Source organism: Ptychodera flava, chromosome 5, assembly GCF_041260155.1.
Source record: "Ptychodera flava strain L36383 chromosome 5, AS_Pfla_20210202, whole genome shotgun sequence".
In the NCBI taxonomy this organism is placed as follows: domain Eukaryota; kingdom Metazoa; phylum Hemichordata; class Enteropneusta; family Ptychoderidae; genus Ptychodera; species Ptychodera flava.
This window is the reverse complement of record NC_091932.1, coordinates 2,713,822-3,002,179: the sequence shown is the minus strand read 5'-3', so window position 1 is coordinate 3,002,179 and position 288,358 is coordinate 2,713,822. Positions and strand designations below refer to the sequence as shown.

Below are 288,358 nucleotides of genomic sequence, written 5' to 3'. Positions count from 1 at the left end.
TTTTTAAGGCATTTCCAATTGTAGTTATTAATAAAACAGGCACACAAGTCTGAATTTCAGGGTAAAACAATGGTACACACACACACTTCACCTTCCAATCAATACTTGTCTAATTTTGCAAGATGCTAACGTATATGGTGTGAAATATATAAATAAAATTGAAAGCAATCTCAGTATAACTAATACAGAATATGTATCCATTTTGTTTTTGGTTGTTAATTTGCCAATAACCTATTCCCTATTTCACATTAAAAGCCACCGGCTGAACTTACGCATTGTTTAGAACATTCGTCCTATAAAAAGTGGGCGGTTTATTCATATCAAACACAGTTAACCTGGTTTGAAGTCTAGTTATAGCTAGTGTGGTGATAGTGTGTTACCAGGGTACACTGGTTGTCATTACAGTTGTGAAACTCAACATTGGGTTCAATACTAGCTGGTAATTGTAAAGTTACCAGTTTCCCCAAGTGCTGTTTTTTCACCCAAATTGTAGATAAACAGCCGTGCCTGAATTGACAGGGTGAGCCAGCGCCGGAGAGCTGAGCCAAGGGATCGGGAGATGGGGTTTAAAGTCTCCTGGAAGGTGTACAGATCACACGGGAATTAAATATTATTATACATCTACCATCAAGACCAATAGGATTTAGCGTGCGCTAAAAAGTCGTACGGAACGCCCGTTCCGCAACACGTACGGTTTCAAGGCGCCCCATCCCCTGCGGCTATATCTGCGCGTCCACTGTTGAACGGTTTCAAGGGACCCATTGGACGAGTGCCAGAACATGTCTCGCGCGCGCTCTGTACATACGTACGTGTGTAGTGCACACACTCCAAAATTTGCAGAAGCGCGTCCGAGATAGCATTCCACACTGGCGCGATAAAATCGGAAGAAAAATCGTTGGCATTGCACGACAATGGGCACGACTCTGACAATTTGATGCCCCTGTCACGAATGTAAGATGTATAATAATAAGGTTATCACGAAAATACCGCAAAGGATGCACTCGGACATTGGCGCCGCGCATCGCCCTCCGCTTCGCGTCGGGCGATATGCTGTGCCAATGTCCTCGTGCATCCTTTGCGGTATTTTGTAATAAGGGACGGACCATTAGATCTTGGGAGGGGGGTGGTCAAAAACAGAAAAAAAAAAAAATTCAGAGCAGAAAGTTAGGAAAAAAAAATTTTTCAAACTAGTTTGCAAAATAAAAAAAAAATAAGAAGACAAAGGCGTAAAAAAAAAATCTGCAAAAGTCTTTAAAATTTGAATTTTTTTTAGATTTTACCGACAGAAAGCAACTTTCTGTATTTTTTAGTACATCCTCCTTGCACATTTTTAATTTTAATTTATACATTTAGAGTGACTGTATCCCTTATACTGGAAGTTGTAATTATCTTATCTTTTCAGGACTTTTGTATTCTGATCACTTGAAAATTATGAAATTATAGAGCCTGTTTTCTACTTGTTTCCTGCGTACAAACCAAGCAGGTACACTAGGTAAAACATTGAAACTATGGTATGGTTGTCAAGATAGAAAGTTGTATTTGCCTTTTAAGATCAAGGTAAACAGATGCAGGCCACATCAGTTTCATTTTTTTCACAGCATTTTATTGCAATGATGAATGCAAGAATGGGTGAACAAGTAGAAACACGTCAATAATGATAAAACAACATATCAAGTCATTATGTATTATTTTGCTTTTAAAAAGGCATTTTCAATTCTTTTTTCTCAAAAACAGCCTCAAAAAACAACAGCAACACATGTTTTAACATTCAACAATACACTACGTAGAATGCCATCTATCCAACAAATCCCAACACAAAACACACAAAAGGGTTGAACTTTGAAAGTTTCTCGATAGCAAATACTGAATAAATCTGCATGAATAATCGTTTTTGTGTAGCAAATTTCAAAGAAATTGGACAACCCCTTTCAGAGAATACAAATTTTTTGACCATGAATGGCATAAATTGCCCTAAAAGACAAATATTGAAATTTCAACACATCTATACACATCCAATCAATTTGGGCATGCTGCTACAGAGAAATAGATGTTTTGATCAAAAAAGGGCAACAATTGCTCTAAAAGCACAAATATGCAAATTTAACTATATTATTTAGCTTATTTTAGCTTCTCAGCTTGTCAAAATCAATTGTAAATCATGAGATATGTATGATGTTTGGTGGGGTGAATGTAGGCATTTCACCACGCAGTAGAAAGGGAAGCCAGGAAACCAAAATAGTCAATTTTCAAAACTATAGGAAGCTACTGAGGAGCAAGAAGACCATGTTTCAGAGGAAGATGTGTAATCCAAAAAAAATGCTCCCAAAGTGCCACCAAATAACACCATTTTTATCTCTATTTTTCAAAAGCTCCAACGGCAGGAGGGGGACACCCCCTCCTTACCACCCCCCCGCAAAAACACTCCCCAAGTGCCACCAAATAACTCCATTTTTATCTCTATTTTCAAAAGCTCCAACGGCAGGAGGGGGACACCCCTCCTTACCTGCCCCCGCAAAAATACTCCCCAAGTGCCACCAAATAACACCATTTTTATCTCTATTTTTCAAAAGCTCCAACGGCAGGAGGGGGACACCCCCTCCTGACCACCCCCCCGCAAAAAACACTCCCCAAGTGCCACCAAATAACTCCATTTTTATCTCTATTTTTCAAAAGCTCGAACGGCAGGAGGGGGACACCCCTCCTGACCTCCCCCGCAAAAATACTCCCCAAGTGCCACCAAATAACACCATTTTATCTCTATTTTTCAAAAGCTCCAACGGCAGGAGGGGGACACCCCTCCTGACCACCCCCCGCAAAAATACTCCCCAAGTGCCACCAAATAACACCATTTTTATCTCTATTTTTCAAAAGCTCCAACGGCAGGAGGGGGACACCCCCTCCTGACCACCCCCCGCAAAAACACTCCCCAAGTGCCACCAAATAAATCCATTTTTATCTCTATTTTTCAAAAGCTCCAACTGCAGGAGGGGGGCACCCCCTCCTTACCTCCCCCCGCAAAAATACTCCCCAAGTGCCACCAAATAACACCATTTTTATCTCTATTTTTCAAAAGCTCCAACGGCAGGAGGGGGACACCCCTCCAAGGTCTAATGGTCCATCCCTAACCTCATAGTATTGGATGAATGATCGGGCTAGGGGTATGATTCGTTTGAGCCTAGCTGTATCCCTTACAAGAAAGCACATTTTATAGGTGGTAAAAGGATAACCCTCGGCCTATTTAAAAATATAAAGGAAAATGAGGGCAACTCACACATCGGCTCTAGCAAGTTTGTTTAATAATACGATATGGTGAATAAAAGGACCATTGCATTTATCTTGTGTGGAATACATCGCGAGACACCGGTGAATCGATAGTGCTTTGACCCTAGTCATGTGATCTGGGTCCCCGGTAAACCGGTTTGTTGGTTATGCAGGGCTCGAAATTAGCGGTAGTCCCGCGTCCACAGACTACCAACTTTTCCCTGGGGCTACCATTTAAGTCCATGAAATGGTAGTCCACACGGACTACCAAAGCCTTGGACATGAAATTACTTTGTGGGCGACATGATGTTTATCGCTAACGCCACTACACATGCTATACCGACGCTCATACAGTCAACGCAGCTGGACACAGAAAGGACATGTCGAATTCGTTGCGACAAACTTTCAATAAAATATCATTTACATCTGAACTGATGTACTTGGATAACAGGCTCAAGAAGATGGCCAATGAAAATTCATTTTCATATTTATTTAATCACAATTTATCAATCACAATTAGACACAAAATTATTCAAACTGCAAAGAAAAAGCTGTCGGGCCATCCACACATTTAGCTTTCCAAAGTGTACAGGATCATCCCATGATATGGTGGAGAAATATAGCCAAAATTGCCACGAAAGTATTAGGAACATGACTGTACCAAGCTGTCATCCTGAAATTCATAGCCGACTTATTTTCAGCCATGTTATGTTTACACGTGCTGAGTGAAAAGTCGTTGTCATTGCGAACATCAAAGCTCTGGGTATGTGTCAATAGGTCGTCAAACTTTGAAGCGTCACTGTCGTCCACTACACATGCTATACCGTTCTGCTATGGTCATGATCTGCAGGTATTGATGTCAAATGACTAGAAAATTCACTCACTGGATAGAATAATGCAAAATAAATCGTTCATTGTCTAGATATAAATAAAATATTCCTTACAAAAAACCCCTCTTCATTCATGCATGGGCTACCAGACCTTGTCGCTGGGCTACCAACTTCAGAAAATAGTAGCCCAATGGGACTACCATGGTGAAAAGATAATTTCGAGCCCTGTTATGTGATTCATCTTAACTGTGTTTTGGAACCAAAAATGGAGTTCCTTCATCAGTCGCTCTCTTGTTTGTATCCCCTCTGCTAGGTCGTGTGACAAAGTCATCTTCGTCCTCGAAGAGGAGAAGCCAGATTCGTTATGGAGAGAGTTAGCCACTATTGACTGACTCTATAGTGAGCGATCCGGTGTGTGGTGTCATATTATAAATAACATGACCCAGCATCCACCGGAGTTTCTGGACGCTTGTAAGGATTTTTGTTTTAGGGTATATTTTGAGCGTTGCTAGTGCTCGTTATGTTAACAGTAAATGTTGTACTAATTTGCCAATGGTTAGTCTTAGGCATTTAAATCGATTATCCGAACTTTTGGTTTTTTGTCAATTTTTCATGGACTTTGTTATGGATTTCGGGTCGATATTGGTGTTTGAAAAGCATATTGTGAAGGGCTGTTTCGAGAAACACATCATCTTATTTCTCTGGTTTTAGCCATTCCCAGGTTTCATGGTTTCGTTAACAATATTTGTTGTAGACGGCCTTTGAAATCGGTTTGGTCTGAGGAGAGTATTTTTTTATATAATTCCTGCCGCCAACTTTGATTAGTTATATGGCAGCTTTCTCAGTTTTTGATTTTCTTTGCCAGATGAGGTTTTTTGTATTGCTCAGCAATCTTTTTAGTTTAGTTGATTGTAGTACCAACTCAATGACAGATTGCATCTTCGTTTCATACGATAAGTTGTGGCATAAAATGAAGACAATTAAAGCAAAAAAAGTATTTTGCAGAGTCCCTGTTGTTTAAAACCGCTATCATGAAATCTTTAAAATGTTTGAGCGATGTGGGTAAAGTGTTTTTGAGTTAACTCATCGGATATTTAGGTTGTTGGTCCGGATATCGATGGAATGCTTACTCCTTCACATGTTGGTCAAAGTTACCTTACGAGCTATGATTTTTTACGAAGGATTTGTTTTAGATACTCGTTTTACAGACCATGAGAATTGTCGTTAGAAAACGACTTTAGTGTTGATCCAAGAAATAAGCTCAGCTGCAGTGATATTTTGTTCAGGCTCCGGTGTTGATAGAGTCCTCCCTATTGTGCTCAGTTTAAGCGAGCAGACCGTACATACGGAGACATCGCTATCTGCGCTCATCTCAGACTGGTTTGATGAGACTTTGAGCTTGTTCTATTTGTAGCAAGGCAGGATGTGATTACTGGTTTGAGTATATTTTACATTACGTCAACGTCAAAGTAGACCGTTATTTGATAGGTTAATTGGTTTCAGGCACTAAACTTTGATGAACTTTATTTTGTCCCTATGGTTTCCCTGTAAGAGCCATGGGTTAAAATATGTATATATTTTTTACACAAAGATAATGGTTGAAATGATCCATGTTTTTGCTTTTGATAATTGTTGTTTCATGTGTATCATTGTTCCTTTCCTTTCAGATATAAACTAGATCTGTCGCATGTCAGACTACATCACCGAGAAAATCAACCTCTTCTCAGACGATTATACCCTTAAATAAATTTAAAAGTAGAGGTATGTTTTGGTAAGTTCTGCTCATGTTTTTGATCGTTTGTCAATTTTCTAGTTTTGTATCATATGAAGTTGATGATATAGTTAATTTGTATCATATTCACAATAATAAAAACATTATTGTGTGTTTACTTTCAGGTCTCCAAGCGAGCCTACAGCTGCCATCAAGGGAACAGTCTATCCAGTGTAATGTAAGTCAACTCATTCCGACATCTACATCCTCACCTGTCTGCAGTGACATTGAAGTAGAATCAGAAACTGATGATGATGATGACGATGATGAAGATGGTGATGGTGATGAAGAGGATGACCAACGACTTCATGCCAAGTTCTGATTCAATTGACATGACAGCAGAATCGTAAGTATAAATAAATATCCGGGATGAAGATACTGTTATATTGTCTATTTATTATTCTTCCCAACCTTTAAAACTGCACACTGTTTTGCATTTCCTGCTCATCGGTTTTTATGTTAACTATGTCCTGTTGTTTTTTCTTTTTAGCTGTGAAACGGACAGTCCTCAATTTCAAAGGAAGTTTCGTATTTGAACCAAATCTGCTGCAGTTATTCCAAGACTGTCCTGTGCGTCAAAATGCCGCTGACAGTAGAATAAAGCAGAAGATTGGCTCATATATAGTAATCACCCAAAGTTGTGTGAACTGGTCGTACAACAGACAATGGGCTAGCCAGCCAATGGTGAATAGTATTCCTTCTGGTAACATTTTGTTATCAGCATCAATACTTTTTGCTGGGGCTTGACCAAGCAAAGTCATTAAGATGTTCCTACAGATGTTTGACCATGACGCTGAGGACATACTTCAGGCACCAGTCATCATATGTACATCCCACCATCCTTTCTGTGTGGAACTCAAGACAATCAAGACCGATAGAAGAAATGGCAGATTATTCACCTGTAGTACTTGGAGACGATGGACGGGCAGACAGCCCAGGCCATTCGGCAAAATATGGTCTCTATACAGCCATGGAGCTACAGCTGGTACAGGTATGAACTATTGACTCAGTAAAATAATACATTGTATGCTGTGTTTGTAAATATGATTAAAAATGGCAATATACGTAACACACACATCAGATGCATTGGTTCAAGTAAAATAACTCATACTTTTTTGTTTCTTGGCATTCATTTATTTCCTTTCTTTACTTTCCAACCCTCAGTCAAATGAAGTACATGGCAGCTATCATATGGAGAATGAGGGTTTGAAGCATTGCCTGGAGTTTCTGAAGGAGAGAGGAATTGATGTGTGAGAAATAATCACTGACAGACACAGGCAAATCGGCAAATACATACGAGAGGAATTTCCAGAAGCACAGTACTATTAAGATGTATGGCATGTTGCAAAAGGTAAATTCAGTGAATTTGACATAGTGATAAACATGGTGTGTGAAGGGCATGAATGATTTCAATATAATGTTGCTGTTGATATTTCAAAGTAAGGGAGCGTTCAATTATTATGGCCGGGGTTGGGCCAGCAAATTCTTCCTGCACATCAGTCAAAATGAGTGAACCCCCCTACCCATTGCACCAAAAAATTGATGACCCCCCCCCCTTTTAAGATGACAAAAATTTAATGACCCCCAAAACACACACACACACACACATTGCTTTAATAAAGTTGCACATACAAACACCAGGGGCGCGAGAGAATCAAAAACAAAAGATTCTCAGATTTTTTTCAAATTGCATTCCTTTACAAACCCATGAGGACTTATTGTTCAAATATCCTCATATGACTTGCTATAATTTTGAAATTACCCCTCAAAGGGATTGGACAGAAATTACAGGTGGATTGCAATATTTTTGCGCAAGCCTATGTTTACAAAATTTTGATATTTGGATTTAAATGATAATCAGCTGATAATGTTGATTCACTATACATGGTTGTGTATGAGAAAACTTATGTAACACTTTTTCAATACAAAACTATGTCTATGCATTTATAGATATTTGATAATTGACATAAATGTATTTAATTGGAATAGCGTTGTTACAAATTAATATTACCAGTATGTGGACAAAAACTTTGACTTTAAAATTTCACCAAAAATGTTCATTTATTATACAAGGGAGTCTATGATAAAATTGTGAATATTTTTTTCCAATGCAAAACTTGATATACTTGTGCATATACAGACGTTGAATAATTGACATAATAATCTTTACAGCCCTGATACGGCTTTTGCGGGCCGAGGTCGTATGGCGGAAGGGCCCGAGCGTGCGAAGGCCCCTACGTTGTACGACCAAGGGACGCAAAAGCCGTATCAGGGCCGTAAAGGTTTTATCATATACCTTATGGAATGATAAATATGTAGTTTACATAATATTCAACATTGTTTAGAAGATAAAAATGCGTGCGATATGAAAAATTCATCACAATTTGTGTCAGTTTTTCATAAATATGATGGCCGCTTCCCGTCATGGATTGACATACCTAATGACGTCATTTGTTTACCTGCATAATTCCAGAACGCGCAAAGCAATATGCGTACTATGACGTGACCAACAGCGATCAAGGCTTAAATCAAGGTGTAAGAAGGGCAAAGCGTGATGTCAGTTTCTTGTAATTTATACTGAACAGGCACGCACTTAGTATACACAGGATTTCACTAGAATTTAGAAATAAAAGCCAATGTCACCGGCGCGGCTCCACTGTCGCCACGCTCAACTACGATCTGAGCAAGCAGACGTTTTCCGAATCTTGTCCTGGCTTTGTGTATGAATGGAACGTTTGCGGATAGCAAGGCGCGTAGTAACCAGAATCGAGATAGTTCAGAAATGCACGCGATTGCCCATATTTGGGCACCAGGCCGGGGTGTGATACGTAAAAAATGCACCGATCTTAGGCCGCTTTCTCCCATAGCTTTAAACAGGAACGTGAATGTAGGTATGTGATAATTGTACTTGATTAGAATATGATGGTTAAAGGTGCATATATGTGTACAAGAAATCTAATTTAGGAATTTCACGGAAAATGTTCATCAACTAGACATGGGATCTATGAGGAAACTATGAATAATTTTTTCCCAAAACAAAAATAGGTGAACCTATGTATTTATGTACTCTTGATTATTAATGTTAATGTACTTGATTAGAAGAGGGTGGTTACAAATGGATATGTGTGCAACAATTTGGATTTTAGAATTTCACCGAAATGTTCATTCACTGTTCATGCAGTCTATGCAGAGACAGTGAATAAATCTGTGTATTTATAGATGTTTGATAATTCATTTTGAAGTACTTAGTTAGACTAGGATAGTTAGAGGTTGATATGTATGCAAGAAATTGGATTTTGGAATTTCACCTAAATGTTGATTCACTATACATCAGAGTCTATCACAAAACTATGAATATTTTTTTTACAATGCTATTTGTGCTTTTAAAGGTGTTTGATAATTGATACAAATGTACTTGATTCAAATAGGGTATTTAAAAGTTCAGGTGTTGACAACAATTCTGATATTGAAATTTCTCCCAAAAGTATTATTTAATTTTTCATGGCACTAGTAGTCTACAGGTAAATGCTAAATAATTTCCCTGACAAAACTTTCTATATCTCTAATATGTAAGTAATAGGAATTCTTCATCACCCTCAGTGAGCTAAATTTACAATAAGACAAGCCACAGAGTTGCCAAGTCAAGATATTCCTGTGACCGATAATTATAATTTTGTTCAGATTTACAATTAAATGACTTCAGAGAATGAAATCATGCAGCGAATTATTTTTATCTCCCTATTTATTTCTGAACAATGAAACCGCTTTTTGATGGGATGGATACTTATGAAAACAAAAGTGACCCCCTCCTTTTCAGCTGTTTGAAAAATACATGAAATCCCCCCTTGCAGTTTTCAAATGTGAGGTGACCCCCCCCCCCCGGATTTTGCCGGCCCACCCCCGGTCGTTATAACTTAACGGTCCCTAATATAGGTGAGCTACATGTCTGAAAATACTAGCAATAAACTATATGTATTTGATAGACACATCTAAGTTGAATAATGATACATTTCATGAATGTACATGATTTCAGGGATACAGAACAAATAAAGTCACTAGCAAAGGAAAGTGAGTGTAAGGATGTTGGAAAATGGAGCCGAAGCATATCAAATCACTTATATTGGAGTGCAACATCTACTGAAGATGGTGATTGGGAGAGGTGATGGAGACAAAATGGCTGTCCCTGGCAAACCACATACAGAACATACATACAGGGCATAGTGAACTCTTTCCAGAGTGCATCCATGGCCCCCTGAGAGGACGAGATAGAAGGAGAAAATGGCTTAACCTGGTGCATTCCGATGCTTTCTTCATTGCCAAATCCGTAGTTTTCACATTTATTGCTTTGGATGTTTTTATTGATTTATCTTTGTTTAATAAAAAAATTAAAAGTTTGGCGTTGAGACTAATATCAGAAAAACCATCCTGGAAGAAAATTATCTGGTCTATTTCTGAAATTGTTAACTCTACCTTTATTGGAATTAGTCATTCACTGACAGTCAAGGAATCTATAATATTTTGTATGGTCATTGAAAAATTGATATTAACGCTCATTAGCAGGATCAATTTTTTTTATCTTTCTTTTCAGTGTATATGATTATTTAAATAACCCTATGCCTAATAAAATACATTTCACCTATGCAGGTTCTAAAGCTTGTGAGAAGCTGGTAACAATTATCAGACACAAGACACTGTGCAAAGACATCAAGAAGCCCTCCCCTATGGCCTGGAGTTTCCATAGCTTGGTAAATCACTTTGCGCCAACGATGCTAGCTTTCTTACACCATGGAATGTCATCAAGGTTCTTAACTCAATTCTTACTTTTATCAAGATTTTTACACAGTAATTGACTAAAACAGGAATATTTGCTTTTCAAAGATAACACCTGCATCACTTATTCATGATTATCATCAAAATAATATTTGTATATTTCATTTATTTTTATACAGATTATTACTTGCTGCAATGCATTATAACGAGAACCACAATAAAGGCCACGCAGTGACTGCAGGTGGTGAACTCCAGTTCTGTGTAAAGTTCCCGAAATACAAGAGTGGTGGACACATACTCACTGACAGAAAAAATAATTGAAAACAGCACTTATGGTAATCATTGCATTTCTGTGTAATTGCCAGACTCTTTCATTTGTGCAAAGCATGTCAATGTAACTGTTACAAAAATTTTATTTTCAATTATTTTTCAGATTATTAACAGATCTGATGATGCAGTTGGAAAGTGCTCTTGCCTGCGACACTTCACTTCCTGTACTTGGGGATGAGCCTGCACCTCTTTGTGACTAATATGACTGTCCTAGCAAGGATAGACTTATCGAGGAACACAGGACAAGGTTTTCTTATTGATAATTCAATCGGTCAGTCAATAAACAGGATTTAAACTATACAGTAAAAACGCCATAACAAATAGTTTGCTAGAATGGTTTAGGTCACTCTGAAAGTGCTGTTGAGTTTTATTTCCCTGGAACAACTTATACATCAAAATCAATGGCACTGCAACAGAAAAGCGTTATATCGGCCACATTTTGCCTTCCTTTTGGGAGGGGGACTTCAAAAGTATAGCAAGTCAGAAGGGGGACTTGAACACATTGTGGGTTTGTTGGGGGTATTGATTAACAGGGGAGGGTCACTTATTTTATGCACGGATAAGGGGGAGGGTCACTAATTTTTGTGCATGAACTTATGAAGGGTCACTATTTTTGATGCAGCGGAGTTTCGAAAAACACTGCCCCCCTGTAATTTATGTCCAGTCCCCAACAACACGCGTTCGTCAAGACGTTCAAAATTTTAGTAAATGTCCATTGTACAGCTCACCGATTGAAGTTGTGTTTGAAATCGGCTTTAAAGAAGTTTGCCATGTATCGAAACATAGAAGATTTTCTCATTAACATTTTTAAATTTTACACGAATTCCCCTCGCAATTATGCTGCACTCTGGGAATCAGGAAATGCTGCGGGAGTAACTGTGTTAAAACCGGACAACGTTCTCGGTACGCGTTGGATTGAACACCACAAAGCGCGCCCTTGAAGCCCTAGATCGTGATTGGTTGCCGATGACGATGCATATGCAGGATATCGTGAAGCCAGTAAGTGATCCCGGGAAGTGATCACACCAATGACTCTAATAGTAAAGCTCGAGGATTTTGCAGAAATTGACCCAGTTTAATTTCATAGAACGTGTATTTGTCATATTAGACATATACCGAGTTTTGAGTCGCCTTTCATTAAGCTTACTGTTCCAGAGAAACGATACTTCGATCGAATCAGTAAAATACGGACTTTCTCAGGCAGTCGACAACTTGCTGTTACTTGCACGCGAACCGGGTCAGAGTGAGCGTCATTTTCATGAAAGTGCTTGCATTAGACAGATAAATGATAGGTTTAGATCGTTTGACGACGCCCCCATACTTTCTGCCATGCGAATTTTTGACCCATCAAATTGGCCACGCGAGTGACGCGATGATTTACAAAATCACGGGCGAGAACAGATCACCATCCTCACGCGTCATTTCCTGGTCTTGCTACAGCGACAGAAGCATTTTGATGAACACGATGACCTTCTTGAGTGGACCGCGTTGCGATCGGTGGTCAGGGATATCACGGCTTAAAATCCCCAACTTCGGTATCTTGACGTATGCCAGAGAATTCTTCCTCAGAATCTGCATGAGTAATCGCAGTATTTTATGGCTTGTGAAAATCACCCTGTTGATACCACAGGCTCTTGGCACATTGCTGGGATAATAATCGTATTTAATATGTAGAATATCTATACGACTTGATTATTCAATAAAAGAATCACTGTACGTGATATTAGTGTAGGCCTATAGGCCTACATGTTGACTGGCATTATACACGAATGGCTATGGCTCGGGCCAGGCGAACGCACTGCATAAACATCAATGTGTAGAATGTCTACATGACTTGATTATTTAATAAAGAATAACGGTACGTGATATTACTGTACATGTGAGCCAGCTTAACCGAGCGGCTGTAGAGCTCTGCAGGGCTTGGGCCCGGCTTGGGCCAGTTGTCCACTGCTGCACAGACAGGAATTCATCCTGTATGTGCAGCGGTGAACAACGGGCCCAAGCCGAGCCCAAGCCCTGCAGAGCTCTACAGCCGCTCGATTAAGCTAGCCGACATGTACAGTAATATCACGTACCGTTATTCTTTATTAAATAATCAAGTCATGTAGACATTCTACACATTGATGATTATGCAGTGCGTTCGCCGGGCCCGAGCCAGGCAGCTATAGCCACTCGGTATAATGCCTATAGGCCTACACTAATAATATCACGTACAGTGATTCTTTTATTGAATAATCAAGTCGTATATAGACATTCTACATATTACAGCGAAAACGGAGTCAGCGTGGACTCTCTGTTGTGCCGCGCGACAAAATAAATGCAGCCACTGACGTTTTTTGCAGACAAAACACACAGACAATGTAGCAAATGTCATGAAATCTTTTCTATTGAAAAGACGTGCTAGCGTTACCAGGACTTACTTTTTTGAACGTGTTGATTTCGTCATGGATGTGTAAGACAAATAGGCTATATCCATGTCTTGAACAAAATAATTGAAAAAAAATTAAATTTCAATACTATCGAAGATTTTATCCACCTGACAAACTGAACCAAGGGTTTTCCGTCTTTAACTGACGCTAAAAGAGGATAGCGTCAATGGAAAAACACACTACGGACCCGACCCTAGTACGGATAGTCCCTGGGGGTAGATGTGTCGATCAAACAGTCGGCGGTGTGCTAGTTGTCGGAATTTCGTCTGGACGTTTGTAAGGAAGCATTCGTTATTTACGGGGAGGGGGGGGCCGGTGGAATTTGAGCGACAAATGAAACGTAAAAAGCGACCCCCCCCCTCCAAATCAAATTTCTAAAATTTGACCCCCCTCAATTCATCAATTGTAAAATGTGACCCCCCCCATGAAAAAAAAAATTTCATCAGATTTGATTCATTAACCCTTCGCACCCTGTGGCCCCGGGCTGAAAAAGTTTCCTCACATACTAGAGAATCAACATTTTTGGTGAAATGCCAAAATCAAATTTTTTGCACACACATGAACTTGTAATCGCTCTAGTCTAATCAAGTACACTAATATCAATAATCAAGAGTACATAAATACACAGATTTACCTAGTTTTATATTGGAAAAAAAATTATTCATAGTTTCCATATAGACAAGATAGTGAATCAACATTTCGGTGACATTCCAAAATAAAATTTCTTGCACAAACATCCACTTGTTACCACCCTAGTCTAATCAAGTAAATTAATATCAATAATCAAGCGTACATAAATACACAGATTTAACTAGTTTTGTAATGGAAAAAAAAATATTCATAGTTTCCTCTGACAAGATAGTGAATTAACAATTCGGTGAAATTCCAAAATCAAATTTCCTGCTCACACATGCACTGGTAACTACCCTAGTCTTATCAAGTACATTAATATCAATAATCAAGAGTCTATAAATACACAGATTTAGCTAGTTCTGTATTTAAAATAAATTATTCATAGCTTCTCATAGATTATGTATGGAGGATCTGTGTATTTTCTATTTTGCCTGGGAGTTCTTGTGAGTTATCACTGTATACCTAGGGAGTCCAAGACGGGAACTTTCCAGAGAGTCTTTTACGTTGCATGCTGCACTGGCACTGGAAGGTTTGAGTGTCAGGGTGTGCTTTTTAAGTCAGATATTTCTCTATTTTGAGTCTTACTCAAGTCAGCAGATATGTTAAGAAACCGGTGAGTGGCAGAGATTGAATTTTATGCTGATCGGACTGTTTATTTAAACCCTACGCCATCCTCTACTTTAGTCGATGGAACAAACATTGCTCAAACAAGTGAAAGCCGTGCCGTATATACGCACTGCACACTAAGATGATAATATCACCACAAGTTGAAAGCTGATCTTTCTGCAGCAAATTGTGTGTTAACTGTGAACTTTATTCCATTTATGAGTTCAGTCAGATGTCTGAGATTGTCATGAGAACATTATTTATGATTGTTGGCAAAAATGGCAAAATTGGAACAGGTGACAGTATACCTTTAAAGAAGTCAAAAACTGTGTTGCCAGGTTATCTTTCGCCCAGTTAAAGCGATTAATTCGTTTCTTTGCTTCGATAAAGTTTGTATGTGCGATGTGTGACAGTGAGCATGCGTGCGTGAGTGCTTCACGGACTTTACAACGTGTGGAGCGGTCTCAGTCAGAAAAATGTAACAACTTAGCCGGCTATTGAACCACTCCTTTTTTGGAGTGGAGATTTAGCCGAGCGGTTCTCTCTGTGGCCTCTCTGCTAGGCGACTGATGCCGTATGTTGTGGGTTCGAACCCGATTGAAAACTAGCCGTATTTTCTACCCTGGGTAGGTAGCTCTGCTGGCGGACAGAATTGTCCCCGGGGTTATCGTTCGCCCAGTTAAAGCGATGAATTCGTTTCTTCGCTTCGATAAAGTTTGTATGTGCGATGTGTGATAGTGAGCATGCGTGCGTGAGTGCTTCACGAACTCTACAACGTGTGGAGCAGTCTCAGTCAGAAAAATGTAACAACTTAGCCGGCTATTGAACCACTCTTTTTTTGGAGTGGAGATTTAGCCGAGCGGTTCTCTCTGTGGCCTCTCTGCTAGGCGACTGATGCCGTATGTTGTGGGTTCGAACCCGATTGAAAACTAGCCGTATTTTCTACCCTGGGTAGGTAGCTCTGCTGGCGGACAGAATTGTCCCCGGGGTTATCATTCGCCCAGTTAAAGCGATGAATTCGTTTCTTTGCTTCGATAAAGTTTGTATGTGCCATGTGTGATAGTGAGCATGCCTGCGTGAGTGCTTCACGAACTCTACAACGTGTGGAGCGGTCTCAGTCAGAAAAATGTAACAACTTAGCCGGCTATTGAACCAGTCTCTATTTTGGGAGTTGAGGTTTAGCCGAGCGGTTCTCTCTGTGGCCTCTCTGCTAGGCGACTGATGCCGTATGTTGTTGGTCCGAACCCGATTGAAAACTAGCCGTATTTTAATACGCTACAGCTGATGGCCGCGCCGATCGAGTAAATTAGGTTAGGTTTATTACTATTAAGCATGACTTATGTCCATGGGTTAGGTGTACCATGGATCTACTGTGGTAGCTCCATGGGTGCATTAGAGTTTAACTGTTTTATTGCCAATAAGAATTACGAGAAGGATGACAGTCGATGTCACGCTCTGAAAATGCACGGGAACATGGATCGATAGCACCGTATAACCCCACCCACCACCCCAACCCACCCAACCACCCCACACCATTTTCCCATAACAAAATGATAGTTCTGGCATATGGGGCGAGAACACCGCCAAAATTATCTTGAAAATTTTATTTAACTTATCTCATTATTGTTATTCCTTGTTTGGTGATTTAATGATAATTATATCAGTATTTGGCCATTATTTTGCAATTATTTGATCATTATATGGATATTATTTTGACATTATTATGAACTTATTGGTAATTCGTTTGTTTTGACATTATTCAGCATTGATGTCCTGATTTGGAACTTATCATTATTATGTCATTATTTGATGATATGGTCGATATATGTCATTATTTTGCCATTATTATGCAATTATTTGGTCATGATTACGACATTGTCTTGATATTATCTTGACATTGTCTTGACATTATTATGTTAATTCGGTTCTTTTGCCATTATTCGGCATTGATGTCTTGATTTAGAACTTATCTTATCATTATTATTCCATTATTTGGTGATTTGGTCATTTTTATGTCATTATTTGGTCTTTCTTATGCGATTATTTGGTCATGATTACGACATTGTCTTGACATTCTGTTGGCTTTCAATTATCTGACCTTCTTTATTATCTGAACTCATTATTTGACCTGCATTTGAACCCTACCCAGAAATCATTGCAAATTCACAATGGCGCAGTTGATACGGTCTGTTCCCTCGCATAGAGATAGTAAAGCGGGCTTTGCGTAAGTTTTAAAGCGCAGCTGAGCACATCGCGTATCTAGAATAGTTGGGCGTGCTCGAAAACTGAGATCGACCACAATTTTGGATAAAAAATCGATTGTTTTCAGCGGCGGAACTTGGCTGTGTTTGGTAGCCGATGGTGGCCTGTAGTATTAGCTATTACACCTAGCCTAGCCCTGCGTACGATGCTGTGTGTTCCGCTACAGCTATTCGCCCCGCTCACCACGTTATGACTTTTCTGCCTTAAGAAGTATTTTGATTCATTGCGGTTACATACCAACAAAGCAATAAAAAGTCGTTAGGTTAGCGACCGTGCCCCTATGAGTTTACAATAAAAAAAACCATGCTCGAGAATAGTTCCCGACCAGCCAAAAATATTATGTGGCATACCTACGATAAAACATCTTCGTTGAACGAATATTTCCTTGATACTTATTAGTACCGGCTTTTCAGTCTGTAGCTTACAGGTGCAACTCTAACTGGCCGTAAAATAAGATAAAAGATAAAAGTATTGCTTTCTCATTTTTTCATAATTCCCATCTGGACTCATCTGGATGAGAAAGCTTCAATAATGGCACGAGTATGTTGAGATGATTTTGATTCTAATAATACAATCAAATGCAGTGTGGTCTATATTTGGCAAATAAATACGACAATGTAATCGCTTTGTCAAGGTCAAACATATTTAAGGCTGCGTTCAAAAAAATGGTGAGGGGGGGCCTGAGGAATCGCGATTGAAATCTTATTTTTTTCAGATCGCCTCCCCCCCTCAATACCATACCCTCAAAAATTTTCAAGTCCCCCCCCCTCAATACCCTCAAAACTTTTCAAGTCCCCCCCAAATTACCATATAGCCGCATATTTATTAGGAATGCACACAGAGTAAAAAAAAAACAAACATGTAATGTGTCGTTCAACACTACCTCTTATCAGCAGGTTGTGGAGCCATATACCTTGGGCAAGTTCTAAAATTGATTCATTTTTAAATGCATCAGTGAACTTTTTGGATTTCTCAGTCTAAGCCGACTTGAGTTTATCCAACTCTGGCCAGTTCAATGGCACCAGCTGAAAAGCACACAAAATGACAATCATGAGAGAGTATGAAAATTGTGTATTCCTAGCTACGTTTAACCAAATTGTGAAAAAATGAGCACAGTGACCTACCGAAATTTGTTTTTCAAAAGTACAAGACATGTACAACTTAGATGCCACTTATAAAATGTTTTACAAAATTGACAATACTGGAAGGTTAAAATATTCCATGAAATTAATGTTTTAATCTCAGAAATTTTGGGTGTAATAATGGCAAATTTAATAACAAATAAAAGTTTCCATTTAGTCACACATTTTTCCATTTAAATTAGAGTCTTTACTGTTCAGAGTTTAACTTTGTGTTATTGGTACAATGAGATGTGAAAATTTCATTTACTGCATGAACTTGCAATGAATGGTTTTATATATTGATTTTAAGTGATTTTAGAAAAACTGACTTTTCATCGTACACTTGCATAAGATCAAGTATGGTGACCCCATCTTTTTTCTCTAATATTTGATTGTTCTCATATGCCAGAATTCAAAAATCCATGGTAACTGTTAGTCCCCTAGTCTTCTATGTGTTGCTCTCTGGCTGGATCTTGTGTACAAGTAGATGTATGTTTCACTGTCAATTGAGTGTCCTATGACCGAAACTCTTCTTAAACTACATCAGAGTCAGAGCTACATGTATCACTGTCATTGCCAGTATGTAGTAGCAGGGCTGTAGTTGTATTAACTTTTTATTTTGACAATATTTTTGTTCAGTTTATACAATTGTGTTCTTGTTCTACTCCCTACAGAATGTTGAGCTATCCAGTATTCATCTTGCCAACACAGCCTACATGTACCGTGCATTTGCATCATTCAATTATCACCAATATTTAGACAAACGGGCTTTGTTGACAAACTGAATATTGTGTTTTTCAGCAGCATGCTGTAGAAAGACACCAAGAAACTGTGTTTGATACATTGCATAGAAATATTGAACAAATTGTCAACAGTTGTAGCTCCTGCCCCATTACAAGGCCAACTTGTTTTACGAAAATTTAATGGCATTCATACATTTGTAGACATTTTCGAGATTAAAGACATAAAATATGACAAAACGGTTCTAGATTTTGTTTAATTATTACTAACATTAGAACCATTGGACGACATCAAAATGTTGGGAGTCAAAATATTTTCAGGTCCCCCCTATAGGCAGAGCAAAACTTTCAAGTCCCCCCCTCGACTACCCTAAAAATTTTCGAATCCCCCCTAAATTCCTCCAGCCCCCCACCACTTTTTTTGAACGCGGCCTAAGAAAGAGTATTATAATAATTTATAAACTATAGATCATTAGGAAAGAATCAAAAATTGATTTCGGCGTGAACTCCGGTTGAAGTCTTGCATCTACAGTGACATGTAAAAATGTTTTATATTTATTACATTGTAAATAAGACATAACAACCAGAAAACTAGCTCCTGCAGAAGCCTTAAGCTTAAGAATATATAGGGGTGTCGGAAACAGGGATGTTGCAACATGGATCATGGTGTTGGAGCTTTAGGGCGCGGGCGGTCACCATCCACTGCGTCCACATTGGCAAAAAGGCGAGAGACTTCAGAAACTTTCGCATCTAATAAACATAAACACATATTAAATATTGGTCGCGCTTCGCTCCATGGAACTGGGGTATAGTAACATAAGCTTATAGACATTTTTTAACACAGCACATAGCTTTTAACACAGCTCGGCGATTTTTTTAAGAAAGCGCGGCGATTGTCGTTTTCGTCCACGGTATCGATACCTTTACTGATCTCTGTGTGGCAGGCTAGGTGTAACCTAGCCGTGCGTACGTACAGGTCTTGAGTGTTTCCGGTGTTATACGGCCTCCACCATATAACATAGCAGGCCCACGGAACGTTTTGTAGATCGTCGTCGGATGGGAAGTGACTGACACTGTGAGGCCGAAGACCGAACCTTGGTCTTAGTCACTTCCCATCCGACGACGATCTACGAAACGTGCCGTGGGCCTGTACCATATAACGCCGAGAACACACGGTACACAGACCTGTACGCTCAGCTAGGTGTAATAGCTAATACTACAGGCCACCAAAGGCTACCCAACACAGCCCAGTTCCGCCGCCGAAAATAATCGATTTTTTATCCAAAATTGTGGTCGATCTCAGTTTTCGAGCACGCCCAACTATTCTAGATACGTGATGTGCTCAGCTGCGCTTTAAAACTTACGCAAAGCCCGCTTTACTATCTCTATGCGAGGGAACAGACCGTATCAACTGCGCCATTGTGAATGTGCAATGATTTCTGGGTAGGGTTCAAATGCAGGTCAAATAATGAGTTCAGATAATAAAGGAGGTCAGATAATTGAAAGCCAAGAGAATGTCAAGAGAATGTCGTAATCATGACCAAATAATCGCATAAGAAAGACCAAATAATGACATAAAAATGACCAAATCACCAAATAATGGAATAATAATGATAAGATAAGTTCTAAATCAAGACATCAATGCCGAATAATGGCAAAAGAACCGAATTAACATAATAATGTCAAGACAATATCAAGATAATATCAAGACAATGTCGTAATCATGACCAAATAATCGCATAAGAAAGACCAAATAATGACATAAAAATGACCAAATCACCAAATAATGGAATAATAATGATAAGATAAGTTCTAAATCAAGACATCAATGCCGAATAATGGCAAAAGAACCGAATTAACATAATAATGTCAAGACAATATCAAGATAATATCAAGACAATGTCGTAATCATGACCAAATAATCGCATAAGAAAGACCAAATAATGACATAAAAATGACCAAATCACCAAATAATGGAATAATAATGATAAGATAAGTTCTAAATCAAGACATCAATGCCGAATAATGGCAAAAGAACCGAATTAACATAATAATGTCAAGACAATATCAAGATAATATCAAGACAATGTCGTAATCATGACCAAATAATCGCATAAGAAAGACCAAATAATGACATAAAAATGACCAAATCACCAAATAATGGAATAATAATGATAAGATAAGTTCTAAATCAAGACATCAATGCCGAATAATGGCAAAAGAACCGAATTAACATAATAATGTCAAGACAATATCAAGATAATATCAAGACATTGTAGTAATCATGACCAAATAATCGCATAAGAAAGACCAAATAATGACATAAAAATGACCAAATCACCAAATAATGGAATAATAATGATAAGATAAGTTCTAAATCAAGACATCAATGCCGAATAATGGCAAAAGAACCGAATTAACATAATAATGTCAAGACAATATCAAGATAATATCAAGACAATGTCGTAATCATGACCAAATAATCGCATAATAAAGACCAAATAATGACATAAAAATGACCAAATCACCAAATAATGGCATAATAATGATGAAATAAGTTCCAAATCAAGACATCAATGCTGAATAATGTCAAAACAAACGAATTACCAAATAAGTTCATAATCATGTCAAAATAATATCCATATAATGATCAAATAATTGCAAAATAATGGCCAAATACTGACATAATTATCATAAAATCACCAAACAATGGAATAATAATAATGAGATAAGTTTAAATAAAGTTTTCAAGATAATTTTGGCGATGTTCTCACCCCATACTGGCAGTGGCGGTTCGGCAACATGCAACGCCTGACATAAGGGGAGAACCATTTGATTTCTTGGGGGGTATGGAGGAAGTGGGTACGGGAGCAATTGTTTTTCCTGTCAGAGTGACAGCAATTTTTTTCTACTGTCAGACCTGCACCAATTTTTTAAATGGAGTAGCAGTGCAATTTGTTTTTTATTGGCCATCAAGTTTCTAATGCGTTGTATATAAGGGAGTTGTCGTTATTTACGGCCTGAAACTCCGAAATTTCGAGTGGCCCCCTTCACCAACCATGATGAATTTGAGTAACCTCCCTCTCTAACTCTGAAATTTTGACTGATCCCTCTACTTAGAAAAGTTAAATACCAATACATGTAATTGTAAAATTTACAAAATACAGCAACAGTAAAGACCTTTCAAATCCTGATAGACCATGCTAGACTATCATCAGTTATTTCATGATGGTTCAAAAAAGGTGAACCCATCAAAATGAATTCAAAATCACAATAAAATAAAGATATAAAAGCTCACGCAGTATCTAACCATATAGTATATTGTTTAATTTTGATGGGTATTATGGCTAGGGTTTTCACTAGGATGTCTGACCGGGTAGAATTTGAAAGTACAGGGGGAGAACACGCGAGAGGCTTACGGGAAAAGTGTTACAGGGGCTTTCCCCAGCTTATAATGAAAAGCCTGAATATGGTATGTTCAACTCTCAAAATGGTCATCGAACTGAGGTAAATTAAAACATGTTTCTGTGATAATAAAGGATGAATTCACAACAGTTCAGTTTTGTCCTAGATCCTGTGAAAATTTTGAGAAATTGATTTGCGCCAGTGTAGTGTTGTGCAGTGTAGTGCAATCCGAGAGGTATTTTCAATTTGTCGCATACCAGTAAAACTGTTACAAGACCCACGGGGGAGAGCACGAGAGGGCTGTCCCCCTCTCGCATTGAAAATTTTGAGAAATTGATGTGTGCAATGGTGCAATCTGAGATGTTTCAATTTATTTTGCACAAAATTATTGAGTAACCCCGCCCCCTCTTTTCTCCACATTTTGAGTAACACCCTCTGAAGTTTTCAATTTTTAGTGACCCCCTTTTTAGTGATATTCCTCCGAATACATGGCGAGACACCGGTGAATCGATAGTGCTTTGACCCTGGTCATGTGATCTCAGTCCCCGGTAAACCGGTTTGTTGATTGAGTGATTCGTCTTAACGGTGTTTAAAAACCAAAAATAGCGTAACGTTTTGTAACGTCTTGTATTGTATCCCCTCCGCTTGGTTGTGTGAATATTAAGTCATCTCCGTCCTGACATGACCGAGCATCGATGTAAGTTCTCAGGGAAGATGTTATCTTTTGTGGTCAGAGAAACAAGGCTCACACATTGTATTTCATAATATTTGTTGTTCCTCAATTTTTCATTGTCAACTTGTACATCTGTCTAACATATTTATATTGAGAGAATAACATCATATTGGCTTTAACACTAGTTTATTGAATCCTGTCTTGTGTTTTAAATTTTCACAATTTACAGAAGTAAAATAGCCCCCTTTAGATAGTGCCTATGCCATTGAGATATTGCGATAGAAATCCTGAAATATGACTTCTTGGTCAGAAAAGGGAAGGAAAACATTGAGTGTACTGAGGTGTAAAGTAGACCTATGTAGTGCATGCTTATATCATAAGTGCTGAAAATAAAAGAATTGCTTTGGCAAAAACATTTGCGCCGCCTATGGCGGCGCGGCGGCAAAGAGTACATGAGAATAAGGTTTCCAAATTTTGCAAATTCTGGTGCATTGTGACAATTTTTTTTCACTTCTGTCTGTTATGACAATTCTTTTTTCTCAGGCCATGACAGGATCAATTTTCTTTTCTTCTATATCACCTGGTGACAATTTTTTTTTCTCAAGATCCTCCATCTCCCTCCCAGAAATATGGTTCTCCCCTAATGTGCTTAACTCATTGAACAGAAACACTCCGGCGAGGGATCGCTCCACTTTTTAACTTTAAAAATAAAATCAGCCGTGAAAAAGTTCAAAACTAAGACCGATACTTGTCTTACTTCATAGAAAGAAATTAGACTTGGACTCTTCGTACTCACCAATCTGTCCCGAGCATTCTTATTCCGTTGTTTTGTACACTCGTGCTTTGCTCTTCGGAGTCGGCCTCCGACTCTGATTCGGATCAACTTGTCCCGGACGCCTGGGGTTCAAATAGGTATGGCTGTGCGCCTCCCAACCAATTACCTTCGAAATCACTTTCTGAATGCTGGAGTAATTTGACAAATCGCTGTAGCAACACAATCGTTTGATCGGCGCACGGGGATCGTGCATATTTTTAAGAATTTAAACCCCAAAATTTTGACTGAATCGGGGAAACTTGTGGGTGACAAATCAACAGATGGTACAGAGAGCAGCCAAGCATATCACAAGCTGACATGATGTCGATGTTAGTAAGGGTGCTGCATGCGACATAGACGACGCAACTCACAGACAAAGAGACAGGGACTGTCTCTCTATTTGTCTGTGTGCAACTGAACTGGATAACGATAGTTATGATAGCAGGGAAGCGTTTCCTGGGAAGGTAAAATCAACATCAAAAGTGACTGCCCCTAAAATGTGAAGTCTGCCCCTAATTTTAATGAATGGGGCAGAAAGTGCCCCTTTCAATGATGAAGCAGAGGAAACACTGGGTCTGTAATGTGCAGGAGATTTACCGGTGAAACAGCTAGCAATTTTGCATCAGGTGCATGAGGTAAAGTTTATAACATCAAATTATGTTATCAGTATGATTTTACGAGTAACATTCATAAGAATGTCATTTTTAGTGAGTATACCGTTGTAAGTATTGGAGTTAATTATGTTTCAACAATTACTGTTTCATTTCTTGTAAATTGCAATAAATGTTAGTCTGAAATTCATTTTGATGATTGTTGTTGTTTTTAATGCAGTTTGCAGGATTTCTGACTATTTCAGCTGTTGTTTGTGATTTAGGTGTTTTACACACTGGCTAGAAGTCACACACTGGCTAGAAGTCAACGCTACGTGAATATTACTGATAAATTTTGCTTGTACACTGACGATCACGAGGACAATTTTGCAACAATGTCGATATTCAGACACAGATCCACTGTACAATAGACGTAATAAACGTCCGTGACCGTGTAAAACAGGACCCATAATCTGGTGATGGATGTTGTCGGGTATGACGGAATAGTGGACGATAAACAGCCAGAAAGTTTCATGCATTTTCACATTGTTGTGTCTGTCTTGTTGCCTTTTCCATCGATTTTAAAAGCTCACATGATTAAAATATTGCTCCTTTCTGAAAATGCTATCGAGCCAAGAACAGGTGTTTTGTGAATGCGTCTAGTAAATAAATCGTAAAATAAATTACGGCAAGTTCAAGTCGTAGACTGAATGTGCTGGCAGTCGCAGATGGCATTTTCTTCCAAGTGCAATCAGCACTTTTTTCAGTAGCACTCTGTGTTTTGAGACATCCATACACACCTCGAAAAAAAAATACAAAAATGGCTCCTTTCAGCTTGGCATTCGCTCTATACGTAGATGGCTATTTTTACTTTTATGACAATATGTATGTTTTTAGTATGGTTTTCCAATGACATCGTTTATTTTCAATCAAAAGAAAGGAGATATTTCACACCCTTTCCGATACATTTGTTACTTCTGAAAAGAGTGTTACCGCAAGATTATCCTTTGCCAGAAACCCGATGCCAGAAAATACGATGGTATGCCTAATACATGTCGCGCTATCAGAGTGCTGAATTGGTAACCGTCTTAATGCTGTAAATATGGCGTAAACTTTTTATGGAATATGCACTGTCCAAAAATGTGCTTGGCTTGAGAGAATGCACTGCATGGTACTCATAAACTGCCGTTTTGACGTGGCCTGTTTCAGATAAAACACCGTTTTCTCGATACGGTGGTTTCGCAATTGAATTAAGGAATTGCTACATGTTTGACGAAACTTGGGTGAAAGTAAGTACTTTACTGCAGTCCAAGTGTGGAGACACAACAACTTACACAAACAGATTTTAGCACAGACAGTCAAAGCTAATTAAGAGGCATGCTCTACAGTCCTGCCATGTCCAAATAAAAAATTAAATCTGAGACAGTATTCCAAAACTTATATTTCAGTTCACTGATTTCAACTATATTCAACTATATTAGAGGGAATGCTTTGCAAACCAGCATCCCTCAAAGCTCCAACAATATCATCATACAGTTTTGAAATTGATTGCAAATGAGAAGTTGACTTATGTTTTTTTGACATACCCTGATCAAAATCAAAAGTGTTTAGTTACTGTTCTGATGTCAGGTCTGCAAATTTTAATCTAAAGTATGAACCTACTAGTATAGTAGGTTCATCCATGGAAAAAATATCGCAGTGAATAGTATTTTGTAAAAATAATATTTTGAAACAACGTATTACGATCGTTAATGTTACTTTTATTTTATACATGTTGTTGTAGTGTAATGCACTATACGTCTCATGGATATCGTTCCTGCATCCCTATCAAAGGGTCACTTGCGACGGCTGACAAATGACGTCAACTTTTACACGTCGTTGGAGGCGTCATTCACGCCGTCGGATGCTGAGACTGACCGATGAAGGTGAAGTCATTAAGTATTGTTTATCACCTTTTGGTCACAATGCAAACACTTTTAACAAGAATATTTAGTTGCACTATCTTCTTTCAGAAAGGTTACACTTACATCTAAGAAATGCAATGGGACCAATCCCAAGTCTATCAAGTTTGCGGTGTCAGATATGTAGCTACCCATGGAACTAGTACAGTGTACGACCTCCATACCCTCCATAAATGATCAATATATGGTCAAAAGTCAAACTGTTCACTAAGTTTGCTTGTGTATGATTCCCTTACGTACGCCAGCGGCGTAAGCAAAAAACTCACATAGACCACAGGGTACTTCAGGCATTATTCGTCTAGAAGTCATGAATATGATCAATAAATGTCGTGTATTTGACCTTTTTTCATTATATAAGCCTTACCTGTGTCACGTGTGTACCTATTACTTTACCATCGCTAACTCGTCACAGTATTTCAAAGAAAACAGTTTATATCCTCCCTGTTCCCCTTCTTTAACGCGGGCTTATATGCCCTGACCAAATATCTCGTTAGCATATCATAAGAGCTGCTAACGAGTTATTTGGTCACGCATCGGTGATCGGTAGGACAAATTAATGAAGGGGATCAGGGAGGGCAATTAACAGAAATGACAACGAAAATTAGACGCTTAAGTTATCAGGGATTTTAACATTGTCCTTGACTCAAGCATTACTTTCAACGACCGCATCGATCTCAACTTGAAGTAAACTTACCTTGGTTTAATGAAGCTTAATTTAGTCTTACTTTGATGTTTCTATCTTTATTCATTTTTGTTACTACTGTTGGATAGATATTAGGACGTGGTAACGGGGCCAACCTTATCATAGGTTGGAATTCATCTTCAAGTTCTATACGAACTGATGATGGCATATGATGTAATTGAATATATCACCGTGTCACACTTTCTGTTTCACTGCATGTCTGGACTACACTATCGCAGTGACTTTTTTCCCAAGTTGAACAGTAGCCGTAATATCTCGTATCATAAAATGTTTTCAGTCTCCACATATCTCGCTTTTAGTTCAGTTAACAGGCACGACAATTAATGTACAGACAGTCCTGTTGAAGTCATGGAAGTAGACTTATTTGTTCCATTTCAAGACTTTGATTTACACAACAGTGATGTTGGTATATATTTTGGTCATATTTTCAAATGTTGCTTTTTTGAAAATAATGTCAGTAATACAGTAACGGCACTTTCTTGCTTAATCAATAGCTAGCTAGATAGGGATAACCTACATGGAAAGAACTTTCCTGGTTGTTCCAACTTTTGCACACATTTTTTCCATCACATTTTCAAAGTGATAATGATAAAAGCAAAAGTTTTATTAAAGTTATATTTTTAAAGAAAAAAATACACGATACCAACCATGGAAACCACTGTCTCCATTTTAATAATAATAAATGTCTACAGACTGCTCTGCAGATTCGGGGCCGTATTCGGGCCTGGTTTTCGCCTTGCCCTGTCTTTGGTAGCTTGTACAAGTAGAGGTGCGCCAAGTGTCTCTGCATCTAGGTGGGCCCGTGGGGGTATTGAACTCTATTTATTCGGCCTGACTTCTATTGACTATGGTTTCAAAGGCTTGGACTCTACAACTGCGCCACGATGGTTCAGCCCACCTCCACCCTTGATCATTCACAATTTAACCAATTTTGACAAATTAATGCTTACATTTGATTCCACTATTCCAACCATACGGTATGACGATGGAAAAGTGTTTGATTTATCACAATTCAAGTTGAACACATTGAGCCTTAGAGAAGTTGTTGCATAAAATGTAATGTATTATTGCTTTCATGAATACATCAGGCGCTTTTGCAACTATCAGTGTCGGTACTGCAAGACAGTAGCCGCCGTTTTGATCTTCAATGGTAAACATTACAGCAATAGGTTGTATTCCTAAATTCGATCAGTGGTATATAGTATCAGTTTTCGAAAACTAGAAATCTAAGCAAAGACCATCTTGCTTGTATCCCCATGCACGTTTGGGTACGGTAACCGTGCTCCGTGCAAAAACTGAATCACAGGACTGTGGCCCAAAACAAACGTACCCACATAATTATTCACTGTAAAAAGGTATGTACACAGGAGAACAAAAGGGTGCAAGAGGTGCGAAACACAACAAAGGAAGTGTTAAAATGAGCAAAACAACGACAAAAAGTGAAACTCCCAACCAGAAAATACAGTAATCTCGCTTGTACCTCCATCTTTGTAGTGTGCAAGAAAGATAAATATAAATCCTTGTATAGACTAGATTCTTAGTTCTTAAATTTTCATATCGTTGGTAAATTTAGTTTCTTGTCTTTCCATACGACCAGAGCCGAAGAACTATCTCTCATCATACAGTCAAACAAGCTGACTTGATCCCCTTCCCACAGCCTTGCTGAAGAAATGCTTGAATACTTTAATTATGTACACAAACCGTTAATCGCTCCCTACAGTCGGGAAAAGTACCTTTATTACGTTATTCAAGTAAGCAATAGCCTAAAAAGCTATCGTATAAGATTTGTTATTTTTCATAAAATAATGGCAAACACTGTCACTCCTCACTTCAAAGTTACTACTGGAAACTGTGTAATCTAAACATAGAAAGCTTAACAATACAGAGACTACTCTATTTACAGTTACTTAAAAGTTCAAGAAAAGTCGTTGTCATTGCGAACATCAAAATTAACATATAAGCTCTGCCTATGTGTGAATAATTCGTGAAACTTTGATGCGTCACCGTTGTCCACTCCACATGGTATACCGTTCTCCTAAGGCTATGATCTGCAGGTATTGATGTATTATATGGATAGTATGGATTATATTTTGCCGACCTTAAAAAGTGGCTGACCCCTCCTATTCGAACTTTCACAAACAGAGTGACCCCCCTGCGCGCGACAAAGGTAGAACAAAAGGTTTAATATAAATTTAATAATTCCGTATACACACACACACACATATATATATATTATATATATATATATATATATATATATTATATATATATCTATACATTTATCTATGTATATATAATTTTTGGGTATAATTTAAACATTCATATATATATTATATATATATAATATATATATATATATATATATATATATATATATATCTATACATTTATCTATGTATATATAATTTTGGGTATAATTTAAACATTCATATATATATATATATATATATATATATATATATATATATATATATATATATATATATTTATATATATTTAATTTTTGGGGTAAAATTTAAACATCCAGTCATTCTGTGTTTTAACAAAATTGTTGTCATGTCAATTGTAAGATAGGAACTTAAAAGTGTCAATTCTAAAGTTTGAATACAGTATTTTGAATGAGCTGTGAATGTACTCCTCTCTTTTTATGCATAACCATACGTCCAAAACTGTTGTAAGAAAAATGTGATCGTGAAATATTAGTGCATGTTGCTTTCTAATACTGAATTCTCATAGAGGAAACAGAAAAGTATCAGGAACCTGTCATGCTTTTCATATGAACTGCAGATTTCATAATGATTTGTACACTTTGTAAAACAGACTTTCAATTTACAGAAATCAAGAAATATCTGACATATATCTCTGATATATTAATTAACTGTGCCCGAAGGGCGCACGGAAAAATATTCGACATCCAGATATCTCTGATTTATATATGTCTGATATATGAACGTCATGCAGCTGAAGGGAATGCCGAAAAATATTGTTTGACATTTTAAAGAAATGCGCCCGAAGGGCGCGCCGAAAAATTTTAAACATAAAGGTATCTCAGATACATATACCGGTATGTCTGATATATTAATTTTTTGCACTAGGATGGGGCTCCGAAAAATATGTCTTAGTATTATGAAAGTTACGCGCCCATAGGGCGCGCCGAAAAATACAACTGAACGATGAAATTTGTGGCTAGCACAATGTAGTTTTCGCAAGTATGAGCCAGGTCTAAATTCAAATAACACTGACCCCCCCTATTGGGCATTTCAAAAACGTGATGACCCCCCTATCGCCGAAGTCAAAAATAAGGTGAACCCCCCCCCCCATGAATCCACTGGCCCCCCAGGCCGAATAAACTGGCAAGTCCCTTACGTGGTATTCATCATCGACACTGCCAAACGGGAAACTACTCGTCAATTACAGGTAAGTATGATGACGGTCCTCATATTTTTAGATTTAAGATAAGATGCAAGTGTATTTTGTATTTGGTTTGCCGGTCAATAGTATTCAAACTACACAAATTATCAACCCTTGCTATAGTAATGGCACATCACAAGACTGCATTGATTTCTGTAGCAGATACCTTTTCCGTAACAGCGAGTAACAAATTATTTGATCATTGACTTTTGTTATCTGTGTCATGTTTAGGCATTATCTGAATATTTTGATTGTATCTGTTTTCTTTGGTACAGGATGCTTCACGCAATTGCAGCTTGTGGTTTGTGCGAAGAACCTTATAAAACCATATGCAATGCTGCGAACATGGGAACTCTGAAAAAGGGGGACAGAAAAACATGTAAGTCCAGCAAAACATTAAATAGTTTCACTTCAAAGATCAATACACAGTTTTTCGCAACATGGTAACAGAAACGGTTTACAATAGACTTGATTCAAGTCTGAATTTTGTTCTGATTCATGTGCAACGTTTAACTTGGGTGTACGCGAAGAGTGTAGTGAATGGGATATGCCCAGAGAGGAGTTTTGCCTGAATCTGGTAGAAAAATAATCGCAATCATACCAATCCATAATCCAATAACAGTAGGTCAAAATTTGTAAGACAATAGTTGTAAACATAGACATAAAACAGCACAGAACAGACAGTAAATAGACGGTACACAAACAAAGTCAATTCATGGACCTCTGGCCAAAAGACCAAGAAGTGATGTCAGGTGTTTCGAAAATAGTAAGCGCATCCTGCCCCACATGTGGCACCCGCCATATATCAATCTGTAAGTCAGATAGGTAGTGGTCACTAACTAAGGCCACATGTCACCGATGCCATCAGTGATCATTTGTCGAAGAGAGATATTGTATTTATCTACCAGCTTGCGATACCTGCCAAAAAAGCGTTTGAATGTAGAGACAAGTCTTGCTCTGATGTAACCTTGATTTAAAAGTTTGTAAGAGAGATGGCCATGTCTCTCTACAAAATCACCATATGAACTGCATGCTCTTGCATATAGAATAAGCTGGGAAATGTATACACCATAAGCAGGTGAGAGTGGAATATTACTGATGAGGTGTGGAAAATTGATTATACTAAAGTTGAAATCATCTCTCTTGTCATATAGCCTAGTAGAAAGGTGACCATTAGAGTCAAATTCAAGTAAAATGTCCAGATATGAAGCAGAAAAGGCCGTTTCTGTAGTTTCTTTAATCTCCAATTCTGGAGGATAAATCATAGCGAGATATTTACTGAATTCAGAGTTATTCAATGAAATAACATCGTCTATGTATCTAAATGTAAGGTTGAAAGTACGAGCTACAGAGACCTTTTTCTGCTTGATAAGGTTCTGGATAAATTCTGCCTCGTATGAGAACAGAAATAAGTCGGCAAGTAAGGGAGCACAGTTAGTGCCCATGGTAATTCCTAGAAGGTAGCGCACTATTGCGCAGGCTCAAAATTTCCAAATGGCGGTTAATACATGTACATGTACGTATCTTTTCCGTACGTTTTCACTTTGCGAGGCCTTTTTCGTTTCACTATGTCGAATCAAAAGACGGCGTGAAACAATAACATAAAGGATTAAATATATAATGAAACATGTACAGTTTTCGATATTGATATATTTCTAATCGGGGGGGGGGGGGGGGGCTTTGTTTTCCGTAGGAGATTGCTTCTTATGACGGGGATCGACTAGTTTCTATAGATGTCATTTTGGATGCTCGCCATGGAACCCGTAAAAATTCAAAACTGAGTGACATCGTCTTTCTTGGAGATAAAGTAAGTACATTTTTAATCTTTTATAACACCTGTAAAGTGATTGTACTATAAATTTAAACTTGGAAAATAACGGTTTGTTTTGTCCACGGAAATTACCTTGTTCCTATGCCATAACTACACACGGATTTAAATAAATCACATGTTTACATATTGGAAGGCCTAAAGATCTAATGTTGCTCATTTGATATTTATATTTATAAGTTTGAAATTTCAGTAGGAAGAAGGAAGTGTCTTTTTTCATACTCTATTCAAAACATACCAGCGCTTTGCGATTAATAAAGGTTTATTTGTATTTTACATTTGCTGCGAAAAATATATGCTAAAACAATCTTTCTCTCATGCATCACATTTTCCTTCATCGGTACGGTAGGACCCACAAATGTATATTCAAGGAAGTTGTTACCAGAACCGACGACAGATGTACACAGAGGCATTAGATGGCAGGAGTGAAGAAATGTTACGAATAGACAGATGAGAAGAGTAATTATATAAGTACAGGAATTTTTAGTTGTAAGCTTGTAATTACCAGATAGTGTAATGATAACAAAACAGAAGCGTGACTGGGCTACGTAACTATAGAGTTTGCAAAAATTGTCATGCTATGTAGTTTTTTTGGAGAGCTTCTAATTGATAATTAATTATAGATGTGCCAGTCCTAGTCCATGCACATGACAGAAACCCGTCTGTAAATAAGTACCTCTGAAAAGAACGACCAGAAACAGTTAATACGAATGACACGTGGGATGGTGAGTATTAGGCCTATTGAGGTTTGATATTCTTGCATGTTTTACATACTGTTTTAGGCTAGTCCTCCACAAATTGTTTTCTGTGCATGGCAGTTAAACCGTTGACATGTTGTTTCACCCGTAAAATATGTATTTGCATTGTGTACACATCTTATTGAGCACATGTGCTACGACTGAAATTTTCTTACATGCGTGGTTTCGGCTGACACATGTAAATTTGAAACTGTATCACATTTCAAAAATTACACAGGTCCTATCGGTTAATGATAAAGTAATTGATATTTCCGCTTTAGCAGAACAATTGAAACACGTTTATCACCATCAACTGATCAATATTGCTTTTTTTACTGCACTTGCTTTGATAGTCACAAAAAAAATCGATGAGCAAGTAAAGAAGATTACTGGCTATGCTCCAAAAAACCATGGGAAGACGTAAGTATCTGATAAGGATAGGGGCAACGTCAGTATTAATCATGAATAGTTAGACTTTATTACATTGTGATAAATGATTTACGTTCAAGTTGACTAATTGACAGAAAAGTGATTCGCAACACCTCGAATGTGTCCTATCTATTTTCATGAAAAGTTTTTTGAAAGTGGTGGGAGGCGAATGCATCAGAGTGGAGTTTGCACAATATATCTGAACGCTCTCCAGTTTATTTCTCTCTGATGAATTGCTAGCGTCTAGTTCACCCGGCTAAGTTAGTCACGGAAAACAATTACACAGGCCAGTGAACTGTAAACTGTAGACTAAAACAGAACACCTAGTCTAGGTAACGACTATCATCAAAGAATCTTGCAGGATAGCCATTACTCCTAAAATATTTACACAAGGACAACATTATTTTTTGTTTACAGGTGCAGCAATTTAAAGACATGTATATTAGTGTATGAAGCGATCCATGGATATCAGAATGGCCGGAAAAAAACATAAAAGGAATGCTTAACGAGGCATGTACTATTTTAAGGAGAAACCTACTGAATATTGTCATACATTTTCAGATTTGTATAACTATAAGTTAAATGAAAATATATGTTCCAGTTGTCACCATATTGATTCTCAGTACATCAAGGACAATGATAATGTTACATTTTATTTCAGAATATCCACGATGACTGTCATGAGCACTCAAGATGCCGTGTAGATCCAGACAAAGCGTACGAGCCTTCCCACCACACACTCACAAGCCAGTCTGCTATTGACATTCTCGCCAACTTCTTGAAGAATTGTGTTGTCTATAAACAGACAGAGGCATACATTAACGTAAGTTGATTTTATTGTATTCATGTGTAAATAGTGTCGGATATGGTTACAAGAGCTAGAGAGTAAATTATCGGGTTGTTTTCATCAAAAGATTTATTTTTTAAGTTACTGAGTAAGTTTTGTATGTCAATATGTCATTGACAAATTTAAATGTTAATATCAAGAGTTGCGTATTGATAGGGGCTCTTATTCTTCTATATAATTTTTGTTTTTGTTACTGTTATCTATATACTGATCTCTGCTTCATTGTTTAGTTGCTGCTCTCATTAGTTTTAATCGCTTTTCTTTTTGTTGTTGTTGGTTTTTTAGGTTATTTTGCTTTTACTGTTCTTTATGTTCGTGTATGTTACACTTTGTAGACTTTCTAATTCAATTCTTATTGGGCCTGCAACTGGACGTTCTTGCTATTGTTAATGAATACATAAATAAATTATTGGATACATTGACAACATGCCAAAGTCCGATGATGTCAATAAAATTATTCACTACATTTTGTAAGTTATACTGATGTTTGTTTTTACTTTACAGTGTAAAGACACACATTATGTAGAAAGTTATAACAATTTGTGTCTTTTGTATCAAGACAAATGCATCGTCTTTCGGGATAAGAAGTACAAGTTGTGGACGAATATGGCTTGTTGGATTCGGTATGAACCTACATGAAACTGGTTTATTCCGTACACTTGCATTGTCTCATACACTATACCTGTTATTTTTTAGAATAAAATTTCTCAAAACATCATATTATTACATTATTATATTACATTTTCTCGTCAGAATTTGAAGTCATTTAAAAGAGCATTAAAGCGCAGATATTTAAATTTCGTCAGACACAGTCGTTTTTTGGAAAAGCGATCTGTATAGTGTACCACAGAGATCGAAAAACCCCACGATTTAAAGTAGACCAGAATATGGAAACTTAATATTTTAACAATCCCAATTTTTATGAGAAACGATTTAATTGCGAATGAGTTTTACAAATTTTACATAATGAACATATTGATCGCTGGACTACATCTGTAACCTTTCGTGGTGATTGCAAAACACCCCATAGGCAGGCTTGTAGAAGAAACCTATCTAAGAAGATACATGCCTGGAGAAAGATGATTGGGGAGAGACTGCTGGGGGCTATTTATGCATGAAACCGGGCTATGTTAATATCAGTAACGTTTTGCAGCCATTTCGATTTGAAATAAAGGAAAGTATTTAGCGGATTGTGTAATGTAGTGTTATTATTTTGGCCTCTGTCGTGCGGTTTTGCATCGCGCAAGCCGCACGACAGAGGTTTAAGACACTTGACCCAGCTAACCTTCAATTAATGCAGCTACGAATTAGTCAATGTGTGGAAATGTGTGTGAAGTGGACGCAACTAGTGCTTGTCGGTTTCAACAGGGGATAATCGATTAGGCTATCAGTCATAAAAATCTCGTCAGGCGGAAACTTGAAGAAAGTTTTTCCACTTCCTGCTAACCCCTTCTTCATGGACACCCTCGTCTTCAGTTGTCCTTCGTTACCTCAAGCTTCTGTTTTACATTGTTTTCATTTAAACTAAACCTATCAAAAACCTCTTTGAAAGAAACTCCTAACATTAAAGATTGACTTAAAAGTCACTCAATAAAACCTTCAAAATCTCAAATTTTCAAATCAGATATAATTTAACAAAGAAAACACTATACACTTTACAAAATGTGGTACAATCTTCTATTATTTTGTGAAAAAACAACAACAAAAGTCGCAAGCATATAATACATGAGTCACGTCATGGGAAAAGGTACCTAATGGTCAAAAATGTAAATTTTGAGATTTTTACATATGATGAATTTCTACACTTTCAGTTCTCAAACAATGCCGTGCTCAGTCGGATTTGGACTCCCTAAGTTGCCTAAAAGTGTCTTAGAGGATGAGACCCCCTAGCACAGCATTTCAGCCCTTAGATATCACAGCTGATCAGTTGAAAACTGTCACTGATCAACAGTAGTGGACTGTATTTTGCTTAGTGTATGGATTTATGCCATATGAAGTGAAAAATACAAAATCATGCAAGAACATGCTTGTTATATTTATGCCTTTGAAAAACACAGTAAAATCTGCTATAACCTAAGCTGATATGCAATTTGCATTTGCATTGTCTCCAACACTTTACTTTTACTATCTGCAACATGTTACTATGTTTCTTTCCTCAATTTCAAAAAATTGATCCACTGAGTTTGAGAAGTAAAGTCAGAGTTATAATAATGTTGGGGAAGTGGGGGAGGGGGCGTCTCGTATTCGAAGATTCCATTTTTCTTGTAGGGTGGAAACAGCTGTAAGATTATCATGCATTCACCCATACACATACATACATACATACATACATACATACATACATACATACATACATACATACATACATACATACATACATACATACATACATACATACAGACAGACATACAGACAGACAGACACACATACACACACACACCTATACAAACACACACACACACACACACACACATATTTACATACATTCCCATGGAAACTGAACACCAAAATTCACAAAAATTAGACGAGAAATTCGCAAAAAAATGATTTTCAATGGAAAAAACAGGTCAATTGCCTCAAAACAATACCAATTTTGAAATTTCATAAAAATTCTAAAAAATACCGTCAAGTTTGTTTTAAAAATTAGGTCATCGTTACAAAGTGCGTTAACTTTTGTTAGAAACATGGTCTGAAAATAACCCTAACACTAAGCTTAACCCTAAGGCTAACCCTGATCCTAAATTTTGTTACAAATTATGTTAGTATGGCTTGTGTCACAAAAGCAGATTTGTGACATTTTTTTACCTGAATTGGTGAAAATTACCGATAAAGATTAAATATGTCGTATATCTACACAACTTGATCAAATCTTCCGTATATTATCCCACGGAACATGCAAACCGCATGCAGAACAATCTGACGAGCAATTTCTAAAAAACTGATTTTCGACAGAGAAAAAAAAAATAAAAATTTCCTCCAAACATGCAAATTTCGTCTAAATTGAAATAAAAATCAGATTTGTTTAAAAAATTCGGTTAGGGTTAGGGGTTAGGGTTAGTGTTTGAGTTAGGGTAAGCGTAAGGGTTGTAGCTAGAGTTAGTGTTTGGGTTATTGTTAGACTCAATTTGTAAACAAAGTTAATGCGATTTGCAACAAAGACTTAATTTATAAAACAAACTTGACCGTTTTTGTTTAAATTTTAATGAAATTTGCATACTTGTTTTTTAAGAGACAATTTTGCTGTTTTTCCTTGTTGAAGATATTTTTTTTGCAAATTGTTCGTGTAATTGTTCTGAATTACACTGCTCAGGTTCCATCGGAAAATACTCGTAAGATATAATAAATATTTACAGTTTACGACAAACTTGATTTTGGGGCAATTTAACCAATTTAGGTCGAGAAAGGTCACAAATATGCTTTACTGACACAAGTCATTCAACCTACTTTGTAACAAACTTTAGGGTTAGGGTTAGGGTTAGGTTTAGGGTTAGGGATAGCGTAAGGGTTGTGGTTAGAGTTGGTGTTAGGGTTATTGTTAGACCCAATTTGTAAACAAAGATAATCCGATTTGTAACAATAACTAAATTTTTAAAAGAAACTTGACCTTATTGATGTAAATTTAGACGAAATTTGCATGTGAGTGTTGCTTGCAGGAAAAACTTTTTGATTTTTCTTTGTCGAAAATCATTTGTCGGATATCATTGTTTTGAAAATTGCTTGTCAGATTGTTCTGCGTTGCGGTTTGCAAGTTCCAAGGGATAAAACTCATTAGATATAACTAAGTTGTGCAGATAAATGACAAATTATATTTTTGGTAAAATTTTCTCATACTGACATGATTTATAACGAAAATTAGGGTCAGGGTTGGTGTTACGGTAAGGTCTGGGGTTAGTGTTAGGTTTAGCGTTAGGGTTTGTGTTATGGTTAGGGTTAGCTTTAGGGTTAGGGTTAGGGTTAGTGTTAGGGTTAGTTTTAGGGTTAGAGTTAGGGTTAGGGTTAGGGTTAGGGTTCGAGTTAGTGTTAGGGTTAGGGTTGGGTTAGGGTTATGTTAAGGGTTACTGTTAGGGTTAACGTTAGGGTTAGGGTTTCGTCTAAATTGAAATAAAATCAGATTTGTTTAAAAACTTCGGTTATTGTTACAAATTTGATTATTTTTTGTTACAAATTGGATCTAATAATAACCCTAGCACTAACTCTAACCACAACATTTACGCTAACCCTTACCCCAACCCTAACCCTAATCCTAACCCTAACGTTTTTCACAAATTAGGTTAGCATGACTTGTGTCAGAAAAGCGTATCTGTGACATTTTTTGACCTAAACTGGTTAAATTGGCCCAAAGATCACATACTGCAAAATGTTCATTATATCTTACGAGCATTTTGCCACGAAACCCGAACACCAAAATTCTGAACAATTACACAAACAATTCGCAAAAAAATTATTTTCAACAAGGAAAAAATAGCAAAATTTTCTCTTAAAAACAAGTATGCAAATTATATTAAAATTTAAACAAAAACCGTCAAGTTTGTTTTAAAAATTAGGTCATTGTTACAAATCGGAATAACTCTGTTTACAAATTGAGTCTAACAATAACCCTTATACTATCTCTAACTACAACCCTTACGCTAACCCTAAACCTAACTCTAACAGTTACCCTTAACCTAACACTAACCCTAACACTAACACTAACCCTAACACTAACTCTAAAGCTAACCCTAACCATAACACTAACCCTAACGCTAAACCTAACACTAACCCCAGACCTGACCCTAATCCCAACCCTAACCATAAATTTTGTTATAAATCATGTTAGTATGTGCAAATTGTACAAAAAAATTAATTTGTCATATATCTGCACTACTTAGTTATATCTCACGAGTTTTATCCCTTGGAACCTGCAAACTGCAACGCAGAACAATCTCACGAGCAATTTTCAAAACAATGATATCCGACAAATGATTTTTGACGAAGAAAAACCATAAAAATTTCCTGCAAGCAACACTCATATGCAAATTTCGTCTAAATTTACATCAATAAGGTCAAGTTTCTTTTGAAAATTAAGTTATTGTTTCAAATCGGATAATCTTTGTTTACAAATTGGGTCTAACAATAACCCTAACACCAACTCTAACCACAACCCTTACGCTAACCCTAACCCTAAACCTAACCCTAACCCTAACCCTAAAGTTTGTTACAAACTAGGTTAGCATGACTTGTATCAGAAAAGCATATTTGTGACCTTTTTCGACCTAAATTGGTTAAATTGCCCCAAAAGTCAAGTTTGTCATAAACTGTAAAACTTTATTATATCTTACGAGTATTTTCCTATGGAAACTGAACAGCGAAATTCAGAACAATTGCACGCGTACGAACAATTTGCAAAAAAAAAATTATCTTCAACAAGGAAAAAACAACAAAATTGTCTCTATAAAAACAAGTATCAAATTTCATTAAAATTTAAACAAAAACGATCAAGTCTGTTTGAAAAAATTAAGTCATTGTTACAAATCGGATTAACTTTGTTTACAAATTGTGTCTAACAATACCCAAACACCAACTCTAGCTACAGCCCTAACGCTAACCCTAACTCTAACCCTAAACCCAACCCCCTAACCCTAACCCTAACCCTAACCCTAACCCTAACCCTAACCCTAACTCTAACCCTAACCCTAACCCTAACCCTAACCCTAACCCTAACCCTAACCCTAACCCTAACCCTAACCCTAACCCTAACCCTAACACTAACCCTAAAACTAACCCTAACACTAACCCTTACCCTAACCCTAACCCGAAAGCTAGCCCTAACCATAACACAAACCCTAGCGCTAAACCTAACACTAACCCCAGACCTAACCGTAACCCGAACCCTAACCCTAATTTTCGTTATAAAATCATGTCAGTGTGTGAAAATTGTACCAAAATTTAATTTGTCATACATCTGCACAACTTCGTTGTTTCTAATGAGTTTTATCCCTTGGAACCTGCAACTGCAACGCAGAACAATCTCACGAGCAATTTTCAAAACAATGATATCCGACAAATGATTTTCAACAAAGAAAAACCATAAAAATCTCCTGCAAGCAACACTCACATGCAAATTTCGTCTAAATTTACATCAATAAGGTCAAGTTGCTTTTAAAAATTAAGTTATTGTTACAAATCGGATTATCTTTGTTTACAAATTGAGTCTAACAATAACCCTAACACCAACTCTAACCACAACCCTTACACTAACCCTAATCCTAAACCTAACCCTAACCCTAACCCTAACCCTAACCCTAAAGTTTGTTACAAATTAGGTCAGCATGACTTGTGTCAGAAAAGCATATTTGTGACCTTTTTCGACCTAAATTGGTTAAATTGCCCCAAAAGTCAAGTTTGTCATAAACTGTAAAACTTTATTATATCTTACGAGTATTTCCCTATGGAACCTGAACAGCGAAATTCAGAACAATTACCCACGTACGAACAATTTGCAAAAAAAATTATCTTCAACAAGGAAAAAAACAACAAAATTGTCTCTAAAAAAACAAGCATGCAAATTTCATTAAAATTTAAACAAAAGCGGTCAAGTTTAAGTCATTGTTACAAATCGGATTAACTTTGTTTACAAATTGGGTCTAACAATTACCCAAACACTAGATTCTAGCTACAGCCCTAACGCTAACCCTTACTCTAACCCTAAACCTAACCCAACCCTAACACTAACCCTAAACCTAACCCTAACCCTAACTCTAACCCTAACACTAACACTAACCTAACAGTAACCCTTAACCTAACCCTAACCCTAACCCTAACACTAACTCCTACCCTAACCCTAACCCTAACCCTAACACTAGCTCCTACCCTAACCCTAACCCTAACCCTAACACTAAAACTAACCCTAACACTAACCCTTACCCTAACCCTAACCCGAAAGCTAGCCCTAACCATAACACAAACCCTAGCGCTAAACCTAACACTAACCCCAGACCTAACCGTAACCCCAACCCTGACCCTAATTTTCGTTATAAATCATATCAGTGTGTGAAAATTGTACCAAAAATTTAATTTGTCATATATCTGCACAACTTAGTTGTTTCTAATGAGTTTTATCCCTTGGAACCTGCAAACTGTAACGCAGAACAATCTCACGAGCAATTTTTAAAACAATGATATCCGAAAAATGATTTTCGACAAAGAAAAACCATAAAAATTTCCTGCAAGCAACACTCACATGCAAATTTCGTCTAAATTTACATCAATAAGGTCAAGATTCTTTTAAAAATTAAGTTATTGTTACAAATCGGATTATCTTTGTTTACAAATTGGGTCTAACACCAACTCTAACCACAACCCTTACGCAATCCCTAGCCCTAACCCTAACCCTAAAGTATGTTACAAATTAGGTTAGCATGACTTGTGTCAGAAAAGCATATTTGTGCCTTTTTCGATCTAAATTGGTTATATTGCCCCAAAAATATGCAAATTTCATTAACATTTCAACAAAGACCGTATTAAAAAATAGGTCATTGTTACAAATTGGGCTACAAATTGGGTTAACTTGCGTTACAAATAGGGTCAAAAAATAACCCAAACAATAAGCTTAACCCTAAAGCTGACCCTAAACATTCGTTTTGTTGCAAATTACGTTAGTATGGCTTGTGTCAGAAAAGCAGATTTGTGACATGCTTTGACCTGAATCGTTGAAAATTACCTACAAAGATTCAATATGTTGTATATCTGCACAACTTGCCCATATCTAACGAGTATTATTCCATGGAACCTGAAGACAAAAGTTCAGAACAATCTGACGAGCACTTTCCGAAACAATGATTTTTTGACAAGGAACAACAGGAAAATGCTTCCAAAAACTCACAAAAATACTAATTTCGTCAAAATTTAAATCAATACCGTAAAGTTTGTTTTAAAAGTTAGGTTATTGTTACAAATTGAGCAACTATTGTTACAAATCGGGTCTAATAATAATCTTTACGGCCCTGATACGGCTTTTGCGGCCCGAGGTCGTACGGCGGAAGGGCCCGAGCGTGCGAGGGCCCGTACGCCGTACGACCAAGGGCCGCAAAAGCCGTATCAGGGCCGTAAAGGTTTTATCATATACCTTATGAAATGGTAAATATGTAGTTTACATAATATTCAACATTGTTTAGGAGATAAAAATGCGTGCGATATCAAAGATTCATCGCCATTTGTGTAAGTTTTTCAGAAATACGATGACCGCTTCCCGTCGCGGATTGACATACATAATGACGTCATTTGTTTACCTGCAGAATTCTAGAACGCGCAAAGCAACATCCGTACTGTACGTGACCAACAGAGATCAAGGCTGAAATCGAGGTGTATGGAGGACAAAAGCGTGTTGTCAGTTTCTGGTAATTTCACTGAACAGGCACGCACTTACTATACACAGGATTTCACTAGAATTTAGAAATAAAAGCCGATGTCACCTGCACGGCCCCACTGTCGCCACGCGCAACTACGATCTGAGTGAGCAGACGTTGTCCTAATCTCGCGCTGGCCTTGTGTACGAATGGAACGTTTGCAGATAGCAACGCGCGTAGTAACCAGAATCGAAATAGTTCAGAAATGCACGCAGTTGCCCATATTTGGGCACCGGGCCGGGGCGTGATACGTAAAAAAAATGCACGGTTCTGAGGGCGCTTTCTCCCATAGCTTTACACAGGCACGTGAATGTAGGTGTATGATAATAACCCTTACACTATACTTGAACGTAACCCTTGTCCTAACGCTAATCATAACCCTAACCCTAACCCTAACTTTTGTACACATTATGGTAGTATGGCTTGTGTCAGAAAAGCACATTTTGACATATTTTGAATTGAATGGTTGAACATTGCCCCAAAGATTAAATGAGTCACACATCTGCACAACTTGGTTCTACCTTACGAGCATTTTCCCATGGTACCTAAGTTTAGAACAATCCGACCAGCAATTTGCAAACAATTGATTTTCGACAAGGAGAAAACAGGAAAATTGCCTCCCAAAAACACATTTAAGCAAATTTCATAAAAATATTACCAAATACACTCAAGGTTATTTTAAAAAATTATGTTATTGTTACACTTCACGTTAACATTTGCTACAAATTGACTCTTACCTTGACACTAACCTTAAACCTATTCCTAACCGTAAAGTTTATTACGAATTAGATTAGTGTGACTTATGTCAGAAAAGCAGATTTTTGACATTTTCTGACCTGAATTGGTGAACTTGCCCCAAAGATTAAATTTGTCATATATCTGCACAATTTGGTTGCATCTTACGAGTTGTTTTTCCAATGGAACCTGAAAAAATACAATTTTGAAAATTTCATTAAAATTTAAATAAATATCTGACGAGTTTTATCCCTTGGAACCTGCAAATCGCAACGCAGAATAATCTGACGAGAGCAATTTCCAAACCAATGATTTTCGACAAAGGGTTTTCGACAAAGAAAAAACATGAAAATTCCTGCAAGCAACACTCGCATGTAAATTTCGTCTAAATTTAAATCAATTACGTCAGGTTTATTTTAAAAATTAAGTTATTGTTACAAATCGGATTAACTTTGTTAGTACTTTGTGCCCTATGGGCACAAGGTACTAATGTGATGGCGGCCTATACTATGTATAGTGGGCCGTATGCTGTGGACGCAGGTATCTCAGAAACGCTTCAGTAACTTTTTCTGAAATTTGGTCTGGTGGTCACTTGGGCATGTATCTCAAACGGTCTTTTTTCTTTTTTTGATTGAATCATTTTAAAGTCACTTTTTTAGCTTTTTTGTGAAAACCACTATTTTCAATTTTTCCTCAAAACCACCGATTTGATTATTGTGATGTTTGGCATGGGTGTTCGTATAGTTGAAATGCCGTCAGAAATGTTCAAAATTTGGTGATACATGCCTTGTATTATTTTTAAACAATATTTTTATCCATTTTTATTTTATATTTACTTGATTTTGCCTCACTTTCGCTAAAGCTACCGTCTGCGCATGCGCACAAGTGTAGGACAAAATCTGAGTTGCAGAATCGAAACGGACGCCATCTTGTTTCTCGGTCTGGTAACATTTTTTACGTTTAAAACGTTTCAGTGTGTATTTCAATATGTTTCATAGTTATGAAGTTGACAGTGATGCACTTTTGCGGTTGTCGTGTATTTTTTGGTACGAAAGGCGCCTTTGATCGACTGAAGAATGATGGCCTCCGCAGGCGATAATCACCGGTACCGGCAGGCATATCAGTTCTACTGAGGAAGTAATCCACTGGCCCGTATAGGTCAGGGGCTCACTTAGGGGAGAACCACTTGATTTCTAGGGGGGTATGGAGGATTTTGAGAAAAAAATTGTCACCAGGTGAAATAGAAGAAGAAAATTAAGCCTGTAATGGCTTGAGGAAAAAAAATTCTCATAACAGACAGAAATAAAAAAGGAATTGTCACAATGCACTTGAAATGAGCAAAATTTTGGAAACTTCATTCTCATGTATTCTTTGCTGGCATGCTGCCATAGGCAGTGCAAATGTTTTTACCACAAACAATTCTTATGTGTTTTTTTTCCAGCACTTATGATATAAGCATTCACTACTTTACACCTCAGTGCACTTGATGTTTTCCTTCCCTTTTCTGACCCAAGAAATCATATATCAGGATTTCTGTTGCAATATCTCAATGGCATAGGCAATATCTAGATGGGACTATTTGACTTATGTAAATTGTGAAAATTTAAAACACAAGATAGGAGTCAATAAACTAGTTTTAAAACCAATATATTATTCTCTCAACATAAATATGTTAGAAAAGATTAATGAAAAATTGAGGAACAACAAATACCGGTATACTGAAATACAATGTGTGGGCCTTGTTTCTCTGACCAAAAAAGATAACATCTCCCTGAGAACCTTAAAGGAATCACTGCATGAAAACGCAATAATACAGATAAATTCACATTAATGAGTTGACTGTATTATTGAATAATACACGTGAATTCACATGAATCCACGTGAATACAGGCTTGCTGAATACAAGCAATGGATTAATGACTGTATTCACCTGTATATGCACTCTTCAGCTAAAATACAGGCAATAATCCATGCAAATACAGTAAGTATTATTGGCTTTTCATGCAGTGAATTGACTGTTTAAAGAAAAGCAGGTATAGTACTGTTCACAGTTGATTTGCCAAAAAAGTATTTCATAATTTAAAGTTGTATATGTATTAGACTTTCCATTTTGTTTTCATTTAATGGAATGTAAAATGAATACATAAAACCATCCTGTGATATGTGAAACACTGGCTTAAATTTGAAAAATTGCACTGCTACTCCATTAAAAAAAATACATGCAGGTCTTGACAGTGGAAATAAAAATATGCTGTCTCTCTGACAAAAAAAAAGTTCCCATACCCACTTCCTGCATACCCCCCGAAATCAAATGGGTCTCCCCTTAATATGCGCATGCGCATATAACAAGTTAGCGTTGTTTTCCAAGGACCTTGAAAAATCAAACCGACGCCATCATGTTTCTCGGTCTGGTGCGAATTTTAAGTTTTTAGCGTGTATTTAATGATTTTAAACTTTGTAAATATGAAGTTCACATTGATGGTACTTTTGTTGCTGTCGTGTATTTTTTGGCACGAAACGCTCCTTCGATAGACTGATGAATGATGGCCTCCGTACTCAGTACTCACCCGGTACCGGCGCGGCGAATCCATTGCTTTTAATAGCGAGGCAATCCCACCGGCAATCCCACCGGCGGCCCGTACTAATAGTAATAGCTGGGTGAGAGCGAGGGAACGCTCTCTCCTTCTACCTCCATGTCATAACAAACTAGCGTCGTTTTATGTTGATGTATTGTCTTTTCGACACAGCGATAACTTTTAGTTTTCTGTTGCTTATTTTGGGTAATTTCGTCAGTTGTGCATTGATTTTGACACCATTGTTGACTTCGATCGCTAAAGACAGTGTGTACTTATGTTGACCGATTTACTAAGGAAGTAGGCGCACTTCAGAATCATAGCATAATCCGACATGGTAATTTGGCATGATCATCAGATCATACATGATCCGAGATTGCAATTTAGCACTAATGTTGTTTGTTTCACTATATTTCCACTAAAAGACCATTAGAATTTCCTCGTGGCTACTTGAAATCGTGCACTGGCATGCATGTAGTTGTCAACATCACTATGCTTGAATGTAGTAGACTCTTACTATGAATATATCGACTGTCACTGCATCTTGCATATGTGTGCAAGTCACTCCATGTCAGGGCTCCCGCTACCTATTCGCCAATTCGCCAAATGCGAAAGAAAGTTAAAAATGGCTACAAAAATTCCTGTTTGGCCACGGTCCCGGACCCGTGGTTTGGCTATTAGTGGCTATTGAATTCTTAGACCTCCTCAACAGAAAACCACGCGTAACAATAAAATGTTGTAAGATGTTGAAACAGTTTACCCTCCTTCCTACAAAGTTGCAATGTATTGAAACAGTTTAATCTCCTTTCTACAAAGTTACAAATTCCCTGGTACGTAAAACAAACACTGTTGCTGTTCGATACTACAATACATCATGAACGTAACGTCCATGAATACACTGAGGCCTGCTTTGCCTCTGTGAGTCCTGGGTCGTCCTTGAGTCTATCAAAAGTTTTACCTACTTTGCTGTATCAAAATTTGGCCTGCAACTACTCAGTTTGATAGTAAAAACCATTATTTCAAAGGAAACTTTCACAAACGGAGTCATAATACAAAGGAAAAGGAGAAAAACTGAGGCTATCTGAAAGGTCAAGTCTAGGTTATCTCATCATGTGATGTCATGCATGAAGACCCCCTAATTACACAATTATGGTTCACAAGAAACCACCTAGGGTGGTCCAATAGGTGAAAGGTAATTTTGCTGCCTTCCAATTGAAATGGCATTCAGCTTGACTGACTCCCATTCGGCCTACTTTCAAACTGCTATAACTTATACAAGAAATTATGTGATTCTGAATGATTTTAATATTTTTTTAGATTCCACCAGTTTAATGATCTAGAAGTGAACATCACCAGGCATTTCTTGATGATATCAAAATATCAAATGAAAAATTATCTAGGCAAAAATGTTATCATAATCATTAAAACAATGAATGTCCTCAAACAGTGAGTACTTTAAATGAACATATATCGTTGTGTCTTGTTTACAAGAGTTTTGTTTGGCCTAGCCCTTTTTGTCTCAAGAAAAGTACTTATATTCAAGATGCTATTTCAGCCTGCTTGATCACAACTATGACATACAAGTAAAACCAGGGCCTTAAATACCACAATAATTGTATCTACACTGCCATTGTGCTATACCATAAATGCTGTCTTCTGCATGGAAAATTGTTTTACTTGTGTGGCTCAAACATTTAGGTTATGGAACACTGCATAAATTTGCAACATGAGAAGCCTGTAACTTATGACAAGCTATCATACTGTGAATACTAACTGAATGTGGTACAAATATTCAATCTGTACCTCTTGTAATATACACTTAACATTGCTAACAGATCTTTAGAATTCAATTGCTACCTAATTTTATTTCTGGTGTTTAACTTGAAGTTTACCACCAAAAATGGAAAAGGATTTCTATCCCTCAAATGTCATAAAAAACACAGATTATAAATGCAAAAACTAAACACATATTTCTTTAATGTAAAAACCATCATGAACATCATACAAAACAACTTGATTTGTAAAATTAGGGACTCCTGAATGACGAGAAAGCTGTTGCCACACTTGAGATCATAAACTGGCTAAAAGTTACTCAAATAGCTACAAGATTTTTGATTTGGCTAATGAGTTGGCTAATCATTTTGGTGACTTTGGGGGAGCCCTGCATCATGTCATATCAAAAATGTGGTATTGCGACGTTTGAGCTGCCAGAAGCCAGAATTTACAGTTTACGAGAAAGTTATCTTACATGTAAAACTCAGTTCTACTGTGGACAAAATGCAAGCTATGTTGTATAACTATCGTGAATAGCATAATATTTTGTACCTATCACCGTGTCAGAAAATCAGAAGGAAACAACCAGTCAGACAAACTGTGTTCAGGATGATACTGTCCAATTTTAATATTTGTCTCTTGGCACACACCAGATACTCATGACTGTAAAACAACATTTCCATATAATTGTATATTCAGTTTTTATATTTAGTTTGCTTTTCACCATATTGTATGTCCTTCCCTGCACTACGTAATTCAAAATTAAATATTGTTTTTTGCCTATACATACTTGAGGGGTAAGCTTATCACTGTTGACCTACAGAGTCCAAACTTTTTATTATTGTATTGTAGATAGGTGTACACTCCAAATACTAAGTACAAGAATAACAAGCAAATGTTTTTTAGTCAATGGCCCAAATTTATTTTCTATTTGATGGACAATAAATACATGTGTAATCAATGCCAACAATCCAGTTTAAGTAATTTGGTTTAGATTAGCCATTGTCCATTATATTACAATAGTTTGTGGCTAAATTTTCTCCCTTTCTGTATTATATAAGTTCACCGTTTCCTGTTTTAGATATTGTTGATCCTATTGAGTCGGGCCATCTCTTATTCTTAATTCACTTTCACACATATCTAAGGCTGTTGATACTCAGAATCCACACTTGAACTTATGCTGGAGCAGTAACCAACCAGTTCAAATAACTTTCATTTATGTCCAAACAATTTGACTTTTTGCCAAATTTCACATTTTATGGCAACTAATAAGCAGTAAGGAGGTACAAAGGACGTCGGTGCCCCCGGGCCCCATGTTTACAATATACGACTAGTTTTCAATCGGGTTTCGTTTACAAATTTGTTTACAAATGGGGTCTAACAATATCCCTAACACTAACTCTAACCACAACCCTTACGCTAACCTTACCCCTAACCCTAACCATAAGTTTGTTACAAATTTGGTTGGCGTGACTTGTGTCAGAAAAGCATATGTGCGACCTTTTTTGACCTATATTGGTTAAATTGCCCTAAGAATCAAGTTTGTCATAAACTGCAAAACTTTATTATATCTTACGAGTATTTTCCCATGGAACCTGAACACCGAAATTCAGAACACTTACACGAACAATTCGCAAAAAAAAATGATTTTCAACAGGGAAAAAACAGGAAAAGTGTCTCTTAAAAAACAAATATTTAGATTTCATTAAAATTTAAAGAAAGACCGTCACATTTGTTTTAAAAATTAGGTCATTGTTACAAATTGGGTCAACTTTCGTTACAAATTGGGTTAAAAAAATCCTAACAATAAGCTTAACCCTAAAGCTAACCTTAACCCTAACTTTTGTTACAAATGATGTTAGTATGGCTTGTGTCACAAAAGCAGATTTGTGACATGCTTTTACCAGAATTGTTGAAAATTACCGAAAAAGACTCAATATGTCGTATATCTGCATAACTTGATCATATGTAACGAGACAAAAATTCAGAACAATCTGACGAGCACTTCCCGAAACAATGATTTTCGACAAGAAAAAACAGGAAAATGCTTCTAAAATTTCAAAAAAAAATGCAAATTTCGTCAATATTTAAATCGATACCGTCAAGTTTGTTTTAAAAGTTAGGTTATTGTTACAAATTGGGTCTTACAATAACCCTTACACTATACTTAAACCTAACCCTGGTGCTAACGCTAATCATAACCTTAACCCTAGCTTTTGTTACAAATTATGGTAGTATGGCTTGTGTCAGAAAAGCACATTTTTGACATTTTTTGAATTGAATAGGTGAACATAGCCGCAAAGATTAAATGAGTCATACATGTGCAAAACTTGGTTCTATCTAACGAGTATTTTCCAATGATACCGAAACACAGAAGTTTAGAACAATCCGACCAGCAATTTGCAAACAATTGATTGTCGACAAGGAAAAAAAAAAAAACAGTAAAATTGCCTCCCAAAAACACATTTAAGCAAATTTCATAAAATATTACCGAATACATTCACGGTTATTTTAAAAATTATTTTATTATTACACTTTGTGTTAACTTTTGTTACCAATTGACTCTTGCCCTAAAACTTACTTAACCCTATTCCTAGCCGTAAAGTTTATTACGAATTAGATTAGTGTGACTTATGTCAGAAAAGCAGATTTTTGACATTTTCTGACCTGAATTGGTGAACTTGCCCCAAAGATTAAATTTGTCATATATCTGCACAATTTGGTTGCATCTTACGAGTTGTTTTTCCAATGGAACCTGAAAAAATACAATTTTGAAAATTTCATTAAAATTTAAATAAATATCTGACGAGTTTTATCCCTTGGAACCTGCAAATCGCAACGCAGAATAATCTGACGAGCAATTTTCAAACCAATGATTTTCGACAAAGGGTTTTCGACAAAGAAAATACATGAAATTTCATGCAAACAACACTCACATGTAAATTTCGTCTAAATTTAAATCGATAACGTCAGGTTTATTTTAAAAATTAAGTTATTTTTACAAATCGGATTAACTTTGTTTACAAATGGGGTGTAACAATATCCCTGACAATAACTCTAACCACAACCCTTACGCTAACCTTACCCCTAACCGTAACCCTAACCCTTACATTTGTTACAAATTTGACTTGTGTCAAAAAAGCATATTTGTGACATTTTTTACCTTAATTGGTTAAAGTGCCCCAAAGATCAAGTTTGTCAAAAACTGCAAAACGTTATTATATCTTACCAGTATTTTGCCATGGAACCTGAACGCCGAAATTCAGAACAATTACACGAACAACACGCAAAAACAAATATTTCAACAAGGAAAAAACAGGAAAATTGTCTCTTTAAAAACAATTATGCAAATTTTATTAAAATTGAAACAAAAACCGTCAAGTTTGTTTTAAAAATTAGGTCATTGTTACAAATCGGATTAACTTTGTTTACAAATTTGATCTAGCAATAACCCTAATACGAACTCTAACTACAACTTTTACGCTGATCCTAACCCTAACCCTAACCCTAATTAGGGGTATGTAGGTATATTGCTACCTGAGGTAGCATCATGTCAGAAATGATATAAAAAATGCTTAGATTTTAAATTTGAAAACAGTTTTGGAAACCTTACGACTTTCTTACTTCAGTTTTCCAAAGCGTGAGCAGAAATTCAGCCATTGAGTGTGTGCAAAATAGGGTCAGGTAACAGTATGCCCAATTAGGGTTATGGGTACTTAGGGTAGGTGGTTAGAGTAGGTTATTAGGGGTTTAGCGAGCTTTCTCGCGGTTAATAATAGTTTAAATCCAAAACATTAAACCCTATGCTTAGTTTGAAAGTCGAAACTTTGACCCCTCAAAAAATGGTCTGATGGTGTTTCGACCAAAAATGAGTTTGTCTGGCGGTTGAACTTCGAATCTACCCCATATTTGACACAAATGTTTTTTGGCGCTTTTTCTTGGTCTATTTTCAAAATCCATACAGAAAGGGAAAATTGAGTTCTACAACATATTAAACGCTGAAAAGATATCTTAAAGAATTTTGAGTTATTTACGAAATCTAGACCGAGGTAACATATGTCCAGTTAGGGTTAGGGTTTCCATAGGGTCCCATGTTAAGAGTTTTTTGAAATGTCGCTTCGGCCATATCTTTGCTGTTTATTAACCTTTGACCTTCAAATTTCTAGGATATGTAAATCATGGCTGCGCCTACATTTCATAAAAGTTTTGTGTTGAAATTTGATCAATAACATAGTTTTTTTGATGTGTAAAGTTTAAAACCGTACGATTCACCTATGTGGGTAACCACTTTGTTTGGACCACTGCCATTTCGTTATTCTTTAGGATTTTGCCTTTTGACTTCACGTGGTAATAGATTGGGTCATGGTCTATCTAAAACAGGTTGCACTTTTAGAAACAAACAAGATAAAGTACCTCAGACGCAGGTCCAAAGTTAGGGGTAAAATAAGCAAAAACTTAGAAATACTGAACACAATGTACATTATTGACATCACCTTATTTGTGCCACTGCCATTTGTTTATTCTGAGATATATCAACTCATGGCTCAATACATAAATAGACCATAAAATTTTCTTTCCAAAACAGGTCGCACTTTAAAAAACTGACTAAGTTTACTTTACTAGATGCATGTCCAAGAAATAGGGTATGGTACCCATGAATTTCATCATTCACATAACAATTATCCCAGTTGACATCACTATGTTTGGACCACTCCCATTTGTTTATTTGCAGAGGTTTTACCTCATGGCCTTAGATGACAATAGAGTAGGTAATTGTCTATGTCTAGGGTTATGTCATGCAGAAAAACGCTGCAATTTAGCGCTATTGAGTTCGAGAAGTATACATATGTAAAATGGGATAAAGAAAAAACGGGTGTTTTCGACGCAAAGATATCATCAAGGTAAGGTGAAGAGCGTGTAAAGCATTTGGTTGAACAAAATAGAGGAAATGTAAATAATGTAATTAAGTTAGTTGCTGACATTTATGACTTGTTATACTGGGCTGCGGCAGATTACACTAAGGTAACATTGAAAAAGAGGAGTGACAGTAGAAGCCTGCAACCCAAATGGTTCAACAAAGATTGTGAATCGGCAAAGAGAGAAATGTACAAAGCGCTTAGGCATTTTCGAAATTCAAATGACAGGGAAAGTTTAAATATTTATAAGGAACGGAAGTCACATTTAAAAACCATTTGTAGAGTTAACAAAGGTGAGTTCAGAAATGATTTTTGTAGGAACATTGGTCAGGGTAACATTTGGAAACAAGTCAAACGTTTTACAGGGGCTGCAAAGCGAGCACCGAATATTTCGCCTCTAGATTGGATAAATCATTTTAAATTACTGCATAATCCGCAATGTGATAGAACTATGTTTGATATTACAGTGGAAGATTTTTTAGCAAATGTAGACAAAGTACCAGGAGAAGATAATATCTTTGACGATGTACTTAATGGGAAAATTACTATTACAGAAATTAAACTGGCACTTGATAATTTGAAAGGTAATAAATCTCCAGGCCCGGATGGTATCCCAAATGAGTTTTATCAAAATGCAAAAGTCAGTCTAATTCCGCTACTGGATTTCATGTTTAATGTTATTTTTGACACCGGTGTGTTTCCAAGTGAATGGAGCAAAGGGATTATTGTACCACTTCACAAGAAAGGTAGTGTTCAAGATCCAAACAATTTCAGAGGTATTACTCTATTGAACTGCTTGGCGATTATATTTTGAACCAGAGATTGGTCAGGTGGGCTGACATGAAAGGTTCTATTAGTGAGTGTCAGGCAGGATTTAGACGTGGATTTAGTACTGTTGATAATGTTTTTATTCTGCATGTCATGATACAGAAATACCTAACTAAACGAAAGGGCCGTTTCTACTGTTTATTTGTGGATTTCAGTAAAGCCTTTGACTCTGTAAATCATCACCTTTTGTTATATAGACTCTGTGTACAGGGAGTAGGGGGCAAAATGTACAACATTTTGAAATATATGTATAATGAAGTTAAATCTTGTGTAAAGGCTAATCAAGGAGTAACCGATTTCTTTCATTGCTCGGTCGGAGTACGGCAAGGCTGTATGTTAAGCCCTTTTTTGTTCTCGCTCTTTATTAATGAGTTAAATGCTATGTTGATGAGGTCAGGATATGGTGGTATTCAACTTACACAAGAATTGTATGATTTGTTTGCTCTTTTATACGCCGATGATGTTGCCATTTTTAGTGATACCCCAATTGGCTTACAAAGACTTATTAGAGTATTGGAATCTTTCTGTCAGAAATGGAAACTTTCTGTAAATATGAATAAGACACAAATTATTGTTTTCCGACGAGGAGGGGTAGTTGAAAAAGACGAAAATTGGTTTCTAAATGGACAAAAATCACTATTGTCAGTTACTACAAATATCTAGGCTTAATGTTATCAAGTAGAAATGTTTGGAGTAAAGCCGTTGGAACGCTAGCAGACCAAGCCAGAAAAGCAATGGGATGTATTTTTCGTATGATTAGAAATACTGGTACCTTACCTTTTAATGAATATTGCAAACTTTTTGATACAATGATATTGCCAGTTTTAACATACGGAGCAGAATTATGGGGTTATGATATGTATCACTTTGCTGAAAGAGTGCAACTCAAGTATTTTAAAACATTTTTGGGTGTCAAGTCGTCTACCCCTGATGCCTGTATTCTAGGGGATTGTGGGAGACTACCAGTTTATATTTCCACCTATAACAAAGTCCTTTCATATTGGTTTAAACTTTTGTCAATGCCAGGGAACAGAATAACAAAACATGCCTATGATCTTGCAGTAACACTCGATAAAAACAACAAAGTGTCCTGGGCAACTCATGTCAAACATCTTTTGTATGAACATGGCTTTGGGGAAGTTTGGCTTTGGCAGGGCCCTGGTGATTTCAACCTATTTCTTAATTATTTTATGACAAGAGCAATAGATATGTATAAACAGGAGTGGTTCTCGGATATTTGCAGTAAAAACAAACTTCGTCTGTATTGTAATTTTAAGACTCAGTTTCATACAGAAAATTACATAAGATCAGATATGGACTTTAAACTTAAGAAAGCTCTTGCTTCCCTGAGAATGTGTTGTTCAGGGTTGGAAGTCGAGGAAGGGCGGGCGAAGGGTCTTGAATATGAAGAAAGAATTTGTAGAGTTTCTGGATCCTCCGAGATTGAGGATGAATATCATTTATTTGTGTTTGCCCTCTGTATCAGAACTTACGTTGCAGATATTTACCCAGGTGGTCATGTACATTCCCGACAAATCAAACATTTTACTCACTTTTTTCATCTTCAAACGGTATAGTATTTTTAAAATGGCATTATTTGTGTGCAAGGCAACAAAGATGAGAAATGTATGCCTGTAGATATTGACTGTACTCTCGCTTCCTTACTTTCCATTGTATTTTCCAATTGAAATCTGTAATATGGGCCGGAGGTCTTCAAGAACAATAAATCATTATTACATAGGGAGCGAAAGCGAGGCTGAACTACGGACCAGACCCGTCGCTTCGCTGTGTGTTTAGAGTGCTATTCTAGGTTACTCAAGGAGAATTGGCAGGCTATTTCAGGCCTTAAAAGGTCGAATAACATCCAAAGAGCCACACTGAAGCGTTTATAGGCAGAAATCCTTTACAATTTGCGCAATACAGAGAGAAAACTGTTTGCACTGGAAAGTTTGAGCCAAGTCATCTTGCGACGTGAATATACACAATGGCAGCCCGTTACGTAACTGAGAATAATGCAGAAGGTAACTTTGAGGAATGCAACGAGGAGCGGGTCAAACCCGTCTTCTTGAAGCACTTCGATGTAGTGCGACCAAATGCATCTATACTCTCTGGGCCAGAAATATACAAGGCGATGGCAGAAGTCATTGATCCGGATGGAATCACGGGCATCCAGAGAATTAAAGGTTTATGGAGGTTGTACGTGCAGGACAATGCCGACAGAATTATTCTGCTAACAGGTGGCATTAATCTACGTGGCAAGTGCATACCAGTCTTTGATGAAAACCCGTTTGTCTCAATGCAAAGAGAGCAGAACGACAAGATAATAGTGAGAAACCTGCCGCTTTCTGTCAACGATGACGTGATTCAGCAGAAATGTATCGAGCTTGGCATGAAAGTAAGGAAAATAATCCGTGCTAAATGGAGAATTGATGGTAAGCTGACAAACATTGACAATGGTGATAGATATGTGTATGTAGAAAAACTGAAGAAACCAATACCTCCAGAATGGCAGGTTAAAATGGGGAATTTTGTTGTGTTAATTCTGTTCAGAGAACGGACAAATTCAATGCAACAAACAGAAGCAGGTATGTCACCCCGCTGCTCAAACTGTCTCCAACCTGGCCACTTGAGAAGAGAATGTAGAAGCGAGATAGTGTGTCGGCGGTGTGGAAAAGTTGGGCATATTCAGGTGAATTGCCAAGAAAAGGTCCAAATTCAATTGAGAAGTGAAGGTAGCGAGACAACTGCTGGTCAGGTGGAGCAGGGAAAAGAGAGACCAGATATGGTTGAAAAATCTGTAGCCATATTATCGTATAACAACCAAGAGAGCGAGGGAGGCATCAGTGAAAGAACAAAAACTGTCAGCTCTGTTCAACAGAAAATCACCAGTTTCACCACCGGACAACGGCAACAACATGTGGAGGAAGGTGTCGCAGATCAGAAAAGAAAACATGTTAGCACATCTACTGAATTATCAGCCGGTACACAGATATCTGGTGAGGAACTCTCTTCTGCCGAGGGAGAAGACGCAGCATTCGAATCGAGAGCAAGTCTGAGAGAGAGTGTAAAGAAAAACAAAAGAAAGAAGGGGAAGAGAAGAAAGAAACAGTAAAGAGTTAAGCTGCAATTGATCTGTCTTTTTTCTGAATTAATTTATTTTTCTGTGTTTTGTTTTATTAGATGCATTTTTTGTCTTTAAACTGTAGAGGTTTAAGAGGAAAGGATAAACGACAGCAAATTTTATGTTGGTGTCGATATCAAAAAGCGCAAATTATTTTTCTACAGGAAACGTATTGGGATGAAAACTTGGCTAATTTTGTTGAAAAAGAGTGGAAAGGGCAAGCTTTTCACTCGTTTGGTAATAATCATAGCAGAGGAGTATCAATTTTATTTGATAAAAATACTGACTTTGTAATTAAGAAGGTTAAATATGGTGAAGATGGAAGAAAAATACTTGTTAATGTTGATTTGAATGGCGAAAATTTAACTTTGGTGAACGTTTATGCACCAATCAGAAAGTTACCAGAGAGAATTTTTTTGTTTCTTTGAAACACTGGATTTACAAACATGTAGATGACGAGAACAATATATTTATTGGAGGTGATTTTAATTGTGTTTTAGACCACACTTTAGATAAACGCCCTCCAAAGTGCCTTCCAGAAAAGACAAGCAAAGTCTTCAGTTTGATTAAATCCTTTAGGCTTTGTGATATTTGGAGGGAGCTAAATCCATCAAAACAGCAGTTCACATGGCGACAAGTCTCAATGGGTCTTGCAAGTCGTTTGGACTTTTGGTTAATGTCTGTTCATCTTCTGTCAGTTCATCTTCTGTCAGGTGTTAAATCGGCAGATATCCGCCCAGCAGTAAGAACTGACCACAATGCCATCTCGCTAGTCTTTGATTTACCTCGCATTGTAAGGGAGGTGGATATTGGAAATTGAACACCAGTCTCTTAAGGGATGTAAATTATCAAACCATGGTAAAGAATGTGATACGTAATACAATACAGGAATATAAATCAGAAAATGATCAAAGATATGTGCTAGATTTACTTAAAATAAAGGTTAAGGAAAATACCATAAGGTTTGCACAGAATAAAGCAAGAGAGACAAAGAACAAAAGGGATCTACTGCAAGAACAGATACGGATTTAGAGAGAGATTTGAACAAATGTAAGCGGAGGGATATAGAGCTAGAAGAAAGATATTTGGAAAAGAAGAAAGAGCTTGATAAGCTGTATCTTAGTAATTTACGTGGAGCACAAGTAAGATCGAGGGTGAAATGGTATGAGGAGGGGGAGAGGAACACCAAATATTTTCTTGGTTTGGAGAAAAAGTCGTGCAGATCAAAGCAAATCAATAAGCTCTTGGTCGACGGCAGTATTGTTACAGATCAAGAACAAATTCTCAATTCTGCCGTTGAATTTTACCAGGCATTATACACCTCAAAAAGAGTAGATAATAGTTGTATTCAGAATTACATAAACAATATTGGTATCAATGTTGGTCTGAATCAGGAGGCAAGTAGAGCTTGTGAAGGATTAGTTGACAATGTTGAGTGTAAGAAAGCAATATGGCAAATGAAAACGGGAAAATCCCCAGGGTTAGACGGATTACCTATTGAATTTTATAGAGTTTTCTGGGATGAGCTTGGGGAACTTGTAGTTAATGCGATTAATGAAGGTTATAGGAAGGGATGTCTGGCAAAATCTCAGTGTGTTGGTCTGATTACCTTGATACATAAGAAAGACACAAGGACAAATTTGCAAAACTGGAGACCGATCTCGTTGCTAAACCACGACTATAAAATCTTGTCGTGTGTATTGGCAAATAGGATTAAAAAAGTGCTTCCAAACATTATCAATAGTGGGCAGGTTGGATATCTAAAAGGGCGCTTTGTGGGACAAAATGTTCGGCTCATAGAAGACGTTATTGATTTTGCTGAAAAGAAGAAGAAAGGAGGAGCTATTTTGTTTTTAGATTTTTTAAGGCGTTTGATTCCGTAGAACATAATTTCATGTTATTGGCACTTAAGAAATTTGGTTTTGAAGAAGATTTTATTAGATGGATGGAAACAATTTACAATGATTGTAGCAGCGCGTTAATAATTAACGGATGTATTTCAAAAAAGTTTAGAGTGCAGAGGGGCATCCGGCAGGGTTGTCCACTGTCAGCACTACTTTTCTTGGTGGTCGTAGAGGTTTTAGGACATGTAATTAGAAATGATCCAGAATTGGAAGGTTTCACCATTAAAGTGGGGAAAGACAGTAAGTCTTTAAAAATCTCACAGCTTGCAGATGATACACAAATATATATTAGTAGGGTAAAGTCACTAGCAAGGGTCCTCAATTTAATAGATGAATACGGTAAATATGCAGGTTTGAAACTAAATAAAGATAAAACCGAAGGTATGAAGTTGGGCAACTGGAAAAGAAGAAAAGATTTAGGGATGATTTCATGGCCAAACAAGCCGATCAAAGCCTTAGGCATCTACTTTGGATATGACGAAGACGAGCTGAAAAAACTGAATTGGGAAAAAAAGGTAGAAAATATTACATCAATGCTTGATTCATGGAAAAAAAGACACCTCTCTGTATTTGGGAAAATTGCCATACTTAAATGTTTGGCATTGTCTAAAATTTTATACTGTGCGTCGATGATAGTCATGCCGAAAGATGTGTCACGGAAAATTAGTAAGCTTTTCTATGAGTTTTTATGGAAGGGGAAAAGGGGAAAAGTTAATAGAGCCATTGTGATAAACAAAATAGAAAAGGGGGGACTGATGATGGTTGATGTGGAATCTATGGTTAAAGCCCTCACGTGTAGATGGGTATCAAGAATCATTAATAGTCGGGATGAAATTTGGAAAACCATTCTTGAGTCTTATCTGAGTAAATATGGAGGTAGTTCTCTTGTTTTTTCATATGATTTAGACAAAGCTGGGCTTAATACAATAACGAAGAATTTACCTACTTTTTATAAAGAGATTTTGAGTAAACTGGTTGGAGGTAAGAAACAAAAGAACGGTTCATATGAAGTTAACACCAAACAGCATCGGGGAGCAGATCATATGGGGAAATAAGTTCATTAAATTCGAAAACAAGGCTCTGTTTTTTAAAGAATTTATAGATTCTGGAATAATTTATGTAGCAGATGTTTTTAGTAATGGGAACTTTATATCGCCTGTAAGTTTATTTGAGATTTGAAATGTAAAAGAAAGTGGTTTTCACAACTAAAAGTGTTGAGAACGGCTATTCCAAAGACGTGGGTTGAGGAGATGGAAAAAGTACAAAGAAAGATACATGTAAAAAGACAAGGATAGACATGTTGATGAGATGTGACGATGGCAAATATAGAAATATATTACACTGCTCTTGTAAAGATTACTATTTTAACTTTGCCAAGGCAAATCAGAAAAATCATATGCTTGTAGAATCTGGGAAAGATCTTGTGGAGAGACGTATATGTGGGAAAAGATATGGTGTTTTAAGCTGAAGGTGATTGTATATAAGAAAATTGCCCAGTTTAATTATTTTATGTTACATGATAAGTTACCGCATAGGTATAACTTTTGGAAATGGAAAATAGAAGACCACTTTGAGTGTAAGACATGCCATAAGAAGGACGATTGTGAGCATTTCCTGTTTGAGTGCACTACTACAATCCGTTTTGGCAAAAAGTCAATGAGATTATTAATATGGTGTGGAAAACGAACCTTAAAATACTGTGGAAACACGTGGTGTATGGTTATATGATAGATATTGATACGTTTAAAGAGATGAACATAGTTATAAATATTGCTACCTTTGTAGTATACAAGACAAAGATATTGAATGAAAAATGTATTGAACGTTTTCTGAAGGAAGAACTAATGTATCTAAAAATCACAAAGGAGAGTAAATATATAGAAGAAATGATAAAGTTTTATAACGGATTAGTTTTGTGAATAATACCGTTGCCGCGTTGTATTTTTTTGAACATTGCTGTTGTTGTTGGTTTTTTTTTCCCTTGCGGACTTTTCCAATTGAATTGTCTTGGGAAAGATGTGTACAGTTTAAAAATAATTGAAGATGAATAAAAATGATTTTTTGTAAAAAAAAAAAAAAAAATCATTATTACATAGGTAATTGTCTATCCAAAACAGGTTGCTCTTTTAGAATCGGATAACGTTATGTTTATATGTGAGTGCCTCAACTAAGACTATGTTTCATTTCACCTAAAAACACTCAAATGGGCATATAGCGTTACCTCAACTGGGCCTATGTGTTACCCCAAACCCTAACTGGGCATATAAGTTACTTGAACTGGGCATATGAGTTACTTGAACTGGGCATATGTAACCTCAGCTGGGCATCTTTGGTTACCTCAACTGGGCCTATGCGTTACCTCAAATGGGCATGAGTGTTACCTCAACTGGGCACATGACACTACCTCAACTGGGCATATAACACCTGTAAGTCTATTGATATTGATGTGTCTACTGTTTATGTTTTCAGGTCGTGGGGTTCAGTGTTTACATAGCAGGTGTTGTTCTATCAAAACCATGTTGCACTTCTGGAATCGGACAATGCAAACTTATACTACGTTTATTAACACCTCAACTGGGCATATGTGTTACCTCAACTGGGCAAACAAGTTACCTCAACTGGGTATATGTCACCTCAACTGGGCATACAAGTTACCTCAACTGGGCATATGAGTTACCTCAACTGGGCATATGAGTTACCTCAACTGGGCATACGAGTTACCTCAACTGGGCATAGAGCGTTACCTCAAAAGGGCATACAACGTAACCTCAATTGGGCATATTATCATTTGTTTGTTTGTGCCACTGACAATTGTTTATTATTTATGTTTACATACTGTACCTTTCATTAGTTGTAGAATAGCACCTCTTCTTTTCAAAACAAGTTGCCCTTTTAAAATCAGAGCAGTTGGTGTTGAAGGATATTGCGTCATTTGTGAACAGATTGGGATCATTCCAAATTTTAGTGAACTTTGACCCCTGACCTTCAAACTTTAAGGTCAGATACAAAGGTCATTAGGCTACATACCACAGCAGGAACTTATATTTTAGGTCAACCCTAATGACTTATATCATACAGAAATTTCTAAGTTAGGGTTACGGACTTCTTTGTTTGTGTCACTGCCAGTTCCTTATTCTTAGAGATTTGAATTCATGGCTTCAGGTGACAATAGAATAGGCCCCCCTCTACCCAAAACAGGTTGCACTTTTAGAATCAGACAAGGTCAAGTGTTAATCCCCCTACCTCAACTTAGACTATATTCAACATCATCTCAACTGGGCAAACAAGTTACCTCAACTGGGTATATGTAACCTCAACTGGGCATATGAGTTACCTCAACTGGGCATATGAGTTACCTCAACTGGGCATAGTACGTTACCTCAACTGGGCATAGAACGTTACCTCAACTGGGCATACAACGTTACCCCAAATGGGCATATTATGTCTTGATATTGCTTTGTTTGTGCCACTGTCATTTGTTTATTGTTTATGTTTACACATTGTGGATGTTATTATTTATAAAATAGGACCTTGTCTTTTCAAAACAGGTTGCACTTTTACAATCTGAGCAGTGAGTGTTGTAGGATCCTGTGTCAAGTGTCAACAGGTGGGCATCTCTCCAACTTGGTTGAACTTTGACCTCTGACCTTCAAAATTTGAGGTTAGACGCCGAGGTTAATTGGATACTTACCACCACATTTTTGTGAGTATGGTAGATCAGGAACATAATTTAAAGTCAACCCTTATGACTTATACTATACAGAAATTTCTAAGTTAGGGTTACGGACTTCTTTGTTTGTGTCACTGCCAGTTCCTTATTCTTAGAGATTTGATTTCATGTCTTCAGGTGATAATAGAATAGGTCCCTCTCTACCCAAAACAGGTTGCATTTTTAGAATCAGACAAGGTCAAGTGTTAATCCCCCTACCTCAACTTAGACTATATTCAACATCACCTCAACTGGGCATATGTGTTACCTCAACTGGGCATACAAGTTACTTCAACTGGGTATATGTAACCTCAACTGGGCACACAACGTTACCTCAAATGGGCATATGGTATCTTTAAGTATATGACATTGTTTTGTTTGTGCCACTGTCATTTGTTTATTGTTTATGTTTTCACTGTATTGCTGTCAGCATTTCTAGAATAGGACCTTGTCTTTCCAAAACAGGATGCACTTTTAAGATCAAAGCAGATTGTATTGTTGGATCCAATATCAATAGTCAACATAAAGCAACTTAAGTGAACTTTTACCTTTGACCCTCAAAATTTGAGGTCAGATGCAAAGGTCATTTGGCTACATACCACCGAAGTTTTGTAGGAATGGTAGATCAGGAACATACATTTTAGGTCAACCCTAATGACTTATACCGCAGCTGAAATTTCAAAATTAACGTTACGGATCTCTTTATTTGTGACACTGTCATTCCCTTATTCTAAAAGATATGACTTTATGGCTATAAGTGAGAATAGTACGGGTCCTATACTTACCAAAACAGGTTGCACTTATAGTAACAAAGTTTGCATGTCCAAAGTTAGGGTAAAATACGCAAAAACTTAAAAATTTTGAATAAAATTTACCGTGTTGTCATAACCATCTTTGTGCCACTGCCATTTGATTATTCTTAAAGATATCACCTAATGGCTCTATCACCTGAAAGACTATGACCTTGTCTATTCAAAACAAGTTTTACTTGTAGAAACAAACTAAATTAAATATGCATGGTGCATATCCAAAGTTACGGCATGCTACTCTAGAATTTCAGAACTTAGAACATCGAACTATACGTACCACCATACCTTTAGTGCAAAAGTTTGTTACACTACCGTTTCTTTATACTTACAGATTTTATTAAACGATGTTTATTGGTAATACCAGTGATGGTCTTCTTTGCAAAATGGGTTGCACCTTTAGAAATAAACAAGGTTGAGTACCTATGTTGCATGTCTAAAGTTAGGGTAAAATACGCGAAAACTCATAAATTTTTAACAGAATTTACCATGTTGACATCTCCCTATTTGCACCACTGTCATATGATTATTCTCAAAGATATCACCTAATGGCTCAATGTTATGATAGACCATAACCTTACCTTTTCAAAACAAGTTGCATTTTTAGAAACAAACATATTTAAATATTTATGACGTATACCCAAAGTTACACTAAAATTTCTGCATATAAAACTTCAAACTTCACGTACCACCTTACCTCTAGTTCAAAGGTTTATGACACTACCGTTCCTTTATGTGTAAAGATTTTACTTACCAGCGTCTATTGGTAATAGCAGAGACGTTGTTCTCTCCAAAATAGGTTGCACTTGTCGAATCAGACAAGGCGATGTGACAATATACCTATATACCTACCTACGTACCTACCAATATACCTACCTCATGCGTTTGTCCTCTTCCTTCTTCTCGTCCATCATCTTGTATGTTTATGACGATTTTGTGCATGTTTCAAAAAACAACATCTTCGAATGAAGAGTTTAAAATCATCTTCAATTCAAAGTTGTTGCCTATTGGACAGCACCAAAACTTTATTTACTCTGGCTGTCTTTTTTTGAACATGTAACACGTTAGTGTTGATGGGTGCACTCGTGTGTTATATGCGTGTGTGTATGTTTGTTAAAACATGTTAAATATGTAATAGTGATTGTATTTATGAATGCCAGGGCATTCACAATTACAATCATACTTACATGTATTACATGTTTTAACAAACATATACACATGCATAAAACATACACGCTGGTCGTCTATGTGTGTATGTTAGTGTGTGTTTTATATTTGTCTTCGTTTAAATCTTCTTCGTCATCTTGACTATTTCTTCTCTTTGCGGATAAACACTCTGATCCTGTCAGCAATCTGTTTGCTTCCCAGATCTTTAAAGGCTTCACGGAGCTCTTCATTGTTGGCGATCCGCTCTCTGACCACGGCCTGCCTGATCATCCCTTGGCTTATTTCTTTTCCAAACTCTCACTGTAGGAGATTGACTTGGAACTCTGTAAAGCTCCAGCGAGCGTGTTTCTTTCCCTGTGTGATATAATAAAAAATAGGAATTATTGATTTCAAAAATACATACATACATACATACATACATACATACATACATACATACATACATACTTGTAACTAGAAGAGAAAAAACTATAACTTACCTGGCTACTTGTGGAAAAGAGGCTCGACACAGTACTCTCCTCGTCGTCTGATAGTCTCCTGGGTACAATTCTTGATTCCCCTAGTTGGTCCACGGGCACTCTGTTGTTCTGAATTGATAGTTTGAATAAACTAAGCAGCTTATATGTAAATATGAACTTTGATGATAACTTTGATGATAACTGTGTAAGAAATTTCTAACAGAATGCCGTTCAGATTGAAATGCCGACTTAGCTTCAATACCTAATCAAGGTCGGACGCCGGACGGTGTCTACGTGAACGTCACTAGCGACCACATCGATCGCATTCTTTTGATACTAAACGCCCCGGCGGAACGACTCACGCATATACGCGTACGTACGCTCGCGCGATATGTGCTGTATCGCTTCACACAGTGATATATATATACACAAGGGTATGCAAATCATTTCGGACGACGTGATTTTACTGATGATGTGAGTCGAATTCCGTCGCAAAAACGACATGAAATTTGAAATAGTATCGTAGCACATGTCACGTTATGAAAATGACACACCTGTGGTAGATATTTGAAATACGACCGAGAATAATGCGTCGCTAATCCTGAGTATGTGCGTTACAAATTGCCGTTGTGCGGTACTGTCTTTGGATGCTCAAACGTCGCAAAATACGCTAATATAGCAAATGCCGTTCTGTGGTTACGTCATGCGCAGAAGAAAGGACATAATATTTAAATTTTTATTTCTCTTCGTAGTAAAAACCTTCCAATATAATATTGCAAAGAAGAACATTTAAGTCTTTTTTTCAATTTCCGTAAAAGCCTTTCAATAGAACCCGAAAGACTTGTTTCAACTGTGCATTTCTTATTTACTCTGTTTTTGTCGTACTGAACGTGAACAAGCCTGGCAGGTCAAGGGTTACATTTTCACATTTTTTTCTTTGTTTTCATTCTATTTTACGTTCTATCGTCAGTGAGCTACGTTGGAAAAATAAAAAATTTCTTCACCTTTTGTGGACGTTTTAGAGGGTAATAGTATCTATCCCCCCCCCCCCCCGTCTCCCCTTTTTTGCAACGCACATCGTCAGGTTCCATGTTCATATGAGCATACCCTTGTATATGTATACAGTGCGGACGCAGATATGCGATTTTTCCGTTGTTGCTAAGCATGCTTATGCCAAATTCCATCGTTGCCAAGGGGTCCTTGCGTGCGCTTCAGAGCAACATCAGACTGACTGGGTGACGGTTCAGGTAGGTGGAGCTCTCCAAATTTTCGTTTAATTTCGCCAAGTAAGTTTGAGATCGAATATTTTAAGTAATCTTATTTTAAGAATACTGGTCTCCGATCAAAATTGACAGTTCATGCAGTAATCCTCCTCTAAATAATGTAAATATGCCCATAGAAAATTGACATAGCTGACGATAGTGGGTTGCATCGTTAGGAGAAAGTTGTCGGTATTATGTCCTGCTTTCTGATGTTAACATTTCCGTCTCACGGCCTTATCTTGAACAATTTTGGTAATTTCCGTAACAGTTTATGTATAGGAATAGATTTTGTGAATATCGCTTCTGGAGGAGGTCATTCGACAGTACGATAGCGTATGAAATGCAGGCACCTGAAAACCGGAAGTACATTAACTTTCCAGGCGATATAATTGATGATAACTTCGTTCACAATATTCATATTTAGTATCACGGTCGTTTAATCCAGTTATTTGTTAGGAAGCATTAAGTTGACACTCTTCTGTCGCTTACTTAATGTATTATCATGCAGAATAGCTATAACCGTCGCGGTATTTCAAAAACAATACCATGCAAGTTACCCTCGAGCCACAGTCACTTGCTGTTCGATATACGGCGATGGCCGCTTTGGTATGCATTAGAAACATAGAAGTCGGGAAATGGAATAGCCGCTATACGCACGTACAGCCGAGTTCCGAGACGGATTTTCCTGACAAAAAGCTATAGTTTACTTAAAAAAACAGCATTAATGACTTCCAATACGTCTCTGAATCCATACCTGTTATAGTCTATCGTCAATAACGATCTTCTTGCATTTTTGGGTACGATTTCCCATTCTTCACTTGATTTTTCTCTGAGTGTCTACAATGTGACGTAGTATTAAACATGAAAAAAACAAAGTCCCCTTCCTATGACCCGCGTCTTTAGCCATAGCAGTGACTATTTTTTAGCTTCACCTGTACACATTAGAGAAAATGATAGTCTAGAGGGCGATGCTGTAGAGCATTAAGTCGGATGATTCCACAGAACAGCTGATATGGAAAGATGTTTTGTGAAAATCCTGTTTTATATAACAATATCTGCTACTGATATATGTAATATATCATGCATGTTTATCCATTGAAGTGATAATTTTCCAAGAATGTCATTCTTTATACAATTTACGCACTAAATTGTCCTAACAATTGACTGAGGACTTGATAAATAATCATTGACAAATACTTTTAAAACATATGTATAATAAATGATAAATTTGCTGGTTTTTAATATGCATGTATATTAATAAGTGGTGTGAACTTATTCTTTCAGATCAACACTACATGGACTGACGGCCAGTGAACGTTATGCGTGACAAGACTGAAACATTTAAATTTCTTTTTGACATGTCATTACAACATTGATTTATTGCCATTAAAGACATTGATCATAATTACAATCTGGATTTGCTGCAATTTTATGAATTTTGGTTGAAAATGAACTCAAAGTTCCATCATAAGATGGTGGCAATGATATTGAAAATGTAGAAAGCGAAAAGCTGCTTGGTGTGGAAGATTCAGAGTCATTTATCATAAACATTACATGTTGATAGTATTGTGAAAAAATAAAGAGTAATCTGTATCTTCTTGCCAGAATTTAAGCATTTTACCAGTTTCAGCAAGGCGTCAATTTTATAACAGTTTCATTTTACCATATTTTGATTATGGTCTCGAAATTTGGGGTTGTTGTAGTCAAAAGGATATGGATCACTTGAACTGTCTTTTAAAGCGGGCAATGTGACTGATTTTGAATTGTAACATATGTACCTCATCCATTGAAATGTTTACACTTCTACAATGGTATCTGCTATCCCATCGCTATAAGTACAACCTAATAGTGTCTGTTTACAAGGGCATGTTGTGGCCAGTCTCCTCCATACATCCGGGATATAACAACGAAGTACAAAGATCCACAAAGATTTTAAGATTTATTAGAATAAAGCTCTACAAGTTACATTTGCTAGAACCGAATTATTTAAGCAGTCTTTTTGAGTAATTACCTGTACAACAATTTGCCTTCATGCAGCAATAAGAAGTTGTACAAGTGTTAGAGGTTTTAAGCAGGCTTGTTACAAATTTTATCGACAAAGCCTTTACGACACTTTTACATGAAACCTGTCTGTGTTGTAATGTTGTTGTTATCCCTGTCCTTTGTCTTCTGTGTATAAGTTTTCTTTGTGCTCGACCCTTCTGAAAAGAGGCGTATACCTATCATGGCTATAGAGTTATAAGATACTTATTGCATCAAATTGTAAAAGATTTATAAAAATACGTATTTTAGTTTAGGTAAATCGCATAACCTCATCATTAATTCAACCTGTACTTTTAGAACAATAATTGTTAAAATAACTGAACTCAGGTACAGCCTTGAAGCTGTGATACTTGTAAAGTTTTTCCTTTCTGGCTCAATATGCAAGTGTGCATTTCAGGAAAATTAGTGACAATCAGTAATAGTTCATTTATGTTTTTTTAGTAAATTTATATTGGCCACTTTAGAGATACAAGGCTTCAGTAAATCGCCTCATTTTTTATGCTTAATTTTCTGCACTTTTATAGGGGAGATACTTTCTCCGGCGCAAAAGTTCAGGATGAGAAACGGTAAACGGTAGCCGACTGGTTTTGTGTGAGGCCTAGCAGCTAGTCGATGTTGTTGTGAGTGTGTGGGGGTTCGAATCCCGTTTGGGTTATAGTAAAAATTATATTTGAGAAACGCTACAATGAGTATCGTCGCTAGAGGGCAACCTTCACGCATGCGCTTTAGCTGTTATTTTAGGGATTTGCAAGGACTACCTGTACCTGTCAGTGCTATTTTAAGTTAACATTTCCGTCTCACGGCCTTATCGCCAAAACTGAGGGCATAGCGTTTAAGTTGGATGTCTGTGTAAAAGGACAGTGACAAAATCAAACTTGGAGAAGAAACATGTAATGAGCATGACCGGAAAATTCAGGAGTGAATGAGTTGTATTTTCTGTCAAAACGCACGAGACAACATTTTGACTTCGCGATTTTTCAGCGATATAAACTAATAAGACACTAAATAATGTACGATTTGGTAAATCTAACTATTTATCTTTCAATTCGCCTAGTTATAATTAACATAAGTTGAATTCTCGATGAACTACAGGCGATATTTCTTTACAATGTGTAGCGCTAGATTTAGTGGTTTTTTTTTGAAATTTTCGCGTTCCATACCACCCACGAAGGAAAATCGATTTTGCGCGTCTCGGGTATCTGCGTCCGCACTGTATACATTTCTGAGGCCGGGACAGCAGACGACAGTTCAGAGGCGCTCGCGTGCATTGCTGTCGTCGCGTGCACGTTCCATTCCAGCCACTGCACTCATTTACATGGCAGTCATAGCAACGTACCATCGTCATTCTCCGCCGTGCCGCACTTCGAATACGCGCTTGTAATACGCGCTGGTGAGAACTCTGTTTGTCGTGCACGCCACGGAGGGAGTGAGAGAAAGAATAATCAATCGGGTGAACCAGCAAAATGCGAATGTTTCTATTCCCTTTTGTATCAACGATACCTCATTTTTGTCGACGCTATTATTTTTTTAAATCATGATGTAAGTTCTCAAGCGGCAACAGAAACTAAAATACGAAATCATATTTAAACGCTTATACACCATCATTTAAGAACAACAGAATGCCCGTGGTCGGTCTTCATCAAAGGGCAATCTTGGTGGTTCTTGCGACGGACGAGCAAATAAAATGACTTCGTCATCTTCCCGACTATGCTGCTGAGTAAATGTCTCCTCTCCTCCACCTGCTCCTATCGGTTCTGCCTCTTTGTTGTTTTGGCTGTTTCGATGGTATTTTCTTTGGCTGTTTGTTCGCCCTCTTCGATTGTTTGTACTTCTTCGATGTTAGTTTCCTTGGCAAAACTAAATGCGAGCTTTGGAGAACATGTTCGTGGCGATAGGCTTGGTGGAATTATATCCCTAGACATGCTAACTGCCTCATCTAGAGCCTCATCAGTGGCTGCCCTGGTTTCTTTCACTGTTTGTTTCTTCTTATCCTCCGTGTTAGCTATCGACAACCTGAGTTTTCTGGTGAGAGAATAGTACGCCGCTTGGGTGCTCTCACAGTGACCCATATGGGAAGCCAGAGGTTTGGCCAAATCTGGTCTTAGATCTAAGACCTGGGTTACGATCGATTTTTTGGCAATTGTGGTTGTTAATGTCTTCCTGGAAACTTTGGATGTCTTCCATGCCGTGTTCAGCACTTTCGCAAAGTTGGAAGAATCGTAATTCTGGCCCGTGTAAGTGCGGAAAAGGTCTTCTTCTTCACTATTTCCTGCTGGAGTTCTGGGCAGCACTTTGTCAATATAAGTTTTAAGTAATAGATGCAGAGTTGGAGTCAGTGCGAATCTTGCTGCACCGGATGTTCGCGCAGTCTTATGTTTTGAAATAGTAATCATATATCCTTCTGACGTAGGTGATGCGCGGCAGATGTCTTGTATCGTAATATTATTGTACACCCCCGACCTTTGGGCATTGTCAAGGCATACCTGCACCATTAAATGCCCCCTCATCAGAGACAGATGTGCCTCTGGAATGGTGTTTTGACATTTGCTTGCTCTATATTTTGAAAACAATTTCAAAACAGTCCTTGCCTGTGGGCATTTTTCATAAGATATCATTTCTTTAGCTGTTATCAGCTTCTCTTTCTCTCTCTCCTGAAATACCGCCTTCCGTTCTTGTACCTCTTTGCCCATATCTTGCACTGACGTGCCATGTCTGCGGCATTTTCTAACATTCCCTTATGTTCCGTTTGTAGGAAATGGTAAAAACTAGTCAGTGAATACAGATAACTTTTGACTGTTGAGGCCTGATATTTACATAGCTTTTGTTCAAGATTTTCTCTCACTTGCACACGGTCATCGAGGAGCGTCACAGAGCCTAAATGTTTTAAAATGAGCGAAACTTGTGATGCATGCTGTAGAGCAGCCTTGGGGGTCCTTAAACCCCCATCGATGCTCTTGCACCATTTCCGGAACTGGGATGTTAAATCCAGTGTTTGTTTTTGGAACTCGAATGGTGATAACATCTTCACTCTCTCTGATCTCCGTCTTTTCTCTGTCTCTCTTGCTTTTTTAGCCCTCAATTCTTTCCTCGTTTCTTCCGTCTCAATCGCTCTTCTAGCCCTCTCTTCCCTCTCTCTCTCTCTTTCTCTTTCTAAGCACTATCTAGAGGGCGTTTTCCCACACTGCTCTCTCTGTCTTTTAGCATGTCCTACTTTACTTCCTCTCCTGCCTTTTTTCACCCTCTCCTCTCTGTCCTTTTCTTCCTCTTACATCCCCCTCTGCCCCTGTCCCCCTCCCTTTGATGCTCTCTCTCTGTGTATTATCATTCCCGGCCACAATGCGACCGCGTGATACTTCACGTCGGCGTATTTGGCCCTCTGCCCATGGTCCCCCACTTTGACGTTCTCTCTCAGTGTCATCATCACTGTCATCAACAGTACCACCGCGTGTTGGATCCCATCGACGCATTTGGCCCTTTTTTCTATTGTATTTAGCCATGCTGAATAGTATGTTACGAAATTCTTGACTGCCCTGAGCTATACCATGAACCTGTTTAATGTGTCGGTCTAATCTTTTGACCTTTGCAGGGCAATTTCCGATGGGACAGCTCTTATAAATGCGGTCCTCACCACCTGATTTTAAAGCCCTTTCGGCCCGACCGCTTTTGTATTCAACCATTCTATCCTTTGCTTCGTTCGCTGAAAGGTCATGGTACTGCTCAAAGTGTCTTTTTAAATTGTACACTTGAGCAGAGCATGCAGTGTAAGAACACTTCATTTTTTTTCTTGGATTTCTTTTCACTTTCCCCCCTTCTTCTTTAATGATTTAACTACCTTGGTTTGTTTAGCTGCCTTGCTGCTGCTGCTGCTACCAGATGGCCCAGCACGCGGCTCAAAAAAGGTATTGGTTCAATTGACAAAAAGGGCTTAAAACAGACTATATAGCCTACGCAAGTAAAAGTCTTACTACTGTTTGGCACACCCATAATGCATTGCGATTTCAAAGATTGACCTCTAACTGTGAAGAATGTTAATCAAAAATAACAAAATGTTAATACAAACCAAGAGCAACATATTGTCATATTACCTACACTACCCAAAAGTTGGACGGTTGTGTAGTTTTGCGGCTTTCCCTGCATAAGAAGCAGAAGAGCATCTCAGTCGAAAATTTACATATTGGTAAAGAAACAGGCATGGTTAAATTTGCAATATGGATCAGAATTGACCTTCATATTTCGAAGATTTGACTTTATAGAAAAATCCATAACAATTTCATTTGCAGATTCGACCATTAACAGGAACACAGGGATGGCTCGAATTTGAGTAAATTGATTTAATTACCGAATAAATTGCTGTTTTGATACGTACTTTTTGTGAGAGTAAAGCACAGAATTTGAAAACGTCATTTTTACTATTTGAATATGTACACAAGCGTATTTGGTGCATGGTAACGGTTTGCAAAATTGCAACATCATGTCAACATGCCCAGCTTGCCCATAGGAATTCCTATACACTGTTGAAAAATGTGTCCTCCAAATTCAACAAATATGTTGTCAATGAGGAAATCAAGCATACTGATAATGTCTTTCTCGGTATAAAACACTTCAGCATTAGTATTATTTTTAACAAAATATGTAGAATTATACCCTAATACCACATATTTGTAACGGCGTGAACCATTTTTGTAGAAAGATGCTTGGTTGATGGTGTTTTTCAAGCGTTCTTTCAATTTATCATGTGGTATTGTGGTATACAATGTGGAAAAATCGAAAGTTTTAATAGATGTTATTTTTGAAACAGATCTTGATTTCAAATTTTCCAAGAGCTCCTTCGAATATTTTAATATCCACATTTGATTTATACCACTCCGAGAAAAGACAACATCACAGTATGCTTGAAGTCCCCGTTTAACAGTACAAAGAACAGAAGTCAGTATCTTCCATAACTCTGTTGTTGAACATTTTGAAGATCCTGCGATAAACCTAGCTTTGTAAGGTGTTTTGTGGAGCTTCGGTATCCAGTATTAGCTAGGCAACTTATTATGGTCATCCTTTGTTGTAATATTAAAATTATCCATGAATGACTTATGGTTTGCCAAAATTTCAGATTTGTTGAACATTGATTGTCTGTAAGTGGAGTTGCGGAGGTCTTAGTTACACCAAGTTCGTCTATGAGACATTCAAAATAATACTTCTTACAGACAAATACAATGTTATTGGCAGCTTTATCAGCAGAGACGACAACACATTTGTCATGGATATCATTCAAACACTTAACAGCATCAGGATCTTTAAATACAGAATAGGGTCTCCTGCAAACATGTGATCTTAGTCGACCAATACGGCCATGTACTATTTTCCTCACAGATTTGACCCATTCTGACAGTGTGTCCAGCTCTACATCTTCCCTTTTAGTCCATTTCCTGGCATATTCTTCAACAGAGTCCATAATGATCTTAAAATTATGGTTCCAGTTGATCCTGCGAGGTTCTCTGAACGTGGGTCCACAAGATAATATCTTACGAAGGTGGTGATGTTCAACCAAGTTCTTATGTTTGACCCAAGGACAAGCATACTTTTTTCATGGACGAATCTTATATATACAAGTCATCGTTGATGACACAGTCCCCACTTGTTAATGGTATTTTGATTACAGGTCCTCAGAGAGGAAATAGTCCTCTTCATTAGGTCTGTGATAAAAATACTTTTGAATGAATTGGCTTGATCCATGTCTGAGTTATGGTTCAGGACATGAAAAAATCGTAACAAAATGGTCGCACAATGGCCATATTGGATCGCATCACAAAACAAATTGATGTCCATAGCTATGACATTGGTCGATGTCCTTGTACCAACTTTGAATAAAATTGGTCGAAACATGTGGATATGCCTGAGAAATGGCTCTGTACATGAAAAAATCGTAATAAAATGGCCGCCTGGCGGCCATATTGGATCGTATCACAAAACAGATTGACGTGCATATGTATGACATAGGTCAATGTCCTTGTACCAACTTTGAATAAAATCGGTTGAGATATGCCTGAGTAATGGCTCTGTACATGAAAAAATCGTAATAAAATGGCCGTCTGGCGGCCATATTGGATCGTATCACAAAACAAATTGACGTGCATATCTATGACATTGGTCCATGTCCTTGTACCAACTTTGAATAAAATCGGTTGGAACATGCCTGAGTTATGGCTCTGTACATGAAAAAAATCGTAATAAAATGGCCGCCTGGCTGCCATATTGGATCGTATCACAAAACGAATTCACGTGCATCTGTATGGCATATGAAGTAATCCTTGTACCAAGTTTGAATGAAATCGCTCCAGGCATCTCAGAGATATCTACGTGAACGGACGGACGGACGGACGGACGCACGCACGCACGCACGCACGCACGCACGCACGCACGCACGGACATGACCAAACCTATAAGTCCCCCGGACGGTGTCCGTGGGGACTAATAACATATTTCTGTTCGAGGAGCATATCCTGTATATCAACACGAGTGGTTTTAGGTAGAAGTGACATATTTAGGAAGTGGGTTTTATCTATATCAACATATTTTTCCTTCGTAGTGTTATATAGCAAATGACGGTAGTGAAATCCCTTACCCTTTCCAGTTGCACCAAAGTGACACTCTTTCTTGATAAAGTATTTACTAAGTTATATTTTCTTAAATTTTCAAGCACATTATGCGGCTTACATGATTTTTTTGGGTTGTTGGGGTGCTTAAGTGACATACCTTTATCTATCAATAAAAACAAAAGTTGTCAGAAAACCACAATTTCTATTAAACTCCAAAATATTTGTTAGTTGTATGTAATGCCTTTAACTTCCAAATATTGATTAGATGTTTATGTTGTTTCGAAAATCAGTATCACTTTGAATCAGCTGTACCAACTTGTGAAAAAAAATCTCATTTTTCCCCTACCTTTCGTAATTCAAATCTGGCCACTGGGGGCGCGCTTCATGTCTTAATACTTTATTTTTCAAAGGTATATTTTGCAAAGTTTTTTTAAAAATCGAATATTGATGATATAGTATATGTAAGTTTAAAAGTTGAAGTTTAAAATTGAAAAAAATAAAGGAGATAAAGACGTATTAACAATAAAGACGTTATCAACAAAAGTGAATGTGCTGACACTGAGGGCGTACATCATTTTCCTAATTTTGGTAATTTCTGTGTTTTATAACATTTTATTGATTGGTATTAATATTACTTCGGTTATTCTGACATATTCTGAAAATTTTAGGTTGAAATTCAAAGAAAGAAAGAAAATATCGCGTTATTAAGATAATGCATGTAAAAAGCCTATTACTGCCCACAGCAACTTAAGGAGCCTTCCAACCACGCTATAGGTAAGCACAGCGACATTTAGTATCGCCGGCTTTTTAAAAATTTTCAATGAAATACCTTTGCATATATCATAATATTTTATATGCATGTTCCTAAGATACTAGAGTTACTGTTTATATGAAATTTATTTGCAAATACGCAAAAAAATATGAAAAATATTAAGATTTGAAATGCATGTCGAAACAGGTGTCATATGATTAGCATCCAGTGCATGTATTGCATATGGTAAGTATTAAAGAAAATACGATGTCCCTTCCGGGTTTTCAATGCGGTTATTTTGACAGACAAGTATTCCGTTTCATATTTCTTTCATAAGTACCAATGACTTCTATACCTAAAGGCATATTTTCAGATTTACTTACAATTTCAGCTTGTAAGATTATTAAAATGCGCTTATTTTTGGGAAGGTCACTTAAGGTCAGATCGGCAAAAGATAAACAATGCCACCTAGGCCAATGTCCATATTTTGTTCTTTCTATTTTCCCTATATATTCATTATGAAAACCCATGGTTTTCATAAATAGTAAAGAAATATTAATATTCTTTCAAAATATTAACAATTGATTTCGAGAGGGCCTAAATTAGGCCCCCTAGGTAAGTGTTAAAAATGAAATCCATGATAGCATAGCTAGGGTATATATATTTTCTTGATTTTTACATGTTTCTTAAAGTATTTATGCTACATCATCGAAATATGAATATATAATTGTATGAGGGATGAAATTAGGCCCCCTAAGTGGGTGAAAAATGTCAAATGTGATTGCTATGTTGAGATCACTTTTTTCGGTATTTTCTATAAAACTTACATTTATTTGAAAGTAATTATGATAAACTTTCCTTATATTACTATACCATTTTCACGAAATTTAAATAAGGCCCCCTAGGTAAGTGTCATTGATGAAATTCGTGAATGCATTGCTTTGCAGAAATATTTTAAGTGTTTTGACGATTTTTTTACATGTTAACATAAAGTGTTTACAATATTTAATCCAATTATGAATAAAAATTGTTCAGAGCATTAACATTAATAACATTAGACCCCCTAGATTGGTGTAAAACGTCCTTATGAGAATATGATGTTGAGTCCACCATTTTTCTGGTAGTTTCTGTAACCTTATATGTATCTACAGTAGTTATACTTTTTCCCAATATCACAATACTATTTGATTAATGCTGGAAAAGGCCCCCTAGGTAAGAGTTAAAATATAATTTTTGAATTCATTGCGTGGGCAGAAATATAGGTGGTATTTTGAGGATTTAAAGGGCTAAATGTAGGCCCCCTGTGGTTGATGCAGGTTTTCAGTAGTTTTGTAGAGCTTACAAGAATCGTAATAAGAAATTTAATTAATTCATGTCCTTTCTTTCATTTTACAGTAATTAGCATCTCTGTAATATTGAAGTCAGAAGAAAAGTATATACCAAGAAATAATCAAAGGTGAGTGGCTGTACATTTTGGATCATAACATAATTTCTACATGCACATTAATTATTTATTTCACTCATTGCAGTGCATATATATGATTCATCTGATGTCTTTTATTTAAGGGTGCAGGAGTAAGAATAGAAGAGAGATTCACCAAAAACATCATTAAGGAAATGGATATTGGTGAGTATCTCTGTTTTATAAACATTTATAGAATTAATTTCTACATGCATCTTAAGATAAAGTTTACCCCACTCCAAATATGATATTTAATTCAATGTTAAGTCTTTTTGTTTCATTTTACAGTAGTAAGCACCTACATAGCTCTGAACTCCATATAGATCAAAGTGTAGGATCATCTGATACATCTCCTTTTTGGTTTTGCTTAAATTATTTGATTGGAAGCGAGGTTTTGAAATTAAATATTGGTTATGTCATCCTTAATATCTACTGACAGTTCAGTCTTTGTAATCACCAAACAGTGAATATGCAACACCTGATTATTCATTTCAGATAGAGAGGATATGGATCTTGCCCACTCTGAGAGTTCTTCAGAAAGCTATCTGCCATCTGAAGAGTCAGGGTCAGAAGAGCTAGACGACGAGAAAACTGCAAAGAATCAAGAGGTCAGAAGAAAGAAATTGAAAATTAAGATCAAACCAAAGAGAGGCAAAAAGGAAAAGAAATTAAAGAAGGAAGTTGGAAAAAAATGTTATGTAGCCTTACGAAAACTATCCCCTGCATTCTGCAGGGGATCTGTAACAGGTGAAGATAAAAAAAAGAATATGCCTCCATGCACAAACGTGAAGTCATTTTATTCCAAATCCAAAGATAAAGGGCCTCTCTACAGAGAGATTGCTAAGAATAAAAGAAGGAGGCATAAGCTAAGTCGAAAATGTTGCCAAGAAGGATGTCATGCTCAGGTGACAGATTTGAAAAGACACCTCCAGGCGGTTCATGGCCTTGAGGAAATTGATGCACTAATTAGCGCTACGAGGGTCTCAGTGAAGAGGAGAATGCAGATTGAAGCATCAAGGGGGCGACCGTCCCTACAAGGAATGCCCCCTTGATTGTTCTGCAAAAGTTAAGAGAGTGGATCGTCATTTAATAAATGTTCATAAGTATGACAAGAATGATCCACGATTTGTGGAATTACTAAAAAGATCATCGGCCACATCGTACCAACTTGCGAATACTAAACGCGCGGCGAAGCGTAGAGAAAAGCTGTATGCACCGAAAGCAGGTAGGGATGGAGATAAAGACACGGAGCAGCCGTCAGTGTCGGCTGCTTATCAGCGAATTGCTCCAGAACCGATACAACAACTGTCACATGCTCCATCTGATATGTTAGAGTCTGATCTTCTCAAGGCTATGACTGGTTTTAAGAAATACTTAAGAGGGGTGGATGGGGGAGAAAAGATGAAAATGTGGCCCAGAGCACCATGGTTCAAGTACTGAAATTGATTACCTCTATAAACGGCAAACTCAGTGCTCTGGGCGAGAGGGATTTGCTCAGAGACAGAATCGAGGCCATGGCGAGCGAATTCGAAGCAAGCACTGTACGCAATTACATTGGTTCTTTAGTTTCCTTTTATGATTTTGCTTTGATGTCAGAGCCTCCCCTTATAGAGAATGCTTCCTTACTCAAGATACAGGTAGGGAAATGGGCAAGTTCTTTCAAAAAAGAAGTACACATTAGAAAAACAAAAGTACAATCTCAGGAGATAAAAAAGTTAGTATGGGCTGTGTCAGAAAAGCAGATTTGTGACATGCTTTGACCTGAATTGTTGAAAATTACCCACAAAGATTCAATATTTCGTATATCTGCACAACTTGACATATCTAACGAGTATTATCCCATGGAACCTGAAGATAAAAATTCAGAACAATCTGACGAGCACTTTCCGAAATAATGATTTTGGACAAGAAAAAAACAGGAAAATGCTACAAAAATTCACAAAACCGCAAACTGCAATGCAGAACAATCTGGCGGGCAATATTCAAAGCAATGATTTCCAACAAATGATATTCGACAAAGAAAAAACATGAAAATTTCCTGCAAACAACACTCACATGCAAATTTCGTCTAAATTTAAATCAATACAATCAAGTTTGTTTTAAAAATTAAGTTATTGTTAAAAATCGGATTAACTTTGTTTACAAATGGGTCGAACAATAACTCTAACACTAACTCTAACCAAAAACCTTATGCAAACCCTAACCCTAACCCTAACCCTAAAGTTTGTTACAAATTAGGTTAGCATGACTTGTGTCAGAAAAGCATATTTGTGACCTTTTATGACCTAAATTGCTTAAATTGCCCCAAAGATCAAGTTTGTCATAAACTGCAAAACTTTATTATATCTTACGAGTATTTTGCCATGGAACCTGAATACCGAAATTCAGAACAATTACACAAACAATTCGCAAAAAATGATTTCAACAAGGAAAAAAAAGCAAAATTATCTCTTAAAAACAAGTATGCAAATTTTATTAAAATTGAAACAAAAACCGTCAAGTTTGTTTTAAAACTTAGGTCATTGTTACAAATCGAATTAACTTTGTTTACAAATTGGGTCTAACAATAACCCTAATACTCACTCTAACTACAACTCTTATGCTTACCCTAACCCTTACCCCTAACCCTAACCCTTAGGCTCACCCTAACACAAACCCTGAACCTAATCATCACCCTAACCCTAAACCTAACCCTAACCCTAACACTAACTCTAACGCTAACCCTAACAGTAACCCTTAATCTAACCCAAACCCTAACCCTAACACTAACCCTAAACCTAACCCTAACCCAAACCCTAACCATAATGCTAACCCTAACAGTAACCCTTAATCTAACCCTTACCCTAACCCTACCCCTATAACGCTACCCCTAAAACTAACCCTTACCCTAACGTTAACCCTAACCCTAACACAAACCCTTCTTTTTGGATGAAGTAATTTCAAACTTCAATATTGATCAGCACTGTTTACTGCCAACAAGGGAGAACAATTTTCCTGACCTGTGTCTGTCAAACATTGACAAAGTAAGTGTTGAGGTCGGAGAAAACATCATTACCTCTGATCACCAATCCCTCTCTGTATTACTGCCAGGCATTACAAAACCTGTAAAATTTGCCTTTGCGCAGAGGGAGATGTACAATTTTAAGAAAGCCAACTGGGAAAATCTTCAATCTGATCTTGCAGCTATTCCTTGGATCGATTTACTGACAGCTGGTACCGTTGATGACTGTGTGGAGACTTTTATGATTTAATTATGCCAGCTATTAAAGACCACGTGCCGCAAATCATACTTCGTCGCCGCGTCCCCCCTGGTATGATGCAGAGCTTATTGAAGCTTTAAAATTGAAAGAACTTAGACATCGTGCCAAAAGACGTATACCTGTGCCTGAGAATATAGAACTTTTCAAGCAGGCTCGTACCTCATTCCAGAAACTGGCGAAATTGAAATACAATGATTATGTTGCATCTGTTTCAGCAGATGTCAAGTGCAACCCCAAGCGATTTTTCTCCTTTACTTCAGCTTGTATGAAAGGGACAAAATCGCGCATTCCTGGTACTATAGAGTTGGATGGACATGAAGCTTGTGACGAGCAAGCTAAGGCCGATATTTTCAATACCTTCTTTGAATCTGTTTTTACAAATGATGACATCATTACCATTCCTGAATAAGACACTCAATTACATGATCCTTTGCGTAAGTTCACTATATCTGTGTCAGAGGTGAAGTTGGAACTTTTAGCCCTAAATGAACATAAGGCAATGGGTGATGATAATTTGCCAGCGATAGTTTTAAAAAAATGTGCTGATGCACTTTCCATTCCACTAACTTTCATATATAATCGGTCTATCCATGAGGGAGTTTTCCCGACAAAGTGGAAGAAAGCTTTGGTTGTACCTATACACAAGAAGGGTATAAAATATTTTGATTGTATCTGTTTTCTTTGGTACAGGATGCTTCACGCAATTGCAGCTTGTGGTTTGTGCGAAGAACCTTATAAAACCATATGCAATGCTGCGAACATGGGAACTCTGAAAAAGGGGGACAGAAAAACATGTAAGTCCAGCAAAACATTAAATAGTTTCACTTCAAAGATCAATACACAGTTTTTCGCAACATGGTAACAGAAACGGTTTACAATAGACTTGATTCAAGTCTGAATTTTGTTCTGATTCATGTGCAACGTTTAACTTGGGTGTACGCGAAAAGTGTAGTGAATGGGATATGCCCAGAGAGGAGTTTTGCCTGAATCTGGTAGAAAAATAATCGCAATCATACCAATCCATAATCCAATAACAGTAGGTCAAAATTTGTAAGACAATAGTTGTAAACATAGACATAAAACAGCACAGAACAGACAGTAAATAGACGGTACACAAACAAAGTCAATTCATGGACCTCTGGCCAAAAGACCAAGAAGTGATGTCAGGTGTTTCGAAAATAGTAAGCGCATCCTGCCCCACATGTTGCACCCGCCATATATCAATCTGTAAGTCAGATAGGTAGTGGTCACTAACTAAGGCCACATGTCACCGATGCCATCAGTGATCATTTGTCGAAGAGAGATATTGTATTTATCTACCAGCTTGCGATACCTGCCAAAAAAGCGTTTGAATGTAGAGACAAGTCTTGCTCTGATGTAACCTTGATTTAAAAGTTTGTAAGAGAGATGGCCATGTCTCTCTACAAAATCACCATATGAACTGCATGCTCTTGCATATAGAATAAGCTGGGAAATGTATACACCATAAGCAGGTGAGAGTGGAATATTACTGATGAGGTGTGGAAAATTGATTATACTAAAGTTGAAATCATCTCTCTTGTCATATAGCCTAGTAGAAAGGTGACCATTAGAGTAAAATGTCCAGATATGAAGCAGAAAAGGCCGTTTCTGTAGTTTCTTTAATCTCCAATTCTGGAGGATAAATCATAGCGAGATATTTACTGAATTCAGAGTTATCTAATGAAATAACATCGTCTATGTATCTAAATGTAAGGTTGAAAGTACGAGCTACAGAGACCTTTTTCTGCTTGATAAGGTTCTGGATAAATTCTGCCTCGTATGAGAACAGAAATAAGTCGGCAAGTAAGGGAGCACAGTTAGTGCCCATGGTAATTCCTAGAAGGTAGCGCACTATTGCGCAGGCTCAAAATTTCCAAATGGCGGTTAATACATGTACATGTACGTATCTTTTCCGTACGTTTTCACTTTGCGAGGCCTTTTTCGTTTCACTATGTCGAATCAAAAGACGGCGTGAAACAATAACATAAAGGATTAAATATATAATGAAACATGTACAGTTTTCGATATTGATATATTTCTAATCGGGGGGGCTTTGTTTTCCGTAGGAGATTGCTTCTTATGACGGGGATCGACTAGTTTCTATAGATGTCATGTTGGATGCTCGCCATGGAACCCGTAAAAATTCAAAACTGAGTGACATCGTCTTTCTTGGAGATAAAGTAAGTACATTTTTAATCTTTTATAACACCTGTAAAGTGATTGTACTATAAATTTAAACTTGGAAAATAACGGTTTGTTTTGTCCACGGAAATTACCTTGTTCCTATGCCATAACTACACACGGATTTAAATAATCACATGTTTACATATTGGAAGGCCTAAAGATCTAATGTTGCTCATTTGATATTTATATTTATAAGTTTGAAATTTCAGTAGGAAGAAGGAAGTGTCTTTTTCATACTCTATTCAAAACATACCAGCGCTTTGCGATTAATAAAGGTTTATTTGTATTTTACATTTGCTGCGAAAAATATATGCTAAAACAATCTTTCTCTCATGCATCACATTTTCCTTCATCGGTACGGTAGGACCCACAAATGTATATTCAAGGAAGTTGTTACCAGAACGACGACAGATGTACACAGAGGCATTAGATGGCAGGAGTGAAGAAATGTTACGAATAGACAGATGAGAAGAGTAATTATATAAGTACAGGAATTTTAGTTGTAAGCTTGTAATTACCAGATAGTGTAATGATAACAAAACAGAAGCGTGACTGGGCTACGTAACTATAGAGTTTGCAAAAATTGTCATGCTATGTAGTTTTTTGGAGAGCTTCTAATTGATAATTAATTATAGATGTGCCAGTCCTAGTCCATGCACATGACAGAAACCCGTCTGTAAATAAGTACCTCTGAAAAGAACGACCAGAAACAGTTAATACGAATGACACGTGGGATGGTGAGTATTAGGCCTATTGAGGTTTGATATTCTTGCATGTTTTACATACTGTTTTAGGCTAGTCCTCCACAAATTGTTTTCTGTGCATGGCAGTTAAACCGTTGACATGTTGTTTCACCCGTAAAATATGTATTTGCATTGTGTACACATCTTATTGAGCACATGTGCTACGACTGAAATTTTCTTACATGCGTGGTTTCGGCTGACACATGTAAATTTGAAACTGTATCACATTTCAAAAATTACACAGGTCCTATCGGTTAATGATAAAGTAATTGATATTTCCGCTTTAGCAGAACAATTGAAACACGTTTATCACCATCAACTGATCAATATTGCTTTTTTACTGCACTTGCTTTGATAGTACAAAAAAAATCGATGAGCAAGTAAAGAAGATTACTGGCTATGCTCCAAAAAACCATGGGAAGACGTAAGTATCTGATAAGGATAGGGGCAACGTCAGTATTAATCATGAATAGTTAGACTTTATTACATTGTGATAAATGATTTACGTTCAAGTTGACTAATTGACAGAAAAGTGATTCGCAACACCTCGAATGTGTCCTATCTATTTTCATGAAAAGTTTTTTGAAAGTGGTGGGAGGCGAATGCATCAGAGTGGAGTTTGCACAATATATCTGAACGCTCTCCAGTTTATTTCTCTCTGATGAATTGCTAGCGTCTAGTTCACCCCGCTAAGTTAGTCACGGAAAACAATTACACAGGCCAGTGAACTGTAAACTGTAGACTAAAACAGAACACCTAGTCTAGGTAACGACTATCATCAAAGAATCTTGCAGGATAGCCATTACTCCTAAAATATTACACAAGGACAACATTATTTTTGTTTACAGGTGCAGCAATTTAAAGACATGTATATTAGTGTATGAAGCGATCCATGGATATCAGAATGGCCGGAAAAAAACATAAAAGGAATGCTTAACGAGGCATGTACTATTTTAAGGAGAAACCTACTGAATATTGTCATACATTTTCAGATTTGTATAACTATAAGTTAAATGAAAATATATGTTCCAGTTGTCACCATATTGATTCTCAGTACATCAAGGACAATGATAATGTTACATTTTATTTCAGAATATCCACGATGACTGTCATGAGCACTCAAGATGCCGTGTAGATCCAGACAAAGCGTACGAGCCTTCCCACCACACACTCACAAGCCAGTCTGCTATTGACATTCTCGCCAACTTCTTGAAGAATTGTGTTGTCTATAAACAGACAGAGGCATACATTAACGTAAGTTGATTTTATTGTATTCATGTGTAAATAGTGTCGGATATGGTTACAAGAGCTAGAGAGTAAATTATCGGGTTGTTTTCATCAAAAGATTTATTTTTTAAGTTACTGAGTAAGTTTTGTATGTCAATATGTCATTGACAAATTTAAATGTTAATATCAAGAGTTGCGTATTGATAGGGGCTCTTATTCTTCTATATAATTTTTGTTTTTGTTACTGTTATCTATATACTGATCTCTGCTTCATTGTTTAGTTGCTGCTCTCATTAGTTTTAATCGCTTTTCTTTTTGTTGTTGTTGGTTTTTAGGTTATTTTGCTTTTACTGTTCTTTATGTTCGTGTATGTTACACTTTGTAGACTTTCTAATTCAATTCTTATTGGGCCTGCAACTGGACGTTCTTGCTATTGTTAATGAATACATAAATAAATTATTGGATACATTGACAACATGCCAAAGTCCGATGATGTCAATAAAATTATTCACTACATTTTGTAAGTTATACTGATGTTTGTTTTTACTTTACAGTGTAAAGACACACATTATGTAGAAAGTTATAACAATTTGTGTCTTTTGTATCAAGACAAATGCATCGTCTTTCGGGATAAGAAGTACAAGTTGTGGACGAATATGGCTTGTTGGATTCGGTATGAACCTACATGAAACTGGTTTATTCCGTACACTTGCATTGTCTCATACACTATACCTGTTATTTTTTAGAATAAAATTTCTCAAAACATCATATTATTACATTATTATATTACATTTTCTCGTCAGAATTTGAAGTCATTTAAAAGAGCATTAAAGCGCAGATATTTAAATTTCGTCAGACACAGTCGTTTTTTGGAAAAGCGATCTGTATAGTGTACCACAGAGATCGAAAAACCCCACGATTTAAAGTAGACCAGAATATGAAAACTTAATATTTTAACAATCCCAATTTTTATGAGAAACGATTTAATTGCTAATGAGTTTTACAAATTTTACATAATGAACATATTGATCGCTGGACTACATCTGTAACCTTTCGTGGTGATTGCAAAACACCCCATAGGCAGGCTTGTAGAAGAAACCTATCTAAGAAGATACATGCCTGGAGAAAGATGATTGGGGAGAGACTGCTGGGGGCTATTTATGCATGAAACCGGGCTATGTTAATATCAGTAACGTTTTGCAGCCATTTCGATTTGAAATAAAGGAAAGTATTTAGCGGATTGTGTAATGTAGTGTTATTATTTTGGCCTTTGTCGTGCGGTTTTGCATCGCGCAAGCCGCACGACAGAGGTTTAAGACACTTGACCCAGCTAACCTTCAATTAATGCAGCTACGAATTAGTCAATGTATGGAAATGTGTGTGAAGCGGACGCAACTAGTGCTTGTCGGTTTCAACAGGGGATAATCGATTAGGCTATCAGTCATAAAAAACTCGTCAGGCGGAAACTTGAAGAAAGTTTTTCCACTTCCTGCTAACCCCTTCATCATGGACACCCTCGTCTTCAGTTGTCCTTTGTTACCTCAAGCTTCTGTTTTACATTGTTTTCATTTAAACTAAATCTATCAAAAACCTCTTTGAAAGAAACTCCTAACATTAAGGACTGACTTAAAAGTCACTCAATAAAACCTTCAAAATCTCAAATTTTCAAATCAGATATAATTTAACAAAGAAAACACTATACACTTTACAAAATGTGGTACAATCTTCTATTATTTTGTGAAAAAAAAACAACAAAAGTCGCAAGCATATAATACATATGAGTCACGTCATGGGAAAAGGTACCTAATGGTCAAAAATGTAAATTTTGAGATTTTTACATATGATGAATTTCCACATTTTCAGTTCTCAAACAATGCCGTGCTCAGTCGGATTTGGACTCCCTAAGTTGCCTAAAAGTGTCTTAGAGGATGAGACCCCCTAGCACAGCATTTCAGCCCTTAGATATCACAGCTGATCAGTTGAAAACTGTCACTGATCAACAGTAGTGGACTGTATTTTGCTTAGTGTATGGATTTATGCCATATGAAGTGAAAAATACAAAATCATGCAAGAACATGCTTGTTATATTTATGCCTTTGAAAAACACAGTAAAATCTGCTATAACCTAAGCTGATATGCAATTTGCATTTGCATTGTCTCCAACACTTTTTATTACTATCTGCAACATGTTACTATGTTTCTTTCCTCAATTTCAAAAAATTGATCCACTGAGTTTGAGAAGTAAAGTCAGAGTTATAATAATGTTGGGGAAGTGGGGGAGGGAGCGTCTCGTATTCGAAGATTCCATTTTTCTTGTAGGGTGGAAACAGCTGTAAGATTATCATGCATTCACCGATACACATACATACATACATACATACATACATACATACATACATACATACATACATACATACATACATACATACATACATACATACATACATACATACATACATACAGACAGACACACAGACAGACATACAGACAGACAGAAACACATACACACACACACCTATACAAACACACACACACACACATATTTACATACATTCCCATGGAAACTGAACACCAAAATTCACAAAAATTAGACGAGAAATTCGCAAAAAAATGATTTTCAATGGAAAAAATCAGGTCAATTGCCTCAAAACAATACCAATTTTGAAATTTCATAAAAATTCTAAAAATACCGTCAAGTTTGTTTTAAAAATTAGGTCATCGTTACAAAGTGCGTTAACTTTTGTTAGAAACATGGTCTGAAAATAACCCTAACACTAAGCTTAACCCTAAGGCTAACCCTGATCCTAAATGTTGTTACAAATTATGTTAGTATGGCTTGTGTCACAAAAGCAGATTTGTGACATTTTTTTACCTGAATTGGTGAAAATTACCGATAAAGATTAAATATGTCGTATATCTACACAACTTGATCAAATCTTCCGTATATTATCCCATGGAACATGCAAACCGCATGCAGAACAATCTGACGAGCAATTTCTAAACAACTGATTTTCGACAGAGAAAAAAAAATGAAAATTTCCTCCAAACATGCAAATTTCGTCTAAATTGAAATACAAATCAGATTTGTTTAAAAAATTCGGTTAGGGTTAGGGGTAAGGGTTAGTGTTAGAGTTAGGGTAAGCGTAAGGGTTGTAGCTAGAGTTAGTGTTTGGGTTATTGTTAGACTCAATTTGTAAACAAAGTTAATCCGATTTGCAACAATGACTTAATTTATAAAACAAACTTGACCGTTTTTGTTTAAATTTTAATGAAATTTGCATACTTGTTTTTTAAGAGACAATTTTGCTGTTTTTCCTTGTTGAAGATATTTTTTTTGCAAATTGTTCGTGTAATTGTTCTGAATTACACTGCTCAGGTTCCATCGGAAAATACTCGTAAGATATAATAAAGTTTTACAGTTTATGACAAACTTGATTTTTGGGGCAATTTAACGAATTTAGGTCGAGAAAGGTCACAAATATGCTTTACTGACACAAGTCATGCTAACCTACTTTGTAACAAACTTTAGGGTTAGGGTTAGGGTTAGGTTTAGGGTTAGGGATAGCGTAAGGGTTGTGGTTAGAGTTGGTGTTAGGGTTATTGTTAGACCCAATTTGTAAACAAAGATAATCCGATTTGTAACAATAACTTAATTTTTAAAAGAAACTTGACCTTATTGATGTAAATTTAGACGAAATTTGCGTGTGAGTGTTGCTTGCAGGAAAAACTTTTTGATTTTTCTTTGTCGAAAATCATTTGTCGGATATCATTGTTTTGAAAATTGCATGTCAGATTGTTCTGCATTGCGGTTGGCAGGTTCCAAGGGATAAAACTCATTAGATATAACTAAGTTGTGCAGATAAATGACAAATTACATTTTCGGTAAAATTTTCTCATACTGACATGATTTATAACGAAAATTAGGGTCAGGGTTGGTGTTACGGTAAGGTCTGGGGTTAGTGTTAGGTTTAGCGTTAAGGTTTGTGTTATGGTTGGGGTAAGCTTTAGGGTTAGGGTTAGGGTTAGTGTTAGGGTTAGTTTTAAGGTTAGGGTTAGGGTTAGGGTTAGGGTAGGAGTTAGTGTTAGGGTTAGGGTTAGGGTTAGGGTTAGGTTAAGGGTTACTGTTAGGGTTAACGTTAGGGTTAGGGTTTCGTCTAAATTGAAATAAAATCAGATTTGTTTAAAAACTTCGGTTATTGTTACAAATTTGATTATTTTTTGTTACAAATTGGATCTAATAATAACCCTAGCACTAACTCTAACCACAACATTTACGCTAACCCTTACCCCAACCCTAACCCTAATCCTAACCCTAACGTTTTTCACAAATTAGGTTAGCATGACTTGTGTCAGAAAAGCGTATCTGTGACATTTTTTGACCTAAACTGGTTAAATTGGCCCAAAGATCACATACTGCAAAATGTTCATTATATCTTACGAGCATTTTGCCACGAAACCCGAACACCAAAATTCTGAACAATTACAAGGAAAAATCAGCAAAATTTTCTCTTAAAAACAAGTATGCAAATTATATTAAAATTTAAACAAAAACCGTCAAGTTTGTTTTAAAAATTAGGTCATTGTTACAAATCGGAATAACTCTGTTTACAAATTGAGTCTAACAATAACCCTAATACTATCTCTAACTACAACCCTTACGCTAACCCTAAACCTAACTCTAACAGTTACCCTTAACCTAACACTAACCCTAACACTAACACTAACCCTAACACTAACTCTAAACCTTACCCTAACCCTAACACTAACCCTAAAGCTAACCCTAACCCGAAACTAACCCTAACCATAACACAAACCCTAACACTAAACATAACACTAACCCCAGACCTGACCCTAATCCCAACCCTAACCATAAATTTTGTTAGAAATCATGTTAGTATGTGCAAATTGTACCAAAAATTTAATTTGTCATATATCTGCACTACTTAGTTATATCTCACGAGTTTTATCCCTTGTGACCTTTCTCGACCTAAATTGGTTAAATTGCCCAAAAAGTCAAGTTTGTCATAAACTGTAAAACTTTATTATATCTTACGAGTATTTTCCTATGGAAACTGAACAGCGAAATTCAGAACAATTGCACGCGTACGAACAATTTGCAAAAAAAAAATTATCTTCAACAAGGAAAAAACAACAAAATTGTCTCTATAAAAACAAGTATCAAATTTCATTAAAATTTAAACAAAAACGATCAAGTCTGTTTGAAAAAATTAAGTCATTGTTACAAATCGGATTAACTTTGTTTACAAATTGTGTCTAACAATAACCCAAACACTAACTCTAGCTACAGCCCTAACGCTAACCCTTACTCTAACCCTAAACCTAACCCCCTAACCCTAACCCTAACCCTAACCCTAAACCTAACCCTAACCCTAACTCTAACCCTAACACTAACGCTAACCCTAAAAGTAACCCTTAACCTAACCCTAACCCTAACCCTAACCCTAACACTAGCTCCTACCCTAACCCTAACCCTAACCCTAACACTAACCCTAAAACTAACCCCAACACTAACCCTTACCCTAACCCTAACCCGAAAGCTAGCCCTAACCATAACACAAACCCTAGCGCTAAACCTAACACTAACCCCAGACCTAACCGTAACCCGAACCCTAACCCTAATTTTCGTTATAAATCATGTCAGTATGTGAAAATTGTACCAAAAATTTAATTTGTCATATATCTGCACAACTTCGTTGTTTCTAATGAGTTTTATCCCTTGGAACCTGCAAACTGCAACACAGAACAATCTCACGAGCAATTTTCAAAACAATGATATCCGACAAATGATTTTCAACAAAGAAAAACCATAAAAATCTCCTGCAAGCAACACTCACATGCACATTTCGTCTAAATTTACATCAATAAGGTCAAGTTTCTTTTAAAAATTAAGTTATTGTTACAAATCGGATTATCTTTGTTTACAAATTGAGTCTAACAATAACCCTAACACCAACTCTAACCAAAACCCTTACACTAACCCTAACCCTAAACCTAACCCTAACCCTAACCCTAAAGTTTGTTACAAATTAGGTTAGCATGACTTGTGTCAGAAAAGCATATTTGTGACCTTTTTCGACCTAAATTGGTTAAATTGCCCCCAAAGTCAAGTTTGTCATAAACTGTAAAACTTTATTATATCTTACGAGTATTTTCCTATGGAACCTGAACAGCGAAATTCAGAACAATTACACATGTACGAACAATTTGCAAAAAAAATTTATCTTCAACAAGGAAAAAACAACAAAATTGTCTCTAAAAAAACAAGTATGCAAATTTCATTAAATTTAAACAAACGCGGTCAAATTTAAGTCATTGTTACAAATCGGATTAACTTTGTTTACAAATTGGGTCTAACAATAACCCAAACACTAACTCTAGCTACAGCCCTAACGCTAACCCTTACTCTAACCCTAAACCTAACCCAACCCTAACACTAACCCTAAACCTAACCCTAACCCTAACTCTAACCCTAACACTAACACTAATCCTAACAGTAACTCTTAACCTAACCCTAACCCTAACCCTAACCCTAATCCTACCCTAACCCTAACCCTAACCCTAACCTTAACACTAGCTCCTACCCTAACCCTAACCCTAACACTAACCCTAACACTAACCCTAAAACTAACCCTAACACTAACACTTACCCTAACCCTAACCTGAAAGCTAGCCCTAACCATAACACAAACCCTAGCGCTAAACCTAACACTAACCCCAGACCTTACCGAAACACCAACCCTGACCCTAATTTTCGTTATAAATCATATCAGTATGTGAAAATTGTACCAAAAATTTAATTTGTCATATATCTGCACAACTTAGTTGTTTCTAATGAGTTTTATCCCTTGGAACCTGCAAACTGCAACGCAGAACAATCTCACGAGCAATTTTTAAAACATGATATCCGACAAATGATTTTCGACAAGAAAAACCATAAAAATTTCCTGCAAGCAACACTCACATGCACATTTCGTCTAAATTTACATCAATAAGGTCAAGTTTCTTTTAAAAATTAAGTTATTGTTACAAATCGGATTATCTTTGTTTACAAATTGGGTCTAACAATAACCCTAACATCAACTCTAACCACAACCCTAACACCAACTCTAACCACAACCCTTACGCAATCTCTAGCCCTAACCCTAACCCTAAAGTATGTTACAAATTAGGTTAGCATGACTTGTGTCAGAAAAGCATATTTGTGACCTTTTTCGATCTAAATTGGTTATATTGCCCCAAAAATCAAGTTTGTCATAAACTATTAAACTTTTTAATATCTTACGAGTATTTTCCCATGGAACCAGAACGTCGAAATTGAGAACAATTACACGAATATTTCGCAAAAAATGATATTCAACAAGGAAAAAAACAGGAAAATTGTCTCTTAAAAACAAATATGTGTCAGAAAAGCATATTGTGACCTTTTCGACCTAAATTGGTTAAATTGCCCCAAAGTCAAGTTTGTCATAAACTGTAAAACTTTATTATATCTTACGAGTATTTTCCTATGGAACCTGAACAGCGAAATTCAGAACAATTACACATGTACGAACAATTTGCAAAAAAAATTTATCTTCAACAAGGAAAAAACAACAAAATTGTCTCTAAAAAAACAAGTATGCAAATTTCATTAAAATTTAAACAAACGCGGTCAAATTTAAGTCATTGTTACAAATCGGATTAACTTTGTTTACAAATTGGGTTTAACAATAACCCAAACACTAACTCTAGCTACAGCCCTAACGCTAACCCTTACTCTAACCCTAAACCTAACCCAACCCTAACACTAACCCTAAACCTAACCCTAACCCTAACTCTAACCCTAACACTAACACTAATCCTAACAGTAACTCTTAACCTAACCCTAACCCTAACCCTAACACTAACTCCTACCCTAACCCTAACCCTAACCCTAACCCTAACACTAGCTCCTACCCTAACCCTAACCCTAACACTAACCCTAACACTAACCCTAAAACTAACCCTAACACTAACCCTTACCCTAACCCTAACCCGAAAGCTAGCCCTAACCATAACACAAACCCTAGCGCTAAACCTAACACTAACCCCAGACCTAACCGTAACACCAACCCTGACCCTAATTTTCGTTATAAATCATATCAGTGTGTGAAAATTGTACCAAAAATTTAATTTGTCATATATCTGCACAACTTAGTTGTTTCTAATGAGTTTTATCCCTTGGAACCTGCAAACTGCAACGCAGAACAATCTCACGAGCAATTTTTAAAACAATGATATCCGACAAATGATTTTCGACAAAGAAAAACCATAAAAATTTCCTGCAAGCAACACTCACACGCAAATTTCGTCTAAATATACATCAATAAGGTAAAGTTTCTTTTAAAATTTAAGTTATTGTTACAAATCGGATTATCTTTGTTTACAAATTGGGTCTAACAATAACCCTAACACCAACTCTAACCACAACTAACACCAACTCTAACCACAACCCTTACGCAATCCCTAGCCCAAACCCTAACCCTAAAGTATGTTACAAATTAGGTTAGCATGACTTGTGTCAGAAAAGCATATTTGTGACCTTTTTCGATCTAAATTGGTTATATTGCCCCAAAAATCAAGTTTGTCATAAACTATCAAACTTTTTAATAGCTTACGAGTATTTTCCCATGGAACCAGAACGTCGAAATTGAGAACAATTACACGAATATTTCGCAAAAAATGATATTCAACAAGGAAAAAAAAAAGGAAAATTGTCTCTTAAAAACAAATATGTGTCAGAAAAGCATATTTGTGACCTTTTTCGACCTAAATTGGTTAAATTGCCCCCAAAGTCAAGTTTGTCATAAACTGTAAAACTTTATTATATCTTACGAGTATTTTCCTATGGAACCTGAACAGCGAAATTCAGAACAATTACACATGTACGAACAATTTGCAAAAAAAATTTATCTTCAACAAGGAAAAAACAACAAAATTGTCTCTAAAAAAACAAGTATGCAAATTTCATTAAAATTTAAACAAACGCGGTCAAATTTAAGTCATTGTTACAAATCGGATTAACTTTGTTTACAAATTGGGTTTAACAATAACCCAAACACTAACTCTAGCTACAGCCCTAACGCTAACCCTTACTCTAACCCTAAACCTAACCCAACCCTAACCACTAACCCTAAACCTAACCCTAACCCTAACTCTAACCCTAACACTAACACTAATCCTAACAGTAACTCTTAACCTAACCCTAACCCTAACCCTAACACTAACTCCTACCCTAACCCTAACCCTAACCCTAACCCTAACACTAGCTCCTACCCTAACCCTAACCCTAACACTAACCCTAACACTAACCCTAAAACTAACCCTAACACTAACACTTACCCTAACCCTAACCTGAAAGCTAGCCCTAACCGTAACACAAACCCTAGCGCTAAACCTAACACTAACCCCAGACCTTACCAAAACACCAACCCTGACCCTAATTTTCGTTATAAATCATATCAGTATGTGAAAATTGTACCAAAAATTTAATTTGTCATATATCTGCACAACTTCGTTGTTTCTAATGAGTTTTATCCCTTGGAACCTGCAAACTGCAACGCAGAACAATCTCACGAGCAATTTTTAAAACAATGATATCCGACAAATGATTTTCGACAAAGAAAAACCATAAAAATTTCCTGCAAGCAACACTCACATGCACATTTCGTCTAAATTTACATCAATAAGGTCAAGTTTCTTTTAAAAATTAAGTTATTGTTACAAATCGGATTATCTTTGTTTACAAATTGGGTCTAACAATAACCCTAACATCAACTCTAACCACAACCCTAACACCAACTCTAACCACAACCCTTACGCAATCTCTAGCCCTAACCCTAACCCTAAAGTATGTTACAAATTAGGTTAGCATGACTTGTGTCAGAAAAGCATATTTGTGACCTTTTTCGATCTAAATTGGTTATATTGCCCCAAAAATCAAGTTTGTCATAAACTATTAAACTTTTTAATATCTTACGAGTATTTTCCCATGGAACCAGAACGTCGAAATTGAGAACAATTACACGAATATTTCGCAAAAAATGAATATTCAACAAGGAAAAAAACAGGAAAATTGTCTCTTAAAAACAAATATGTGTCAGAAAAGCATATTTGTGACCTTTTTCGACCTAAATTGGTTAAATTGCCCAAAGTCAAGTTTGTCATAAACTGTAAAACTTTATTATATCTTACGAGTATTTTCCTATGGAACCTGAACAGCGAAATTCAGAACAATTACACATGTACGAACAATTTGCAAAAAAAATTTATCTTCAACAAGGAAAAAACAACAACAAATTGTCTCTAAAAAATCAAGTATGCAAATTTCATTAAAATTAAACAAACGCGGTCAAATTTAAGTCATTGTTACAAATCGGATTAACTTTGTTTACAAATTGGGTCTAACAATAACCCAAACACTAACTCTAGCTACAGCCTAACGCTAACCCTTACTCTAACCCTAAACCTAACCCAACCCTAACACTAACCCTAAACCTAACCCTAACCCTAACTCTAACCCTAACACTAACACTAATCCTAACAGTAACTCTTAACCTAACCCTAACCCTAACCCTAACACTAACTCCTACCCTAACCCTAACCCTAACCCTAACCCTAACACTAGCTCCTACCTTAACCCTAACCCTAACACTAACCCTAACACTAACCCTAAAACTAACCCTAACACTAACACTTACCCTAACCCTAACCTGAAAGCTAGCCCTAACCATAACACAAACCTAGCGCTAAACCTAACACTAACCCCAGACCTTACCGTAACACCAACCCTGACCCTAATTTTCGTTATAAATCATATCAGTATGTGAAAATTGTACCAAAAATTTAATTTGTCATATATCTGCACAACTTAGTTGTTTCTAATGAGTTTTATCCCTTGGAACCTGCAAACTGCAACGCAGACAATCTCACGAGCAATTTTTAAAACAATGATATCCGACAAATGATTTCGACAAAGAAAAACCATAAAAATTTCCTGCAAGCAACACTCACATGCAAATTTCGTCTAAATTTACATCAATAAGGTCAAGTTTCTTTTAAAAATTAAGTTATTGTTACAAATCGGATTATCTTTGTTTACAAATTGGGTCTAACAATAACCCTAACATCAACTCTAACCACAACCCTAACACCAACTCTAACCACAACCCTTACGCAATCTCTAGCCCTAACCCTAACCCTAAAGTATGTTACAAATTAGGTTAGCATGACTTGTGTCAGAAAAGCATATTTGTGACCTTTTTCGATCTAAATTGGTTATATTGCCCCAAAAATCAAGTTTGTCATAAACTATTAAACTTTTTAATATCTTACGAGTATTTTCCCATGGAACCAGAACGTCGAAATTGAGAACAATTACACGAATATTTCGCAAAAAATGATATTCAACAAGGAAAAAAAACAGGAAAATTGTCTCTTAAAAACAAATATGTGTCAGAAAAGCATATTGTGACCTTTTTCGACCTAAATTGGTTAAATTGCCCCAAAGTCAAGTTTGTCATAAACTGTAAAACTTTATTATATCTTACGAGTATTTTCCTATGGAACCTGAACAGCGAAATTCAGAACAATTACACATGTACGAACAATTTGCAAAAAAATTTATCTTCAACAAGGAAAAAACAACAAATTGTCTCTAAAAAATCAAGTATGCAAATTTCATTAAAATTTAAACAAACGCGGTCAAATTTAAGTCATTGTTACAAATCGGATTAACTTTGTTTACAAATTGGGTTTAACAATAACCCAAACACTAACTCTAGCTACAGCCCTAACGCTAACCCTTACTCTAACCCTAAACCTAACCCAACCCTAACACTAACCCTAAACCTAACCCTAACCCTAACTCTAACCCTAACACTAACACTAATCCTAACAGTAACTCTTAACCTAACCCTAACCCTAACCCTAACACTAACTCCTACCCTAACCCTAACCCTAACCCTAACCCTAACACTAGCTCCTACCTTAACCCTAACCCTAACACTAACCCTAACACTAACCGTAAAACTAACCCTAACACTAACACTTACCCTAACCCTAACCTGAAAGCTAGCCCTAACCATAACACAAACCCTAGCGCTAAACTAACACTAACCCCAGACCTTACCGTAACACCAACCCTGACCCTAATTTTCGTTATAAATCATATCAGTATGTGAAAATTGTACAAAAATTTAATTTGTCATATATCTGCACAACTTAGTTGTTTCTAATGATTTTTATCCCTTGGAACCTGCAAACTGCAACGCAGAACAATCTCACGAGCAATTTTTAAAACAATGATATCCGACAAATGATTTTCGACAAAGAAAAACCATAAAAATTTCCTGCAAGCAACACTCACATGCAAATTTCGTCTAAATTTACATCAATAAGGTCAAGTTTCTTTTAAAATTTAAGTTATTGTTACAAATCGGATTATCTTTGTTTACAAATTGGGTCTAACAATAACCCTAACATCAACTCTAACCACAACCCTAACACCAACTCTAACCACAACCCTTACGCAATCTCTAGCCCTAACCCTAACCCTAAAGTATGTTACAAATTAGGTTAGCATGACTTGTGTCAGAAAAGCATATTTGTGACCTTTTTCGATCTAAATTGGTTATATTGCCCCAAAAATCAAGTTTGTCATAAACTATTAAACTTTTTAATATCTTACGAGTATTTTCCCATGGAACCAGAACATCAAAATTTAGAACAATTACACGAATATTTCGCAAAAAATGATATTCAACAAGGAAAAAAACAGGAAAATTGTCTCTTAAAAACAAATATGCAAATTTCATTAACATTTCGACAAAGACCGTCGAGTTTGTATTAAAAAATAGGTCATTGTTACAAATCGGGCTACAAATTGGGTTAACTTGCGTTACAAATAGGGTCAAAAAATAACCCAAACAATAAGCTTAACCCTAAAGCTGACCCTAAACATACTTTTTGTTGAAATTATGTTAGTATGGCTTGTGTCAGAAAAGCAGATTTGTGACATGCTTTGACCTGAATCGTTGAAAATTACCGACAAAGATTCAATATGTTGTATATCTGCACAACTTGCCCATATCTAACGAGTATTATTCCATGGAACCTGAAGACAAAAGTTCAGAACAATCTGACGAGCACTTTCCGAAACAATGATTTTTTGACAAGGAAAAACAGGAAAATGCTTCCAAAAACTCACAAAAATACTAATTTCGTCAAAATTTAAATCAATACCGTAAAGTTTGTTTTAAAAGTTAGGTTATTGTTACAAATTGAGCAACTATTGTTACAAATCGGGTCTAACAATAACCCTTACACTATACTTGAACGTAACCCTTGTCCTAACGCTAATCATAACCCTAACCCTAACTTTTGTACACATTATGGTAGTATGGCTTGTGTCAGAAAAGCACATTTTTGACATTTTTTGAATTGAATGGTTGAACATTGCCCCAAAGATTAAATGAGTCACACATCTGCACAACTTGGTTCTACCTTACGAGCATTTTCCCATGGTACCTAAGTTTAGAACAATCCGACCAGCAATTTGCAAACAATTTATTTTCGACAAGGAGAAAACAGGAAAATTGCCTCCCAAAAACACATTTAAGCAAATTTCATAAAAATATTACCAAATACACTCAAGGTTATTTTAAAAAATTATGTTATTGTTACACTTCACGTTAACATTTGCTACAAATTGACTCTTACCTTGACACTAACCTTAAACCTATTCCTAACCGTAAAGTTTATTACGAATTAGATTAGTGTGACTTATGTCAGAAAAGCAGATTTTTGACATTTTCTGACCTGAATTGGTGAACTTGCCCCAAAGATTAAATTTGTCATATATCTGCACAATTTGGTTGCATCTTACGAGTTGTTTTTCCAATGGAACCTGAAAAAATACAATTTTGAAAATTTCATTAAAATTTAAATAAATATCTGACGAGTTTTATCCCTTGCAACCTGCAAATCGCAACGCAGAATAATCTGACGAGCAATTTTCAAACCAATGATTTTCGACAAGGGTTTTCGACAAAGAAAAAACATGAAAATTCCTGCAAACAACACTCGCATGTAAATTTCGTCTAAATTTAAATCAATTACGTCAGGTTTATTTTAAAAATTAAGTTATTGTTACAAATTGGATTAACTTTGTTTACAATATACGGCTAGTTTTCAATCGGGTTTCGTTTACAAATTTGTTTACAAATGGGGTCTAACAATATCCCTGACACTAACTCTAACCACAACCCTTACGCTAACCTTACCCCTAACCCTAACCATAAGTTTGTTACAAATTTGGTTGGCATGACTTGTGTCAGAAAAGCATATGTGCGACCTTTTTTGACCTAAATTGGTTAAAGTGCCCTAAGGATCAAGTTTGTCATAAACTGCAAAACTTTATTATATCTTACGAGTATTTTCCCATGGAACCTGAACACCGAAATTCAGAACACTTACACGAACAATTCGCAAAAAAAAATGATTTTCAACAAGGAAAAAACAGGAAAAGTGTCTCTTAAAAAACAAATATTTAGATTTCATTAAAATTTAAACAAAGACCGTCACGTTTGTTTTAAAAATTAGGTCATTGTTACAAATTGGGTCAACTTTCGTTACAAATTGGGTTAAAAATAATCCTAACAATAAGCTTAACCCTAAAGCTAACCTTAACCCTAACTTTTGTTACAAATGATGTTAGTATGGCTTGTGTCACAAAAGCAGATTTGTGACATGCTTTTACCAGAATTGTTGAAAATTACCGAAAAAGACTCAATATGTCGTATATCTGCATAACTTGATCATATGTAACGAGACAAAAATTCAGAACAATCTGACGAGCACTTCCCGAAACAATGATTTTCGACAAGAAAAAACAGGAAAATGCTTCTAAAATTTCAAAAAAAATGCAAATTTCGTCAAAATTTAAATCGATACCGTAAAGTTTGTTTTAAAAGTTAGGTTATTGTTACAAATTGGGTCTTACAATATAACCCTTACACTATACTTAAACCTAACCCTGGTGCTAACGCTAATCATAACCTTAACCCTAGCTTTTGTTACAAATTATGGTAGTATGGCTTGTGTCAGAAAAGCACATTTTTGACATTTTTTGAATTGAATAGGTGAACATAGCCGCAAAGATTAAATGAGTCATACATGTGCAAAACTTGGTTCTATCTAACGAGTATTTTCCAATGATACCGAAACACAGAAGTTTAGAACAATCCGACCAGCAATTTGCAAACAATTGATTGTCAACAAGGAAAAAACAGTAAAATTGCCTCCCAAAAACACATTTAAGCAAATTTCATAAAAATATTACCGAATACATTCACGGTTATTTTAAAAATTATTTTATTATTACACTTTGCGTTAACTTTTGTTACCAATTGACTCTTGCCCTAAAACTTACTTAACCCTATTCCTAGCCGTAAAGTTTATTACGAATTAGATTAGTGTGACTTATGTCAGAAAAGCAGATTTTTGACATTTTCTGACCTGAATTGGTGAACTTGCCCCAAAGATTAAATTTGTCATATATCTGCATAATTTGGTTGTATCTTACGAGTTGTTTTTCCAATGGAACCTGAAAAAATACAATTTTGAAAATTTCATTAAAATTTAAATAAATATCTGACGAGTTTTATCCCTTGCAACCTGCAAATCGCAACGCAGAATAATCTGACGAGCAATTTTCAAACCAATGATTTTCGACATAGGGTTTTCGACAAAGAAAATACATGAAATTTCATGCAAACAACACTCGCATGTAAATTTCGTCTAAATTTAAATCAATAACGTCAGGTTTATTTTAAAAATTAAGTTATTGTTACAAATCGGATTAACTTTGTTTACAAATGGGGTCTAACAATATCCCTGACAATAACTCTAACCACAACCCTTACGCTAACCTTACCCCTAACTGTAACCCTAACCATTACATTTGTTACAAATTTGACTTGTGTCAAAAAAGCATATTTGTGACATTTTTTGACCTTAATTGGTTAAAGTGCCCCAAAGATCAAGTTTGTCAAAATCTGCAAAACGTTATTATATCTTACCAGTATTTTGCCATGGAACCTGAACGCCGAAATTCAGAACAATTACACGAACAACACGCAAAAACAAAAATTTCAACAAGGAAAAAACAGGAAAATTGTCTCTTTAAAAACAATTATGCAAATTTTATTAAAATTGAAACAAAAACCGTCAAGTTTGTTTTAAAAATTAGGTCATTGTTACAAATCGGATTAACTTTGTTTACAAATTTGATCTAGCAATAACCCTAATACGAACTCTAACTACAACTTTTACGCTGATCCTAACCCTACCCCTAACCCTAATTAGGGGTATGTAGGTATATTGCTACCTGAGGTAGCATCATGTCAGAAATGATATAAAAATGCTTAGATTTTAAATTTGAAACAGTTTTGGAAACCTTAACGACTTTCTTACTTCAGTTTTCCAAAGCGTGAGCAGAAATTCAACCATTGAGTGTGTGCAAAATAGGGTCAGGTAACAGTATGCCCAATTAGGGTTATGGGTACTTTGGGTAGGTGGTTAGAGCAGGTTAATAGGGGTTTAGCGAGCTTTCTCGCGGTTAATAATAGTTTAAATCCAAAACATTAAACCCTAAGCTTAGTTTAAAAGTCGAAACTTTGACCCCTCAAAAAATGGTCTGATGGTGTTTCGACCAAAAATGAGTTTGTCTGGCGGTTGAACTTCGAATCTACCCCATATTTGACACAAATGTTTTTTGGCGCTTTTTCTTGGTCTATTTTCAAAATCCATACAGAAAGGGAAAATTGAGTTCTACAACATATTAAACGCTGAAAAACATATCTTAAAAAATTTTTGAGTTATTTACGAAATCTAGACCGAGGTAACATATGCCCAGTTAGGGTTAGGGTTTCCATAGGGCCCCATGTTAAGAGTTTTTTGAAATGTCGCTTCGGCCATATCTTTGCTGTTTATTAACCTTTGACCTTCAAATTTCTAGGATATGTAAATCATGGCTGCGCCTACATTTCATAAAAGTTTTGTGGTGAAATTTGATCAATAACATAGTTTTTTTGATGTGTAAAGTTTAAAACCGTACGATTCACCTATGTGGGTAACCACTTTGTTTGGACCACTGCCATTTCGTTATTCTTTAAGATTTTGCCTTTTGACTTCACGTGGTGATAGATTGGGTCATGGTCTATCTAAAACAGGTTGCACTTTTAGAAACAAACAAGATAAAGTACCTCAGACGCAGGTCCAAAGTTAGGGGTAAAATAAGCAAAAACTTAGAAATACTGAACACAATGTACATTATTGACATCACCTTATTTGTGCCACTGCCATTTGTTTATTCTGAGATATATCAACTCATGGCTCAATACATAAATAGACCATAAAATTTTCTTTCCAAAACAGGTCGCACTTTAAAAAACTGACTAAGTTTACTTTACTAGATGCATGTCCAAGAAATAGGGTATGGTACCCATGAATTTCATCATTCACATAACAATTATCCCAGTTGACATCACTATGTTTGGACCACTCCCATTTGTTTATTTGCAGAGGTTTTACCTCATGGCCTTAGATGACAATAGAGTAGGTAATTGTCTATGTCTAGGGTTATGTCATGCAGAAAAACGCTGCAATTTAGCGCTATTGAGTTCGAGAAGTATACATATGTAAAATGGGATAAAGAAAAAACGGGTGTTTTCGACGCAAAGATATCATCAAGGGAAGGTGAAGAGCGTGTAAAGCATTTGGTTGAACAAAATAGAGGAAATGTAAATAATGTAAATACGTTAGTTGCTGACATTTATGACTTGTTATACTGGGCTGCGGCAGATTACACTAAGGTAACATTGAAAAAGAGGAGTGACAGTAGAAGCCTGCAACCCAAATGGTTCAACAAAGATTGTGAATCGGCAAAGAGAGAAATGTACAAAGCGCTTAGGCATTTTCGAAATTCAAATGACAGGGAAAGTTTAAATATTTATAAGGAACGGAAGTCACATTTAAAAACCATTTGTAGAGTTAACAAAGGTGAGTTCAGAAATGATTTTTGTAGGAACATTGGTCAGGGTAACATTTGGAAACAAGTCAAACGTTTTACAGGGGCTGCAAAGCGAGCATCGAATATTTCGCCTCTAGATTGGAATGATAAATCATTTTAAATCACTGCATAATCCGCAATGTGATAGAACTATGTTTGATATTACAGTGGAGGACTTTTTAGCAAATGTAGACCAAGTACCAGGAGAAGATAATATCTTTGACGATATACTTAATGGGAAAATTACTATTACAGAAATTAAACTGGCACTTGATAATTTGAAAGGTAATAAATCCCCAGGCCCGGATGGTATCCCAAATGAGTTTTATCAAAATGCAAAAGTCAGTCTAATTCCGCTACTGGATTTCATGTTTAATGTTATTTTTGACACCGGTGTGTTTCCAAGTGAATGGAGCAAAGGGATTATTGTACCACTTCACAAGAAAGGTAGTGTTCAAGATCCAAACAATTTCAGAGGTATTACTCTATTAAACTGCTTGGCGAAAATCTTTACTTATATTTTGAACCAGAGATTGGTCAGGTGGGCTGACATGAAAGGTTCTATTACTGAGTGTCAGGCAGGATTTAGACGTGGATTTAGTACTGTTGATAATGTTTTTATTCTGCATGTCATGATACAGAAATACCTAACTAAACGAAAGGGCCGTTTCTACTGTTTATTTGTGGATTTCAGTAAAGCCTTTGACTCTGTAAATCATCACCTTTTGTTATATAGACTCTGTGTACAGGGAGTAGGGGGCAAAATTTACAACATTTTGAAATATATGTATAATGAAGTTAAATCTTGTGTAAAGGCTAATCAAGGAGTAACCGATTTCTTTCATTGCTCGGTCGGAGTACTGCAAGGCTGTATGTTAAGCCCTTTTTTGTTCTCGCTCTTTATTAATGAGTTAAATGCTATGTTGATGAGGTCAGGATATGGTGGTATTCAACTTACACAAGAATTGTATGATTTGTTTGCTCTTTTATACGCCGATGATGTTGCCATTTTTAGTGATACCCCAATTGGCTTACAAAGACTTATTAGAGTATTGGAATCTTTCTGTCAGAAATGGAAACTTTCTGTAAATATGAATAAGACACAAATTATTGTTTTCCGACGAGGAGGGGTAGTTAAAAAAAACGAAAATTGGTTTCTAAATGGACAAAAAATCACTATTGTCAGTTACTACAAATATCTAGGCTTAATGTTATCAAGTAGAAATGTTTGGAGTAAAGCCGTTGGCACGCTAGCAGACCAAGCCAGAAAAGCAATGGGATGTATTTTTCGTATGATTAGAAATACTGGTACCTTACCTTTTAATGAATATTGCAAGCTTTTTGATACAATGATATTGCCAGTTTTAACATACGGAGCAGAATTATGGGGTTATGATATGTATCACTTTGCTGAAAGAGTGCAACTCAAGTATTTTAAAACATTTTTAGGTGTCAAGTCGTCTACCCCTGATGCCTGTATTCTAGGGGATTGTGGGAGACTACCAGTTTATATTTCCACCTATAAAAAAGTCCTTTCATATTGGTTTAAACTTTTGTCAATGCCAGGGAACAGAATAACAAAACATGCCTATGATCTTGCAGTAACACTCGATAAAAACAACAAAGTGTCCTGGGCAACTCATGTCAAACATCTTTTGTATGAAGATGGCTTTGGGGAAGTTTGGCTTTGGCAGGGCCCTGGTGATTTCAACCTATTTCTTAATTATTTTATGACAAGAGCAATAGATATGTATAAACAGGAGTGGTTCTCGGATATTTGCAGTAAAAACAAACTTCGTCTGTATTGTAATTTTAAGACTCAGTTTCATACAGAAAATTACATAAGATCAGATATGGACTTTAAACTTAAGAAGGCTCTTGCTTCCCTGAGAATGTGTTGTTTAGGGTTGGAAGTCGAGGAAGGGCGGGCGAAGGGTCTTGAATATGAAGAAAGAATTTGTAGAGTTTCTGGATCCTCCGAGATTGAGGATGAATATCATTTTATTTGTGTTTGCCCTCTGTATCAGAACTTACGTTGCAGATATTTACCCAGGTGGTCATATACATTCCATCAAACATTTTACTCACTTTTGTCATCTTCAAACGGTATGGTAATTTTTAAAATGGCATTATTTGTGTGCAAGGCAACAAAGATGAGAAATGAATGCCTGTAGATATTGACTGTACTCTCGCTTCCTTACTTTCCATTGTATTTTCCAATTGAAATCTGTAATATGGGCCGGAGGTCTTCAAGAACAATAAATCATTATTACATAGGTAATTGTCTATCCAAAACAGGTTGCTCTTTTAGAATCGGATAACGTTATGTTTATATGTGAGTGCCTCAACTAAGACTATGTTTCATTTCACCTAAAATCACCTCAAATGGGCATATAGCGTTACCTCAACTGGGCCTATGTGTTACCCCAAACCCTAACTGGGCATATAAGTTACTTTAACTGGGCATATGAGTTACTTGAACTGGGCATATGTAACCTCAACTGGGCATCTTTGGTTACCTCAACTGGGCCTATGCGTTACCTCAAATGGGCATGAGTGTTACCTCAACTGGGCACATGACACTACCTCAACTGGGCATATAACACCTGTAAGTCTATTGATATTTATGTGTCTACTGTTTATGTTTTCAGGTCGTGGGGTTCAGTGTTTACATAGCAGGTGTTGTTCTATCAAAACCATGTTGCACTTCTGGAATCGGACAATGCAAACTTATACTACGTTTATAAACACCTCAACTGGGCATATGTGTTACCTCAACTGGGCAAACAAGTTACCTCAACTGGGTATATGTCACCTCAACTGGGCATACAAGTAACCTCAACTGGGCATATGAGTTACCTCAACTGGGCATAGAGCGTTACCTCAAAAGGGCATACAACGTAACCTCAATTGGGCATATTATCATTTGACATTTGTTTGTTTGTGCCACTGACAATTGTTTATTATTTATGTTTACATACTGAACCTTTCATTAGTTGTAGAATAGCACCTCTTCTTTTCAAAACAAGTTGCCCTTTTAAAATCAGAGCAGTTGGTGTTGAAGGATATTGCGTCATTTGTGAACAGATTGGGATCATTCCAAATTTTAGTGAACTTTGACCCCTGACCTTCAAACTTTAAGGTCAGATACAAAGGTCATTAGGCTACATACCACAGCAGGTTTGTGAGAATGGTAGATCAGGAACTTATATTTTAGGTCAACCTTAATGACTTATATCATACAGAAATTCCTAAGTTAGGGTTACGGACTTCTTTGTTTGTGTCACTGCCAGTTCCTTAGCCTTAGAGATTTGAATTCATGGCTTCAGGTGACAATAGAATAGGTCCCCCTCTACCCAAAACAGGTTGCACTTTTAGAATCAGACAAGGTCAAGTGTTAATCCCCCTACCTCAACTTAGACTATATTCAACATCACCTCAACTGGGCATATATGTTACCTCAACTGGGCATACAAGTTACCTCAACTGGGTATATGTAACCCCAACTGGGCACACAACGTTACCTCAAATGGGCATATGGTATCTTTAAGTATATGACATTGTTTTGTTTGTGCCACTGTCATTTGTTTATTGTTTATGTTTTCACTGTATTGTTGTCAGTATTTCTAGAATAGGACCCTGTCTTTCCAAAACAGGATGCACTTTTAAGATCAAAGCAGATTGTATTGTTGGATCCAATATCAATAGTCAACATAAAGCAACTTAAGTGAACTTTTACCTTTGACCCTCAAAATTTGAGGTCAGATGCAAAGTCATTTGGCTACATACCACCGAAGTTTTGTAGGAATGGTAGATCAGGAACATACATTTTAGGTCAACCCTAATGACTTATACCGCAGCTGAAATTTCAAAATTAACGTTACGGATCTCTTTATTTGTGACACTGTCATTCCCTTATTCTAAAAGATATGACTTTATGGCTATAAGTGACAATAGTACGGGTCCTATACTTACCAAAACAGGTTGCACTTATAGAAACAAAGTTTGCATGTCCAAAGTTAGGGTAAAATACGCAAAAACTTAAAAATTTTGAATAAAATTTACCGTGTTGTCATAACCATCTTTGTGCCACTGCCGTTTGATTATTCTTAAAGATATCACCTAATGGCTCTATCACCTGAAAGACTATGACCTTGTCTATTCAAAACAAGTTTTACTTGTAGAAACAAACTAAATTAAATATGCATGGTGCATATCCAAAGTTACGGCATGCTACTCTAGAATTTCAGCACTTAGAACATCGAACTATACGTACCACCATACCTTTAGTGCAAAAGTTTGTTACACTTAGTCTACCGTTTCTTTATACTTACAGATTTTATTAAACGATGTTTATTGGTAATACCAGTGATGGTCTTCTTTGCAAAATGGGTTGCACCTTTAGAAATAAACAAGGTTGAGTACCTATGTTGCATGTCTAAAGTTATGGTAAAATACGCGAAAACTTATAAATTTTTAACAGAATTTACCGTGTTGACATCTCCCTATTTGCACCACTGTCATTAGACTTGGTTCAAGCGGTGAATTTTAAAAAAATAAAATGATTTATAGGCCTAATAGTTTCTCTTGTGTCTCTCCTATTTCGTACAAACCTATCCGGAATTTGGCAGCTCACGCCAGGTTTTCCCAGCGATTGAATGCATCACGTTTGAGTCTGCGCAGTAGTGAGTTAGTTTCTGCCGGATTCACCGACTTGGACTTCTTGCAAACAGGCGGTGAGACGGACTGTGTACATAGTGACGTAGAGCAAATACAAAATGATTGACAGCCCCCGCCGTTATTCTGGCCAATAAGAAGAACGCATTGCTAATAAACCTCTGCAGCATTAAAAAGTTTGTTGTCATCTCCGTGCAAAGCTAGACATCGAGTACGTTTTATATCTGGGCGAATAATGGCATCAAGTTCGTACATCAACTGCGTTTTACAACTGATCGGTGGACCATCGCTAATCATGCGAGATTACCAAACAAAGCTTGTTGAGAGTTACATTGAGGAAAAGATGTGTTCGTCTGCGCACCAACCGGCACCGGAAAATCACTGACATACGAAGTCGCCCCACATTGTTTTGATTTCCATCGCTTTGGGCACGTAAGAGAACAGGCTACAACTGTAAGGACGTTGTCTTTTTCCATCCTTGAAAAACCGGCGACGATTTCGCATTTTGAAACATGGGCCCCACAAACAACACAGATATTTTCACGCGTTTTCGGTGATACAACAGAGGTCATGCTGACTTCTGTGGGAGTGATCGCACTCGACATTTTGTCAACAACGCCATGCGAGTTTTATGCACGTCTCGTTTGGGTCAATTGGTAACTCCTCCCAATGTGTAAAATTTAGTGATGTCATCTTATGAATAATATATGAGTAAAGAAAACGTCATCTCATGAATAATTTATAGCAACGCAGATCGTGCAAGAAAGCCAAGTCTGTGATTCCGGGTGAAACTCCGCTGTATAGCGTTCACTCCACTCATCGCGTTCACCCTACTCATCGCGTCCACTCACGCGCGCGTTTCACATGAAAGCAGAATACAAATCATTGCGTTCACTCCACTCAAACATTCACAAATCACAGACTTGAACCAAGTCTACACTGTCATATGATTATTCTCAAAGATATCACCTAATGGCTCAATTTTATGATAGACCATAACCTTACCTTTTCAAAACAAGTTGCATTTTTAGAAACAAACATATTTAAATATTTATGACGTATACCAAAAGTTACACTAAAATTTCTGCATATAAAACTTCAAACTTCACGTACCACCTTACCTCTAGTTCAAAGGTTTATGACACTACCGTTCCTTTATGTGTAAAGATTTTACTTACCAGCGTCTATTGGTAATAGCAGAGACGTTGTTCTCTCCAAAATAGGTTGCACTTGTCGAATCAGACAAGGCGATGTGACAATATACCTATATACCTACCTACGTACCTACCAATATACCTACCTCATGCGTTTGTCCTCTTCCTTCTTCTCGTCCATCATCTTGTATGTTTATGACGATTTTGTGCATGTTTCAAAAAACAACATCTTCGAATGAAGAGTTTAAAATCATCTTCGATTCAAAGTTGTTGCCTATTGGACAGCACCAAAACTTTATTTACTCTGGCTGTCTTTTTTTTGAACATGTAACATGTTAGTGTTGATGGGTGCACTCGTGTGTGTTATATGCGTGTGTGTATGTTTGTTAAAACATGTTAAATATGTAATAGTGATTGTATTTATGAATGCCGGAGCATTCACAATTACAATCATACTTACATGTATTACATGTTTTAACAAACATATACACATGCATAAAACATACACGCTGGTCGTCTATGTGTGTATGTTAGTGTGTGTTTAATATATTTGTCTTCGTTTAAATCTTCTTCGTCATCTTGACTATTTCTTCTCTTTGCGGATAAACACTCTGATCCTGTCAGCACTCTGTTTGCTTCCCAGATCTTTAAAGGCTTCACGGAGCTCTTCATTGTTGGCGATCCGCTCTCTGACCACGGCCTGCCTGATCATCCCTTGGCTTATTTCTTTTCCAAACTCTCACTGTAGGAGATTGACTTGGAACTCTGTAAAGCTCCAGCGAGCGTGTTTCTTTCCCTGTGTGATATAATAAAAAATAGGAATTATTGATTTCAAAAATACATACATACATACATACATACATACATACTTGTAACTAGAAGAGAAAAAACTATAACTTACCTGGCTACTTGTGGAAAAGAGGCTCGACACAGTACTCTCCTCGTCGTCTGATAGTCTCCTGGGTACAATTCTTGATTCCCCTAGTTGGTCCACGGGCACTCTGTTGTTCTGAATTGATAGTTTGAATAAACTAAGCAGCTTATATGTAAATATAAACTTTGATGATAACTTTGATGATAACTGTGTAAGAAATTTCTAACAGAATGCCGTTCAGATTGAAATGCCGACTTAGCTTCAATACCTAATCAAGGTCGGACGCCGGACGGTGTCTACGTGAACGTCACTAGCGACCACATCGATCGCATTCTTTTGATACTAAACGCCCCGGCGGAACGACTCACGCATATACGCGTACGTACGCTCGCGCGATATGTGCTGTATCGCTTCACACAGTGATATATATACACAAGGGTATGCAAATCATTTCGGACGACGTGATTTTACTGATGATGTGAGTCGAATTCCGTCGCAAAAACGACATGAAATTTGAAATAGTATCGTAGCACATGTCACGTTATGAAAATGACACACCTGTGGTAGATATTTGAAATACGACCGAGAATAAATGCGTCGCTAATCCTGAGTATGTGCGTTACAAATTGCCGTTGTGCGGTACTGTCTTTGGATGCTCAAACGTCGCAAAATACGCTAATATAGCAAATGCCGTTCTGTGGTTACGTCATGCGCAGAAGAAAGGACATAATATTTAAATTTTTATTTCTCTTCGTAGTAAAAACCTTCCAATATAATATTGCAAAGAAGAACATTTAAGTCTTTTTTTTCAATTTTCGTAAAAGCCTTTCAATAGAACCCGAAAGACTTGTTTTCAACTGTGCATTTCTTATTTACTCTGTTTTTGTCGTACTGAACGTGAACAAGCCTGGCAGGTCAAGGGTTACATTTTCACATTTTTTTCTTTGTTTTCATTCTATATTTTACGTTCTATCGTCAGTGAGCTACGTTGGAAAAATAAAAAATTTCTTCACCTTTTGTGGACGTTTTAGAGGGTAATAGTATCTATCCCCCCCCCGTCTCCCCTTTTTTGCAACGCACATCGTCAGGTTCCATGTTCATATGAGCACACCCTTGTATATGTATACAGTGCGGACGCAGATATGCGATTTTTCCGTTGTTGCTAAGCATGCTTATGCCAAATTCCATCGTTGCCAAGGGGTCCTTGCGTGCGCTTCAGAGCAACATCAGACTGACTGGGTGACGGTTCAGGTAGGTGGAGCTCTCCAAATTTTCGTTTAATTTCGCCAAGTAAGTTTGAGATCGAATATTTTAAGTAATCTTATTTTAAGAATACTGGTCTCCGATCAAAATTGACAGTTCATGCAGTAATCCTCCTCTAAATAATGTAAATATGCCCATAGAAAATTGACATAGCTGACGATAGTGGGTTGCATCGTTAGGAGAAAGTTGTCGGTATTATGTCCTGCTTTCTGATGTTAACATTTCCGTCTCACGGCCTTATCTTGAACAATTTTGGTAATTTCCGTAACAGTTTATGTATAGGGATAGATTTTGTGAATATCGCTTCTGGAGGAGGTCATTCGACAGTACGATAGCGTATGAAATGCAGGCACGTGAAAACCGGAAGTACATTAACTTTCCAGACGATATAATTGATGATAACTTCGTTCACAATATTCATATTTAGTATCACGGTCGTTTAATCCAGTTATTTGTTAGGGAAGCATTAAGTTGACAATCTTCTGTCGCTTACTTAATGTATTATCATGCAGAATAGCTATAACCGTCGCGGTATTTCAAAAACAATACCATGCAAGTTACCCTCGAGCCACAGTCACTTGCTGTTCGATATACGGCGATGGCCGCTTTGGTATGCATTAGAAACATAGGAAGTCGGGAAATGGAATAGCCGCTATACGCACGTGCAGCCGAGTTCCGAGACGGATTTTCCTGACAAAAAGCTATAGTTTACTTAAAAAAACAGCATTAATGACTTCCAATACGTCTCTGAATCCATACCTGTTATAGTCTATCGTCAATGACGATCTTCTTGCATTTTTGGGTACGATTTCCCATTCTTCACTTGATTTTTCTCTGAGTGTCTACAATGTGACGTAGTATTAAACATGAAAAAAACAAAGTCCCCTTCCTATGACCCGCGTCTTTAGCCATAGCAGTGACTATTCTTAGCTTCACCTGTACACATTAGAGAAAATGATAGTCTAGAGGGCGATGCTGTAGAGCATTTAAGTCGGATGATTCCACAGAACAGCTGATATGGAAAGATGTTTTGTGAAAATCCTGTTTTATATAACAATATCTGCTACTGATATATGTTAATATATCATGCATGTTTATCCATTGAAGTGATAATTTTCCAAGAATGTCATTCTTTATACAATTTACGCACTAAATTGTCCTAACAATTGACAGAGGACTTGATAAATAATCATTGACAAATACTTTTAAAACATATGTATAATAAATGATAAATTTGCTGGTTTTTAATATGCATGTATATTAATAAGTGGTGTGAACTTATTCTTTCAGATCAACACTACATGGACTGACGGCCAGTGAACGTTATGCGTGACAAGACTGAAACATTTAAATTTCTTTTTGACATGTCATTACAACATTGATTTATTGCCATTAAAGACATTAATCATAATTACAATCTGGATTTGCTGCAATTTTATGAATTTTGGTTGAAAATGAACTCAAAGTTCCATCATAACATGGTGGCAATGATATTGAAAATGTAGAAAGCGAAAAGCTGCTTGGTGTGGAAGATTCAGAGTCATTTATCATAAACATTACATGTTGATAGTATTGTGAAAAATAAAGAGTAATCTGTATCTTCTTGCCAGAATTTAAGCATTTTACCAGTTTCAGCAAGGCGTCAATTTTATAACAGTTTCATTTTACCATATTTTGATTATGGTCTCGAAATTTGGGGTTGTTGTAGTCAAAAGGATATGGATCACTTGAACTGTCTTTTAAAGCGGGCAATGTGACTGATTTTAATTGTAACATATGTACCTCATCCATTGAAATGTTTACACTTCTACAATGGTATCTGCTATCCCATCGCTATAAGTACAACCTAATAGTGTCTGTTTACAAGGGCATGTTGTGGCCAGTCTCCTCCATACATCCGGGATATAACAACGAAGTACAAAGATCCACAAAGATTTTAAGATTTATTAGAAATAAAGCTCTACAAGTTACATTTGCTAGAACCGAATTATTTAAGCAGTCTTTTTGAGTAATTACCTGTACAACAATTTGCCTTCAGCAATAAGAAGTTGTACAAGTGTTAGAGGTTTTAAGCAGGCTTGTTACAAATTTTATCGACAAAGCCTTTACGACACTTTTACATGAAACCTGTCTGTGTTGTAATGTTGTTGTTATCCCTATCCTTTGTCTTCTGTGTATAAGTTTTCTTTGTGCTCGACCCTTCTGAAAAGAGGCGTATACCTATCATGGCTATAGAGTTATAAGATACTTATTGCATCAAATTGTAAAAGATTTATGAAAAATACGTATTTTAGTTAGGTAAATCGCATAACCTCATCATTAATTTAAACCTGTACTTTTTAGAACAATAATTGTTAAAATAACTGAACTCAGGTATAGCCTTGAAGCTGTGATACTTGTAAATTTTTCCCTTTCTGGCTCGATATGCAAGTGTGCATTTCAGAAAAATCAGTGACAATCAGTAATAGTTCATTTATGTTTTTTTAGTAAATTTATATTGGCCACTTTAGAGATACATGGCTTCAGTAAATCGCCTCATTTTTTATGCTTAAGGTCACTTAAGGTCAGATCGGCAAAAGATAAACAATGCCACCTAGGCCAATGTCCGTATTTTGTTCTTTCTATTTTCCCTATATATTCATTATGAAAACCCATGGTTTTCATAAATAGTAAAGAAATATTAATATTCTTTCAAAATATTAACAATTGATTTCGAGAGGGCCTAAATTAGGCCCCCTAGGTAAGTGTTAAAAATGAAATCCATGATAGCATAGCTAGGGTATATATATTTTCTTGATTTTTACATGTTTCTTAAAGTATTTATGCTACATCATCGAAATATGAATATATAATTGTATGAGGGATGAAATTAGGCCCCCTAAGTGGGTGAAAAATGTCAAATGTGATTGCTATGTTGAGATCACTTTTTTCGGTATTTTCTATAAAACTTACATTTATTTGAAAGTAATTATGATAAACTTTCCTTATATTACTATACCATTTTCACGAAATTTAAATAAGGCCCCCTAGGTAAGTGTCATTGATGAAATTCGTGAATGCATTGCTTTGCAGAAATATTTTAAGTGTTTTGACGATTTTTTACATGTTAACATAAAGTGTTTACAATATTTAATCCAATTATGAATAAAAATTGTTCAGAGCATTAACATTAATAACATTAGACCCCTTAGATTGGTGTAAAACGTCCTTATGAGAATATGATGTTGAGTCCACCATTTTTCTGGTAGTTTCTGTAACCTTATATCTACAGTAGTTATACTTTTTCCCAATATCACAATACTATTTGATTAATGCTGGAAAAGGCCCCCTAGGTAAGAGTTAAAATATAATTTTTGAATTCATTGCGTGGGCAGAAATATAGGTGGTATTTTGAGGATTTAAAGGGCTAAATGTAGGCCCCCTGTGGTTGATGCAGGTTTTCAGTAGTTTTGTAGAGCTTACAAGAATCGTAATAAGAAATTTAATTAATTCATGTCCTTTCTTTCATTTTACAGTAATTAGCATCTCTGTAATATTGAAGTCAGAAGAAAAGTATATACCAAGAAATAATCAAAGGTGAGTGGCTGTACATTTTGGATCATAACATAATTTCTACATGCACATTAATTATTTATTTCACTCATTGCAGTGCATATATATGATTCATCTGATGTCTTTTATTTAAGGGTGCAGGAGTAAGAATAGAAGAGAGATTCACCAAAAACATCATTAAGGAAATGGATATTGGTGAGTATCTCTGTTTTATAAACATTTATAGAATTAATTTCTACATGCATCTTAAGATAAAGTTTACCCCCACTCCAAATATGAATATTTAATTCAATGTTAAGTCTTTTTGTTTCATTTTACAGTAGTAAGCACCTACATAGCTCTGAACTCCATATAGATCAAAGTGTAGGATCATCTGATACATCTCCTTTTTGGTTTTGCTTAAATTATTTGATTGGAAGCGAGGTTTTGAAATTAAATATTGGTTATGTCATCCTTAATATCTACTGACAGTTCAGTCTTTGTAATCACCAAACAGTGAATATGCAACACCTGATTATTCATTTCAGATAGAGAGGATATGGATCTTGCCCACTCTGAGAGTTCTTCAGAAAGCTATCTGCCATCTGAAGAGTCAGGGTCAGAAGAGCTAGACGACGAGAAAACTGCAAAGAATCAAGAGGTCAGAAGAAAGAAATTGAAAATTAAGATCAAACCAAAGAGAGGCAAAAAGGAAAAGAAATTAAAGAAGGAAGTTGGAAAAAAATGTTATGTAGCCTTACGAAAACTATCCCCTGCATTCTGCAGGGGATCTGTAACAGGTGAAGATAAAAAAAAGAATATGCCTCCATGCACAAACGTGAAGTCATTTTATTCCAAATCCAAAGATAAAGGGCCTCTCTACAGAGAGATTGCTAAGAATAAAAGAAGGAGGCATAAGCTAAGTCGAAAATGTTGCCAAGAAGGATGTCATGCTCAGGTGACAGATTTGAAAAATCACCTCCAGGCGGTTCATGGCCTTGAGGAAATTGATGCACTAATTAGCGCTACGAGGGTCTCAGTGAAGAGGAGAATGCAGATTGAAGCATCAAGGGGGCGACCGTCCCTACAAGGAATGCCCCCTTGATTGTTCTGCAAAAGTTAAGAGAGTGGATCGTCATTTAATAAATGTTCATAAGTATGACAAGAATGATCCACGATTTGTGGAATTACTAAAAAGATCATCGGCCACATCGTACCAACTTGCGAATACTAAACGCGCGGCGAAGCGTAGAGAAAAGCTGTATGCACCGAAAGCAGGTAGGGATGGAGATAAAGACACGGAGCAGCCGTCAGTGTCGGCTGCTTATCAGCGAATTGCTCCAGAACCGATACAACAACTGTCACATGCTCCATCTGATATGTTAGAGTCTGATCTTCTCAAGGCTATGACTGGTTTTAAGAAATACTTAAGAGGGGTGGATGGGGGAGAAAAGATGAAAATGTGGCCCAGAGCACCATGGTTCAAGTACTGAAATTGATTACCTCTATAAACGGCAAACTCAGTGCTCTGGGCGAGAGGGATTTGCTCAGAGACAGAATCGAGGCCATGGCGAGCGAATTCGAAGCAAGCACTGTACGCAATTACATTGGTTCTTTAGTTTCCTTTTATGATTTTGCTTTGATGTCAGAGCCTCCCCTTATAGAGAATGCTTCCTTACTCAAGATACAGGTAGGGAAATGGGCAAGTTCTTTCAAAAAAGAAGTACACATCAGAAAAACAAAAGTACAATCTCAGGAGATAAAAAAGTTAGTATGGGCTGTGTCAGAAAAGCAGATTTGTGACATGCTTTGACCTGAATTGTTGAAAATTACCCACAAAGATTCAATATTTCGTATATCTGCACAACTTGACCATATCTAACGAGTATTATCCCATGGAACCTGAAGATAAAAATTCAGAACAATCTGACGAGCACTTTCCGAAATAATGATTTTGGACAAGAAAAAAACAGGAAAATGCTACAAAAATTCACAAAACCGCAAACTGCAATGCAGAACAATCTGGCGGGCAATATTCAAAGCAATGATTTCCAACAAATGATATTCGACAAAGAAAAAACATGAAAATTTCCTGCAAACAACACTCACATGCAAATTTCGTCTAAATTTAAATCAATACAATCAAGTTTGTTTAAAAATTAAGTTATTGTTAAAAATCGGATTAACTTTGTTTACAAATGGGTCGAACAATAACTCTAACACTAACTCTAACCAAAACCTTATGCAAACCCTAACCCTAACCCTAACCCTAAAGTTTGTTACAAATTAGGTCAGCATGACTTGTGTCAGAAAAGCATATTTGTGACCTTTTATGACCTAAATTGCTTAAATTGCCCCAAAGATCAAGTTTGTCATAAACTGCAAAACTTTATTATATCTTACGAGTATTTTGCCATGGAACCTGAATACCGAAATTCAGAACAATTACACAAACAATTCGCAAAAAATGATTTTCAACAAGGAAAAAAAAGCAAAATTATCTCTTAAAAACAAGTATGCAAATTTTATTAAAATTGAAACAAAAACCGTCAAGTTTGTTTTAAAACTTAGGTCATTGTTACAAATCGAATTAACTTTGTTTACAAATTGGGTCTAACAATAACCCTAATACTCACTCTAACTACAACTCTTATGCTTACCCTAACCCTTACCCCTAACCCTAACCCTTAGGCTCACCCTAACACAAACCCTGAACCTAATCATCACCCTAACCCTAACCCTAAACCTAACCCTAACCCTAACACTAACTCTAACGCTAACCCTAACAGTAACCCTTAATCTAACCCAAACCCTAACCCTAACCCTAAACCTAACCCTAACCCAAACCCTAACCCTAACAGTAACCCTTAATCTAACCCTTACCCTAACCCTACCCCTATAACGCTACCCCTAAAACTAACCCTTACCCTAACGTTAACCCTAACCCTAACACAAACCCTTCTTTTGGATGAAGTAATTAAAACTTCAATATTGATCAGCACTGTTTACTGCCAACAAGGGAGAACAATTTTCCTGACCTGTGTCTGTCAAACATTGACAAAGTAAGTGTTGAGGTCGGAGAAAACATCATTACCTCTGATCACCAATCCCTCTCTGTATTACTGCAAGGCATTACAAAACCTGTAAAATTTGCCTTTGCGCAGAGGGAGATGTACAATTTTAAGAAAGCCAACTGGGAAAATCTTCAATCTGATCTTGCAGCTATTCCTTGGATCGATTTACTGACAGCTGGTACCGTTGATGACTGTGTGGAGACTTTTTATGATTTAATTATGCCAGCTATTAAAGACCACGTGCCGCAAATCATACTTCGTCGCCGCGTCCCCCCTGGTATGATGCAGAGCTTATTGAAGCTTTAAAATTGAAAGAACTTAGACATCGTGCCAAAAGACGTATACCTGTGCCTGAGAATATAGAACTTTTCAAGCAGGCTCGTACCTCATTCCAGAAACTGGCGAAATTGAAATACAATGATTATGTTGCATCTGTTTCAGCAGATGTCAAGTGCAACCCCAAGCGATTTTTCTCCTTTACTTCAGCTTGTATGAAAGGGACAAAATCGCGCATTCCTGGTACTATAGAGTTGGATGGACATGAAGCTTGTGACGAGCAAGCTCAGGCCGATATTTTCAATACCTTCTTTGAATCTGTTTTTACAAATGATGACATCATTACCATTCCTGAATTAGACACTCAATTACATGATCCTTTGCGTAAGTTCACTATATCTGTGTCAGAGGTGAAGTTGGAACTTTTAGCCCTAAATGAACATAAGGCAATGGGTGATGATAATTTGCCAGCGATAGTTTTAAAAAAATGTGCTGATGCACTTTCCATTCCACTAACTTTCATATATAATCGGTCTATCCATGAGGGAGTTTTCCCGACAAAGTGGAAGAAAGCTTTGGTTGTACCTATACACAAGAAGGGTATAAAAACTAACGTTAGAAATTATCGCCCAGTGTCAATTGTTTCGAAAATGTGTGAGAAAATGATTTCAAGGCATGTATATAACCATGTAAAGTGTGTTTTGTCTGAACAACAGCATGGTTTTTTGCCTGGGCTATCATGTGAATCTCATCTATCTGTCTTGCTTAATGAAGCTCGTATTGCTGTTAATGAGACAAGACAGTTGGATGTTATATATACAGATTTTTCCAAAGCTTTCGACAAAGTAAATCATAAATATTTAGTTTACAAACTTAGTAAGTATGGAATACAAGACGCCCTCCTTGACTGGTTTAGTAGCTACCTAACTAATAGATCCCAGGTAGTTAATGTTAAAGGGTGTAGATCAGACCCTGTCTTAGTTAAGTCCGGGGTTCCGCAGGGGTCACAACTGGGACCACTGTGTTTCATTCTTTATTTAAATGATATATTTGGTAATTTTAAATGTGGCTCCTTAGGCTTTGCAGACGATTTGAAGTTGTTTAAGATAATACGTAGTGTGAATGACTGTTCAATGTTACAAGAAGATATCAATTACTTGTCCACATGGTCTGAGAAATGGAAAATGCACCTTAATTATGCCAAATGTGTAGTACTTCGTCTTTCATTGAAAAGATTGCCAATTGAGAGGGATTATAATATTGATGCTCACAACTTGAAGACTGTTTATAGTTACAGTGACCTAGGCGTGACACTAGACACAAAGTTAACTTTTTCAACTCACGTTGTTTCAATTGTCACTGATGCTCGAAGACTACTTGGCATGCTAAAAAGGTTTGGCAAACGGTTGTCAGTGGATGCATTGCTCGTGGTTTACAAAACATTCATTAGAACTAAACTCGAGTATGCATCAGTTGTTTGGAATAGTATTGACAAAGTGTACTCAGACAAACTAGAAGCTGTACAGCGTAACTTTGTTAAATATTTGTGTTATCTTGTAAATGTAAGGTTTGATGATTATTTATATGATGATATGTGTGTTATGTTTAATTTACCAATGCTGTCTAAACGGCGCACTTATTTTGACCTTGTTTTTCTTCACAAATCAATTAATGCCCTTCTTGATTGCCAACCAATTTTTAATTTACACATTCCTGGGCGATCAACTAGACAGAAACGGACATTTCATGAACCTGGTGGTAGAGTTAAATTTACTAGCAATTCACTTTTTAATCGCATTCCAAAGCTATATAATAGTTTTTATCAATGTCTACCAATTTTTAACATTTCTGTTTCGAGTTTTAAAAGAAAAGCTAAAAGCATTTGCTTTTGAATTTTTACTTTGTCCTTGTTGTGCATGTCATTTGTTTTAACTTGCTTTCTTGTCCTGTAACATCATGTTATTTGTATTTTTTACTAAAATCCTCCTGTAAGTGCGGATGTATATGGTTTTTAACTGTATCATATCTGTGTTGGAGTTCGAAATAAATAAATAAAATAAATAAATAAATAATCCTAACCTTACCCTAATACTAACCATAACACTAACCCTTAACTTAACCCTAGCCCTAACCCTTACCATAATTGTCGTTACAAACCATCTTAGTATATATAAATTGTAACAAAAAATTAATTTGTCATATATCTGAACAACTTAGTTATATCTAATGAGTTTCAGCCCTTGGAATCTGCAAACCGCAACGTAGAACAATCTGACAAGCAATTTCGAAACAATGATTTTGACAAATGATTTTCGACAAAGGAAAAACATGAAATTTTCCTGCAAACAACACTCACATGCAAATTTCGTCTTAATTTAAATCAATACCCTCAGATTTGTTTTAAATATTAAGTTATTGTTACAAATCGGATTAACTTTGTTTACAAATTGGGTTTAACAATAACCCCTAACACTAACTCTAACCACAACCCTTACGCTAACCCTAACCCTAACCCTAAAGTTCGTTACAAATTAGGTTAGCATGACTTGTGTCAGAAAAGCATATTTGCGACCTTTTTTTTGTCCTAAATTGGTTAAATTGCCCTAAAGATCAAGTTTGTCATAAACTGCAAATATTATTATATCTTACGAGTATTTTCCCATGGAACCTGAACTCCGAAATTCAGAACAAATACACGAACAATTCGCAAAAAAATTATTTTCAACAAGGAAAAAACAGGAAAATTGTCTCTAAAAACAAAATATGCAAATTTCATTTAAATTTAAACAAAGACCGTCACGTTTGTTTTAAAAATTAGGTCATTGTTACAAATCGAATTAACTTTCGTTACAAATTTGGTCAAACAATAACCCTAACAATAAGCTTAACCCTAAAGCCAACCCTAACCCTAACTTTTGTTACTAATTATGATTGTATTGCTTGTGTCAGAAAAGCAGATTTGTGACATGCTTTTACCTGAATTGTTGAAAATTACCGACAAAGATTCAATACGTCGTATATCTGCACAACTTGATTATATATAACAAGTATTATCCCATTGAACTTAAGACAAAAATTGAGAACAAGCTGACGAGCAAACAGTAAGCACTTCCCGAACTAAAGATTTTGGACAAGGAAAAAACAGGAAAATTGCTTTAAAAATTCACAAACAATGCAAACTGCAACACAGAACAATCTGACGAGCAATTTTCAAAACAACGATTTTTGACAAATGATTTTCGTCAAAGAAAAAACATGAACATTTCCTGCAAACAACACTCACATGCAAATTTCGTCTAAATATAAATCAATACCCTCAGGTTTGTTTTAAATATTAAGTTATTGTTACAAATCGGATTAACTTTGTTTACAAATTGGGTCTAACAATAACCCTAACATTAACTCTAACCACAACCCTTACGCTAACCCTAACCCTAACCCTAAAGTTTGTTACAAATTAGGTTAGCATGACTTGTGTCAGAAAAGCATATTTGCGACCTTTTTTGACCTAAATTGGCTAAATTGCCCTAAAGATCAAGTTTGTCATAAACTGCAAATATTATTATATCTTACAAGTATTTTCCCATGGAACTTGAAACACCGAAATTCAGAACAAACACACGAACAATTCGCAAAAAAATAATTTTTAACAAGGATAAAACAGGAAAATTGTCTCTTAAAAAACAAATATGCAAATTTCATTTAAATTTAAACAAAGGCCGTCATGTTTGTTTTAAAAATTAGGTCATTGTTACAAATTGGGTTAACTTTCGTTACAAATTGGGTCAAACAATTACCCTAACAATAAGCTTAACCCTAAAGCCAACCCTTACCCTAACTTTTGTTACAAATTATGATTGTATTGCTTCATTTTTGAACATGGACTTCTTCAGTGTGTTAAAGACAGAACCTGTAACAACAACTTTCTAGATCTTGTATTTTGTAACATCAACAATATAGAAGTACATTGTGTTGAGCCCATGGTTAACTCAATTCATAAGGCAATAGTGTGTGAACTGTCTGCCACTTGTTGCAGCAGTGCTCCCCTCAAATCTGACAGAGTTATTTACAATTATAGGAAAGCTGATTTTAATCATTTAAATCAAACACTGGCTTGTATACCCTGGTGTATCCTAGAAGACAAAGCAGATGTTGATGAGTGCATCGACCTGTTTTATGATCTGCTGTTTTCAGCAATCTCTGACTGCATCCCAAAAGTCAATGCAGGCAAACAAAATTCCCTCCTTGGTATGACAGTGATCTTATTTGTTTGCTCCGGGAGAAGGAAGCTGCTTTTCGTAATTATAAGAGGGGCATTGCTTCTTATTGTGAATTTTCTAAAGCTCGAGCAGAATTTAAACGAGCAAGTAGAATTAAATACAAAGAGTATGATTCAAATGTTGAATATGACATTCAAAACAATATTAAACGTTTCTGGGGACATGTAAAATCAAGATGTAAATCAAAATCTGTCCCGAACTCAGTGCGCTATAACAATCAGTCTGCCTGTAAATCGAAAGAAGTTGCAGATTTATTTAACAATTTCTTTCAGTCCGTCTTCAAACAAGACGACCAAACCACAACTGTTCCACCTTTTGATGATGTCACAAGTGATGCCTTATGCAATGTTCATATATCTGTAGACCGTATCATTCTCAAACATCTCAATACATTGGATCCTAACAAAGCCATGGGTCCAGATAACATATCAGGCATTTTATTAAAGCGATGTGCAAATCAACTCGCTTACCCACTGATGGTTTTATATAATAAGTCAATTGAGAAAGGTACATTTCCAAGCCGGTTCAAGCAGGCAAATGTTGTTCCAATTTTTAAAAGTGGTAGCAAATGTGATGTTACAAACTATAGACCAGTGTCACTTCTCTCCTTAATAAGCAAAACATTTGAGAAAGTGATCTTTGATGATATATTTAACCATGTTAAACAGTATATATGTAATTCACAGCATGGCTTTATTAAGACTCGCTCTACTCAGACTAACCTTGTAACCTATGTTGATTTTCTTGCTAACTGTTTTGGCAAGAAACTACAAGTTGATAGCATCTACACTGACTTCTGTAAGGCTTTTGACTCTGTTAATCATAGACTGTTAGTTTACAAACTAGAACGTTATGGTTTTTCTGGTCAAGTTCTACAGTTGTTAAAATCATATTTAAGTAACCGTCATCAGAGAGTAGTTATTGACAATCGCTTTTCTGAGTGGTGCCCAGTATCATCGGGTGTACCCCAGGGGTCACTACTTGGTCCACTGTTATTCAGTATTTATGTCAATGATTTACCAGGTGTTTGTATAGATTCACAATGTCTCTTATATGCAGACGATGCTAAAATCTTTAGACCTATTAAAACTATTTCAGATTGTTTAAAACTTCAAGAAGATGTTGATAGAGTAGCCTTCTGGTGTCGATCTTGGAAACTCGATTTAAATGTCAAAAAGTGTTCTGTGATCTCTTTTACCAACAAGAGGACTTTAATTCATTTTGACTATTGTATTTTAAATATCATTCTTAATAGGCAGCAAAAAGTTAAAGATTTGGGAGTTATTTTAACCTCAAACTTAAGTTTTTCAGATCATATTTCTTTTACTGTAAATAAATCTTTTAGAATGCTGGGTTTTATAAAACGAAACTCTCAAAATTTTACTCAGGTTCAAACTTTTAAATCTCTTTATACTTCTCTTGTAAGGAGCTGTCTCGAGTATGGTTCTGTTGTCTGGAACCCTTGGCAAAAATCAGATATGGAATTGCTTGAAAATGTTCAACGTAAATTCATAAAATATTTGTGTTTCAAAACACATATTTCATATCATGCTGACCAGTATGAAGCTCTCTGTACCTTGTTCAACTTACCAACTTTGGAGAAACGTCACTGTTATCTTGATATGATATTTTTACACAGGTGTGCAACTGGAGTTTATAATTTACCAGATGTTTTATCAAAGCTATGCTTTAATGCACCTGGCAAACTTTTACCAACCTGTCCCACATTCAGACCACCTCGTAGCCGTATCAATGTTTTTAAATTTTCTCCTCCTAACAGATGTATGAGTAATTTTAATGAATTGTTTCGTAATAATCATAATATTGATATTTTTAATGACTCATTTAAGTCTGACATTAGACAAGTTATTTTTTAATGGCTGTTCTTGTTGAGTTGTTTGCTTTGTTTTTTGTCTGTGTGTGTCCTACACTTCATTTTAGTTTTGTAAATACTTTCTGTTTGGTGCTGTCTTGTTCAGTGTTTTTTAACTTTTCTTTTGAGCTTTTGAGGAACCTGCAAATGGGACTTGATCCCGTAGGATTTCCGAATAAATAAATAAATAAATAAATAAATTGCTTGTGTCAGAAAAGCAGATTTGTGACCTGCTTTTACCTGAATTGTTGAAAATTACCGACAAAGATTCAATATGTCGAATATCTGCACAACTTGATTATATCTAACAAGTATTATCCCATGGAACTTGAAGACAAAAATTGAGAACAATCTGACGAGCAAACAGTAAGCACTTCCCTAAATAATGATTTTGGACAAGGAAAAAACAGGAAAATGCTTCAAAATTTCACAAACAATGCAAACTGCAACGCAGAACAATCAGACGAGCAATTTTCAAAACAATGATTTTTGACAAATTATTTTCGACAAAAAAACATGAAAATTTCCTGCAAACAACACTCACATGCAAATTTCGTCTTAAGTTAAATCAATACCCTCAGTTTTGTTTTAAATATTAAGTTATTTTTACAGATCGGATTAACTTTGTTTACAAATTGGGTCTAACAATAACCCTAACACTAACTCTAACCACAAACCTTACGCTAACCCTAACCCTAAAGTTTGTTACAAATTAGGTAAGCATGACTTGTGTCAGAAAAGCATGTTTGCGACCTTTTTTGACCTAAATTGGTTAAATTGCCCTAAAGATCAAGTTTGTCATAAACTGCAAATATTATTATATCTTACGAGTATTTTCCCATGGAACCTGAACACCGAAATTCAGAACAAATACACGAACAATTTGCAAAAAAATTATTTTCAACAAGGAAAAAACAGGAAAATTGTCTCTTACAAAACAAATATGCAAATTTCATTTAAATTAAAACAAAGACCGTCACGTTTGTTTTAAAAATTAGGTCATTGTTACAAATTGGGTTAACAATAACCCTAACAATAAGCTTAACCCTAAAGCCAACCCTAACCCTAACTTTTGTTACAAATTATGATTGTATTGCTTGTGTCAGAAAAGCAGATTTGTGACATGCTTTGACCTGAATTGTTAAAAATTACTGACAAAGATTCAATATGTCGTATATCTGCACAACTTTATTATATCTAACAAGTATTATCCCATGGAACTTGAAGACAAAAATTGAGAACAAGCTGACGAGCAAACAGTAAGCACTTCCCGAACTAAAGATTTTGGACAAGGAAAAAACAGGAAAATTGCTTTAAAAATTCACAAACAATGCAAACTGCAACGCAGAACAATCTGACGAGCAATTTTCAAAACAATGATTTTTTGACAAATGATTTTCGACAAAGAAAAGACATGAAAATTTCCTGCAAACAACACTCACATGCAAATTTCGTCTAAATATAAATCAATACCCTCAGGTTTGTTTTAAATATTAAGTTATGTTACAAATCAGATTAACTTTGTTTACCAATTGGGTCTAACAATAACCCTAACACTAACTCTAACCATAACTCTTACACTAACCCTTACCCAAACCATAAAGTTTTTTACAAATTAGGTTAGCATTACTTGTGTCAGAAAAGCATATATGCAACCTTTTTTGACCTAAATTGGTTAAATTGCCCTTAAGATCAAATTTGTCATAAACTGCAAAACTTTATTTTATCTTACGAGTATTTTCCCATGGAACCTGAACACCAAAATTCAGAACAATTACACGAACAATTCGCAAAAAATGATTTTCAACAAGGAAAAAACAGGAAAATTGTCTCTTAAAAAAACAAATATGCACATTTCATTAAAATTTAAACAAAGATTGGCAAGTTTGTTTCAAAAGTTAGGTCATTGTTACAAATTGGGTCAACTTTTGTTACAAATTGGGTTAAAAAATAACCCTGACAATAAGCTTAAACCTAAAGCTAACCCTAACCCTAACTTTTGTTACAAATTAGGGTATGTTCATATGGCTTGTATCAGAAAAGCAGATTTGCGACATGCTTTGTTTTGAATTGTTGAAAAATTACCGACAAAGATTGAATAAGTCGTATAACTACACAACTTGATCATATCTAACGAGTATTATCCCATGGGACCTGATACAAATTCAGAACAATCTGACTAGCACTTTCCGAAACAATTATTTTCGACAAGGAAAAACAGGAAAATGCTTTCAAAAAATAAAAAAAATGCAAATTTCGTCAAAATTTAAATAAAAACTGTCAAGTTTGTTTGAAAAGTTAGGTTATTGTTACACTTCACGTTAACTTTTGTTACAAATTGACTCTTACCCTAACACTAACCATTACCCTATTCCTAACCGTGAAGTTTATTACGAATTAGATTAGTGTGACTTATGTCAGAAAAGCAGATTTTTGACATTTTCTGACCTGAACTGGTGAAACTTGCCCCAAAGATTAAAATTTATATATATCTGCAAAAATTGGTTGCATCTGACGAGTTTTTTTCCCTCTGGAACCTTAACAGCAACATTCAGAAGAATGCGACGAGCAATATGCAAAAAAATGATTTTAACAAGGAAAAAAAAAGGAAAATTGCCTCAAAAAATACAATTCTGCAAATTTAATTAAAATTTTAATAAATGTCATCAAGTTTCTTTTCAAAATTAGGTTCTTGTTACAATTTGGGTTAACTTTTGTTCCAAATTGGGTCTAACAATATCCCTAGCACTAACTTTAACCACAACCCTAACTCTAACCCATACTTTTGTTACAAATGTGGTTAGTATGACTTGTGTCAGAAAAGCATATTTGTGACATTCTTTGACCTAAATTGGTGAAAATTGTCCCAAAGATTGAGTTTGTTATAAACTGCATAACTTCATTATATCCCACGAGTATTTTCCAATGGAACCTGAACAATCTGCCTCTAAAAACAAATATGCAAATTTCATCAAAATTTAAACAAATACCGTCAAGTTTGTTTTAAAAGTTTTTGTTACAAAGTGGGTTAACTATTGTAACAAATTGGGTCTAACAAAAACCCTAACACTATACCTAAACCTAACGCTAGTGCTAATGGTAACCATAGCCTTAACCCTAATTTTTGTTACAAATTATGGTAGTATGGCTTGTGTCAGAAAAGCAGATTTTTGACATTTTTTGACCTGAATTGGTGAACATTGCCCAACGATGAAATGAGTCATACATCTGCAAAACTTGTTTGTTTATATCTTAGGAGTATTTTCGAGTGAAATAATATTGTTCTGCTCATTGTTTTGGCAATATTATATTTTTATTTTAACAAGCAAAATGATGACTTGCAATCTGAACTTTACAAATGGTCCTATTATAGAGGCATGACCTTTACATGCAGTTGACAGAACAAATTCTCAGCATTTCAGCATGCTCCCACAAAAAAAACCAAAAATGCCCCAAAAGAAAAGCTTTTGCAGTACTTAGAAGAAAGATTCGTCTAAAATTGAGCTTTTTATGTTTTTATTGGATGCCTGCACACACCACCAACAGCACAAAAGTAATTCCAATGTGGAATTATTTATTTGCCACAATTTAAAAAAAACCCTAAATTTGTTGAAGGAGAAGCAGTCATTCTGAAGACAAATTTATTTATTCTGTCTGGCCTTACCTTCTTCTATTTACGTATTGTGACCGTGGCAGCATTAATTTTAGTAGTATAAAAGTCCCATGTATATGTGTCCCCTCCTATGTTCTATCACAGGTACCCTTATAAGTGCCGAGTCATGCAGCTTACTGGTCACTACATGTACATCAGCAAACCATGAAAGATGTAGCAATGGCAGTGCAGGACATGCTTCAGTGGATATGGTTGGCTACTACAGTGTGTCCAACTGCTGTGTTTGCATAAATGGAAATACCAGGATGTAAGGTCATTTTGGGGTCATAATGACATGGCCTTTTGTTGAGATGAAAAGATGGATGATATTGTGCTCAATTGTACATGAATCCAATAAACAAACTAAGCATCAACTGTAAATGTTTTGAATTTCTGAAAAGCAATTACAATGAGAACATTTGCACTGATTTAGGTGTTTTACCTAGATATTGTTATGATAAATTGGTAAAGACTGAAATGACACTTCCTGTTCTTCTGTGTTGCTTTAAATTTTCAAAAACAAAGTGAATCATGTATATCCTGATGAGAGCTATAGACAATACCAAAGAACTAATGTCTACTTGCACTAAAAATATCAAGAAATTCAGATGAGTGTACGTAAGGAAGTAAAATATCAAGTTTTGAATTACAATAATGCACAGACAAAATATTGTCAATGAGATAATGAAGTCTTTATTTAAAAGTAAAAGAAAAAAGAATTTTCTGATCGGATAATATTTTTTACAGATCAGCGTAATAGTGCATTTTTAATCAATTATACTGCTTCTCTCAAAAGTTTGTTTCAACCTGTATGGCAATTAGAAATAAACATATAGCTTGAGAAATGGAACAACTATTAATGACTTTTGTCTTCAGCATTTTTGCCAGAGGACTTTGGAAAATGATCTAAAAATGTTACAAACATATTTTGGATTCTTGAAAAATATTGCAACTGAAAATGAAAATCGAAAGCTGTTACTGGTCTTGCTTGAAAACATGAAGTAAATACCTAATACACTGTGGAATGAAAGCTTTGCAACACTGAACATAGAATCTAATATTGATTCTAAGAATATCAGAATATCGAACATGGTGTATAATGAAGGCAGTATTACATAGTAAAAACTAACAAAACAGCATAACATTAAAATGATAGCATGTAATTGTTGTTGCACACTTTGTCTCTGTTGTCCTCTTTTAATGTTCAACATATCACATTCTTCAGTACTCACTCATAGAATTCCCACTGGTCAACACTTATTGGTACACAATGTGTATGTCTTTCACACATTTATGATGTTTTCCCTCAGTTCCTGCCATTACAATGACTTCTAAGCTGCACTTACAATGACAGGCAGTCAGCACCTATCTGTTCAGGTCTCTTCTACACAACGTCTTTGTCTTTACACATTTAACAAATTCTCAATAATTATTCCTACTACATACATGTAGATGTAGCTTGTAGTAAAATTCTGATAAATAAACAACATATGTGGCTGTTGCTGTATTCAGATTTGAGTTCCATCATATGAGCAGCTTGTGAGTAAAAAATACGGTTCTTATCCAAATAGGGGAATCTAATGTTTTCCAACAATGATACTGACATATCCCAGGCATATCCAAGGGACATCATATTTATTGAAAGCTTTTCATAGATAAAGTACAGTCTAAAGATCACATGCTTCTTTTGTGATGTAAAGCAAAGCAACAGATACTGTGAGATCTGATATCATTTTCAACTGGACATGTAAAAACACCTTTTGAAAAAAGCTGTAGGACAGTCTGTCATTGCCTGGTGTGAGAACCTTGTTATCTGTAGATGTAATAGTTCCAGACTATGCCATCCTCATATCATTTTGGACAGCAAAGAGTCCGTGATAGCCTAGCAAAATACAAAATACCTTGGTTTAATTCATAAACTAGTATAATCTGTAGATGTTAGTGATACAAACAACTCCATCCTCAATCCTGTTCTTTAATACAGCTTTGACAGCAGAGAGTTGACAGTGACTGAGCACCTTAGGAACAGATATTCGGGCTTTCAAATTTTATCAAGTATCTTCTGATCTACCACTTGTGGGGGCTCAATTTGCAATGCTTGGTGTAAGAAAGCCTCAAAAGGTTTTCACTATCTAAGTATTTTTGAGAAACGAAAATTTCATTTATTCCCATACAGTTAACACAGGGATGGTGGCCATTTTGAATTTCAAATATTGGGAAATCACGGAAAATTTCTCTCTCTATTACCAACTTTGCATGGTGACCCCTGATTTTCATTCTTGTTTTGGTAAGAAAATGTCCTAAACTTTCACTGAGGAAAGTTTGAGCAAATGCTTCCATCTTTCACTTTCAAGGTGCATACTACCTTAATTCATGTATGGATAATGTACCGTATGTATGTTTGTACGTACACAGTAGAGAACTAGTTTCTCTACTGTCTGTGGTTTGTACTACAAATCAGCCCGTCTTTACATTCCCAACAGCTATGGTTGTCCAGGGTAACCCAGCAAAAACACATGATAGCATGAATCACCAGTATTAAACAAACAGCTTCTTTAACTCTTTCACCACTGTGGTTTGAACCTATCTCATTGTTTTCTATGGCAAACTTGGATCTCAAGAGAGGGAAATGGGGTGACAGGGTTAAGCAGGGTGGTCTGGTTTTTGAGCTTAGATCTATGAAACACTGAGAAAATTCCAAAAAGTTAAACAATGCCAACAGAGTAGATTCCATCTCAACTGAGTTATAAGAAACTATTCCAGGGGATAGATATTTGAATGCTTAAATTTTATGATACATTTTCAGTCTACAATTGTGAGAGAGTATTTCCAAGCTCCTGGCAGAAGTGAACTTTTCAACTTCATCTAATAGTTGAAGAGAGAAATCCAGCTGACTAAATACCCATTAGAGAAACAGATAGAACAAGTCTAAATCAGGTATTTGATTCTGAGAACTCTTATCATTATAACTGGAGTGCCTCAAGAGGTCAGAGAGGATATGATGGAGAAAACTTATGAAATTATGCAAAATTAGTAGAAGATGTACCAGAAATATAAGTTTTGTAATTTAAACAGTTTTTTCTGAATATATAATTTTCTTCTTATGTCATATTATTTACCACCACAGACAACTGAGTGATTCAGTCGAAATATTCTACCTAAAGCAAATCACTCTAAGTTATAGGAATTACAGCGAATAGAATTTTAACTCTTCTTGAAGATGTTGATGCTGTAATCATATGCAGTATCTCAGTGCGCGTATTGGTAATATGCAAGATTCTATTGTCAATGTGGATACCATACCTTATAGACAGGTGTTAAATGAAACAGTCAATCAGCATGGCCGTACATTTATTGAATTCCTAATAGATTCCAAAATGTGTGTATTCAATAGTAAAGGGAACTCAAAGAATGACAATATCACATCTATCTGTAGATGAGCCATAGTGGATTATATTACTCTTCCACAGGATTATCTCAACCAGTGTCATACTTTTTTCAGTACATCCAATGGCAGAGTTCATCCAAAAGCATAGTTTGGCACTGTTGCTATCAAGTCGTTGTAAAATGCCAGATCATTCAAAGAGCAGAAAGGTTACTATTGCCAGACTTTGTCTTAATGGTAATTTAACAGCTTCCTTTGACACTACTGGTGGTGCAAGACAAGGAGAGATAAACTATCACCAACTCTTTTTTCACTTTTCTGTGCTCTCCCTGGCCTTTCGAAATTGTTAGTAAATTTACGAATTGGGTTCAAAAAATATTAGTAAGCACAATTTATGTTATTCTGAACCCACCAACTTTCAACAAGCACTTCTGGTACTCAATAGATGATTTTAAGAAGATAGAAATGATGAATGATTTCATTATGGACAAAAGAAAATGAAAAATCCCTTTTTAGTTTTTTTGACAATGAGCACTCATATTTTGATACGCATTTTCAAAAGATTTATTGAATAACACAGTACATCATGAGTCATGAATGCTTGTAACATTGAAATTTCTTCCTTGTCTCAATAAAGTGTGTAATTTTGGTCAACGGCCAATGAATGTTATTCAATTACTCTATCTTTCTTACGCAACATAACATGTTCAAGTATATTGTGACACAAATCATAACTCCCTTTGTGTATGTAGTCAGTGGTTGATGATTATATATGAAGCGGTCATTAATATTGTCAAATATTATCAGTGTTTGCACAAGTTTTAGATGCTAGAAAATCTGTCCCCTGTTTTTCATATTTGGAAAGCTCTGTTACTTTGAAAGTATGCACGTCATCCATAGGTACTAGGTGGTGCCTCTATAGCTGCAGTCATTATGCCATGTTCATCTCTAAAATTCTTTTTAAACAACCACTGATCAGAACATTTGGCAGTCTGTGGTTTCGCACAAATTTTGTCTCATCTCAATCAAATTTAAGTACGCAAACTGAGACTGGTGATCCTGCTAATGTTTTCTTAGAGACAGTTACACTTTTAAAACGCTGCAGATGATCGTCATTTATTTTTTTGTCTGGATAAACTTTTTGGTCATGGGACGGGGACCGTGCACAGCAATGCATTTTCTCTGGATCATAGAAAACTATCAGTATTCATAACATTTGCTGAGACAGTTTCTTGTAAAATATTTTGAAGGAAACCTATTAAAATTGGCAAGCTGACTGAAAAATTCAATTTGCAGATCGTCAAATGACAAATCTATGACATCTAAGATTTCCGGCTCGCTTCCACCTCCATGCACAGAAAAACACTTTGCAGTACATGTTCAACCATGCGCGGCCCGGACTGCAGTTCTGCTGTAGTTCGACTGTCTTTCAGGCTGACTGTTCTTGATCTCTTCTAGCTCGGCGGTTTCATTGTTTCGTATTTTTTTCATATCAGTTGCCGTTTTTATGCCCAACTTTCTTTCCCAACTGGATACTATCAATCCAAAGTATTTGTAACTGCCCGCTTCCCTCGATCCGCTTCAACAGTCCATTCGGAAAGTTGACAGCATGTGAGTGTTTGGGTGTCTCGAAACTACCGTAATGGGATGGTAATGCATGACACACCACTATGAGATTACAAGACCCGGGGCATTGAAACTTTTCGCGCATGCTCATGTTATTACAGGTCAAAGTCCAAAGCCAGCTATCACCATGTGTCGATGCGCCGATGATAGGGGCAGCGTAGGTTTTGAAAGACGAGATATGACAGTATTCCCCGGAATTCACAATCTTGACCGAAAATCAGGCTTCAAAAATAACAAAATCGTTCGTAAATGGCCGATCGGGCATTCATTTTTTTTCGTAAATTTCATTTTTGTTCGTAATTTACGAAAGTTACGAGCGACAGCGAGAGCACAGCTTTTATAAATGACCTTGTTACCGAGTTGAATGCTTTGAATTGTGTTATCACTATAGGAGGACCTAACTATTGTATGTTATGTTACTAACCTGAGAGTAGAAATATCCTTGTTGGCAGTCCTCAAAACTGGTCATGACAACCATGGAATCATTCTCTGTTAGAGGGCACTTCCTGTCGCAAGTAAAGAAAATCATTTAAAAAATCTGTAATACATCGAACACCAAATTTGACAGCATAAGTATGTAAATTATGGGAGAAAATGTCTGATTAAAATGTTCATTAGAATATAATAATACTGATTTTCTTTCAATCTAAAATTGGAACCAGAGAATGGAACTTTCAAATAAATATCATTATATTCATTAGAATATAATAATACTGTTTTTCTTTCAATCTAAAACTGGAACCAGAGAATGGAAAACCTTTCAATAAATATCATTTATTCAATAATCATCAATTGAAGGACTGATCATTGTAACATAGAGTGTAAGCATGGACTGTGTTTTCATTTTTAGCCAGGCATTTGACAAATTTAACAGGAAATTATAAATCTCAATTTTATGAATCATTTTTTTTCAAAATTGAACTACTTTCACTGTGATTTCAACATATTTACAGATCAGCACTTGCAGGAACATGCCAATGGCGGTGATGTCAAAATTCCTACTCTGTTCAGTTACCAACTATGATGGGTACACTTTATTCATTATTCTTACACAGGGAGTGTAGAACATGATTGTGGGACTCACATCTTCTAGTTATGTTCCTTGTTACACTGGGAGTGTGAGAATATCAGTGTACGACTGAAGGAATCTCATACACAAATTGGCTGTAATAAAATATCTCACATGAATTGAAGTATCTCTATCTGTCAAGCATGTACAAGACATTCTCTCTCAGTTTATTTTTGTCAAGTCTGACTCATACTTCCAAAGGTAACTGTACATTATTGTAGAAACATGCTATTATCAGAGAATTGTTTTGAGTTATAATTTCCCTTTCAAAAAATATTATCTATATTCATTCACATCAAATAATTTGCTGGATTGAAAGATTCAGTTGTGTGCGTGTCTCTGCCAACTCAATGGAAATCACTGCAGGTGTTTTTGTCCCATTGTATCCGCTTGAAGTCATACCACACACTCTGTTCACATAATGTTAATTTGTTTTGTAAGTTAACAGTTTACTGCATGGATTGATTTCACAAATTATTGCTTCATTATATCTATAACTGTTCACAATGTCAAGTCCTTGGAATATCTTTTCTCATAACATGACATTTTATTCCTTGATAAGGGAATGACAATTTAATAGGTACATGTACTGTCTCTAACACTAACAGACACAATAAATTTGCTGAGGCATCCGTGTTTGTGTGTGCAATTTAAAAGAAAAGGTTCAGTTTAGTAAACTTACAATACTGGTCTGTTAAATCATCTCCTTCCACAGCTTCCCATGTTAACTTTGGAAATACACATTTTTTGTCCAAAAATGGCAAAAATTGGCCCAAAAATACAAAATTGCAGATTTCATCATAATTTCAATAAATATCATTAAATTCATCTGTAGGAACCTGTATACCAAATTTCAAAGCTATCAGATGATTAGTTTTGGAAATACACATTTTTTGACAAAAAATGGCAAAAATTGCCCCAAAAATACAAAATAACAGATTTCATCAGAAATTCAATATATATTACTTAGTTCATCTATAGAAACCTGTATACCAAATTTCAAAGCTATCAGACCGGTATTTTTAGAGAAACACATTTTTTGACCAAAAATGGCAAAAATTGCCTTGAAAATGCAAATTTGCATATTTCTGCACAATTTGAACAAATATGAAATAGATCATCCCTAGCAACATATGTATCAAATATAAAAGCTATCTGACTGGTAGTTTTGAAGGAGACGATTTTTAAAGATTTTTTTACCAAAAATGACGAAAAAATTTGTAAAAATTATTTCTAAAAATACAAATATGCAAATTTCACCACGATTTGAACAAATCTGACTGAAGTCACCCCAAGTAAACTGCATATCAAATTTCAAAGCAATTGAACAAGCGGTTTCAGAAAAGATTTATTTACCAAAAGCACCAAAAAATGCCCCAAAAATACAAATATGCAAATTTCACCAGGATTTGAAGAAACTTAAGTGAGGTCACCCCAAGTGAACTGCATATAAAATTTCAAAGCAATTGGACTCGCGATTTCAGAGGAGAGGGCAATTGTTGACGGACGACGACAACGACGACGGAAAATCAACCTATTTGATAAGCTCCGCGTCGCTGACAGCGGAGCTAAAAAGGGGTTTGGTGAAATTCAAATATTGTTTCTGATGGGAAGATTTTACTAATTAAAGCCTCAGGTTGTTAGTCAGTTTCTCCTTAACAAATTAATTTCCTAATACAATTTCAGAAGAAAACAAAAACTAACTCCATATAAATTGAAAATGATATCAAGAAATTCTGTACAAACCAGGACTTAAGGACTGCACCCTTAATTTTTTTGTAAAAACACGAAATGTAGTTTGTTTGTTGAATATTAATACAATTATCAATATAAAAACTGATCATTATGATATTCATATTTTCTTTTTTAAAAGCTCATAGACTTTAATAATTTTACGTTTCTTCAGCAGTTATTGGCTTTTTGACAGCTTTCATGCTGCACTTTTCTTTAGTGAGCCATGATAGCTTGTTTGTAACTTTCAGGTAGAAATCATTTCAAAAAACGGACACTGTTCATTATGCTGAATAACAATTACTGTTGAATATTACTTGAATAAAAAACATGGATTTTATCTGCTGAAAGAAAACGGATCCAAACCTGTAGTAACGCCTTCAAATCCAAATCCATCCCAATTGACTGAGAGCAGAGTCACAGACGGCCAGTAGTTGATGTAAAAGCCAATCACATCACTGTCCTTAACATGTCCAGGAAATAATAGCCCAAATTTGATGGACATACCATCTCTAGAAGGTTGGTTGCCAAGGAGGTTGGTTGCCCTTATGATCATGACCAGAAAGTAAGTCTCCCCTTCACTGAGAGACAATTCATTATCAGTTCCATAGGTTTGACCTGCAGTAAAGAATAAAGTTGTTCAGATTGAAAAAAAAACATATCCTGTATGCTATAAAATGTCATTGAGGCTTTCTTTCAAAAAGTAATCTGACAATTTAAAGAGATGCTGCACCCAACACAGGATATTTTTTCTCAAAATAACTTTTTTGCAAATTATAATTGGATTTTGATTAATTTGTTCACCCAAGATTAAAATACTGGTTTGGTTGAACTTTTAGCTTGTCAAGCAGTTGTAAATTGCATGAAAAAAAGTGTTAATTTATGCAAATATTTAATCAATCAATCTTTACCATACTCAACTCACACTAGCAGAGAGAGTGGTATGGTATATTCCAAAATTGGACAAAACTGAACACTTTCAAGAGGACGACATAGTATCCAAGTTGTAAAATAAGCAAACTGTTTAACAGTGGGAAGGCTACTGGAGGGTCAGCACAAATTAGTGTTCTTCAAGAATATAGCAAGATCTAGAAAATTATACTCCATAACCGTTTTAAGGGCCGTTTCTTTTTGTGTGACACTGGAAAAAGTGGAAGTTTAAGCAAATAACCCAATTTCCTGGCTTCTCTTTCCTCAAAATTCCAACATTTCCAATGACTTTACCTCTACTCAAGCCTGATCAAATTTTCGGAAATTTTCACATTACTTTCTTAAATCCTACATAAGGCCATAAATTTCTTACATTTTGCATGAGAGACATTTTAGTTTTGTTAATCATGTTTTTCATCACTTTTTTGATTTTCTGTCTTTCAACCCATGCCATTTTAGAATGGGTATAGATAATGCAAAATAAAGTTGTTGTTTCTTCTGAATATACTCTAGTTTCAAGTATTTATGAACATCTATTTCAGAAAACAGTATCAAGTTTTTGACTTAAATTAATTTCCATCATTAATACCAAAATTGAGGTTTTCTAGCCCAACTACATAGACTAACAGATGTCTTCACCCTTTAAGTAAACTATCGCTACCACACTAAACTTTAGATTCTCTGCTTTTTGAAAGTATACATTATGAGGGGGGATTTCTGGTATTCTTAGATGATAAATATTCCTTTGAAAACACTGTGTTGGCAACATGCAGCTCCACCTTAACTTGCACAATACAACAGTGACTCCTGAAGGTTATCACAAAATAAAATAAATGTTTTCACATTTCTTGTAATAATAATACATTTACAAATTGACTTAACTCACTGCTAAACTGACGTGAGACATTGAGCTTGACAGACACAAAACCCAAAATTGTACGCCGACAGAAGAAGAAATCCTGTCCAAATTATACAACCTGTCAGCGAATTCACAATCATATTTCACTACACATTCACATGAACAAGCACAGTGTGAACTCAAAGCAAGTGGTTCTTTTCCATAGCATATTAACATTTACTTCAAGACACTTGAGGAAATCCCTGGGATTGCCTTTGTTCTAGTATACCAGGTATAAGAGAATAATGAAGGTGTGATAGCCTTTCGTTTTCCGTTGAAATTGTAATCTGGTGGGTAAACTTTCTGATGAGACAATCTGGCGCCAACACAGGCCTTTTACAAAAACCAATAACAGATATAAAATCCTACCATATGTTGTTCCACCATTGGTTGCACCACAGTACCATCCAATCTCACGATAGACCATTCACATTACTTATTGGATAGTCCCACTGACCATTGATAACATCATCGCTTTCCTGACAGTCACTGGAAAAGAAGAATTATAAAGAGATGTCCCAAGAAAATTTACTTGCCATTAATATGCTTCAATAGCAAGGCTGTATGTGTTTTTCATTACTTATGAAAATAGCATATGCAAAGTGCTGTTAACTTTGATGTATGTACAATTTTTTTTGCTTGCAATTTTACAAGTAAGTCTACATACTGCAGGTTGCAAGCAGTTTACATTCCTGTAAGTTGCAAGCTCAAATCAGAAACATCACTTACTTTGACAAATGCATGGGAACATTTGAACTGTAAATATCACTCTATAAAGTCTAATTTGAAACAAAAAGAGGTTTCCTTGTAAGTAATCTGAATGTTTCCTTTTGTAAATGAATGTGAAATCCAACTCACAGATCTTGATCACTGCTGCCCTACAAAATGTAGTTACTTCCCAGAGGCTGCAGTCCCTGACTGACTCACGTACACTATCCTCACAGAGCTCAGGTCCAAACCTCGGAAGACATGGAAGATGTAATCAACGGGTCTATATATAAAATCTTGTATCTGAGAGCACCTGGTATCTGTACAGAAAACAAACAAATGACATAAAATATCAATGAAAATCTCACTTAAGGTGAAGTACTACGAATTACGTCAAAATTAGGTTGTGGTGTCATTTTCGTGAAACTTTGCACAAATATTCTTGGAAGTTGTGCAAGTGCAAAAATGAAATAAAAAATGGGGGTCACCACGCTTGTTTCCATGGAAACGGATGTTAAAATTGCGTTGTTAGAAATAAATAAAAATACCGTCAAGGACACTATGTGCTCACATTCGGTTTGAATTGGTCCATTTGAGAAATATTTAAACCAGGAAAAACAAGAATGACAAAAGCAAATAAGGTCTCCAACTTAGGTACTGGAGGTCATCTTTAGGAACATGCATATCAACTTCTATAGCAATGGAGAAGCAGATCCTAAATACATACGCAAATATCAACAACAAAAAACAGAGAAGGCTTGATAAAAAGAAAAGGTGGGAGTGGGCAAAAAATGTACAGGGGATCTGGTAAAAAAGTAATGCTACATCATCAATCTTCTAGACCCTACCCCCTCCTGAATATCAAATGTTCCACCCCTTAATGTTACATAAGACCAAATGACAGGAAGTACATTTACAACCTTGGAGATTTTTTAATTAATGCCATGAGTGTTATCATTCTAATGTAAACAGCAATTAAGGTAGTAACAGATAGTGAAATGCCTTCCACTGTGGGCGGTGTTTACATCTGGAAATATCCCGAATCCAAATTTCTCATCAGTTCTTGTATGTCTTACACAGAAAAGTTCCAAAAATGAAAAAAAATCACCTTAGCTTTGTTTTCTGGATTAAATTTTCCTACAAAATGATACCAAACATGACAAAATTATGTTCACAGCCTTCAAAATTGTCTCACAACATATCCTGGGTTGATGTAGGTCATTTAAGGTCACAAACTGAGAAAATTACCTAAAATATACAAATTTTGGGGTTTACCAACACTTTGAGCAGAAAATTTATCTATTAGTAATAACATCTTTCAGGACTTTATACCAAATTACAAAGCTATCAAACAAGTAATTTTGAGATAAAGTTTTCTTGACCAAAAATGACAATATTGTCTTAAAAATACAAATTTTTATACTTCAGGACAATTTCAACATATCTAACTATTGTCATCTCTGTACGTCTGTGTACCAAATATGAAAGCTGTCTGTCCAGGGGTTTTAAAAATGAAATACTGTTTAAGATTTTTTGACTAAAAATGACAAAATTGCTCAAAAATAGTAATTTTCCCAATTTTGTCATAATTTCAACAAATTAGAAGAGTAACACCCTTGCAAAGAGACAACCAAAATTTGAGAGCGATTGGGCTGGTGGTTTCAGAGAAGAAGAATTTTTACTGAAAATGAGAAAAATCACCAAAAAATTCAGCAAAAATACAAAATTAAGGATATCTTCACAATATTCATAAAACTGTATAAGGTTCACCTAAGGTACTTGCACACAAATTTTCAAAGCAATCAAAAAAGCGGTTCTTGAGTTATTAATTCTTAACCATTTTCACATTTTGTAAGCTCATTTGCATAATTTTGGCAATGCAGACTTCATTTGAACAAAATCCCATCTATAGCCCAGGATGCATCAACACACCAAATACCAAGCTGAAACGTGCAGCGGTTTGCGTGTTTTTGATGTTGACGGACATACTGTACGTACATACATACATACATACATACACACATACATACAGACGCCATCGAATTCAGCCTATACGATAAACTCACATTGGTATAACCAAATGTGAGCTAAAAATGATATAATTAACTTAAACTAAAGAAAGCAATTATAAAACGCTTAGCAAATGAGTTAATTTTAATAAATACCAAGACTTAAGATCCATATATCGAATGTATAGTTTTCATGTTTGTAAAGAAATTTTAACATAAGTATCGATTACAAAATGATGATATCAAAATAATATCACTACATATATTTCGAACTTTCTTCCTGTCGCTTTGAATGGTGTCATTTTGACCAACCTTGGCGAATAAAATCCTGACATAATACCATTTAGTTTACACTTTTAATAAAAGGGTGCCACCCCGCTACTTTTTACAATATCTCCAGGTGAATGGGTAATATGCGCCATGTGAATGGGAGAGAAATGTTAATTTTTCGCTCATATTGAATAAAAACAAGCTTCCTAAGGGGTCAAAATATGACAATGTTATAGGTCACATGTATTTCTAAGAGACTGGGTCAAAAAATTAGGTAAAAGCGCAATTTCAACAATGACAGGTGATGTTAATTACATGCTACAAAATAACGCATTTGCAGCAGGCTGGAGTTAAATCTGCGCAGAAACGTTCTAAAGCGCGTGCGCATCCGAATTCGTCGCGCTTTACCTTAATTTAGGAAAAACACTGCTGGGAGTTCAAATTGTCCACATTCCATCTTGCTATAGAATGATCCACATGACCATACTCAGGAAACCCCATCTCAAAGTAATTTGATGACATTCACCAATGACAGCAAGGATAACATGTGATCTTACCTATTGATAGACGTATCAGGATCTGTGAATGGTTGCCAGGACAAAGACATCTGTGTAAGTGATTTCTAACATACTACATCAAACAGATTAGCCTGTGAAAAGATGAACTTATAAATATCAGTTCATTTCATGCAAACAGTCAGTGACTTTGAATAAAGTACTTAGTGTTTGCATAATGGAGTGTACCAAGGTATCCCTTGGAATATTCAGAAAATGTCCAGGCAAGACCATCTGAAGAAAAATAATATAAATGATACTTTATTCACATTTGGTTAAATGTGGCAAGCCAAAGTAACTGTACGCAAAATGTTGAATAGTGCCTATGGACCGTAGCTTGTGATATTCATTGTCAAATGCATTTGAATAAATTTTGATGCAATGTTCATTGAAGTAAGAAATGGTTGGTAACTGTTACAGAGTTTTAGCAGTTTGCAAGATTTTTCATTTTATTCCCCTCATTTGCATATTTTTGAAACTGTCATGTCCATTTTAACAAATTTATATCTCCACCCCTGGGTGCACCTGTACACCAAATATTAAGATGGTAGGTGCTGCACTTTATGGGTTTTTGATATGGATGGACACACATACATAGATACATACACACACATACATACCGGTATATACATACAGACAGACAGACAGACAGATTTGCAAATGGATGCAAATGAGACTGGCTCACCCTAACACCTATCTTTAGTACCGTTATGTACATAAACAAAATCATGTCATGTGCTCAAATGAGACATTGATCAAAATTAAAGTTGGCACAAGAAAGACAACACTTACCTCATTCTGAGATCTCAATGTCAAAATAGTTGGTTTACCATTTGCCAATACTGAAGGTATCAGTAACATCAGTGGTGTCACAGATGCCAGAGGCACTTGGGAAAGTACTGCAGGACAAACCGGAATTCTGGATGCTACTCTCCTCATCATGCTCCATTCTGCAAACCAAGAGTCAGTATACTCCTAAAAACACAAATTAAACCATATAATGAAATATTTTGAGCTAAATTTGATATTGGTCAGTATCATATATTCTACTCAGAATCAAATAAGAATCAATTATGTTCGTTGAGTGGTCACACTAGAGTAATTTAAAATGCCAAATCATACCGGTAATATGAAATGTAGTTGTATGTCACATTGAATTCATATCGTATCATGCAAGAAAACAATTTGTGTGGACTCGGGTAAGTCCATCTAGTTCACGTACCAGCATAAAGCTAAAAACACTTGATCTAGGTATACAAAAAACTGTCATGAATGTAATGTCCAGTGTCAGATAATGACTGTCATGTGTCCCTCCTCTTATACCCTACAGCAAAACTTCATCTCTGAACCACCAGCATCACTGAGTAATGCAAAGTAATAATGGGATACACAACTTACTGATTCCACTTTCTGGATCATAGAAGTCCTGCCAATTGGCACAGATTCTGTTTGGTGACGACTGGAAATCTATGTCAATTCCATGGTCAGCAGCATCACAGACACAACCAGCAATTGGAGGATTGATGTCCACCATGATTGGAAAATCAGAATGCCCTATTGAGTGTAAATCCACAAAAACAATTGTAAAACCAAAAAAAAGTGAATGAGAATGAGACCTGCAAAGAACTGAAAACTTATTCAAATTATTATAATTATTTCACAAAATTTAAAACAGAAAGAGTATGATTATTTACATCCTCAAAGTTATGGTAATCAATGCATTCTTGTTAATAGTTCTACTTTGGAATTAAAAAGACGCATGGCGTCGTACTGACTGAGTATGCCAAAGAGGCCATATAATGATGATACAAACAAGACAATGTTTACAAAAATCTTGCACTGTTTGTTGATGAATGGTTAACATTCCAGGAAATTATGAATCATAATAATCAAAATCTTTAGCTTTCTCCTTTTCCCATTGGGAGAAAAAATATGAAGAAAAAACAAAGTCACAGAAACACTAGAAATTTCACTAAAATGTATTACAAGAGATGTATGAATTAACTTAACCTGAAAAATACTGATTGGCTCTGGTGAAGAGCATATCATACATTGAGTTATGTCCAGTGAAGACACGCTTGGAACCAGGTTGATCAAATGATGACTGATTTTTGGTATGGGTGATCATATATGAAATAACATTAAACTTTAACTGTCAAATTGAGTGAAACACAGAAGTTGAAGGAGTGTGATTGTACAATATCAATCCAGTCTTGTCTGCGTTTGTAGCAACTGAAAATATCCTGACACAGGAGAAGTGGTTATTGAAAGGCATGCAATTGGTAACTAATGCCAGAGGGATTTGCATGTCAAATATGATATTGGAAATGCAATTCAAACTTATTATGTTATACTCTTGTTAACTTTCTTTCAGAAACTTTGAATAAGATTTGAAGACAGTGAGTCATACATTACTTGAGAAGTGTCAAAATTAACATTTAAATAAAGTGAAGTGGTGACATGTGTCAATCTTATTATCAGACTGAGAAACAAGAAAATGTCAATCAAATGGTCAATGATGCAACTTGCTGTACTTGTACTGTCTTTCCAGAAATCAGCACAGATATGTCCCAGTGAGAGATTGAAATACCATGTGTCCACACCACAAATGTCAGTTACAGTATTTGATTGTGCTGTAGAACACTGTCAGCAAAACGCACTGAACAATCATGCATATTGAACCCAAAGACAAAGGAGGCTTGTTGAGTCTGGAAATTACTCTTTGTTTAGAGAAGGTGTTTTGGTATCCATTTACTATATGGTAGAATTGGTGTCTGAGCAGGATGTCAATTATTCAGGATTTTGAAGCTGTGTTTTTACAAGTTGATCACTTACCTGTGATTTTGCAGTGACATATTTCTTCAATACACCTATTCTCTCATTCATCAGGTACATATTCACTGCGTGTGTTGTGACAGACTTCATTAATTTCTGCATTGTCAATTGGTCCTGGCTCAGGCAGTACAAAGTCAGCCATGATCCTGTCAGATGATAGGATGCTGCTGTAACTTATTCAGGACAAGATTTTCAAATTCAGCATTGAATGATTTGAAGTGTGCAGATCAGGATTATACCATTTGTTACTATTGAGAGTATTACTGATTTTTTGGCCACTATTAATGTTAATTAGAAACTGAAAGTTCATCCCTTGGCTTCATTATACTTCTGTCTGAAAAATTGAGGCCGCTTTTCAATGATTATCGGATTTGAGGTATGTAATTGTCTCACAACTGACATTGTACGAGCAGAAGTACGGCCTCGTACTTTCACAGAACGAGTGACGTAATGTACCCATACTTTCAAAATACGAGTGACCTACAATGCTGGTTTATCATACACAGCAAGATTTTGACGTAAGGCCGTAAAATTCATAAGTGAAGCTGCGGTTTGTATTAGGAACTATTTTTAGACCCCCTCCAATCTTGAACTCCAAAATCCGGTGCGGCTTCTATACGCACATTTGTCTGGACTCAACTACGTCACGTTGAAAATTGCCAGCAAGGAGACTATTATTATGCAAATGACAACAGCTGCATTTCTCCGCAGTAGGGAGACTATAAGTTATACATTTGCTCAGCTTTTCTCCTCTTTCTTTCGAATAAAGATGATAAACCCTTGCACTTCCAAGCCTTAAATAATTGTACACGCCGCTGTCCCACACAAGCGCGGTGCTGTCGACTCCAAGCTATGTTTCACACGCTGCATGCCTGCCAGCTAATTTATGCATATGTTTGCAATAACCTCAGGAACAGCTGTGCGGGCCTGCTCATGTTCCGTCGATCGATATTTTTAGAAATCTGGAGACATGGCACATCACATTTTATTTTAATAGTTTACAAAAGATGTAAGAAGCATTGATTTTGTCGAAAATTCTGAAAAAAATATAGGAAGATTTTATCGCGAACACATTTTCACTTGGGGTCGACATGGGGTCGCAGCCATGTTGCCTCAAAACTTATGTCTGTCTGCACTCAAAACTCAAAACTTTCGAATATGAACCTGTAAAATCGAGATCATTTTGTCAAACTTCGGCGAAATTTAAGCCTATAGACAAGATTACATCTAGGTAAGGTAAATTTACTGAAATTTGATCGACAAATAATCCTGAGCTTGAACGTGACAGCTCGCCTTCTCCGGGAAGTCAAGCATCAAGCTGTCCATACACAGCTGCCCATATTGCTTGGTTTATGTCAAATTATGAGATTGTTTTCAAGCGAAGGCGGTAGAGCGTACGGGGCTCTGGATATGAACCTACCGCCGATGTAGCTGTAATAACTGTTGCGTTGTTTTTTCTTGAAGTTTTTTTTACATTAAACCTGCCATATTCCTTCAAATTACAACGAGATTTTTTTCGATCACACAGCCATGTATTTCGATATGTCACTCGCAAAAGTACGCTGAACACAGACAGGCTATAGAGAAATACTGACATTACGTCACTTGTACGGTGAAATTGCGGCACATTACGTCACTCGTAATTTGCTCGTACGAGCTCGTACGTCTGCTCGTAGTTCGTCCGTTTTGAGACGATTAGATAAATGGGGATTTACACCAGACTTCTGCATCAACAGGGTGAATCTTTCCACTATCGTGATCAGTTTTATGCTTCAATTATATATTATAGAGAAATACATCAATGAATTACAGGGAGGGTTTTATGGATTATCATTTGATTTACCTGATATTTTAATCTGACTAGTCTTTTGTTGCACAGCAAGAAATTGGAGTGAAATAATTTTTGGCAAAACAGCTACAGGAGCTTACTTGTAATGACTGTGATGTGTATAATAGGACGAGGTATATTCTATGTGATCTATGGGTTGGTCTGTCTGCTTCTAATTTGCAAGATTTGCTTGCTGCTCCAGAGATACAATTGATGTGAACAAAAAACACTTTTTAGGGGTTCCTATTAATAACGTTGATTTGAATCTAACTGTTACTCACCCTGTGTGTTGTTGAATTCAAGATTAAAATAGTGTAAAGTGCAGCAAAGTACTCCAGGCTCTTGTTTCGGAGAGAATCATCTTCAACACTGACATCATGAGAATTGTCAAGTCAAACTCAGTCCAGAAGAATACCAGTCACCAAATATCGACCAAAAAAAGCCAACAGCTTCCTATAATACAGAAAACAACAAACATGAGTATGGAGAACAACTTTATAATAAAGCTGTCTGTTGAATGAAACTGATTTATTTTCAATAAACCATATTAATATGACAGTCCATCGACACATACCGGTATTTGAATCAGAAATATATCAAGCATTTTCATGGCCTAAAAAGGCTCAACATAATTGGATTCACACTGCACTATGCATTCCTGAAGTATGTCAGAGCTCGTAGACTGTCAGACCATTGATGAAAAATTGACTCTTTTTACATCGATGGTCATATACCCCCCAAATATCCAAAATGTGGATGTTGAAAATAACACCACATTTCATTGTCAGCAGAAATAGAAATAATTTAGAAAGTTGAAAATTAAATGATGCAAAATAAAATGACATATCATGTTTAGGTAAGATTAGAATTAATCTCATGTTAACTTAAAGCCCCCACTAGCTGTATCTTCTAGCCTTGGTTTCCTTATGCAATTTCAATGACACTTTGCTCACATTTGGTTACATGTGGCTGGCCAGAATGAGTGTACATATGATATTTAATAGCTTCTATGGACGGTAGCTTGTATTATTCATGATGTCAAGTGCATTTTTAACATATTTTGATGCACCGTCCATCAAAGTGGATAAATTTGGCATCTGTTACAACGGACACACACAATGCAACACCATGCTATCTGCCATATATCTGGTACATCAAAATTAGTGATACAATCTACCACATCAAAGTAAGGGTGCCTGTCCTTATATGGAATTACTGAAGACAATATTTGGTCCCCTTACTATCTATAGTTACATGATTGAAGACTTCAGTAATATTCACCCATATATACTTTCACAAAATTCACAGGTTCATATATAAGTGTGAGTACGGTATATTGAAGTAAACGTGAGCTATATTATTCAGCTATTTAGGGATTCTTTAGGGCTGCCCCTGGTAATACTGCTGCCACACCAACATGATCATAGCATGTGCCAAATTGCATCACAGTATCATAGACAAATGGGGAAACTTCAAAACACAAACATATCCATCAAGGAGCCTGTGGCATCAGATATGTACATCTGTTTTGGAGCCCTTCTAACCAAATTTAAAAGCATCAAATCTGGGTTGTGTTGATGAAATTGTTTGACAGACCCAGTTGAATAATTCAATAAACATACAATATGACGCTGGAAAGTTACAAAAATCCTGCATACAAAATTTCAAAGTAATATCAGCATTTTTTCCAGTGCAAAATTGACATATTTACATTTTCTCTGTGGCTCACGCTCACTAAAAGTTGCAGTTCATCACAACTAGCAGTATATGGTGCAACGAAATTCATAGACAAGGAAGCCCTGCTGTACATGTTGGTCGAATAATATCCTGTATAATACACTCTATTGAAAATCTTAAATGTAAAACTCTAACATTATGCACATTTGCATTCAGTATGGTGATTATGCTTTTCAGTTTACCGGTACTAAAAACTTCCATTCCTGTTCAATTACAGCAAATTATGTTTGATTACAGTGAACCCATATTGATTCTAAGCAGACACACTAAATGCGCCTCGGGGATAGATAGGTGGACTCTCAAAGTTTTACGAAATATTCTTTTGGCCGGCTACTTGTAGGGGCTCATTTTGAAGCTTATGGTGTAAATAAAATTTCCACTGGCTTAGTTTTATGAAAATCAGGAATTTTATTGTCCCCATAGAGATCACACAGGATTGGCAGCCATTTTGAATTTCAAACAAACTCAGCATGGTGATCCCCAGTTTTTGTTCATGGTTTTGAAAGTCAATGGATGAAAGTTTGCTTGAAGAGTTTGAAAAAAGTTATAAATTAAAGTCTTTCAATTTAGAGGTGCGAACTACCTTAAGTTGCATTACAGCTTGGATAGTTATCATATTACAGCTTGGATAGTTAACATATTACAGCTTGGATAGTTGTCATTTGTATGGCAAATATCCAGGCCACCATGCATGACTGACCTACCGAAATGAAATTCAACAGCAGGATGTTGGAAAATTTTGGAAAATTTGTGTTACCTGAGGCTGTTCGAAAGTATGCCATAGACATCAAGCTGGACCTTTAGTGAACTGGTCAGTGTTGATGAAAACTAGTTTTCACCCCAATAGAAACATTGCTGGATGTGTTCATAGCTGTTCATGTATAATGAATCAAATGGGTTTTCATGGGGGAACTTAACTATAAATGCTATATTCCAATGACATTATTACTTGCTTACGATATTTTGCATTGTATTATTTTTTGGTAACTTCCTTTCCTTTTAAAGTTCAAACACTACTGCCTCACCACATTGAGTACACTTCTACAATTTCACTGATAAATGCATTGATGCAAATCCTTGTCTTCCTATAGCATTAGTTATAACTTTAGCAGCCTGGGCAATTGGATTAAATGACCAAGATTCTCTGGTTGTGCTCAGAGGTTGCTATAAATTGTCAATGTAAGTTTAAGTATGTAAAGATCTTTATTTCAATATTTATGAAGCTTGGGAAAAACACAGTGAGGCTTACCAAAGTACAAATGAATTGGTCCAAGGAAACAAGCACTGTGTACTGATAAAACACTGCATCATGTTGGAAAAACAAAGCATCTATACATTTATCATAACCTTGGAATTTGTTACCAAACAAACTAGAAAGTGCAGTGTTAATTGCTCCTTTCACCTGTATGAAAAGAAAATGGTATGATTAAGTACGTTGACAAGTGAGGTGGGTTAAGATGACAGAGTATGAGATGAATTGTGTGAGTATATACGGTATGTTATCATCATGCCCTAATACACTTTTCTATACACCAAACAAAATTGACAAAGTTCTATCAGACAATCGACATCAGACACACCAAAAAAACCCACCATATTTGCAATATTTCATTATTAAAGGGAAGTTCACCAAGGATGATTTTCACATATGTGGTAGCTCTGTGGTCATTTACCAGGATAAACTATTTTCACCATTTATAACTCGCAGGATTTTTTACAAAAACGATAAAAATAGTACAGGAAGTTGCCCATGTAATTTGAATCATGGGAAAAAAGCTCCAAACTTGGAGCTTGCATAATGTGATATGGAAGGGACCATCTTCGGACGGGTATGGCCCCCACATTGTCCACTCACAGTAACACAGTAGTAAACAGCAACACAAAATCTGACAGTGGAAAGTTTATTATAAGTGATTCATTGTTTATGCAAGAATAAACAGTATAAACAAAATACGCACAGCCTGGTTTAAGCATGGGTGAGTGGACAATGCCATACCCATCGGAAAATGGTCCCTTCCATATCACATTATGCAAGCTCCATTCTTTGCGCTTTTTCCCATGATTCAAATTACATGGGCAACTTCCTGTACTATTTCTATCGTTTTTTGTAAAAAATCTTGCAAGTTGCAAGTTATAAATGGCGAAAATAGCTTTTCTGGGGTAAGTAACCACAAAGCTAGCACACATGTAAAAATCATCCTTGGTGAACTTCCCCTTTAAAAGACTTGTTACATGTAAATTGGGTCCTGAAGCTCATGAATTTATGCCAGCTTTCATAGCAGATTAATGTATATACATTGCACACTGTTGTTGACTGCTGTGGAGGCTATAGGCTCTCTTACTATGCTGAGAGGGTTACTGTGCTAAGTTTATTCATAAGTCTGATAAACATATGTGTCACTGTGTGCTTTCACCTAAGTTAGTAAACATCATGCATACCATATATGTCACTACAAATTTAAACCCTTGACCTCTTCAAAATCTATATATGAAATCTATTGTTTCTGACTGTGAGCACTACAGCAACATTTGAATTCAACATTATAAAACTTGAAAATAATCGTATTATATAAATTGTAAATGTAGACAAATTGTTTTGCAGTAATTTTTTTCTAGTTCTAAATGTGGTATTATACATTATGGTCTCATCACACAGTGGAATGTCCATGACAGTATCACTGAAGAATGTCAGGAAAGGCTTGCATTCTCCAACTTCTGTTGCACAAAGATTACAACACAGATTCAGGATAAACTTATGCAGACATGTAATCTCTAACATTTGTGGTCAGATTAACATTAATGTAATTAAGCTAAAAGTTTCTGAACTTGGCAATATTCCAGGACAGAACATGGAAAGGACATCACCCTGCTAGATTCTCTTTTATTGAAATTCTGAGTACAAGATCAGTCTTTACACAAATTATATTAATGATTGTATTGAGTCTGATCATGCTTAAAATGTTTTTACAGAATTATAAATTCTCTAAAAAATTTTTATGTACTTATCAATTGACTTGACAATGTCTGAGATAGCCGTCTGGAGTGACTTGAGGAGTTTCTTGATGGCTTCAGCTGCTGCCTTGATTGCATCTTCTATCTGTTTCGCTGCCATGGCAACATCAATTTCACTCCATCAACAACAGCCTGAAAAAGAATTACATGGTTTTTATTATCTAGTGACCAGAACTATTTTGATTTGAAGAGGATCAAGATGGACCTTTAGTGAACTGGTGTCAATGAAAACTACTTTTTACTACTATATAAACATTGCTGAATGTGTTCATTACTGTTAATATATAATGAACAAAATGGGTTTTCCGGGGGAATCTTACCTGTAAATCCTATATTCCCATTGCTGGTCCACAATCCCTAACCCCAAAAACTCCCAAGGTTGCAAGCAATTAACGGAAGACACTCTCTGTGTCCTCTTATTTTCTCTGTTGCCATCAACTTAAATATTGACCATATACGTGTATACCAGTCTCATTATTGATGGAAAATGAAGGGTGGTCATCAACTATTCTATTAATCATGTGAATTAAAACCTTTATAACAAAATCAGTCAACTGACAGATGCTTACTACTCAATTATGTTGTTGCATCAGATCATATTGTGAAAAGACATTTATGGCTCAGACTTGAAGCTGTGACAATGGCAGCGCATGCAATACTGATAAAATTTTCCCACATTTCAGGCTGCAGTGACTGTGTAGCTATGTTGAGTAGCAGACCTGTAACTGCAACAAAATATCTGAAAACGGTGCTTTTAGGGGACAAACAATTAACAATAAACCAGTTTTACATGAGCATAAACACAACTAAAGTAGAGACTTACTAAATCAGGTCAATCCTCTGGAGGAAAATTTATATATTCAGTACCTTGTTATAAATGACTACATTTTTTCCCTGCTTTTTGAAAGCTTACATGTACTTGTTTGTGTTTGTATTTACAAACAGCTTTGTGCTATACAAAGAGCCTTGCCTGTGTTGAATGACTGTAATGATGATTAAAGTATACTGTTCCACCAACAAGATTTTCTGTAAAACTTAAACAATCGATGGCACAAAGTCAGGCTTAGGAACCTGTGAAGTAACTTTAAAAGCTGTTGGACTGGATTTTTACAACAAATATATTGTCACCAAAACATGAGAAAATTGCTGTAAAAATTTACAAATGCAAATTTCAGAGGAATTTTTCACAAACCGATATTAAATCATCACTAGGTAGCTATACCACATTAAGGAGAATATGATATTTTGACAAAAAATGAAGAAGATATATACTTGTCCAAGTTTTATAAATATTTATAATATATGTATGCTAATCAGGTTATCCTAAAAGACTTAAAATCAAATTTTGAAACCTTTCCAAAAAGTGATTCCTGAAGAGAAGCCATTGACAAAAGAGAATAGAAAAAGTTCAAAAATACAAATATGTAAATGTTATCCTAATTTGAAACAAAATATTGCATACATTATCCTCTACCAAATATCACTACAAGAACTCTTTTGATAATGGAAAATTTTTATGTGTACAAAAAATGATACCTGTAGGTTTCTCAGTATGCTTCTGTGAGACACATTTCCAGTATTCCACTCAAATCTGGATATAATCATCTAAACATTCAACATACTTGGTGCAGCAATCTTTAATTTATGAACTCTACAAACTTGGTCTACATGGACTAGTGGATTGACAAACAAATGCGTGGACAGACTGATATACAGTGTTACGTGCAGAGAAAACGAACAAAAGGGTGAACTCAGCAGTTAACGTTTAAACAAAATTTATTACGAAAATAAAACTAATTGCTAAGTCAGGGATAGAGTACAAGCTTTAAAAGTGTACAGACTACTTATCTCAGCTGGGACGGCAAGCATCAAGCGTCCAGCTCAGAGTTGTAACAGTCAGTCGAATGGATGAACAGTCCTTTGGCTTGCAGGCTTGAAGCTGCACAAAGTCCACAGTATAATCCAGCGTTAGTATAAATCCAGCGTTGACAGTGAAGGTCTTGAAAAGTCTTGAGAATGACTACTGCTGGAGTTTAGTAACACACAAGAGACACGATCCCAAAAGTCTGACTGGAAGCTGTGCACGTCCCTTTTATAAAGGCATGTAAGAACAATCTAGAACTTTTATTGACATGCTAATTACTGTTCTAAAATTATCTCTCTTACACAACTAATCAACTTTCCGAACATTCCAAACATGACTAATTGAATTCAAGGTTGTGAGGTCATCAAGGGCAGTGACCTTGGGAATGTTCTAGACTAATTGAACTCAGGTCATGATGATGTGGGGGAAATGACCTACATAACACACCCCCTCTTCAAAAAAAGAAAATTTTTCAAAGAAAAATCTTTCTTTTACAAATGTAATCTTGAAAAGGATTTAAGTACTCAAATTTTGTTTTACTCTAAAGTAAAATTTCTTGAAAGTGAACAACAATAAAATTTCTTGAAAGTGAACAACAATAATTTCTAAATACGAGAGAGACAGTCTGCAATTAAATTGTCTCTGCCTTTGATATGTCTAATGTCAAGATTAAACTCCTGTAACATTAAACTCCTCTTAGCAATCTCTGATTTTTGCCTTTAAATTTCTGCAGAAAACAAGAGGGTTGTGATCAATATAAACCACTATTGGCTGATTGAAGAAGTAACATAAACTTCAAAATGCTGTAAAGCTAATATCAAAGATAAACACTCTTTTTCAATTGTAGAGTAGTTTCTCTGGGATTTGTTAAATTTGCGTGAAAAATAGCAAACAGGATGATCTATACCATGACTATCCTCTTGCAATAAAACAGCACCAGCAGCCGTATCACTAGCATCTACAGCTAATTTGAATGGCAAAATGAAATCTGGTGCAGACAACACTGGGGCACTTTGCAGTATGGCTTTAAGTGTATCAAATGCCTGTTGGCATTGCTCTGACCAAACGAACTTTACTTTCTTTTTAAGTAAGTTAGTCAAAGGCTCAGTAATTGTGGAGAAATTTGGACAGAATTTTCTGTAGTAACCAGCCATACCGAGAAAGCGCATCAGTTGTCGTTTGCAGTTTGGTATGGGAAAACTTGAAATGGCACTGATTTTGGCATCAACAGGTTTTACCTCACCCTGTCCTACAGTATGTCCGAGGTAAGTTACCCTTGCCCAACCAAACTCAGATTTGGCAAGGTTGACAGTCAACATTGCTTTGCTCAGTCTCTCAAAGAACTTCCGCATGAGCTTGATGTGTTCCTCCCAGGTGTCACTATACAGGACGACGCGTCAACGTAGGCTGCACACCCGTCTAGCCCGGATATGACGTCGTTGATCATCCGTTGGAACGTTGCCGGAGAGTTCTTCATTCCGAATGGCATCACCTTGTACTGGAACAATCCGTCTGGTGTAACAAAGGCGGATATTTCACGAGCACGATCCGTCAGAGGGACTTGCCAAAATCCCTTCAGTAGGTCAAATTTTGTCACATACTTGGCTTTTCCCACTCGGTCGATGCAGTCATCAATCCTCGGGATTGGGAAAGTGTCTGTCTTTGTTAAAGTGTTGACCTTCCTAAAGTCCGTGCACATACGATAACTGTGATCTGTTTGGGAACAAGTATGCACGGCGAACTCCAGTTACTTTTACTGGGTTCAATAAAGTCATTGTCCAGCAGGTATTTGACTTCTTCCTGGAGATATTTCGCTTTTGTTGGATTCAGTCTGTATGGATGTTGTTTTACAGGCTTACTGTCCCCAACATCAACGTCGTGATAGATGACGTTCGTCCTCGTTGGAACATCTTGAAACAGGTGTTTATATTCGTGGAGCAGTTCTTTTACCTGTTGTTGTTGTTCTGGCTGGAGGTGTGCCAACTTTGTAGATTCCAGCTTCTCCAGGATTTCTGAGTTCTGAAGCTTGACCGAGCCCAGCTTTGATTTAGAGTATTTTCACTCAAGTCAGTTTCAGTATCACTATCTTCATAATGGCTTGAACTGACTGCACTGACAGGCTGAGTTATAGTAGGATTATCCCTATCCAAATATGGCTTAAGCATATTTATGTGACATAGCTGTTTTTGTTTACGCCTGTCAGGTGTTATTATGATGTAATTTAAATCACTCAATTTCTTATCAATTAGGTATGGCCCAAAGTAACGAGCATGGAGTGGTTTGCCAGGAACCGGAAGTAGAACAAGAACTTTTTGACCTGGTTCAAACTTCCGTTTTGAGGTGTTTTTATCATATTTGGTTTTCATTGACTGCTGAGATGACTCAAGATTTTCTCTGGCTAATTCACATGCTTTAGAGAGTTTTGTACGAAAATCTGAGACATATTGCAAAATATTCAGACAATCATCATCGTCTGATAGGAATTCTCTTTAACGAGCTTGAGTGGGCCACGGACTGTATGTCCAAATACAAGCTCAAATGGGCTAAAACCAAGAGACTCTTGAATTGACTCTCTAACAGCAAAGAGCAGAAAATGAATTCCTTCATCCACTGCTTCTCTGTGTCAAAACAGTAGGTCCTAATCATGTTTTTCAAAGTTTGATGAAATCGCTCAAGAGCACCCTGACTTTCTGGATGATAGGCGGATGACCTATACTGTTTAATGCCTAGCTGATCCATTACTTGTTGAAAAATTCCAGACATAAAGTTGGAGCCTTGATCGGACTGGACACATTTAGGGAGGCCAAATAAAGTGAAAAATTTGACTAAAGCTCTCACTATAGTCTTTGTCTTTATATTTCTCAGTGGTATGGCTTCTGGGAACCGAGTTGATGTACACATTATTGTTAGCATGTACTCATTTCCTGATCTTGTTTTTGGTAGGGGCCCAACACAGTCTATTAGTATCCTACTAAATGGTTCTTGAAATGCAGGGATTGGCTGTAAAGGGGCCTTTGGAATGGTCTGATTTGGCTTTCCTACCATTTGACATGTGTGACAAGTTTTACAGAAATGTGCTACATCCTGCCTGAGATTAGGCCAATAAAAGTGACTGAGAATTTTATGATAAGTTTTCCTGACTCCTAAGTGACCAGCCCAGGGGGTTTCATGGGCTAGGCGCAATATTTCAGCATGGTAGGGCTTTGGAACCACAATTTGATGTTTTATAGCCCAATCGTCATCAACCAAAACATCTGGAGGTCTCCATTTACGCATGAGAATACCAGACTTTGTATAATAGGAAACAGAGCTATCCGAAGTTTTACCTTCATCATCTACCCTGTCAAACAAAGACAAAATATCTGGGTCTTTGTGTTGTTCTGCAATGAGATTTGATCTAGAAAATGTCTGACTTTGAACAGCAGAAGTTTTACTGGAAGTTTCAAATCCACGAGGGATAACGGAATGATCCGTGTCAAACACCTGACTGAGAAAGGTGTCATTTAAGTCAACATCTGTGACATTATTTTTGAGAGTATTTTGATTCTCGGAAGTTTTCTTTGACATGGCTCGAGTAATAGCACATGAAGGAAATAAATCGGGTATCTCTTGTTCAATTGGCTCTGGATCCTGATCTAAAGTAGGATTATCAGTCACAAGTGGATTAGTAATGACCTTGTCCCCAGCAAGGTCGTTTCCAAGCAGAAGGTGAATCCCTTCAAAAGGCAAAAAAGGCCTAATACCTAAAGCCACAGGTCCAGAAACAAAGTCCGAAGACAAATAGACATTATGGAGAGGAACAGGAATAAAGTCATTGCAATCTACCCCCTTAATAAGAACTTTAGAACCTGAAAATGACTTTTCAGAAAACGGCAGGGTATCTGCCAACAAAAGAGACTGGGAAGCCCGGTATCTCTTAAAATTTTGACAGGGTAGCAGAAGAGAAATCACTAGAAAGTGATATAAAACCATTATGAATAAATGGCTCGAAAATACCCATAATGCTATCTTGAGAAGAATTGACCTTGACCTCATTAATTGGGGATAAGAGGGGTTTAACCTCAGAAAATGTGTTGCACACATTATTAGACTCTAATTGAGTTGATGAAGAAATAAAGCCGGTGGGCTTAGATCCACTTTGACCACTTTGACCTTCACGTTTTCTTTTCAATTTGAAACACTCTGACATTAATGGCCGTCTTTCTTGCAATAATTACAAGAAAGTGTACCGAACTGTTTGTCAGAAGGAGATTGAGACTTGGGATCTGATGATGTGGAAGTGTTACTTGAATTTTGTGAACTGTTGTTATTTGATTTCCTACTCTCCTTTGAAAAATTCTTGGATGAAAAGGAGGAGTTAAATTTACCTGCATTGTTTCTGTAGGAAAAGGACTGGATGGTTTGCTGAGAAATGAAGATTTGTGGGTCAATGAATAATCATCGGCCAAACGTGCAGCAACCTCTAATGTATCTGCCTTTTGTTCATTGATAAACGTCTTGATGTCACTCCGGATGCACCTTTTAAATTCCTCAATCAAAACAAGCTGTCGTAATTTGTCATAATTCTGACTGACCTTTTCAGAAGAGCACCAACGGTCAAACAGTTGTTCTTTTGTTCGAGCAAATTCAACATAAGTTTGATCTTCACCTTCTCACAATCCCTAAATTTCTGACGGTAAGCTTCAGGCACCAACTCATAGCCCTTGAGAATTAATTCCTTCACAGAATCATAATTTGAAGCCTGCTCTACTGACAACTGAATGTAAATTTCTCTGGCTTTACCCACCAAAGCACTCTGCAAAAGCATAGACCAGGACTCTTTAGGCCAATTCAGACTCTGAGCAATTTTCTCAAAATGAAGGAAATATTTATCAACATCCTTTTCTTGGAAAGGGGGAACTAACCTGAAATGCTTAGTGATGTCAAACTTGTCTGAAGGGAAGAATTTTCCTGACTGTCCAAGCTCTAAACGTTTCATTTCTAACTGTAGTCGATGTTCTTCCAATTCTCTCTCCTTTTCTCTCTGTCTTTCTTCCATTTGTAATTCTTTCTCTCTCATTTGTAATTCTAGTTTCTTGATCTCCAAATTTGTCTGCATTCTAATTCTAATTTTCTGAGTTCAGAGGTAGATCGGGCTCATAATCTTTCAGGGTGGATTCCTCAAATTGGCCTAAATCAACTAGATGTTTGGCAATACGGTACTGTATTTCCCTCTTGCGCATAGATCTTTTGACTTCTACTTTAAGGAAATTGGCCAGTGTTATGAGGTTGTCTTTTCTGAGGGAATAAATGTGTCCTGATCAAGGTCATCCATAAATTCGTCTGGTTTAAATTCCGCCATGATTAAATTTCGCTGAGTTCACAGTATACAGTAGTTTTGAAAAGGTAGGCAAAATGTTGTCAAACGGCTCAAAATATTCGTCTCCCGGACGAGCCCCCAATTTGTTACGTGCAGAGAAAACGAACAAAAGGGTGAACTCAGCAGTTAACGTTTAAACAAAATTTATTACGAAAATAAAACTAATTGCTAAGTCAGGGATAGAGTACAAGCTTTAAAAGTGTACAGACTACTATCTCAGCTGGGACGGCAAAGCTCCAGTCTCAGAGTTGTAACAGTCAGTCGAATGGATGAACAGTCCTTTGGCTTGCAGGCTTGAAGCTGCACAAAGTCCACAGTATAAATCCAGCGTTGACAGTGAAGGTCTTGAAAAGTCTTGAGAATGACTACTGCTGGAGTTTAGTAACACACAAGAGACACGATCCCAAAGTCTGACTGGAAGCTGTGCACGTCCCTTTTATAAAGGCATGTAAGAACAATCTAGAACTTTTATTGACATGCTAATTACTGTTCTAAAATTATCTCTCTTACACAACTAATCAACTTTCCAGAACATTCCAAACATGACTAATTGAATTCAAGGTTGTGAGGTCATCAAGGGCAGTGACCTTGGGAATGTTCTAGACTAATTGAACTCAGGTCATGATGAGTGTGGGGAAATGACCTACATAACAACAGACAGACTGATAGAGTGATTACAGTGGTCCCTAGGTATGCCTTTGGCACAAGGGGAAGTCACAACGATAGTATTAGAACTCTTGATCATATCAGCACGGGGTAACAATAAAATATTTAAGTACACAGGCACCCAGCATTCTTTACAATTTTATATCAATTAATTTGTCCACACACAGCAGAGGGGAAATGTCTACAGTGTCTTTTATGATTAATTTGTGAGACAGTCATCCTGCCTCATAATGTCTTAGCACACATATATAAGTAATGTCATTTTTCCAGGCACAGCAAAACTTTGCTTAAATTACTCACTGAAGCAATGTTCACATTTTGCCCTTACACAAGATACATGCAATGATATTCAAATACAATGTTTACTTTTCTTAAAAGGGTTTCAAAGATGGTTTATGTTGAAATCTCACCATGTATCTGGTCTAAGGGTAAAATGGAAACATTGGTTCAGTGAAAAATTTAAACGGAAAGTTTAGCTGTGCCTTAAAGTAACAGAATATATAGTCTACCAGATCCTTCTGGCCATTGAGCAATACCCAGTTGTATACCATAGCTGGGGAGAAGACTCCCTTTACAGTTGTACATAATTGAATTTGAAGTGAATGCTAAATTTTCCTTGTTCGTGAACAAAATCAATCAAGGAAACCAATCGTGAAAGGTAACCAAGCCAGTTTGCACCATACCATCTTGTCCCATGCCATTTCGCACCAAAACAACCTTCCCTGGTTGTGCCAAAATTGCAAAAACGTCTTCGCCCCAGGAGCCTATTGTCACCCAAAACCATTTCGTCACAAAATCAACGGCACTTCGCCCCAAACTATCACCAACTGGTAAAACTATAACCAATCATTGTCATCAAGGTTTTTCTATCGTCCGGCAAATATTCTTCCAAGTGTACACATTTCGAGAAAATGATATCGCGCAATCCGCCCCAGGCACTTGAGTGATAGTAGATGCAAGGTTGTACTTGAGGCCAAGACTGGAAGCTATAGTTGTTTGGACGATCAACGTGGTGGTTGTGGTATAAAATAATTATGTGGGAAGACCTGGTTTTGTAGCGAAGAGTCTGGACCGTGCCCCTAACTACCCGTACATGTATCGGTAGACCACACTAGTACTGGAACTGCAGCTCAATGACGGAATATACATGCTACGGTTATCATTACACCATCGAGCGAGAATTTACTTCTGTTTCTAGCTCCATGGTTACAGTTACAGTTACACCACAGTACGGTCGCTCCACCGAGTACATACCTTGCTGTTGTTTTCACGCTCAAAGTGTCGTTCCTTGTTAATTTCACTACCAGTGAAACACGTAAGCATGATGCTGCCTCCATCGTTGTCAACCATGATAAAAAACTGGCATATCGGTATTTAACAACCGCGAAATTTGTAGCTGTACGCAGCACATTGATTCAGGCAGGAGGCGGGGGCAGGAGGGATATCCCGCCTCGTTTTCAAACATACCCACATTTCCTCTTCCCAGTCCTCTCCCTTGCATTGATAGAGGGCGCATATAAGGAAATCCGACCCGCTCAGCTTAACAATTCCTGGAGCGCGAGCTATCTGTCGTCGGTATCCTGTATGCGGGGGCATAGACGGTAGAGAAACATGATGAGAAGCTTTGCAAATGTTTTTTAGTAATCGGCACAATTTGTGGTGGCGCATTACGCAATATTGCGCCAACGGAATCTAGAGATTGCGCTTGATACATTCACAGTCCCTCGTGGGCTATTCAGCTCTGGGACTATTCGCCCCATAGACGAGTGTACATAAGCGAGAAACAACCCAAGTGGGTTCTGTGCTTCTTGCCGTACAGGCACAGTCACCAGTGATTTTTTTTAAATTCCGCTCTGCGCCTATGCGTCCCATGATAGACGTGTGTACATACGCCTGACCACAGGCGGCCCAGACGCTATTAATGAGGTTATTATTGAATTTCTCTCAGTTTTCTCTATCAGTTCCTCTCCTTTTCTTCATACTCTGACTGATCGGAGTAAATAAAATAAATGACTATATAACATAACCTAGCCTCTTGACTCTTAATTTACCTCATTACAAGGACATCTTGTAATTAATTAGTCAACACAACTAATTATGCTACTCCATGGACTCATCAGAGATTTTATTGGTTGTTCAACATTGCGAACGATAGGAAAAGTTTTCATTTACATCTCTATTTTTCTAATGTTGACCAACCCTTGATAAGTCCACGGACCAGTTGCTCTTACCTCAGCAATGATGAATGTCTATGAGAGGACTGTTTTAAATTGTTTATACATTAGGACAAGTTTCTTAATTTATTGATCCACTCCATAGAATACAGAGAAGTAAATACAGTTTATTAACTCTTGGATTAATGTGGAAATTCTGATTGATGTTTTTCGATTTTCTAGTGCATTTAACACTCCAACCGCATATCTTAGTCCAAAAGTTGCAGAACATGAATGTGTCTCCTTCAACAGTCGCATTGAGTTTTGATTACGTCACCAACAGGCCCCAGTTAAATTGTTAGACTTGGTCTCATAAGCAGAGCACCAATCCTTTCCAAGATTTTGAACAGAAAGACAAGTGCACCCCAGGTCATGGTACTTACCCAATTTTTGTTCAGTCTTTATACAGCAGATGCGAGACAGTCATGACTCATGCCCCTTGTTCAAATTCGTTGATGACACATGCTTAGTTGAATGTACATCTGATAATGATGATAGTTTTTACAGGTGTGAAATTGATAATTTTTTGAAATGATGTGATCAAAATTTTCTACACCTCAATGTTACTAAAACTAAAGAGATGGTGATTGATTTTAGTCGTAGGCACAATGAGCCACAACCAGTGTGCATTAAGGGGAAAACAGTTGACTGGGTGTGTACTTACAAATATCTTGGTCAAATTTTGGACAATAAGTTAAAATGGAAAGAGAACACTTCCAAAATCATTAAAAATTCTCAACCACATCTGTATTGTTTGCATAAGTTACAGTGTTTTGAGGTAAATCCTAATATTTTGTGCACTTTTTATTCATCTACTGTACAAATGGTTGGGCGGAAATTAAACTCCTTTGACTAAGCTGATACAGAGACAAAATGATTTTTTTCCAAGGAGATTAATGAAGTATTGTATTGTGTTAGAACACTTATCTGTAACAATTTTTGAATGCAGTCAAAGTGTTCAGTCGAAAAACTATAATGCTTGTGTTCAGATTTAGTGTCTTTATTCTTGAAGGCGTTACAAATGTTCAAAATTACACGAAATAGAGTGCTATTTACACCTCAGCACACTAACACAAATGAAGTGTGCAGAGCAAGTACCTAGGATGCGTGTGTTCTGGAAAGCAGACCGTCACCAATGTACCTCATTGTAGCTCAAGTTAGCTATGCAAAATGTACACTAAATGAGACGATTTTAAAATTTTGTTCAAAGTTACTTTTACTGATTTTACATCTGCATTACAAGCTTTCAGAAACTAAATAGCTGTTCTATGGTTTTTAACAGATTTATGTCATGGAATTTTATAATTGCTTTTATCTTTCCCTAAATTGACCACTTAGCGCACCACCTGCACAGAAAGTAATGCCACACCCACGCTCTATAGAAAGGCCACCTCCATATAGTGGTCACTTTTTCTTGGTCCATTGAGTGACCACTATACACAGGTTTGACTGTACCTCATTGTAGCTCAAGTTAGCTATGCAAAATGTACACTAAATGAGACGATTTTAAAATTTTGTTCAAAGTTACTTTTACTGATTTTACATCTTCATTACAAGCTTTCAGAAACTAAATAGCTGTTCTATGGTTTTTAACAGATTTATGTTATGGAATTTTATAATTGCTTTTATCTTTCCCTAAATTGACCACTTAGCGCACCACCTGCACAGAAAGTAATGCCACACCCACCCTCTATAGAAAGGCCACCTCCATATAGTGGTCACTTTTCTTGGTCCATTGAGTGACCACTATACACAGGTTTGACTGTACCTCATTGTAGCTCAAGTTAGCTATGCAAAATGTACACTAAATGAGACGATTTTAAAATTTTGTTCAAAGTTACTCACAATACTGAATGGATTGAAAAAATCTAAAGAGATTGTGCCTAATGGGCTGCATTTTAACTTGGAGCACATTCAATATCATTTTGCCGCAATAAACAATGGTTAACATAGTCTCTCCTATATCCTTTGATTCCTTGAGCTTATTACAGCTATCACACTGCCAAAAAATACTCACAGAAATCAAAGTATATGCATAATCCAGGTGGAAATCCATGAATTTTGAAGCAACATGCTGCCTTGTGCTGCGTGTCTTGCATCTGATCTGCATACACTTAGCTACTGCAGAACATTCTCGATTATCCAATAACACTTGTTTTAATCGTTGAAATGGCACACTAGTGTTCTGTCTTTAGCATCATGTTAGAATACAAACATTCTAAAATTGAACACTGGGGTTCCAAAAATTTTTTACCCTTACTGTTTTATTGAAAGAAAACAGTTTGAGGACAATTACATCATTTTATTACAGACAATTCATAAACATGAAAGCTTTCAGAAATACCAACATGATCACTTGATTGCAGTGAATGATCACTCACTCACATACGTACAAACAAGTCTTTCAAATACTTTGCTGTTAGTTAATTTTGATTTAGAGGAGTTTACTGAGTTTACTCAGAGGAAACAGTGAATTCATAATTCATAACTTGGTATCCTGGGATTAAATCTATAAGTTCCCGATGACTTAGGTATATGAATATATAAAGTTTTGCTGCAACTTCTTGGACATTTAAGACTTATTGACAAACAATTTAAAGACAATTGACATTTAGAAGGAAGTATGTTCTATGCTGTAGGAATATTAAAAATTCTTTGTCACTTTTTAATACATAAAAGCAAAATTTTTATTTTTCCTTTTGTCACAAAAATAAATGTTCACATGTTTCAAGTACAGTATTTGTAATTTCAAGTGGCTGCTAAACTTTGTACAAATTATACTTACAAAACTTCAGTTGATGTCCTGAAGATACATAATGTAACTATACAAGACAGTGATGACACATGTTTGGAGTGTCTAGTGTTACTTACACAATGTTTGAATGTTCCCATTGGGTCTGGTTTTACATTACACCATTGTCAGCTTTCAACAAATCAAAGACAGCTTTCAGAAAGTGTCAGTGTTCTTACAATTTACATAATAGACAGACTTTGTTTGAAAAGTTTCTTGTTGCAGAAACTGGAATTAAATTTGAAAACCAGGACAATGATAAGGAAAACCTACAAACTCAAACTCACCTAAAGGGTGTTACACATACAAGCAAATGTTACAGTGCTCTTTTATTGTTAACTTCATATTTTGCATATCAGACAGCACAACTACTGATAATGCACTGAAAGGTCAGATTTATGAATGACATGCTTCAATGTCTGGGCAGGAGATGAAAGGGGGTCTTTTATGTCTGTTTTATTGAAATGGCGAAAAGTGTTAGTATTAAGTATGAGTCCTTGGAAAATCAAATGTGTATACAGTATAGGGTACAGTTCACTTGTAATGTATATAACCTTAAATATCAAAGTCACTCCTTTGATAAAAGTTAAAGTTTAACTTTCAGGGGATTCACAATCAAAACATCTTTTAAATACATTTTGTCTCAAGATGCCTCACAATATGAAAAATAAATTTATATTTTTAAGGTAGAATGTGTACCTGGGGGACAGATAGTCAAACTCTAAAATTTCTACAATGCTTTTCTGATCTACCCCTTTTTGGGGCTCATTTTAAAGCTCTTGGAGATTGAAAATTTTCATCATCTTAGTTTTCCAAAAATCTAAAATTTAACTTTTTACTCCGTGGAGTTAATACAGGAATGTTGGCCATTTTAATTTTCAAATATCGCAAAATGTTGGGTAATTTGTTTTGCTAGTTCCAAACTGCACGTTGACCCTTGATTTATTGTTGATTTGGTAAGAGAATGGTTACAAGTTTCATTCATGAAAGTTTGGGCAAAAGTTAAAGTCTTTCACCTTTACGGTGCATAGTACCTTAAGTTTTTGTAAAACATTGAAATTATGAAATGATAAATGCAGGCAGACGTTCATCATGAAAATGACAAAAGTAAAACACTATTTTCAACAAATTACTCCTAAACATCTCATTTTTAAAGGGACAAAGTCTGCAATTTTTCATTAATTTTGTTGGATATGAGACACTATATTGTTTGACATGTTGAAAGATACTGAATGAATGGGTGACCATGCATATATTTGATCCCAGTTTTAGACAAATTAAATGAAACCATTACATGAAAGGATAATTCTTTCTCAAGTTGGTTTCATGTATTGTGTCTAAAACCTGGGTCGAATATATGCATGGTCACCCATTCATTATCTATCACACAATAAATAATGTCTGGTATCAACAAAATTCATGAAAAATGGCAGATTTTGTCCCTTTTAAGACATCTATTGTATACTAGTAAATTAAATAAACCTTATTTTGTAGTATTCAAGTTAACACTTCTTACAGAAATCAACTGTGATATACATTGCAGTTATAGTTCAAATCCTTGTCACATTGGACATTTTTCTAAGCCTAATATACTCAGCCTGTTGTTACACTGCAAGTTTGTCAAACTGCTGCAAAATGGTACTTTCCTTTCACAAGGAGAGCAAAGATGATTGGGCCATAACAATTAAAAAGATTTCTGGTTCAATCACAAAATCCTTTCCACTTTGTCAGGTATATTCTCTTTAAAAAAACAACTTGGCATACAGTGGTTAGAAAAATTGAGAGTTTTGTTGCATTGCTTTGTTATCTTGTTACAAGGTGATATTCTAACATACAAATCCATTGTCAAAAACACCGCCGACGATACGGCGTTGCTCACATTTGATCTGAATTGGTATATTGGTACATACTAGTATTGGAATCAAAGATTCTATGTTGACGTTATGACAATGATTTCCACATAGTACAAGAATGACAAAAGCAAATAAGGTCTGCAACTTAGGTACCGGAGATCAACTTAAGAAACATGCATATCAACTTCTACCAGTATAGCAATGGGACAAGCAGATCCTACATACATTAGTAAATGACAATAAAAAAATCAGCCAGAGAAGGCTTGACAAAAAGAAAAGGTGGGGGGGGGGGGGGGGGGGGATAATGTACAAGGGTTTGGGTTAAAAAAAATTATTGCTACCTCATCAATCTCCTGCACACCCCCACCCCCCTGAATATCAAATTTTCAACCCCTTGGTATTGACCATGTAAAGAGCTACAATGGCCAGATGGCTGGCATGCATGCATACATACATACATACATACATACATACATACATACATACATACATACATACATACATACATACACACACACACATGTACGGTACATACATACATACATACATACATACATACATACAGACAGACAGACAGACAGACAGACAAACACACACACACACATACACACGCCACCAACTTCAGCTTATACCATAATCTCACATTGGCATACCAAATGTGAGCTAATAATATCTTTGTGCACATAAAGCATTAATTTTAAGCTACCTGAAGTAAATGTTCTTGCTCTAGCCGACTCAAATCAATTCTTTTACTCAACCTTCACACCAATAGTAGAGGGACAAAATATTTCTTTTTGTAAAATGAACGAAATCAAGATAGAATTACCGTATTCTGTATAAATGTGAATACTCCATGTTTCATTTAAACACACTTCACTGACACATTTGTACGAGCCTCTATACATAGAAAAGTTTCATATACACATTTCATACAAATACTAATTTAAGGTAGCTTTCTGCCTTTGTTTGGTATTTTGAGTCAAAAACACGATTTTTCTTTTATCCCTTAAAAGTATTCCTATAATATTGATCTTCCTTGTGTGTAGAATATCTTGGTCGTGAAGTTCCTGTTTTTGGGTGAAATTTTGGAATAAAAATGTACGAGAGGCACAGGTGTACATTTGGCGTTTGAGACTACCGTTAAGTCTTGATTGACAAGGGATTACGCTAAGCAAGCAGCGTCACAGTATTCACATGCACTTGGACAACATACGCTGTGAAAATCCCATTAGCACCTACCGTTCACTGCGTGGGTCAAGACCATAGTGTGTACCTGGCAATTAGGCGTCGAAAGGTGGGTCTTACCGTTTTTCTCATAGGGGTGGCCGCTCCCAAAAGATCACAATTTATCGACACAATCGGACAAGGTCACACTTATGACATTGTTGACGGTACAATTTCAGACTACACAAATGGCCCACGCACTTAATGTTTTATCTGGGACATTTTTGTGCTTTTGTAAAAGCACCAGGAGTGGTGGATAAGTTTCGTAATGTTAAACATCTTTGAAGAGGCTGTCCCGTATACATAAATGGTACGTTCCACTGGCGGCCTTAGTGACAGCGGGAACACTTGAATACCGCAACAGACACCCTTCACATCTTCAACATTCAAGCAACATTCGGCCTCTTTCGGCCGAAGTTTCGGCTTCTTTTGGCCCCAAGACATTTCGACACCCCCGTTACGATTTATTTTTTTCCCTTCAAACTTATTAGTAACTGACAGACCAGTCATATTCATAAGCGTGACCTTTGCATTTTGACCAGTATGACTTATACAGTGCCGTTTAGGCGCCGCTTTTCAAACTTTGACAGTGTCGGCGGCTATTGCTATCGAAAATGATATAAAACTCTTTTCGACGGTTTTTCACCATATTCTCACAAACTCTAAAGCATGTGAATGCTGACACTATACTTCTCAGTGTTTTGATTTGTAACATTTGGCACGAGGTCCCCCAACCAGATAGTGCCGAAACGTCTTTGGTCGCGTTGCCTAAACGTCTTGGGGTCGGAAATTGTGCGGCCGAAACGACTTTGCGCCAAAAGGTCTAGAAACCCGACATTGTCCGTTCGATGAGAATACTAAGTGAGTTGAACAATTTATGAATAAAAATGAAATATCAGAAGCCGCGGCACTGGAACTACTTGGGATTAGAAAATACAAGGTGGAAACAAATTGCATGGGCTGCAAGAGAGCGACAGCAAATTTTTCCCAAGGCAAAATACGTAGCGATGCAGAAATCCCACGCCACAAAACAATAGCTGTTTGGTTTGCAGACGTTTTGGCACAATGGCAGTGAACTGATAATGTCGAAGTCGTTTCAATCCCGCGGTCCCGTTTTTCCTTGTCCCATTTCGTTTCCGGACCGCGCTATTACCCAATAATCGTACAATGCAACCACCCTACCACTAAATGAGAAACCGACCTTGACAAGGTAAAAACATACGTCGACTAACAAATGTTCATCGTACACCGGACGAATGTGAATCAAATGATTTATGGGAATGGACACGACAGCATTGTTATCAGTTATCATGGCAGTAGCCAAAATGCTGCAGGACCGAAGACAAATTTCAATATGAATTTGACCGTCACAACGTAATAACGTAATCGCCCTGAGTTTTCATCAACATGTCATCATTGGTCGGTAAACCATTGAATGAGACGCTTACGGGCTAACTACTTGAATACAGTGCAAAACACCATCCTAATCCTGAGATTTACATGTAATGAAGACGGGTCTGATATCATATTCGCCTGGAATCGATGGTACTCATGTTGGATACGAACAACAGCAGAGAGATATCTATCTGTGACCATGGCGGTAGGAAGACTATTACCTCCATGCTGTGACGTATGACGCTTGACGAGAGGTCTATCGCATGCAACTTGGAAATGACGTACTTTTCTCTATGTTCATGTTTTCTCAACTTCTGTCCTTTGACTTTTATGCCACCGACAGGCGATTGGTTCATGACTCCAGAAACGGTCTTCACCCACAGAAATGCTGTACAGAGTGAGGACGAACTATTGTCTCAGAAATGCTCGTAGTTTGATTAGTGTTAATCGGTTTTCAAGGCGCGTGAAGATCTAAAAAATGGCTGCTCACTGAATCCTCGGTTACTCTAACCGTAACGAATCACAGCATGGAGCTGTTCTTTTTTATCTCCATGATCACAGACACCGCAAATGTACATCCACATACAAACGCAGATATTTTTGTTGTCAGCCAATATTGTTTTCCTATATCACTCATCGGGCTCGCTTTCATTCCGCAGCAGTGAGTCGTTTCCGAGGTCGAATCGAATGCTGCCATAAACTTACACTGTAGTGTACGCTTGTCATGGAGGTAATTAGTCCAAGCGCTCGTGTTGACGGCATCGAGATGCCGTAGCAGTTCCGACAGTTAGGTCGAACAGTTAATACTCTATTTAAACCTTACAACTAATCAGTCAACAGATTATGCATAATCCCTTCCCTGGCACTCCCCAAGTTTATTTACTCATCAGCTACTGTGTAGATTGCGCTCTAAAAAGAGTACAACGCTCCCAAAATTCACCCTTTTTAGCCTCATTTCGACCGTTGACACTGATTTCAATGAGTGAATATACTGTTGAAGTTGAACACTTTGATTTCACTATCTGGTTTTAGTGTTTTGTCGGTTGAGTACATTGTTTATTGCCATTCAAAAGGAAAAAAACCGAACCAATTTACTAAATCGCCCCTTTTCTCAGTTCGGCATTTTGTCACATTGCAGCACGTTCAAAAGAGTTTAACTCGAGAACGCGTGAACGGAAGTTCACCAGATTTTCACAGACGTTTGTCAAGTAGGTTGTCTCCAAAACCGTGTCTCAGTTTCTTCATGAAGATTTTTAAAGTCGAGTTATTGCTGCTTAATTAGGCGGCGTTGTAGGACTAATCGGTGGATAAACTTTGACTCAACGATGTGAAAAAACTAAGGCCTTTTCAAAAATCTGAGACACGGTTTTGTAGCCAGTATTCTGAAGACCAATTGCCCGTTATCAACTAAACAATAGCCCCTCTCCGCTCAGACTTAAACTTTTTTACGTGAGACCACCCATTTTCTTTACACTTTCACTAAGATCTTCAAAAAAATTCATCGCACACTAATTTCTTGATAAAACAAAAAAATTCATAGCAATAGCTTTCAGGTGATATATAATACTTGGGTAAAAGTACACATCTTGATGGCAAAATTCACGTTTGAAAATAGGTCGACGCAAAGGTGGAAAGCTAATTTAACACATACATAGATTTCTTCAACAAAGTTAGCTGCTAGTACATGAAGAATTATTACTTCATTCAATGGCTATATTCACAGAATTAAAAGAATGCTTTCAGAAATTCAATAGAATATAAACTTGTGATTAGTATGACTTACAAGAAGCTTAGACGGCATCATCAATATAACAGCCACTTTCCACCTACTGGAAACATTCTAAAAGTCCTTCACAGTAGGAATTTGTGTTTGCTATTGTACTTTTCTGGATAGGTGTTTCTCTGTGAGTAAATATAAACCTAATGTTTTTGTTAAATTTGAGCTCTAGTTGTAAAAGTTCAAATTGTACACAGATCTAGCAATCTTTTCAACCATACATTGACTGACATTTCCTCTAAAGTATACAGATTATCTTTTTTTCAAGATAAAGTTTTTTAACAATTCTGCAACGTCTACAACAGTAAATGTGTATTTGACAAGATCTTTTTCGCATGGCCCAAGTACTCAAAAACAATGCTTTTACATCTGCCTAGTGCATCATGTCCTACATGCATCAAATGATACCCTATTTACAATGCATGCTGTTTATAACTTTTCTGGCCAGGAAGTAGGGCTTTTAGAAAAATTAATTGTATATCAAGGAAACCTAATATGGATTTATCAATACCTGTTTTCATACTACTTGCATTAGCAGATTATGACCAACAAAGGTCATATTGTTGATACCCTTGAAGGAACATTATAAGGCCTTCTGGAATAGGACCTGCGGACACGTCTTTGCCATCTGGTTACTCCATCACAATGCAATCACTGATGGAACTTCTGCTCCTTGGCATCTTTGAGGTTTTCATATGCATTAAACATCTGCTCTTCATAGACTGATGCTACTTGAGTTATGTGTGCTGATGTTCCTGTAATTGGGACATATATGTAGGTAGTGTCAGACAAACAAAAATCAAAACTTGGAGAGGCATAGAGTATCTTATTCCATGTGATGTACATGGCTATTACACAGCTCAAGATTGGCAGACCTGTGACAGGTTTTATCTGTGATAGGTTTGCCAGAGGTAGTGCCCATCCAGTAATTGCCTAGCATAAATTGTGCACATTTGACGAGTGGTTACCATACATGTTCAAGACATTTTGTGTCAGATATGTGACAGAAATAACAGAATTGGCCTGTATCAGATCTGATATGCATGCTGTGAGACAGGCCTGAGAGGAGAGGTCTGTGATAGGTCTGGCACAATATGTCTGTGACTCTGGTCTGATGCAGTGTACCTGTGGCTATGACAGACTTGTCACACATGTGAACTTCAAATCTGGTCATGTGACTTGGTTGTTGCTTAGAACTGACATAAGGTCAAGTAAAACAGACAGAAGCTCTAAAATTATGATCCCTTTCACTCAAATTTGTGTACATGAACTTGAATAAGTTTCTAGGTGTCTACCTATTAAGTACTTTAAAAACAAGCAATGCGACACACTGGTAAATGGCGTCAGAAGAAATTGCCAAAATTGTAGATTTCATTGGAATTTGAATACATCACATTTTGATGAACCTTAGGAACCTGTACCGGTATATCAAATATCAAAGCTAGTATCAGATGAGTACTTATTGGAGAAAAAATTTTTCACCTAAAATTAGGAAAATTGCCCAAAAATTACAGCTATCAAAATTTCAATACAATTTATACAAACTTTACTGGAGTCATCCCGAGGAACATCGATACGAACTTTCAAAGCAATTGGACAAGGCATTTTAGAGAAAGAGATTTTTTTCACTAAAAACAGAAAAAAATTTCCCCAAAAATACAAACATGCAAATTTCACCCGAATCTGTAGACATCTTTTTTAGAATACCTAAAGGAACCTGCACACCAAGTTTCAACCTAATCTGACCATTGCTTACAGAGTTTTAGCAATATGCAGGATTTTTCCTTTTTCCTCCTTATTTACATATTTTTGACTCCACCCCTAGGTGCACCTGTACACCAAATACTAAGATGGTAGGTGCTGCAGTTTAGGAGTTTTTGCAGTGAAAGGACACACATGCATACATATGTACATACACACATACGTACATATAGACAGACGGGCAATCCAGCCAGAGGTCCATATATCTTTCTTTCATGAATTTGACTTTGTTTGTGTACCGTCTATTTAATGTCTGTTCTGTGCTGTTTTGTGTCTATGTTTACAACAATTGTCTTACAAATTTTGACCTAGTGTTATTGGATTATGGATTGGTATGATTGCGATTATTTTTCCATTGGCACATATATGTATGGCCATACCCCGGTATGGGAGCAAAAAATTCAGTAGTCACTAAAATATGGCCTACGTACGGTAGATTGCGTCATGGTGACCTACAAAGATTATTTTAAAGGGACAGAACACAAAAAATGTCCCAATAATGCCGCAAGCCGGCTGAAACACTGTGTCTGTGAAACATTAGACTTTAAAACATTGCTTATTTCTATTCTTATAGAAATATTTTCGAAATGTGAAACAAAACACTGATTTACTTTGAAAGTCATTGAAATGAACAATATTCTGAAATAAATATGAATTGTTAAAGGTAGGGGACTCAATCCAAGGAATCCAGTTTGTTCTTATCTGAAAGAGGATTATTGAAGTATCATAGCCATTTGTTTTCCATTTAAATTGTAATCTAGTGAGTAAATTTCCTGGCAAGACAATATGACGCCTGACCAATGTCTTTAATGTTGACCGCAGTCACCTCTCTAATTTTTGAGGTATTCTTTCACTAACTTGGAACAAGATAGCTCTGTTACAAACAAACAAATAAACAATCCAAACAGTGTTGCTATAAATACACAAAGTCGGATTTGTAGGCTAAAATGGTGGATCTAATTTGCATATGGGTACTTATATCAGTGAAACACTTATTCATCTTTCTTGGACTTGCCTGACCCTACAGCTCTTGAACCCATCTAATAATTTCATATTCTTTATATTTACAATTCACCGATTGTACAAATGATAAAAATATGCAAATCTAATTTAAAAAGAAATGGTTTATAATTTTTTTAAAGTACAGAGCCTTTATGCAATTGGTTAAAATCTTTATTCTCAAGCAAAATATGTTTTTTACGGTACTTTCAAAAATGTAATTACTTTATGAGGGCACTATCTGACCTAGCAAATCCTAACAACCAACACTGACTGTGGAAGTGTACAATAGCTATGAATAGACCATTGTTAGAGGCGTCAACTTGAATTGCTAATTAGCTCTATATTTGCATAAACCTTCTGCATTGAAGACCTGAGACTGATATTTCTGCTGATGTGCGGCTGATTTGAAGATGATGTCTTCAACACTGATAAGTGAACACAAACTGAACTTTGACCTGATGACCTGTGACCTGTGACAACATGCAGGATAGTTGAGCAACCTCTAAGTTTACATTTTGATGTGATAACATCAGAGAAAAATAGAAAATCACTCCTTGGTAAAGCATTTTTTGACCCGATTAAATAACAGATTTCTGTCTGCTCATTTTACCTAAAACAATAAAAGTGACATCACACCAATCTTATTGACATGCACAAGTGGATAAACTGAATGATTCTTCTAAAATGCAAATGCCTTGAATACTGAAAAATACAACTTTTAAACAAAACAAAACACTAATGAGAATTGCTTTAAAGCCACTGCTAATGTAGTTTTGAATTTCTAATTAATTGTACATATTCTACAAAATGCAAACTAAACTTAAAATGAAATGACTTGTAATTCCTGTAAGAACGGACCCTTTTTTGCAAGTGTTTGAAATCTTTATTCTCCCATATGTAATATGGTATTTTCATAAATGTAAATGCTTCATAAGGGCATTATCTGACAGAGCAAATCCTTGCAATAGACTCTGACTGTTGATGTGTAGCTATGAATAGACCATTGTCAGAGGTGTCAACTTGAATTGCTAATTAGCTCTATATTTGCATAAACTTTCTGCATTGAAGACTGGACTGATATTTTGTTGGTTTGAAGATATTGTCTTCAACACTGCTGACTGAAGACAAACTGAACTTTGACCTGTATGATGACCTGTGACATCATGCAGGATGATTGAACAGTCTCTAAGTTTATGTCTGGATGTGATAACCCCAGTGACCAATGTAAAATCATTCCTTGGTTCAGCATTTGTATGGCATAATTAGAAAAAGTCAGATTATTGTCTTTTGATTTTACCTAAACTGATAAAGTGAACATCACACTAATCTTGGTGACCTTTTATAAGTAGATAGATAGAATAGTTCTTCTAAAGTGCCATCGTCTTGAATCCTGAAAAATACGTTTTCTAAACAAAGCAAATAACTAATGAGAAACTCTTTAGGTTGCGTTCACAAATAACGATTAGGGGGGGGGGGGGGCTGGAAGAGTCGCGATTGAAATCTTACTTTTTTTTCAGATGCCCCCCCTTAATACCCTAAAAAAATTTCAAATGCCCTCCCCCCCTCTCTATATGATCAAAATTTTTCAAGTCCTCCCCCCAACTATCACAGGCCCGCATATTTGTAAAGGATGTGCGTGCAGAAATAATAAACACGTATTGCGCCGTTCTACTCACAAATGTTCAACACTACCTGTTATTACCGGTAGCACTTTCTATAATCATTTTCCAAAGGCAAGTTCTTTAAACACATCAGTAAACTTTTTGGATTTATTGGTCTAAGCCAACTTGAGTTAATCCAACTCTGGCCAGGTCAATTGATCCTGCCAAAGAGCACACAAAATGACAATCATGCAAGAGTAGGCAAATTGTGAATTCTGGCTAATTGCCATATTGTCAAGAACTGAGCACAGTGACCTACAAAAAATTTGTTTCGAAAGTACAAGACATATATGAATTAGATGCTACTCAAAATTGACAATACTGGAAGGTTAAAATATTCAATCAAATAAATGTTTTCATGTCTGAAATTTTGGGTGTAATAATTGCAACTTTGGTTAAAAAATAAATAATTCCATTTAGATCTTTTTTTTTCTATTTTGTCTTTACTTTTCAAAGTTTTAGTTTTGTAGTATTTTATGACAAGAATGTGAAAATTTAGAAAATCAAGCAAGGTGACCCCATCTTTTTTCTTTAATATTTGATTATTCTCATATGCCAGAATTCAAAAATTTCAATGTGTTCTTCCGTGTGTTGCTCTCTGGCCTGATCTTGTTTAGTAACATTTCACTGTCACGAGCGTCATTTGAGACAATTGAACTCTTCTTCCCCTGCCACGTACATCAGAGTCAGAGCCATCTCTGGCACTGTTCAGGTATGCAGTAACAGTGACACTACAGTAGCAGGGCAGTATCTGATAGTGACAGTTGTTCATAGGTAGTAGCTGTATTAACTTTGATAATTTTGACAATATTTTTGTTCAGTTAATACAACTGCATTCTTGTTCTACTCACCACAGCGTGTTGAACTGTCCAGTATTCAGTTTGCTATCACAGCCTGTGTACCGGGTATGTGTACCATGCATTTGTATCACTGACAACTGACTGTCAGTCTGGACTCTAATTAAACTATCACCCGATACATATTTATATATACAGGCTTTGTCGACAAACTGAACATTGTGTTTGAGCATGTTGTACGGAGACAGCAAGAAACTGTAGTTGATATACTGCATAGAAATATTGCAAAAATCATCAACAGTTGCAGCTTCTGCCCTGTTACTACCGGTAGGCTCAAGTTTAATTTTTTTATGACAAATCACACATGTTTAGATTTTTTCGATATAAAAGTCATGGAATGTGACAAAATGGTTCTAGATTCTGTTAAATTATTACTAACATTACAACATTTGGATGACATAAAACTGGTATTCATTTTCATTAAATTACCTACAAAAACTTGGAATTGGACAATGTAAAACATAAAAGGGAACCAAAAATTTTTCAAGTCCCCCCTACAGGTAGAGCAAAATTTTCAAGTCCCCCCTCTACTACCCCCAAAATTTTTGAATCCCCCCTTGAATTCCTCCAGCCCCCCCCCCCCATCGTTTTTTTGTGAACGCAGCCTTAAAGCCTCTGCAAATGTAGCTTTGAATTTCTAATTGATTGTATAAATAATACAAAATGCAAATTCAACTTAAAACGAAACAACTTGTATCTTTTTTAAGGGACACAGCCTTTATGCAAGCGGTTGAAATCTTTATTCTCCACCAACATACTATGCCTTTTATACTTTCAAAATGTAACTGCTTCATGAGGGCACTATCTGACCCAGCAAAGCCTTACAAAAGACACTGACTGTTGACATGTAGCTATAATGAATAGACCATTGTTAGAGGTGTCAACTTGAATCTCTAATTAGCTCTATATTTGCATAAACCTTCTGCATTGAAGACCAGACTGATATTTTACTGGTTTGAAGAAAATGTCTTCAATACTGCCGACTAAACACAAACTGAACTCTGACCTGATGACCTATGACATCATGCAGGATGATTGAGCAGTCTCTAAGTCTATATTTGGATGCGATAACCCTGGAGAATGATGGAAAATCATTCTTTCGTAAAGCATTTTTTGACCAAATTACAAAAAAAAGATTTTTGTTTGCTGATTATACTTAAAGTAAACATTTAGAACTAAGTTTTCTCGCTCTGCATCTGCGAGAAATTGAATTCTCGCAATCAACCAGCGATAAATTAGTTTTCTCGCTCAGCATCTATGTGAGAAATTGAGGATGTGACATTGACTGTCATCCTTCTTGTAATGTTTATTTTCCATATTTGGCATGAAAGCATACTGGTAGTACACCTAATCAGATAGCCTGACAAGTCATTTTTTGCTCACGTGTTTACACAGGTGAGCATATGTCGTAGCGATGTCTGTCTGTGTGTGTGTCTGTGTGTCCATGTGTCTGTCTGTCTGTCTGTCTGTCTGTCTGTCTGTTGGTCCGATATCTCAAAAAGGCTTATCAGATCAGAATCAAATCTGATACATAGATTCAGTTAGCAAATGGCAAAAACTGATTAGTTTTTGGTGGGTCTGGCTTGCATACTAAGTCTTCTTGCTTATTTGCATAATTAATGATTTTAGAAAAAACGGACATTCATTAAAAACGACTACACACAATTTGATGAGATTTGCTACAAATGTTGATCACACCAAGATATATCAGTAGTGGGAACCATTAAGGGGTGACATGAAAGAGAGTTGCTAATTTGCATATTTAATGGACTTTCCTAATTAGGGATATATGTCTGATTTGACTCGATCAAAATCGACCAAACTTGGTATGTATATTAAAGATACTATGATTTAACATTATTGAAAGTCATTAAGCGTTTTAACTGCAGCCAATTCCTAATTTACATATTTAATGAACTTTGCTAATTAGAGATATATATTTAAATTTACTGGACCAGAGTTGATGAAACTTGCTACATGTATTGAAGCTACTATGATACAACATTTTTGAAAGTCATAAAACATTTTTACTTCAGCCAATTCCCAATTTGCATATTTAATAAACTTTCCAAATTAGGGATATAGACCGGTATCTGAATTAACTTGATTGTAGTTGTCGAAACTTGCTATATACATCAAAGATACTGTGATATAATATTATTGAAAATCAAAAAACATTTTACTTCAGCCAATTCCGAATTTGCATATTAAATGAATTTTCATAATTAGGGATATTTATCTGAATTGACTTGATCAAAATTGATGAAACTTGCTATGTACATTAAAGATACTATAATACAATATTATTGAAAGTCATTAAGCATTTTCTCTTCAGCCAATTCCTAATTTGCATATTAAATGAACTTTCCTAATTAGAGATATATATCTGAATCAACTTGACCAAAGTTGACAAAACTTGCTACATATATTGCAGATACCATGATACAACATTCTTGAAAATCATTAAGCATTTTTACTTCAGCCAATTCATAATTTACATATTTAATGACCTTTGCTTATTAGGGATACAGTTGGATTTACTTGATCAAAGTTGGCAAAACATGCTATGTACATTGATGATTATACCAGGTTAAAACAATATCAAAAGTCATTTCATATTTTCATGTCAGCTAATTTATAATTTGCATGTCTAATGAGCTTTCACAGCTCGGCATATATGGCTTGAAGGACTTGGCCAATGGTAATTACACTTGCTATATAAAGTGGTGATACAATGACAGCAGTAAAAGAACTTTGATATTTTTATTTCAGCTAATTACATATTTGTATATTTCATGACCTAATTGGCGGTGATTATTGTTCATTACTTTGAATGAAGTTGCAAACATGTGGCAAAGGTTAAAATTTACACATAACTGCAATATATAATGAAACACGTGAGCATTTTCAGTTCATATTTGGTAATACATTGGATCGGCGCTTGGCCAAACGTGATATGTTACCGTTTGTGATCTCATGAAAAGACCATGTCACTATAGCAAACTAACACTTCCAATGTTCTCTCATGCAATGCGCGCTAGATGTACCGGCATATTCTGAGCAAAGGAAGCCCTTGCCCTCACACCCTTACAGACATGAGATTTGCAAAGATGTGAAAGACAGTTTGACCATATTAAGATAAGTCATCGGCGGAACTTTGAAAAGCTGAAAAAAAGTTGAATATGAGTTTGGCTAGGGGTACACACCCACCCGTAACTTTTACTTCCCTTTTATATGGACACGGGGGCGAAACGCAATGCAAGGTAGTGATGTAAGCTAACTCCAAGACCCAAACAGTGATTTTACGTTTGGTTGTATGGGCATGTCATAGGCCCTTTAAATTAAATATCATTTTTCAACTCTACAAGTAAACACTGTAATTTTTGAAGTTTTCAAGATGAAAATTGTGTCTATACCACAGGAAACGAAGCTTTAAATTCAATTTGAAGCTATCTGAATTTAAATCAAACCCCAAGAATCACACACAATAGAGGTCACTACCATGGCATGGATGGGGCAGTCAGCCCCAAAGAGAGCATGTTAATGGCCATCATGCAATTATGCATTCTACTTTGTACGATTGCAGTAGCTCAACTTGGTTTTCAAATAATAATTGTAATGTGTACAGCATACATCGACAATTATTGGTGTAAATACTGAGCCTGCCTTCATAAACTGATCACAAAAGAATGGCTAAAATTGCAAAAAAAACGTAGTTTCAAGTTACCGCATTGATCAACTGTCCACTCTGTATGTTTGAGTTATGTCCTTTGACTTCACTGATTGGCCAATCAATAATTTGATTTCAGGCCAATGTATTTTTACCGAGCATGGTGAGGGAGAACCATTTGATTTCTGAGGGAAGGAGCTGGAGTATTGGGGAAAAAATTGTCAGCCTCCCATGAAAAATACGAAATGGTGTCAATGACACTTTGCTCACATTTGGTTACATGTGGCAAGTCAGGATGAGTGTATGTACACGATATTTAGTAGTACCGTAGCTTGTGATATTCATAGTCCAGTACATTTGAACAAATTTTGATGCACCATCCGTTGAAGTATGAAATGGTTGACAACTTGCACCGTTGATCACACACACTTACACAATACCATACAACCTAGAATATCATAAGTGATAAAATCAGCAATACCAAACTAAAGGTGTCCCTTATAATATTGTAATACATAAAATTAATGTTGATAGGTAAAGGTCTATGGTTGCACAACCGAAGACAAAGGGAAGATGTTATAATGGGCATTCCTCAGAGCTTCCACTTTTAATGATGCTGCAACACCTACCGGTACATGATAATGGTATGTCCCAAACTGCCACCAAGTTAAAGCCATTCCTTGGTATAAGTAGAAGCTTACCCTTTTCCTGCCAAGTCGTGTGAAAATCCGCTTGAAATTCGTGTGTAGCCAGAATCTAAGCACTGGTGACCGTTATTCTACCAACCCGGTGGAAATCGGGCCCTTTTTGGGTACTCCCTTTCCTGCCAAGTCGACGGCACTACGTTTTGCTATACCCTGTGCGTTTAGGGGTCATCCGAGGAGAGGTTTTCTGACAAGGAACGCCTTTTCCCCTCGAAATGGGTTCGCAGGGAGTCGATAGACAGGGAAAGGTGCAGAAACCTGTCCGCCAGTCCCCCACACCCGAGGGGGGCTGGGTTTTTTTTACCGCTTTTTAGCGGACTTGGCAGGATAGCATGGTGACGTTTTCTGGCGGAGTTGGACGTACTTGGCTGCCTGGCACTATAGAGATTGCTGCCGAACTTGACCAACTCGGCAATGCTAATCTAGAAGGCTACCTCTTGCAAACGACTTGGCAGATGTGCCGATGGTGCGAGACGAAAGTCACTTATTCAGTTGTGCGTGACTGAAAATGAGAACGTATTTTTGACGGGACGGCTCGACTTGTTCCTCCGATGGAACGGATGTGAACGACTCGGAAATACCATTACAAACTGGTGTCCGACGTACTAAGCTGGGCTTCAGCTCTGCAAGTTCAAGCCAGGCAACGTCCTTCACCGCCTTGGCCGTGCCATTCAATGGACGTAGCTTTGGATTTTTTATTTATTCCATCGTCCGAAGTATTGGCTTTGGTTTGCAGGCAAACGTATCCTCTTGCCGACGCATTGGTAACTACGTACGCTGTTTGCGTACAGAGAATTCAAAAGGGGACATAAGGTCAATGGTACGGGGATACCGCCTGCACTTAGCAGGGACTGCTTTTGTTATGCAAACCAGCTAGCAGTACAATATGGCTGCCAGGCATGTGGACACGTCGATGGCTAGAACAATGGAAGCATATTGCGTTGTACCCATGCATCGCAAAAGTGAGACTGACGACTTGGGTGTAGTGACTGGTTATCACTGGTTAGCTGCAGCCCAATCCATGTCGGTACAAACCCGTACCTGACTGAGGACCACTCGATTAAGTCAGTAATGAACGGTAACACTCGTAAGCCAACTCCCAACTGAGCTGGCAAAACTACGTAAAGCTGTGCTTCAATGGCTCAGCCATGTCGTTAATACAACGGCAAAAACGTAGTTTTTGTGCTACACTGCCAAGTCGTTGGAGGTACGTATTCAATTGACCCTACCCTGGGGAAACAGGACAGGTTTGACGGTGCTGCTGCACGCCCCTAGCACGACCCTCAGGGTCTCTGACTAACAGACGAGTGAGGTGATGTTTGTGCCTAGCGGACGTGCGCAATACTGAAGGAGTTTATTTCCGAAAAAAAAAACATGAAACGGCAATAAAATGACGCACTCCCAGGGGCAAACAAAGCCGGTGACCTCAAATTTTTTCTGCAGCAGTAACCCTTGAGCTCCTTCCCCTGTCAACGGGCATGTAGAAATTATCGAAGTCTAACACGTATAAGTACGGCTAAAACTACCCTGAAAATGGGCGATTTCTGCCAAAATGTCTGGCAGGATAACATGCAGGAGAGCCAATCTTTTGCAGGCACATATTATGGGGCGGTTTTCTACTGACTTGGCAGGATAACGGACAAGGGCGCTTGGCAGGAAAAGGGTTAAGGTAATATGCACCTCGAAAGTGAAAGACTTAAACTTTTGCTCAAACTTTCCTCAAGGAATATTTCAACCACCCTCTTTCAAAATCAAGAATAACAAGTCATCGTTGATGACACAGTCCCCACTTGTTAATGGGTACTTTGATTACAGGTCCTCAGAGAGGATAGAGTCCTCTTCATTAATTAGGTCTGTGATAAAAATACTTTGATACAGATGGCGCTCAATGGCCAAGAATGAGTTCCATGGAGATGAAAACATAAAACCAATGTAGGCCACCATCCTAAAGTTCAGAAAATGAGTCAACTAGAAATTAATCAACAGGATGTTACAAAACATTTTTGCATACAATTCTAACACTTGACAGATTATCATTGGTACCATATTTCATAAAGTTTGATGCAGTATTTACAACACTATGAGATCAACATCTGTATCAAGTTTCATCACATTTGACGTTGTATTAATTTGTGGCTATATCACCCTAATTAGGAAAGTTCATTACTTATGCAATTACAAATTAATTAAAATGACACTGATAAATGTCTTTTCAATGTTAAAGCAATGTGAGCTTAACATCAGTTAACATCTGTATAAAGTTTCATGAATTTGATGCAGTACGTATTTCTTGACATATCAGCCTACTTACGAAACTTCAATAATTGACATGTTACTGCTACATGACGTGAAACAAATTGACGAGCATATGTATGAAATAGGTCAATGTCCTTGTACCAACTTTGAATGATACTGGTGGAAATATGTCTGAGTTATGGCTCTGTACATTTGAAAATTGTAACAAAATCACCGCCATGCAGCGATATTTGATCTAACTGTTTAAAAAATCAACATGTATATGTATGACCATGTATATCCATGCACCAACTTTGAATAATATCAGTTGAGACTTGCCAGAGTTATGGCTCTCGACATGAAACAACCATAACAAAATTGCTATGTGGCCATATTGGACCATCTCGTGAAACCAATCGACATACATATGTATAAATAAGTCAATGTCCTTGTACCAACTTTGAATAAATTTGCTTGATACATGTCTGAGTTATGGTTCCGGACATGAAAAAATCGGAAAAAAAAATGGCCACACGGCGGCCATATTGGATTGTATCATAAAACAAATCAATGTGCATATGTATGACAAAGGTCAATGTCCTTATACAATGAATAAAATCGGTGAATAAAATTAGTTGAGACATGCCCAAGTTTTGGCTAAGGACACGAAAAAATTGTAACAAAATGGCTGCCATGCAGCCATATTGGATCATATCATGAAACAAATTGACATACATATGTATGACATAGGTTAATGTCCTTGTACCAACTTTGAATAAAATCGGTTGAGATATGCCTGAGAGTATCATGGCTCTGTACATGAAAAAATCTTAACAAAATGACCGCAACGCAGCCATATTGGATCGTATCACAAAACAAATTGTCCTTGTACCAACGTTGAATAAAATTGGTTGAAACATGTCTGAGTTATGGCTCTGTACATGAAAAAATCGTAATAAAATGGCCGCCTGGCGGCCATATTGGATCGTATCACAAAACAAATTGACGTGCATATCTATGACATTGGTCAATGTCCTTGTACCAACATTGAATAAAATCGGTTGAAACATGTCTGATTTATGGCTCTGTACATGAAAAAATCGTAACAAAATGGCCGCCTGGCGGCCATATTGGATCGTATCACAAAACAAATTGACCTACATATGTATGACATAGGTCAATGTCCTTGTACCAACTTTGAATGAAATCGGTTGAAACATGTCTGATTTATGGCTCTGTACATGAAAAAATCGTAATAAAATGGCCGCCTGGCGGCCATATTGGATCGTATCACAAAACAAATTGACGTGCATATCTATGACATAGGTCAATGTCCTTGTACTAACTTTGAATAAAATCGGTTGAAACATGTCTGATTTATGGCTCTGTACATGAAAAAATCGTAATAAAATGGCCGCCTGGCGGCCATATTGGATCGTATCACAAAACAAATTGACGTGCATATCTATGACATAGGTCAATGTCCTTGTACAAACTTTGAATAAAATCGGTTGAAACATGTCTGAGTTATGGCTCTGTACATGAAAAAATCGTAATAAAATGGCCGCCTGGCGGCCATATTGGATTGTATCACAAAACGAATTGACGTGCATATCTATGACATAGGTCAATGTCCTTGTACTAACTTTGAATAAAATCGGTTGAAACATGTCTGATTTATGGCTCTGTACATGAAAAAATCGTAATAAAATGGCCGCCTGGCGGCCATATTGGATCGTATCACAAAACAAATCAACTTGCATCTGTATGACATATGAAGTAATCCTTGTACCAAGTTTGAATGAAATCGCTTCTTGCATCTCTGAGATATCTGCGTGAACGGACGGACGCACACACACACGCACGCATGCACGCACGCACGCACGCACGCACGCACGGACATGACCAAACCTATAAGTCCCCCCGGATGGTGTCCGTGGCGACTAAAAATAGGGGGTCACCGTGCAAATTTTGGTACTAGAGAAACAAATTACCCAAGATTTACAGATATTAGAAATTCAAAATGGCCGCCATCCCTGTGTTAACTCTATGGAGAAAAATAACAATTTTCGAATTTTGAAAAACTAAGCCGGTAAAAAGCAGTGTTTCATCTAGGATGCTACACCAGGGGGAGATTGGTCCCCCTCTACTGTAATTTGTGAGGGGGTTTTTAAAATTTTGGGGGGGATTTAACTGAAACATATAATGACATCTTTATTGTTGTAATGTTGCAGTGATATTACTTTTATTATACATACTACAAGCCATAAATAACTTGCTTACACAATCCAAGCTGCTGGCTGCAAACACCATCCTTTATAAGATTTTTTCAAAAGTCAACAAATTTGCTTATCACTGTTGTGAATGTATAGGGCTTCCAAGAGTGGCAGACAGCTCATTAATATTCATAACATTACTATTCCTAAAAAAAGTGAAGCATATTCTGTATGCTAAATTATTCTGCATATTTGTTTGTACATATTCTGTATGTTTGCTTTCTTAGGACTTAATGTACATTCAAACATAAAAATTAACAACAGTTAGCCATTCCCACTGGACTTTCAAGGGATTTTTTTCATTTTCCACTGAACTGTCTGCACTACAAAAGCAAGAAAAAACTCTTTTGTAGTTAGAAAGGAATGTTTTGTAGCTTCTAAAAAAATAATGTACTTGTTCGTCACGTTTTTACAGTGCTTATACCATCCCTCACTACTGTAGAGTTTGGATCAACATTGCCCTATACAAACCAGTTAGCTGTATTTTTCTAGTGACCTAGCTGGTCTTGTAATTTTGTGCCCAGACTCGGTAGAGTTAAAACGCGATGGGTTGCCTCTTCTCTACCTGTGATTGGCGGCGCGTAGCACACAAAAGAGGGGGAATCGCGCAATTGCGCAGCCTAGATGAAACACTGAAAAAGTTTTCTTTCACCAAGTGCTTTAAAATGAACCCCCACATGTGGTATATCAGAAGACAATTGTAAAAGTTTGAGAGTCCGAATGTCAGTCCCTGAGGTGCGTTCTACCTTAACTTCAGTTGGTTCATTGTTTCGAATGACTGACACATGGAAGCAATGCTAGCAACTGCTCCAGAAAACTGGCATAAATCTTTTCCACGCAGATAAATATACCGTAGCTCTGTGCCACCATAGTACCTTTCGTGAATACCGGGGTTGGGGGAGAAACTAAGGGAATTAAGTTTTTTATCTACATTGAACTTTGACGTCGCCCCTAAGAATTTCAAATCTATCTCAGTCCGTAGCGTTCTCTATCGGTACTTTGGACATACAGGTAGCGCTGTGAGCGAAATACTGTTTTACAGTTTCAAGTGAGTTATTGATGAAAAGTTTGTTTCTGTACACGGTCAGTGGCGTCGACAACACAGCCGTTGACCATTTCAAACTGCTGTCAATCACAAAGTGACGCGCAGAAGGTGCTAATGATCAAACATTTGCTGTGTACACCGGATCACCTATACATAATGAAACAAAATCCTCAAATAAACAACATTCAACACTACAGTGTTTCAGCCAGCTTTTGCTAGCATGGGGACACAGTGACCCATAGTAGGCCTGAATGGGGGACAAATTAAATTTTTGGGGGACATGAAATGTATTTCAATAAAACAGCACAGTACAGTGTCATTATGTGTCATTATTACCTGGTACTATATTTGATGTTCAATAGGCAAGTCAGGTGAGTGCATTAACGGTCAGTAGGCTAATGGTGTTGTGCAAAATTGTGCCAACATGAAACTTGCAGTATCATTACGTTTGCTGCTACCACATGGTATGCACATAAACTGTAGGGCTCCCCCTAAGTCACCAAGATGATTAGCCAACTCATTAGCCAAATCAAAAATCTTGTAGCCACTTTGAACAAATTTTAGGCAGTTTATGATCTCAATTGTGGCAACAACTTTCTTGGTATTCAGGAGTTCTTAATTTTTCAAATCAAGATGTTTTGTATTTTACATTAAAGAAATATTTGTTCAGTTTTTATTGCATTAATTATCTGTGTTTTATGACATTAAAGTGATAGAAATATTTTTTCATTTCTGGTGGTAAAAATAAAATTAGTTGGCAATTCTAAAAATCAGGTAGCAATGTGAAGTGTATATTTCAGCAGATACAGAATATTTCTGTAGCATTCAGTCAGTGTTCACAGAATGACAACTTAATACATTTAAGCTACAAGGTCCTAATGTGGCAAATTTATGCAGTTTTTAAGTCAAGACGAAAATTTTGTGAGCCACACAGATAAAAATTTTCCATGCAGAAGAAAGCATTGGGTAGCATAGTGGCAATGTAGATACAATTATTGTGGTTTTTAAGGCGCTGGTGTTGTGTCACAGTTGTGATCAAGCAGGCTCAATAGCATCTTAAGCATAAGTATTTTTCTTGAGACAAAAAGGGTTTGGCCAAACCCAAATCCTGTAAAACAATACACAATGATATTGTTCATTTAATTTCCCAATGTCTTAGAGTAATCATTGTTTCAAAGATTATGATAACATTTTAGCAGAAATATTTTCATTTATTATATTTTGATATCATCAAGAAATGTATGTTCACTATTATATCATTAAACTGGTGGAATCTGCAGAAATATTAAAATCATTCAGAATCACACCATTACTTGTATAAGTTATAGCAGTTTGAAATATGCCAAATGGACAGTTTTAATAGCTCTACTTTTGAATTGTTGCTTCGATGTTAAGTTACCATGCAAAATTGCAGCTCTCAAATGTGAAGATTTGAAAATGAATATGCTTACTGCAAGTACTTTTGACCATTTCCCTTTGCCATGACTCTTAATAAAGTATAATTTAAAACTGACAGTCAAGCTGAATGCCATTTAAATTGGAAGTCACCACGAAATTTCTTTTTAACATAAGATTGTACCTATTGGCCCTCCCTAGGTGGTTTCTTTTGAACCATAATTGTGTACTTAAGGGGTCTTCATTCATGACATCACGTGAGATGACCCAGATTTGACCTTTCAGAAAACCTCATTTTTTTCTCCTTTTCACTTGTATAATGACTCTGTTTGTGAAAGTTTCCTTATAAATTATGGTTTTTACTATCAAACTGCAGGCCAAATTTTGATGCAAGCAATGTAGGTAAAACTTGAACTCTAGGACGACCGGTACGCGGCACTCACTTAGGCAAAACCAAGCCTCAGTGTATTCATGGACGTTGTATTATTGGTATCGAACAGCAACAATGTTTGCTTCACGTACCAGGGAATTTGCAACTTTGTAGAAAGGAGAGTAAACTGTTTCAATACATTGCAACTTTGTAGGAAGGAGGGTAAACTGTTTCAACATCTTACAACATTTTATTTATCTTGTTCACATTGGCAACCCAACTGAAATTTGGGCCGACGCAAAATAATTATCCTTTTGGGATTAAATTTGGTCCGTGTCCACACCTACCGTACCAGAATTAGGGCCGACGTAACTTTACCTTCCTTTGTGACCTCTGACCTGTCAAAGTTCAAAATGGCGCATTTGAATATGGCATGCTGTTTCTACTGTTCATGATTTTCCTGTGTTTTTACGCACAAGAAGGGCAAATATGACTACCACTCACCCTTTTAATCATCGGAGAGATCTTCACCATTTATTGGATGAGCATATGGTATATATAAGACCGCGGTGGAGAAATAACCAGTGCGCGGCATTTTTGACATGCCTCTCTAGTCTATTACGTGCACTGTGGAATCGAATGACATGGTCTCGTTTGCGGAACAAAGGTTGGTGGGAAGTTCAGCTACATGGGATGATATTAAAATGTAAAGACTGGATTGAAAACTTTCGATAGGTGTAAACTTTAGTTTCAAACGTCGTTTGTTTTGTGCGAATAGTGTGACTAGTTCAACTTCGATCCATAGCGGAGGCCTGGTCAACTGGGACCAGGGCCGACGTAACGTGTCCACAGTGGCGATTTGCGTCGGACCAAATTTTGCGTCGGCCCTGAGTCGGCCCTGAACCCCCCTTCTAACCGGGACCAAACTGAGTCGGCCCAGGGCCGACTCAGCGTGTCCACATTGGTTTTTTACGTCGGCCCCGGCCCTGGTCGGGACCTGGGCCGACGCAAAGTCGTCAGTCTGAACGCACTAATTGTGTGCTGTATTTTTCTGTCCAAGAGGCACTGTGTAAAAATTCAATAGCCACTAAAATATGGCCTACTCAGATTGCGTCATGGTGACCCACAACGGTTATTTTATCAGGACAAAACAAAAAAAATTGCGTCAAATGTCGCAATGCCGCACGCTGGCTGAAACACTGCACTACAAACCTGAAAATGGGGGAATGCATACTGCACTGCCGCGGTTTAGTTACGATTTTTTGAAATATTTTTATGAGGCTTTGCTCCCTACAATGCGCATGAGGAAGAAGGTAGGTATGTGTGTGTGCTTGCCTCCATGCCTACACTATGTCATCAGCTCGCTTCAGCCCGGTAGTGTGCGATCACTGGAACTCCACAATATCGCCCATTACATCAGTCAAATATATAATGCCGAAGTCTGAAAGAAGCAGAACCCTAACTTTGTTGGGATACTAATTCTCTTTGACCTAAATATGTGGCTTTTTAAGGTTAATGTTATGATGGTTCATCCAAGGCCCGCTGAATGATTCCCATCTGTAATTGCCATCAATATAATACAGCGTTTCCGTTACAATTTCAAAACTTGCGTACGATTTTACGCAACTGAGTTTGTATTTGCGTTAAATGTATTCAAAATGCGTACGGTAGGAATCAGTATCTGAAGTGAGCTGGGCAGTCTTTTCTGTAGAACTTGGGGGTTTCCTGCACATGCTCTATTAACAAAAAAACAACAACCTGGGGGGCTTCAAGTGTAGCTGAACATTTGCCATGCCGTGATGCATGTCCCGTGTATGATCGTTGAGCAGCCCAATGAGTTCATATTCAAAGAAAATACCTTCTGACTACAAAATTAGTGTGTCCAAAGGGCTAACAAAAAGCAGATACTGTTCAAAGTCCAGCGGGACCTCTCAAGAATGCAACCCGACAGAGTCTAAATGGTCACCCGTAAACACTTTCCAAATAACATGCGACGTAATGACCATTAACTGTATTGTGTTACCAACAACGTAGACTCGATCGATTCTTGAATTTTTTGCATCTGTAGTGCCATTTGTCTGTACAGAACTGATTGACATGACGTTTTGTGATGATGAAATACAATGTTGCATAAAGTGCTGCGGTCTGCTAAAGTCTAAAATGTTGCAATATCATGATAAATGTCACTTGCAAGCAGGTGCATATGTTTTTTTTTCCTGCATTGAACCACGTTCAGGCAATGTAGTGCGGGCCAAGTACGTCGTGTCATTGGGCGGCATTTCTCAATGCGTATTTGTTTACGCAGCCATGATTTTTTTTGCGTATTTCCGAACAATTTTGCGTAAAATACGCAGGATTTTGCGTTAACGGAAACACTGATAATATACACGAACCACAGCATGATCATGATCGATTGTGACCGACTGAAGGAAACTGGCTGCACTGTTCATTTCATCCACAGTACACTACAGGCTCTCCGAACATTTCAAGGCAACAGTCTCATCAGTCTTAGAACATTACATTCAAATCCGTTTGTGGCTAAATTTGAAATAGTGCTGGTTGGCCTTTGACAGCTCAGTACTGTACACAACGATTTCTGAGTGTAACGATCAAGACGGTAAAAACTACTATTACTTTTTGTACTATCGTCTGTTTTGTTACCTTATAGTATATATTTGTATTCAAATAAAACTGTTCCTGCAAAAGCGGGTTCTTATCTAAAGTGATAAGCTTACTGGCTGCGCAACACGATGTCAACATTGATTTGCATTCATTATTCATTGCCACTCCCGGACCCTGGAATCACGAGCAATGGCTTTAAACAAGCATTGCAGTGTCATAGATAAATGGGGAAATTTCCAAACACAAACATATATACAAAGAAGCCTGAAGCATCAGATATGTACATCAAACCTGTTTTAAAGCCATTCTAACCAAATCTCAAAGCATCAAACCAGGGATTTGTATAGAAGCCAGCACCATTACTTGACTTACACAAACAAACAATTCCATAAATATATAATATGACAATGGAAAGAAACAAAATCCTGTCACACCAAATTTGAAGCATTTTTTCACACAAAATTGTCATATTTATATCCACAGTTGTAAGAGTTGGTTAATAACCTGACCTTGTTGGATTAAGCAGCAAAGTTTACTGACTATACAGATGACACTTTTTATGGATATATTAATGTTATCTGTATCTTGAAAATGAAAGACTGGTTGTTTACAAGATATGTATATCACAACGTTTTTTAGATTCACTCATAGCAACTTCCATGCAGCACTTTTTGTACAATATGGTATGTTAGCTGCCTTGCTAAAAAATCTCACGAATGTTTATTGAGATTTTCCTCAAGTTTTCACTTTTGTTGCTCATTAGCATTAACTTCACTTGAACAAATACTAAATTTACAGTTGAGCATGTACATGTACCGGTATCTACCACAAATACACCAGCAATTCTCAATCTTTTGCAATTGGACCAGGGACTTCAAGAATATCATACTTGGCATTTTTCTAAAAATAAAACATGCAAAACATGGCCCATATTTACTTGATGGGTACCCCAAAATTTCTTTTAAAGACAACATACAGATAGCTCCATGCTGTTGTAAAACAGTGCGTCAGCTGCACTGCAAACTTCTGTCTTCCAATTTGCTCATATTTACTCATTCAAATTTCATCAATATTTTGATATATGGTAATCAGAATCAATACAGTGCACTATTTCTGTAAGATTTTTCCATCAGAAATTAGACAGCTTCACAAAAATAGGAAATTGAAGATACTTCTCTAAAACTTTAAAACAAGCAACCTCGCAGGTGATAGAGTTCCTTTGTGTTATGTAGAGAATAACTTTTTGTGACATCTGTTGATGAAGGAGGAAATCTTTGACAACACACTTCAGGTCAGCCAGACCAAAATGGCAAAAATAGTTGCAAAAATATGCAGTTGAAGAACATATACCGGTAATTTGAACATATTAAGGTAGCGGTAAAGGCTATTTTTGCACCAATTCTTTTCTCAGAGTTAATGTCAAGTTTCAAGTGTTAGAATCAAGATATTTAGTTCAAATTTTCAGGATAACTCCCTTAGTTAATACTTTCTCCAAAGAATATAAAAATTGTATATTCCTAGCCATGATTTTGAAATATGACACCAATCAATATTAAAATTTAATTTTTCATATTTTTTTACATCTTTGAATTTAATAATAAATTAATATTACCAATTAGTTATAAATATGTTGACACTATTAATTGTAAGATTTGTACGGCAGGATTTGTAAATAAAATTTGTTTTTATGATTTTACATGGGTTTACATATCAAAAAATTATTAAAATTTCTTTCAAATTTCAAAATGTGATTTTTCAAAAAGTACTTCAAATACAGGAAAATTGTGCCGTACAAATCTTATCTGTAACCTTGTTAATAGGCTATAAAAATTCCATGTCCATATCTCATTTCAAAGGTTGGATTTAATTGGTATAAAATTATGTAGAAAACTGTTATTCTGTCAAAATTGTTGAAAACAAGCCATATTTGCACCCCTCTTTTGAAGTCAAAGAGCAGTCTTTTTGGTTAATCTCACTTTTGACACCTCTTTGACACTCAAAGAATCTAAAAATGCATTTATAATAGCAGTCACGCATTCTGAATGCAAGCACTGCCTTGTCAAACTTTCCTAAAAAACAGTAAAAAATGACTTTCCCTTTTCAAACATTTTTTTAAAAGCTAGGGGACCTCTACCATAGTTAATACACTAAGGACTCCCCAGCTTCCTCTTATTTGGTCAGTTTTTCAGAAGTTTCAATGGGCGATAACTCTGCAATGCTTATGACCCCAAATGTCTAGTTTTTTTTATTCCACAGAGAATGTTGACTACTTTCATGTTTTAATAGTTTTATTGAAGTTTATAACTGACGCTCTAGCCTTTACCGCTACCTTAAATTAAGATCATCCATAGGAATATTTCTACTAAATATCAGAGCTATTAGAGAAATAGATTTTGTGAAACAAAATTTTTTGATTAAAAGGGCACAAACTGCTTAAAAATACAAAATTGCAGATTTTATCCTGATTTCAGTTTATCATATTAAGATAATCACTAGGAACCTGTAAACCAAATATCAAAGCTATCAAATGAGTACTTATTAAGAAATAAATTTTTTGATCGTAAATGACAAAAATTGCCGAAGAAATACAAAACTGCAAATTTCATAAGAATTTGGATACATCACATGTAGATCGACCTTATGAATCTGTATACCAAATATTAAAGCCATCAGATGATAAGTTTTTTGAACAAAAACATTTTTGCCCATAACTTTGGAAAATTGCCCCCAAAATGACAAATACTAAAAATTCTCTAGAATTTTATACAAACTTCACTGAGGTCATCCCGAGGATAATGTATACCAACTTTCAAAGCAATCAGACAAGCCGTTTCAGAGAACAAGATTTTTTTGACTAAAAACTGAAAAAATTACCCCAAAAATACAAACATGCATATTTCATCCAAAGTTGTACACACCTAATTTAGAATACCTAAAGGAAACTACATACCAAGTTTCAACCAAATCTGACCAACGGTTACTGAGTTTTTGAAATTTGCAGGATTTTTCCCTTTTTTTACCTCATTTGCATATTTTTGACACTGACATGTTTCAGAAGTTTCAGAAGTTAGAATCCATCACCCCTCTCTCATTTTTCAACTCTGCGCCAAATCTGGCGCCATACCATTGAGGTGAACATTAATTTTGATACACAGACCGCCACCTCACATGCCTCATGGTAGCCATAGCATCTTCTATCAGATGCAATATCCAGAGTAAGTTTTGGATTCGGATGAAGTTTCAGATTTGAATTAAAGCTTCAGTCCAGTAGTCTTATTAATTCCAAGCAGCAGTCTCGGGAGCAGTCTTGCCTGATTATATGGTGTAATGTTTGATTTAAATGTACTTGCTCTACCACACTTCCTGATGTGTGTTTTTATGCAATAAAGTTCTTATCAGTCTTATTCATGATTTTCATCATGGGTCAAATTCAAAAGGACAACTTTGAAAAACAGATGCGTAACTTTAGGGTTGAAAAAATGATGATATTTTATTTAGCGGTATATCCAAATTTAAATTTTAGATCCGATATTCCATTCTGTTCTGCTCTAAAATCCAGTGTGCCAAAAAAAAAGAAATGAAGAGAAACTAATTTTTCATTTTGTGTGGCTATTCCATTATTATACATCTACCATTGAGAACAATAGAATTTAGCGTGCGCTAAAAAAGTCGTGCGGAACGTTCGTTCCATAACAAGTACGGTTTCAAGGCGCCCCATCCCCTGCGGCTGTATCTGCGCGTTCACTGTTGAACGGTTTCAAGGGACCCATTGGACGAGTGCCAAAACATGTCTCGCGCGCGCTCTGTACATACGTACGTGTGTAGTGCACACACTTCAAAATTTGCAGAAGCGCAACCGAGATAGCGTTCCACACTGGCGCGATAAAATCGGAAGAAAAATTGTTAGCATTGCATGAAAATGGTCACGACTCTGACAATTTGATGCCCCAGCCGGCAATGTAAGATGTGTAATAATAAGGTTATAACGAAAATACCGCAAAGGATGCACTCGTACATTGGCGCCGCGCATCGCCCTCCACTTCGCGTCGGGCGATACGCTGTGCCAATGTCCTCGTGCATCCCTTGCGGTATTTTTTTTATAACCTCATATTCCGTTCTGTTCCTTTCCACTCATTCCGTTCCACAAATTGGTGTTTGCCATTTCTCCATATCAAAAAGGTATATATTTGATATGTTATAGTTCTGTTAACATAACAGACATGAACAGTTGGATTTATGATCCGTGATTCCCGCAATTCGTGGCATGATTCATTCTGGCGGTGAATACGCACTGACCACTTTGGCAATGACGCCTGTCACCTGAGAACCATTGATACACTATCTGAGACTGCATCTTGCAATGCTAACTAAATTCAAGCATAAATCAAATGTATGTGTTTGAAAACAAAATCAATAATATTCAACTTCAAAATCGATAGTCTAAAATGCACATATTTCTCATGTCTGAGAGTATTTTGCTTTTGAACTGCTAAGAAATTGGATACCTAATTCATTTGAAAAACTATGCTGAACCAGGTTTCATGCAATTGTCTATAGCACCATATGTACAGGATAAAGCTGATAGTGATTTCAGGTTTGTTACTAAATATAGCTGCACACGAGCAAACTTTGGATAGTATCGCTTTAAATTCGGACAAAATAAATTGTTGTATTCATTGCTGTTGTTGCTACCTGGTAATCTGAACGTAAATTAATGTGACTTTGAGTATCCATAGTTAGCACTAGCAGAATTTAGTTCAGTCATTCTTGCGGAAAATGCAGATAAATATTTACTTTTGCATATTAATGAGAAAAAAATGATTTGCGATCAGTGGTATCGTCTTAATATGCAATGAGTCAGAAGAATGTGGAGGAAGCAACGCAGGGGTATGTCAAGTTACTACTGAAGAGGCAGTTTATCTTTTGTTATGCAAATGAGACTCAAAAAGGGCTTCACCTTTTCCTGACAAGTTCGTATTTCATCATAAGGTCAAGTTGGTTAAAACTTACATGAAGCAAAACATGCCCCATAAAGTGCATTTTAACAAAGACTTGAAGAGTTCCTAAAGACAGAGATACTGTAAACATAGTTTTTACCGACTAAAGCAGCTATAACATACCAGGGCTCAAAATTAGCGGTAGTCCTGTGTCCACAGACTACCAACTCTTTCATGGGGCTACCAAAGTCCATGAAATTGTAGCCCACTTGGACTACCAAAGCCTAGGACATGAAATTCAGTCAGTACTTTGCGTGCCATGTCCGGTCTTTCACTTTTGGATGAGCTAAATGCAGTCAAACCCAGCTAGGTACAGTAAGGCCAGACTATGACTTTGTTTTGCAAACTTTAAAGTCAACCTTGCGATGGAACTTTGCAACAAAGTTTCAATATCTCAACTGATGTACTTGGATGACAGGCACAGAAAATGATGGCCGATGAAAACGTATTCTCATTGCATTTGCATCAAAATGTATCAATCACAAAATCCTCCCTACAACAAAAAGCCCATGGTCTGTATTAGCCCTGCTGAGAAGGTAGTGGTCATTGCTATGACGACTATCAAAATTGGTATGCAACTCTGAGAATGAACTGGGTTGTTAATACAACGATAGGTCACCAAACCTTTTAGTGTCACTGTTGCAATTATACCAGTTTCCTTTAAGTAATAAAGGTGTGCAAGTATTCACATCAAATGACTGACAAATTAACTTAATGGGTAGAATCTTGAAAAATAGATTTTTCTTCTCTTGTTAATGGAAAAAAATCCCTAAACTAAAATATGCATGGGCTACCAGCCATTTTCACTGGGCTACCAACCTCAGACAATGGTTACCAAGTGATGATCTAGGGGAAAAAGTTAATTTCGAGCCCTGCATACCAAGCCAAGTGGGTGAAAATACCAGTACAGATGGTTTTGGTTAAATACCACTTTTTACTGACTTGGCAGACGGGGAAGTGATAATGTCTGGCAGGTAAGGGGCAACGTCAAAAGATCGATGTTTGAAAAAAAACTTAATTGCTTAAGTTTGGGGTGGGGGTGTTTTGACCAAATTAATTTCTGTGCAGTCAAAAACGATTTAATGTCTTTTTTGGCAAATTTTACGATTTCAAGGCTGCTTTTCGTACGCTAAACCCGATCCAGTAACCGTATTTGTGTTACTTTATAATGGTTTTGAATTTCATATAATTCAATGGTACATTGGTACGTCGTTTTCAGGAAAGAATTAGTACAGGGTATGAGTCCGCAATGTTTTTCAATTTTAGGTTAAGTTAAGTTAGAAGGGGGGGTGAGGGGGTCTGAGGCCAAACTTAAGCAATTAAGTTAGATTTATTATATTGAACTTTTGATGTTGCCCTAAAGGGTTAATAATACATCACCCTCTGATGACAGACTTGATTTTTGAAACCTCTTGACTAAATACAAAGCATGCCTACAATATTACCGATATGGAAAGTGATAGTATCTTGAAAAAATATGAGAGGTGCCCAAAGGCCCTTAAGAAATTGTGTTCCACAGATTTGGCAGCATAGCACGCTTTCTAAAAGTTAACCTATGGTAAAGAAGGTCACAATAAGGAAATGATAACTTCTACAAAATTCATGAAGAGCATGATGCATATAAGCAAACAAGTTATCAGATAGGTGTTCTTGTTTATAAATGCACAGAAAAGTAAGGTCATTAGATATATTTGTTTCCATAAAGAACAAGATAAAGGAAATCATTACAGAGAGTTGGTAATTTTGTTTTACACATGATGATATGAAAATGTACAATTTGCAAGCTGTAAAACTTGTTATGATTGCTGCATGCAAGTAAAATAGCAAGAAGATTCAAAAGTAAAGTAGCCACTAGTACAATAAAAGTGGTGGGGCAGTACATCAAGGCAATTAGAAGCCACACAGAAGCCATGAATATGTTTGTTCATATTGTTCCAAATACACATCACCAAAGACAAGACACTGTAGAAGGGTCAATACCAAGTGACACATTGAGTATGTTTGTATAATGTGATGATAATCATCAACATGACATATGAACGTGACATTGGCATCTGACTCATACTCAAATTATTGAAGAACTTTGAATGCCACAAAGGACTGATAATTGACTATATGCACTTTTTACTGAAATTCAGCAAGACACAAAAAGAAATATGTTTCCAAATGAATCATTGAATTAAAACAAGGGCAGCATTATACATGTTTTGGAACAGGTTGGACTGGTGAAGGTAATCTTTCATTCTCAAATCATTATGCCAGTTACTTTGGAAATACCTTTGAAGTCTTCACAGTGGAAATCCTGACAACATGACCCTATTACTCTTGGCACATATGGGAAAAGCAGCTTTTAATATTATAGACACAATTCACTCAGCTCTTTAAATTACTGCATCTCAAAATTTTCATTCAAACCACTAACATCCAAAAGACTCAATATCTTACAGGCAGAATACAGGAACCTCAACGTCATAGATGAAATCTCTATGGTTAGTTATGGTATATTCCATGACATCAATCTCAAACTACAACAAGCAATGCCAAGCAATCAAATCTTAGGTGTTGTCAGCATTGTTAGATTTGGTGACCTATATCAATTAAAACCTGTATTTTATGGATGGATATTTTAATGATATTCAGCACGATTATACCAGTAGACCATACCGGTAGACTGTCAATATCTGGAAAGAGTTATTGAAATTTTTGAATTAACGATAATATGAGGCACAAGTCATCGTTGATGACACAGTCCCCGCTTGTCCATTTTGTTATAATCTTTGGTGTCTAGGTAGCTGTGGTCTAGGTAGCTGTGGAATGACATTGATGCAACGGGTGCATCAGGCCTGTGACTTGCATGATAAAGTAATCTGAGGAACGTTCAATAAATGACTCATCTCTGCCGGTAATGACCACTCAAGGAACTTTTGATTACATCACACATAACGATGCCCTTACTGCCTCCAGTGTCATGATGGCACATACTATACACATGGTTTGGTGGAATTTTTGAAATGGTATGGGATCGGGTATGTTGTTGTAATCAGCCATTTCGGATCATATAATGAAACAAATTAATGTGCACAAAAATGCAGCCATAGTATTTTATCTTCGTATCACGTTTGAACAAAATCAGTCCATCGAGGGACAGTGACCTATGTTTATGTTTCAAAGACATACAAAAAAAATCACACCAAAATTTAAATCAAATGGCTGTCTATTGACCATATGGATCATAGCACAAAATTAGTAGACATGCATATGCATGCCATAGTACTTTATCTTTGTACCAAGTCTCAACAACATTGGATAAAGAATACTTGCATATGATTAAGCCTCAAAGACATGAAAAAATCCAAAAATGACCATCTGACAGCGATATTGGAAAAAAATGACAATCTGGCAGCCATATTGGAACATGTCACGAAGTAAATTGACATGTATATGTATGCCATAGTGCTTGATCTTTGTGCCAAGTTTGGACAAAATGGGTATAATGACCTTTGAATTACGATTCAAAGACATGCAAAATTCCAACAAAATGGCAGTTCTGCAGCCATATTGGATCCTATCGCAAGCTTAATTGATACATGCATATATGTATGCCATAGTGCTTTGCCTTTGTACCAAGTTTGAACCAAATCGGTTCAAGGATGTTTGAGTTATGGTTCAAAGACATGAAAAAATCGCAAAAAAATGGCCGCCTGTCGGCCATATTGGATCATATGACAAAATAAATTCGTGTTCATATGAAGGGCATAATGTTTTGCTTTTGTGCCAAATTTGAACAGAATCGGTTCAAGGATATCTGAGTTATGGTTCAAAGACATGAAAAATCACAACAAAATGGCCGCCTCACGCCCATATTGGATCGTATCGTAATATAATTCGACATGCATATGTAGGACATAGTGTTATGCCTTTGTGTCAAGTTTGAACAGAATCGGTTCAAGGATCTTTGAGTTATGGTTCAAAGACACGAAAAATCGCAACAAAATGGCCGCCTCGTGGCCATATTGGATTGTATCACAAAATAATTTGACATGCATATGTAGGCCATAGTGTTATACCTTTGTGGCAAGTTTGAACAGAATCTGTTCAAGGATGTCTGAGTTATGGTCCAAACACATGAAAAATCGCAACAAAATGGCCGCCACGCGCCCATATTGAAACATATCGCGAAATAATTTGACATGGATATGTAGGTCATAGTTTTATGCCTTTGTGCCAAGTTTGAGCAGAATGTGCCCAAGGATGTCTGAGTTATGGTCCAAAGACATGAAAAATCGCAACAAAATGGCAGCCACGCGCCCATATTGAAACATATCGCGAAATAATTTGACATGGATATGATAGCCATAATGTTATACCTTTGTGCCACGTTTGAGCAGAATGTGCTCAAGGATGTCTGAGTTATGGTCCAAAGACATGAAAAATCGCAATAAAATGGCCGCCTCGCGCCAATATTGGATCGTATCACAAAATAAATCGACGTGCATCTGTAGGTCATTGTGCTATGCCTTTGTGCCAAGTTTGAACAAAATTAGTTTAGCAGTGTCTGAGAAACGGTTGATGACGGACGGACGGACGGACGGACGGACACACGGACGGGACCCAATCTATAAGTCCCCGCCGGACTTCGTCCGCGGGGACTAAAAATGATGACCAGCATTTTGCTGAATCACTCAATTCTATACATGACGGGAAACACACATCTCATGACACATAAACTCTGCAAAGTTGCATAGTGTTGCTGAAAGTATTTCTTTGAGGTAGAATGTGCCTGGGAGACAGATATTCGCACTCAAATTTCTACAATAATTCTTTTCTGATCTATCACTTGTGAGGGCTCTTTTTAAAGTTCTTGGAGAAAGAACTTTCAATGTTTTAGTGTTTTGAAAATCCAACATTTAATTTTTCCCAACAGAGTTAACACAGGGATGGTGGCCATTTTGAATTTCAAATATCACAAAATGTTGGGTAATATGTTTTGCTAGTTCAAATTTTGCAAGGTTATCCATGATTTTTATAGTTGATTTGGTAAGAGAATGATTGAAAGCTTCATTTAGGAAAGTTTGAGCATAAGTTTAAGTATTCACTTTAGAGGCGCATCTATGTTAGTGAGTCAACAGGACATCTTCATTGTGAGATACAATGCATGGTCATGTGACAGACTTTCAGGAAAAAAAACATGTGTACCTGCTACTGATACTGTCAGTGGGGATATTTCTCAAATCATTAAATAGAACATAATATTATATAGGGCTCAGCCCTTGGTGTCGCGCCAGGGGTTAAGATTGGCAATGTTATTTGTATTGATTCATGATAAAATAGAATTAATAGTTACTTGCTATATACGTTTGTATGACAACTATGCCCAGTTTCCCTCTGATGAAAGCAGTTCACATATGTACACAACGTCAAACCCTGCAGCAGGTATAGATTTTCTGTAATGTGTAAAAATGTTGCACAAAAATTGGCAATTTTTACCATGATAACAGCCTATTGTGTTAAACAGGGGACGTATTATGCCGTTATTATCATTGCAATGGTAACCGCACTGCCAACCTTCCACTTGCAAGCTGAAAACTATTGCGTTCCATCTAAAATATTGCAATTTTTGAATCTAGTTATTGACACAAGGGGCGCTTTTCTAAAATCCAATCCCAGCATTCTTTGTGAATGCACCCCCCCCCCTTCGTATGCACGACAGATTTCTCCGTTTTTTCTATTATTTATGCGTAATATTAACAATATTTTGTACCAGCGACAAGGTAGATAAAAATACCGTCAATGACGCTGTACCTTCTCTAATGTGTGGCCAGGTCAGGTAATTGGTTGTTGGCATGGAGTTGTTGGTAAATAGTTGATGATGTAGGGGCATGAGGTGGGATATGGACCCAAAGAACCCAAAAGATGATTAAATACATCAATCAAAAAAATTCTAAGCTACAGTATAAACTGCCTAAAGATAGATAGTTCAATGTGGAAAAAAGTTAAACAATTCAGAAATAAGAATTAACAGTCCAAAATAGTAATGACGCACTTCCTTACTGACCTGAGTGCATGTGAAATACACAACCTGGCATCTGTAAATTAAATGTATACCAAGTGATCATTTCCAGTCACTTTTAACTATTTTTAATGGATATTCCAAGAGTCCTGTGGAAATGATGAAAAACGCTTATCTGGTCTTGTGTTTGTATAACCTCATGGCTGATAATTGTCATAGTATTGAAAAAAAAATTGAAAGTGAAGAAATTACTGTTTTAATAGGCTATTTTCATACTATTTTCCTTGAAATACATGACCGTGTAAAGAATATATGCTAAAAGTGTTTAAGAGTAAATTTCTTTTCAAAAAATAATTTAATTTGTGACCAAAGGATTTTTATTCTTTGAGTTTACAAATTCAAACATTGCAATTTGTTCAATCATCTTGTGCAGTGCAAAATTTATAAAATGACTGAAAAACAAAAAAATTGGCAGAATTACAGTCTTTGTGATGTAAAATTATGGGTTGACATCACGATAACTGTTAATCTGTTTGAAGTACTAATATACTATAATTGAAAAAGAAAAATTCATGCAGAAACGGTAAAATATATTGTCAGCAATGTAGTGTTAATTTTGACTTTACATCAAAATATGCATTTGCTGGATACCAAATATATAGGGCGAAATATCAGCCATGTTCAGCAAAATCCACACAACAGCATCGATCCTTTTCTAATTTGATTTGATTTGCTTATGTTATCCTTGTATGACAGTCAGTACAATATGGAACTTGAACACAACACAGTGAATAAGTATGCTGTAAATGAAATGGTGTGGCTGCATCCACATGCAGCAATAGGAGTGCCTTTGTCTCTCACCCCTCATTTCCAACCTGTCCCATCCCTGAAAAAATAGTTTGGTCTTATATTTATAATGTTAATAACTTCTGTATTTGTTAAAATGTGCGCATCTCAAAAACTTTTGATCATAAACATTTTCATTGTTTTTTATAGCTGACCAGTCAGTTAACCTGTTTATTTTGAATATTTGCGCATTTTTCCTCAGTATTTGACATTTTCTGAATACCTTCTTATTCAGTTTGTCATTTTCTAAAATTTTCTCCATTGTGTGGTCAAGCTTTCCACAAGCATCAAATGTGGTACTTCATATAGGAGGGTCTGCCTCTAGAGGGCGGCATCATGAACACTCCTGTGTTTGTTGGTTAATTCCTCCACGTACACTTCTGATTATACTGTAAACATTGAACATGGCCGACGCGTCCGATTTTCCTGTCTAAAACTTTCACTCATTTTCGTTCATATGACTCTGAAACTCCAGGAAACGATTGGGAAGAAAGGGTTATCTTGAAATATTGAGGTACTCGCCGATATTTTGCAAAATTAAATGAGAAAAAATGCAAGGAAAATGCCGACAGGCTTACACAATGACAGTTTACAGACTCGGAGGCATATGATCATCTCTGCAGATTATGCAACAGGCCCAGATCACGTGAGGCCATGAGGGGATATCCACGCAACTCAGTACCAAACACTAGCGCTCACAGAGTGAGCAAACACAAAGTGAGTACCCCTAACGTCAGCTCAGTAGTCTGTAATAGATCGTAGTCAACTAAGAAACCTTGGAGAAAGGCTTAACACTGTGGCTATGCCGCTAAGTCCCTTTTGATTTTTGTCATAGCTCAAAATCGTTCTCCCACACCTCAACCTGAGCCATGAACACCCCCACCAGTTTATGATATGACCCATCACAATGGCATGACGTCAACGGATCTTGACAGACGGAAGTCTTGACAGACGGAAGTTCTTGACAGCAGCATATTGGTTTTCAACTCTAATACCTTCTCTGTCTATAAATAGACACGAGAAGGTGGATAATAACACTTACTGGCTAATAAAAGAGATATATTTTATAAATGGCATGTTATAAAATAATAATTTGCATGTTTCGTATTTGTTTATTCATGAGTACTAAAAAAACATGGCGGCGCCCATGAAAGTAGGGTACACTTCCGGTTACTCGCATAGTACCGGTATATTATGAATCTACGCATGCGTAGTCAGTAAGTCGCTGGCGCGACTATTAGGTATCATTGCCATGCTGCTTGCTCAAAAAGCCATGGGGTAAAAATTTTGTATTATTTTATAAGTCATCTGCTGCCTGAAACAATGCTGTGTCATCAGCATTTAACATAACTTAATTATGTTATAGATGGCAGATTATTTACATACATTAAAAAGAAAAGTGGCCAAAAAATCAAGACTTGGGGCGCTCCATTTTGGACCTGTGATGCTGCTGACTGGGATCCATTTATATCTGTGCGCTGCGTGCGATCTGCCAGGTAGTTTTTCATCCAAGCAAGTTCAAGACCATTCACGCCAAACTTTGACATCTTTTCCGGCAACAACACATGGTTTACAGTGTCGAAAGCTTTGGCAGGTCAATATAAATAGCACCTGTCAACTTTTCACTGTCCATGTTGGAGAGAATGCAAGCAACGACATTTAAAAGGGAGGTTTCAGTAGAGGGCAATGACTTAAAAATGATTGTTTTCACATATGAGGCCATTCTCAATCAAATAACTATTATGTTAATGATATATTGATAGATGGTACTCCAGGGGTAATCAGATTAATTGATTGATGGGCCTGATTGGGGCCTGATTTGAATATGAATCACGTTACAAGTTTATGGATTTAATTTGATGACACATATTGGCAAAAACTTAATAAAAGAAGGCTAATGTTGACATTTAATACATGATGGAGTATCTTTAATACGGACACCTATTTTACATACCGGTATATCAAGACAATTTAGAGCTAGCTAGAAGACACAAAAATGCGGAAGTTGTGAGAAAATGATTTTGGATCCACACACATTGTCAGGGTGATATAGCTAATGATGTGGTTGTTGATTTCAGTATAGCAAGCAAGAGAAATCAGTGTCAAGTACACTACAGTGTACGTTGCTCTAAGCAGACTGACAAAACCCAACTCGCTGCAAAGGGTTATGGGGGCCTTACCTAACTCTCTCAGTGTGTTATGTAGGTCATTTCCCCCACACTCATCATGACCAATTAGTCTAGAACATTCTCAAGGTCACTGCCCTTAATGACCTCACAACCTTGAATTCAATCAGTGGTGTTTTGAATGTTCTGGAAATTTAGTTAGTTGTGTAAGAGAGATAATTTTAGAACAGCTAGTAATTAGCATGTCAATAAAAGTTCTAGACTGTTCTTATATGCTGAAGTAAGCACACGAGTATAAATACTGGGACAGCAGGTTTGCAGTCAGACTTTTGGGATCGTGTCTCTTGTGTGTTACTAAACTCCAGCAGTATTAATTTTCAAGACTTTCAAGACCTTACCGCCATCGCTGGATTTATACCGTGGATTTTGTGCAACTTCCAGCCTGGAAGCCAAAGGACTGTTCATTCATCGGATTGACTGTTACAACTGTGAGAATGGAGCTTTGCCATCCCAGCTATGTATAAGGTAAGTATAAGTAATCTGTACACTTTTACAGTTTGTAATCTATCCCTGACTTAGCAAGTAGTTTTAATTTTCGTAATAAATTTCGTTTTATTCGGAAACTGCTGAGTTCACCTTTTGTTCGTTTTCCTCTGCACGTAACAAGTGGCAGCACACTCGAACGATCCGCTCCAGAAAAAGTATTCAAAAGTTGGCTTAGATGCTACTTTCACGGCATTTGACAACATAATAAACTTCAGTATTCTCTCCATATTCTGAGAAATGGGTGATGATCTTGCTTTACAGAGCAAAATTGGTTGTTTGCATGGTGGAAACCCATGCAGGGCATGGAAGCCGCCAAGTATTGCCACGTTGGTCATTACACTTCTCAACCGTCACTCTCTATCATGCTATGCCTGGTCAGCTTACTCGTCATTGCCGGCAATGTGGAACGTAACCCTGGACCACCAAGACTACGCTCAGAACCTGAATTAGCAACAAAGGCTGACATACACAACGACTGAACGAAAAACTAGATAACCTTATCGGGTGAGTCGCACTGTATACCTCAAAAGTTGGACAATTTACAAATACGTATGGACAATATAGAAGACGACATGTTGGACTTTCGTCAACAACTTCAAGAAAATTCTTCAAAAGTTGTCAAACTGGACTCATCTCACGACTCTCTCATTGCAATTAAAAAGTCCTTGGATGAAATTAAACAAGAAAACACAAAACTAAGGAGAGATAATGACGAATTAGAAAACAGAGAAAGGAGAAACAATCTCGTCTTCTACGGTATCGTGCAAGACGGTCCAAATGAGACATGGGACTCCTCAGAAGAAAAGGTAAAACACATACTGAAAAATAAGTTGGCATGGCATGATGATATCAAATTCAAATGAGTTCATTGAATACCAAATGCACCGTCTCTGAGAGGAGGAAAACCAATTGTGGCAAAATATACAAAGTTCAAGGACAAAGTCAAGATTCTGTCAAATGCAAACAAATTGAAAGGCACAAATATTGAGCATCAGGGCGGACTTTTCTCGAAGACCGCGAAATATACGTACCAAGCTGTTTGCCTTCCGAAAGTCTAATATAGAGGAAAACGACACCTTGAAGATCCATATTCGTTATGATAAGCTACATATTACGGATGAACATGGCATAAAAACTGTCTTCAAAGTTGATGAAAATCGGCAAGGTGAAAGAAGTAAGATAGTATTCAAGCTAGGACGGGGGCCAAGGTTCGAAGAAATTGACTCTTTCCATTTTATTTTGGAACATACGCCGTCTTAAACCTAAAATAAATGACATGGATTTTGTTTCATTCTGTAAACAGTTTGATATCGTTGGACTGTTAGAAACTTTCTGCCTGAAAAATGACTTACTTGAATTTCTGCCAGACTACAAAGTTTTTACTTTTCCTGCCATTAGACAAGGACAAAGGGGCCGCCCTAGTGGCGGCACATCACTTTATGTTAAAACATAGGGCCAAAGTCCCTGAAGCTACTATAGACATAGATACAAAATTAAGTATTTCCTGACTGTATGAAATTATCTCACTTAGGTCATCCTAGGGACTTGTAAACCAAATATTAAAGCTGTCTGACCAGCAGTTTTGAAAGAACAAGGAACTCAACAGTTGAAAGAGCTCTGCTGTGTTATGTAGAGAAGAACCTTTTGTGACACATGTACTGATGAAGAAGGCGGATATCTTTGATTAACATTGTAAGTGAGTTCTGTTGAATAAGTTGAGACTGTACATACTCAGAGAAAGCACACTGAAGAGACAAATGTTTGAAACTTAAGAAGTTCAAGGTCATCAAAAGCATTGTACAGTCTGCACGACGACCGGGCTTTTCCGGTACCATTGCATGACGGGTAATATAGGCAAGAATGGCGTCTTTCAGTGGCGTCATTGAAAGTAAACAAAAGCCAGCAATATCGCCAAAATAAAGACGCGGTTTTCTCATAAACTAAGGTATATTTTCACTGTTTTTGAGATGGTAAGTGTCGGCTATAGGTCTGAAGAATATTGTTGGCAAATGTTTTGGCAATATACATATTTTAAAATATAATTTTATCAATTTTCAATTGGGTAGCTAAAATTACTTGATTTAGAACGAACTCAACTTTCAAAACTTGTAATTTTTGGTCTAAAGAGACAATCGCCAAACTTTGCCGATTAAACGTACCCCATTGTCAATGTAAACGTAAAATAAAGTCATCTGGGTCACTAGACACGCGATCGTTGGCAGAAATGGAGCGAATTCACGTGTGTGAATATAGGGCAAAATACGAAAATTTTGTCAATTTTGTGGCATAATCGTGCTGTTGAGCACGACGCTGCTTGAAAAAGGCTGCAAGTGTCACCTTTGGCATAGCTTCCACAATACGGTAAACGGGTGCTAAAGTCCCGCCCGCTCAGCTGGTGACCTCACTGCACGGAGAAATGGAGGGTACATTTTCTATGGGGTTGACAGGACCTCTCTTTGAAACTTTGTAATTTTTGGTCTAAAAATCATGTTGACAATTTAGTATGAAAAATAAGACCTTTAGGTATTACTAATTGTTTAAAAATGATTAATCATTTCTGTGGGTCATTAAAATGTGTTCTCAGCACAGTTAACTTTTGAGCGAAACAATGAAAAACCCTAAAATTTTCAAGCCGATTATGTTCCACCTTAAGTACCGTCAGACTAATGCAAACCTCTCCAATTGGCAATGGTTTACTCCTGGCAATATACAACTTCATGTTACTCATCGGGGGCTTGCCCCCTCGTCGGTAATTGCTCTGATTGACAAGATTTCGAGTAACTTGCAGTGAAAACCATTGATTGACACATGTCAAATCCCAGTCGTAAGGGCGCGAAGCGCGGTACTAACCAATACCTTACCACTTTCTTGAATGCAGCTTAGCTGATTATTATTGCCCTCAAAGTATGACTCATCAGCTATGCCTTAATACGGTAAAATAGGTGTAGATAATCAAGAAAACAAAGGCTAACGACGTGGCGGGAAAATCGCATATGTTGTAAACAAATGCTCATGAATAGTATCACATGACATCTCAAAACTGCGCCTATTGGTTTAGAGGCTAGACATAATAAGGTCATGCATAATGAGCTGTCGTGTATTACTCACTCGTGCGTGCTCATTCATAGCTTCACCGGCGAGCCACTTGAAATGCACAAAACTTGCACAATACGGAATAACTCGTCGGCGTATGAGCACATTTTCTGTATTAATGTAATGTAGTAGAGGTTGCTAATTACAACCGCATTCAGAGGTAAACTTGTGGTAGCCCGTATTTGTTGAAAAAATCCCAACAACTAAAATTTCTGTCGATCTCACAACTGGTCTGCGATCGCAGGCAGTGTTGCAAGTGTTCGATCAAAGGGTCATACTGCTGCCCGTCACTGCCCTACAGGCAATCTACCTTCCAATATCTGTAATCAGTCGATATATCTGTACCTGAGCCCATTACACTCTGTAAAACCAAACAAAATAATAGTCCCAGCCGTCGTTTTTCCAGCGAGTGTCAACGATCATCTGTGGTATGTCCATGCAACGATGATCGTATCCGGTATCCACACACTCAGTGACACTGCCCGTCAGGAAATTATATGGATGACAGTTTTGAGACAGGGATACAGTAATTGTGAGTAAAAACAGACGCATATTTTGTAGCTTTCTATAAATGTGGTAGTACTCTTTGGGGGCTGGTACACATCAGCAGGGGCTAAACAGCAGCTCTTTGGTGTTTTAGACATCGAATCTTGACAGTACGGCAGTCGACGGGTAGTTGGACCGGTCGGGATGTTCATGTGATCGCTACATTTAGACCTTTCAATGTAGGTTCGTTCCAACAAAGCCATTTTTGTACGGTTTGTACCTATCTTTATTTCTACTCTAGAAACATCATTAGCTTTAAATTTGATCCGTAACTTTAAGAACCATGTGAGTTTCTTGTTCTAATGTTTTGATGTTGTAGCATCGACAGCGGTCAACTCTCGTCGAAGTGTCAACCATTTATGCGGAGGGTGGGAAATTTAACTCTCATAGAACACGTGCATACTGAGGTTGTCAACGTCTTCAAATCATCAACGAAATAATTATTTTAATTGAATATATTACAAACAATATCAAATTATTGTAAAATATCTTCATATGATAACAAATATTAATTGTTATTTATACCTTAGCGATTGATCGCACCCATTAAAGAAAATGGTTTCTAACATAATGTCACACATGCCAATCACCCTACAATACCCAATCAAATCGCTGGTACCGGCCACACCTCTAAAGCCGGGTTATCGTGCAGACTGGTAAGGAATCATGTAACTTTCATTGCACTGTTTACACAGATTGCATAATTGCTATAAATAGCACATGAGGAATCTTACAGCCCAGCTTTACCATAAAAACCCTATCACTTTGACCACTCTTTTAATCGACCACTCTATTTTTTTCCTCAAAAAGTAATTTATCCTTACCAAGTCAACCATAAATGGAAATTAGAACTTTCTCTATCTCTATCTCTATTGACTATTTTGAACAATATCTTTTAGATAACATACAGGGCACAATAAATGACGGTTCAGAATATGTCAAAGTTGGGATTCAGGAAAGTTGCCTTTACATGTTTTAATCCTCCAAGATGGTAAGCATTTCACTATGAACTGTCAAAAAAAGTTGAACTTTCTGATAATTCTACACTAAAATTATTTTGGCTTTGATGATTTCCTAATTAATTCAATTATTTAAAATCATATTAATTATTTTTTTCTGGGTGAATTGATAGGGTTTACACAGTACAAGAATTACATACAATGTAAGTAAAATTTTGACCAAAAATGACAAAAAAATTCCTTAAAAATACACATTTGCATATTTCATCACAATTTGAACAAATCTAAGCTGGGTTACCCCTAGGGACCTGTATACCAAATAACAAAGCTGTCTGACCAGCGGTTATGAAGAAGAAGATTTTTTACCAAAAACACCTTTTTTGGCATTAATTTGCCTATTTTCAACAATATCAAAAACTTAAAAAAATAGTTTCTCAAAATCACATTTTTCATCAACACAACAAATATCAAATCAGTAAGTACAGCGGTTCTCAAGATATTTGAGTGGACGGACGCCTCACAAACGGACATACATACATACATACATACATACATACATACATACATACATACATACATACATACAGACTGACGCCGGACGCCGGACGGATACCCATCCCAATAGCTTCTATAGACTATAGTCTATAGTAGCTAAAAATCAATCACTCACAGAATCGACAGAGTTCACTGTTATATTTAAAACTCTGTTTTCATTGAGTCCAATAAGTCTGTTTTTCAACTTGATAAAGGAGTTATTTTGGGGTATTGCTATTTCAGACCAGATAATTGTTTATTTAATTTTGACGCTTTGGAAGCCAAGCTTATTGAATTAAATGGCAGTAATTCTGAAAAATATTTCATACCTCGTGGGGATTTCAACGCAAGAACGGGTTCCGAAGATGATTTTATTTTAGACGACTCTGTTGAATATTTGCCTTTTGAAAATGTTGACTATCAACCATCTGACTTCACTGTACCAAATAATTCAAAAGACACCATTGTAAATGAAGCGGGTAAAGCTCTGTTGAACATTTGTAAGAATTTTAATTTACATATTGCCAATGGTCGGCTTAAAGGTGACAGAGATGGAAAATTTACTTGCATAACTCCTAGTGGTTGTAGTGTAGTTGACTATTGTATAGTTCCATCAGATTTGATTTGTTATGTAGATAATTTCAACGTTTTACCCAGGATCGATTCTGACCACTTTCCAATCAGCTGTTAAGTTAATTGCGTAAAATCTTCTTTACAAGAAAGCAACTTCGGTATTTCAATAGTTCTACTTCTAATTATACACGATTCCACCTGACTGAAGCAAAAAGAAAATCCTTTATGCGTAATCTGGAATCTCCACATGTTCAGAATGTGTTAGATGCTGACATCAGCACAGCCATTTTGAATTTAAATGAGGCGCTCAAGACAGCATGTGGAGATGTTCCCAGATTCAATAGAGTGAAAAAGTCAAACCAGCCACCATGGTTCAGTTCATCATGTTTGAGTGCCAAAATTACTGTCCATGAAAAACTTCAGTTATTTCGGCAAAATTGCTCAGAGGACCACTTGACACAGTACAAAATTGCTAGGAATAAATTCAACCAGACTTGCAGGGAGGGTAAAAGACAGTACCAAGATAAGATAAGAAATCAACTCAGGGATGCCACTTGCAAAAATTCTGGTGAATTCTGGTCACTCCTGAAAATAATTGTGAAACGTAAGGGTCATTTATCAAATGAAATTACAGCAGAGATGTGGTACGATCACTGATTTCAGTGCTTTATATAGATAGTGTCACGACATTCATTCTGGGGATATTGACTTTCTCCGCTCTATAGAGGAGGAAGTAGATCTTTTTAACGTGTAACTAAAGAAAATACAGATTGTGATGTGTCAAGTATTCTGAATGAAAGAATTAGTGAAGAAGAAATACTGCGCAGCTTAAAAAAATTAAAAGCAGGTAAAGCACCTTGCCCTGACGGACTTCCAAATGAATTTTTCAAGTTTTCAGCAAATGTTATTTTGCCACTTTTATAAGAAATGTTCAATTTTATTCTGGACTCTGGGACGTTCCCATCTGAATGGACAACTGCTATTGTGATACCATTGTTAAAAAAAGGAGACAAAAATGATGTCAACAATTATAGTGGTATTTCTCTTTTGAATGTCCTTGGTAAGATTTTTACTTCTATTTATATACTAGGTTAACAATGTGGTCTGATGAAGTCAACGTGCTTTCAGATTGTCAGGCAGGTTTTCTGGAAAATCATAGCGCTGTTGATAATATTTTCACCCTCCATGCGTTAATCCAGAAATATCTGAGTGTAAGACATGGAAAATTTTATTGCCTTTTCGTAGACATTGCCAAAGCTTTAGATAAAGTAAATCACTCACTACTGTTATACAAGTTAATGCAGCTGGGAGGACAAAGCCCAATGGTCTCAACATAACCTCATTGCAAGAAAATCAAATATCATTCAGCACTGAGAAGAGATGCAATGCAAGAGAGCAGATTACCTGTTAAAACTGTGGCTTCTAACTTTTCAGACACTGGAACATAAACATCCTGAACACAAAACAATTAATTAAGATCATATCATGGCATAATTATTTACAGTGAATAAAGCACTCTTGAATTTACCAAACAGTCATTGCATCACTTTGACACATAGTACACAACTGCAATACAACAGACCATCTTTGATTTAGTTCAAGTTGTTGGTGTTTATAAGTCTTCATCATCATCTACCGGTATATTAAACTTACAACATGCTGTCATTCACCTCATCAGTACACTTGACTACAATATGCCAACTGTAATAATTGTTGATTTCAATTTTGACTTGCCTGGACACACAATCTACTTGACAACTAACTTAGCTTATGACAAAGCACTTCAACTATATACCGTACAACCTGTTCAGTAGTCAACGACAGACGATGGATCTTGCCTTGATCATATTTATATTAAACATTACTTGTATCCACAGTGATGTACTTGAGTGATAATAAATATGGATTGCATTATAAAATAAAATGTATTGATGATACATTTGTTTTTGCTAATGTTCTGGAACATTGGTAAATGATTTGAGAACCCCTGCAGTAACATTTCAGCCGTCCCTAAATTGCATTGATATAACAAAGGGGATCAGCGGGAAAATGACTGGGAAACCCAAATAACACAGGGTCTGGATCGTTTTCAGTTCATATCTGGTAATCCATGCGCTTCAACAGCTCACACATATACAAAATTGTTCATACTTCCTATATCATGAACACCAGGGGACTGATCTATACAGGTATGCTAAACTTTACAACTGGGAGAGGAGCAGGTAGTGTTGATAGATTAAAATCACTCAAACAAGTATAAAAGAGACATGTAGAGCTGACCATTGTGTTAGGAATCTTGACAAGTATGTAAGTAACAAGTTTACCTGTACTCCAATGAACACTTGTAAAATATGTAGGTCCTTCTCATTCTTCTAGTACTCACTGACAGTCGGACAGCTTGTCATGTGTGAGTTGTGTATTGGTAGGAATACCAAGGTATCAAAGTCAGTCTCCACACTGTATCCATAATTGTACTGTGTTAGTTCTGTATTGTCAGGAATACCGAATTCTCAATTTCAGTCTCTGCATTCTATCCATGCATTGTCCTTGGCGAATGGTGTACTGAACGGAATACCAAGTTATCAATTTCAGTCTCCGCATTATAGCCTGTGTGAATTGTGGCTGTCAGGAATACCAAATTATAAATTTCAGTCTCCGCATTATTGTCCCGTGTGAGTTGTGTACTGTCAGGCATACATTGTACCAAGTTATCAATTTCAGTCTCTGCATTCTACCCATTGTCCTGGGTGAATTGTGAACTGTCAGGAATACAAAGTTATCAACTTCAGTCTCCGCATTCTAGCCATTCCGTCCTGCGTGAGTGTTACTGTCAGGAATATCAAATTTTAAATTTCAGTCTCCGCATTCTATCCGTTGTCCTGTTTGAGTTGTGTACTGTCAGGAATACCAAATTGTCAACTTCAGTCTGCACATTCTTGTCCTTGGTGAATTGTGTATTGTCAAGAATACAAAGCTATCAACTTCAGTCTCGCAATGCTATTCATGGTCCTGTGTGAGTTGTGTCAGGCATACCAAGATACTAACTTCATTCTGTCCATATGTCAGTTCTGATATTTTAGCAATGCTTCGACATTGGACTCTGCTGTTCCTGTAAGGAAAGAATGAAATTTGTGAGTGAAAATTTTTGATTTTGCATGAATGCTTAATTTACGCTATTCTCAGAAAATGATCCTTGGTATAAATAAATTGTAAATCCAGGATCAGCGATTTTTCAAGTATCACCGTGTGTAAGTACCATACCGTACACTCTCATTTGACCAGTTTCATTTTCACCCTCCACAAATTATTAAATGAACAAAACATTTCCCATAATAACATTCTGATACTTTACAATCTTATGAACCAATATCCTATACATGTAGCTATATGATTTCAATTGTTGTCTGGCTGATGTGTAGAAATGCTGACACAGCAATTGTTGTTACACTAGCTATAGTAATACTATATTAACCTCTTTAGGTTACCATGGAAACAATCAATCAATAATAACATTCAAGCTTTCAGTTCAGTGTGAAGTTGTTTGTACACTCCAGTTAACCCACGTTTTGTTTTCAATGGCACTAGTACAGAAATTTGCGAGAAATTTGCGAGAAATGGATACTTTCTTGCTGTATTGCAAGAAGTAAGCAAGAATACATAGTTTCTCGCAATCAAGCTGTGAGAACTGTGCTTTATTGCATGCATCTGCAAGAAACTGAATTCTCGCAATCAATTAGCGAGAACTATGTTTTCTCGCTCTGCATCTGCGAGACATTGTGAAATTTTTGTGAAATGCTTACACAGAAGAATACAATTTCTTGCAGATGCAGAGCGAGAAAACGAATTTCTCACTGATTGATTGCGAGAATTCAGTTTCTCGCAGATGCTGAGCAAGAAAACACAGTTCTCACCAGCTGATTGCCAGAAATTGCGAGAAAATTAAATTCTCACTAATTTATTGCGAGAAAGTACGTATTCTCGCTTACTTCTTGCAAACAAGCGACCTAGCGGCTGATATGGCTCCGCTGTGTTTATGTAGAGAATAACTATTTTTGACACATGTTGATGAAGAAGGTGGAAATCTTAGATAGCTCAATGCAGTGGCCAGGAAAAAAGTGGCTAAAATAGCTGCAAAAATACGCAATTGAAGATTTCATCATACTTTGATATCACATCGGATCATCCCTAAGAACATCTCAACCAAAGCTATCCGATGAGTAGTTTTTGAGAATAAAAATGACCAAAAATGGCAACAATTGCCCCAAAAAATAAAGATTGCAGATTTCATCATAATTTCAAAAGATCAAATTTAAGTTATCTGTAGGAACCTGCATATCGAATTTCAAAGCTATCAGACCAGTACTTTTCTAGGAACACATTTTTTGTCAAAAATGGAAAAATTGCCCCAATTGCAAAAATATGAAATTGCAGATTTCCTCATTGTTTCAATAAATATCATTTAGATCATCTATTGGAACCTGTCTACCAATTTCAAAGCTATAAGATGAGTAGTTTTGGAAATACACATTTTTTGACCAAAAATGGCAAAAATTGCCCCAAAAATTACAAAATTACATATTTCATCAGAAATTAAATATATATTACTTAGTTTATCTATAGAAACCTGTATACCAAATTTCAAAGCTGTAAGACCAGTACTTTTTGAGAAGTACACTTTTTGAGCAAAAATGGCAAAAATTGCCCCAAAAATTCAAAATTGCAGATTTCACAATAATTTCAAAAAATATCATGTAATTCATCTATAGAAACCTGTATACCAAATTTCAAAGCTATCAGATGAGTACGGTAGTTTTGGAAATACACATTTTTTGACCAAAAATGACAGAAATTGCCCCAAAAATGCAAAATTACAGATTTTATCAGAAATTCAATATGTATTACTAGGCTCATCTGTAGAAACCTCTGTACCAAATTTCAAAGCTATCAGATGAGTAGTTTTGGAAATACACATTTTTGACCAAAAATGGCAAAAATTGCCCCAAAAATACAAAATTGCAGATTTCATCATAATTTCAACAAATATCATTTAGTTCATCTGTAGGAACCTGTATATACCAAACTTAAAAGCTATCACATGAGTAGCTTTGGAAATACACATTTTTTGACCAAAAATGGCAAAAATTGCCCCAAAAATACAAAATTACAGATTTCATCAGAAAGTCAATACTTATTACTTAGTTCATCTATAGAAACCTGTATATCAAAATTTCAAAACTATCAGACCAGTACTTTTTAAGAAAAACATTTTTTGACCAAAAATGGCAGAAATTGCCTTAAAAATGTAAATTTGCATATTTCTGCACAATTTGAACAAATCTGAAAAAAATCATCCCTAGGGACATACGTACCAAATATCAAAGCTATCTAACTGGTAGTTTTGGAGAAGAAGATTTTTAAAGATTTTCTTACTAAAAATGACAAAAATTGCCTTAAAAATACAAATATTCAAATTTCACCACGATTTGAACAAATCTGACTGAAGTCACCCTGAGTAAACTGCACTTTAAATTTCAAAGCAATCGGACAAGCGGTTTCAGAGAAGAGTTTTTTACCGAAAACACCAAAAAATGCCCCCAAAATACAAATATGCAAATTTCACCACGATTTGAAAAAACTTAAGTGAGGTCACCCTAAGTGAACTGCATATAAAATTTCAAAGCAATTGGACTTGCGGTTTCAGAGGAGAAGGCAATTGTTGACAGACGACGGACGACGACGGACAACGGACGACGGACGACAACAGAAAATCAATTGATTTGATAAGCTCCGCGTCGCTGACAGCGGAGCTAAAAGCGAGAAAGTATCCATTTCTCGCAAATTTCTTGCAAATTTCTGTACAAGTGAATGGCACTCCATGTTTTATGCATGAGAGAGTACCAGTAGTTCTTTTAAGTACGTTACTCATAGAGCTTTTAAATTTAGCTGAAGGGTAAATGCAGGGTATATTACTTATAGAACACTATAGCCAGTTACACCCTGACCTACCCAGGATACATTTTCATCGCTGTTGAATGAAGAATGGCATTGCAAATTTGTGCCATTTTGTATAACAAGTCATCGTTGATGACACAGTCACCACTTGTTAATGGGTACTTTAATTACAAGTCCTGAGAGAGGATGGAGTCCTCTTCATTAATTAGGCATGTGATTAAAAATACTGCAATACAGATGGGGCTTAATGGCTGAGAAAGAGTTCCATGGTGGTGAAGACATAAAACCAATGTAGGCCGCCATCCTTATTACATTAAGAAGTATCACTGGAGTGTACCGGTATTTGTTGAGATCTATGGGCACATACCGTAGGTCTAGGTCGTTGTTCCCAATTTGAAACACATGAGGCATGTCTAAGTTATGGTTCTAAATCGGGAAAAATTAAAATCCCAGATATACATGAGGCATGTCTAAGTTATGGTTCTGAACCAGAAAAATCCTAATACCAGATATGAAGTGGATGTGCTCATGTGTGTAGTATATGTATAAGATATCTGTGCAGATGCATGAAAACACAGAGCCTAATCTACAAGTCCGAAGACTTTGTCCACTGGGACTGACACGCCATTAACAAAATGAATCAAAGTCATCTGGCAGCCATATTGGATCATATTGATGAAATATCTTATGTGCAAATAAAAGATACAGTGTGTTGTCCATGTGCAAAGTTGACATCAGTCAAAACATTTACTAGCTTTAGCCATAAAATACAGGAGGCCAAATGCCCATCAGGTGCCCATTTTTGTTTGTATTGTGAAAAAAACCCCGAAACTGGCAGTGAAATGCCAGTCAGGTGGCCATCTTGAATTGTATTATGGAAAACAAAATGGCCAACTGCAGTGTTGAATCTAGGATCTCAGGATTGGGGGACATTTGGGCCCATAGACTCAAATTTTGGGGGACATTTTGAAAATTTAGGGGACAATTTTTTAACACTTTATATTGTGGTAATCTGTTATTTATCTGGCGTTCTAAATATGGGAAAAAACAAAGGGGACAAATCTATGATATATTTTGTATATTCCGTTTGGTGAAAATGCATTCTTTTGCGTGTTTATTAACTGCAATATATGAATATTATTATTTCAAAAAAAAACACAATTGTGCCCCACCACTCAAATCCCCTTGTGGAGAAATCCACACATACCTATTTGTGAACACAACAAACTAGTAATTGTGAAGATAACAATTATAACAATGTATTTGTTTTTATTTTCAGAATACTGCAGAGTTCAATTTGCACTCCAACATGCATGCAAAACTGCTAATAAAGTTGAACATTGTATTGAAGTTCTGTTCAAAAGTTCCTACTCTTTGAGTGATGATTTATTATGTTTTGCTGACATTTCAGCAGTACTAGTCTGGATGTGAATATTAAATCAAACTGCACGCCGGTTTTGAGTGATAATAACTGTATTGTATTTGCATAATCGATAACGACGCGGGTCAAATCCCTCTCACAGAGGTCACCAGTGCGCTTCATGAGAAAGAAAAACTTTGACCAAAATGTTTTGTCTAGTTACGTTGTAAAGGTCACAGAGGTCGATCACTTGTACGCAGTGTTTACGTCCCGATTCCTGTAAACGACGGAGGTGTCGGACGGACTCCATGCCGTAAACATACAAATTCAAGTTTTTTTAAAGACACGTCTGTCTTTTTTAGCTGACCACACGCAAACAGCTCGGTCGTAGTCGAATTCTGCGAGACTCGGGCCCTCGATATTTATCATCATTAGCCTATGTAGGGTCAGTGCGTCGAGCCTATTCCGCGAGTATGTCTTGATGTTATTTTGAACACTAAACCCGCGCTTACAGTCCGCTGTGTGGATAGGCAGGATCAGTCCTATTTCTGCTAGTTTCAGCAAGTTTGGAAAGGAATCCCCGTGAAACTGGTTAACAATTCCCCACAGTGTGGCCATCTTATCTCGTGGGTACCGTTGCTGGAGTACGACTTCTTTCAGAAGTAACCACTCCTGTCGCGTTGCGTCCTTCTCGATAATGCCGTCATAGTGGGCAATCAGACTTTCTAGTTTATCGTTGCCAAATGTATGTAACTGGTCGCTCGGAACGAATGACAGAGTTCGCAGGGCAAGAACTTCAAACGCGTCAACCACAGCAGTTGATTCGGGCGGAAATCGTTTATTGAGCTCCTCAAGCAGATTGCTCAGAAAATCTCGCCATACGTGGTCAAAGGTAGCTTGTTGTCTTTGGTCGTATGAAATTACATGTCCGTGCAAGGACCACTTCCCATCGGCATCGATAGTAAGCGACGTGGACAGCAGTTTCATGTAGTGCCCATCTTCCGTCTTGGCATGTTCCAACTGCGTAATGACGGCTGTGAGAGCAGGCCGAATTGTCGCGATGTCAACTTCCTGCTTTTGAAACACGAGACTTAGCTCCGTTAGCAGTGGGATGATATCCATTAACAAGTGCATAGTGGCGATAAACTCGTAGTTGGTGAGTTTTTTACCAAAACCTTTGGAGGTCGGATTTGTTTCTTGTTCGGCACAATAGGTGATTAACGAGTTCCAACTCCGATAAACTGCATCCAGTGCACTATAGAATGAAAACCACCGTACGGAATGAACTTCCTTAATTTTCAAGGTGGGGCATTCTAACACCTCTTGAATGTGCTTCAAACCACCCGTGCGGAGTGCCGATTTACTGAAGAAATAGTAGAGATCGGTCATCGTTTTCTGGTACACGTTGTGCAGATACGGCACTTTCGCGGCTGCCTGACTTGTTACGTACCAGCGCTAAACGGTGCACGATACAATGGATATTCACAAGATAATGGTTGTCTGATTTTAGTTGCGTACTCACGCCAGACTTCTGGCCCGTCATGACGGAGGCACCGTCTGAACCCATACACATGACCTTAGATAGTGCGACATTACATGAGTTTAGTTCAGCGACAAGTGTGTTGTAAACCGCCTCAGCTGATCCGTGTCCGTGTTCCATGAGTACGTTTCCATAGAAAAGTGTGCGAGGTTGAAAATTAGTACCGATAACGCGTACATATATATTTAATTTCTTTGTGACGGCAATGTCCGTGCTTTCATCAATTAAGATTGAAATGAAACGGCTATTATTTACCAGCTCCATCACACTGGCGGACACCACCTCAGCGATGACTTCGATATACTCATCAGCTGTTGCCTTCGAAGGAATCGAAGCATAGGTTGCGTTTTTTCCGACTCCCATTTTCTGAACATTTTCGCAACCCTGTAATTCTAGTAGCTGGAGAAGGGATGGAAATTTGTGTGTTGCAATATTTTCCTTAACCATCCAGTAAACTGTGCGCATACCGGCAATTATGGATTGTTCAGCTTGGCCGTGAGCTGATGTCACCGATTTTTGGAAGAACAGTATTGCGTACTGCATTTTGGTGGTCGGCCGAATCGACGTGTCGCGCAAGTGTCGACGTGCGATAGTTGCGACATCCCTTGTCTTCGGTGAAGGGGTTTTCTTTTTCGCCTCGCGGCACTTCATTCCGCCGTCTTCATCGTATTCCAACCGTTGGTGATCTGCCAGCCATTTTCGGTTGAATTTCCTTGAAACAGTGGACGTCTTTTTCAACTTCGAAGGTGGCGAATCCACATCGGCATTTTCTGACTGATCATCCCCGCTTTTAGCTGAGGAATTTTCCGAGATATTACCGGTTGTACTGAATTTATCGGCAGTGGTACTTTCTGCATCTTCAGTACAGGCATATCATCTCTGTCATTTTTTCGTGTAAAATATGACGTAATACGTTTCATTTCGACTGGTTTGTTAGAGCTCGTACTTTCAAAATAACAGTTCGGAGACGTAATACGCAAAACATTACAAAAACATCCAATCATACAAGTTTTCATATGACGCTAAACACAATGTAACAAACTCAAATGTCACTCAAAACGGGCGCATGCTGTTAAAATATTCACACACAAAATCATTGGTAAAATACTAGCAAAATGTAGCAAATATTCACTCAAAACGTGGTGACATTTAACAATGAAAAAGAGCACAACAGAGATCAAATGTGCTCCTGTTGACCTATTTACAGCTACCCGTTGTTCTCTGTGAGTGCGCCCATAGTGACGCACTGGGTTGTTTTCAGTGCGGGATTTTTTGCTGAAACGCGCCAATCCCGCAATGGCGCGCCCTAGATTCAACACTGCAACTGGTAGCCATATATTGGATCTATCACAACGAAAATCGACATTCTCATGTATGACTAAGGTCTATATGTCCTTGTACCACTTTTGAAAGAAATAAGTTGAGACATGTCTGAGTTATGGTTCAAAACACAAAAAAAAATCGTACCGAAATGGCTGCTATGACAAAGATCTGTGCCCTTGTACCTAATTTGAAAGAAATCGGTTCAGACATGCCTTAGTTATGGCTTAAAACATGAAAAAATCGTAACAAAACGGCTGCCTGGCGGCCATCTTGGATCATATTACAAAAAAAATCAATATGCATATGTATGACATAGATCAATGCCGTTGTACCAAATTTGAAAGAAATCGGTTGAGACATGCCTCAGTTATGGCTGAGAATACAAAAAAAATCGTAACAAAATGGCCGTCTGGCGGCCATCTTGGATTGTATCACAAAACCAATCGACCTGCATCTGTACGGGGTAGGGTACTATCCTTGTGCAAAGTTTGAAAGAAATTGATCATGGCATGTCTGAAATATCTGCATAAACGGATGGACATGACCCAATCTATAAGCCCCCTGGACTTCATCCATGGGGACTAAAAACTGTGTCACTGCATCATTTTTGCAATATGAATACGATGAGAAACTAAATTTTTATTTTTCTTGGCCTTATACATGGGAGTCTATGGAGAACTGCCTTATACATGGGAGTCTATGGAGAACTGCCTTATACATGGGAGTCTATGGAGGTGTAAACTAAAAAGTCCTCTAACAGGGCCAAATTTGATCGCATTGTGAAACAAATCGATGTGCATCTGTATGGGTAGGGTACTATCTTTGTGCAAAGTTTGAAAGAAATTGACCAGGGCATGTCTGAGATATCTGCGTGAACGGACAGACGGACACACAGGACCCAATCTTTAAGTCCCCCCGGACTTCGTCAATGGGGAATAATAAAGACCACTAAAACACAATATTTTTTTACAAATATGATATATCTACTGGTACATATAGGATAACTACTATCAGGTGAACTTGTTAGGCTGCATTCACAAATACCTTGGGAAGGGAGGGGGAGGGGGAGGGGAGAATGAAGGGTATGTTGGGGCCCTTGAGAGGATTTGGGGACTTTAAAAATGGGATGCAAAACAAAGCTGTCTCTGATTGATATGAAATATGTTTGCATTCTCAATTAAGCTATAATGTTCACCTAATTTACGGGTGGTTTTGTTTGGTGTATTCACTGAAGTTTCTTATTCCACTCCCTGAAGAGTGATGAACAGTCAAGCACAGCCAGATGTGTACTGTCAGCATTGTTATAAAATTAAATTGAATTTCAGTTTGGACTAGCATTCATTTTTCATTAACAACAATGATTATGGTCTCTACACATGCATATACTGAGTATTTGCCAAACAAAATTTTGTTATTCTAGCATTCTGTGGGGTGTAGAACAAGAAACTGCAGTTGATACACAAAACAAAACTTACATGATTGGCCAAAAGGTGGCCCCTTTTATACAAATATATTAATTGTGTTAAGCTTTCCTGAGTGGTGAGGGAAGTCATCCCTTCTAAAAACCTTTCTTATGTGATCACAAAAGGGATGATAGCTGTATTACCATGTTACCTTAAGGTACATACCGTACATTAGCAAAATAATGAGATATGTTTTGAAAACCATATATATATATATATATATATATATATATATATATATATATATATATATATATATATATATATATATATATATATATATATATATATATATATATATGTTTCAACTTAAAGTGGTATTGGGAACAGACTTGACTAGCATTTGCTATTTTCCGTTTCTGTTGATCCTTTACCATAGCATAGATATTTATTTCTGAACGTAAATACTTGTTATAATTGGGTAATAAAGATAAAGATGATGATATATACACGAACACACACACACACACACACATACATACATACATACATACATACATACATACATACATACACACACACATACATACATACATACATACATACATACATACATACAGATCCCACTGTCTTATCAGGTAAGCTGTCTTCGGTATGAATACGGTACATATACCAAATATGAGTAAAAAACTAACAAACATGTATGCCAAAGTGTATCATCCTTGTGTCAAGTTTGAAAGAAATTGCACTGGCATTGTACCATTAGTTTTGACAAATCCCTTCACCTACTTTCTCTTTAACACATTACAAAGAAAGTGCCACTAGTCTAGCAATTTCTTCATGAATCCACAAGTATGGAATAACTTTAAGCTTCAAAATGAGTACTCTGAGTATGCCGTGTGGTAAGGTAGCACCTTACATTTATTTAGTAGTGCCTTGAGACACACAATTCAGCTCAAAATGACCCAAATGATTCTGTCATATCTGGTGACTTTATACGGTATTTTATTAATCATTGACATCCCTGGATGTAAAGGCCCTTGAAAGAAAAGAAATCATTACAACTCAAATGTTTATGTCAAGTACTTCAGGTTGATGAAAGGACACTTTCAGACTATCTTGGTTTGTCCTTTAGAATTTCTATGTTCAAAATTACTGATTTTACAAATGGACTGACCAAAATTTTGAGTATCATTTGACTTTTTTGAATATGTAATACATTGTAATAAACATTTGATTTGAGCTGGTGCAGAAGTTGAGTACATGTAGCCTGACAACTTGCTTACGGATGAACTTGTGCATTGCTAAGCTGATGGCCATGAGAGATTATCTGTAAACAGGGAAAACATAGGCAAATTAACAAAAGAATAACTGTAAAAACATTAACAAGGAACTACTTTTGTGATGCCCTACAATTGGAAAGTCCGCTGTGAAATTTCAAATTTTAAAATTCCAATTTTCATTGTCATGGATGTGTGAGTCAAGTCCGTAAATTTTTTAAAATACTATTTCATCTGCTGGATCAGAATTTCTCTACTTTTATTCGTCTATTCTATGGGTTTAGTCAAAAAATCAAGTGTGCAAGTGAAGTTCATTATGTCAAGTCCAGGTTCACGCGATGCGTGATCCCGAACCACAGTGTGGGTTGGAGAAAACCATGCAGCAGACTTTTACAGTATTCAATATTATTATGTATCTGTCTGTTACCTAAATGGAGTTTTGTCATACCGGTACAGTACCGGTATGTTTCAGTATCAGAGGACAAATAATCCAATAACTTTGCCCTGGAGTACAATAACTCTGTTGTAGAGTACAATAAATTTTAGTTGATATTGGATGCTATTTGACCTTTGACCTCACAACATCTTTACATCAACATGGGCAAACACAATAGAAGATTTTACACATTTAACAAAACTGTACTTCGAAACATTCAGTATTTCATGCAGTGAATAAAGGCCATTCCAAAACCTGTGAATTTGAGCGAAATTATGCTACTGATGTAGTTACTGCACTGCACTGTGCAGGTTGAAATTTCATGCTGTGCGCTTAGTGGACACAGTGAATGCGTTCCCAGTCTGCTTGCAATTGCTCAGTGCAGTGTGTAATGGGCATTCTAAAAACGACTAAATATAACTTTTCTGTGGCAAAATTGGACTAAAAAGGTGTATGAGAATAAGGTTATACATTACAAAATACCGGGATTTATGTCCCTATACTTTGTACCCTTCAATATTGTACACGTCTCAGACATTACCTCCGCTACACAATATACTCAAACATAAATCTTGGTATTTGTGAATAACCTTATATGATCATCATTGTTTTGCTAAATGTCTCTTGAAATAATTTAGGGATTATAACTTGAGTCATTAGATTGAATAGCAACAGCATAGTATTGAGTGCATAAACATCTAGAAACATTTGTAACTTTGATGTATTATATGAATATGGAAAAAGGAGGTACCATTGTATGAGACTATGGTATTTCACCAGTTAAAGTAATCGTTAAAAGGCAATGGGCTGTAAGTAACAGTCTTGACAGGGTCAATCCAAAAATACAGACTTGAAGGTTCTGTAATAAACACTGACTTATACAGGCTCGAAATTAGCGGTAGTCCCGCGTCCACAAACTACCAACTTTTCCCTTGGGCTACCAAAATCCATGAAATGGTAGCCCAAACGGACTACCAAAGCCTGGGACATGAAATACTTGGCCTGCGATGTCCGTCACTTTGAGACGAGCTAAATGCAGTCAACATGCAGTTTCATTTGTTTGAAGCAATTATCCTTTTATTTTTGAGGAGTTTTTTCTGGTGACTATTACAATTTTCACTGCTATGTTGTTGTTTTCACAAGATGCAGAGCGTTTAATACTAGAATGTTGAGTTGCTTTCCCTGCAGTCTTTGCATGCCAGTTCACACTATGCTGTTGATCGGCAGCATACAAGACGTACTTGTGTCAAGTTTTGGGGTTTTGATGCAGAAATCTCACAAAACTGTCGCTTCTGTATCAAGAGATTGTGTAATCAGTTTGATTTGAAATAGTAAATATAAAATGTATTACGTTCTGTAGAGAGGGACTCGGGTGTAACAAGGCATGCCAGTTCATAAGGATCATGAGAATGTATTTTTTTCTGTTTTCCTTTACTCAACTTACAATTTCTTTGTATGTGTAAACCGATTTGGACAGTGATAGAAAGTGTAAGAATGTACATAAATTAGCATAAATTAAGCGTTCGTGACACATAACATGGGATTTCTCGAGTTGAAGCCCCTAGTTTTACTTCTATTTTGTGTTGCTGAACCGGGCTTATCCTAAGACGAGTACAGTATCCCTAAAATAAAATATTCATGGACTACCAGCCATTGTCACTGGGCTACCAACTTCAGAAAATGGTAGCCCAAGTGGACTACCAGGTAAAAAGTTAATTTCGAGCCCTGTTAATGATACATGTCATTCCCAAAATATTAAAAATGTGTGTAGCATCGGAGACTCTGCAATTTTCAAATCACTATCAATTTTTCAGTCACACCTACAAACATAACATCAATGACACTTGTTGGCAGGCTAGAGTGAGTAAACCAATTTACCCCTTGGAACATGCATACCAAGTTTAAAAACAATCAGACATGCAACTTCCAACAAAAATGAATTTTGACCAAACACTGGAAAAATTGCCCAAAACATAAATTTGAAGACCCTCATGAAAGGTTGCCTCTAGTTACATGCATACCAAGTTTAAAAGCAATTAGACGAGCAGTTTCAGAGCAAATGATTTTTATGACCAAAAATGCAAAACATTGCCCCCAAAACACAAAATTTAATATGACAATTTAACCACAAATTTTACACATCCCACAGAAGTTACCCCTACAATCAAGAATATCAAGTTTCAAAGCAATCCAACCAGAACTTCAGAAGAATATTATTTTTTGACCAAAATTACAAAAAATTGTCTCAAAAATACAATTATGAAACTTTCACCAAATTTTAAAGACACTCATGTAAGGTTGCCTCTAGTTACATGCATACCAAGTTTCGAAGCAACTGGACGAGAAATTTTTTGACCAAAAATGCAAAGAATTACTCCCAAAACACAAATACAACAAATTTCACCACTATTTTTATACAACCTTTGGATCATGCATACCAAGTTTCAAAGCAGTGGGACCAGCAGTTTCAAGGAAAGAAATGTTTTGACCAAGTTTCAAGCCAATCAGGCCTCAGGAGTGACCTATGGTTACAGACGTTTAGCAATTTGCAGGATTTTCTCTTTTTTACCTCATTTGCATATTTTTGACAAGGATATGTTAATGTGAACAAATTCACATCTCCACCCCTAGGTGCAACCGTACAGCAAGTACTCAGAAGGCAGGTGCTTTGGTTTTTGGAGTTTTTCATGTGGATGGACATACGTCTGCATACACGTCACACCGGTACTAACATACATACATACAGACATACAGACACCGCTGACTTACCATGTCTCTTGGTATATATACATATGCCAAGTATGAGCTAATAAAAATGAGAAAATGACCATGAGTATCACAATGATCAACTTTTAGACAACACATCAGTGTCACCTATGTACCTACACAGTAAATTGATTTTCACTGAAGCAGACCTCTTCCTTCATCATCAAGATCCTTCCTTCAGTGAATATTTTTATGATATTATAGAAATTCGAATGAGTTCACCTCAGGTCAGGTTCTGATATACTGCAGTCAGGATACAGAAGTGACTTTTAGGAATGGCAGACGAACAAATGTTAATATGTTAGTTTTCCATCCATAAGTGGGCGGACAACAATAGTTGTATTAATCCATGGTATATAAAAGCTTTCCTTTTGTTGTATCTTTTGATAAAGCTGCATTCACAACCACCGGTGGGGAGGAGCTAAAGGAATCGAGATTGAAATCTTATTCTTTTTCAGACCTCCTTCAATAACCTCAAAATTGTTAATGGCCCCTCCAAAAACTATCATATAGCTAAACATTTGATAGGGATGCACAACTAGAAAAAATAAAGATGTAATGTATTGCAAAGTTCTGCACATAGAATAGATGTTCAACACTACGTTTTCCTCATGCACACATAAATATTCTGCTGTGGTTATAGAAATGTTGTCAACACTTTGTACTGCAATATTCCTTAGGAAATTTTTTTATTTGTTCACTTTAAATTCATCAAAGGACGCACTTGACAAAAAGTTGTGATTATGCTGAAAAAACAGAAAAGTAGCAGTGTTGCAGCTAGGACGTGTCCTTCCAACAAAATTTGATCGACAACTGTCGTATCCTGTCCCCAAAATGTGCAAAATGTCCCCCAAAATACATGGTAGTTGGACAAAGTGTCTTCTGATTTTAAATTACTGGCTGCAACACTTAAGTAGAGGCAACAACGTTGATGCTGTCGTCAAAGATCTGAAACAGCTGCAGCGCTGATATGTTAGTTGCCAAAAAACTGACATACTGGTATGTTCAATGCTCTTCCTCAGACTCAGCCATTGACTAGGTTTGTGTTCTGTACACAGGTGACATGCTTTCACAGCATTGATGGCTTCAAAACCTTTAAATTCATTCCTGCTACCTCTTTTTGTTAAATTGATCTGTGCAGTTTATGTAAGAATTTCCGAGGGGAACAGCTATCAAAATGAAACAATGTTTTCCAATAATTCTACAGCTATCATACACTCAATTGCTCAACCAGCATACTAATATTTATCCAGCAATTGCAAACTGACAGTAGATGACCAAATGCAATCACAGCAATTGCTAAATTTCAAATGTAACACAGCTGTTGTAGGAAATGAAAATTCTGTTTCCAAATTTCCACTCCTACTAATTCTTAATGAGGCCCATGCTAAGAACTACAATAGTCTGTGGACTGCAGTGTTGTACAAGCGTTTGTGTCTGGTAATGTACCACTACCAGCTCTACAGAGGGGCTGATATTCACATGATGATTCAAGGGATTAAATATGCTCAGATGTTGCGATTATTGGAACAACTGTGTGTCCTTACGCAGTAGATAACAAAAGCATTTCATACATACAGCCGTAAAATTCTGCAGATATCAGTTGCGGGTGTGCGACATTCTGGTTTACAAACAAAGTAAAAATGCATGATATTAACTTTCATCAGTCGCCAACGTAACCTAGATACAGTGTTCTCCATGTCCCTCGTCCCACAATGCGTAACCACCACCCCTTATAACCGGCTCAAGCCAGACACATGCACTCCATAATCACACATTCTTTAACGATATCTCCCATCCCACTCACCTCCGACTTTCTTTAACAGTAATGTATAGGGACACAGTGTGCACAGAGCGAACATGACCAGATTCCGTATGACAACGGGCTCTGCCAATGTCAGGCAGCTCTACACGGTGCGATCGCTACAACAATGGCTTGTGAGGGTTTGAAGGTTACTGTCCATTTGATTACAGCAGTGTTGGCATTTACAGTGCTCACTGTTTCGGCGACATTTCCTGCGGTAATTATATGTTGATACGACATCAAAGGTCACAGCGCATCGATGCTTCGACAGTGATCATGCATGTGTGTAGTGCAGTGAAGAGTGTAGCGTAGACTCGCCTTCGGATATCGATTCTTGTTCGGATATTTCACCGGATTCTATTGGTGATCATGTGAGCAACTACAGAGCAATCTGAAAAACACATTTTTAAGTAAAATCTGTCGATAAAACATATGTATTTTCTCGATATAGTTATCATTTACTTCGTAGCAAGTGTATATCTCAGCATTCTCATACATCTGTTTAACAGTCCAATATAGGCATGGTCAGTCATCATCGCGTTATAGTTGATGCAACTATACGAGGTAACAACTATTGAGGTGAACTACAATTCGCGACTTTCACCTGTTTTCAGTTTTATTTGATAGCAGATGGTAAAGTGAAAGTAATTGCGGCCAAACTTCGTGCATTTGCAAAAGATGAGTGTGGTCGCCCTTTTTTGTAAACAACTCATTTCCATTACTTTCATATTATACAGTGTTATTGTGTCGATACATGGGTTTTCATATATTAAATAACCAGTAGGCCTATACAACGAAGTTAATGACAATAAACCCAAGCTGAAAAAAGTAAACAGTCAATAAATACATTAGGCTTAAATGTATTAAATGACAATACTTCAAATAATACCATAAATTAGAGAACATGGCAAAATTGAAAACAATTAATCGAGAACAAGTAGCATAAATCAGAAGAAGAACAAAACAAGTTTCAAAATATGCCACAAAAATGAAATTAATAAATTCATAAAGGGTAAATTATATTTTTAACTTGCCAACATTGAATCTTCAAACGTTTAATTTTAGCATAAAATTATAGAAAGTAATAGCAAGGGTCGACAAGTAATGTCCTATTTAGGCATAGTTCGCGTTTTTAAAATCATTTGTTATGTAAACACATGTAACACTATACAAATGAACACTGTAAATGTGTGTTCTTTTGGCATGTGGTAAATTGCTTGAAATTCTTTTTTTAAAGGGATTATGTCAACTCAGAGAATCTTAGTCAAATCAATTGCAATTAGTAATAATTCAAACGTACGGCACCAATTCAACTAGCGCGAAGGCATCAAAAAGTCTCCTGCGAATAAATTGGCCTAATTTTTATTGAAAGATGTCTCATGATATTTCAAGGAAAAGTTCAACAGATTCGGTCAGCAAAGTTCATTTGATTGTAGCTGAAGCTGATTTTAACACCTGGTCTAACTTAAGCTTTGTGCTGTAAAAAGAAACGAAATCGGAAAGGATAGTTCTTGTATGCTGTCGTCCGTTTCATCAAATTTGTTGGTAATAGCATGTCACACCAAGTATCCGAGACACCGGCGTTATAAATGTGAATGAGTGCGATGCAAACTTTGACCCAATCGGGTGAGTCAATATCAATCATGTGACCAATAATCAATATGGTGGGCACAAGTGTATCTGGCATCAAACAGGAAGTGATTGTGGTCGATTTTATGCAGTCAGAAAGACCCGACTAGTCTGATCTAGTTCCTTGACATTTATCTAAACTGCCAATGTTCTACGCCGAGTTGCCATTGAGGTTGAACGTGACGTTGACCGAACCAAAGTGGTGTAAAATACCATACACTAATAGTACCAGTGGCAGTACGGCATGTATAATTGTTCAAGTGAGTGTGCCTTTTGGCCTCTGCAGCTTCCTTACGTCTCCAGTTTCCAGACATGTTCAAATTGTTATCCCTTTCGCGGCATATTGCCCGCCAAATGAAGTGAAATTTTACCGATCTTGGTGGATCAATCAATGTTGGTGAGTAGCTTCGTATCTTCTGTATGAAAATTGTCAAAATATTCAAGGAGCGTTTGTTGAAATTACGCATTGATATACCGGTAATGAGGTTGTGCAAACGCTCCCTATATTTGATGCAAGACTCGAAACAATCTGCTTCTCTTTCACAGTTAAAACTTGACTACCCTAATGCGCACTGTCTCTGTGTCAACATTTTTCATCAGCAACTTCGTTTTAAAATATTGTCATGAGGAAAATCAATGCAGGTTTATCGATGCTACGACTACGAGGCCCAAATTTCCGTACGCACATCAGTTTGTAACATAATATTATTTCATGCCTCGTATATCGAACGTAGTGCGCTCATTCGACTAAGTCAGAAAGTAAGTAGGCCTATAACTTGACATGATGGGAGTATGTGTGTAATCGTCGACCATAACATAAAGTAATGAACTTTGTAAACAATGCTTCAAAAAGTGTCAGAAAACTTACATATCGCCTTTGGATATATTTTGTGCGATTTTTACAGTACGGTACTTGAACTGTACTGGAAAGGGACCTCTACAGTGCAATAGTAAATTTCACCTAAATGACCTTGATTCTTGTCCAGATTTTGAAAAAAAGTTGTAACAGGCGTCAAAAGAAATTATATCAATAGTAGGCATTTCATGACAAAATTTGAATCACACAACTTGTAAAGTATCTTTGGGATGAGTACAGAAGCTTGAGGCCAATGACTGTCACGTGAATAGTTAAGAAATGTCAAGTTGGGGTGGACTATCCAACTTGTATTTTAAGTAATGTGAGTCAGGGATTATTCTGCCCTTATGACTCTGTGCATGTTGATATCAATTTCACACATAACCGGTGTATTCCTCAGACTTTTACACATTCCTCTCCTTGGCAAAATTGTAGCTTTATGGTTGACTTTTGTCAGCTGATGATGTTTGTGACAGTCAATTGATGTTGCTCTGTTCACATTTCACAAAGTTCATACCTTTCACAGTATTTTCATAATTTTTATCTACTCTTTGTCTAATATAGAAATATGATAATGTATCAAAATACTAGTAACAAGTTGGGGTGGACTATCAAACTTGTATTCTAAGTAATGCGAGTCAGGGATTATTCTACCCTTTTGACTCTGCATGTGCATGTTGATATCAATTTCACACATAATCGTTGTATTCCTCAGACTTTTACACATTCCTTCCTCTTGCTCGGCAAAATTGTGGCTTCATGGTTGACTGTTGTCTTGCCTTTTGATGTTGCTCTGTAGTCACCTGTTCTTTACCAAGGGTAATTGTTGGTTTTGGTGCAGGTGTTTATCAGATGTGTTCTGTTTCAACAGTACTGTATGAGCTTCCTCCCATTATGGTACAATCTATGTGTCGCCCCACGAACTTTGACCTTAGCTGCTTCCCATCTGTAGTGGTGGTGGTTTTTGCACTTCTGTCGTAGTTGTTGCTTCTTACTGTCCAGTTGTGCCTCAACTACCTTTTAGTGATTTTTGGTGGGTGGCTTGTGGTTTACACTGATTTTGTATAGTCTGTATATTGGTTCATTGCAATATCTTCTTCTCATCATTCATAGTTTATGCATGTGATCCCATATGTCATCAATTACTATGTTTCTGTACTCCAGAATTCTGAGATGGGGATCTTTTCCAAATTTGTAGAGTGGGCATTTGTCCGAGATAATGGCTGATCATTACGTCTTTGAAGTTCCCTTCTGTACAGTGCATAATTGATTATACCGTATCTGGGTGTGAACTTTGGGCCATCATCACTTCTGATGTCTGTGTAGTTTACTATGCAGTGTTACTGTTGATATGTTATCCAGCTTTGCCAGTTCACTATATTGGAATTGTCAATCTCCCAACACAAAGTTGATATAGCGACTGCTTGTACTTGTTCATCAAAGACGGCTGATAGTATTATCAATCATTAAAGTATTCAGGACATATTCTTCTATACATTAAGATGCCGCATCTGCAATCTGAGTACTCATACCAGATCAGAGTGTCTCTTGTACTTGTACATTTTTGAACTGTACACTGTGTGCATGAAAAAGTGAAAAATATATATTTAGAATACAAGCAATACTGTCCAATACTCAGTCCAAGAGTGTCGCAGTCTCCCATTTAGACATATACTGGAAAAGGAAAATTAACATTTCAATACTCCAATTTTCAGAGAAATGACGAGTGAAAGTCACTTACAATACCTTTCCTCATGTCTTTCTTCAAATTTTCATTGACAATGTAACAGTATACTTTACTTACATGGTGTGATACCTGCCTGTACCTTGATGTTGAATTTCCACAACACTGTTCTACATTCTTCTGTTGGCAGATTTTTGAAGGTAACCAATGATGTTTGAAAAATTACCTCGGCGCATTTGCGCAGAAATCAAAAAATTTACATGCTTTTCAAATTTTCATAGGTCACAAAGTTAGACGTTATCAAAATCACCACAGTCCAGTGTCTACGGACATTGACAGAGTTGAACTGCCCAAATCGCAATGATTATCACCGGTATGTCCTTTTATGCGCAAACACATGAACCGCGGTGAATTTAGAGGGGTTTGCCAAAGGTACACTTGGCGACTGTCTGTGGACTGGTCCTCAATGTGTACATACATGTCATAGCCGCCCGACAAAAAACCCAGGCCCGGCCAAATACAAAGTTGGGCAGTGAAGCATTCTGGGAAAAAAAGTCGGACCCATTTTGCATGCAATGACAATTATCAGTGTTGGGAAGCACTGCTTCGAGACAACACAGTTTCATGTTCTCTCGGAATTCGATAGCGCAGAATTAAGAGCATTTTGGCACGCGCATGCGGTACTGCATGTGAAGTCTTCATCCACGAGAATATGAGGTCCCACGTTGTCATCCTGCAAAAAAAAATAGAAATGCAGAAAAATTATAGATTTCCAATGATTATTGTTTTCATATGAATATAGATTGAAATCAAACCATTCCTTGGAACTGGCATCTTCTTGTTATGTTCATCCGTCAGCACCTGCAACCCAAATCTGAAATAAAAAAAGAAATATTGATTAGATTTTTGGAATAATCACTGTTAAAAATTAATGATAAATACAAACAATGACTTACGGCACTAAGATAATGGTATCTTCATCTGCGGATACGTCCGGTGAAAATCTGAAATAAAAAAGCAATATTGATTAGCTTTTTTGAATAATTACTGTGTAAAATTAATGATAAATAAAAACAATAACTTACGGCACCAAGGAAATGGCATCTTCTTCTTCACCTGCGGATACATCCGGTGAAAATCTGTAAATAAAAGAGCAATATTGATTAGTTTTTTGGAATAATCACTGTTAAAAATTAATGATAAATACAAACAATGACTTACGGCACCAAGGAAATGGTATCTTCATCTGCGCATACGTCCGGTGAAAATCTGTAAATAAAAGAGCAATATTGATTAGCTTTTTTGAATAATTACTGTGTAAAATTAATGATAAATGAAAACAATGACTTACGGCACCAAGGAAATGGCATCTTCTTCTTCATCTGCGGATACGTCCGGTGAAAATCTGTAAATAAAAGAGCAATATTGATTAGCCTTTTTGAATAATTACTTTTTAAAATTAATGATAAATAAAAACAATGACTACGGCACCTAAGAAATGGCATCTTCTTCTTCATCTGCGGATACGTCCAGTGAAAATCTGTAAATACAAAAAACATGCAATATTAATTACATTTTCTTAATTAATATAGTTTCAATAAATTATAAAAAATTGAATGACTTACAGCACCAAGGTACAAGCTTCTTCTGGTCATCTTCATCAGCTGATACTTCCTCCCAAAAAACCTGTAAATATAATAAAACATGAAATATTGATTATACTTTTTGGAAAAATTAATGTTTAAAATTAATGATAAAAAAACTATGACTGACAGCACCTCGAAAATAGCATCTTTTTCTCACAAACATCCACAATATGTCCAGCTCACATCTGTAAAGAGAATAAAACATGCAATATTAATTAGATTTTCTGAATAACTATACTTTCAATGAAATATAAAAAATTATAGGACTTACTGCACCTAGGAACTAGCTTCTTCCGTAATCTTCTTCCACTGATAATTCCTGTCAAATAGTAAAAACAATATTGATTAGAAATCCTGAATAATTATCGCTCATAAAGAATGAAAAATCGAATTGTCAACTTATCCTTATCGTCTTCTGCTGCAACATCTTCCTTGTCAATCTTCGTCCCATGGTCTTCATTCTACAGAGAAGTATGGTAGAAATTTGTTGAAAATTACGTCTTGTGGTTGAATACACGGCAGGGCCCCTGTAAGAAATAGAAAGACTGACATATTCTTGTTTCCACTATTACAGGAGCCTTTGCCATATCTCCAAGCAAAGGCAACTTTGGATAATGGAGGCAGGATACACGCATTGTCAGCTGTACTTCTGGCGGACAAGTCTTGACTATGTATATCACTCAAACACTGGCATTAGGAAGCAAAGGCTTCCACCTACACAATGTTGACTGAGATAAAAAATCACAAAAATTCAACATCAGACTGATATCATGCTGACCTTCAAAATAAAATAATGTTCAAATAATGTTACTCACCTTCTTGGATCAAAATATCAATTTCAAGACCGTTTTCAACTCCTACCAGTTTCTGTGCAGTTCAGTGGCCTCATACAATTTCGTATGGCATTGGAGCACGAAAAAAAGGAAAAGAAAAAAAGGGAAAAAGAAAAAGGAAAAATTGATTAAAAGAAAAGCAAACAAATCAACTCACAATATGAAAGAAGAGTTCAACACTGGTGTAAGATTTCACCTGCACCACTTTGCTCATTAAATGGATATATATTCCGTCAGGGCCTAAGCACTTACCAGGGAGCAATTGCAAGGTGACAGCCCTGTATAATGCAACGCAGCACTTATTCACAAGGGTGCCAACACATCCCAGACCCCACAAGACCCCTCAAAGCACCCATATCAAAATACAAATGCCATAGACCCTGTAATATCATAAGAAACCAGCAGAAATTCATGGATGTAAGGGAAATGCATAAATCAGGGTATTATTATATTTCAACACATCACACAATGTATTCTAAAATGTAATCAGTAAGGTATGATAACCAGACCTTTTAAACTTTCCCAGGCCCAATTTTCTGGTAGCTTACAAAAACCACCCCAACCCCTTAAAGTAGGGATTTAAGCCTTGAGGATAGAGCGAGAACCACCCTACCCCCTTAATGTAGGGATTTAAACCAACTGACCATGCATTCTACAATTAGGCGTGACTTTCTGGTAACTTATATATGATTTTAGGCCTGAAGGGTTAAAACTGGCCATGCATTCTTCCTAATGGGACTGTTTTTGTGCTGTGGAAAGTAGGACATGGTATGGTAGCAGTGGACTGGTGTACAAGAGCTGAAAAGGATGGAAATGCAGCAAAAATACAGCATTGAAAGATCTGGTTTAGTCACTATCAATCATCCATGATTGTCTAGCACAACGTGTTATCAGTGACAAACTTCAGTTACATGTACAAGTTTTATAAAAAAGTTGCTATTGATGTGACATAAATCAAAAGTACACTGCACATGATGCCTTTGATACTGCAGCTGGACAATACATGGACCTCAAAGCATGTCTAATTTGGGCATTTTTGTAGAGAGGCAAGCTTGAAACCTAACAAGCATTCATCAGAGGTGACTTAATTGTTTGCCCTATTCTTGTCATAGGCTCCTGCAAAATTCACATATTAATAATCTAATTCCTATGGCAAAACTAACTCTAGATCACTGTATCCTCACAGCAACTGTGTGAGCTGCCAAGTTTACATGTCACCATCAGGTCAAGTTGATTAACACCTAAAGAACATTTTAAGGCCCCTGGAAACATAGATACTGTAAAATTTGAATCTAAGATAATATTTACTTTTTTAATCTCCTGTGACACACCACGCCAGGTAGGTGAAAATAAACATTCAAGTTTTTTTTCCTCAATACTACTTGACTTGAATACTGACTTTTGGAAGTGACAATACCTTGTCAATTTTTTTTTTACAGCTGAAACGGGAAGGTAAAATATAACTGAAAAACTTGTGCATAAAAGTTTTAGTAAAATGTGGTCTAAAAAGATTTGTTTTAAAATGATGACGTGGATACGAAGTGTGTGAATACTCTTGTCAGTTTTTGCCTGTGTCACTTATATGAATGAGCATTGTAAATCACATTAAATGGGCAAATTATTAACTATACACAAAAAATGCTTTTCAAATCACACTTGATATTTATCAGTAATTGTACCTTTTATGTAATAGATTGTGGTACAAACAAATAGACTACTTTCCACTGTTATATGGTTACTAATGCCCTGCTGGTCTTTGTTAACCCTTATATCCTGCCATGTTCAAAAACTACAATCAAGTCAAGGTTGGTGTAAACCTGTTAAGCACATGTCCCATTGAAGACCCCTGAAAACACATTAATTACAATAAACTTTATTTTTACAGAGTATAACTGATTTAACTGACCAAGCAAACTGGGTGAATTTAAATACAGTTTCTGCTCAACACTGCCTTTCACTGACTTGGTAGGTAGAGAAGTGCTATATATTCCTTGGCACATAAGAAAAAGGACTTTTGTATATATACAGTAAAAAAATGTCTTTGTGCTCTGACAAATGTTTGACATGGATAAAATTGAATGATATCATCATCAACATGAATTTTATTGAGAGTATCGAATGTTGTTTGTGAATAATGTAAAGTGACATAAACATTTTGACATGGATGAATTTGAATGATGTCATCATCAACATGAATTTTGATGAGAGTTTGCAATGGTGTTTGTGAACAATATAAAGTGAACATTAACAGTTTGCAATCCGCAGTAAGCAAGGAGGAATTCACGGTCATTTAATACAACAAAGTGTTCATACATGACAAACCATCCATTAGAATGTAAAACTAGGTTCGTTCACCAAGCATCCAAGCAGGAAGTTTGATCAAGGACTGATGTTGTTGGCAGAGAAAAAATTTAACAAATACCTTTTCATTGAAAGTGCAAAAGCCAATTAACCTCAGTAATGTCAGCCATTACCCTGGCATATTTTGTCATCAATTGATATGCTTTTCAGAAAAAAAGAAATATGAGTAAATGAAACTGTGGTGGTTCCCTTGAAACATGCCAGTGAATAAAGTGATTGTAGTTATGATGATATATCACTCAAGGCACCTATGTTGTTGTTTTTACATATTTGTATCAATAGTTAGAGATGTGCAACAGGCATGGCCAACAAAATGCACCCTGCTTAGGTGTAACTCCACCTGGAATTCACAGCCCGTCATTGGGTAGACATCATGAGCCATGAGCTTGGTCGTCCCCTCTCGGAGTATGCTCCCTGGTAGCTTGTCATTTGCTCCGATAACACAAGCCGTTGTAGGAATGCCATCTCCAACTCTGAGGGTAATTCTTTATGTATTGGAGCGATTACCAACCAGCTTATTTGATATATCCCAGTGCGCACACATGTGTGGTATCTTCACCACTTGATTTCAGCCATTTGTACAACTGCAAGATGTCTTGACATGAACATTTATGCATCAATATGAGCAATTATGAATTATGAACAATTATGAATCCACTTAGCAATGTGTACAAAGAAATATCCACAGCCTAAAGCACATAATGCCTTCAAGAAATACAAAAATAATGGTCAGATTGTAAAATTGGTAAATATGCCAAAATTACGACTTAAAGCTACTCATTTAATTAATCAGCTAATGAATTTCGATGAAAAGGTTGATATATCTAATGCAAGGCTGGCCACAAGAAGATACATTTTACAAAATTAGTGTAAAGTAGATCACCTAATTTGACAATCTACAGATGGGCACATGATATGTGTGCACTTTGTTCATTAACTAACCATTTTACCCATAATGCTTACCAAACTCGCTCCAAAAAGCAATACTCTTTGCAGAGATGAAGATTGTTGCAATTCTTTTTGTAAGTATAAGCAACATAACTTTGTTTCAAAATAGATGTTGTGCTTATGAAATGCAAGGTCAACAGTTTTGAGAAGAGAAAGCCAAATCGAAGCAATATATCTTTCAAACAACAATGGATACTCAGAATATTTATTAAAACAGCTACTAAAGGTTAGAGGTCACCAAGAATTCAGAAGAATGTTTACAAAAGTTAGGCATATACATAATTTTATTGTCCTGTAACTGTATGTACCAAGGGATTAAACAGACTTTCCTGCTTAAAAAGAATGGACACTTTGAGAAACAAAGGCTGTATCTTGTCTTTAACCCTTTCCCTGCCAAGTTCATATTTCAGCATCAGGTCAAAAGTTGGTTGAAACTAGTGAAGCAAAACATGTCCCAAATGGTGCATTTCAACAAAGATTTGAAGGATCCTGGAGACAGAGATACTGTGAACTTGATTTTTGCAGACTGAAGCTGCTATAACATACCAAGCCAAGTGGGTAAACTACATGTGGTTTTGGCTCAATACCACTTTTTAATGACTTGGCAGATGCTATCATATCACCATTGTATTATGATGAACAGTTTTCATAGGAAAAATCTATATATAAGTTTTGAATTAGTACGCACATTATTATCGACTGTATACTTTCTGCTAGTTCTGAAATAACAAAAATGTAAATAAACTAATCTGCAGCTATGGGTTCCTGCCTGTTTTCTCAGTCAAAGTAGCCTAGTCAAACTTTTCGGTGATGATCTTTGTGTGTGTTGGGAAACCAAACCTTACAAACTTTGTAGTAAAAATGACCGTTTTGACCAAAAAAATACTATTTATCAGATTAAAAATTGTGAACACATGTCATGTATTGCAATTGGATGAATTGTTATAGTAAATGAACATGGCAAGACAACCGTAACAAATTTTTTACATCAGATAGAAGGAAATAAACACTATTATTACCGTATTTAATTCTCGTATCAAGACTTAAAAGCATCTGTTGAATGTTGGTGGCTAGATGTTGCGTATTTCTCCAGATGGGATGTTTCTGCTCTCAACATTAATTGTCTACATCATGTCAGAGACAAATCGGTCCACAAAGAAAACATTTCAAGACAACTCTGTACACTTTAAATTTAGCCTATAGTTTAGACTGAAGGAACATCATGTGTGAACTCTTGACTTTATCTGAGATAAAAAAAAACATTTGTCTTCTTTTAAAATCAAGTAGTTTTATATTTAAGGTTGGGCTTACAGAAAGAAACTAGTCCAACAAACAAAATTAGGAAATAAACATTTTGCAAGTGATGGTGGGACTAACAAGATCATGTTCATGCTACATTATTGGTTGATAAAAATCAGAAAAGCTTGCTTGTAAATGATTGGGAAGAATGCATGGCCAGTACTTTGAAATCAACAAATCACTTGTATGATTTTTTGACCATTCAACGACACAAGTATGGTCACCAGCTCTTTTTGATGTGTTTCTCATAGGAAGTATGTAGATATGGTTTTTTAAATATTAGGTAACAAATGGAGATTCCCGGAAATATTGCATGTTGTATGACGAAATAGCATCCAATATTTAGGATTATCTAGTTTCACAGGGTCTGTAAAACTTATCACTTAACTTGGGATGAAAAAGACTAGTTTGGTGATTGATTGAAGCGAATACCATATGACGTACGGGTAATGTGGATGTTCCGGTAAGGGTGAAGTCCAACTACGAATACATGCATTTGCAGTTATTTTTCAACATTTCATTTTCAATTAGCTCACATCTCTACCAATTTTGTTCACTTGTATGTTTTGTCTGAGTCTGCATAGACATACATACCAAAATACAACCAGTGTATGTATTGCATTTTGTGGTAACATTGGCACTGTTTTGAAAAATAACAAACATGTCTTTTGGTTTTCAAATTAAATTACAGGTAAACATTTTGATATACAGATAATTTATTTATTATTTCTAAAAGCATTGGTCACATAATTCACATTTCTTGTTTAGTCTGGGTCATTTCTAAAAGTGGCAACACTATACCATGAAAAGTATTGCAAAAGATCAGCCAATCAATGCTAGGGCAAGCTCACTGTAGCACAAGTGTAATTTGACGGTCACATCTCAAGCATTCATACTGGAGGGGGAGAGGGTAATAGGTGAGGAAACTATGCAACAGGTCTTTGTAGTCACGTGAAAAATAACTTCCTCTTAAACAGATTTCATGGTAGAACATTCCTGAGCAGTATCATGAAGTGTTGAGCAAATATGGAAATTTCCTTTATGCAGTTTAGGTGGAAAATTAGATGTTTCTGTGGTGGTGGTGGTGGTAAAATATAATGTAATAGGGAACAAATTTTAGGGTACAGGCAATAGCTGTTGGCGTTTCAATGATGTGGTATACGTATGTAGTCAAGGTAAGCCTAGCCATCTGAATATGTTTCTTCATACTGGTAATTATATGTAAGGTTGAAATCATTCCAGGTCCTCATAAGATAAGGTTGCAAATGTATAAAGCATGTCTGATACATTAAATGCCCTTAGGAAAGATCAAAAAAAAATAAGAGCAGTGATTGTCAACTTTAGAAGCTTGGATGAACAATATAGAGGACGAAGCTTGCAATGAATATGCTGAGAGTTGACAGGCTAAATTACATTAGGATTTTCAGGATCCCGAGAAGAATGTGAAGTGGGTGAAAATATGCATAAACTTAGCTAAAAACTGCTTTTAAATGACTTTGTAAGAAAAGAAGTGAACTTGTCTGACAGGAAAAGGGTGAAATAATGATGACAAATGCTACTACAGCTCTCAAATAGATTAAAGCTGTTACTTACATCATATTATGTAACCATTTTGTCATGTTGGTGAAAACCAGTTTGGCCTAACATATAACTGGTGGCTAAAACTAGCAAGGAATAATGTCTAACATAATGCATTTTAACACAGACTTGAAAAATTGAAGGCCCCTGAAAACCTAGATTCTGTAAATATGATTTTTAGTGACAAAATATGCAACAACATATCATGCTAAGTTGGTGCAGAGTTCATATTTCACCATCAGGTAAAGTTGGTGAAAACTAGTGAAGCAAAACATGTCCCATATGGTTTGTTTTGTATTTAAATGTGTGGTATTTATTGGTGAGCTGTGACCAGCCACAAGTTCTAAGTATATCATGCAAAGTTCATATGTTACTTTCACGTCAAAGTGGCTAAAAACTAGTGAAGCATAATGTCTAGCACATTGTAACACAGACTTGAAATATTGAAGGCCCCTGAATACCTAGATTCTGTAAATATGAATTTTAGTGACTAAATATGCTGCCACATACCATGCCAAGTTGGTGAAAATATGTCTAAATTTGGTTCAATACCGCTTTTTACTGACTTGGTAGATGGAAAAAATAAGTGAAAATATGTATAAATTTGGCTCAATACTGCTTTTTACTGACTTGGTAGATGCAGAAAATATGTGAAAATATGTATAAATTTGGCTCAATACCGCTTTTACTGACTTGGCAGATGAAGAAGTGGAGAAAATACAATACATTTGGCTCAATACCGCTCTTTACTTACTTGGTAGATAAAGAAGTGTTACTGTCTAGGCATAATATGTCGCATATATGATGCATTCAAGCAAAGACATCAATGAACTTTTGAAGGACTCTCAAAAAATGATTTTACTGACTTTACAACTGGGGAAGTGACAGGCCAGGCTGGAAAGTAGTCAGTGTACATAATTTCTCGGATTTAGATTTTAGAATGTACCCTTTTCCTGCCAAGTTAACATTTCACCATCAGGTAAAGTTGGTGAAAACTAGTGAAGCAAAGCATGTCCCATATGATTCATTTTGTATTTTAATTGTGTGGTGTCTAAAAGTGAGCTTTGACCAGCAACACGTTCTAAGCATATCATGCAAAGTTCACTTGTTACTATAATAACAAAGTGGCTAAAAACTAGAGAAGCATAATGTCCAATGTAATGCATTGTAACACAGATTTGAAATATTGAAGGCCCCTGAAAATCTAGATTCTGTAAATTTATATGAATTTTAGTGGCTAAACATGCTACAACATACCATGCCAAGTTGGTGAAAATGCATATAAATTTGGCTCAATACCGCTTTTTGCTGACTTTGCAGATAGAGAAGTAGTACTGTCTAGGCATAATATGTCCTGGGGTATGTGGTATTTCAAATATATAGTATATGGCAAGCAATAAGATGAAGATGATTGTGATCTTGAAAAAATTACCTTGTTTCGTAATGAACAAATTCAAATGAATACTTAAGTTGCAACTACAGCACTGATTTTTACTACGTTTCATGTATCACTTTTCCAAGCTTGCATAAGTTTGTATTATTTGCTAGTTATTTAACAATATATTATAATATAGTGTTGCCAGTTTTAGAAATGACCCAGACTGGTAGTTGGACTTCACATATTTTCCCCATCTGGTTATCATACAGTACTGATTACATTAAAAAATACAAATGTCAGTGTTCTCCCCAGAATTTAATTCAAGTGTGTATACTCTCTATCTGCATTGGGCTTCAGATAGGTGCCACAACTCTTTATGTGAGACAGACACATGAATGTACAATATAAACAATTAACTTTGGTATCACTACAAATTTCAAAGTCACCAGCTCATTGATTAGTTTCTGTATACCAGCACAGAGTTGCATGTGGCACCGAATTGAAACCCTCTTTAGACCAAAACAATGCTGGTTTCATACCAATTATGTTCATAGATAGAGGAATAGCCCTGTGTGTGTTTGTAAAATACTTTGATGTTTTTCTCACTAAACGTGATGATGATTGGATGTGTGTGAAATATTTTAATAGACTGGAAATCATTGACTGATTCTATGTAAATGTTTAAATCAATTTGACAAGAAGGCACTGGTGTTCTAATTGGCCATCACACTGGGTAAAAGTTCTGGGGAGAACACTGAGTGCTAATGTGTTGTAATATAATGATACCACTGACTATGCATATCCATTACATTCATGAATGATCTGGTGGAGTCTGATGATACCAGAATCTATGGCAGATGTATTTTGACACAAGCACCATCAGGGTATATGCAGGACCGCGGAATGCCCCAACACCACTCACAAATAAGCGTGAGCAACACATACAAACCCGTTACATTGCAACCACTTTTGGCAATTACTTCGCCAGTTTTAGAGGTAATTTGGAAGCCGAAATATGCACAATAACACTGAGTTTTGGAGAAGTCTTGCAGACAGAATACTTACCCCGTCAGGCATAACCTCTTGTACAAAGTACCTTGGGAAACATCATAGGGAAAACCAAACTGCATTCAAGATAGTGAAATACAATACCAAAATTGTAATTAGTCCTAGAGCTACCCTATGGATCTGCTGGGAATTTAGTGCTTACTTTGCAAGCATGTTAATTTTGAAAAATTTAATACTCTAACCAGCAATACTTTTAAATGGGAAATTTCTGTAAACTTTATAAATTTTGTCAATACACAAGAACAAATGTTTAAATTTGATTTAATTTCACTTTTAATTTTCTTGCAGCAAAGGGCAGACTACACGAAATTCATTAGACAAATCTTTACTTTGAGATTGAAATTAAATTATATGCAGTCAGACACTTTTGGAGATATCTAATTTCTGCGCGTAGACTATAACGTTTTACAAGAACAGTTTTGATTTCCGTTGCATGAAACACTTTGTCCTAACTGCAGACATATGCAAAACATTTCATTTTCCATAATTTTCCAAATAGTAGCTGATACTAGTCGCTGATTGTGTCCACGATACCTCATCTAATTTTATCTTATACTGCAAGAATTTAACTCTACACTGTTTGCCACGAAATTCAAACCGCGTTTCTATGTCATTTGCCGGTTCAAGTGTGAAAGTCTATTACAACGCAAGAGTAAGCAGATAATATCTTTATCATTGTTGCAGTCAAACATTATCAGAGATATCAATTTCCTGCGTGGAGACTTCTGTTTTTACGAGAACGTTTTTTGATTTCCGTTGCATGAAACTATTTGTCCGAGCTGCAGACCTGCCTGAAACTTTTCCTTGGCCAAATACTCCAAATGATAGCTGATATAACTGATTGTGTCCACTAAAATTTTTAAATTCTTTTACAATGCGATAATTTAACTTAACACTGTTTTCCATGAAATTCAAACTATGGTTCCGTGTCATTTGCCCGTTCGAGTGTGAAAGTATACTACAGCGAAAGTATACTACAGCGCACGAGTAAGCTTATAATATCTTCATCATTGTTGCAGTCAAACATTATCAGAGATATCGTTTTCCTTCGCGTAGACTTACATTTTTACGAGAACGTTTTTTTATTTACCGTTGCACGAAACTATTTGCTGCACGGATGCTATTACCTTTTCACAAGAATATTTCCGATTTTATTTTCTTTGCCAGATCAATCTGTCCGAGCTGCAGACCTACCCAAAATTTTTCATTTGCCAATGATAGCTGATACTATTTACTAATTGTGTCCACGATAATTATTTTTATTTCTTTTTACACTGCGATAATTTAACTTTACATTGTTTGCCACAAAATTCACACAGCGATTCCATGTCATTTGCCAGTTTGAGTGTTACAGTATACTACAGCGCAAGAGTAAGCAAATAATATCTTCATCATCATAGCAGTCAAACATCTTTTACGATATCAATTTCCTTCACGAAGACTTACGTTTTTTACGAGTATGTTTTTGATTTCCGTTGCACGAAACTAATTGTCCGAGCTGCAAAACAAACTTTTCATTTGCCGAAATGATCCAAATGGTTGCTGATATTTTATTTGCTGATTGTGTCCACGATAATTTTGTAACTTGTTTCCACTGCAATAATTTTACTTTACATTGCTTTGCTATGAAGTTCAAGCTGTGGTTCCGTATCATTAGCCCTTGCGAGTGTGAAAGTATACTACACAGCACAAGTAAGCCGATACTATCTTCATTTTTGTTGTAGTCAAACGTTATCAGACATCATTTTCCTACGCGTAGACTGACGTTTTTACGAGAATGTTTTTTGATTTCCGTTGCACGAAACTATTTGTCTGAGCTGCAGACCTAATCAAAACTTTTCATTTGCCGAAATGATCGAAATGGTAGCTGATATTATTTGCTAATTGTGTCCACGATAATTTTATTAATTTGTCTACACTGCGATAATCTAAATTTACATTGCTTTGCCACGAACTTCAAGCTGTGGTTCCGTACCATTAGCCCTTTTGAGTGTGAAAGTATACTACAGCGCACGAATAAGCTTATAATATCTTCATCATTGTTGCAGTCAAATGTTATCAGAGATATCAATTTCCTGCGCGGAGACTTGCGTTTTTGCGAGAACGTTTTTGATTTCCGTTGCACGAAACCCTTTGTCCGAGCTGCAGACCTAACCGAAACTTTTCATTTGCCAAAATGATCCAAATTATGAGGTGGTTCCATGATCCATAGCGTAGCTCTAAAACCACTAACAGATGTGAATAGCCAATATTACCTTATTCCATGACTTGGATGAACAGCTATCCAGATGGATACCAGACCCTGCTGCTTCATCTATAAGCATGTCTTGTCCCATGGTACCATCTGGGTTTCATCTTGACCTAAACAAAACAATTCAATGTAAATAACATGGTCCCTGCTTTGTTGATAAATTTGGCAACCACCGACAGTAATCATAGTGAGGTGAACTAGTCAAAGCAAATATTGCGTAAAAATTATTGACCTTGTATTGATGTGTATGAGGTCTATTGATAAAGCAAATATGAATGGAATTAGTTTAGCTAAATTTGTGTGATAATTGGGTAATAAATGTGGTAATATGTTATCAGACTGGATATCAGAAAGTCGAAACAAAATGGCCACTTGGTAGCCATAGTAGACTGGATCGTAAAGAAATTTGGCAAGCAGGTGCAAGTCATATTATAGGTGCAAACAGCATTGCTGGGGCCAAAGCAGTCTAAGTGTGTAAAAGTACTACTTCGTCTGAGAGGTCAAAGGTCATCTCATTCACTTTTCGCTTTGGCAAAATTTTTTTTTTCCAATTGTTACCTCTGTCAACAGAAAATTAGACAACTATACTGATTTATCAGTTTATTTGTGAAATCAAGGTCAAAGGTCATTCAGGTCACATGACATTTTGTCAAAAAACTTTCCTTAAATACCTGTCCTTATATACCAGAAATCAGACCTCTTGCTTAGCCACCCGAGAATTAGATATGCACATATCTAATGAGCCACAGGATGTGGCAACATCAGGTCAAATATCCTACCAAATTTGAAGGATGTAGCCCTTTTGGTTACGAATTTAATGGCATACAAGTGTATTTAAGGTCAAAGGTCATCGAGATCACATGACATTCATCAAAAAATTTTGCACAGATAGTTATGACTGTGTACCAAAAATCAGATCTCAAGCTCTTTTAGCAAGTGCAAAATTAAATATGCACATAATTAATGAAGCACATACTATGGCACCATTAGGTCTACCACCCACGGGCACTCTGTTGTTCTGAATTGATAGTCTCAATAAACTAAGCTGCTTACATGCTTACATGTAAATACGAACTTTGATGATAACTGTGTAAGAAATTTATAACAGAATGCCGTTCAGATTGAAATGCCTACTTAGCTACAAAACCAGATCAAGGTCGGACGTGTCTACGGGAACGTCACAAGCGACCACATCGACCGTATTCTTTCGATGCTAAACGTCGCGGCGGAACGACGCACTCATATAATACGCGTACTATAGGTACGCGCGCAACCTGCACTGTGTCGTTTCACATAATGATAATATACACAAGGGTATGCAAATCATTTCTGGACTATATTATTTACCGATGATGTGAGTCGAATTCCGTCGCGAAAACGACGTATGAAATTTGAAATGGCATCGTAGCACACATCAAGTTATGAAAATGATAGACATGAAGTAGATATTCGAAATATGACCGAGAATAAATGCATCGCTCACCCTGACTATGTGCGTTACAAATTGCCGTTATCCGGTAGCGACTTTGGATGTTCAAACGTCGCAAAATACGCTAATATAGCAAATGCCGTTCTGTGGTTTCGTCATGCGCAGAAGAAAGGACATAATTTTTATTTCTCTTCGTAGTAAAAACCTTCTAGTATAATATTCCAAAGAAGAACATTTAATTTTTTTTTCAGTTTTAGTGAAAGCCTTTCGATAGAACCCGAAAGATTTTTTCAAATGTGCCTTTCTTTTCACTGAGTCTGTTTTGGTCGAACGGAACGTGAACAAGCCTGGCAGGTCAAGGGTTACATTTTCACATTTTTTTCTTTGTTTTCATTCTGTATTTTACTTTCTATCGTCAGTGAGTTACATTTTAAAAATAAAAAAATAGTTTACCTTTTGCGGACGTTTTAGAGGGTAATAGTATCTGTCCCCCCTTTTTTGTAACGCACATCCTCAGGTTCCATGTTCATATGAGCATACCCTTGTATATATATACATCTCTGAGGCCTGGACAGCAGACAACAGTTCAGAGGCGCTCGCGTGCATAGCTGTCGTCGCGTGCACGTTCCATTCCAGCCACCGCGCTCATGTACACGGCAGTCATAGCAACGTACCATCGTCATTCTACGCGCTTCATGATTGCAGTAAATACGCGCTGGTAAGAACTCTGCCGTGCATGCCGCGGTGCAGAGAGACCGGGCGTGAGAAAGAATAATCAGTTAGGTGAACAAGCAGAATGCGACTGTTTCTTTTGTATTAATAATACCTCATTTTTTAGGCTTTTATTTTTTTTAAATCACGATGTAAGTTCTCCAGCGGCAAACGGAAACTAAAATACGAAATCATGTTTACACGCTTATACACCATCATTTAAGAACAACAGAATGCCCGTGTACCACCATGCAAAATATGAAGGCTATAACCCTTATGGTTACTGAATCATAGGCATATGAGTGTATTTAAGGTAATGGGTCATTTAGGTCACGTGACATTTTGTCAAGAAAATTTCCTCACATAGTTATCCCTGCGTACCAAAAATCTGACCCCTAGCTTTATTGGCTAGTTGAGAATTAGATTTGCACATAACAAGTCAATGCTGATGACAGAGTCCCTGCTGAATTATGGTGTTTGAATTACATGCTTGGTAGCTTCATTACAGGGGAGAGTCAGGTGAATTTGTTAAATGTTGGTGAATCATATGATAGTGGTCTGTGGGGGTCATGTTTGTGTACTACTTGGGACAGTAAAGTTACAGCTGTTGGCGTTTTTGGTACATTTATTTAATGAATGTGTACCAACATTGAATGAAATCGGTTCAGGGATTGTTGAGCTTTGGTTCAAAAACATAAAAAAACGCAACAAAATTGACGCCTGGCGGTCATAATGGATCGTATCAAGAAATAAATTGATGCACATATATATGCTATAGTACTTTATCTGTGTACCAACATTGAACAAAGTCAGTTCAAAGATACTTGAGTTATAGTTCAAAAACATGAAAAATTCACAAAAAATGGCCGCCTGGCAGCCATATTAGATTGTATCATGCCGTGCATTTGTAAGATACAGTACTTAATCTTTGGAATCCAATCTATAATTAAGGCCCCGCCAGACTGTGTCCGCAGAGACTAATTAATGAGGCACATGATGTTGCAACATTTGGTCTATCATTCTACTAAATATGAACTGTATAATTGTTGTTGCTACTCATTTATAGGCATATAAGTATATTTGAGGTCAAAGGTCATTAAGGTCACGTGACATTTTGTCAAAAAAATTTGCTCTCATAGTTACCCTTGTGTACAAAAAATCAGACCCCTACCCATATTGACTAGCGGAGAATTAGATATATACATAATTAATGAGGCATGTGATGGTGCGCAACATTAGATCTACCATCCTACCAAATATGAACTGAATAGCTGTTGTGGATACTGATTTATAGGCATGTAAGTATATTTGAGGTCAAAGGTCATCGAGGTCACGTGACATTTTGTCATAAATCTTTGCTCCCATAATTATCCTTGTGTACCAAAAATCAGACCTCCAGCTCTATTTGCTCGCCCAGAAATAGATATGTGCATAATTAATGAGGTATATGATGTGCTGGTCATGTGACATTTTGTTTAAACATCTTTCCTCCTATACTTGTCCCTGTGTACCAAAAATCAGAACTCTAGGTAGATTAAGAAGGCCTGAAATAGATATGTGCATAATTAATAAGGTACAGGGACATGCCATTGTCAAAGGTCAAGTTCATTCTCACAATTTTGGTGTCCAATTTGGTCCCGGCCCATCATTATTCACCAGAAAGTAACCCTCTCATACTCTTAAATAGGCCAAAATAACATATATAGCCATAGCCTTGCTGTAGGTATAGGGTAGGTCAAAGGTCATTTAAAAATCAGAAAAATAATACTTTAAAAATCTTCTCAAAAACTGAATGGTTAATAACCTTGAAATTTGATATATCGTCTAAAAGTTTCTTAACAGATTTTTGATTTTTCAATTTATGCAAATTAGGTGGAGTTAAAAATTTTATTAAATAATTACAGTCAGGTCATGTGACCAATTAAAATATGAAGGATCGGGTGCACCAGTACTCAGTAGGACCAATAAATCCTGCAAGTTTGAAATGTTTATGTTTCATGGTTTTTGAGTTCTGGGATGACAAAAAATTGGCAGAAGAAGAAGAAGGAGAGGAAAGATCCCAAGTAGATACAATAGGGACCAAGCCTCATAGGGCTTTGCCCCCTAAATATGCTGTCCTTGTACCAAGTTTGAATGGAATTGGTCCGGGCATGTGTGAGTTATGCAAAAATCAGACCAAAATGGCTGCCTAGGTATTTCATCATGTGTTGTCAATTGTGGCAAATTTGTGAAAAAACAGTTATGACATTTCTGTATGATGGCTTTAAAAATGTAAGAATCAGAACAAAATGGCCACCTGGCAGCCATTACCAGGAAACAACATTAAACTGACAAAATACTGACACGTTTTTGAGTTGTACAAAGTGTTATCCTCATGACAACTTTGAAAGAAGCTTAAGTTAACCCCACTACACTTCATATAGAAGGGACAAATATAAATTAAACCATCGTATAAAAAAGGAAATTTTATTCAGATTAAGAAATTTTGTACAGCAAACATGCTAGTGTTACTTTATTAATTGTTTATTCAACAGTACGTTACAGTACATATGGTTTAGAAGCATGGGGAAATATTATTCTATCTAAATCCAATTCTTATCACCCAGGAAATGTATATGCAAACAATGACCTTCTCTGGATTAAGAGTGACATCGCCACATTTATTCTTTCAATTACAATTTTTGACATTTACAAGTTTTATAAACTGCTTGTTGGTAATTAGGGGCCCAAGCCTATCGGCTGGTTTCATTGGGGTTTTTCTTTCTTCTTCTTCTTCTTCTTTTTCCATAAATTCTTTGCCAGTCTAGATCTGGAAAACCGCTGCATGTACACTTCTGAAACTTGGCACAGTGATCAGGGCCAATAAGTGGTGATGCACCTAACCCTTGAATTTTTTAGCTCCGCTGTCAGCGACATGGAGCTTATCAAATAGGTTGATTTTCCGTCGTTGTCCGTCAAGAATTGCCTTCTCTTCTGAAACTGCACGTCCGATCGTTTTGAAATTTTATATGCAGTTCACTTGGGGTGACCTCACTTAAGTTTTTCAAATCATGTTGAAATTTGCATATTTCTATTTTTGGGTCATTTTTTGCTGTTTTTGGTAAAAAAATCATCTTCTCTGAAACCACTTGTCCAATTGCTTTGAAATTTGATATGCAGTTTATTTAGGGTGACTTCAAAATCGTGGTGAAATTTGCATATTTGTATTTTTAAGGCAATTTTTTGTCGTTTTTGATAAAAAAATCTTTAAAAATCTTCTTCTTCAACAATATCGGTCAGATAGCTTTGATATTTGGTACATAGGTCCCTTGGGATGATCTATTTCAGATTTGTTCAAATTGTGCAGAAAATATGCAAATTTGCATTTTTAAGGCAATTTTTGCTATTTTTGGTCAAAAAATGTCTTTCTCAAAAGGTACTGGTCTGATAGCTTTCAAATTTTGTATACAGGTTTCTATAGATGAACTTAGTAATATATTGAATTTCTGATGATATCTTTAATTTTGTATTTTTTGGGCAATTTTTGCCATTTTTGGTCAAAAAATGTATTTCCAAAACCAATCATCTGATAGCCGTGAAATTTGGTATACAGGTTCCTATAGATGAACTAAATGATATTTATTGAAATTATGATGAAATCTACAATTTTGTATTTTGGGGCAATTTTTGCCATTTTTGGTCAAAAATGTGTTCCTCAAAAAGTGCTGGTCTGATAGCTTTGAAATTTGGTATACAGGTTTCTACAGATGAACTTAGTAATATACATTGAGTTTCTGCTGATATCTGTAATTTTGTATTTTTGGGGCAATTTTTGCCATTTTTGGTCAAAAAATGTGTATTTCCAAAACTACTCATCTTAAGTTTTTTTAATGTTTTAAGGTGATCACAAAATTTTGTTAGTTGACTTTCTCGGCATCATGCACGTACGTACGGTAAACCAGGTTTTAAATATGGACATATGCGCAATGTGAGCCTACCCGCATGGCCGGCGTGGGTCGTGGCAAAACTTTGACTACTATAAGGGGTATCGGAATAAAATATTCATCAGTAGAAAATATTTGATTGTTAACTTCCTCATGCATGTATTTATTACGTAAATAAATCAACATACTCTCAATCTTCACTCATGGCTTGCCTTGTCAATTGAGAGGCTGACGGACAACGAAGCAAAATGCAATTTCATTAGCGAAGGTAAACTTGAATGTTTAATTACTGGTATGATGTAGCGTCTTCTCAACTCGTATTACAATTGTTGAATTAGTTCCTGAAGATGTGGTTTCTAAAGAAATAATTTCTGCAAATGTAGTTTCTGAAGCCAGTTTCATCAGAATCACACAATATTGAGGTATTGTCAGCTGATACTGCCATACAAGCCTTTGGCTTTAATAGACGAGTACTCCAATGATTCTGATAATGGTACAGATTATGATCTTTATTAAGCAGGTTGTAATTCAACAGAATATGTATGCAAATAATAATAACTGGCGTATCAATAAAAATATAAACTCTGTAATACTTTGTTTGTCGTTCTTAATCTAGTGCTAAAATTCTGTCATAATATCACACGGTCCAATTCTCATGTTACTTTTGATACTTCAGTTATGTTAAAATTGATAGTAAATTGCCCTCAAAAGTGCCACCACAGGCCATCAATTGAAGATGAATAATTAGAAAAGCTTCAGCTTCAGGTGGGGGAACAACCCCCTCCTGGCCTCCCACGCTTGCGCATGTGTGCACACCTTGCATCGCTTCGCTCCACACAAGGCTGTAACCTCCTGTTGTTTCACCTGTACCCTTCTATACTGAAATACTTGGACAGCCCTGTGGGCCCCCGCCAACGCTGCTTACAGTTTTAATTTTGTGTTTGATTTTACATTATCAAAATAAACCGCATAGCATGACAAATTATTTTGAAGTTGAAGATCATTGTTTGTTATGACAACTATCAAAAGTTAGGGATGAATTTAACAATGGCCAAAATGTACACATGTAAAAGTCAGTTGGTAATTCTGTGCATGTACACAGGTGCTCAAGGGTGGAATTCATCGCCTAATGTAATCAAAGCACAGATATTACTTCCAGGTGAAGCCTCACAAAAGGATTGAGAGTATCTGGTATGGGAATAACTCACCATGAACTAATTTATTCATAACAGTTGTTTCATAATTTAGTTATCGATTGATTAAAGCAATTAGCTAAAAGTGATTGTTTTACAGGAATACCCTACTCTGTTATTGAACTTTCTCTCATATACATACAAAAGCTCCTTGCAGAACTCTTTGTATGACAGTACATGTGTTTATCTGTGCTATGTAACTTTCATTATTGGGCCATGGGCTCAACTAGCCTACAGCTATATTTCTGACTCCATATTACCATTGAAATGTAAAATTTGTATCTGTCTTTCATTGCACATGAAGTGTTCTAGACTATCTTTTTTAATATCATGGTAATAAAGTATTATACATGTATTATATTATATTATATTATATTATATTATATTATATTATATTCCATTCCCATTTGATCAGAATTGACATGAGTTTGACTTGGCTAAATGGAAAATCTAACAACAACAAGCAGTTCAGTATAATAGTAGTTAGTCTAGGCCAAACGACTCCTAGAACCACTTCATTTGCAGAAATGATTCCACTTTCCAATTGCGTTAAAATTTGAATTTGGTCCAATTATCCTTAGTGCAGCTCTAAAACATATGATAGATGTAAATAACTTTATGTTAAATGTTACCTTATCTCTGACACTTCATTGACAGGCAACCAAATGGATACCAGACCCAGCTACTTCATCCATAAGCAAATCTTCTCCAATTGTACCATCTTGGTAGCAAGAGAGTCATCTCCAATGGTTTTGCCTGGACCTAAATGAAACAAGTGCTTGCCAATGACATACCGGTAGTACATACGAAATATAAATTTGTCAATGTGCAGCAGAAAAAGTGGACCAAAATGATTGTAACTGCAGTTAAGTCAAGATGTGCCAATAGGAAAAAGAATGTTTCCCTTCCTCTTTAAATAGAAGTGGTGAAATATGCTGAAACTGCCTTGTGTGCATTTATACAATGGGATCAGAACATGGGAACGACACAAATGGCTGTAGAGGGGGATAGAAATCAAGATAAAAAGTAATGAAGTGTATATAAAGGTACATGAAAATATCAGAAGAAAATGGTCTCCTGGTAGCCATTTTATTTTGGATCATATCATGAAGACATTTGCCATGCTTATGTGAGTCATAGTGCGTTGTTCTTGTGCCAAGTTAGGATAGAAATCAAGATAAAAAGTACCCACTGCAAGCATGGAGACATTTGAAAGACATATGTAAGTCATATAGTGTTGTCCTTGTGCCAAGTTTAAAAGAAATCTGTCAATGTGTGTCTTCGTAGTTGCCCTCAGGATGTGAAAAACTTGCATGAAAATGGCCGAATGATGGCCATATTTGCTTGTATTATGAAGACATTTGATGTCTTTTGATGTCATGGTGTGCTGTTTTAGTGATTATAGTTTAAGAGACATTGTCAAGGCATGTCTTGGTGATGGATCTACACATGAAAAATCTTAAGAAAATGGGTGCCTAGTGGCTATAATGGATTGTATAATGAAAACATTTGACATGCTTGTGTAAATCACAGTTTTTTATCCTTGCTCCAGATTTAAAAGAAATAAACTGATCTCAATGAGAATATTGTATGAGCTTTTGATTTATTGTGCAATTCAAACAATTGTGTTCTTGTAGTAAGCCTCAAATATTACCTTTACACTGGACTTGGATGGAAGGTCCAATACATGGAATGTTATGCCAGCTTCACCAGATTCTTCTCCAGTGGTTTCATCCAGACATAATTAAGGGAAAGAACATAAGAAGTTACTATTTTGGCTTACAACTTGCTGCTATACAATATGTACTTATTATGACATACCCCAGTATTGGTATTGAGATAAAGTAAACCTTTAAACATTGCTGTAAATGATGCTTCTGCAACAAAGATTTCATACCAGCATGACATTTGTTTGATTTGAAGAAAATACATGTACCATGATTTTCATTCATCAGCTAACTGTAAAACAATAAGTGAACATCCAAACATTACCTTTAATGTTTCCTGAGTGGATGGACAGTGCAATACATTAAATACTGCACTCTTCACATCTTCTTTTACATGTAGCAAGTTTTTCCAATAATATGATCTGGACCAAATGAAAAGAGCACATAATAATTAGCTAGGTCCATTTTAATGACCAAACATATCCTAAATGCGTTTTATCTACTCTTAATGAACAAATGACTTAGTGGTTGATATAACTCTGCAACTGTGATATTTAGGACAATTTAGAAAATAGGCATGGGTCAGTTTGTCAATTCTCACTACTGGAAACAGAACAGCTCAACAGCTTGTGTCTTATATATATATATATATATATATATATATATATATATATATATATATATATATATATATATATATATTTATTTATTTATTTATTCAATGTGGCGATGGGAAGCTTCGATGGTGCTGAAATATGCAAACTGGTGGGTTTGTATATACTTAGCACACTCGCAAAGAAGTATGATAAAGATCGTATCGGCTTATACCAGGATGACGGGCTTGGTCAACTCAAAAATACCACGGCCAGAAGGGCGGATAAGATCAGAAAGGAAACCACAAAGATATTTTGTGACATTGGCCTGAAAATCACGATAGAGACAAACCAGAAAATGACAAACTTCTTGGATGTGACATTTAATCTGAACAATGGCAAGTTCTATCCATATGGTAAACCAAACGACCAAACAATGTTTGTCCATAAACAGTCTAATCACCCACCAACTATAATTAAACACATACCTGACGCAATAAGCAAACACATCTCAACAATATCCAGTGATAAGGGCATCTTTGATAAATACAAGTCATTGACAATGACATAGTCCCCACTTGTAATAGGAGTATTAGTCTTGAGGGGGCAGGGAAATGAGGTCATTAAGAAGTATCACTGAAGTGTATATGTTCAGATCTATGGACACATAGGTCTATGTCATTGTTCCCAATTTGAAACAAGAGGCATGTCTAAGTTATGGTTCTAAATCGGGAAAAAAGATCAAACCTCTAGCTGTATTGGCCAGCCAAGAAATACATATGTGCATAATAAATGAGGTACAAGATGTGACATCTTAAGGTCTATTATCCTATCAAAATTGAAGCGTAAAGAACTTGTGATTACTGAGTTATGCATATATATGCATATTCAAGGTCAAAGGTCATCAAGGTCACGTGACATTTTGAAAAAAAACATTGTATTGCTAATTAATCCATATATGCCAAAATTCAGACCTCTAGCTCTATTGGCTTGCCCACAATTATATATGGGCATAATTAACGAGCCAAGGTCACGTGACATTTTGTCAAAAAAATTGTATTGCTAAGGTATCCCTATATACCAAAAATCAGACCTCTAGCTCTATTCGCTCACTCAAAATTAGATATGTGCATAATTAATGAGGTACAATATGTGGCGTCATAAGGTGTCCCATCATACCGAATATGAAGGGTGTAGCACTTGTGGTTCCTGAGTTATGGACAAATGTGTATATTTGGGGTCAAAGGTCACCGAGGTCACATGACATTTTGTCAAAAAAATTGTATTGCTAAGTTATCCCTATATACCAAAAATCAGACCTCTGGCTCTATTGGTTCGCTCAAAATTACATATGTGCATAATTAATGAGGTACAATATGTGGCGTCATAAGGTGTCCCATCATACCAAATATGAAGAGTGTAGCACTTGTGGTTACTGAGTTATGCACAAATATGTATATTTGAGGTCAAAGGTCATTGACATCACTTGACATTTTGTCAAAAAATTGTATTGCTAAGTTATCCCTACATACCAAAAATCAGACCTCTGGCTCTATTGGCTCGCTCAAAATTAGATATGCACATAATTAATGAGGTACAATATGTGGCGTCATAAGGTGTCCCATCATACCAAATATGAAGGGTGTAGCATTAGTGATGACTGAGTTATGGACAAATATGTATATTTGAGGTCAAAGGTCATTGACATCACTTGACATTTTGTCAAAAAAATTGTATTGCTAAGTTATCCCTACATACCAAAAATCAGACCTCTGGCTCTATTGGCTCGCTCAAAATTAGATATGCACATAATTAATGAGGTACAATATGTGGCGTCATAAGGTGTCCCATCATACCAAATATGAAGGGTGTAGCATTAGTGATTACTGAGTTATGGACAAATATGTATATTTGAGGTTAAAGGTCACCAAGGTCACGTGACATTTTGTCAAAAAAATTGTATTGCTAAGTTATCCATATATACCAAAAATCAGACCTCTAGCTCTATTGGCTCGCTCAAAATTAGATATGCACATAATTAATGAGGTACAATATGTGGCGTCATAGGGTGTCCCATCATACCATATATGAAAGGTTTACCACTTGTGGTTACTGAGTTATGGACAAATATGTATATTCGAGGTCAAAGGTCACCAAGGTCACATGACATTTTGTCAAAGTGTCTGAGATATCTGCGTGAATGGATGGACTCACGGACTGACATGACCCAATCTATGAGCCCCCTGGACTTTATCTGTGGGGACTAAAAAACTGTGTCACTGCATCCTTTTTGCAATATGAATACGATGAGAAACTAAATTTTTATTTATCTTGGGAGCCTATGTACTGCCTTATACATGGGAGTCTATGGACTGCCTTATACATGGGAGTCTATGGACATCCTTATACATGGGAGTCTATGGCCTGCCTTATACATGGGAGTCTATGGACTGCCTTATACATGGGAGTCTATGGACTGCCTTATACATGGGAGTCTATGGACTGCCTTATACATGGGAGTCTATGGTCTGCCTTATACATGGGAGTCTATGGTCTACCTTATACATGGGAGTCTATGGTCTGCCTTATACATGGGAGTCTATGGTCTGCCTTATACATGGGAGTCTATGGAGGTGAAAACTAAAAAGTCCTCTACCACGGCCAAATTTGATCGCATTGTGAAACAAATCGACGTGCATCTGTATGAGGTATGGGACTATCCTTGTACCAAGTTTGAACGAAATTGCTCCAGGCGTCTCTGAGATATCTGTGTGAACGGACGGACGCACGGACGGACGGACGCACGCACGCACGCACGCACGCACGGACATGACCAAACCTATAAGTCCCCCCGGACGGTGTCCGTGGGGACTAATAAAGGTCAATACATTACGGCGCTAAAGGCAAGCGGATACACCGAACAAATTGAATTTGTCAAGACCAAAAAATCAGTGAGAAGAAACAATAACAGGAAATGTCATATCACATTGGTTCAAGCCCCTTTCAGCAAGGATGTGGAAACTAATATCGGCAGGAAATTTTTTCAACTTGTTGACAAACATTTCCAAAGGGGTCTAAACTTCACAAGATCTTCAACAGAAACACAATTAAAGTGAGTTGTAGCTATAAGAAGAATATGGCAAGTAATATCAAATCGCATAATATTAATAAGAGGATAATCACCGGGGATCAGCGTAAGGACCAACCAGCTGATTGTAATTGCAGGGTTAAGTTGGTATGCCCACTGAATAGTAACTGTCAAGTCAAAAGCGTGATTTACAAGGCCAAAGTATCATAAAAGGACAATGCAGAGAGGGTTAACATCGGCCTCACTGATAACACCTTCAAGACGCGTTACACTAACCGCATGAAATCGTTCCATAACGAGAGATACAAAAAGGAAACCAAACTGTCAAAATTTGTATGGAACTTAAGAAATAAGGGCTAAGTCTTTGACATTTCGTGGTAAATCATTGATAAAGCATCCAGCTACTCTAACATAAGCAAGTGATGTAATCTTTGTATATCAGAAAAGCTGCACATTATCGTTGCTGACAAATCTACACTGTTAAACAAACGCTCTGAGTTAGTTTCTAAATGTCGCCCCCAAAACAAATATTATTTATCGAATTTTAACACCACCTATATATAATTTTAACACCACCTATATATATCACCCCATTCCTCAAAAAATTTTGCTACTCATGTTCACACTGTATTAGACAGAAAGCCTAATCAGCTTGAGTAGCTGGAGCAAACCCTGAGTGAAAGATGTTTTTTCAAGAGCAAAATGATCGTCAACAATAGTCAGTTATGCCTTTTGAGCTGTGATTTTATGGTTTAAACTTTTACAAAAAGGTCTTCTCAGACACTGTGCACATCAGATATGGCTACAATCAATAACCAGATGTGAACTGAATGTGCTCACGTGTTTTACAATAGGTTCATTAATAGTAGTACGCTTCACAGAACAATCAGAAATCTGTTATATCACAATATGAGCAGGTTTTATCAACTTCATACAGTACTCTCAGAGTTTAATCACTAATTACAAAACTTTATTTAATATGTGAATTACTAATTAACTCGACACTGCTCAATGCTTCATGGGACAATTAGATATCCATCAGATCAACATTTGTACCACGTTTCACAAATTTGGTGGCTGTATTTTAGAGAGACATTGCTTATTACAAAATTCATTAAATATGCAAATGAGCCCTTAATTAACTTGACACTGTTCAATGTTTTATGGCACATTAAATATTTATCAGTTCAATATCTGTAGCAAGTTTCATCAAATTTGGTGCTGTAATTTCAGAGTTATATACCTAATTACAAAGTTAATATTAAATATGCAAATGACCCCTTAATTAAATTCACACTACTAAATGCTTTACAACACAGTCAGATATCTGTCGGATCAGTATATGCAGCAGTTTCCATCACATGTGATGCAGTTATTTCGGAGTTATATGACTTATTACAAAACTTCATAAAATATGCAAATGAGCTATTTATTAACTTGAGACTGCTCAATGCTTCTCAGTACAATTAGACATCTATCAGATCAACATCTGTAGCAAGTTTCATTAAATTTGATGCTGCAATTTGGGAGAAATATCAGTAATTATAAAGTTCATTAAATATGCAAATGAACCGTTAATTATCTCCACACTATTAAATGCTTTACAACACATTCAGATATCTGTCAGATCAGTATATGCAGTTTTCATCACATTTGATGCAGCTATTTCGGAGTTATATGACTAATTATTATACATCTACCATCGAGAACAATAGAATTTAGCGTGCGCTAAAAAAGCCGTACAGAACTTGCGCCCGTTCCATACGGCATGATTTCAAGGCGCCCCATTCCCTGCGGCTGTATCTGCGCGTTCACTGTAGAACGGTTTCAAGGGACCCCTTGGACGAGTGCCAGAACAAGTCTCGCGCGCGCTCTGTATGTACGTATGTGTGTCGTGCACACACTCCAAAACTTGCAGAAGCGCGTCTGTTGTAGCGTTCCACACTGGCGCGATAAAATCTGAAGAAAAATTGTTGACATTGCACGAAAATGGTCACTACTCCGACATTTTGATGCCCCGATCAGGAATGTAAGATGTATAATAATAAGGTTATTACGAAAATACCGCAAAGGATGCACTCGGACATTGGCGCCTCGCATCGCCCTCCGCTTCGCGTCAGGCGATACGCTGCGCCAATGTCCTCGTGCATCCTTTGCGGTATTTTCGTAATAACCTCATATTACAATACTTCATAAAATATGCAAATGAGCTGTTTATTAACTTGACACTGCCCAATGCTTCGAAGTATAATTAGATATATATCAGATCAATATTTGTTGCATGTATCATCAAGTTTGGTGACTAATAACAAAAGTTCATTAAATATGCAAATGAATAGATAATTGACATGACACTCACAGTATCATCATGATGTTCTGAGATTGTCATCTGTGAAGTTTCATGAAATTTTGTACAGTATTTCTTGATATATATATATACACTGTCATACCGTCTCCATAGGGAAACCGTTGTACCGAAAAAAATGATATTACATAACTTCATTAATATGCAAGCCACACTAATCAAGATGTAATCAGTTCTTGCAATAGCGTATGGTACATATCTACCAAATCTGACTTGAATCTGTTCAGGCGTTTTTGCGTTATCGTGTAAACAGACAGACAGACACACACACGGACAGACAGACATTGCTATGACATTAGCCCACGTGTGTGAACACATGAGCTAAAAATGGCCCTCTATGGCTTGTCAGGAGAAGTAATTGGATGATGGGCAACAGTCTAATTACCAAATAAAGTTTATTTTTTACTGATGTACTGATGTGCTCTCTTTATTATTTGTGATTGACGTAATTTTTCGAACAAGTTCTGGAAATCTGGTTATGCATAGAAAGTGTGAAATAACACTGAGCTCATATATATATATATATATATAGATAGATAGATAGATAGATAGATAGATATATATATATATATATATATATATATATATATATATATATATATATATATATATATATATATATATATATATATTATATATATATATATATATATATATATATATTGTGGAGTCAGCCACTTTTTGGCATCAGCAAAAAATAATCAACCCCAACCAAAGAAACTGACCAATCCCTTATTGATCAACATGAATGGTGGATGTTTAAATATGTTCATGTTTCATCTGGATTTTATTCATTTTCATCTTTGCTATATTTCTCTAGCCTAACTGGAAATAAAATGTCCTTCAGAATGTACTGCCTTGTCCACGGTTTATTACTAGAAGCTATGCTGTAATAACAAAACCAGCCCACCCCTAATTCAAAAGAGACTGCCAGCGCCTAGTAAATTACTTTAGTGTTACTGCAATTCGATGTTTATGTTATCATCATGAAATGACCACTAAACGATGTTGTTTCTATCTTCTCAAATTGTTACACTGATTCGAAAGTATATATTTTTATGTAAAAGGCAGTGAGCGTTAGTTTACACATTTTCATGAATGTGGCAAGTCCTTGATAATAAAGTATTTTTTGTGAGCGTTAAAGATTTCCTCGGCTATCTTGGAACAAAGTCAGGGAATGCCAAGAATTAGTAGAATCACGTTTGTTGAGGGGCCGTGTGATAACACAGTGAAAATTATCACGACCAACTCCCGACACTTCTAGCCATTATGGCGGGGTTCATGCGCTCCTGGAAAGTCCTGGAATTTAAAACCACTCCTGGAAACTCCTGGAAAATCAAAATTTACTCCTGGAAACTCCTGGAAAATCGCTAGTTACGATCGCACACGGTCGAGAACGGCCAGATCGTAAAGGCGAACGTCAAATAGTATGATTGTCAAACGTCAAACTCGTAAAATGCGAAAAGATGTTTTGCGACAGGTGGGGAGCCCTCCAGAGACAAAATTTGGAAAGCGTAGTAGTGTTTCTTATAATGTCGTAAAGAGGTACCATTGTACTAACGTGGGCGAGACCATGTTGTGTATTCCATCAATGGTTTTGCACCACGGGCGCTCCTTAGCTGGGTAGTCTGCTAAGGAGATCAATTTTCGGATCGATCTATTGATCCCGTAGTCGATATGCTCGCCACTGTAACCTAACCTGTAAGCTGTGAGTATTTAGGTTGCAGTGGCGGGCATATCGACCACGGGATCAATAGATCGATCCGAAAATTGATCTCCTTAGCAGACTACCCAGCTAAGGAGCGCCTGTGATTCATGCGAGATATCGCCCGCCTTTGGGCCCTAGACCGTGCATCGCCAGCAAACTAATGGTTTTGGACGTCATGCGAACAATTCTTTTTTGCAGTCTGTTAGCGGTTGAGTGATTCGGGTAGGCATAGACTGGAATCGAGTTGATTTCGGCCGAAAGTAGTTAGAAAAGTAGTTTGCGGTCCAAATTTGGACCGCATGTCGCTGTAGTGGGAGGCTTTATAACGCCAGGAACACACAGCATCATACGCTCGGCTATGAAAAGCCATGCCAAAGGAGCGAAACATCGAACTCTGGTAGGAAAAAAACAGGAGCAAGTAGATCAAAAATTAATGATTTCTTTGCCCGATCTTCATCAATATTCAAATGTAAAGTCATCAACTAATTCTAAGCCTTCCCCGAGTTTATCTTTCCCGACACCACACTCGCAACTCGCAAACTGTCTCAGTCGTCAACGATGTTATTCAAGATGTCACCGTCAAAACCTGTCAACTTGTCATTGACTGCATTTGTCAGCAAAATCATGTCTTATGGGCTGAAGAAAATTAGTGTATGATACTTATAAAAATTGCAAGCTTTATTGTGCAAACACTCCTGGAAAATGGCAAAATAAACTCCTGGAAAGTCCTGGAATTTTGATTTACTTGAAGTGTATGAACCCTGTATGGTCACGAGTTTTCACGCACATACGAAAGTATCTTGAGCCTGCCTGCGCCTGTGGACAGGGGACGATGACCCCGGACGATGACGTGGGTTCGTGTACAGCATTGGTCGATTTACATTTAGGCTGCGTTCACAAAAAAACGGTTAGGGGGGGGGGCTGGAGGAATTCAGGGGGGGATTCGAAAATTTTGGGGGTAGTGGAGGGGGGACTTGAAAATTTTGCTCTACCTGTAGGGGGGGGGACTTGAAAATTTTTGGGTCCCTTTTGAGTTTTACATTTTCCAATTCCAAGTTTTTGTAGGTAATTCAATGAAAAATGAATACCACTGGTTTTTTATGTCATCAAAATGTTGTAATGTTAGTAATGATTTAACAAAATCTAGAACCATTTTGTCACATTTCATGACTTTTATCTCAAAAAAATCTAAACGTGTGATTTGTCGTAAAAAGCAAATGAGCCTCGTAACAGGGCAGAAGCTGCAACTGTTAATGATTTCTGCAATATTTCTATGCAATATAACAACTACAGTTTCTTGCTATCTCCCTACAACATGCTCAAACACACAATATTTAGTTTGTCGACAAAGCCTGTATATATAAATAAAAATATGTATTTGGTGATAATTTAATTGGAGTCCAGACTGACAGACAGTTGTCAGTGATACAAATGCATGGCACACATACATAGGCTGTGATAGAAAGCTGAATACTGGACAATTCAACATGCTGTAGGGAGTAGAACAAGAACGCAGTTGTAAAACTGAACAAAAATATTGCCAAAATTATCAAAGTTAATACAGCTACTGCCTATTGGTAGTGTCACTATCAGATACTACCCTGCTACTGCAGTGTCACTATCACTGCATACCTGAACAGTGACAGAGACAGCTCTGACTCTGATGTACATGGTAGTTGAAGAAGAGTTTTGGTCAAATGACACTCATGACAGTGAAACTCACTTGTACACAAGATCAGGCCAGAGAGCAACACATGGAAGAAAACATAGAAATGTTTGAATTCTGGCATATGAGAATAATCAAATATTAAAGAAAAAAGATGGGGTCACCATGCTTGATTTTCTAAATTTTCACTCACTTATTATAAAATGATACAGAAGTAAGCCTTTGAATAGTAAAGACTAAAAGACAAAATATGTGACCAAATGGAATTATTTATTTTTTAACCAAATTTGCAATTATCACACCCAAAATTTCAGAGATTAAAACATTTATTTGATGGAATATTTTAACCTTCCGGTATTGTCAATTTTGAGTAGCATCTAATTCATATAGGTCTTGTAGTTTTGAAACAATTTTTGGTAGGTCACTTGGCAATACAGCAATTAGCCAGAATTCACAATTTCCCAACTCTCTCATGATTGCATTTTGTGTGCTCTTCAACAGGAGCAATTGACCTGGCCAGGGTTGAATTAACTCAAGTTGGCTTTTAGACCAATAAATCTAAAAAATTCACTGACGCATTTAAAGAACTTGCCTTGGGAATATGACTATACAAAGTGCTAATACAGGTAGTGTTGAACACCTGTGAGCAGAACGGCACAACACATGTTTATTTTTTCTGCGCTCACATTCTTTACAAATATGCGAGCCTGTGATAGTTTGGGGGGGGACTTGAAAAATTTTGACCATATAGAGGGGGGCATTTGAAAATTTTTTAGGGTACTTAGGGGGGGGGATCTGAAAAAAAATAAGATTTCGATCGAGATTCCTCCAACCCCCCCCCCCCCTAATCGTTACTTGTGAACGCAGCCTTAGAAGGGCAGCGGCAGAGCTCACTTCAAGTGTTACGTACCGATCAGAACTTAAACGGCAATACGCATTGAGATGCAGACCCCGGTGCGTTTGATGGGCGTAGTAAACTAACTGCGTAGCCACGAAATGGACAACGGCAAAAGTGATGACGTTCGTCCGACACATTGGAAATTACTTTATACCGAAAATGATTGACGTATTTGTGAGCTAGCCGCAGTAAATACAAATTCCATCTTTTCAAAGGCTTTCATATAATGCACGAATACAATTGTAAATGTCTCTTACCGCGTATTCCAGAGTAATGTCATGATTCTCGAACACCATATTTTTGAACTTCGCGGGTAGTAGGTTTCTTTTGAGGTCCAGGTCGCCATTTTGAGCCCTCTAGATTTGTCAAAAATGACATAGGCATCCTTAAACCCCCGTGCGGACTTAATCCAAAAATCCAGCAACGTATTTATATAGCGATTGCCATTTCAAAAGAAGACAAAAGACAAGAACACCACATAATCTTCTTTAATAACACCATAGTTAATCGCGATCCCGGGCCTATATACATACAGGCCTACTCCTACATTCAAATGCAGACGAAAGGTCATCGCATTTACGACAATATTTCATTATCACGGTATAATTGTAGGCCTAGTATAGTAGTAGTATAGTAGGCCTAATGCTAACTTTTAAAGACGCCCATGGGTTATAAATGCCGGATTACATGAAACGCTCATTATGCAAAGAGACACCGTGCGAGTAGCTTGAACTGAGAGCTCCAAAGATTGCGTTTTTTGCGTGTTTTTAATTTATGAAATGCGAATGCTCTACAGCAGGGTAAATACCTCATCAATACATAACGACTCCATATTTTTTCAAACCGATTAGTTTTCGGGACAATATTAGTGAGTAATTGTGAGAATGTCGACCCAGGGGACGCCGATTGGGATTGGAATACCACTGTCAATCAAACCTTGTGTAAAGTAAGACACGAGTTAGCTGAACGTGTACCTAAATGTCGATTAACATTCGCTTTATCTGCTAACGGTGACAAAAAATAAATAGAAATACAATTAAAATCGACCTTCCTGCAACACACTGTTGGTTGAGTCATTGTTTAAATTGATGCCAGCAGCCGATTATATTGGGCTAACACAGCAGGGATGTAATTAAATCAGTGATAGTGTTTATACCAAAGCAGGCAGCCTGTATCAATGAGATAGCATATAGGGGCCTAAAGCGGGAAGATGATTCTGAAACTAACACCGAGCACAGACAACTTCAAGAAATACTGTAGTCCGAATGCCACTGCAGAGTTTCTGTTTTTTATGTTAAATAAAAACAGACAGAACTCGACAATTTCTTTTGATGCAGAAATGTATAATACATGGGTATTATCTAAAAAGATAAATTTGTTTCAAACCATACTAGTGACAAGATGTCGTTAAAGGTTCACTGAATGGCTTTGGTCAATATTCTGAGAAGCAAAGTGACAAAAGACATTCTAAAACCAACAAAGTTCAGTATATACTTACTGAATTTTGTACTTTTCAATATGTCACAAAGTTAAAAAGTCTGAACAGAACTTGTGGAGTAGTATTACTGAATTTACCAATGGGTTAATTGTCAAGAGTTTAGTCCGTTCGCTTATAGCAAAATACAGTGGCTCTCTGTTGAGGGACTTTGAAAATACTAATCATGTAACGCTTACAGTAAATATATATATACCGGTATGTGCTAGGGCTGGTGCAGAAGGGGCAACTCGATAGAAGTGGTAGAAGTGGTGGGTGTACTGTTGCAGGAACACATGAAGTGATTACAATTTTGTTTCAGTAAAAGTGAATTGTTTCCACGATAAATAGTTTCGGTCTACACACAAACTTTGTTGTTTTATTCATTGTAAAGCACACAGAAACCCAACCACTGAGTTGCAAACTCTTCTTGTCTGTGCTTGGTGTCAGTTATCTCATTGAGACTGGCTGCCTGCTTTGGTATAAACATTATCACTCATTTAATTACATGCATGCTGTGTTAGCCCAATATAATCGGCCCAATATATGTCTCCAGATTTCCGGTGTCGAAAGACGTGCGCAATAGTTTCTTCACAGTTCTCCAACTTTTGTACCTACCCGCTGCATTTCTAGGGGTACAAAACGTGATCAGACTACATTCAAGTGGATTACATATCTCCATGATCTTGAAGAAGAAAATGTACTATCGAGTTCTCTCTTACTGGAAAGTTTGATGGCCCTGAAAGAGCCGTTTGTTTGGTTTTGTGGCTTCTCAGTTCTACCGTACACCCAACGATGGCAAATGTGTATGGTACGCCCGGCAAATTTTGATATAACGATCGGACCACAGTTCCGTATGTTTCGATACATAGCGGCCGCCGCGTGGTATGCATAGAAAAGTAGGCATACCACGCGGCGGCCGCTATGTATCGAAACACACGGAACCGTGGATCGGACGACAGAAGTCACGCAAAATGGCATATCAATTTTCTTCTTGTGACGGGTACTTTATCGGCCTGCATCGGATGCTGTTTTCGGGCCAAAGATCGCTCATCACACCAAGAGTGTGTCCAATCAAGAATATCCCAATACTTTGGCAGAGTCGGAGTCGGACAGACGCATTGTCATCGCCAAACTAGGCCTAATGATGGTGAACTCTGATTGACAAATCAAGAAATGTTCAATACCCTGGCACAGAGGTGTGAAGTGGTACGATATCCGTGTGTAGTTTCCCATGGAGTGTCGTTTGTACCTCCATGAGTCTACTAATAAACCAGATGTTTATTTGACCATGGAGCTAAAAAAGGATGATTTGACTTCCTCTGTTTCGTTCCGTCGTCACTTCTAACGTACGTATCCACGTGAACAAGTGCCATCGTATCGATAACCAAAGCGATGCAGTTCCGCTGCATATCGATCAAAGTTCATTACGTCTGAGAAATTTACGAGATTTCCTGTCCGAGTTTTCGAAATGCATCTGATTTTTGTACTTTTTTGTTCTAATGCAAACGAAGTCTCGCAACACAAATTGGCAAATAATGTAATACACGATAATCCGGACTTGTTTTCTGACTTCCGACCGCCATCTTGGCCTCATAAAAGTTTTACGTTGGCTGGTTGTGTACGTCCGATCACGGTTCAATCTTCAGAAAATACTCATTTTATATCATTTCGACACCGATGTTTCCAAATTTAATAAAACATTAGTTCTAAGAATTTGAGACATTCGAACGATGCAGATCGTGTTTTTTTGCATACCAGTATATTGACTTGTAATTTCGTGGGTCGAGGCATAGACAGTAGAGGGGGAAAGATGCTCGAGGACGCTGTCCGCATCCAGCGCCAAGCGACATACTACTGAATCGCTGAAATCTGTAACTCGAACGCACCAAGTATGGTGAACACACCTCATACCAAAATGTACGTACTCCGACGTGCTCATCAACGTTCGACGTGAATAAACTAATAAAGCGGCTTTGGCGCAAAACAATGTCATGAAAACGATACTGTGTTGACAGGATGGAGTACACGAGTACCCGCTAATGCGCGAACCTGGTATTGAGAACGGCGGCTTTAATGATTCTTTCATCGTTTTTCTTATCAATTGCAACTTTTTTTCTACTCCCCAAATGTGGTTGATAAAAATCTACTATGTAGCTTGTTAAAGGGACAAAGTCGGCCATTTTTCATGAATTTTGTTTGATACAAAATACTGCTTATATTGTTTGACATGTTAAAAATACTGAATGAATGGGTGACCATGCATATATTTCACCCCCGGTTTCAGACACGATACATGAAAACATCGCGAAAATGAATTAATGGTCATGACCATTAATTCATTTCGCAATGGTTTCACTTAATTTGTCCAAAACCGGGGTCGAATATATGCATGGTCACCCATTTATTCAGTACCTTTCAACATGTTGAACAAAATAAGTAGTATCTTGCATCAAATAAAATTCATGAAAAATGGCCGACTTTGTCCCTTTAATGTGTAAAACACATTGTTACTGCTTACATTCGTCACTTTTAACTGAAACAATACGGTTTTCACACATACGGGCTTAGTTGACTGTGTATATTAACATGCCTAAGGGAGTAAAAAGGAATTATGGTTGACATTCAAAATAAAAATGGTGAAAAAAATATCAATGATCTTTTTCCGTATACTGCACAGCCAACAAGACAGAAAAAGCCGGCGCACGGCTCGTGGTCTGACGACTATCGCTCGGATATTTTGGTGAAAAATTCAAATTAAAATTACCCATAAAAATCACGGTCTACAAGCACTACACACCTCATAGTTTTGGGAATCAAGTTATGACAAACTGAAAGGCAGTGGCCGCCTTATTTAAGACAAGTTAATATTTCTTTTTTCATTTTCATGGCGAAAAATCTATATCCTCTTGGCGAAGTTTATTAATAAGGTGTAACTGGTCTCCATACTTTCCAGTACGGTGTTTCGGATAACTTATGACATAATTAGTGGAAATATACAACAATGGCATCTCCTTTCGCCATCAAACATGATTTTCTACATCCTTTGACATTGGAATTGAGATAGTGGTTTCGCGGAAACAAATATGGTACATATACAGTTTTTTGTTGGATATAAGCTTATTCTGCTAAAATTACAGTCAATCCGCACCTTTTCCAACTCGCCCGATACCATCTCGCCCGATACCATCTCACCCGATACCAACTCGCCCGATACCAACTCGCCTGTAGTTTGAGGTGTACAATGTAACACGTAGTATACAGTAAAACCTGTGTATAGTGGTCACTCAATGGACCAAGAAAAAGTGACCACTATATGGAGGTGGCCTTTCTATAGAGGGTGGGTGTGGCATTACTTTCTGTGCAGGTGGTGCGCTAAATGGTTAATTTAGGGAAAGATAAATTTAAGCAATTATAAAATTCCATAACATAAATCTGTTAAAAAACATAGAAAAGCTATTTAGTTTCTGAAAGCTTGTAATGCAGATGTAAAATCAGTAAAAGTAGACTTATTTCCTGCTTGCTAGTCTGAGCATTTTTTGATAGAGGTCATTGAGAGTCAGATATATTGACCATTATATACAGGTTTTGTACCAAAATGGAGCAATTCCATGTGACCACTGACCACATATAGAGGTGGCTGTTCTGTAGAGGGCCTTTAACATGTAAAATGCCACGGGACTGCCACAAAGTGACCACTATAGAGAGGTGACCGCTCTGTAAGGGTGACCACTATGACAGGTTTGACTGTAATAATATATCTGGCGTTACAGATTCTACACACCTTGTGTTGTAAAATTTACGGAGTGTCCACTGACAGGCGATTGTCAAAAATTTGGAGCCTGAAATTGGCTACTGACAAGCGGGACTTTTTTCGCCAATATTCACCACATTTCAGCTAAATAAACTGCCATTCTTCCACTTGAATAAAGAAAACAATGTTCTACCATGTGAAAATTACATAATAAATTCCAATACGTCACAAATTCAACATATTGTACGCAGTAGCGAAAGCCGTCACACGCGGTAATAAGGTATCGCCTGAGCAATAGCATTGCGTTAGCCACGGTCTTGCACGTGTATTTTGGCCGATTGTTTTTGATTTCAAGTATCTTGCGTCGTGAATCCTTCCTGTTAACTAGCCGGACGTTATTTAAAGTCGATGATTTGTCAGGAGGAGGTACTCATGAAAAATTACAAATTGATTTCGGGCGAGTTGGTATCGGGCGAGTAGGTATCAGGTGAGATGGTATTGGGCGAGTTGGAATCGGGCGAGTTTGTTCTGGACGGTTTGAAAAAGGTACGAGTTGACTGGAACCCATTCTGCTGTAAGGGTAAGGTAAAAAAGTTGTTTTGTTCCGGTTGCCTGCCTACCCTTAACGTTGTAAAGGGGAAGTTCACCACAGGTGATGTTTTGATATGTGCTAGCTTTGGGTTTGGTTATACATGAAATATTGATTTCACCATTTATAACTCATCCGTCCTTTGAAAAAAAGGGCACAACAAATGTAGAACACAGTTGCATCATGGGAAAAACGCCAATGTTGGCGCTTCAGCATGTGATACGCGGAGACCATTTGACGGGTACGGCATTTCCGACTCACTAACGTTCACCTAACGCTGGTCGTATATGAATAGCCTTTCCTTAAACCTAGCGTACTTTGCGTAAACAAAGCAAAGCCATAATAATTAGCTATGTACTTTTCCTAGACTGTCCCTGAGTGTGCTTGTTTGCCTAGCGCCTGTAGTCCCTCTTCCGAAGAAAAGGTATATACAGCATCGACTCAAGCAAGGAGGTATCATGGCAGCTATCATTATTTGATTCGGGGAATAATAATAAGATAATATGATTGCATGTGACGAGAACGTCTGTAAGAATTTATTCTTACTCCAAGATTTACAACGAGTCCCAACAAGTTGTCCTACATCAGAAAAAAAAATTACAAAAATTCAGATTTTGTATTTCTGCCTTGTCCACGAGGCGCAAAACATGACTGCATGTACCAAATACCCTGCAATGGTACAACCATAACAGTCTTTTCTCTAAATGTTTATTGAAAGGGGCACTTTCTGCCCCATTCATCAAAATTAGGGGCAGACTTGACATTTTAGGGGCAGTCACTTTTGATGTTGATTTTGCCTTCCTAGGAAACGCTTCCTCGATATCTTACCATCGTCACACGGTTCAGTTGCGTCGTCAATGTCGCATGCAGCATGAAAATATGCACCGATCCCCGTGCGTCGCTCAAACGATTGTGCTGCATTGCGATACGCGTTTCTACACAATGCAAAAGCTGGGATTTTACCACATTCCATCGTTGATACACACACTTCGCTACCCTATGCGCTTTGGTCACCCTCATATATCAGTATCTGTGAACATCTTTGCTTGCTGTGTTTTGTGTGCGATTTCGGCACTGTAAGTAACTTTTTCAGGGCGGAAAATGGCTCGAAATGCTCAATTTGCGCAATTGCGCAGTCGTGAGAAAACCCTGCATAAATATTCAAAGGCAAATCCAAGCCATGCACGTTCGTGATCGCATCCATTTTTGGGTTCTAAAAATCCATTTTCAAAAATAATAGAGTTACTCGATGACTTTTTGCAAAACACTCGAAAAATATTTAGAAAGTACTTTTTTCATTCTGCAAAAAGGGAATATTAATAACTTTTCAGAACTGCCATGTACTAATCAAACCAGTTACACTCGGGTTTCCGAAAGTCTCGTTCAAGTATAGATTTATCATGTCCTTAAATCCAAACACTCGAATTTTACAACTGTGTAAAATCGAAAGCAGTCGGGTACGTATCGGAAAGTCTTGTTCAATCATAAATCATGGTGCAGTCGCGTCATACCAAACACATACAATGAAAATCTACAAGTCGTGTTTCGTTCAGACATAGAGAAAGATAGATAGAGTCGCAACGGGTATTGTTTAAGGCGTGAAGCGGTTACGTAACCCATCCATGTTCGCCTCGCCTCAGGTTGCTGTCGACTCTCTTTTCCGAAGAGTGCCGACCATGAATCCTTCGGTAATTTTCGGATTTTCGCCAATTGTTAAGCGAAAGTATGTTCGGCAAAGTTTGTGTTGTTGTTTTCGTGTGGTGCTGAGCAGAATTGACGTGCTGGCGAAAACGGGAGTGTTTTGAGCTTCAGGAAAGTGAGTTTTACCGTTTTAAAAATTCCTCTCATATTTTTATGAATATATAATGAGTGTGTTTGAACCAAATTTGAAAGTCTTTTATCGATACTGTCTGGTTTTACTCAATGGTTTACGGTCAGTCATACCGTCTTTCTCACGTGCGTCAAGGAAGGACATGTTCATGAAACTGCTGGCGTGTTATGTTTTGATTGGCGTGAAGCAGTGTTTCTGGCCTGAGAGCTCACAAAGTAACTATGGTTGCTACGCGACTAGCAGTACGATGCCATCTCGTCGTATATTTCGCATAATCTCGTGTAATTATCAACCACAAACAAAGCCTCCAAAAAGTTTAACACCTTTTAATATGAAAAGCCAATAGTCTACCGAGACGACCATGGAACAAAAGGCATGCAGGCGTTACCACTCTGTCTATGTTACTCTGTGGTTCAGATACACTATTCTATTATTCAATCAGTCGGGTTTCGGAGATCTCTTGCACACATTCGATACAAAGAAACAATAGAGATTTTAGAGTAAGTAATATCTTATCAAATTTCATATCTCTAGGACAAGTAGTTCACAGGAAAAAGGGTTTTTCATCAGAAATGACAACAATATTCGTAAGGGACTGGTCAGTTTCTTCGACCTGGGGGAGGGCGTTGGATTCATGGGGGGTCACCCTGTTTTTGACTTTGGTGATAGGGGGGTCACCATGTTTTTGAAATGCCCAATAGGGGGGGGTCAGTGTGATTTTGAATTTCGACACAGGCTCATCATTGCCTAAAATGCATCGTGTCAGCCTCAAATTTCATCATTCAGTTGCATTTTTCGGCGCGCCCTTCGGGCGCGTAACATTAATAATCAGACATAATTTTTCAGCATGCCCAACTTTAACATATCAGGCATACATATATCAGAGACATCTGTATGTTCAATATTTTTCAGCGTGCTCTTCAGGCACATTACTTTAATATATCAGATATTTTTCAGCACGCCCTTGAGCATGACTTTAATATACAAGACATATATACTGGTATCAAAGATATCAGGATGTTTCATATTTTTCTCCGCGCCCTTCGGGCGCCATACTTTAATAAATCAGAGATATATGCCGGAGATATCTTGATGTTTGCTAAGTGAAAGTGTACCGTTATGAAATCTGCATTTCATATGCAAGACAAATTCCTGATACTTTTCTGGGCTCGAAATTAGCGGTAGTCCCGCGTCCATAGACTACCAACTTTTCCCTGGGGCTACCAAAGTCCATGAAATGGCAGCCCACACGGACTATATACCAAAGCCTGGAACATGAAATACTTGGCGTGCGATGCCCGTCACTTTCGGACGAGCTAAATGCAGTCAACGTGCAGTTTCATTTGTTTGAAGCAATTATCCTTTCATCTGTGAAGAGTTTTTTCTGGTCACTATTACATTTTTCACTGCTATGTTGTTGTTTTCACAAGATGCAGAGCGTTTGATACTAGAATGTTGAGTTGCTTTTCCGTGTGCAGTCTTTGCATGCCAGTTCACACTGTGCTGTTGATCGGCAGCATACAAGACGTACATGTGTCAAGTTTTAGGGTTTTGATGCTGAAATTTCACAAAACTGTCACTTCTATATCAAGAGATTGTATAATCAGTTTGATTTGAAATAGTAATATAAAACAATGTGTCAGTTAAGCTTGGCTGAGTTTCGCTGTCTTTTATCTATGGTTGTCGATCAGTATCAATGTAGTACGTTCTGTATAGAGAGAGACTCGGGTGTAACAAGGCATACCAGTTCATAAAGATCATGAGAATATTTTTTTTCTGTTTTTCTTTACTCAAGTTACAATTTCTTTGGATGTGTAAGCCGATAATGAAAGTGATAGAAAGTGTTAAAATGTACATAAATTAGCATAAATTAAGCGTTCGTGACACATAACATGGGGTTTCTCGAGTTGAAGCCCCCAGTTTTACTGCTGTTTTGTGTTGCTGAACCGGGGCTTGTACTCGGACGAGTACAGTATCCCTAAACTAAAATATTCATGGACTACCAGCCATTGTCACTGGGCTACCAACTTCAGAAAATGGTAGCCCAAGTGGACTACCAGGGTAAAAAGTTAATTTCGAGCCCTGCTTTTCTGTTCTCTCTATGAGAATTCAGTATGAGAAAGCAGCATGCACAAATATTTCACAATATATATTTGATACAGTGACTTATTTTAGGGATAGAAAAATGACAAGATATCTTTCCTTCTCATTGATGCAACTGTTTTCCTTGTGTCTCAGTATTTCTGTAGAATGATGTTTTTTTATGACCAAAATAACACTTAAAAAAAACAGTTTTTGTCATTATTAGCTGTGCTTTTATGGTTCCAATGTTACAAGAAAAGGTCATCTCAGACACTGTACACATCAGATTTGGCTAAAATGCCTCTCTATGGCTCCTCAGGAGATTTAATTGGATGGCTGGCAAGTCTTAACACCCATCAAAATTTTTGATTTACTGCTTTTTCCTCTTTGATATTAATGATTGACATCCATTTCTGTACAACAGTTCAGAACATCTGGTTAAGCATAGAAAGTGTGAAATACATTCACAGCTCATTCAAAATGTACTGTATTCAAACTTTAAGACTGACGCTTTGAAATTCCTGTCTTACAACTGACCTGTCAACAATTTCTTTAAAACACAGAGTGACTGTTAAAATATAAATGTATTTAAAAATATAATATATATATATATATATATATATTATATATATATATATATATATATATATATATATATATATATATTATGATTTGTGTCCGTGCACCTTTCGTTTTACAGTTGTCGCATTCGGGGGGGGGGGTGTCACCCTGTTTTCGTAATTTGGAATAGGGGGGGTCACCCTGTTTTCAAAATTTGGAATAAGGGGGGTCAGCCACATTTTGACGTCGGCAAAAATAATCCACCGCCCCCCCCCCAGGCCGAAGAAACTGACCAGTCCCTAAAACTAGAAAATGGTATATATCCCTGCATTTTTTAAGTTGCTTAAAGTTTTTTCAAGGTACTAATGAGCTAAATATTAACCAAATCTGGCCAACCGTTGCAGAGTGTCAGTATATTGACTGAATACCGGTCATAATTTTTGCCAAAATTATATTGTTGTAGCTCACACCCTCGAAATAGCTGCAACATTGCACAGTAATGCCACTAATATGTGGTCATTTTACGGCCTTGGCAGTCTCTCTATACACAGTAAATGATAAGGCGGCCCAAAGAAGCATCATTGCACAGGTCTTCTCAAGTGTAACTCGCGTGTCATAGTGTCTGCACTGTAGGTTGAGCATCAAGCTCTCGGCCAAGCCGACCTTGTATTATTCCCCCAGCCACATAACAAGTAAAGCCCGAGCCATCTCGAAATGACATTGCTGAGGATGTAGGTCATTTTCAACCCTGCATCATGTGCATGGAGGTACCCAAAATGCCGTGAAGAGACCTCTTCAGGTTTCGTAATAATTTACACAACAGTCGACTTAGGGGCCGTCGATAATAAAAGCTGACACACAAGACACGTAATTCCTTCGTTTTACTTGAAACCCCCTCCCTCCCCCTCAAAACGAAAGTTCTTATGCGAGTTCAGTTTTGTATTATGATGCCGTTTCTGACAAACCCACCCACACGCACCTCTCCGATCTGCACGCTCATGAAAAAATACCAGAAGGGCACAATAATTAATAAACCTACACTTTACGCGTTTCACTTTTTAAGACAGAACATTTTAATGTATTCACACGTAGGAAAATGTTTCACATATATGTTTCAAGTTGAAAAAGCATACAAGTTTTTATTTCACACTCATGACTCATGTCTTTTCGTTGTCTTTTCTGTCTCCGTATTTTGCACAGTGGTCTATTCCGCTCTGCGTCTATGATGCGCTCCATAGACATGTGTACATATGCCTGAGAAAAACCGGTTTTTATTATGCATATGTACACACAATCTGATTAAAATCAGATGTAGAAAAGGTAGCTTTTCATGCGCGGTCAGAATCAGGACCGATAACTCGCCGTGTATTCCTTTCTGCAGGGCTGTAATGGGATGCCATATTACGCCGGGAACACACAGCATCGTACGCAGGGCTAGTCTCAAAGTCCGTCCGCATGATTTCCGTTTGCACAGTTATCAACATTAAAATCACAGACGGGTGATTTGAAAATTCGCCGTGCGCCCTTGTTAACAACTGGGTGGATAGCTCGGTTACACACTGTTGATTTTCGTGCGTCTTTTGCATATGCATGCTTGCGAGTCATACCTATTGTTCTCTGCAACGCGCCTTCTGATAGATCGGCTGTTTTGGCCAGAGCGCGAGATTTGAACGCGACCTTCTATGGGAGTTGGTCAGATGTAGTGAGAGGCGACAGCGAGAGAATACCGCGTACGCATAAGAAGACGTCGCCGTACTCTACATCTGATTTTAATCAGATTGATGTACACACGTCTATAGACGGAATAGACCACAGGGGACTGTGGTTTTTTGTGGTCATTCTGTTCTCGATGAACGCGAAGGTAGTTTTGCGTTCTTGCTGCAAAGTCGCACTTCGAAAACAATAGATTTTGACGCACACAAAACGAAATGAGCTTTTACCCCCTCCCCGTAAATGAAAGAATTACGTTTGTCGTGCGTCAGCTTTAATTATCGACGGTCCCTTACTTAGTCCATCTTTCGCGTTTCACGCAAGCATAGTCACACTGACAGTCCTGCCACACAGAGTCACAAGGGACGGGTAGAGTGTTCACTGGCATAGATTATTTATGCTGACATTTTGACAGAGCAGCTTACAACAGGTGCCGTCAACTTGTAAATTTCGTCAATTTTTCAAAATCATCTCAAATAAAGCGTGTTTCGAAGGCTGACATAGTGATTTTACATGTTTTTGACCTAGACCTAAAATATGGAGGGGAAAGTAAAGCTTTTCGTAACTGCCGTCCCGCTGGCATACCCTCCCCCTGAATTATGATGCCCACTGCCATCCAGTATCTATGGTCTGCCCCCCCCCCCCCCCAACAGTTCAAGTTCCCCACCACAAATTACGAAATGCCCACACAGGCGCGTGGGGTTCGATACACGGCAGTCGCTGTGTCCCTTTTTCTAATGCATACCACAAATTGGCCGAAGTTTATTGAGCCTTACACAACTTTGATTGCCAACTAGAGGTACATGTTCCAACATGAAAATTTCATTTACGTAACTTTTGTTTTTATTCATCAACCAGTGCGCGTTCGTTCAGAGCACGGATGCAACATACACATACATACCAAGATCAAGGCAAAACCGTGCAAGTGGGAACTGCGCTCAAAGGTAGTATGGGACCCTTACGACCAATGTAAACGCTGTATCCAAGTTACGATGGTGATTGATGAAAGTGAAAACATGTCTGTCATAATCTACACAGCTATGATGATGAGGTGCATGTAGATATCGTGCTCGAAATACATCGTTTGTAAACAAGAAACTCGCCCAGGTGCAGATCCGACGACTGTTTCCTTTTAAGTTATCATTTCAACCTTTGCACATTGCTCCCCTGTAATCAGTTAAGTTAGGCGCTAAATCCTCCCGGAAGTCCTATTAAAACACGACATTCCCCTCCCTCTGCCTATTTTCCGGTACCTACTGCCAGAATTGTTTTCCCGCCAACTGTTAAAACTGAAATTTCTTCCCTGCCTACTGTAAATATTGTCTTTTTCTCCAAGCCGGCTGGTTAGTGTTTAAATTTGCCCGCCCGCTAAAAAATTTTACACGAACACTTTCTTCACGAAAAGCTTCGTTAGCAGCACTTGTTATAAACAAGTGAGTGGCGTTAATTTTGAATTTCGATATTATTTGTTTAGTAAATACACATTTTTGATTAGGTTATTGAAATATGGTTGAATTCCAAGGACGATAAAAATGAAAATTGGAAATTACTGTCGGTGTCATTTCTGCTCCCAATTCTGATCGCTTGAGTTGATATATTTTACCACCTTTGTCATTTGGATACTTCATATGCAGTGCACCTGGATTTCACCGATGGTGCAGGTTCGAGCAGGTATGACCACTGCGCGATAGCATGCAAATACTTGAATACGTGGCTTTCATTTTCGCTTCTTTCTCACAATCGCCGTTACTGTCCCCGTCTCCTGTTGTCACCAGTATTTTTTCTACCTGAGTTTATTGTTAACTATTTCCGAGACTACGGTCACGCCTTTGCCTTCCCAGCTTCAACTTTCGCCGTCACTGCAGTGTACTGCCTGTGGTCGCCACCGGGGATCGCCACGACGTGCTCATGAAACATTCGTTGTATGTAGAGTGACCTGATGACACGGGTAATACTGATCTCACTTCATCATTTTAAATATGTTCAACATTGCTCTATATCATGTCATATTCAATTTTGCCCATTTGTCATTATTATTGTCATTCTTTCATACAGTGTTGCGTTTCTGGTTTCTTTGAGACGTGGCCAAAAGTAAATGCACTGGCTCCACATTTCATTAGACGACATGTCTACCGGCATCACTCAGCTCAACTTTTACAACATTATTAGCGACAAGCTAGCCCCTTCTTCAGAGGAAGAATTAAATTTTCAGCTCTTCATTCAGGGAATTTTTAGTTAATTCATTCATAATTCATTCATACACAGCTTTGTCTAGTCAGGTAACCCTTAAAGTTTCTCCATGGCCAGAGACACATGCAATAGGGGTAACTTTTGATCATGTATTAATCATTTTTTCTCTAGAAAATAAGGACTCTTTCATTATTTTCAAAAGTATGTTTAAATGTTATGTAGTCGTCTTGCACAGACGATATGAGTGCAATATGCTACGTTTAAGAAGAAAAATCATTGTGAAGAGTAATATTTAATTGTCGGCAACAATATCGGATACATTTCACACAAGGATGACAAATTTAATTAAGCAAGGCTAATTACATTATTTTCGGAGTAATCCGAGAACTTGTTGAATACAAGCATAACAGACATACATACACCCGTACCATGATCATCAATGAATAAACTCACAAAAATGCAAAGTTCCTTTTAAGTGCATATTAATTGCTTAGTTAGACAAGTAAGCTTATGGACGCAATCAGCCAATAGTTCCAGTATCTTGGTGTATCATGATGTTGACCGAGATTGGGAATAGTCTTCGTGTGTTATCGACGCATTATTTTAAACAAGTCAATAGCTTAGGCGTTGCTTCAATGATACAGAGATAACAGAATTCGACTAATAATAGAGATATCAAACCAGCTTTCGAAATGATCTTCCTAGATACGATTTAAATGTTGCACTAGCGATGTTCTACCAAGCAAATGAAAAAAAAACTGTTTTTCGCAGTGTTTCCGAACATGCCATCGGTTAGCATTCGCATACCTGCCTTGTTCCAAATTTGCCGAAATAATTTTAGAATTAATGATGATGATTCCCCTATTCTTCTCGCCATCGTTGGTCTAGCTATCATATCAGGTGATAGCTTTGTATATTTACGGCGGGATAGTGTACAGAAATATGATCTAAACGGACTGTTCACCGCTGTGATACCCGGATGTGAAATTATCAAAACAGTACAAACGATCCAGAACTTAAGTTCTTTCGATTCAGCAACAAGACATTATTTTCCGTGATAGTATAATCTATATGGTTTCATATGGTCTGTATCTGACTGGTAAACAAATACATTGAAGTTCGCCCATAACTTGAAATGAAAATAACAAAAAGACCTAGAACGCATTACTTTTGACATTCGTTTCGCTCAGGTTAAGTGGCGTTAATTCAGGAAAGGGCAGACGTCGGCAAACACGGGCATGAACCACGAGATTGGAGGATCTGTTTTATGGCTGGGAATGCCGTTAATTACCAGATCAATGTCACTGCTGGACAAGTGTAGTTTACGACGAAATACTATACGATCCCATCCTCGACGTATTGCTCAATCAAACAACGAAAAATTTGTATATAAATTTAAATGTAAATTTGTATATAAATGTACTTTTTCTGATATAGAAATCCTGGGTAATTCTTATTGAGAGCCACCAGCCCATGTGCAATGTTCCAGCTTGCTAAATTTTTATGTACCAAGGATATCACGTTCTCCAGCTTAAGCTAGAATTGATAGTATATGGGTTCGTATTCACTTCCATTTACGTTTAGGTGATACACACAGCGAAAAGAAGCTTATAGCAGAAACGTACATACAAATGATGTTCTCTTACCGGCGACTGCATATCTGGGAGTATTATAATCGAAGAAATCGCGAAACGGCAAAATGGCGAAATAGCGAATTGAAGAAATAAAGAAATTGAAAAATAGAGAAATTCATACTTATATAAGGAACCAAGATACAAAAAGTATAGAGAGAAATAAATCCGACAAATAGCAAAACAGACGGTCGATTCGATGTATTACTCGCGCCCCTCACTTCCTACTGTCCCCTCATTACAACGCCCCATTAGCTGAGGGGCTGGACTGAAATTAGAGAGAGCTAGAGGTGAGGCTGGTGGTCTACAAAATGACGCTGCGTGTAAAATAGTGACCCCCGGCCTTCCAAAAATGTCGGAAAGAAAAAAGGGACTCCTTCATTTTCATGCGCAAAAAACTGTGACCCTGCCCCTATGTGTCTCCATCCACATCAATAATATTAAGAACATTTCTCTTGTGGCCATCTCAGATTTTAATTTTAAAATTGACCTCATTTGCTTAAAATTATTCCGCACACTTTGTAAGCCATATGGCCAGGTTGCTACATTACTTGCCCTATATCTCTGCAGCTAAGCTATGGCTGTAAGTTATTCTATATAAGAGGTCGGAAGGGCTTGTGTCCACAATACACACTTAAATTTCGGAGTTGCCGTTTACTTTCGACCCCATATCATCCTGCATCTCATTGATTATGCATATGTATAGTCATAGGTTTGCCAATAGAACTAGACATCTAATTATGGTTGGACAGAGATGTGAGTAAAGTTTTCGGCGAAAACGTCACGTGACCACGATTTTTCGACTGCGATTCACAGATACGTCTATACATTAATAACTATAAGTGCTACAGCCTTCATATTTGCAGCGATGAGTCACCTTATGGCATCACATCCTGAACCTCAATAATTATGTCATATAAAATATTATTGATTTTGAAAATTGGGGAAAGTCACTTTTTTATTTTTATTTTGAAGGGTGACAATTTTGCTTTCAGTGTCTCTTTTTAACCCCCCCCCCCCCCCTGTAATTTCTGTCCAGTCAAATTACTGTAATACACTAAAGGCCCCCTACATATAGACACCCATATCGTTGGTCACCACTTCCTGCATAAAGAAGGCACCATTGAAGCCGTAATGGTGAATTTTTGGTGTAGATGAACAGATAAAGTTAATTGGTATGGAAATATATATGTTTCTAGCTTAAATTACAGATCATCAATCGTGTACTTTATCACGCGGCTCACGGGACAGGACAGAAATTATGTTGTGCAAGGTCGATATTTTTGTGGGTGAGTTACCATTTTTCTTGCAACTATAAGGGAATGTTCAGAATGATACTTCCGGGGGATGGCGGATTTTGTGTTTTCCTGGTGATTTTTTTCCACGAACCTCCTTGTAAATTATTGAGAAAATCTTTGGCCCCTTCATATTTCCTGTTTGTTTCCATCCCCCCCATGCATGTGTACACACTGCGACATTGACAGTCTGACAAGTTTATCACACTTTGCAGGATTTCAGAGTTACAATTAAGTGGCCATAAAAGACATGGTTTGCAGGGACTGCAATTAGCATACTTTTGGGAAGGCTAGTAAAGAACAATTCTGATTGTAAATTTCTGAAGAAAAGCTAATTATCAAACATGAATACTTCTTGCGTTGTGTCAACTATAAATGATCCATTTTATAGCCTTTTCTTGATTATTTCGATGATTACTTTGTCCCAGATGTTGTTATATCAGTGGTCTATATCAAACACTTTGATTGTAAACGTTGCAAAGTTGTTTTTAACATTCTATACTAGTAGCTAGTACTCAGAGGAAGAAACAATATACTAATAATATACAAAGCAGGGTCTGTTCACTGACTAGACAAGTCTCACTTTTTCAGAAGTACGTTCCTATAGGTGGAAAAGATTTGGAAAACTTGGCAAATGTTTGACTATGGCAGGAACCGACTTTTAGGATGGGGAACTACCCAATAAAAAAATGTTGTCATTTTCTAGAAATCGCATATGTTGTAGCTTGTAAAATGGTGTTTCCAATCTACATTTTGAGATTATTTACATTAAATTATCCATCACCCCATGATTTTGAGCTCCACATATGACCTTATTGCAAATTTGAACTGTTCAAAGAAAACGATAGGCCTGATGGATAAAAATATTGTTTTTTCATTACACTCTTGATTCTTAAGTATCCTCTATGTAATACCCGGTATTTCCGATATAAACAAAACGTATGAAGGTACTCATCCAATAACATGATGCCTACTTGTTTAATGTAATACAAATTGTGAAAAAATGCTCAGTCAGCACTTTTGCATCTGTGATTTTCCAAAACATACAATTATGATTCTCTTTAAGATCAGGGGTGGATATCAATCTGATAGCAGCAAGAAACACAAACCTTCTGACGAATGGATGGACAAGTACATCCCTATCAAGTCAGTGTAAAGTATTATTTGCTGTTTTAATGATCAAATATTATTGAAACATACAATAGTTGTATTCAAAGATGTCAAGTTCATCAACATATTTTTCAATAAAGCATCTTTCAGTGGATTATCTGTGAAAGTTTAACAAAATTGACAATATTCCTAGTATGATTGGCAAAGTGATATCTATCTTTAAAGTTTCGTGGTACACAATTTGCAGGTTTCAAGATATTTTAAGATATTTTAAGATATTTATGAAAAGTGAGATATTACATGCACGAGTCCAGAATACATTTTTCATCTGATGATGCTGAATAACTTACACACTCACAGTGAAACTTGGGGAAACCCAGCTAGTGTTTTCTTTTTTCTTTTTTTCAAATGTGGTTGCCAAAACAAAGTGGCTGCCACTGAAAGGAAATTCTAAAGAATAATTCAGAACCTTTGTTGAACAGAACACCTTTTCCGTAACATGAATTCACATAAGGCTGTGTTCACAAAAAAATGTTAGGGAGGGGGAGCTGGAGATATTCAGTGGGGATTCAAAATTTGGGGGGGGGGTAGTAGAGGGAGGACTTGAAAGTTTTGCTCTGCCCACAGGGGAGACCTGACAATGTTTTGGTTCCTATTTGTACAATTCCAAGGTTTCGTTCGTAATTCAATGAAATTTAATAACATTTTAATATCATCCAATTGTTTTAATGTTAGTAATAATTATACAAAATCTAGAACTATTTTGTCATATGTCATTACTTTTTTCTCGGAAAAATTTCAAAATGTATGGATTTTCATAAAAAAAACAAACAGGTTGGCCTAGCATTACGGCAGAAACTGCAACTGTTGATATTTTTTTTAATATTTCTATGCAATACATCAAATGGTTCTTGCCGTCTCCCTATAGCATGTTGAAACACACAATATTCAGTTTGTCAACAAAAGTCTGCATAAAGGATTATTGGGTGATAATTGAATTAGAGTCCAGACTGAAAGTAATTTGTCAATGATACAAATGCAGGATATGTCTTAACAGGCTGTGTCGGCCAAGCTAAATACTGGACAGTTCAACACACTGTAGGAAGTAGAACAAGAAGGCAGTTGTATAAACTAAACAAACTTATTTTCAAAATTAGTAAACGTTAATACAGCTACTGCCCTGCTACTGCCTACGGGCAGTGTCACTGTTACTGCATACTGGCCATGACAAGGATAGCTCTGACTGTGAAGTAGGAGAGTTTTGGTCATGTGATGCTCATGAGAGTGAAACATACTTGCACACAAGCTCAGGCCAGAGAGCAACACATAGAAAGAAGACCAGGAGACTTGAAAGTTATTTGGGATTTTTGAATTCGGCATATGAGAATACTCAAATATCAAAGAAAAAAGATGGGGTCACCGTGCTTGATTTTCTAAATTTTCACATGTAAAATCATTTACAAAATTAAAAGTTTGTACCGTAAAGACTCTAACTTAGATAAAAAAAAATGTTTGACCAAATGGAATTATTTTAGTTTTTACCAAATTTACCATTATTACACCAAAAATTTCATCCAGTCGCCTAGCGGAGAGGCAACAGATAGAACCGCTCTGCCAACTCATAAGTAGCATCTAATGTAGCCATGCATTCAGAATTTGCATACTCTCTAATGATCATCATTTTGTGTGCTCTTCAGCAGGTGCCATATTGGCGTGGCTAGATCGAGTTGGATGAACTTGAGTTGGCTTTAACTTATAAATCCAAAAAGTCCAAAATGAATCAGTTTAAGAATTTGCCTTACTAATATAGCTCTACAAACTGCTAATAACAGGTAGTGTCGAACATCTGTGAGCGAACGCAGCCCAATAAATGTTTATTTTTTCTGTGTGTGCATTTCTAATAAATATGTGGCTATATGGTTATTGGCGGGACTTGAAAATTTTTTATCATATAGATGGGTGGCCGGGGGTGAACATTTTTAACGGTATTGAAGGGGGATCTGAAAAAAATAGGATTTCAGTCATGATTACTCCAGTCCCCTGACGGTTATTTGTGAATGCAGCCTAATGTTCAGTTCACAGTTCAATGTTCATAAATGCAGATAACCCTGGCATTTTTTTTTCAAAGTTGACAGAGCATGCATATTTCACATTTTTTTTACAAACTTTAAAATAGTCATGATGTGCATGTTTTCAGATGACAGGAAACAAACACGTTTTTGGCCTTTTTTGCCAGCCGTCACTGAGAAATCTTTGCTCATAAAAATCAAAACGAAAGGGATACTAAAATATTAGTATCATTACACAAATGTGTGAGCCCACCAACAATCCTCCTTGATCCTGAGATCACTTCTTGAACTCCAACAAATTTCTTGTGTACACAGGATGCTGTGGTTAATTATTTTCAACAATCTGGCACCATAGTATTGACGCTCATGATCTTCTGGCTGCACATACAGAATTACTGGAAAATCAACCTTTTTTCCATGGAGGAGCTGGCAAATTTGCAAATTTTTCACCAGATATTTTTGACAGCCATGTATAATTTTATAGATTTTTCTTGGGAAAAATGGGTTGCCCCCTGAAAATCCTCCAGCACCCCTCCCCCCCCAAGTAAATTCTGAACACTCCCTAAGAAGTCAAGAGGAGTCCAATGTCACAGAAGACTTCTTGATTTCTATATAAACCCTGGCTCCAGTCAAACTGATGGCAATTAACCTCAGTGATACTGCGAAATGTTGCCCCATTGAATTACTAGAAGCATTGAATAGAGGTGATGAATTTTAAAGATTAAGGAGTATTACTTCAAAGCTCAATCATTAAATGATATGTCAATCATAAGATGCTATGGTTTTGTAGTGTGATACATAGGGGAGAGTCACTGTTTTTGCATATGAAAATTACAGAGTCAATTGTTTTCTTGCGAACACTTTTGCAAGGTCAGTAATATTTTCACAGAGTCATTTTGAAATAGACCTCCCCTCTATAATTTCTCTAAAGTCCCTTACTGTAAGAAATAGTCTGGGCCCCCACATGTAGATCTGGTTAACACATGTATTGCAGGTCACCACTTCTTACCTTATGCAGATAGAAGGCACCAATAAAGCCCTACTGGTGATTCATTAGCGTAGATAAATCGATGAAAGTAAATTGGGATGAAAATGCATGTTTCTAGCTAAACTGCAGAAAGAGAATTGTATAACCCTGTGAAATTTGGCACTAATCACATAGCAGTGGGCAAACAACTCTTGAATTAAACCTACCCCAAAATCCAAGAGCCTTTTTTAATTAAAGAAAATATGTGGGTAAGGCCGCATTTACAAACACCTTTTGGGAAAATCCAAAACATTCTCAAATTTTTTTCAAATACCCGTTAACAAATTAACAATGCGTTCAAATACCCCTTCTGACTTGCTATGATTTTTAAATCCCTCTCCTTAGGGATTGGAGAGAAATCACAGTTAGATAACAATTTTTTGCACAAGCATTCTTAAAGGGTCATAAAATTTCACGTATGCCTTTTGGCGAGGGTCACCATTTTTGTGCTTCATCCCGAAAAATCAAATCATAATAAACAGGAGTCTATTGGGCAAACTATGAACAATGTTTTTCCCATAAAATAAAATTAGTATCTTAACATCTACCCGTGTTTGATAATTTATGTAAATTTACTTTGTATGAAGTGGAACGTAAAAAGGGCATTTGTGTACAAAAAATTGAGTTTTGATTTCGTCGACAATGCTTCTTCACTATACATGGTTGTCTATAAGAAAAGTATGAAGAATATTTTTTATAACATAAACAAATAGCGTCAATGACACTTTCCTCACGTTTGGTAACATGTGGCAAGCCAGAGTGAGTGTATACATGGTATTTAATAGCTTCTATGGTACGAAGCTTCTGATATTCATAGTCAAGTGCATTTGCACAAAATTTTGATGCCCCATTCATTGAAGTATGCAATGGTTGGCATGCTGTTGATCACACACACACAATACCATGCAACCTGGTACATCATAATTAGTGATACCATTTACAATACCAAAGAAAAAGGTGTCGTCTTATTATACGTGTATTGTAATGCATAAAATGGATGTAGACAATATTTGGTCACCCTAAGGTGGCATAATCAGGTAACATGTAATAATGGGCATTCTTTATAGCTTCCAATGTTAACCTACATGAAAATGGCATGTCAAAAACTGCCAGCCAGTTAAACAAGCATTGCAGTATCATAGACAAATGGGGAAACTTCCAAACAAAAACCAATATATACCACCATGGAGCCTGAGGCATCAGATATGTACATCTGTTTTAAAGCCCTAACCAAATTTTAAATCATCAAACCAGGGATTTGTATAGAAGCCACTACTTGACTTACACAGACTAAGAATTCCATAAATGTACAATATGACAATGGAAAGAAACAAAAGCCTTCAAACCAATTTTCCAAACATTTTTAACATACAACATTGTCATATTTACATCCACAGATGTTAGAGTTCATGAGGAAATTATTCAGTTACAATTTCCACAAACTTGGTCTACAGAAAGACTAACAGATGGATAGACATAGAGACAGACTGACATACACAGACTAGAAGAGTGATGACATTGCCCCCGTAGTGTGCCTTGGCCCATGGAGAGTGATAAAGATGTAAAAACAGCTGGATGTAATGATAAAGTAGTTAAATATACAGGCACTCAGGATGAATGTGTTACATCAATTTGATTAGTTTTGTCCTCTTTGTATGATGTAACAATCAACCAGTAAGACAGTTTTGACAAATATGGTATCTTTTACAGGCATACAGCAAATTTTTCTTGATTTTTATCAAAATGAAATGATTTTTCATGAACAATAGATGACAATGACTGAAATACATAGCATGCTTACATTTTGCCCATACACCAGATACATGAAGGGATTTCAGCATACAATCATTACTTCAGAAACCCTACTGGGAAAAGTAAACATCGCTTTCTTCCGGTACAACTTCCACAAGGGTCATAACATTTAACTCAACTTAAGAATTTTAACTGCGGTAAACTTGACTATTTCTGTCAAATCCTGACCTAAGTTGGCATCTTCAACTGAGATACACAGCACTGTTAATTGAGCACACAACGACATTGGGGTGGACCATTTGATATTGGGCGGGGGCGGGGTCCTGGAAGATTGATAAAGTAGCATTTATTCGTTTTTGTCAATCTTCCTCTGATTTTGCTGATTTGTTTAAAATTGACATTAGCTTGGAATTTTTTTCCGAAAATCTTCCAGACACCCCCCCCATATCAAATGGTCCATCCCTTTGTATTGACCATGTTTACATTTAAACAAAGGCCAGATGGCAGGAAGTGTAACTATTTACGACTTTGATACTCTTAAACATTGGAAAAAATATGAAACATATTTGTTGGCGACCAAGCCTGCTAAAATCACCTTCAGCTTTGCTTTGCTTTCAAATGATTTTTTACCACATTTTAACACCAAATACAATTTATCATATCAAATGCTTACTAAATCACCACATTATCACCCTGTTGATATAAATCCACTCAATGGAACCTTTATGCAAAATTTAAAACCAGCATTGGAAGTGGTTCTTGTAAAGATAGTTTGTACAAAGAACAATATTACAACTGTTCATTTCATTCTGACATGGCAACATACGTATGAGAACATTTTTAGGGATTTACAAACCAAATTTTAAATCAAAACGGCAAACTGTTTCTGAATTTATTTCTGTTAACCCTTTGCACCCTGACCCCCTGGTACTATATGACGTCATCAGACATTTCTGTTCGAGACGGGTTCAAAGGGTTAAAATACTGGGAAAAACTTCACAAAAATACAAAATTGAAGATATTGCTCTGAAAATTTAAAACAAGTGAACTAGCAGCTGATAGAGCCCCTGTGTGTTATGTAAAGAACAACTTTTTGTGAAACGTGTTGATAAAGTGGGCTATCTTTGATAGCCCACTGCAGGATGGCCTGACCAAAATGGCAAAAATAACTGCAAAAATATGCAATTGATGATATTAAATTAAGATCATCCATAAGAACATGTGTACTAAATATCAAAGCTATCACAAGAGCAGTTTTTGAGAAACAAATTTTTTGACCCAAAATGGCAAAAATTGCCCCAAAGATACAAAATTACCACTTTCGTCCTCATTTTAATATGTTATATTAAGATAAATCCTAAACATTACCTGTATACCAAATATCAAAGTTATCATACCAGCAGCTTTTGAGAAAAAAATCTTTGACTGAAATTTGGGAAAAATGTCCAAAACTTAAAAATATGAAAATTTCTCTGCAATTTGTACATACTTGACTGATACAAACTTTCAAAGCAATCAGACAAGTGGTTTCAGAAAAGAATATTTTTTGACTAAAAACTGAAAAAAATTACCCCAAAAAATACAAACACGAAAAATTTCACCCCGATTTCTGGACACCTAAGTACCGGTATACCGAAAGAAACCTGTATACCAAGTTTCAACTTAATCTGACCTATGGTTACAGGATTTTTCCTTTTTTCCCCTCATTTGCATATTTTTGACACTGACATGTTCATTTGAACAAATTCACATCTCCACCCTTGGGTGCACCTGTACACTAAATACTAAGACTGCAGGTGCTGCACTTTAGGAGTATTTTATCTGGACGGAATAACAGACATACATACATACATACATACATACATACATACATACACACAGACATGCAAATGAGATGCTAATGAACTGATTCATCTTATAAGATAACCTCTCTTTGGTATATATACATATACCAAATGTCAGGTAACTAGCAATATCTGCGCATCCATATAGATTATTGTTAATTGATATAAATATACATAATAGGATGGTTACAAGTGCATATGTCACAAGAAATTTGATTTTCGAATTTCACTGAAAATATTGATCCATTAACTATGAGAGACGTCTATGACAAAAACTGTGAATAATTTTTTTCCACTAAAATACTTGCTATACTTATGCATATATAAATGTTGGATAATTTACATACATGCACTAATTAGAATAAGACCGTGTCTACAACTGCATCCATGTAAAAGAAATTTGATTTCGG

General features: G+C 36.7%; 1 protein-coding gene and 2 long non-coding RNA genes across 8 annotated transcripts; 1 reads left to right on the top strand and 2 right to left on the bottom strand.

Moving 5' to 3' along the window:
* Positions 1-127,501: 127,501 nt before the first annotated feature.
* LOC139132766 (uncharacterized) lies at positions 127,502-158,782 on the bottom strand. 5 transcript variants are annotated; one of them, XR_011552416.1, is made up of 13 exons: positions 158,567-158,780; positions 149,744-149,861; positions 149,414-149,555; positions 147,661-147,813; positions 144,956-145,127; positions 142,847-142,992; positions 141,410-141,565; positions 140,804-140,986; positions 140,015-140,106; positions 137,329-137,498; positions 136,840-136,959; positions 135,009-135,260; positions 127,502-132,348 (listed from the first exon to the last, which is right to left on the bottom strand). XR_011552416.1 is itself a non-coding variant. In XM_070699032.1 (12 exons), exons 6-8 carry the CDS (start codon positions 141,543-141,545, stop codon positions 140,080-140,082), a joined length of 321 nt encoding a protein of 106 aa, XP_070555133.1. In that variant the 5' UTR covers positions 141,546-141,565; positions 142,847-142,992; positions 144,956-145,127; positions 147,661-147,813; positions 149,414-149,555; positions 158,567-158,782; the 3' UTR covers positions 127,502-132,348; positions 135,009-135,260; positions 136,840-136,959; positions 137,329-137,498; positions 140,015-140,079. The 5 variants fall into 5 exon arrangements, 3 of the variants coding, with proteins under 3 accessions (XP_070555133.1, XP_070555131.1, XP_070555132.1); XR_011552415.1 differs by lacking the exon at positions 149,744-149,861 and having other exon boundaries at positions 147,661-147,713; XM_070699032.1 differs by lacking the exon at positions 149,744-149,861 and having other exon boundaries at positions 140,804-140,961; positions 158,567-158,782.
* Positions 158,783-162,187: 3,405 nt separating this feature from the next.
* On the bottom strand, positions 162,188-226,553 carry LOC139132765 (uncharacterized). 2 transcript variants are annotated; one of them, XR_011552413.1, is made up of 4 exons: positions 226,261-226,553; positions 210,718-211,502; positions 209,798-209,846; positions 162,188-169,320 (listed from the first exon to the last, which is right to left on the bottom strand). It is a non-coding gene; the product is annotated as an uncharacterized lncRNA (long non-coding RNA). The 2 variants fall into 2 exon arrangements; XR_011552414.1 differs by lacking the exon at positions 209,798-209,846.
* A 1,359-nt stretch (positions 226,554-227,912) lies between these two features.
* On the top strand, positions 227,913-252,913 carry LOC139132421 (uncharacterized). Its single transcript, XR_011552283.1, has 2 exons — positions 227,913-228,283; positions 251,702-252,913. It is a non-coding gene; the product is annotated as an uncharacterized lncRNA (long non-coding RNA).
* Positions 252,914-288,358: the final 35,445 nt, after the last annotated feature.

Excerpts from the sequence above, each read along its gene's own strand:
- LOC139132766 (XM_070699030.1), bottom strand. The coding sequence starts at position 136,897 with ATGGTCTATCGTGAGATTGGATGGTACTGTGGTGCAACCAATGGTGGA. Across the intron at positions 135,261-136,839 it reads CAATGGTGGAACAACATATG|GTCAAACCTATGGAACTGAT; the intron begins GTAGGATTTTAT and ends TCTTTACTGCAG.